Raw genomic sequence first — 225,050 nt, forward strand, 5'->3', positions numbered from 1 at the left:
TTCCTTTCGGGTATCGTTAAGAAATGATTTGATCCACCGATATCAATAACCTTTTTACTTAACGATTCCCTTATTGGTCCTTCAGAGTGGCCATTGTTTTTGGGGGTGTTTGTCAGGAAAATTATAATTTCTCTACATTGATTACAGACGCGGGTCTGTAATCAACTTTTCTGCAGTGCGGCTTTGCTTTGAACCTTGAACCAATCGAAGCAGTGATTCGTAGATCGAAGCAGTGCTTTGATCATTGCTTTGTTGATTAATTTTTCTTTCGCTTTCCCCCGCTAAAACCCTAAAGAGCATATGGCTGTGAGTATTGTTTACCTTTTTATGTTAAACCGACCTGTTATGGTCTTCTGAAACAGTTGATAGATGTATTTTATACCTTAAGAACAGGACCAATGCTAACACGTTAGCATGTCTATGGCATTTCAATGTTAGCATTAAGCAGTTGCAGCTGTCAAGCATTGGTTGTCGTAAAAGAGTCAAATGTATTACAAATCGTAATATTTTTTAAATTTATTTTTGTTTATATATTAATAATAGCAAGCACAACAATAATAGTAATAATAACTAATCTAATGATTATATACAATTTCAGAGAAAGAGACAAAAAGAACCTGAATTAAAACAGAAAATGAACTAACAATGAACATACATAAATAAACACATACATACATACATACAGAAATAACTGTTTCCTGTTAACACCTAGTGACTCTCACACCTCCATTTCATCCCTGTCTTATTTAAGTTTAGTGACAGGTTGTTTCGGTCAAACCATATTTTCAGTTTGTTAATTTCTTCAGCGATTTCCTCCAGATCTATCTTCCAAACTAGAAAACTGCTGCATCCTAGTAAGAGCAGAATACTACTGGAATGAATTTGAATAAGGAAAGTTATTTTTTTTCTCACCTAAATGGATGCTGCACTCACTCCAGTTTATTGTCTGGAATAGTCCCAGATTGCATTTCAGAGCTTCTAGAATTCAAAAATTTTCGTGCACGTGGTGTTGGGGGGCGAATTTTGTGTTTTAACTTTTTTTGTTTTTCACCACTTTCATCCTTCAATATGTCAATCGTGAGTCACTTTTGTGTGGATTAAAGTCACTAACTGGGACTCCTGTCTTGTTGCGAGAAAGAAACAAGAATTGTCCTCTGTTCTGTTCACACAGCTTCAAACGCTGCGCGGCTCTCTGACAAGTCAAGTTAGAACAATAGAATTCAGTCTGAATGAATAACTTCAAAGCAAAACACCGTTTTGTTTATTTTTATTTATGTCCAGAGATCAAGGATACAGTGACCAATTTCAAATTTACTTTAAGACTCGAAGAAATACATAGAAAACCTGTAAAGCCTACTTTTACGACAAAATTCACAAGAGGTATCAATAAGGGAATTGATAAGGAATCGGATCGATAAGCAGAATCGATAATGGCATCAATATCGATAAAATCTTAATACCCATCCCGAGAAAAGGCCATCGAGATTGTTGCCAGCGCAAAGTTCAATGGTATGGGGGTGTGTTAGTGCCCATGGCATGGGCAACTTACACATCTGTGATGGCACCATCAATGCTGAAAGGTACATCCGGGTTTTGGAGCAACACATGCTGCCATCTGCACGTGTTGCAACAGTGTGGCTTTGTAGTAAAAGAGTGCAGGTACTAGACTGGCCTGCCTGTAGTCCAGACCTGTCGGCCTTTGAAAATGTGTGGCGCATTATGAAGCGCAAAATACGACAACGGAGACCCTGGGCTGTTGAACAACAACTGAACTCATACATCAAGCGAGAATAGGAAAGAATTCCACCTACAAAGCTTCAACAATTAGTGTCCTTAGTTCCTGAATGTTTATTGAGTGTTGTTAGAAGGTGATGTAACACAGTGGTAAACATACCACTGTCCCAGCTTTTTTTAAACACGTTGCAGCCATCCATTTAAAAAACAAGCAAATATTTGCACAAAAACAATAAAGTTTCAGTTTGAACATTAAATATCTTGTCTTTTCACTATTTACTTGAATACAGGTTAAAGAGGATTTGCAAATCACTGTATTCTGTTTTTGTTTACATTTTACACAACGTCCCAACTTCATTTGAAATGGGGTTGTAGACAAGCAGTGTGCATTATTTGATATGGGTGTACATTCCTGATGTGTCCAGCAGGTGGGAGCACAGCACGTGATGTGCTCCTTTTTCATGCGGAGTCCTGAATAATGTTCCATGTGCACTGCCACGTTTGCATGCAGAGGTATAATAGTTTTTGTTCTGTCCTATGGATATAGACTGTATCTCTTTAAAGCTACAGTGTGTAGGATTCAGCCTCATCTGATAGTGAGGTTGCACATAGCATTATGCCATCACTGGTCACAAATTTGTTTCCCTTCACATTTTCAGTTCCTTCCCGATGGGGATTCATGCTCCCTTGCTTTTTATTGTGAGAATCAGTATGTCTGATTCTTCATTTCACAAAAATGAAGGTTTTCAAACTTATTAGCCTGCATGAACAACCTGTAGAAAGTGTACAGAGGAGGAACGATGAATTCTTCTGCCTTTTTCTTCAGTCTTCACTGCAAAGTGGGAAAGAGAGTAAGTATGTCCATTTTGGGCTACCGTATCAATATGGCTGCCTCCATGACGAGCCCACTCCCTATGTGGATATGAAAGGCTCATTCTTAGCTCACGATAACACATTGATTTGTCATTGAAGGTAATGAACAGATGGTTATGAATGCAATGTTCCATTTCTGCTAATCAACCCCCAAAATCCCACACACTGTAGCTTTAAATCAAACATCTTTAGCTCAGACCAAAACCATTAACATTTGTTTTGTTTCACTACAGTTTCAGTTCCAACATTACATATTTTGATTTGTATATTTGAATGTGTTTGAAAAAGATCAGACAGAGGTTTTGCCAAAAACCACACTCTCCCCAGTATTGGGTGAACTTGTTCTTTCTGTTCTGTTGTAGCTGTGCCAAGTTTTCTGAAAAAGCTGATGTGTAGAGAACATAGTGATTGCTTTCATCCAAACCACTGTATGACGTTTTCAACACCACTGTTTAAATTTATTGCTTACAAACACAACATATCCATTATATCATTGGGGTTAATATCTCCTTTTGAGAATTTAGGTAGCTCTTCACTCCACTCTTTCTTCTTCCTTGTTCCTCACCATCAGTCCTCTGACTGGTGATACAAGTACCTCTCCTCCTCTCTGTCTTCATCATACCCATGCTGAAGCTCTCCCTCGGCACCTCCTCTTCCTCTGTCCTCAGGGCATTGGATCCCCAGTTTCCTCTGCAGCTTCTCCTCCTCCAGGCGAAGCTCCATGGAGTCCACCAGGTCATAGATGTTGTCCAAAGACCACATGGGTGAAGGAAACCATGCCTTGACATCACTGTCCTTGCCCACAACAAGCATACTGAAATAGTCCTTACTGATCTTTAGTTGTTCTCTCAGACTGTTGACCGAGTCACGGGATAAAGACTCGAGCTCACTCTGACTATGACCTGCAGGAAAATAAAATACTATGAGTGGTCATCTTTATTTACTTTTACTTTTTTGGTTTATGCTCAGTATTGATATTTCAACATTTCTGGCGAGTAACACCCTGCCCTAAATGTTTTTTCATGCCCCTGTACTGACCTGTAACACTGACTCACCATTGAGTGGAAAAAGCACAACCGTTCCTGAGGCTTCTTCACCCGAACCGATCAGCTTCAACATGGCAAAATGACGAATGCCTGCCGAAAGACTAAAGGTTACTTACAGTCCGCCTTAATTGATAATAAACTGAAAGTATGTAGTTTTCAAGCAAATTCAAAAGACAAACACTTTGTATTCAGCGTGACAGGTCAAAGTAGCATGTCGCTGAGTCTACGCGCCTGCTACTGGCGGTGGTTTTTGTCACAATCACAAACTAATGCACCAATCTTTCAAAATGTTTCTAAATATGTCTATAACACAACCAGACACCCACAAATGTAGTTTTGTTCAGCATCTTTAGACATTGATCAGAACATAACTGCACGTTGCTCCATTTATTTGTGCTTGCAGCTTGTTATCACAACATAAAGTCCATACTGTACATGTGATTTCTTATTTTGTTTATTTGTAATAAATTTGTAAAAATCTAAAAAAAAACTTCATACAATGTCATTATGGTGTACTGTGTGTAGAATTTTGAGGAAAAAAATGAATTTCATACATTGTGGAATAAGGCTGTAACATAACAAAATGTGGAAAAAGTGCAGCGCTGTGAATACTTTCTGGCTGCACTGTATACTTCTTTTGCTGTAAAATACTGTGTTGTGTCCAGGGGCGCCGCCAGGGATTTTGGACCCCATGAAAAGAAATCTTACTGGGCCACCTCTGATATTATTTTGTCAGTATTATAATTGTATTAAGGGCCTCTCTGGGCTCCTGTCAATCATGGGCCCCTAGAATCCTTCTCCTTCTCCCCTTTTTAGCACCCCTGGTTGTCTTCATTATTTGCTAAAATATCTCCTGGAGACGGTTTTGATCTGGGAGTGCTTAGAAGCTACTAGCATTGCAGAGAGCCTACAGTGGATTAATGTAATCCCTCACATCTGGACACCACAGATCTACTATGCATTTTATAGTGCATCTGGATCTACAATCTGTCCCACACAACAACACTAAGCAATGTATCTGTCTGTTCTCCTTCTCTCCAGTTTCTATGGCCAGTTTCCATCAAACTTGTTGTGTGGAGGAGCTCTGACCCCAGAATTGCCCTTAAATGTTTGTTTTGGCAAAGGTTAAGTTCATTGATCAAAGTTCAAAGCACAATGGCCAGGTGATACAGCTAATCACTAACCGCTAATTTTCAGTATTGTCTCTGGTACACTCTCAGCTACTGACAAGCCGATTTTGAGTTTAAGCTATGCCAACGCTTCTGATTAGAATCAGAGACGATCACAAACCCAACACAACCAATCAGCGCTTCTGTCTTTGTGCGTCCTGCCCACTACTGTAAGAAAGAATCATTCACATTTACAGCATACAGCGGTCTAGATGTGAGGTAGACGCCCTGAAAAGAAAAGCATGTTTGATTTATGGTTTTGATTTATAAATCAAATTAATCCGGATAGAATAACTACATTAATGGCAACTCTGATATTTTCACAAAGTGAAAATATAACACATATCTTAATTTTAAAATAATGCACTAATTCTGAATGTTTTGAACATTAACACACCAAAATGCATTATGGGTAAAATAAGCCTTCCCTCATCACTGATTGGTTGATGTAAAAAACAATACACAAGTGACTGTAACACGTTGGTTTTTACAAATAAAATAAATGTGTATTTGTAAAATATGTAATTTTTTTCATTTGCAAAAAAAAAAAAAAAAAAGGCAATTGCAAAATTGAAAATTGTTTAAGTTGTGATTCAGCTCTACAACCGTGTGACATAACCGGGCGCCATTCACACTGCCATCCAGTAGACGGCAGTGTTCTATGCATTTTGACCCATCTACTGGATGGCAGTGTGAATTGCGCCTAGTTATATCACACGGTTGTAGAGTTGAATCACAACTTAACAACCAGAATAGGGTTTACAAATGTTTTTTCACTGTTACTATGAAAACTTTAGCAGACTAAATTAGCAGAACTAAATTTAGCAGAAGCTAATTGGTCCACTGATAGTTTTTGAAGTTAGCTAAAAAGCTAATCCGTGAACAAAAAAGTTAGCATTGCTAATTAGCAGTTAGCGGATTACCGGAATTGTGCCCACCACTGCTTTTAATAAATTTACCAAGCTTGGTATGCCGATGAGCACTGATCACAAAATTGTCCTTAAAATATTCATTTAGGGAAAGTTCAAAGTAGAGGAATTTGATTTTCATCAAGCCTTGAACTAAATGTAGCTGTGTGTGTGTGTTCATGTCTGTGGCTTGGAGTTAGTGTCCTGTCCCCTGTATGTCATCTGTGTGTGTGTTGTTGTGGGTCATCCTTTGTGTCCTTGGTCTCTCTCCTGCATCTGTGTTCCATCCTCAGTCTGTGTTTTGTCTCCCGCATATGTCCCTTTGGTTCATCATGTTTTGTTCATCTGGTTCGGTTACTCTGCCACTTCTCATTTCTAGGTTGTTTTTGTGTTTATGCTTCTGGCTGTAGTTTTTGGATATGGTTCAGTTCTCTTTGTTGTTAGATTTATGAATGTTCCTTTTCATGTGTTTGTCTTCGTGTTAGTTTTTTTCCTCCGTTGCTGGTTTTGCACTTCTGAGTTCCACATTGCTTTCCTGTTTGAGTTCATTGGTTTTTGTTCAGTTTATATTGTTATTTGATCGCATCTTTTTATGCGTTAGTGTATTTAGGATGTTGTTGTATTCCCTTATGATACGCTCTTTGCACTTTTGAGTCCCCCTGTGGTTTTTGACATCTTTCATGAGGTTTAATTATTGTGTTTTATGACTTTTCACATGCCTGTCTTCACACACACACACGAGTATATACATATATCTTTTATTCACTTTCTGATGCTGTTAGTTTTTCCCACCTTGTTGTCTTATGACCTTTGACTTTTTCACACACCTGTCTTTTATTTACTCATCAGTTCATTTTGCTTTTAAGCCACACCTCTGTCCCTCTTACTGTAGTTTGCCAGTTTGACATTGCTTCCCTTGGAGTGTGGGTATTCTGAATTTGTTTGCTACCCTTTTTGTGCCTCTGCACTGTAAACCCAAATGTTCAAATAAAGTAAAAAGACTGAGTAGTGTAAACTCAAAGTTGTAAGAAAACGTTCTGCTTACTTAACTATTTCAAGTTTGTGTAGCATGGTCTTAGTTTTTGAGTGAAGTAAACAGAATTTTTGATTGACTTGAACTAACTATATTGAGTAAGCAAAACTTCAAAGCATAACTTAAGCAAGGAAAAACTCCCTTTTAACAAGAAGAAACCTCCAGCAGAACCAGGCTCAGGGAGGGGCAGTCTTCTGCTGGGACTGGTTGGGGCTGAGGGAGAGAACCAGGAAAAAGACATGCTGTGGAGGGGAGCAGAGATCGATCACTAATGATTAAATGCAGAGTGGTGCATACAGAGCAAAAAGAGAAAGAAACAGTGCATCATGGGAACCCCCCAGCAGTCTACGTCTATAGCAGCATAACTAAGGGATGGTTCAGGGTCACCTGATCCAGCCCTAACTATAAGCTTTAGCAAAAAGGAAAGTTTTAAGCCTAATCTTAAAAGTAGAGAGGGTGTCTGTCTCCCTGATCTGAATTGGGAGCTGGTTCCACAGGAGAGGAGCCTGAAAGCTGAAGGCTCTGCCTCCCATTCTACTCTTACAAACCCTAGGAACTACAAGTAAGCCTGCAGTCTGAGAGCGAAGCGCTCTATTGGGGTGATATGGTACTACGAGGTCCCTAAGATAAGATGGGACCTGATTATTCAAAACCTTATAAGTAAGAAGAAGAATTTTAAATTCTATTCTAGAATTAACAGGAAGCCAATGAAGAGAGGCCAATATGGGTGAGATATGCTCTCTCCTTCTAGTCCCCGTCAGTACTCTAGCTGCAGCATTTTGAATTAACTGAAGGCTTTTTAGGGAACTTTTAGGACAACCTGATAATAATGAATTACAATAGTCCAGCCTAGAGGAAATAAATGCATGAATTAGTTTTTCAGCATCACTCTGAGACAAGACCTTTCTGATTTTAGAGATATTACGTAAATGCAAAAAAGCAGTCCTACATATTTGTTTAATATGCGCTTTGAATGACATATCCTGATCAAAAATGACTCCAAGATTTCTCACAGTATTACTAGAGGTCAGGGTAATGCCATCCAGAGTAAGGATCTGGTTAGACACCATGTTTCTAAGATTTGTGGGGCCAAGTACAATAACTTCAGTTTTATCTGAGTTTAAAAGCAGGAAATTAGAGGTCATCCATGTCTTTATGTCTGTAAGACAATCCTGCAGTTTAGCTAATTGGTGTGTGTCCTCTGGCTTCATGGATAGATAAAGCTGGGTATCATCTGCGTAACAATGAAAATTTAAGCAATACCGTCTAATAATACTGCCTAAGGGAAGCATGTATAAAGTGAATAAAATTGGTCCTAGCACAGAACCTTGAGGAACTCCATAATTAACTTTAGTCTGTGAAGAAGATTCCTCATTTACATGAACAAATTGTAATCTATTAGACAAATATGATTCAAACCACCGCAGCGCAGTGCCTTTAATACCTATGGCATGCTCTAATCTCTGTAATAAAATTTTATGGTCAACAGTATCAAAAGCAGCACTGAGGTCTAACAGAACAAGCACAGAGATGAGTCCACTGTCCGAGGCCATAAGAAGATCATTTGTAACCTTCACTAATGCTGTTTCTGTACTATGATGAATTCTAAAACCTGACTGAAACTCTTCAAATAGACCATTCCTCTGCAGATGATCAGTTAGCTGTTTTACAACTACCCTTTCAAGAATTTTTGAGAGAAAAGGAAGGTTGGAGATTGGCCTATAATTAGCTAAGATAGCTGGGTCAAGTGATGGCTTTTTAAGTAATGGTTTAATTACTGCCACCTTAAAAGCCTGTGGTACATAGCCAACTAACAAAGATAGATTGATCATATTTAAGATCAAAGCATTAAATAATGGTAGGGCTTCCTTGAGCAGCCTGGTAGGAATGGGGTCTAATAAACATGTTGATGGTTTGGATGAAGTAACTAATGAAAATAACTCAGACAGAACAATCAGAGAGAAAGAGTCTAACCAAATACCGCCATCACTGAAAGCAGCCAAAGATAACGATACGTCTTTGGGATGGTTATGAGTAATTTTTTCTCTAATAGTTAAAATTTTGTTAGCAAAGAAAGTCATGAAGTCATTACTAGTTAAAGTTAATGGAATACTCAGCTCAATAGAGCTCTGACTCTTTGTCAGCCTGGCTACAGTGCTGAAAAGAAACCTGGGGTTGTTCTTATTTTCTTCAATTAGTGATGAGTAGAAAGATGTCCTAGCTTTACAGAGGGCTTTTTTATAGAGCAACAGACTCTTTTTCCAGGCTAAGTGAAGATCTTCTAAATTAGTGAGATGCCATTTCCTCTCCAACTTACGGGTTATCTGCTTTAAGCTACGAGTTTGTGAGTTATACCACGGAGTCAGGCACTTCTGATTTAAAGCTCTCTTTTTAGAGGAGCTACAGCATCCAAAGTTGTCTTCAATGAGGATGTAAAACTATTGACGAGATACTCTATCTCACTTACAGAGTTTAGGTAGCTACTCTGCACTGTGTTGGTATATGGCATTAGAGAACATAAAGAAGGAATCATATCCTTAAACCTAGTTACAGCGCTTTCTGAAAGACTTCTAGTGTAATGAAACTTATTCCCCACTGCTGGGTAGTCCATCAGAGTAAATGTAAATGTTATTAAGAAATGATCAGACAGAAGGGAGTTTTCAGGGAATACTGTTAAGTCTTCTATTTCCATACCATAAGTCAGAACAAGATCTAAGATATGATTAAAGTGGTGGGTGGACTCATTTACTTTTTGAGCAAAGCCAATAGAGTCTAATAATAGATTAAATGCAGTGTTGAGGCTGTCAACACAACAAAAGGGGCAAACTTAAGAACTACCATAACAAATCAAAAAGGGGAAAACCAGAAAACTAAAACTTGAATGGACTAACTGAACGGTACAGAAAAGTGAATACAATAAAATGGTAAAACAATCTATCGGTTAATCCACAAATAAACAAAACCCAGTGAACACAGCATAATGCAAAGAATAAAACAAGATAACTGATAAACAGAAAATGCAATGAATAACAAATGGAACATAATCTGATGAGCAACACCAGAGATAAATAATAACAAAAACCTGTGACTAAACATTATACAACAAATGTGATAACCAGAACTAAATTAAGACTAAAGTAACAAAAGACCCAGAGTAACAAATACAAACTGCACAATAAATGATAAGCAAAGAATGAACCAGTGACGAAAGTGTAACACAAGGAAAAGCAACAAATAACTGAAAGACTACAAACTAAATGATGAGGTGCTGAATGAAAACAGTGACTAAATAATAAAGAAAGCAAAACGATAGAGTCAAACTGAGACTAACATGATAAAGTATGAACTAATGAAAAGTAAAACCAGAAAATCACAACAGAAATATGCCAAGGGCTAAGACCTAAAACCTGAGCTGGGGCCAAGCATGACAGAGTGTTGACTCATTTCCCAGTGACTGTTTGAACTTTGCTTGTGTGTTTATTTTGGACCCTTTGCTATGCCTTGTTTTTTTTGCCCTTGTTTGGATATTTGATTTTTTGTGAGACAATAAGTCACCTGTGTGTTTGCACCTACCACTTGTCTCATTGCTGCCTGCATTTTGGGTTCAAACATTCCTTAGTTAAAACATAACATCCATTTAGGTGGATTCCAAAACTTCTCTAAGATCAGCCAGGGGTTTTGTATTTATAATTGTGCCCATAACAGGGAAGTCTTTGGACTTGAATGTCATTTCTGCTCTTGTTGAATCATTTTTATGTTGTATGAACAAACTGATTTGTGCAGAATGATGTGAGGATGATGCCTTACTGACCCAGATGACACTCCTGTCCCCTGAGAGCCAAGAGCTGCTGCTGGAAAGAGTAGTCCTCTTCAGAGGGAGCTGAGAGGAGTAGAAGTCTCCTCTTAGCCATGAACCTAAAAATCCATAAAACGTTTCACTGGTTGATGGAATTTACAGGAAAAGAAAAAAGCTGATGGTGAAAGGTTCATCCTGTTTTCATGTCATGGTCTATACTGAAATTAAATAAAACCACTCAATTATTAAAAAAGAAAAAGAAAGTCTTATATAGGCCCCAAGAACCATTGGTGAAGGTGCTTATCCCTGGATTCCATCGTCTGTGGATGTGAGCCTACGTCTCCCTCTGGATGTGATGCCAACCCAGCACAGGTTACTTCCCCAGCCTGTTTGGACTAAGCCAATACAAATAAGGTGTTTTGTCCAAGGACATAGACAGGTAGCATGACCAGGAATCAAACACAGGTCTACTTATTGGTAGGACATCTCCTTCCTGAGCTTCCTGCTCTGCTTCACTCTACTAATGACCAGTTCTATCCACTTTGATCTTATAGTATCACACTATACGTAAGCAGAACTTACTCATCGTCAAGAAAAAAAATTATTATTACACGATTGAAATGCCAAGCTCATGAAAAAGTCATAAATGAAATCTTTAGCCATCTATGAAATGAGCAGTAAATACCTGAGTAATGAATTGTCTGTTCCTGTCTGCTGCTTGTCCTTATTGCAGGATGGAGGACTCTCCCTTTCTTTTTCTTTCTCTGGCCGTCTTGAGACAAAGTTGTCGATGTACTCAAACAGAGCAGAGCTAGATGGAGGTGCCTCAAAGACTCTCTGAAGTAGAGATCAGTGCTGATTAGACCACAAACAAATCAGATCAACCAAATGTATCTGTACAGTATAAACCCAACAGTACATTCCAGCTTATGAATTCAAATCAAGTTGGATATCCATCATTTTGCATCATGTTCTTTCCAAAACGGTGCTAGTTGCCCATCTTGCCATCTATTTGCCAATTCTGGATCTGCACCAAATTGTGTTTGGTTATATAAATATTTGACAGTAGTACCTCTACCAAGTGACAAAGGAGGCCAGTCAGAATTTAGACTTTTATCCCCATTGGACAGAGTGACAAAAGCAATAAAAGAAAAGAAAATGTCTCCACCAAATAAGAACCATGTCTCCACCAACATGTCATAGTGCTCTTCTCTTTCATGGAAAAAGAGAATTGTTGGAGCAACTTAAAAATAGTGCTTCAGTTGACATCACACAAATGAATTAGGTTGAGCTAAATGAACTTAACACATAATATTTACAACAGTGTTTAATAGTAACCATATCTTTATCTTTCACAAATATGGAACAGCCGTTCCATATCCCCTACTGTACAAGCATTACATCCAAATTTTAACGTTAGTCTTTTACCTTTGGTTTTAATAGCTTTTTGTCTAAATCAAATTACCGGTGTCAGTCCTACTGATGACACGGTTCACAGATTAACACCTTGTTTCTGCTTCAAACTGCACTCCAGTCTTCTATCTCAGTGACAGATATCTGAAGCTTTTATACAACAATCATTTCCACATAAATTCAGCATTATTTCATCATAAAAGGCAGCGGAAGTGATCAGAGCACCGCGGCTAAACAAGTTGCTAGCTAGCTGATGTGTTCACTGCGCGTCTGTCATTTCAAAGCGTCACGGAATTTCATCAATTTTCTGCTTAAAATGGCCTCATTTCTGCTTAAAACTGACTTTAGAATGATTTAAGAGGGTTTACCTTTATCATCTGATGGTTAATAATCCCATTAACCCATTTGATTGCTTTGTTGTGAAGAGACTCCGCCTCAGAGGTGCTGCTGTGGTCCGAAATGGTGCATGCACAGATGCAAAAGGTGGACCGATTTTTAGGGGCGGACTGCTCGGTCTGCGACATTCTACCACATTTGGTCCAAATTGCATAAAACTTTTGTTTAATTATAAGTTCTTACTGAATGATGTAATTTTTGGAGTTCAGTCAGTCACATTTGAGAGTTTTGTTCAGCATAAACTGCGTGCATTATATGGCACATTAGTACACTTTCACAGTGAGAGCATGTACAAGAATGATCCCAAAAAAAAGAGCTGTGCATGCTGAGCAAACAATCAGAAGACAAAAATACACTCTTACATTGGGCTTGATGTCGTAATCCGTGACGGTCATAGAAAAGAGGTCAGAAGACGACATGCCGAGTTCTGATCTCAGCAGTGAGATCAGGCCTGAATCTGTGATCTGATCTGGGAGGTCATGGAGTGTGGACTCTGGCTCTGAAACACAGCAGGAATGAATAAATGCATAAAGGGAGCAGACAGGAAACAGCATGTCATGCAGTCAATCCCAAACTGATTTAAAATAGTGAAAAATAAAAATATTTACAGGCATGGGTGCAATTTGGTGGGGGATGGGGGACATGTCCCCCCCACCTTTTAAACCAGGGGGGACAGAATATGGTATGTCCCCCCATCTTCTGACATATATGTGTGTACTTGAAACATGCTATGCCAGTCTTATGTGCAAAACCATGTCAGTCTTATGTGCAAAACCATGTCAGAATAGTATCTTTGTTTCTGCAAGTTTGTATTTTTAGCAGCATTGACTTGTTTACAACACCTGTTTCTTGTTCTGTTGTTCACCTGTTTCTTCTTGGAATTTTCTGGGACTGCATTTGCCCAGATTTGAAATCAAAAATAGTTGCCTCTAGGGACTAGTGTCTACATATAAGTATCACTGGACCATATGCTAATTTACTAAATTCTGAAAGTTAGAAAAGGAAATCAGAAAAGCTATCTGGGACCTCAAAAAGCCCATCTGCAATTATTGCTTGATCTCCAAAATCAGTCTATGCAAGCGAAATTATGTTCAGTATGAGTGTTGTCATTAGTGCCACTTCAAAAATTAAATTCATGATAAATAATTTATCCTAAACTTATGATCTGTTGTTTTTTCAAACTTATGCAAAAACAAATCTTGAGAAAAAAAAATACAGTATGCGATGGTTAATAATTATTAAGAGCCTGTTCTTTCATATTTATAAATACATTTTACCACATTGCAGTTGTTGTTTTTTTTAAAGAAAACTCAACCTATCATTCTTTTTGAGTTCTACACATGTGTTGATACCTTATTTACACCAGGATGTTAATAAAATCAATGCTGGCTATTCTCAGAATAAAGTACTTATTTCCACAGTTTCAAATTGCATAAGTCAAATGGTGTCCACTTTATGGTCTTCTCAAAACATTAAAATTACTGTTCTGGATGCTCAGAATGCATCTGAGCTCATCTAGAAACCGTTGGCTTCTGGGGGCCTAAAGCAGCCCCCAGACCCCCGGCCTATGGGCTTTGGCCCTGCGGTCCTCACACTTTGTCCCCCCACCAATTTCTAGCTCTAAATTGCACCCTTGTTTACAGGGGGAGTGTTAAATTTCAGCCTACTCAGTTATTTGTGCTGTACAGAAGCTGCAGAAGCTCGTGTCAATTTCTGTAGTTAAACTAAACATTTACAATGCATAATAGTGCATTTAGAAAATGTGAGTCAATAAACAGAACACCAGGAGATGAACCACAATTGAAAAGCTGAACAGTTTCCTGAGCTGGAACTGTTTTCACGGGATCAAGTACTTGGGAAGAAACAACAGATCAGAACAGTTTTGTTCAGTTTATTCACACACCAGCATCTGTAACATTTTAGACCATCAGCACTGAAACCATCGACTGTGATGTCAGAAAACCACTCTGGTTCAAAACTGCACAAATGTTGCAGTTGATTTTCTGGTGGTGCACAGGGGCAAATGCCCACATGAACTGATACTCAGTTACGGAACTTAACTCTCGCAATGTGGAACGTTACCTTTCTGGTGGGGAAGGAGCCTGAATTTGTGTAGAGATCGAGAGATACCAACTAGAAATAGTTTGGCTCACCTCTACACATAGCACGGGCTCTGGAACCATACTCCTGGAGAGAGGCTGGACTCTCTCTTTTTCAGGAGTTGTCCAGGGTGAGAGGCGCCGGGTGGCTGTGGGGATACTCAAGTCCCCAGCTGAGTACAGAGTTTTCCCCAGTGAACTAGAAGGCTGTCTATGCAACTTCGTGTTGCAGAGAGGAATCCGACTGTGATTTGTGCATATGCACCAAACAGCAGTTCAGGGTATTGAGCCTTCTCATAGACTCTGAGTGGGATCCTTGGAAAGGTTCCTGTTGGCGACTCCTTAGTTCTACTGAGGGACTTCAGTGCACACGTGGGCAACAATGGAGAAACTTGGAGGGGATTGATTGGGAGGAATGATCCCCCTGATCTGAATCCAAGCAGTGATTTGTCATTGGACTTTTGTGAAGTTAGCGACACCAGCAACCATTGTCAATTGTCTTCCGGGGGCCAGAGCAGGCGACATCGAAGGACATTTGAAATTGCTGGCTAAGGCTAAGCGTAAATTTGGTAAGATTGTAATTCACGTCGGCAGTAATGACACTCGGTTACGCCAATCGGAGGTCACTAAAATTAACATTGAATCGGTGTGTAACTTTGCAAAAACAATGTCGGACTCTGTTGTTTTCTCTGGGCCCCTCCCCAATCAGACCGGGAGTGACATGTTTAGCCGCATGTTCTCCTTGAATTGCTGGCTGTCTGAGTGGTGTCCAAAAAATGAGGTGGGCTTCATTGATAATTGGCAAAGCTTCTGGGGAAAACCTGGTCTTGTTAGGAGAGACGGCATCCATCCCACTTTAGAGGGAGCAGCTCTCATTTCTAGAAATCTGGCCAATTTTTTGGGATCCTCCAAACTGTGACTGTCTAGCGTTGGGACCAGGAGGCAGAGCTGTGGTCTTATACACCTCTCTGCAGCTTCTCTCCCCCTGCCATCCCCCTATTACCCCATCCCCGTAGAGACGGTGCCTGCTCCCAGACCACCAATAACTAGCAAAAATCTATTTAAGCATAAAAATTCAAAAAGAAAAAATAATATAGCACCTTCAATTGCACCACAGACTAAAACAGTTAAATGTGGTCTATTAAACATTAGGTCTCTTTCTTCTAAGTCCCTGTTGGTAAATGATATAATAATTGATCAACGTATTGATTTATTCTGCCTAACAGAAACCTGGTTACAGCAGGATGAATATGTTAGTTTAAATGAGTCAACACCCCAGAGTCACACTAACTGTCAGAATGCTCGTAGCACGGGCCGGGGCGGAAGATTAGCAGCAATCTTCCATTCCAGCTTATTAATTAATCAAAAACCTAGACAGAGCTTTAATTCATTTGAAAGCTTGTCTCTTAGTCTTGTCCATCCAAATTGGAAGTCCCAAAAACCAGTTTTATTTGTTATTATCTATCGTCCACCTGGTCGTTACTGTGAGTTTCTCTGTGAATTTTCAGACCTTTTGTCTGACTTAGTGCTTAGCTCAGATAAGATAATTATAGTGGGCGATTTTAACATCCACACAGATGCTGAGAATGACAGCCTCAACACTGCATTTAATCTATTATTAGACTCTATCGGCTTTGCTCAAAAAGTAAATGAGTCCACCCACCACTTTAATCATATTTTAGATCTTGTTCTGACTTATGGTATGGAAATAGAAGACTTAACAGTATTCCCTGAAAACTCCCTTTTGTCTGATCATTTTTTAATAACATTTACATTTACCCTGATGGACTACCCTGCAGTGGGGAATAAGTTTCATTACACTAGAAGTCTTTCAGAAAGCGCTGTAACTAGGTTTAAGGATATGATTCCTTCTTTATGTTCTCTAATGTCATATACCAACACAGAGCAGAGTAGCTACCTAAACTCTGTAAGGGAGTTAGAGTATCTTGTCAATAGTTTTACATCCTCATTGAAGACAACTTTGGATGCTGTAGCTCCTCTGAAAAAGAGAGCTTTAAATCAGAAGTGTCTGACTCCGTGGTATAACTCACAAACTCGTAGCTTAAAGCAGATAACCCGTAAGTTGGAGAGGAAATGGCGTCTCACTAATTTAGAAGATCTTCACTTAGCCTGGAAAAAGAGTTTGTTGCTCTATAAGAAAGCCCTTCGTGAAGCTAGGACATCTTTCTACTCATCACTAATTGAAGAAAATAAGAACAACCCCAGGTTTCTTTTCAGCACTGTAGCCAGGCTGACAAAGAGTCAGAGCTCTATTGAGCTGAGTATTCCATTAACTTTAACTAGTAATGACTTCATGACTTTCTTTGCTAACAAAATTTTGACTATTAGAGAAAAAATTACTCATAACCATCCCAAAGATGTATCGTTATCTTTGGCTGCTTTCAGTGATGCCGGTATTTGGTTAGACTCTTTCTCTCCGATTGTTCTGTCTGAGTTATTTTCATTAGTTACTTCATCCAAACCATCAACATGCTTATTAGACCCCATTCCTGCCAGGCTGCTCAAGGAAGTCTTACCATTATTAATGCTTCAATCTTAAATATGATCAATCTATCTTTGTTAGTTGGTTATGTACCACAGGCCTTTAAGGTGGCAGTAATTAAACCATTACTTAAAAAGCCATCACTTGACCCAGCTATCTTAGCTAATTATAGGCCAATCTCCAACCTTCCTTTTCTCTCAAAGATTCTTGAGAGGGTAGTTGTAAAACAGCTAACTGATCACCTGCAGAGGAATGGTCTATTTGAAGAGTTTCAGTCAGGTTTTAGAATTCATCATAGTACAGAAACAGCATTAGTGAAGGTTACAAATGATCTTCTTATGGCTTCGGACAGTGGACTTATCTCTGTGCTTGTTCTGTTGGACCTCAGTGCTGCTTTTGATACTGTTGACCATAAAATTTTATTACAGAGATTAGAGCATGTCATAGGTATTAAAGGCATTGCGCTGCGGTGGTTTGAATCATATTTGTCTAATAGATTACAGTTTGTTCATGTAAATGGGGAATCTTCTTCACAGACTAAAGTTAATTATGGAGTTCCACAAGGTTCTGTGCTAGGACCAATTTTATTCACTTTATACATGCTTCCCTTGGGCAGTATTATTAGACGGTATTGCTTAAATTTTCATTGTTACGCAGATGATACCCAGCTTTATCTATCCATGAAGCCAGAGGATACGCACCAATTAGCTAAACTGCAGGATTGTCTTACAGACATAAAGACATGGATGACCTCTAATTTCCTGCTTTTAAACTCAGATAAAACTGAAGTTATTGTACTTGGCCCCACAAATCTTAGAAGCATGGTGTCTAACCAGATCGTTACTCTGGATGGCATTTCCCTGATCTCTAGTAATACTGTGAGAAATCTTGGAGTTATTTTTGATCAGGATATGTCATTCAAAGCGCATATTAAACAAATATGTAGGACTGCCTTTTTGCATTTACGCAATATCTCTAAAATCAGAAAGGTCTTGTCTCAGAGTGATGCTGAAAAACTAATTCATGCATTTGTTTCCTCTAGGCTGGACTATTGTAATTCATTATTATCAGGTTGTCCTAAAAGTTCCCTAAAAAGCCTTCAGTTGGTTCAGAATGCTGCAGCTAGAGTACTGACGGGGACTAGCAGGAGAGAGCATATCTCACCCGTGTTGGCCTCCCTTCATTGGCTTCCTGTTAATGCTAGAATAGAATTTAAAATTCTTCTTCTTACTTATAAGGTTTTGAATAATCAGGTCCCATCTTATCTTAGGGACCTCATAGTACCATATTACCCCATTAGAGCGCTTCGCTCTCAGACTGCGGGCTTACTTGTAGTTCCTAGGGTTTGTAAGAGTAGAATGGGAGGCAGAGCCTTCAGCTTTCAGGCTCCTCTCCTGTGGAACCAGCTCCCAATTCAGATCAGGGAGACAGATACCCTCTCTACTTTTAAGATTAGGCTTAAAACTTTCCTTTTCACTAAGGCTTATAGTTAGGGCTGGATCGGGTGACCCTGGACCATCCCTTGGTTATGTTGCTTTAGACGTAGACTGTGTTTCATAATTATTGTATGGCCTTGCCTTGCAATGTGGAGCGCCTTGGGGCAACTGTTTGTTGTGATTTGGCGCTATACAAGAAAAAAGTTGATTGATTGATTGATTGATATTGTACCAGAACACCCTAGGTCAAAGGACGGTGATCGTTTTTGTAATTTTTTCATCAGACCTGCACCGTGTGTCTTGGACACTTGGGTGAAGAGAGCTGTCAACTGATCACCACCTAGCTGACCTGGAACACCTAAACATATGGTGAAGGTTTTCTGGGAATGCTTGGTGGAATAGCCTGTCCAGACGGCCTTCAATTCACACCTCCAAAGAAACTTCTTCCAGATCCTAAGGGAGGTTGGGGACATGGAAGCAAAGTGGTCCATGTTCAAGACCTCAATTGCGGAAGCGGCTGCTTTGAACTGTGGCCAGAAGGTTGTCTGTGCTTGTCATGGTGGCAACCCAGGAACCCACCAGTTCCCTTACCGACTTCAGTGGTAAGGGAAGTCATCAGGCTGAAGAAGGAGGCCTTTAGTGTTTGGTTTGGTTAGCACAGAGGTCTCAGCGGACAGGAATCAGTGGACAGGTATGGCAAGCCAGAAGGACTACAGCCTCAGTAACTTTCGGTCAGCCTCAAAGCAGTTCTGGCAAACTGTCAGGTGCCTCAGGAAAGGGAGTCAATTATTGGCCCAGGCTGTGTTCAGCAGGTGAGGAGAGCTGCTAAACCTGACTGAGGATATCAGGCAGGTCTGATGCCATTACCCTCGTGGAAGTCACCAAGGTAATCAAAAAAACTCCTCAGTGGTGAGATGCCAGGGGCGGCCGAGAATTATCCAGAGCTGATAAAGTCTCTGGCTGTTGTTGGGCTGTCATGGCTGATATGCTTATACAATGGATGGAAGTTGGGGACATTACCTCTGGATTTGCAAACTGGGGTGGTAGTCCCCATCTTTACAAAAGGGGGCTGGAGAGTGTGTTCCAATTACAGAGGAATCACACTTCTCAGCCTCCCTGGAAAAGCCTATACCAGGGTACTAGAGAGGAGACTTAGACTGTTAGTTGCACCCCAGATTCAGGAAGAGCAATGCGGGTTCTGCATTAGTCATGGAATTTCGGACCAGCTCTTTATCCTTGCAATGATATTAGATGGGTCTTGGGAGTATGACCAACCAGACTACATATGTTTTATGGACTTGGAAAAGGCATATGACCGGGTCCCTCAAGATATCCTGTGGGGGTGCTGCGAGAATATAGGTACCAGATTCGCTGTAGTATGTGCTCCAGTCTCTGTATGACCAAATGGGAGCTGTGTCTGCATTGGGGATACTTTTTTGCAACCCCATAGTCTTTATCATATTCTGATGAGCTTTTCTTAGAAAGCAACAAAAATCTATGTCAATGTCAATTTTATTTATATAGCACATTTACAACAACAGCAGCTGCCCAAAGTGCTTCACAGTAAAAATGTTTGTATGTTTATTTGTTTGTATTTGATCAAAAAAGTTCACCCATGACTAACTTTGAAATTTTTATACTTGGTTACATTTGAGTGGATTTCCAAAAACTAGAAACTTGGTTGAATAATAAACAAAAAAGGGAAAAAGCATGATGACTCAGCATTACAATCCAATCACCACTGAAGTGTTACAAATACTAACAATTTAATGAAAGCTAAGAGTGCTATTCAACCTTGCCCATATTCATACAAGTTTTGCATAAGAGTACAAACATGGGTTCATGGATGAAGCTATGTGAGTTCACTGTAGTTACTTATGCATAAACGCTCATCTAAATATGATACTGGAAATAGTTTTTGAGGAAGAAAATTAAAAAGTTGTATCCCTAGTCTACATTCTCGGCATGACATCTGTTTTTCGGTGGGCGTTGGACTCTACTAGGGCTGCCCCTTGACACCAATCCTGTTTTTGATATTCATGGTCAGGATTTCAAGGTGCACTTAGGGACCAGAGAGTGTCCAGTTTGGTGATCTCAGAGTTGCAGCTCTGCTTTTTGCAGATGATGTGGTTCTGTTAGCTTCATCAGGTTATGCACTGAGCAGGTTTGAGGCAGAATGTGAAGCGAATGGCATGAGAATCAGCACCTAAAAATCTGACACCATGGTCCTCTGTCAGAAAAAGGTGGATTGTCCCCTCTGGGTCAGGGGAGAGTTACTGCCCCAAGTGGAGGAGTTTAAGTATCTTGGGGTCTTGTTCACAAGTGAGGGTAAGTTGAAGCAGGAGATTGATGGACAGATTGGGGCAGCATCTGATATCTTACGGACGCTATACTGGACGGTCGTGGTGAACAAGGAGCTGGACCGGAAGTTGAGGCTCTCACTTACCAATCGAATTATGCTCCTGTCGTCACCTTTAGTCATGAGCTTTGGGTAATAACTGAAAGAATAAAATCGTGGATACAAGCGGCAGAAATTAGACTCCTCTGTCGGGTATCTGGGCTACACTCATGGACAGACTGAGAAGCTCAACTATCCGGGAGGGAATCAAAGTAGAGCTGCTGCTTCTTCACATCAAAAGCAGCCAGTTGGAGTGGTTCGGGCATCTGTTGAGGATGCTCTCTGGTCATCTCCCTTGAGAAGTCGTCCAGGCACTTCCAACCAGGAGGAGGCCCCAGGGAAGACCTAGTACACACTGGAGAGAATATATTTCCCAGCTGGCTTGGGAATGCCTTAGGATCCCCCGGCATGAGTTACAAGAGTTGGGTGAGGATAGGGAAGTGTGGGTTGAGCTGCTTGCTTTGCTGCCACCGTGAGCTGGACTGGGATAAGCGGTTGAAAATGAATGACTGTTGCAGCTTAGGAAAGGGAAAAAGTTGATTTGGTATTATTTTCCCACTCAAAATAAATACATAATTTTATTTAGCAAGTTCACAACATACATACACAGTACTGAACATCAAATAAAGCATTAAAACTAGAAACAAAAATTTAAATCAGCAAGATACAAGTCACCCGCCTTCAATGATACTCAATGTATGTTTCTGATGCTGTTAAAGTTCGGGAAGTTAAATGTAAGAACAGAAATATCAGATGTCAATACAGAAAAGGGAACTCAAAACTACCAGTGTGATCATTGCATGCTGTAAAAAAGAAAACAACCAAAGCAAAAAAAAAAAAGTCTTACAGTTACATGCAAACAGTTACACTTCTCCATGCACAGGAAGACTGACGCATGCATATAATACTGTTTTCTAAAATATTTTGGGACAATGGCCCCTGCAAGGGAGTGTCGTTGAAATCTATGTGATTTCAAGAACTTTGTGACATATAGTATAACAGCTGATGTTTTTTGGACTACAGTGATGTGACTTATGTAATGCCAAATGATTATGCCAGCTCACCTCTCTGGCCCTATGGGTTTTGGAGAGATCACAGAGATTGTGTTTTTCAGACAATGATGACTTCATTTCATGATGCCTTTAACATTATCATTACGTCACTCATTACAAATGATCAACTAATTGACACAAGCTTCTCTCCAGCCATATTTTTTGTGGAGATTTTTGGAAAATGTGTTTTTTGGACTATATTTTTGACAACCTTGACTTTTGACCAATCTGCTCCAAAATTTAATCATCTGGGCCTTGGTCTATGAAGTGGTATTAAAGTCTTGGGCTAAGTCATAGTCCAAGACCGACTAGACATCACACTTAAAAAAAAAAAAAAGTACCTGATTTTAAGGCTCCCAACTAGAGTCTTTGACTTAAAGTCCTAAAGTTGTGTATCAACTACCTGCTGTACAAATAGCCTGAATTTTCTTCTACTTTGTGCATGCACAGTAGCTCAGAATCTCATTTTATGTTTGTTGTGGCTTCATTTTTACATTTGTCAGTACATGTTTTATGGATGTGAAACCTCTCTTCAGTGTCACTGAGTGGAAACACTGTAAAATGAAAAAGAAGTGAAAATTTTGCCAATGCCAAAAGTACACTCTCCTTGAGGATATACAATTTAAAAGTCAAATGTTGGTGTTGGGGGAAAAAATAAAATAAAAACGGCAAAAGAGAGGTTGGTTTTATATCCTTGGATAAAAAATTTGTGTGTTTAAAAATCAATACTAGTGGATTCCTGTTTGTAGTACTTCGAGAACATTGCCATGATTACCCAACACTATGGAGTGAAGATGCAGAGCCAAAAAATGAAACTTTTAATTATATGATTTCCCTCTTTTCATCAACAGGAAAACTACACAGCAACTTCAAAGATGGAATGAGGAATCATTCAATTTCCCAACACAAGTTTTGAACCCCAGCAGGCTTAATACTGCATGCGTCTTACTGCAAGATTTTTGTTCAATCAAAATCATGCAAAAATATCATACATTTGAAGGACTGGGGAAACCGAAATTCAGATCTGTTTTAAAAAGAATTTGTTGATGGTGAACCAATAGAGCAAATTTTTTGAAACTTAAGAGTCTTGCAGTGTAAGTAATTTTTAATATATGGTTCGCATTTCCATTTCATTTCATATGATTTCACATGCACTGAAAAAAATGCTACTTTGGATCAACTTAAAAAAAATTGATGTAATTTGTTACAGCTAATCTTTTTTTTTGTTGTTGTTTCTCACAATGTATATTAAGGATTTTGTAAAGTGATTCCAGCAGATTTAAACTGGAAACCACAATTTTCCATTAGACCAGTGTAAATAAGTACTTTGAAGTGCACTGTTTCTCTTTTTTCAGTGTGTTCCTCTGAAAATTACATCACTCTTGCTGTTTTAGCTTATAAAATGCACGACTGCGTGCCTATTACATACAAATAGACACATAAAAAACTATTTATTTATTATTTAGTTATTATTAATTAACCAGCAGGTCAGTATCTTGGGAGGGTTCTGGCGATTTTGAAAACCATCTCTTGTATGCTTCTTGATGTATGCTTCTATGTCTGAAAGTAAAAACCTGAACTGGGTGGTTCAAATTTTAGACCTTTGGACTTGAGTAAGATGGGTCTAACTTGCCTTATCTGCTCCCATAGAATGTCATCACTTTAAACTTTGACTAAAGCTTTTGTCAAGTACTAAAGCCCCGTTTACACATAGACGGTTTTGTCGGCGGGTAGTACGTAGACCGAAGTTCGCGGTAGTTCCGGCTGTTTTCGCGGTGGAAAGGGGCGGAGCATTTCGCCGGTGTTTTGACCGCCGTACTAGCCGCAAATACGCGGATAAAATGCGGCTAAATCCGCCGAATAAAGCAGCGTTTTGACGCCGTAGCATCCGGCACACGTCAGGCAACGGGGGTTAATACCCAGTTCTATCCTTTACAATCGCAGGTTAAGACACACGTGAGAATGGCGGTGTTCTGCTGCCGCCGATAATGCCCTGTGTACCGCTGGTTTTATCCAGGCAAATCCTGCGTTACTCCAGGAACTTTTGCATATAGGCACTGCCCCCAGAGTATAATAGGCTGAAGCAGCAGGAAATATGCCTCTATCACTGCAGGGGGAGGGAGATCATCCTCAGCCTTTTCTTCTCCTTTCCTTTTCCACCTCCTCAACGTGTTGCTGTGTCTCCACCTCCCCCCGCTTCTGAACCAGACCTCTTGGTAAGTCCTTGCCGCTGCCAATTTTCTTTTAGGAGGCATACTGGAGCTTCTCTGCAAAAATATCTGGAGCTGGCCGCGAGTGAGAGGCCTGCATGCAGCGCGCTAGCGTTTTTATACTGACCGCCGCCTATCGGCCATTTGGAACACCGTTAATAACCGGGAGGTGGCGTTTAGAACGGCGTACTGTCCGCTAGCGCCGCAGTTTTGTCTGCCTCTGTCACCAGTTAAACCGCCCTTCAGGACGCCGATGTGGGCTCTATCGCCGTTTTACACGCCGTTGATTAGGGATACAACGCCGGCTGCCAATTACGGCAGTGTAAACTGCGGCACTACAGGAAGGGGCAGGATGAAACGGCGATTAAAAAGTATCAAACGCCGTTGTTCGCGTTGTCTCAGTCGTCACACGAATTCTCCGGGAGCGCTCCCGGAATTATTCGACATGTTGAATAATTTTTTCGCCGATTTCCGGTAAAGCCGGAACTAAGCCACACCCCCTAGTGCCGGCGTTAACAACGGCGTTTGATCCTTAAGACGGCCAAAAACTCTTCCGAGACGCTTCCAGGAGCTCTTACTGTCTGTGTAAATGGGGCTTAAGCCTTTGTCTCATTCAGTCTCCCTTAGTACTGCTTCATAAAACGATCCTACCCAAGGAATACTTCGATCAAGTTGGTTGAAAATCTGCTCAGATATTTGTACAGACACAGACAAACACATGAGTGATTACAATTCCCTACACTACCGTTGACATGCAGGGTAATAAATGGAGGCACCCTAGTTGCTTTAGTTATAAGAAAAAACCTAAATAAAAACAGTATTTTTTCCCTCTGGCTACACATGCTGATGCAGGTTACTTTGACAGGCAAACGTTCCAACTAACTAACCAGATCTTCTTTATGCAAATATTCAAGTATACATACAATAATTCCAGATCCTACCTAACTGGTAATGCTGCAAGCTGAGCGTAACGTCATTACGTTCACCCACAATGGTCGCCACGGTGACCTTCCTGATAGCAAGGTTACAGCGTTGTTTCTCGTTCTCCTCCTTCTGCTGGATGTACAGTGTTGTATCACTGCTCGGTGAGGAGATCAACTGATACCGTGGCAACAAACACAAAAACAGGATTGCTCACAACTGAGTGGGAAATAACACATGCAAACACACAGATGTACCAAAGATAAACAAATCTCAAAGTAGGAACTTTTCCACTGCTACAGGTAGGATGCAAAATCAATCAATCAATCAACTTTTTTCTTATATAGCGCCAAATCACAACAAACAGTTGCCCCAAAGCGCTCCATATTGTAAGGCAAGGTCATACAATAATTATGAAAAACCCCAACGGTCAAAACGACCCCCTATGAGCAAGCACTTGGCCACAGTGGGAAGGAAAAACTCCCTTTTAACAGGAAGAAACCTCCAGCAGAACCAGGCTCAGGGAGGGGCAGTCTTCTGCTGAGACTGGTTGGGGCTGAGGGGAAAAAACCAGGAAAAAGACATGCCGTGAAGGGGGGCAGAGATCGATCACTAATGATTAAATGCAGAGTGATGCATACGGAGCAAAAAGAGAAAGAAACAGTGCATCATGGGAACCCCCCCACAATCTACGTCTAAAGCAGCATAACCAAGGGATGGTCCAGGGTCACCCGATCCAGCCCTAACTATAAGCCTTAGCGAAAAGGAAAGTTTTAAGCCTAATCTTAAAAGTAGAGAGGGTATCTGTCTCCCTGATCTGAATTGGGAGCTGGTTCCACAGGAGAGGAGCCTGAAAGCTGAAGGCTCTGCCTCCCATTCTACTCTTACAAACCCTAGGAACTACAAGTAAGCCCGCAGTCTGAGAGCGAAGCGCTCTAATGGGGTAATATGGTACTACGAGGTCCCTAAGATAAGATGGGACCTGATTATTCAAAACCTTATAAGTAAGAAGAAGAATTTTAAATTCTATTCTAGAATTAACAGGAAGCCAATGAAGAGAGGCCAATATGGGTGAGATATGCTCTCTCCTGCTAGTCCCCGTCAGTACTCTAGCTGCAGCATTCTGAACCAACTGAAGGCTTTTAGGGAACTTTTAGGACAACCTGATAATAATGAATTACAATAGTCCAGCCTAGAGGAAATAAATGCATGAATTAGTTTTTCAGCATCACTCTGAGACAAGACCTTTCTGATTTTAGAGATATTGCGTAAATGCAAAAAGGCAGTCCTACATATTTGTTTAATATGCGCTTTGAATGACATATCCTGATCAAAAATGACTCCAAGATTTCTCACAGTATTACTAGAGATCAGGGAAATGCCATCCAGAGTAACGATCTGGTTAGACACCATGCTTCTAAGATTTGTGGGGCCAAGTACAATAACTTCAGTTTTATCTGAGTTTAAAAGCAGGAAATTAGAGGTCATCCATGTCTTTATGTCTGTAAGACAATCCTGCAGTTTAGCTAATTGGTGTGTATCCTCTGGCTTCATGGATAGATAAAGCTGGGTATCGTCTGCGTAACAATGAAAATTTAAGCAATACCGTCTAATAATACTGCCTAAGGGAAGCATGTATAAAGTGAATAAAATTGGTCCTAGCACAGAACCTTGTGGAACTCCATAATTAACTTTAGTCTGTGAAGAAGATTCCCCATTTACATGAACAAACTGTAATCTATTAGACAAATATGATTCAAACCACCGCAGCGCAGTGTCTTTAATACCTATGACATGCTCTAATCTCTGTAATAAAATTTTATGGTCAACAGTATCAAAAGCAGCACTGAGGTCCAACAGAACAAGCACAGAGATAAGTCCACTGTCCGAAGCCATAAGAAGATCATTTGTAACCTTCACTAATGCTGTTTCTGTACTATGATGAATTCTAAAACCTGACTGAAACTCTTCAAATAGACCATTCCTCTGCAGGTGATCAGTTAGCTGTTTTACAACTACCCTCTCAAGAATCTTTGAGAGAAAAGGAAGGTTGGAGATTGGCCTATAATTAGCTAAGATAGCTGGGTCAAGTGATGGCTTTTTAAGTAATGGTTTAATTACTGCCACCTTAAAGGCCTGTGGTACATAACCAACTAACAAAGATAGATTGATCATATTTAAGATTGAAGCATTAAATAATGGTAGGACTTCCTTGAGCAGCCTGGCAGGAATGGGGTCTAATAAACATGTTGATGGTTTGGATGAAGTAACTAATGAAAATAACTCAGACAGAACAATCGGAGAGAAAGAGTCTAACCAAATACCGGCATCACTGAAAGCAGCCAAAGATAACGATACATCTTTGGGATGGTTATGAGTAATTTTTTTCTCTAATAGTCAAAATTTTGTTAGCAAAGAAGTCATGAAGTCATTACTAGTTAAAGTTAATGGAATACTCAGCTCAATAGAGCTCTGACTCTTTGTCAGCCTGGCTACAGTGCTGAAAAGAAACCTGAGGTTATTCTTATTTTCTTCAATTAGTGAAGAGTAGAAAGATGTCCTAGCTTTACGGAGGGCTTTTTATAGAGCAACAAACTCTTTTCCAGGCTAAGTGAAGATCTTCTAAATTAGTGAGACGCCATTTCCTCTCCAACTTACGGGTTATCTGCTTTAAGCTACGAGTTTGTGAGTTATACCACGGAGTCAGACACTTCTGATTTAAAGCTCTCTTTTTCAGAGGAGCTACAGCATCCAAAGTTGTCTTCAAAGAGGATGTAAAACTATTGATGAGATACTCTAACTCCCTTACAGAGTTTAGGTAGCTACTCTGCACTGTGTTGGTATATGACATTAGAGAACATAAAGAAGGAATCATATCCTTAAACCTAGTTACAGCGCTTTCTGAAAGACTTCTAGTGTAATGAAACTTATTCCCCACTGCAGGGTAGTCCATCAGGGTAAATGTAATGTTATTAAAAAATGATCAGACAGAAGGGAGTTTTCAGGGAATACTGTTAAGTCTTCTATTTCCATACCATAAGTCAGAACAAGATCTAAGATATGATTAAAGTGGTGGGTGGACTCATTTACTTTTTGAGCAAAGCCGATAGTCTAATAATAGATTAAATGCAGTGTTGAGGCTGTCATTCTCAGCATCTGTGTGGATGTTAAAATCGCCCACTATAATTATCTTATCTGAGCTAAGCACTAAGTCAGACAAAAGGTCTGAAAATTCACAGAGAAACTCACAGTAACGACCAGGTGGACGATAGATAATAACAAATAAAACTGGTTTTTGGGACTTCCAATTTGGATGGACAAGACTAAGAGACAAGCTTTCAAATGAATTAAAGCTCTGTCTGGGTTTTGATTAATTAATAAGCTGGAATGGAAGATTGCTGCTAATCCTCCGCCACGGCCCGTGCTACGAGCATTCTGACAGTTAGTGTGACTCGGGGGTGTTGACTCATTTAAACTAACATATTCATCCTGCTGTAACCAGGTTTCTGTTAGGCAGAATAAATCAATACGTTGATCAATTATTATATCATTTACCAACAGGGACTTAGAAGAGAGAGACCTAATGTTTAATAGACCACATTTAACTGTTTTAGTCTGTGGTGCAATTGAAGGTGCTATATTATTTTTCTTTTTGAATTTTTATGCTTAAATAGATTTTTGCTGGTTATTGGTGGTCTGGGAGCAGGCACCGTCTCTACGGGGATGGGGTAATGAGGGGATGGCAGGGGGAGAGAAGCTGCAGAGAGGTGTGTAAGACCACAGCTCTGCTTCCTGGTCCCTCCTGGTTCACTTATTTGTACCTACCTAGCTAGCTAGCTAGCTCCTGTGGCTACTCTGACTCTCTGTACCTTACCAAGATGGCCAGCAAAAATGACGGCTGTCTCTTATTTTAATTTTATTATAAAACATTTATAAAATTCTGTCCTGCCTAAGTATAAACTATTGTAAAAACAGATCACTGCCATTTTCTGTCAGGTATAAGACAATACTGTATAATATGAACACACTCCCTTTAAGTAAATGGTAATTTATTATTCATAGCGGGTGTAGTACTAACTAGCAAGTTGATTAATGAATTTCATTTGGGTGTATGTTTTTAAATTTGCACAAGAATTCCTCTTTAATTATTCATTTTTCTGCTACTTGCAAAAGTCAAACACAGACAGACAACAACATACCAAAATGAGTTATAAATAACACAATATCAGAGAAGGAGATATACAATTTCTCACCATCAGCCTTCTGTTCCCCTTTAACGTCTCTACAAACTCCTTCAGAGCTGCTTTATCCGTCTCACTCGCTTCTCTGTTGGACTTTTGGCCTCTTCCTTTGCCTTTCTTTCCTTTCTTCCCTTTGCCCTTTTTCTTGGCGCTCTGTTTTTTCAGTGTGTCATCCTTTACATTCTCATCTTTTTTATTCTCACTGTTCTCTACATCATATATTTTCTTTTCTCCTTCCACAAAGGACTCAGGTCTACAGGTTAAATAGTGGGAGACATAATGCCATGAGTAAAAGCAGATCTGAAATGGAAGTTTAACACAATATTAAGAAAAAATATTTAAATAATAATAATTATTATTATTTTTGCTAGATTTGGAAATAAATGTCAATCACCTGGTATTCTTCACTTCTTTAATGACTACAGATGCTCCTTCCAGGCGACTGTTTGTCTTCTTCACTCGTGTGTTGGATATAATCCCACCACTGCTTGAGTCCTTTCCTTTCAGAGAACCCCCAGCAGGGGTCTTACGAATAACTAATCTCGATCGTCCGTTCAGGATGTCCTGGATCTTACTCTTTAGAGCAGCTTTTCTGTCCAGGCCGGGTTTTTTTCGGAAATGCCAACACAGAAGTCACATTTTCTTGTCTGTGAGGGCTCAAGACCATCTTCTTCTGCATTTTTTTTCTTTTCACCACAACCTTCCTTTTGGGGGTTTTACACCTGACAAAACATGATAAATCAAACAGCATCTTGTTTAATATGATTCAGCAGCTCTTGAAACAAATGACAAACATACAGTATTGACAAAAACCTTTAAATAGTGTAAATATCTGGAACTACAATATACATGTCACATATTGGGCAACAACATACTGTTGACAATCTATAGCACAAGTGCATCTGGGTTAGTGTCCAGCTCCACTTTCCTATATACACAGATCACAATCTGGAAGACCACCCTAGGAAGATGACCAGAGGAAATCGTTACCAGATGCCCAAACCACCATCTTATCTGACCGTTTTCAATGCAAAGAAATGGTGTCTCTACTCTGATTCCCTCTGGAATAATCAAGCTTTCTCACACTAAAAAGTCCCATGTTGTTTCTATTGGTGACATCTAAATGAATTAAGTTGTTTGAACTTTACACTCAAAAAACTGATGCACTGGATGAACTTAATTCAATTATGAGCAGGATTTCCATCTAATAAATATATGCAGTCCCAACTAAATTAAGTTACATTATCTTGCATTTATGTTTTTTTTATTTGAGTTGGGGCTACATATATTTATTAGCTGGGAATCCTGCACATAATTGAATTGAGTTCAGCCAATAAGCTATTTTGAGTGTAAGTTAGATCAACTCTAACTTTAAAACTTAAGTTCAAACAACTTAATTAATTTAGATATTACCAAATGAAACCATTAATTTAAGTTGGTTCAACTATTCCTCTTTTTTTCAGTGCACTTTGTGCCTGAGTGTAAACCCAGATATCCAATGGAGGAATCCCATTTCTGCCACTATATCGAAACCTTGTTCTTCCGGTCATTACAAAAGCTCATAGCCATAGGTGCATAAATCAAGAATCTAGCCTTCTAGTTCTTGTATTATATACTGTATGTATTTAAAAAAAACACACAACTGTTACATGTGTGACGTTGGTGAGCATTAATAATGGAACCTAGTCTCAACCCATTCTTTAACATCATACAACAAACATATCAACTTATAACATGAATCAGAATTTAAAGGTTGTGCAATAACTAAAACAATTTCGCTGCTTTTTGTCACAACAGTAAAATTCAATTCCCCATCACTATATTCAAGGATAAAGTATGTAACAGAACCTCAGATGGGATCCTTTTCTTGTCATCTTCTCCAGTTTCCTCATGGGTAATGATCATTAGTTCAAAAATTGCCTCCACACGGACAGGATAAGGGAAGCGCTCACTGACCCGTAGGTTCTTCTTAGAACTAGCATGGTGAAGGTCTGGTCCTGGATTATTTGGTGCAAAATAAAATTCAACTGTGATGAAACAGACCCACAAAGAAAACATACAAAACATCCAGTAGTGATCCATGCTGTTTACCTGGATGGTAAGATCCAGGTAATGTAGCAGTTTGGTAACAGTGTCGGGATCAAGAGTCCTACTGTAGCTTCCCCTTGGAAAGTTGTCTTGTGGATCCGTCCTTCCATCATGGCGTTCTGAATGATGGTGACAATGAAGGTGTCCCTTTCTGCTAGGCGGCAATTTAGTCCTTCCTAAGCAAGAAAGAGAGGTTATGATGTTGGCTTTCAGAGAAAACAGAATATTTCAGTTAAATTCTAATGTAATATTTTACAAAACCTCTTCTGAATGAATTTAATCTCCCAAGACAACGAGCCCTGAAAGTAACATGATTATTCCAGGAGCTTGGTTGCGAAGTATCGCAGCGAGTACCTGTTCCACGTCTTCCAGCTGTTTCTCCATCATACGTAGGTAGTGATCATTGTGTGATGGCGCTGTAATCACCCAAAGTCGTTTTTTACCTGCAGAGGAAGAAATGGGATGAAACCACAGTTGGGAATATGAAGACAGAAAGGTGCATCCGTTGATCAGTTACTTTTTCTTGCCTGCAAAATCTGACAGAAAATCCAGGTCTGGAGCCAGGTTTGACGATGCCTTTACAGCTCTGCTGTTTTGTTCCTTCTCTCTGTCTTCATCCAACCTGTGTCCACGCTCTACTGCTGAAGGAAGGTCTGAGTAGTCTCCCCAGTCTCTTATGTTAGGATCCAGCTGATCTTTGGTCTTGCTTTGAGAGATCCCTGGCCAGGCATTAAGCAATCCTGGACAGCCGAGGCTCCACAGAGCAACAAACAGCACCAGAGACCAGTGTGAGGAACAGAATTTAACATCTTCAAAGAACCCGAGTGATTGATCAATGGTTTTTTGCTCTGCAGCTCAGAAAAGTTGTTGGCAAAAACAAAAAATGCATTTGTGTAGTGCTGTGACCACCACATGCATGGGTAGTGTTACATTTCAAACAGCTTGCAAAACTCAGACAAGGCGGATTCCGACAAGAAAAAAAAAATGTTCAAAACCGCTCTAGATGTTTATGAAACTCCTCCCTGAAAACTCTCCATACTGCGATGTGGAAAAACCCTGCAGCATTCTGCGTCCTTATGACCGGGCGGAGCAAATCTGGAATGGTTTTAAACGGTAACGGACAAAGACTATCTTGATATGAATCTCTCTCACCAGCAAGGAGAGACTGACTGGGAGGAGAGGGAGGGAGGGAGAGAGAGACTTTGTGAGGTCTGGTTCACATTATGCCCAGGCCTGTTCACAGGAAACTTCTGGAATTTTTACTTCAAAGGCCTCCCCCCACCCTTCAGAATGATATATCTCTCTCTCTTTTGCACAGTCTCACTTTGGTACTGTTGGGGTTGATTGTGAGCTTTTCTTACAGGTTGGGGCAAATGAAAAGATGGGGGATCAAAAAACATAGTGAATGAATTATTATATCAGATTATATCGGCGGTATATTTAATGGTTGTTCTTTTAATATTGATTTAAATGATATTTTAACATTTCTGGGTCTTCAGTCTTTGAAATGAAGATGCATCATGTGAAGAGCTTGTGGACTCATGAGGTTGCTGGCCGAGGTGTTTGGCAATGTCAACTCTTCCAGAAAACAAAAGTCCAAGTCCTGGTGCTTCATGTCTTACTGTAGCTGTGGCTAACCAGTAACCAAGACAACATCTAGCTATCTTTGGAACTTGGTCTTTTTGAGGGACTCTTGGTACTGTTGGATTGACTTGCGTCAAATGAATGGTTGGTGTGAGGGAACATCACCATTTCTCAGAGCATGATTCACTATGCAGGTGCCTCAGTGTTGAGGACCCCACCAGCTGGAGTAGACCAAGTGGACATCCACATTCACCTGGCGTGGCAGATGGTTAATTTCAAGGATGGGTGTTTGTCCAGAGTAGGAGAGAAATGTGAGTCCTACAGAGAAAGATCACTTTGGAAAGAACGTCAACTTTACAAGCCTTAGTACAGCCAAACTGTTTCTCCGCTCAGCTCCCCAACACTCAATGAGGCAAAACCATCCTCTGGGGAGAGCCCCCTGCTGGTCTCCTACAGTCACCACAGTCCACTCCTGAACCCTTACTGCACCCATTTTTTTCTTTACACTTGGTGCAGTATACTGGTTTTTCTCCAAATTCAGTCTGTCTGAGGTTTTATTGTCCTTTTGGCCTTCCCACAGCCTGTGCTGCCAGAACAGTTTCCATGACCTCCAAGGACACTCTGTGTCTATGTAACCTCAGATTCCTTGTCAACTTGAGATTTGTCTCCTCCAGTCCACATCCATCAAAAACAAAACCAGAATCAGAAGCATCAGAATTTCCATCACGTCCTGAGTTTACATTTTGTTGTTTTCCAACAGTTTAACATGTCCCTTCATGCCCCATTTACAGACACCAATAAGTTACTGGACCCAGAATTTGGGTAATCGCTCCATTCACACATTTCTCTCCTCCCCTGTAGTTCCTAACAAGTCCCACTTGTCCTACAGACCTACACCGAATTCCCTGAGTCTTCTCTTACTTTCTGGATTCTTTGTGTAATTCAATATTGGACTGTTTCAGAGAAGTTTGGTTTTACCAATATATCCTTGTTCGAATATGTCTTTTCAAAAACAGTTCAGCTGGGGTTTTCCCAGTTGTCACATGGTGGCATATTTCTGTAACCAACAAGAGGTTTGCAATACAATGTTGCAATGACTAACCATCAAGTGCTTTCTTTTTGTCAAGGACCTCTTAAACTTTTGCACCAGCCATTCAGCCAATCCATTCGAGGCTGGGGGTACAATGGAGTTCTGATATGCTTTACTACATTCAACTTAGGAATGTCTCAATTCACTTGAAATTAATGTGGCCGGGCAGCTGGTGGCTTAGTGGGTAGCACTGTTGCCTCACAGTGAGAAGGTCATGGATTCAATTCGCCTGTGGCCTTTGTGTGGGTTTGCATGTTCTCCCGTGTTTGCGTGGGTTTACTCGGGCGCTCCGTTTCCTCCCACATCCAAAGACATGTGGGTTTGGTGGATTGGAATCTTGAAATTGTCCGTAGGTGGCGAGTGGGTGTGATGTGTTTGTTTGTCTGTTTGTGGCCCTGTGACAGACTGGCGTCCGTCCTGGGTGTACCCAGCCTCGCGCTCTATGAACTGATGGGATAGGCTCCAGCCCCCCGACCTTTAATTGGACTAAGTGTTGAAGATGAGTGAGTGTGTGTGTGTGTGTGTGGAATTGTGGCCATTATCAGTTACACCCTCTTTAGGTAATCCGTAAGCGGCAAACAAATTTTCAAAACTTGAATAGTTTGCACAAGGTAGTAGTCGACATAGGAATGATTTCTAGCCATCTTGCATATGCATCAATCAACACCAGAAACATCTGACCCTTTGACTCTGCAAAATCCTCGTGCACTCTTTCCCTTGGACCTGAACCCATTTCAACATATGTACTGGTGCCTATCAGGAACACTATGCTGATATTTGCAGATTTCACATTGATGAACTTCAGTTTCATTATCATACCAGTGATGGCCACCATAGTAAGCTTCTAGCCAGGGGTGTCATCTCACCACGCCCCAGTGGCTGTCCTGTAGCTCTGCTAGTAACCTGTTTTTCAGAGTATCTGGAATGATTACTCAAAATCCCAGAGTAAACACTCATTTTCCACAGTTAAATCAAATTTGCATCTCAAATATGGCTGAAGGTTTTCATCAGAGACATTCTTTAGCCATCCTGACAAAACATACTGTTTTACCTAGCCAGGTTAGGATCTTTGACAGTTTCACTGGCAATCTTCTGAGCTGTTATCATTGCACTGTCAAGATATGAAACTGGAAACACAGTATTTGACCTTAGAAATCATCATCAGTAATTGGCAATCTGGACAATGTATCTGCATTTCCGTGCTGTTCTGATGATTGTACTTTATCTCATAAGATTATGCTGCTAAAATCAAGGACCATCTTTGCATTCTAGCGCTGCCAATGGCAGTACCCTGTCTTGTACCTACCTAGGATTTTCAACAACGGCTTGTGATCTGTGCATTGTAAACAAATACTACGTCCAAACAAATAATCATTGAATTTCATTACTCCAAATTTGGACAAGCACATTCAGCTGGCTTGTTTGGCATACACAAGTCGCGCAGCAACCCACGGGTGTTTTTTACAATGATGGTCAGAAACACTGCCTTTGAGTATCTTCTATTTTCAAGCCATTCGCCAGGAAGAATTACTTCAGTCTGTCAACGTATTCTTCAAAGCTTTCATCATCCTCTTCAAAATGGCGCCAGTCCTCCTCTGAATAAACTTTGCGCCATTCTGTGAGCTGGTCATGTCGTCATGTCTTCCATGTACATGCCTTTTTCCAGAATTTATCCCATTCCTCGTCACCAAGGTTTCTTCTTCTGCGTGTTACAGAAGTGAAGAAATGTATGAGTCTTCCAAAGAAAGACTTCGCTTTAGAAAGAACGTCAATTTATTACAAGCCTTAGTGCAGCCAAACTGTTTCTCCTGCTCATCTCCCAACACCCGCATGTGGCAACATCCTCTTTTATACTTGGACGAGAGTCCTCTGCTTGTCTCCTACAGACACCACAGTGGGATGAAACGCTGTCTGCCTAGGTGGATACCAGGAACCAAAGCAGTTCTGTAGTGGAGGATACAGGGACTTGTGGTACCAGTACATGCTGCCAGATCTGAGCTGTTATGTCGGACATAGGGCCCCTTCACCATAGTGCGAAGTTTGGTCGAAGTACGCATGAAGCAGGAATCGTGGCAAAGGTGTAAATCATTACTGCCTTGAACACCTCATACCCACTGTTGCTACAACTATTTGCCCACACCAGCGGCTGAAGACAGATTGTGCGCTGTGCGAAACCCATTGAACCCTCTCGCGGCAGGTGTCGGCCAAATTCCAGCTGACATGCACGAACATCTAAACCGCTTGTTTGGCACTTAGAAAATGTGTGGCCATTTGCATTCTTGGCACGACAACAGTCTGCTGACAATCACTGTCATGGTGGCAGTGAAATTTGTCTAAGTTCCCCACCTGACAGGAGGTGTGTCCGCCCATGAAGTGGCTTTGGAGATCTGTTGTTCTGACATCCCAGCTGGACAACACATACTGTGTTAGTCAGACAGGACACAATGCCCACTGTGATGCACGTGTGTCTGTTGCTGTCATCATGTAGACATAAAAAAACATATAACTTGGTGATGGGCTGCAGCAAGTGTGCATGCTGCAGTCCATAGACGGCTGCCCCCTGGCTGAACAGACCGTCAGATCATAACACACAGTGGGTGATCTGACTTTCACGTCACCCATGTGAACTCTGTTCCATATGACGCGGTGTCATTTCGGCATGCTGCCCACAAGATATGCGTGTTGGGCAGGACACATGCGTGGGCCAGCTGGACATGTACCAGCAGATGTGGACATGATCAGAGTGAACTGCTTCTCATTCAGTCATTTCATGACTGTATGTCTGTGACCATGGGTCATCTACAGAGGACAGGCGGATCATATATATATATTATATATATATATATATATATTATATATAATATATAATTATATATATATAATATATATATAATCTTTGTTGATTTCAGGCATTTTCCCCACATCATTATAGGCCAGTGATGGTAGCTCAGTGGTAAAGTTTCAGGCTGGCAATCAGTAAGTGCAGGTATGATTCCTGTATGGTTTTTTAATTATTCCACATAATGGCATAATGTGGTTCCACGGGTACCAGCTGGTTTTAATTTTTTTATTATTCCACATCAGCGGCGCAAAGTGGTGCACCTCGCACTGTTTCTGCTCAAAGACACGTCGCATGCACAAATCCTCGCACCAGGATAGTGCACAGGGGAGGTGATGGTGGGAGAGATGATGTCTAGTGGTTAGCGTTGGCTTGAGACCAGAGGAACATTGGTTCAAATCCCAGCTTGACTGGAAAATCAGTAAGGGCCCTGGGCAAGGTCCTTAACCCCTAGTTGCTCCGGTGTGTAGTGGGCACCTTGCATGGCAGCAGCCTGACATCGGGGTGAATGTGAGGCTTGAGTGTAAAGCGCTTGAGCGTCTGATGCAGATGGAAAAGTGCTACGGTCTTCCATGTCAATTCAACAATATTTGAGGGGCCTCACACACTTTGTCTCAATTTTCTTTAAATTTTAATCAAATATTCCCAGACTATTCAGAACAACAAATCTGAAGTTGAGGCCTGTAGGCCAAGTAGTTTTGAGATATGGCCAATTTAATGTGCATGGGGTCTGCCGTTTTAGCCAAAAATTATGGCCGTCATTTCTGGAGCCATGTTCAAGGTGGAATATCTCAGCAAATAATGGACTTAGAGGCAGTTGTGTGGCGGTGTCATGGACACCCAGACTTGGACTATAGTCAAACAACAGACATTGACACAACTGTGAAGTTTATGTATGCTCAAACTATGGAAAATTTACATTGACTATTGCGAGCCCATGTTTGAGACACTGAAGCATACCATTACACTCAAAGAAGCCTTTCCATTTCTTGGCTCCTTAATGCAGCTATACTGCTATGAAATATGTAAATTTGGCATATCTGTGGTAAACAGTTATTGTGGGAGGAAACCTCTGAAATCTGAAAAACATTTGTGGTCTAATTTTATTAGAAGAAAGCTCATGTGGGCAGTAAATAAAACTCTTCAAACTGATTCCATTTAGAAGGTTTGATATGTAGTTTATGTGTTATAAATGTTGGGAAAAAGGTAGGAACCGGACCCACAACAGGGGGCGCAAATGAACGGACAATGGAGTAAGTCAAGTAACAACGCTTTACTGTTGTGAATGTGCACACGAATAAACCAATCACAGAAATGGACACAGTCAATTCACAAAAGTGTCGTGTGGGCAGGCTCGAGATAGGAGACGCCTCTCCAAGGTAAGACCGGTACCACACGGCTTCCTCCGCCACAGGACCCGGGAATCTGGAGCCGCCAAGTCCGAACTCCCAGGTGGCCACTGCCTCGCGTGTCGGACCTGGTATGCTGGCGAGGGGGAGGAAACAAAGATGGGGGCGCGTTTGCACCCAGGACTCCAAACAGCAGGAAAGTTACCTCCACTCGTTGGAACAGTAATCCAAATAACTAGCTCAATCAAAAAGATACACTCTGTTAGCGTCAATACGTTACCTCTCCGGTAAAAAACGATATCGGCAATGAGGTGGAGATGCGTCCGCTGATATACCCCACTGATGACTGCCATCAGCTGTCTCAGGTGATGGGTGACAGCTGTCACCGAGGCTGCTCCGTGAGGCGGCGGCGCCTCTGGTGCCTGGAGCCCGCACTCCAGGCAGGGCGCCCTCTGGGGTGGTGGGCCGCAGTACCTCCTCTTCAGCGGCCAAACAACAATAAATAGGCTTTCTTTATGAAATCCTTCCTGGTTAATTTAAGCATCCAATTATGGCTAATTTGTGCACTCACAAATGTATTTTTTTCGTGCTGAAATGACATTAATTTAATGTTGCACACATGCATTCATAGATTCATGGCACACCCCAGAATGCTTGCACATAGATCTGCCAGGGGATTCTCAAGGTTTCCACGGTTACTAGGCTTATATCCACCTGCATGAAGGCAATGCAGTGAATGGGGTACTGGTGTCTGGACATGTTCAAAGCTGCTGCGGTCAGTCTGGTTGGAGTAAGAATGGCTGCACATCTTCTCCCTGTTCTTTTTGGTCTGAGAAAGTGACGCGCGAAGCCTCCGCTCCTCTTATATGACAAAATCTCTTGTTAAAAGTGAAATCTGCCAGAAAATGGATGTCCAGCTCTTGGATAACCAGAGAAATTGCAACGGATGGTCACGGATCCATACAGCCATCCGTTTAGAAATTAAATGGTCGGTTCAGCCGTCGATGGCGGCTTCGAGAGCGCAGCGCGCCCCACAGCCGCTGGGGGCCATCATTAAAGTGACAGTAACACTCCTTATTCTCTACCAAGCCCGTGAACATTTTTCAACCGAAAGCCAAAAAAATTTTCTAATGGTTTCCAGCTGCCAGTCTCATAACGTTTCTGAAAAAATTCTGATGGAAAAAAGCCCAAATCATTCGCCATTTCTGACAATGAAAATCCACCGAGGGGGTGGACTACTCCTCACTCAAAGCTGCTCACAGGGAATGACGCAACCGACAGGCGTGAAAAACTCACGCATGCGCACGAGGGTTCAAGCTTGTCTGACGCAATCACCACGTGATTCAAATCCATATGGTTTTTGAAAAAAAACAATAAGGTCGGGATACTTTTCTAATAGGCCTCGTACATTTCAAAGTAATTCTACCCAACCTTGCTGACAGAATAATCAGCAATCCAAATATAGAATTCCATGACGTATGTCACAAAATGAGCTGTTCAGGCCAGGTTGCTCATCCGTCAGAGTTTCTACATGCACATGAAGATTTTAACTGAAACCCCATCCACAATGAAGGCAAGAAGCAGAGTACAAACATTTACATAATATGACTCCTTTAAATTAATTAAACAATTACGTTACAGAGGTATTAACAAAAAAGTTCTGTCTACTACATTAAAGTGCATTTCCTCATTTTGCATCTCTCCAGAACAGCGAGAGAAAGACAATATATGGTGGGGACCAAAGACAAACACGCTCAGCCAACACATCAGATGAGCAGTCTTAGGGTGAAAAAACTGAAACAAGAACCAGGCGTTGCAGCAATGCATTCCCTCTCACATCTGGGTAAGGAAAACCAGATGACAAGTGTGTGAGTTTCAGGTTATATCTTCATAAATAGATGGGTAACTGATAACTAAGAAGTTACCCTATTTCCTTTTATGGACACAAAACACGGGTTAGTTTCTTACAAACAAAGATGTAGTCAAACACAATATATATATTGTCTTTAAACGATCTCTAAAAATCAGTGAAAACATTCAAGATGAGTAAGTTAAAATGAAGTTACAGCAAGATGTTTTTAACTCTTTGCAGAGTTGTCTGCAACCAGTTGTTATAAAGGTTAAAGGAGGTTTATTACACAGGGAGAAAACCACAGCAGCTATTCATGCATATATGTCTGCAACACTCAAATAATTTTTTTTTTTTTTTTTTTAATGTTGTGTTTGGAGCATTTCGAACCATCCAAGGTAAAAACACACTTGCATTCAGTTCAATTCACTCATCATCTTCAAGCGCTTACTCTCAGTTAAGGGTCACAGGAGGGCTGGAGCCTATCTGAGCAGTCATAGGGCATGAGGCAGGGTACACCCTAGCCAGGATGCCAGTCTGGCAGGGCAAATATAGACAAATATAGAAATATAAAATAGATATACAATAATATATATACAAATAAGGGGCAGTCTAAGGCACACCTGTGACTAATCATGGTGTCTAATCAGCATCTTGATATGGCACACCTGTGAGGGGGGATGGATATTCAGCAAAGGAGAAGTGCTCACTATCACAGATTTAGACTGGTTTGTGAACAATATTTGAGGGAAATGGTGATTGTGGATGTGGAAAAGTTTTAGATCTTTGAGTTCATCTCATACAAAATGGGAGCAAAACCAAAAGTGTTGCGTTTATATTTTTGTTGAGTGTGTGTGTGTGATATTTATGTATATATGTATATATATGTGTGTATGTATATATGTAATGTGTATGTGTATGTAGTATATAGTCCAATGATATTGCACTGCCCTATATAATATCAGCCTGATATAAATAATGCTAATATTAAATATATGAAATGTCTCAATTATAATTATTTTGCTTTCATGCATAAAATAAGTGACAAAATATGTCCATAAAACATGAAAAACATTATATAACAAATGATATGTAGGAAAATAAGGAACCATAAATACATAAATCTTGATTAAAAAGTTGTATCTTAAATATGATCCCCACAACACCCCACCTCACCCACACACACATGCACACATTTCTGTGTGTGTGAATACATCTTTTAATTATGAGTACAGTACAGTCTTCGGTTAGGTAGGAATTTCCTCCAGGTAAAACCACTCCTTTATATGGTTCTTTTTTTCAGCTGTCATATTACGTTTATGGGGGTAATTAAGTGCTCTGTGATTATATTTCACTAGGTGGTATTCCATGTACTTGTCTAGCCTTGTTTTGAAGGCATTGACTGCAGTGACAACTTCATAAGGTAGCCCACTCCACCTTGGTATGACCTGATTGCTTTTGTTTGTATTTGTAGTGCTCCATGTCATTTACTAGAAGAAAAGCCACCTTTTAAGCAATAACCCTAATGTGTACATCTCAACTTTCCCAATCAATTGAATGAGAAAGTGTTTTTCAATTCAATTGATGGTGTTTTTTTTTTGTTGTTGTTGTTTTTTTTTTGAAGGGGAGGGGCATGAAGCAACAAAGATTGTGTACTATAACAGGGAACATTGGTTGTTACAATTATTGCTAACAGTGAAGCAACAGAGGCACTGTTTTTAGACCTTGTTTTGTGGGTGTGAAAACTTGGTGTCATGCTCAGCCCCTGGTCAGGGTTTAGGTCTGGACTCTCAGCTTGATTTCCTCTATGGTTTTTCTGGTTGTTGTTTTCATATGTGTATACTTTATCATATTAGTCTCAGTTTGGTTCCATTTATTGCTTTGCTTTGTTTACTATTTAGTCACTGGTTTCATTCTTTATCTTTCTGTTTTGCATTCATTTATTCTATAGTTGGTTATTGTGTTTGTTCACTCATGGTCCTTTAAGTTCTGTTAGTCTAGTTTTGTTCTGTTAATCATATTTCTTGTATTATGCTAGTCCAGATTTTTGTTATTGTTAATCTTCAGTGTTGCTCATCAGATTATGTTCCATTTGTCGTTTATTGCATTATTCAGTAGTCACCGGTTTTGTTTTCTGTTCATCATTTATTCTCTGTTTAACCAATAGTTTGTTTTGCCAGTGTTATTGTATTCACTTTTCTGTACCAGTCAGTAACAAACAGTTCCATTCTCGTTTTAGTATAATCATTATTTTTCTTGTTCTCCCCTTTTGACTTGTCACGTTACTTCTTAGATTAGCCCCTTTTGTTTTGCTCACATTAATTATTAGTCTCTCTTGAACACGTCATGATTCTCACAGTTAGTTTTTCTGTCAATCACATCTCTTGCTTTTGCACCGCTTTGTTTTGTCCTCCCGCACTCTCTTGCCTTTCTTCCTCTTCTTGGTTCACTAAACCACTCCTCTTTCCAGAACCTTCCACACACCTGCTTCACATCATCCTCATTAGTTTGCTCCTTATTTAAACCCTCACAGTTCCACAGCTCACTGCCCGATTGTTGACTCTGTTCACTTTCTCACCTCTCGTTTTTGTCCTGTTTGCACTTGTGTATTTTGACCTTGCTTGTGTACTCCGACCTCTGCCTTGCCGTTACCCTGAACTCAGCCTGTTTTTGACTCTGCTTCTGTTTTGTCTGTATTACTCTTGTATGAACTTTGCCCGTTTATGGACTACGACCCAGCCTGCAGCATGTCTGATATCTCTGCCTGTATAACTGACTACCTGTGTACCGAATCTACTGCCTGGTTACACGATAAAGCCTTTTATTCATCAAAACCAACCATGCCTGAGAGTCTGCAATGGTCTCCTACCAATTCCTGTGTCAAGCCACCACCAGTCCTGACACTTGGAAATAGTTGAATAACTTTGCACCAGATTTTACAGTTATGTACCTTGGCGTAAGATCTTGGATGAGTTCAAGTATAGACGTCACTGGATAGGGTCACAGACGGTGCAGTCATTGGATTTCTAAAATGTCAGATTTGGTATTCCAAGTGAAAAGTGATGAACAGATTATTCATTTGCACGGAGGGTTTAAATGGTCTCCTGGATATTTTGGATTGAGATGCCCTGAAACAGGCTTTCAAATAAATCTGCTCATCATATGACAACAACTGCCTTAGACATTTGATCAAGGTAGAGAAGAGGGAGAGGAAAGATGGCACCAAAACATGAAAAACCGGTGGTACTTCCAGGAGCATGTCAGAGCCAATCATTAAAAACACTGATATAGTATTTGTGCAGGTAAGTGACAGGAAGATTAGGACAGGTTGTAGAAAACTTCCAGACCCATTAGAGCTATTAAATGTGTCAAAGATGTCTTACGACATGCTAACATGAGCAAGATGAAATTTCCGCGTCGCTGAGCCAAGTAAACCTGGCATTTCCTGTTTGTAACACACTGCTCAGTGCTGTGCTCAATACAAGGAGGAGAGTGTGACTGTGAGCAGTGCCTGGTATCCATGCATACAGACAGTAACATTTTGTCATGATGGAAGAATATACTGACTTCTGTTCTCCTGTAGGGATGAATGGATCCATGAGACTTTATTTTGTGTGTAGAGTTTTAACTTTGGACACTGTTCCACAGCACTGAGAATGTAATAATGTTCTCCAGAATTTTGTTGGTGTTTTCTACTGTATTAAATGCTGTTTTCTCATGGTTGTGTTAGTGGAAATGTGATCAAAGTTGTTAATGAAATGCAGCATCACAGCTCTGAGTCAAAGTGGTGATTCTGCTACTCACAGATTTTGCTGAACTCCACTGAAAATAACTGCAAAGCTGTTTAATTTCTTACATTTTGTAATTAATTTTGTTCTTTGAGGCTGGGGTGAAGTGCTTATCCTCTGAAATTCATTCATTGTATATACCCGCTTACTGCAATTACAAGGCGCAGGGGAGTTGGAGCCTATCCAAGAGGTCATAGGATGAGAGGTGGGGTACATCCTGGATATGACGGCAGTCTATCGCAGGGTCCTCTGAATTTGAAAATATTAAACTTTAGGCTCTTGATGAAACCTGCAGTAATGATCCATGTCCACCTGGTGGAAGTATTGCTCCATTTCAAGAACCTTGAGTATATGCTGCTGTGGGACACTCCCGACGATGATAAACTTGCTGCTTATATTAATAGATTCTATGTGTAGAATGTACAGGTCAGGTCTGGGAGCATGCGCTGGTGCCATGTGTTGCTGCATCCATCACATGATGGAACCCCCTTGGGTCCTGGATGGCAAATACACCATCCCCAACTCTTGAAAGTAGCCATCTATCTGCCACAGCCAGGTGAAACATGGGCATCCCCTTGACTTGCTCTAGTCGCTGGGATCTTCAACACCGAGGCACATGTGCTGTATCTGTTGTATGGCTGGGGGGCCTGGCTGCCTTTTTGTTTCTGTCTTTTGTTTTTCCTTCCAGGTGGCTTGCATTTGGGACTGAGTGGCTGTGTTGCTGAGGTTATCAGGACCTCACCCTGATCACCTGCGGCTCGTCAGGACTCACAGCTGAGGTGCATCTATATGGATTGGAACATGGTGGCATTTAAGACTGGAGTATACAGTGTGTATTTGCCAGAGACTCGACCTTGTGACCAGACGGGTGAGATCGTCGTCTCGGGAGCCATCTCATCATCAGTGGATGCAGAGAACGTCCAGGGTTTGATGCACGGTCTGTGAAAGAGGAGGGGGTGAGGTTTCACGCTCGTCAGCACACTTCCTGAGGTACGTTAGATTTTGTGACTAACGTTTATACAGTCAGTAAATGTGGTGTCCCTCACACCTTTATTATATTGAGCTGTATGTTAGTCATGTATCGGCTTCCACTGCAGTGGAGTTTTGTGAACTGGATGTTCCATGTCTGCAGGTTGGGAAGCTGATTAGTAATTAAGCCAGGAAGTGTTTGCTGTTTGTACACCTTTAAGTGTTCTCTCTGTGTGTAGAGTGTGGACTCACATAATGGTTCCTTCTTTCACAGACTCGGTTTGTTGCGGCCACCTGGGGGGTGTCGGCGGGGTCCTTGGGTCCGAACAGCTTCTGGCTCCGGACCGTTAGCGCTGCTGGGAGCGCACCACGCCAGACCGCACTTTCTGTTATTTTTGTATCACTGTTATGTATTAAATTCAGTTAGCCTTTGTACCGTGCTCTGCTTATTTCATACTGGGTCCTTCAAACGCTGGTCGGTTCTCCGAGCTGCGTCCGACACATAACAGTATCCCGCCCAGAGAACCATGCCACATGACCAAAATGTCATAGCTAACGTTCCCTCCCAATGCTCCTCAGTAAGCATTCGTTTGGCTCAGCCATTCCAGCATTACCCAAGGATCCTCCGAAGAGACATAATACCAAACACAGCTAGTCGTTGTCCGAAGTCGAATATACAGTCATTAAAAAAGCAAAACCCATGTTGATGTTCTGCCTCTTTATGACTTCTCCAATAAATTTCTCTGCTTGTAGATTGACGCTCTCATTTTCAACACTGTGTTGACATCCATGAGGTGGACATGATGAAATAAGCAGTTCAATCAGTTTTACTGACCCAACCCAAAAGCCTGAGCTGTTTGATATGTCTCATACGTAGGCTGCTGTCTGAGCTATGGAACAGGTGCACAGAATGCCCAGGGTTATGATGCCCTGAGCTCCATGGCAAACAATGCATGGCATGTATAGACCATGCAAATGTTAAGAGAACATTGACTGCCAATGCTAATGTTGCAATAGGAACTGACAAAATACTCATTAAATTATATCAGAGGGTCACCCCTTTGAGTCTGGTCTGCTTGAGGTTTCTTCCTCAAATCAGAGTGAGTTTTTTCCTTATTACTGTCCCCTGTGTGCTTGCTCTGGGGTTTGGTAAGGTTAGATCTTATTTGTGTGAAGCACCTTGAGGCAACGTTGTTGTGATTTGGTGCTATATAGATGAAAATAAATTTAAATATCATCCATTATTTGTCTTGGTGTTCACTCCGATAACGAGTATGACTGCCTTTACAGTTAATGTTTTCCTTGGCCTCTGTAGTCTGAAGTACCATTCTCACTTTAACAGACGTGTATCGTTTGGTCAACTAAAATGTTACACAAAGTTTTGTGTGGCCCAGGCTAAAATGAGTGTTGACATTTTTCTGTCTCGGCTGATATGCTCAGTTCTGAGAACAGACTGACTGTTTTCCCAACCTGCATAAAATTACCTGCATCCAGTGACCCATTGTGGCTGTTGGGAAGAAATGCATATTAACTCACAACACTTATCAAGCTGTCTTGTAGTGGGCATTACCTGAAGGTCTGGAATTTCTGGTGTCTCTTGTTTTAAAATGGACTTGATTGCTCCAGTTGAATAAATAGATCTGGTTCCTAGTTCCCTAAAGTACAAGATAATCTTGCTTTCTGATAATTTTTCAAGAGGGAGCCATGATTTGTGATGGTGGAGATGGAAACAATTCTCTGTCCCACCAGCAGATGACAGCAACACTCAACTCTAACCAGGTAAGCATGTTCTAACCTTTAATAAAGGCTTTTCCATTGCTTTTGGTTATAGGTAGCTCAAGGATGACTAATGTGAGGGTGTAAGTTCTTCTGTGATCATCATTGAGGTTTTCAGTATTCACATGTGTTGCTGAGCCGTCACCTCTGCTGACTGGTTTCTATCTGTGTCAGAACTGCAGCTTTGGAAGCACTCCGTGGGTGCAGAGCCACTGGAGGTGAACATAAAAGGCTGCGGAGAGATGACGTCCAAGGAGCTCATAGAGGCAGAGATGAAGTGATGAATATGTTGCCAAGCAGTATTAGGAGGTGGATGTTCTCATCAGCGCCGGCCTGATCGCTGGTACACACAACATAAAGACTTTGTGTAAAACCTTAGAAAAAAATTACTTACCAAAGAATATTTGATTGTAAGCTGAGAAAGGTACTGCAGCATCAACATTCAGATTTTTTTTTTTTTTGTTGTCTTGAAGGTTATTGAAAAGCTTTTTGATATCAGCATTTTGTACAGGTTTTTTTTTTTCTGGTTGTTTTCCTGAAATTGCATATGGTTTGAGTGAGGCAGATGATAATTCATCTTATGGCGTGTTGATTTGAATATGAACGTAAATGTTACTGGTTAGAGTTCCCGATGTGGTTACAAACCTGCTCCTGATTACTCCCTATCTGTGTTGAATGTTGTAGGTAAGTAGGCACTCATTCTCATCACAGAGACAACATGAAAGATGGCTTGGCGATCGCGGATTTGGCTGCTGAAGCTGAGGAAAGACGGAGACCACACTACTGGAGAGATGTCTGTATACAAGGTCTGTGACTTAATATTTGCACACAACAGCAATCAATCTGGTTTCAATTTCATTTTATATGGTGCCAAATAACAACAAAGCTGCCTCAAGGCACTCCACACAAGTAAGGCTAACCTTACCAATGTTAGAGCAAGCACACAGTCAACAGTGGTAAGGAAAAACTCCCTCTGATGATACTGAGGAAGAAACCTCAAGCAGACCAGACTCAAAGGGGTGTCCCAACTGCTTAGGCCCATTCTAACAGTTACAAGGTTTTACAGTTACAAGCTGAAGAAACAGAAAACAGGAAATCAAACATCAGCTGCATCAGCTTCAGGCATGGCATCTCACGGTCAGTCCAGCATCCCCTTCTCCGCATAGCCAATCCCGCGCATTTCCCTCTGCACTCAGACAGAGAGAAAAAGAGGCAGAATCAGCCAGCCAGAAAAACCACACCTAAGGCCTGGTCCCACTGGGGAGAGGACTTAATTGCACATGAATTGAGTATACAAATTACGGGCGTTCGTTGTCGTCCGCAACAAAAATGGCCAAAAATGACAAATGTCCCAGTATGAATTATGGATATATTAATAATATATAGCGAATATATGATGAACAATCACGGTTGTATAACGCATGTAGTGAGGAAACGGATCAGACGCATTGCAATTATCACGGCAGTATTACGGGTGTATTATGAATGCATCGTGCATGTGTTGCGCGTGCATGGCATCTGCATTGCGGTCATAAAAGAAGCGCACTCGGGCCGTTGGCATCACTATTCCACCAACAATACAGGCTCTGGAGCATTTGCTTTACTGGACAAGCTGATTGGAGTAAGAAGCAGTGAACATGGCGAGTGGTGACCGCAGCTGTCTGAATGATTACAACAAGTTAAATCTGTTATAAACATAGGAATAAATACTGTAACAGCTGCAGACAAGAAGGAAAAAAAACCCACAACTGTTTTATCAAGCCTTGACAATGTAAACAAGTCAAATAATTACCTTTTAGACGGCTCAAAATGCTTTCTGCAGCTTCCTCTGTGATTCAGGAGGTGATTAGAGACGTTTCAACAGGCAATTTGCAGAATAAAATGATTAATCTGGCACAAAATAATTATTTTATATAGGCAGCATCCAGCGCAGAGCGCGTGGCAGCCGGTAGAACAAAGAACGGCGCCCAGCATCTGATTTGCGGCAGATGCAAATCAGATGCAAAGCAGACGTAATAAAAACGCTTTATTCGTGGCCAGTCTGTATGCAGTCACTACAACTTATTTTAGTTCGTGATGTGGACATGATGGGCACGCAAAATATCCATTTTACACACTGTGCCGCAAATCCCTGTCAGTTGCGGATATCAGCAGATGACGACGAATATACAGCGCATAGATTATGTTTGTGTATGTATTGATATGTATTGAGTATGTAAGGCGGATGTCATCCGCAGCCAAAATTTTGTGCCGCTCAAAAATCCTGGAAATGGAAAAACGCACCTCTGCAGATAATTGCAGACATGTGCGGGTGTCGGCCGACTCATACAAGCATGTTTCACGCATATTGTGGATGGTAAGTGAATATGAGCCAATTTTGTGCGCAATCCATACACAAATCCTCCTAAACGCCAGTGAGACAGGGCCCTTAGGTATAATTCATCGGCAGTAAATCGACAGGAAAGCAGAGCGATACTAAGTTGATCTTTGGCCGTTAACTCTAAGCTTCACTAACAGACCCAGAATTTAGATTAAGTTGAGGTAGAGACCTGTTTTGTTACTAATAAACTTACACTCAACAAAAATATAAACGCAACACTTTTGGTTTTGCTCCCATTTTGTATGAGATGAACTCAAAGATCTAAAACTTTTTCCACATACACAATATCACCATTTCCCTCAAATATTGTTCACAAACCAGTCTAAATCTGTGATAGTGAGCACTTCTCCTTTGCTGAGATAATCCATCCCACCTCACAGGTGTGCCATATCAAGATGCTGATTAGACACCATGATTAGTGCACAGGTGTGCCTTAGACTGCCCACAATAAAGGCCACTCTGAAAGGTGCAGTTTGTTTTATTGGGGGGGGGGGGGGGATACCAGTCAGTATCTGGTGTGACCACCATTTGCCTCATGCAGTGCAACACATCTCCTTCGCATAGAGTTGATCAGGTTGTCAATTGTGGCCTGTGGAATGTTGTTGCTTGAGTTTATTGGGATTAGCCAAACGTGTAGAACTTGGATGGGTCTGGTCTGGGAGCATGCACTGGTACCACACATCATGATTGAACTATGCTGGGTCATGGATGGCAACCACCCAGGTAAATTACCCGTCCATTCTAATCCATCATGTCATCAGAGGATGTGTTCTCATGCAGGTACAAACTTGCATTGTGGGTAGCCTCTTGTACTGGATACCAGCATGGACTCCCAAAATTTCCTGTACATTTGTATTGTCGTGTGTCTGTAGCATATCCTGAGCAAAGGGTCACCCCTCTGAGTCTGGTTTGCTTGAGGTTTCTTCCTCAATATCAATAGAGGGAGTTTTTCCCTTACCACTGTCACCTGTGTTCTTGCTCTGGGGGTTGGTAAGGTTAGACCTTACTTGTGTGAAGCGCCTTGAGGCAGCTTTGTTGTGATTTGCTGCTATATAAATGAAATAAACTGAAATTAAATTGAAATGAACCTGCATCAGCTGAGAATTTACAGACCATTAAGAGAAGTGATGATCTCTTCCTCCATGACTTTAGCATGATCACATTTTTCAGCAAGTTTGATCCACATATGAGAAAATAATATATCGGTACTGAATTGTTAATTTGAATTATATTTTTTGGTGATTTGCTTTTCTGATAATCATCCTCTATCAAACTTTTTTTAAAACTAAATAAATTCCAGATAGTACATGATTACAGTTAATGGTTTACACTTTTTTATTAATACTGCCGAAATGCAGGTATTAATTCTGTCCATTAGTTTACTTACTTTCATTTTGACAGCTTAGTGTAGTGTTACATAGATTTACTCATGCAACCGAGCTCTTTGAAAAGAATCAGGTAATTAGATAAGGGAATAAAAGCAGTGATTTAACCCCCCCCCCAAAAAAAGCTTTTAGCCAGCATAATTTGATATTGTTTGGGATTTTCCACATCATTTCTCTCTTGTCCATAAGGTGTAGATGATCTACTAGGTTCCTCCAAGAATGTGGTACTCATTTATGCTGGTGGTTGGAAACAATTGATCAAGCTTTTCATGCACCCCGACCCCCACTCCCACCCCCACCTTCTGTTTCCTGCTCCCCAACCAAACAACGTCCCCACCGCAGCTCCTCCAAAAGCAAAGACGGTCCATGAATTGGAGGTTTAGCACAGCTGACCTGTACCCTAGCGGTGAGTTTGTTCTAAAATCGAACACCAGTTTAGCATAAATGTACCTACTGTTCAATACTGAGTCACTGTTTAAGTAGCAAAATCTTGAAAGTACCTTCTTTTGCTGGAGTTGACGGCCCACAGTGGAACTTTGGGGTGGTTGTGGTCTGCCGTCAGGTGCAAGATAGGTTAATACTCTGGTTTTAGGTCAGCATTGGAATGTGCACAGGAGGTAAGAAGTGATGGAGGCAGATTATGAGCACACACGCAGGCACCCTGTTAGTGTCAGGAAGTGTGCATTGTAAAAACGGTGTCACGCTGAGTTTGTTTGAAGTATTGCTGCAGTGAGAGGTTCCCATGGTGCCACACAGCACTCTGCACACTCACCACATGCACTTAATATGGTTCACACTATGAGTTGGGTGTTCAGGTAGTTTCCTACTTGATATGACGACAAAGCTACTGTTCACTGCCTTATTACTGCAGCAGTCACACTGGGTGCACACTCACTTCATGGCTTATAATGTAATTGTGTTTTATGTTGCTTAGCAATGGATCCAATGGACACTTTTATCAATTTCTTCATTATCTGTGGCACTTACTGTAAAATGAAATGGAAAAAGTTGGATTCATGCCACCAGTCTGGTAAATCTTTTCAGTCATATAACTGATGTAAGAAATAAGAGAGAGGTGAGATATCAAATCAAATCAATTTTATTTATATAGCGCCAAATCACAACAATCAGTTGCCCCAAGGCGCTTTATATTGTAAGGCAAAGCCATACAATAATTACGGAAAAAACCCCAACGGTCAAAACGACCCCCTGTGAGCAAGCACTTGGCGACAGCGGGAAGGAAAACCTCCCTTTTAACAGGAAGAAACCTCCAGCAGAACCAGGCTCAGAGAGGGGCAGTCTTCTGCTGGGACTGGTTGGGGCTGAGGGAGAGAATCAGGAAAAAGACATGCTGTGGAAGAGAGCAGAGATCAATCACTAATGATTAAATGCAGAGTGGTGCATACAGAGCAAAAAGAGAAAGAAACACTCAGTGCATCATGGGAACCCCCCAGCAGTCTAAGTCTAAAGCAGCATAACTAAGGGATGGTTCAGGGTCACCTGATCCAGCCCTAACTACAACCCCTGGCAAAAATTATGGAATCACCGGCCTCGGAGGATGTTCATTGAGTTGTTTAATTTTGTAGAAAAAAAAGCAGATCACAGACATGACACAAAACTAAAGTCACTTCAAATGGCAACTTTCTGGCTTTAAGAAACACTATAAGAAATCAGGAAAAAAAATTGTGGCAGTCAGTAACGGTTACTTTTTTAGACCAAGCAGAGGGAAAAAAATATGGAATCACTCAATTCTGAGGAAAAAAATTATGGAATCATGAAAAACAAAAGAACGCTCCAACACATCACTAGTATTTTGTTGCACCACCTCTGGCTTTTATTACAGCTTGCAGTCTCTGAGGCATGGACTTAATGAGTGACAAATAGTACTCTTCATCAATCTGGCTCCAACTTTCTCTGATTGCTGTTGCCAGATCAGCTTTGCAGGTTGGAGCCTTGTCATGGACCATTTTCTTCAACTTCCACCAAAGATTTTCAACTGGATTAAGATCTGGACTATTTGCAGGCCATGACATTGACCCTATGTGTCTTTTTGCAAGGAATGTTTTCACAGTTTTTGCTCTATGGCAAGATGCATTATCATCTTGAAAAATGATTGCATCATCCCCAAACATCCTTTCAATTGATGGGATAAGAAAAGTGTCCAAAATATCAACGTAAACCTGTGCATTTATTGATGATGTAATGACAGCCATCTCCCCAGTGCCTTTACCTGACATGCAGCCCCATATCATCAATGACTGTGGAAATTTACATGTTCTCTTCAGGCAGTCATCTTTATAAATCTCATTGGAACGGCACCAAACAAAAGTTCCAGCATCATCACTTTGCCCAATGCAGATTCGAGATTCATCACTGAATATAACTTTCATCCAGTCATCCACAGCCCACGATTGCTATTCCTTAGCCCATTGTAACCTTGTTTGTTTCTGTTTAGGTGTTAATGATGGCTTTCGTTTAGCTTTTCTGTATGTAAATCCCATTTCCTTTAGGCGGTTTCTTACAGTTCGGTCACAGACGTTGACTCGTTTCCTCCCATTTGTTCATTTGTTTTGTTGTGCATTTTCGATTTTTGAGACATATTGCTTTAAGTTTTCTGTCTTGACGCTTTGATGTCTTCCTTGGTCTACCAGTATGTTTGCCTTTAACAACCTTCCCATGTTGTTTGTATTTGGTCCAGAGTTTAGACACAGCTGAGTGTGAACAACCAACATCTTTTGCAACATTGCGTGATAATTTACCCTCTTTTAAGAGTTTGATAATCCTCTCCTTTGTTTCAATTGACATCTCTCATGTTGGAGCCATGATTCATGTCAGTCCACTTGGTGCAACAGCTCTCCAAGGTGTGATCACTCCTTTTTAGATGCAGACTAACGAGCACATCTGATTTGATGCAGGTGTTAGTTTTGAGGATGAAAATTTACAGGGTGATTCCATAATTTATTCCTCAGAATTGAGTGAGTCCATATTTTTTTCCCTCTGCTTGGTCTAAAAAAGTAACCGTTACTGACTACCACAATTTTTTTTTCTTGATTTCTTATAGTGTTTCTTAAAGCCAGAAAGTTGACATTTGGAACTACTTTAGTTTTGTGTCATGTCTGTGATCTGCTTTTTTTCTACAAAATTAAACAACTGAATGAACATCCTCCGAGGCCAGTGATTCCATACTTTTTGCCAGGGGTTGTATAAGCTTTAGCAAAAAGGAAAGTTTTAAGCCTAATCTTAAAAGTAGAGAGGGTGTCTGTCTCCCTGATCCGAATTGGGAGCTGGTTCCACAGGAGAGGAGCCTGAAAGCTGAAGGCTCTGCCTCCCATTCTACTCTTAAAAACCCTAGGAACTACAAGTAAGCCTGCAGTCTGAGAGCAAAGCGCTCTATTATTCTAGAATTAACAGGAAGCCAATGAAGAGAGGCCAATATGGGTAAGATATGCTCTCTCCTTCTAGTCCCTGTCAGTACTCTAGCTGCAGCATTTTGAATTAACTGAAGGCTTTTCAGGGAACTTTTAGGACAACCTGATAATAATGAATTACAATAGTCCAGCCTAGAGGAAATAAATGCATGAATTAGTTTTTCAGCATCACTCTGAGACAAGACCTTTCTAATTTTAGAGATATTGCGCAAATGCAAAAAAGCAGTCCTACATATTTGTGTAATATGCGCATTGAATGACATATCCTGATCAAAAATGACTCCAAGATTTCTTACAGTATTACTAGAGGTCAGGGTGATGCCATCCAGAGTAAGGATCTGGTTAGACACCATGTTTCTAAGATTTGTGGGGCCAAGTACAATAACTTCAGTTTTATTTGAGTTTAAAAGCAGGAAATTAGAGGTCATCCATGTCTTTATGTCTGTAAGACAATCCTGCAGTTTAGCTAATTGGTGTGTGTCCTCTGGCTTCATGGATAGATAAAGCTGGGTATCATCTGTGTAACAATGAAAATTTAAGCAATGCTGTCTAATAATACTGCCTAAGGGAAACATGTATAAAGTGAATAAAATTGGTCCTAGCACAGAACCTTGTGGAACTCCATAATTAACCTTAGTCTGTGAAGAAGATTCCCCATTTACATGAACAAATTGTAATCTATTAGATAAATATGATTTAAACCACCATGGCGCAGTGCCTTTAATACCTATGGCATGCTCTAATCTCTGTAATAAAATTTTATGGTCAACAGTATCAAAAGCAGCACTGAGGTCTAACAGAATAAGCACAGAGATGAGTCCACTGTCTGAGGCCATAAGAAGATCATTTGTAACCTTCACTAATGCTGTTTCTGTACTATGATGAATTCTAAAACCTGACTGAAACTCTTCAAATAGACCATTCCTCTGCAGATGATCAGTTAGCTGTTTTACAACTACCCTTTCAAGAATTTTTGAGAGAAAAGGAAGGTTGGAGATTGGCCTATAATTAGCTAGGATAGCTGGGTCAAGTGATGGCTTTTTAAGTAATGGTTTAATTACTGCCACCTTAAAAGCCTGTGGTACATAGCCAACTAATAAAGATAGATTGATCATATTTAAGATTGAAGCATTAATTAATGGTAGGGCTTCCTTGAGCAGCCTGGTAGGCATGGGGTCTAATAGACATGTTGATGGTTTGGAGGAAGTAACTAATGAAAATAACTCAGACAGAACAATCGGAGAGAAAGAGTCTAACCAAATACCGGCATCACTGAAAGCAGCCAAAGATAACGATATGTCTTTGGGATGGTTATGAGTAATTTTTTTCTCTAATAGTTAAAATTTTATTAGCAAAGAAAGTCATGAAGTCATTACTAGTTAAAGTTAAAGGAATACTCGGCTCAATAGAGCTCTGACTCTTTGTCAGCCTGGCTACAGTGCTGAAAAGAAACCTGGGGTTGTTCTTATTTTCTTCAATTAGTGATGAGTAGAAAGATGTCCTAGCTTTACGGAGGGCTTTTTTATAGAGCAACAGACTCTTTTTCCAGGCTAAGTGAAGATCTTCTAAATTAGTGAGAGCCATTTCCTCTCCAACTTACGGGTTATCTGCTTTAAGCTGTGAGTTTGTGAGTTATACCACGGAGTCAGGCACTTCTGATTTAAGGCTCTCTTTTTCAGAGGAGCTACAGCATCCAAAGTTGTCTTCAATGAGGATGTAAAACTATTGACGAGATAATCTATCTCACTTACATAGTTTAGGTAGCTACTCTGCACTGTGTTGGTATATGGCATTGGAGAACATAAAGAAGGAATCATGTCCTTAAACCTAGTTACAGCACTTTCTGAAAGACTTCTACTGTAATGAAACTTATTCCCCACTGCTGGGTAGTCCATCAGAGTAAATGTAAATGTTATTAAGAAATGATCAGACAGAAGGGGGTTTTCAGGGAATACTGTTAAGTCTTCTATTTCCATACCATAAGTCAGAACAAGATCTAAGATATGATTAAAGTCGTGGGTGGACTCATTTACATTTTCAGCAAAGCCAATCGAGTCTAACAATAGAGTAAATGCAGTGTTGACTGTCATTCTCAGCATCTGTGTGTGTATGTTAAAATCGCCCACTATAATTATCTTATCTGAGCTAAGCACTAAGTCAGACAAAAGGTCCAAAAATTCACAGAGAAACTCACAGTAACAACCAGGTGGACGATAGATAACAACAAATAAAACTGGTTTTTGGGACTTCCAATTTGGATGGACAAGACTAAGAGTCAAGCTTTCAAATGAATTAAAGGCCTGTCTGGGTTTTTGATTAATTAATAAGCTGGAATGGAAGATTGCTGCTAATCCTCTGCCTCGGAACGTGCTACGAGCATTCTGGCAGTTAGTGTGACTCAGGGGTGTTGACTCATTTAAACTAACATATTCATCCTGCTGTAACCAGGTTTCTGTAAGGCAGAATACAGATTTCAGACTCCTAACATCATCTACTGTATTTGTTTCCTGCCAGTTCTATATTATTACTTTGGAACACCTTACAACAGACACTAAAACTTCATGCACTTGTATCTATAGGTGTGTTTGAAACTCTGATTACAAACTACTCCACTTTTGAATGTGACCAGGTGTACAATAATGGACCAGACAGGCAGCTCCCAAAGAAAAAAGTGTGGTCTTTATTTCCCGACTATCCCCCCCAACAGGAGAACAGCATTAATTTTGGTTTGATTTGGCTTCAACGCCTTACCATTGTCAGGACTCACAATTTCCAATTTAACGGTCTTTGTAATAACAAAAAAAATACTTTTTGCAAAACAAAAATAAAAGACAACTAAAAAAAAACAAAAACAACAGCAGTGGCCTTATCCTAAAACAAAACGAAAAAAAGACACAACTTACTATACAATACTCATTCATATTGTGTAATGGTTAACTTGAACCCACTTACAGAATGATTGACAACCCGCCAAGGCCAACCCAGCACTCTGAAGGACCTGGACAGTGCTATCTCCCCTCTGAATTAACAGAACATACAAAACTGTTCACAAACATAAATTCAATCTTAAAACAATTCGTTACATTACATTCACATTGTATTAAACACTCACGCCTTCACGGAGAATAACGTTCCCCTTCGTGGACAACTTGGCTGAATCACACTTTTCAAGACGCGAGTCAATGTACATCAACCGTCAACTCTACAGATCCATACAACAAAACTTCTTAAGATATGACGTTTATTTAAGTGTTATTGTTTGTCGATCATTTAAGTGTCAGATTCTCACGGATACACACCTCTTTTTCTGTCAGTCTCCCGCCGAGGCATTTGGCAGTCACGCAGCGATGACGTCACACGTGCGACATCAAGCAACCACTGTATTAACAAATGTAACCACACTGCCATCTACTGGCCAAATAGAGATCTGCACCCATTTCCCAGCAAACGCAGGATCTTTATAATACACCCAGTCACATTCTCCCCTGCCTGAAGTCAGCATCTCGGTGACTTCCTAAACATCGGCCATCGCTTTTGACGTGTAAATAACCATACTCGCTAGCACCTGCGATAACACATCTGGCGTAAACGATACTGCATTACAGGCACTGACAGGTAAGTTAAATGGGTTTTTGTGTTGACCAGCATTGATTCTAGTACTTCTGCGTGTGGGTGGAGATGGCACGATACTTTGAGATTTTTCCATCCTCCACCGCGGTGCAGGAACTGGCTTACTTTGCTCCTCAGACACCCCTACTCTTTCCACCTTTGGTTCTGAGTTAGGGACTGAGTCTTCACCGGGCCTGTTACTCATGTCAAACATTTGTTCACTTTCAGTTTCACTTCTATTCTCATCCTCCAGATGACTTTCCATATCCTCCATTCTTGGACCAACAGGTTCATCAATATGTTCCACCATCAAGTATTCTGGTTCTGAGTCCGTGGATTCACTTTCTGCGTCAAGATCAGCTTCTGGCTCATGAATAACGGGAACTGTTTGACAGTCTTGCCTTGGGAGTGGTATAGGCCCTACACAAGCACGCAAGTTGGACCTATGAATTCTTTTTAGGGAACCTCCGTTCACTGGAACCATGGTGTGTGTTGTTCCTTGCACATCAATGACTTTGTACACTTTGGATGACCACGCATCTTGGATCTTATTTCTGCCAATGGGATGAAGGCGCAGATACACAAACTGCTCTATTTCAACAGGCGAACAGTACACTTTTGCATTCTGGTGGGCCATTCTTTCTGCTGCTTTTCTCTCAGCAAACTCTCTGGCTCTCTCATGTGAGCTCTGGAGTCGCTCTCTGTGGGCTCTGAGCCAGTCGGTGCTCTCCTCTTTTGTCTCCTCTTTTCCAAGCAGAGCACCAACAGGGAGATGGGGGTGAACTCCAAACAACATGTAATAGGGAGAATAACCATTTGAGGAGTGTGGTGTCACATTATAAGCATACACTAGTTCAGCAAGATGTTTCGGCCAGCGACACTTTTTCTCAGGTGGTTCTGAGCAGGTCATGTAAGGTTCTGTTAAACTTCTCACACTGGGGGTTTCCTTGTGGATGATGAGGTGTAGTGCGAGTTTTCTTCACCCCATACAAACTGCACAGTTCAGCAATCACTGCACTTTCGAAATTCCTGCCTTGATCTGAGTGCAAGCACTCAGGCACACCATATTTCATGAACCACTCCTTTAAAATGACTTTAGCTGTTGTGTCTGCTCTCTGGTTTCTGGTAGGAAAGGCCTGACTGAACTTGGTGAATACGTCTGTGAGAACAAGAACACTTTCACACCCATCACTTGCATGATCGAGAATTGTGTAGTCAACAGCAACAACTTCAAGAGGATGGGTAGCTAAAAACGGAATCTGAGGTGTGTGAACTTTGGGTTGCGGCAACTTTGTTAAAATGCACCTTTGGCAGTTTTTGATCCATTTTTCAACATCCTCGTGCATGCCTCCCCAAAAGCATCTTTGTCTCAGGAGTCCAAGTGATTGGATGTCCCATCTGATTGTACACACTGGTGAGAACCTTTTTTTTTTGAGACAGGTAGGTAACAACAAGGTTTCCAAGGTTCACATTGAAAATCTCTTGGTACAAGAGCCCATCTTTCTCTCTGAGATGGGGCCATTGTTTCAACAGGGACCGGACTGGGATTGGCAGAGTTCATCTTTCCTGCACAGAGGGCTTTTGCTTTCTGTCCCAGAGCTCCTTTAGAACTTTGAGAGTGTGATCTGAAGCTTGACAGGCCTGGAGCTCAGCTTTGGTGTAACTGGGAAGAGTTGGCATGTTAATCTGGACTAGATCACTGTCCCCACTAGCGGGGTCTAAAACATTTAACTGTCTTACCCTACAGTACTCAACTCTTGCGACTGCTAATTCTGGGCCTACAGCGGTGCCTGCTCTAAGACTGTCACAGATAGCTATGCAACCATCAAAGTCTGCATCCTCTGAATCTGGTTCAGTCTCTTTTAAAGCTGGCTGTCTGAAAAGGGCGTCGGCGGCGGAGTTACAACGACCGGGCCGATACTTGACTTCAAAATCAAACACCGCTAACTGCGCAACCCACCATTGTTGGATAGCCCCTACCTTGGCTGTGGAAAGTTGACAGAGCGGGTTATGGTCTGTTAGGACCGTGAACTTAGACCCCAAGAGATAGCTGCGAAACTTTTCAGTCACCGCCCACTTTAATGAGAGAAGTTCTAACTTCATGCTACTGTAGTTTCTGTCATTCCTCTCAGCTCCTTGTAGCCTATGACTGGCATAAGCTATGACCTTTTTCTTCCCACCCTGAACCTGATACAACACGGCACCTAAACCAAGGTGGCTAGCGTCTGTCTCTAGGATAAAGGGTAACTGAAAGTCTGCGTAGCCTAAAATGGGTGCATTGGTAAGCTTGGCTTTAAGCACTTCAAACGCCTCAGAACATGCTGGTGTCCAGGCAGACTGGAACAACTGTTTGGCCTTAGCTGGACTACCCTCTCTGATACAGGTGTTGACAACATCATGAAGCGGCCCTGCAACCTGTGAAAACCCCTCAATAAATCGCCTGTAGTAACCACAGAAGCCTAAAAATGAGCGGAGCTCCTTTAGTGAGCTCGGGATGGGCCAGGGCTTAACAGCGCTTACTTTCTCAGGATCACTGTCTATACCTTGAGCTGAAACCTGGTGACCTAAGAACTTGACTTCTGACTGGAGAAAGCGACACTTTTCAACTTTTGCCTTCAGGCCTGTCTCTGTTTTTGAAAACACGAGGAGGTCGTCCAAGTACACAAGAATAATCTGGAAGACAAGGTCACTCATAGTTGCTTGCATTAAGCGCTGAAAAGTTGCGGATGCGTTGCATAACCCAAATGGCATACGTAGAAATTCATATAAGCCGAAAGGGGTTGTGAACACTGTTTTGTGCTTGTCTTTTTTGTGGACAGCAACTTGGTGGTAGCCACTTGCAAGGTCAATGCTTGAAAAAAACTCTGCACCACTTAACGCATCCAAACTTTCATCAATACGTAGCAACGGAAATGCATCACGTCTGGTTTTCCCGTTCAGCTTTCTGTAGTCTACCCATAGTCTTAGACTATCATCGGGTTTGTGGACTAAGACTATAGGTGATGCGTATGAGTTTGAACTCTCTTTAATCACACCTTTTCTCAACAGTTCTGAAATGTGATCTCGCACCTCTTTGTACTGATTTGGTGGGATCCTTCTGTATGGCTGGTTAATGGGGGTCTCATCCATTACTGGGATTTCATGTTGAACTCGGTCAGTGTAACCCAAGGGCCTGTACTACAAAGCGGGGTTAACTCACTCAGATGTAACCCAGGGTCAACCTCCTAAACCGGGGGTTGACAAAACCTGGTTTCCTCAAGTGGTGTTAATCGATACTACGACACTGAATAAGATGTTGATTTGTTGAACCTGTGTTAACCTAATTGGAGTTTGTGCGCGTTCACATAAAAGGGGCAGGTTGCAGCACGTCACCATTTTTCAATGATGGCGCGGTCACCTTACTTTACCTTAGAAGAATGCACAATTATTATGCGGAGCTACGAGGAATTTAAATTAATGTTAAGGGGGAAATCAAACACATCATCTGCCAATAAAGCAAGACAGGCTTGTTGGCAACGTATTGCTGATCGGGTAAATGCGTACTTACAATTCAATTGTTCCCCAAATCTGTTACAGATGATTAACCTGTGGAATGTCTAATATGTGTAAAAAAAAAAAATGACCTTCTTTCATTAATTACGCCCAGATGCAACACGATTCAGAAGTGGGCATAGGCCTACTAATAAATGTTAGGTTAATTTAATGTTTCCTAAATAGGCTACCTTGACTGTATGATTGCTATTCCTAATCCTGTCAATATTTCAGATGCAATAGCAGTGCCAAACGCACCTGGCAGCAGGTGAAGATGAAATATAGAAACATCCTTCAGAACGGTAGGTTTATATTCATAGCTTGATAAGCCCCACTTCGCCTACTTAATGGACATGCATTAGATCTATTTTGATATTAGTAATTACCCGCAATTGCATAAAACCCTTCTTTGATTTGCATTGTGGATAAATGGCCAGGGAAAACGACAAATGCATCCAACAGTTTAGATACAGCAAGTATTACCTTGCGAATCATACGACATACAGTATTCTTGCTCAGATGTTCAGCATCACCGATGGAATACATAAATTGTCCACTGGCAAAACAGGCACAAGGCACATTATCTGCTCGATCGTCGGGCATTGCTACACTGTAAAAATGACTTTTTTGTACAGGAAAACGCTGGCAGCTGTGGTTACCAGGGAACAGAGGTGTCAAGTAACGAAGTACAAATACTTCGTTACTGTACTTAAGTACACTTTTTAGGTATCTATACTTTACTCCATTACTTATTTTTCTGCCTACTTCTGACTTCTACTTATTACATTTTCACACAAGTATCTGTACTTTCTATTCCTTACATTTTTTAAACAAACAGCCTCGTTACTCTTGGCTTCAGTTTACAGTTTAATGTTATATATATATATATATATATATATATATATATATATATATATATATATATATATATATATATATATTTCACGTCATGCGCCTGTAATCAACTTTTCTGCAGCACGGCTTTGCTTTGAACCGTGAACCAATCGAAACAGTGGTTCGCAGATTGAAGCAATGCTTCGACCTATCGCTTCGTTTATTCTTTCGTTTAATTTTCCCCCGCTAAAACCCTAAAGAGCATACTTCTGTGAGTATTATTTACCTTTTCTATGTTAAACCGACCTGTTATGGTCTTCTGAAACAGTTGATAGATGTATTTTATAACTGAAAAACGGGAGCGACGCTAACGCGTTAGCATGTCTATGGCATTTTCAATGTTAAAACTTAGCATTAAGTAATTGCAGCTCTCATCACGTTCGGGTGCATTTGTTTTCAAATTGTAATATTTCTTAAATTTATTTTTGTTTATATATTAATAATCTAATGATTATTATATACAATTTTAGAGAAAGAGGCAAAAAGAACCTGAATAGAAACACAACAGAAAATATAAAAGCAATGAACATACATAAATAAATGTTTCCTGTGAACACCTACTTGTAGTGACTCTTACACCTCCATTTCATCCCTGTATTAATGACAGTTTGTTTCGGTCAAACCATATTTTCAATTTGTTAATTTCTTCAGTGATTTCCGCCAGAACTATCTGCCAAACTAGAAAACTGCTGCATCCTAGTAAGAGCAGAATACTACGGGAATGAATTTGAATAAGGAAAGTTGTGTTTTTTTCCCCCCTTCACTAAATGGATGCTGCACTCACTGCAGTTTATTGTCTGGAATAGTCCCAGATTGCATTTCAGAGCTTCTAGAATTGAAACATTTTCATGTAGGTGGTGTTGGGGGGTAATTTTGGGTTTTGGGTCTTGGGCCACATGTAGAATGAATCAGTTTTTAAATTAAGCTTTCAATTCATATAGTGGCATCTACCTTTTTTTTTTAAAGGTTACTTTATACTTTTATACTTTACGTAGGTTTTGGAGCACATACTTTTTCACTTTTACTTGAGTAAAGAGGTCAAGTTGATACTTCAACTTTTACCAGAGTGTTTTTAAACTGCAGTATCTGTACTTCTACTTAAGTAACAAATGTGTGTACTTTTGACACCACTGCCAGGGAATTCCTGTAACATACAGCAGCACAGTAGATAACATTACAGACATAATATGTATATGGATTTACAGTGAATGAACCACGGCTGACTCACATTAAAAGAACTGTTAAATCTACAAACAAGAGCTCTCTTTTTTTGTACATTTAAGTGCTGTATTTTTTACAGGAATTCCCTGGTAACCACAGCTGCCAGTGTTTTCCTGTAAAAACAACAGTCTTTATTTTACAGTGTACGATGGGTGATGTTACAGACGTCTGGCCCGATCAGCTGACAAAGATAACGAATTCCCTCGGCTGAGAATCTATATCTTTCATAGAGAATATCGTCCGGGTATGTCAGCGGATTCTGGCGGGCTTTAAAAACCCTCGCCCTGTGAAGAGAGCCCCTCACAATTTGTGCCCCAATATCAAACGGATCATCCAACTAGGCCGGCATTGTCTTCGGCGTAATTGCAGGTGGATGGACAGTACTTATAAAGGGAGTGGTTAAGCGAAAACCTCAAGCTAACCGAGAACATAACCTGCTCGGAGCAAGTTTGGCACACAGCATAAATTGCCATGGCAGCATACCTCGATCAAAACCTATCCACCTTTTGTAGTATGGGTTAACCGAGAAGTTACTTCACACGTCATCAACTTACTCCCGAAGTTACCCTGATAAGCCAGTAACCCTGCTTCGTAGTACAGGCCCAAGGTCTTCGTCCTGCACAGCAAAAACATCAGCAAACTTAAGTATCAGCACTTTTATGCTTGCTTGTTGTTCACTTGTGCCACCAAAATGCAGTCTATCAAACAGGGCCTGAATGTCATTGTCTGAGTGGCTTTTGTCCTTCTGACTGACACTGACTTCCTCATGTGTGGCTGAGATACGCTGAAACCTGACTTCATAGGGGGTCACTTTCAATACACTGACATGGGGTCAAAAGACCTAATCTGGCTCTGCTTAGGAGCCACACGTCATCTTGGGAAAAGTTAATAACTTGAACTGGAAACATGTGACAGCTGGCTGATACAACAGTGGGCACAACAATAACATCAGCCGGTAATGAAGTGCTGCCTGGTGCCAATACTAGAGTGGAGGTGTCATTAAGGTCTCCCTTTGGGGCTCGTACATAAACTGTGGACACTGAAAGTGCAGGAAAGTGACATTTGTTTCTCTGTGATACTCGAGCCATTGCTGTTTTTTTTCACCAGTTCCGCTTCTTGTACTCTCTGAAAAGCCTATCTCCACTCAGAATCCAGTTTTCCTCCATGTGCTGCATCAAACTCTGTTAGTATCAACTCTCTGCACCATTTTGCAATGTTCATTCCATTTATTCCAGGTGGGGATGGGTCAAGCTCTTTTGTCTCTGCTTTATTGTCATCTCTTATTACCAAAAACCCACATTCAGGTAGAGTTACTCCCATTACTTGGATATCTAGCTCGACATAGCCCAGGTAAGGTAGTGGTAGCTTGTTAGCAGCAGTGATTTTTAACCATTTGGATGTACAGTGCATATCTTGAGCTTTCCCATGGAGTTGATTTCTGAAAAAGCTCTCTGTTAAAGTGCTAACATTGCTTCCCGAGTCTATGAGGCACTGGAAGGGAACATCACTTATTTGAATGTAAACAACAGGGCATTTACCAACTGCATTTCTCAAAAAGCGTTCTTTAGTCAAGGTCTGGGGTGAGCCTTCAGACTTCCCTCGCATTGTCTGGCTCATAACAACCGAGGGCCCTCGTTTCCCTGCACAGCTGGGACAGTTGTGGCTTTTGGGGTAGGGGCTCTGCGTGCGGGACATTGCCTGGCCATGTGTCCAACCGCCTCACACCTTAGACAGATAGGCTGACCATCTTCTGTATACCTGGGAGTTACCCGTGGCTTGTGGTTTGTGTTTGGTCCATTTGATTTTTCTTTGTGGGTGCTAAGTTCCCTTACTGCATTTGTTAATTCTCCAATAGCCTTACCTTGCTGGGCTATTATTTTCACAACTTCCTGGAGCGTGGAGGCCAAGTCATTTTCTATGTTACTGTTGGACTTAACAGAATATTAGAATATCAAGACTCTTCCCCACCAGGTTTCTGCTCCTCGCAACATTTGAAGTCTTGTTATGATCCTCAAGGCTCCACATAATGGCCTCTTCCCGAACCTCAAACAAACTCAACTGTGGTTTTTCTCGGATAAGCCTGCGGAGCTTGCGGCGGAGGGCAGAATCACACACCCCTTCAATGAACTGGTCTCTTATTGCAAGTTGCGGGTCAGTGACAACATTAGGAGAAGTTAAGAGTGGAGTTTAACAGCTGAGAGAGTGCATGTGAGTAATCTTTTAAGTCCTCACCCTCTGACTGTCTACGTGCATAGAATGCATGTAACAACTGTGGTGTTGTTCATTTCTCTCTAAATGCCTTACGTAAGTAGGAAAACAAATCCCTGGGTCCAACAGTTTGTCCATGTGTACGTAACTTGATTTCATCTAACGCACAACCTCTAACGTGTGACAGAATAAAGTCTACTTGGTCTCTTTCCCTCAGACCCCTAAGACTCATAGCCCGCTCAATTTAATCAATGAACTCATCTACCGAGTGAGCGTCTTTACCAGGGTCACCATTAAAAGGTACAATCTGCTTCTCTCTTGGTACATACACAATAGACCTTGGTTGCACATCACCCAAAGAAGCAATTCTTGACATTACAGCATCATGTTTTTGACTCAGTTCATTAAGCCGTGCTTGTAACTCTAATATTTGGTTACCACTCCCTGATAGAGGTGCAGCTGAATCCCTGCCTGCTGACACAACTCCAGCATTGCTCGGCCCAGGCGCAAAAATGTCTGGTCCATCCTCAGCGTCCGACATCTTGAAATGTCTCTCAAGTTGCAATCAGACTTGGTCCTTGAGCCCTTGAAGCTGTTGTAGCAGATTCTCCCACAGCAGCCGTATCTTCAGCTGGGTGGGAGGCCTTTTCACCACTACTGTTGTTTTTTTAAAAAAAGCAATGAACTCAAAAGGTGCCAAATGTCCCTGAAATCCCACTTCTGACACCAAAAAGAGTTGGGGGTGTGCCGTGTGTGACCAGGTGTACAATAATGGACCAGACACAGGCAGCTCCCAAAGAAAAAAGTGTGGGTCTTTATTTCCTGACTATTCCCGCCCAACAAGAGAACAGCATTAATTTTGGTTTGATTTGGCTTCAACGCCTTACCAATGTCAGGACTCACGATTTCCAATTTAACGGTCTTTGTAATAACAAAAAAATACTTTTTGCAAAACAAAAATAAAAGACAACTAAAAAAAACAACAGCAGTGGCCTTATCCTAAAACAAAACAAAGGAAAGACACAACTTAGTACCAGTTTCAATTGGCGTTTTTACAAAACAAAATTACTATACAATACTCATTCATACTGTATAATGGTTAACTTGAACCCACTTTAACGTTCCCCTTCGTGGACAACTTGGCTGAATCACACTTTTCAAGATGCGAGTCAATGTACATCAACCGTCAATTCTACAGATCCATACAACATAAGTGTTATTGTACAATATCAAAGAATATTTCCATGTTTGTCGATCATTTAAGTGTCAGATTCTCACGGATATGCACATCTTTTTCTGTCAGTCTCCCGCCAAGGCATTTGGCAGTCACGCAGCGATGAAGTCACACATGCGACATCAAGCAACCACTGTATTAACAAGTGTAACCACACTGCCATCTACTGGCCAAATAGAGATCTGCACCCATTTCCCAGCAAACGCAGGATCTTTATAATACACCCGGTCACATGAATATGACTGCTCTTAAGATTTTTTTAAGGTTTTAATTTTTTTTAAAGATTTTAGTTGTTTAAAATCATTTAGTCGTCTGATTCCTTTGTTTATATTTGTTCAATATATTAGTATATATTACTTCTGTGTATGTATGTATTCATTTGCATATGTATACACACATCTATCTATCTATCTATCTATCTGTCTGTCTGTCTGTCTGTCTGTCTGTCTGTCTGTCTGTCTGTCTATCTATCTTATAATAGCCAAGTGGCCTCTGTGTGTATGGCTTCAATCATGCCAAAACCTTGGAGAGCTGATATTTGTCATTTGATATGCTTATGTATTTTGGGTCAAGGATGAATGCTGCCAAAAAGAAAAGTTGATAGGACTAATACTTTTGGAGAAATTACCAATACTTTTGGAGAAATTACCAGTTTTAGCTAACCAGTAAACAATGGATGTTGTGCTGCAATGCTCCATGGGAGTTCAGGGTTTTGGGGTTTTAAAATATTGTTGTTGTGGTTCATGTTAGTTTAACAGTATTGTTAGTGTTATTGATTTATTGTGTTTATGTAGTTCAATTGGTTTAGTCAGTTTAGTTAAGTGTCATGTTGCCCTTACAATGAGTGAAAAGCGTATTGCTTTTGATGTATTCCGCCACTGTCTCTGTTTGTGGGTGTGTAAAAACTAAAAGCACCTGCTTGCGGCAGAATGCGGAAAAGACAAAAAGCTCAATGTGTGTGCGTGCATGTGTAATTTTGATCATGGAGAAGCAGTGAACAGCTGACATTTGGCATGCATATGCATTTTGGGTCAAGGATGAACACTGCCAAAGCACAACATTGATAGGACTAATATTTTGTGAGAACTTACAGATATTAGCTAACAACACTGAACAATGGACGTTGTAAACTACATTCTGTACTCACACGCCATTCTAGCAGGGGACTCTAAATCATCTTTATATTAAAAGCGTGAGTGCATGATTTTATTTAGTGAGTATATAATATAATTGTAAATACATTAAAAATGCATGGATGACACAAAATGAAAACTTATTTCCATTGTGGTCCATCAAATGACAAAATAATGATAATAATAGTGTGTATATGATAACAACCTAAACATTTGTAAATACATTAAGACAGTAAATTAACATAAAACATTACATAACTAACTAACACTAAGAATTCTGGACTCACATGCCATTCCAACTCATACAAGCTTTGCTTAATTTATTACCACCCTTGAAAAATGCCAGCTACCTTTTTGATAAACACTACCCAATCTAGAGCCTATGGACCTCCATGGGCAATGCGAGAGTATATACGTGTATATATATATATATGATCATGAGCATGATCATTTAACACAGACAATAAACTTGAACTAAACAAATATACGAGGTCTGTGAGAAAAGTATCCGACCTTTTTATTTTTTTTCAAACTTTATGGATTTGAATCATGTGCGCTTGCATCAGACAAGCTTGAACCTTTGTGCACATGCGTGAGTTTTTTCACGCCTGTCGGTTGCGTTTTTGAAAAAAATAAAAAGGTCGGATAGTTTTCTCACAGACCTTGTACTTATTTAAAGTCAAAGTCAAAGTGTCTTTATTTGTCTCCCTAAGGAGAAATTTGCCTTGGACAGAGTCTGCTACACAACAACACATCCAATACATAGCACCCATACATTAAAAACAACACAGTAAGTCAAAGGATAAAATATAAATACACAACATTATTAACATCCTTGTGCAAATTCCGCACTTCATACCCTTAAGCTATCTTCCCTGGACTATCTGCAGATTTATGAGCTTCACTGATAATGGAATAAATGAATATTTATATCGATTATATTTACAAAGAGGAACCCTGTACCTTCTTCCTGAGTTAAGTAAAGTATATTCAGAGTGCAGAACATGAGACTCATCTGTTAAAATATTGTCAGCACATCTGAGAACTGCCTGTTCAAACAACTCTTGGGGAGTTACAGGTACCACCATACCCATGATTTTGCCAGCTATCTTAATCAGATTTAAGATTTGAGTTTTTGATTTAACCGTTAAATTACAAAACCAGCTAGTAATACCATACCGTAACACGGACTCAATCGTTGCTCTGTAGAAAATCAGCATAATATTCCTACATACACCAAACAGTCGGAGTCGACGGAGAAAGTGCAAATGCTGGTGGATTCGGGCACAAACACTTGACACTTGCATGTGCCATCTTAAGTTATTATCGATATAAACCCCCAGATATTTATATGAATCCACCTGTTCAATGTTATGTCCATGTATGGTGACCACACTACGGTCTCCAACAGCCCGAGGGTCCACCAACATCTCCACTGTTTTATTAACAATCTGCAATTGATGGACATCACACCAGTTCACAAACCTGTCCACTCCAGATTTGTGACAACTCGAATTAGTACTAGTGTTCAGCAGACTGAGTATTACAGTATCATCTGAAAATTTAACAACATACTGGTTTGGCTGATAGCTGATACAGTCATTGGTATACAGTGTAAATAAAAAAGGTGAACTAACACAGCCCTGAGGGGCACCAGTGCTACTTAATGCAATATCAGAGCAGACAGAATTGACCTTCACCTGCTGTGACCTGTTTGTCAAAAAAGAATGATACCACTTAATTAAAAAAGGGTTCACATTCAACTGAATCATTTTTTGAAGAAGGATATGTGACCGGATACAGTTAAAAGCAGAACTAAAATCAATAAAAACTAATTTGGCATATGCAGAGGAACTCTCAAGATGCTTTAAAACCAAGTTCATTATAGTTAAAATGGCATCACTCGTACTCCGCTTCCTTTTATACGCAAACTGATACTGATCCAAGTGTGGCTCCACCTCTACAGTAAGCTCCTGAATTAACAGTTTCTCCAATGCTTTCATTACATTAGAGGTTAGGGCCACTGGCCGAAAATCATTATTCACTTGGGGGCATGATTTCTTGGAAACTGGAATAATAACTGATCTCTTCCAAAGCTCAGGTACTGAATAAGTATCAATAGAGAGCTGGAAGAGTTGATGCCAAGCTGGAGTGAGCTCCTCTGCAAATGTTTTTAAAAGGAAAGCAGACATATTGTCTGGCCCTGTAGCTTTATTAGTGTACATTGATTTAAAAACTTGAGTAACTGATTGTGAGTCAATTAAAATTCTGTCCTCATGCAAATTACACCTAATCTCTTTTAAAATTTCCCTGCACTCTTCCTGATTATCACTCTCAAAACGCAAATAAAAATCATTTAGCTCATTGGCTTTTGCAAATTCATTATTGTCAGTTACAGGTTTCCTTTTTGTGTCCATGTTTGTCATGCCCCGAATAGAATCCCACAGTCTCTTATTATTCGCTCTGGAAAGGTCCCGTTCTGTGCGCTCCTTATGCTGCCGTCGAGCATCTCTCATCTTCTGGTTCAGGTCTTTTTGTGCGACCCTAACCCCAGCAAAGTCCCTTGATTTAAAAGCTGCTTTCTTCCTATTAATACATTCCCGTATTTCCCGTGTGACATACGATTTATTATTTGGGTATTTCTTAATAATCTTTTGGGGAATGATTGAGTCCACACAGAAAGAGATGTAACCAGTAATTGCCTCTGTGGCATTATTGATATCCGCGTTTTGGAAAAAAATGTCCCAATCTGTACACAAGAAACATCCTTTCAGCTCCTCTATCTTGTCAGCAGACCACAATTTAACAGAGTGGACCTCAGGTTTACTAGATTTAAATGCTGATCGATAGGTGGGGAGAAGCTGGACTACATTATGGTCCGAATTGCCAAGAGGGGGTCTGACTCTGGCTGTGTAGGCATCTCTTATGTTCCCATAGCACGTATCCAGAGTCTTACTGCTCCTGGTGCTACACTGAACATATTGGTAGAAGCCAGGCAGGGATTTATTTAAACTGCAGTGATTTAAATCACCAAGAACAATCATGGCAGCATCCGGTTTATTTTGAAGATGAGAATGGACACAATCTGAAATCTGACGAGCTGCCCTGGCGGCATTTCCACTTGGTGGAATATAAACTACACACACAAATATATTTGTGAATTCTCGAGGAAGGTAATAAGGTCGTAAGGTTACACACAGGAGCTCAAGATCGGAGTTACATACCCTGTCTCTGACAGCAAAGCTTGTACACCACCTGTCTTTAACATATAAACAAACTCCACCACCCCGTGTTTTACCAGAGTTTTTGTTCCTGTCCAGGCGGATGTGTGTAAATCCATCCACTTGAATGAAGCTGTCCGGTATATCATCGCTAAACCATGTTTCTGTAAAAGCCATTAATCCAGACTCACGGAACTCGTAACAAGCTCCAGTTTGTAAGCGCAACTCATCCAGTTTATTTTTAAGTGAGCGCGCATTGCAGAGCAGGATGGGCGGCAACGGTAGCTTGGTGGCTGCACGGATGCGTTGCCTCAGGCCGCCTCTCTTCCCCCGCTTCCTACGTCTCCTGCTTCGCCGACAATCCGGTCGGTATTGTCGTACCAACTCCCTCGGAACCTCGTCCAGCAGGCCCAGCGATGGACGAGCTCCGTGGTCTTGTAAACCCAACAACTCCGTCCGGCTATACACTAGCCCCTCAGTGCTAACAGCCCCATCCACAGAGCAGTGGGCTATTTGGCTAAGTAGCAGTAGCCATGCTAGTGCTAACAGAACCATGCTCCCTCTCAGCCTCCACACACAGTCAAAAGCACAAAGCGCACATTTAGTCCACCGTTGACAAGCGGTAGAGAGAAAGAAAAGAACAAACATCAACAGTCTCCATACCAAACAAGCATTTTGTAGCAGAAACCCTCCTCCGTGTCGCCAGCAGAGCAGCGCCATAGACATGGCGTTTTAACGAAACATTTTTTCCAATAGGATGGTAGGTAAGTATATTTGAAATAAATGCAAATGATTGAGTACAATGTGAAGGTCTGGGTGGTATTAGGAGGGAGGAGAAGTCTTTTTGTTAACAACTGTGCAGTACAGCATGGTCAGTTGTGGGCTTGAAAGCAACAGGAAAAAGTAAAAGCAGATTTGAGGATTATAAAGCAGAAGGGAGTCCATGACTTCCCCTGGACGGAACGCCATTAGATCGCATCTGGGTGGACTAAGAGACTATATTGGTTCAGTCCCAATACTCTCCCTTCACCCACTTCACTCTTACTGTGCAAAACCAAGGGACTGGGCATAAGTGTCTTATCCAAGGACACAGACAGGTAGCATAAGTGGGATTTGAATCCAGGTATATCGGCAGGCAAGCTCCTTATCCACGGAGCTACCTGCTCAGATTTAACATTGTAACAAATACACGTACATTCCTCCTTTTTAAATATGTTGTTTTTCTGCTTTAACTCAGACTATACTAATTTTTAGAAATCACAAATCAATATTGTTGAAACTGGGGACACAATAGTTTATTAAAAGACAAAACTTTTAACAAATCAAACCATAAAACTTTATGCATGCATTCAGCCATTCCCTTGGAATTTGTCAGTATTTACTTCTATTAAATTTTTTAATAAAATATTATAACCCAATTGTCAAGTAATAAAATGTTAGATTATGGATTACATACGTTTCAAGAAGTACCATTAATAACTGCACATCTTGTGGGACTATCCAATCTCAGAGGATTTTGTCTCACCATGAAACAGGAGATGGGAACTCAATAATATGCAGTGTGCGATTAAAACTCACAGTGAGCTTAGTTTGGAATTTCTCTCCATATTGTTTTGTCTTCTTTTTGCCCTCCATCTGTCCTTGTGTCATTTTCTCCTTCTCCTCCCAGTTCAGGTATTTTTTTCCGGTCATATTTGGCCTTGCCTTCTTACCTTTTTATTTCTGTCACCGACTGCACTCATGGAAACACTGAAACCAGCAGAACTGTGTGTTATGCCAGCCATCATAAAGCCGCACAATTGCTCACAGACATTAGGGAACCATATTGGAATTTAGGGTTTGAATGGCGGATGGTTATATATACTTCACAGAGAGATCATAGTGTTACAGGTAGCAGTGACTCTGAATGCCGGGGCATCTTAAATTCTGAAGACCTTGGCTGTGTATCCCTCAGCTGACTGGATCACATCAGACACCAACATCACAGCTGGCATGTAACGGAGTTTCTTTAATCTACCTGAGAGCATTGATTCACAATTACACCTTGCCTGTAGCCCGGTCGTGGACACAGACGTGCCGTCACAGGCACCACCCTCTATATTTCTGTATGTGTGCTTGTTATTGATGCCTGTTGGCTTTACAGTGCATCCGGAAAGTATTCACAGCGCTTCACTTTTTCCACATTTTGTTATGTTACATCCTTATTACAAAATGGATTAAAATAATTTTTCCCTCAAAATTCCACCCACAACACCCCATAATGACAACATGAAAAGCTTTTTTTTATTTTTGCAAATTTATTAAAAATAAAAAAAAAAACTTAAGAAATCACATGTGCGTAAGTGTTCACACCCTTTGCTCAATACTTTGTTGATACACCTTTGGCAGCAAACACAGTCTCAAGTCTTCTTGAATATGATGCCACAAATTTGGTGCACCTAACTTTTGGCAGTTTTGCACATTCCTCTTTGTTAGCAGAGTATGCTTACATAGCAGCACTGCACTGCAGCACCCATAAATCAGGCAAGAAACTTTGGCACCGAAAAAGAAGAAAAAGCTCACTGACACACGCCCTATGTTTCTCATGCCAGACTGCAACTGTCGTCCTCAGTGGTGGTGATGGTGAGAAGCAGCTGCAGGTGGCAGGCTCTTTATTTTAAGACCACACCCACATTACATCAGCTGCAAACAATCAGTCTATCAGCCATTAAACAATCGAACAATTAACAACAATTGTGAGCATCTCTCAACACTCTTTAGAGCACCTCTCAAACATCAGGTTTTCATCCAGGATGTCTAAGTAGACTGCTGCATTCATCTTTCTGTCAATCCCAACGAGTCTCCTAGTTCCTGCTACTGAAAAACATCCCCACAGCATGATGCTGCCACCACCATGTTTCACTTTAGGGATGGTGCCTGGTTTCCAAACATGATGCCTGGCATTCATGCCATAGAGCTCAATCTTTGTCTCATCAGACCAGAGATTTTTGTTTCTCATGGTCTGAGAGTCCTTCAGGTGCCTTTTGGAAAACTCCAGGTGGGCTGCCATGTGCCTTTTTTACTAAGGAGTGGCTTCCGTCTGGTCACTCTACCATACAGGCCTGATTGGTGGATTGCTGCCGAGATGGTTGTCATTCTTGAAGGTTCTCCTCTCCACAAAGGAATGCTGGAGCTCTGACAGAGTGACCACTGCATTCTTGGTCACCTCCCTGACTAAGGCCCTTCTCCCCCGATTACTCAGTTTAGACGGGCGGCCAGCTCTAGGAAGAGTCCTGGTGGATCTGAACGTCTTCCATTTACAGATGATGGAAGCCACTGTGCTCACTGTGACCTTCACCCTACCCTCCTACAGATTTGTGCCTCGAGACAATCCTGTCTCAGAGGTCTATAGACAATTCCTTTGACTTCATACTTGGTTTTGTGCTCTGACATGCACTGTCAACTGTGGGACCTTATATGTAGACAGGTGTGTGTCTTTCCAAATCATGTCCAATCAACTGAATTTACCCCAGGTGGACTCCAGTTAAGATATAGAAACATCTCAAGGATGATCAGTGGAAACAGGGTGCCCTGAGCTCAATTTTTCAGCTTCATGGCAAAGGCTGTGAATATATATGTACATGTGTTTTCTTAGGTTGTTATTTTCAATAAATTTGCAAGAATAAAAAAAACAAACCTTTTTCACGGGTATAGTGTGTAAAATGTTTGGGGAAAAAATGAATTTCATCCATTTTGGAATAAGACTGTAAATCAAATCAAATCAATTTTATTTATATAGCGCCAAATCACAACAAACAGACACAACAACAACAACAAACACAACTGTAACATAACAAAATGTGGAAAAAGTGAAGTGCTGTGAGTATTTCTGAGTGACAGTAACCAAGTATGCTCTGGAAAGGGTAGAATAAATATACCTGAGTACTTTTCTTTCAAAGGTAAATTCTTTGGCAGAACGTTAGCTGTATAATATGCAGTGTTTGGTATAATACAGCCCAATTCATGAGTTCAATGAATCTTAAATGGAAAAAAATACATCCTTATTTACAGGCAATGGCAGTTCTATAACTCTAAACAACGTTCATGGAGCCCATAGGTATCACCCTGTCCATAAATCCATCTGACTGACTGTCCTTGACTCTTGCAAGTGTGACTCCTAAATTGTTTGTTGCATTTCAGTAAAATTTCACTGAACGTCATATCAAGATGTGTATAAAGGAAAATAATTCTGGTCTGATGTCTCCAGTGAGAGAGAATTGGACATTTGTTTTTAATTGATGCATAACATGATATTGACTTTGTAAGTATAACACCCCCTAAACCAGTTTGGGGATTTCAGTGAAACATCACACAATGGTAGCACAAACTATGACAATGTGCATAAAGGTAAATTATTCTGGCACAACAGTGTAGATAACTGGGTGGGTGTGTGTGCATTTTTGAATACATCATGCTTGTCAATTACATGTGAGGGGGAAAACTGCTATTGGGCTCTTTTGTTGACCAGTTTGTTAATTTAGGTGTTTCATTAATTGACCATTAAATTAATCACCAACTATTTTGGCAATAGTTTAATCATTTAAAGGTTTTGTTGATGTTGCTGGCTTTTTTTTTTTTTAATGTCCAAAATCTCTGATCTCAGCTGTTTTTCTGGTTTCTTTGGTTTTGGTTGGACAGTTAACAGAATATCTTTTGATTGTGGGCAAAACAAGACATGTGAAGACGTCATCTTGGGCTTTGCGAAACACTGAGTGATATTTTTTCATTATTTTCTGTAATTTTATACACCAAACAGCTGACTGTTTAATCAAGAAAATTACTAACAGATAAACTGATAATGAAATATGTAAGGATTTTCTTTTCTTTTTGTATCTCAGGAAGAGGCAAATGTTTCCATCCATTTTTTTTCTTCCATGTCTGCCTGTTTAAATGTTTCCACATTATCTCGTTTATATGTGAAATATATATTTTTATGACAAAATGTTTTGATTCAAAGTTGAAAGATGTTGATAGTAGGCAGACTGTCCAGGGTGTACCCCACCTCACTGGGATAAGGTTCCAGGCACCTATGACCTTTAATGGGAGTAAGTGGATTCAGAAAATGTTTAAATGAATGAACCAAAGGATAATCATTGAATCAGAAAACAATCAATAATAATAATAAAAAATGACAGTTTAGTTGATTACAAAGAAAAAAATCATTAGTTGCAGGTTTAATGCAAGCAGCCAGTATGGAAAAGGGGGTGGGGGGTGTCATTTTGTGAGCTTGCTCATTGATCTATAGTTATTAAAGCTGTTACGTGCATATGAACAGAAATCTGAAACTCCTGAAGTTGTTAGTAATGTGTGGCTTCATTTGCATTTACTGCAAAACTAGTCATGCATACGCACTACCTTTTAACCAGTCTTATAAAAAACAAAGTCCTTTGTAAATGCAGACATGCAGAGTACTCTGGCTGTACTGCATCGTACTCTCTGTAAGTCATTACAGGACTGATGTTATCAAGGGTTCCTGGGTCTCTTTTGGTAAACACACAGCTTTTATTTGTTCTACCCCTTAATATTCTTTCTTTTTTCTAAATGTGGGAAGCCAACAATAAAACAACCAAATGTGCTGATAATACAAACTGTTGAATGATTAGTGTTCATGCTTGAAATGACCAAATTTGTCTTTTGAGATGTTTGTTTGTTTTGTTTATTTCTTTTAGTGCCTTTCTCTTTAATACTTTCTCCAAAGACTTTGATGAGCTATGCCATATGAGCGACTTTGCGTGAATGCTAAAGTGGTCTGACGGCTGTGGGTGGTCTGTCCTTGACGGGAGGTGGCTACACCCCAACAACTACTGCTGAGACACTGGCTGAACTGGCTGCCTTCATCTCCTCAGTCAACATTGCTGGTGAGTCACCGCACATAGACACATCATAGTGTTCTCTGCCATTTGCAGCAACCTGAGGCCAATAAAATATCAGCGTAGGTTGAAGATTGAAGAGCTTTATATTGATTGTACAATAACATGCTTTCTACCAAGTATTGCGGCTGCCCTTTCTGCCCACGTCTTCAGACCAGAGTTAGTGACTCTGGCTCGGACCACACGCATTCATTCCTGCTCTTACTCTCAAAAATTTTGGTTATAATGACAGTGTTCCATGATTCATTATAATACTCATCACTTCCTAATGGTCCTTGAAAATGAATTGTAGCTTCAGGATTGGGGCATGAATTGGTTCCATAAACTCACATAGGAAAGTCTTCGAAGGAACATGTCTGTTAATGGGAAGCTGAGTTCTCTCTGATTTTTGTGCAAGTGATGTTTTGACTTGTCGCAACAAGTCAAAGTTCATAGATAGGTAGCCAGACTTAAGCCATATTCAATTAGGGATGTCTCATACAAAACACATTTCTAAATCACTGAATAAAATGAGAAAGCAAATATTTAAAGAAAAACAGCTGTCTTTTTCCACCCATATTTTGTGAAAAATAAAATGCCACGTAATTGTGATTTGTAATCATTCATTAGAATGTATTTATAGTCAGGCTGCTGTATTGGCATTGTTCTGATGTTGGTTCAGTATAAAACTAACAAGAGTTATAAATTATACAAATGTTTTATTTTCATGATGGGTTTTTTTTATGTCTCCTGCACTGGTTTCCAAAATGGAAGACTCCCAGTTCAAGTCCACCCGTGCACCTTGTCAATGTAATGTAGAGTTAGGAAGGACATCCAGTGCAATCTTGTGCCAAATTAATATGTGGAGCCATATCGTACCTGCATGAATAGTATAGGGTCAAGTAGAGATCTCTGTGGGACACCTTTTACAATGTCTCAATTTTAAATAGCTTGGTATTACATGTTTTTTCCACAAATACGTTCTAAGACTGTATAGATCTATCAAGCAAGATTTTATAATCAATCCTGCCACAGGCCTGACACGGAAAAGTGTTGCCAGTGTTTGCCTTTATGCTTTGTGTGATTTATAAGGGCAGTATTTAGTCTGACCAGGTTTGGGTAATGTCTGAGGCAGAATGAAATTACTGACATCAAGTAAAGAGTGTAGTTGAAAGCTGACCAGTATATATAAGATTTTGGAGAGACATGGCAGCTTCGATGTGGGGCAACAGCTATTAAGGTAATTTAGATTTTTGTTATCTTCATTCTTGGTTTAATCATGCTAACGTACCTCAGCTATTTACATAAATGCCTACTTTCTAATCCTTTGTTTTATTTAAGTTTGGATGTTCTCCATAAGCATATTTCTAAGTGGTTGACCACATTACCCATAAAGACTCTGGAACAGAAAACATTCCATCAAGAGGAATGAAACACAATAGTGAAACAATGCTCAAACAACGACCCTTAAATTTCGTAGGCTTGCAGCTTGTTTTTAGGAACAGTTTTCTGGCTGCCGATTCGTGTTTTGTCTGCACAGCTGTAAGCTGTGGGAAGGTGTCAAACACCTGGATTTGTACAGTGTCTTCAGGTTGACATGTCCCTTACCTGATTTCAGTCACTGTGACGGCAACACTGGGCTACAGCTTTAAGTGACACTTATCAATCTGCTCACTGCTTTTACAAATATTTCATAGTGTACTCAATTATTAACTGTCATAAAATAGACAGATACCATCACAGTTTGTCACAAATCAAATCTTCACATTATTTTATTTCACCATTTTGGCCAACAACTTGGAAAAAGTCAAAGTGTCGCACTTTTAGAGGTGGAGAGGGACTGGGCTGGTCTACCTGAACATTCGGCAACCAGGACCCAGTGTACTGGTGCGCCACCGTGGCATGCTTCCAGACCTGACCTGAATATCAAATTGGATCAGTTTACTGTTAGTTTTAAAGCCATTTAAACCCAAGTCCAAATCTAATAACTGGTTTACAATCCATTTATACCATCTTAAAAAGCCTTCTGTTTATTCTTGCTGTATAACAGTTTAAAAACAGATTAGCTCCAACTGAACTGCACTAGGCCGGTTTGAGACATTTTACGGTTGCTTCAGAGCAATTTAGATGAGATACGCAGTGTTTGAAGGTACTTTAAAAGCAGTTCGTATTGTTCTGTAGTTTATGGCGTAGAGCGTTTTCAGTCAAGTCAAAACTAATTCATCATAATAAAATCAGATAAAGTACAAAAAAAAATTCACATTTGACACTCTGGTTTTTCTTTTGATTATGAAAAGAAGTTGGCAGTTTTTCTGTTGAACAGTTAAGCAAATAACTGACTTGTCATTGCTACAATGATCCGACTCTTGTCAGCAAGTATGAGCGTACATGCTGTATAATCCTTAAGAGAACAACAAATTCCATGTGCTACAATAAAACCTCAAATTGGTTCAGCTTAATTAGCCTTCTGTATCAACCGTGTTTAGTGATCTTACTTCCAAAACAGAGGATTCCTGGTTCAAGTCCACCCGTTCTCATTCTCCATGCACAAAGAGTTTTGAGTCAGAAAGGGCATCTGGTGTAAAAGCTGTGCCAAGTCAGCATGCCGATCCATATCGGAGCCCCTGTGGCAACCCCGTGCAAAAAGGGAGAAGCCAAAATAAACTACGCCACTGTAGAATAAATAATGCCTCTACATAGGATTCTGTAGTGTGAAGCGGATGATAGTTTACACCTTTCCCTGGATGGGTCACCAGTACAGCACAAGTTACCTCCTCAGCCAAAACCAGTACCCGTTTACAGCTGGGTGGACTGAGACAATGTAGATGAAGTGTCTTGTCCAGGAACCTATACCGGTAACGTGACCCGGAATCGAACACAGGTCTACATATTAGTAGCTGCATTCCTTATCCCACTGATCTACTAGCTCTGATTGTTACAAATGTACCTACATTTCTCCTTTTAAATATATTGTCAGATATTTTTTTTTCTGTTTTATCTTGGAGAGGTGATATTGAAAGTAGGTGAACTAGAAAGATACACACAGTTGCTTCCAATGGATCAGTCGTGTGTGTGTGTGTGTGTGTGTGTGTGTGCCCACGCGTCCCCACATGGGCATGCACGTGGCCACCTCCATGCCAGAGGGGAAAAAAAGAGAGACACGCATAGTAAAGTGATCTCCGCCTGTAAAGCAGTGAGAGACTGTCTGGTCTTGGTCAGACACTTTTGAGGTTTTCTACTTGAAATATTTACACTGACAGAAAGTAGACTCATTAAAATGCTAACACTGGTTATTAGGTTTGGCAAAAAAAGATTTTAGCTAATGATCTTATAACACCTGTTGTCTAATAATAGATGTTTTTCTTGTACTTGGGTTGCCTTTGCTGTGTGCAGTGTACTTTTCAGATTTAGTTTTTAAGCCGATTTTATAAAGTGCAATAACATTCATTCAGTGTCTCATCCAGGTGACCCAGAAAATGTTGCACGTATCCATGTCCCACTGATCCTCCAGAATGCAACTACCTCTAACTTCTCCCTGCTGGTGCCTTTGTTGGAGGCTATGCTCCCACCCTGCAGTCTGGGTACAATATTGAACAGGTGCGACAAAATGTTTTTGCTCCATCTATGTGTCTGCACACATTCATAATCTCTCTCATATGTACAGTCAGTTTAAAGTTTCCAATTCACTTGTCTTGGATGTGGAAAAAAAACCTACCATCCCTTGTTCTCAAGACCAGGCACCAAAGTGGCTCTACTCTACTCTTCTTTTTTGTTTTTAGATATACTTTAGTATACACTAGTAGAGTTCTACCTTAGAATTAGAATGTATTATAGAAGACATACCTTAGTGAATTTTCATGCAAATTCCACACAAAGTAATAGGAGGGAAGCGATCCCACAACCTACTGTGAGGTGACAGTGCTAACTGTCAGTCAGTGTGCTGCCTGGATTAATATCAGTGATTTTTCTCATATGCTTTATTTCCCATTAAAATGTCAGACAATTAAGTCATAAGTTAGCTTATTGTAAATCAATAAGCTAAATGATCCAGTTAAAATGGAAACAAATTTATTAATGCATATTTTACTGTAAAATAGGTTATATGGATTAATACCTGTGATTTATTAATTAGTTTTATTGCCCATTTAAATGTAAGATAAATAAATAATTTGTAATTTAGTCTGTTTATTTACACATTAAATTGTAATCAAATGTATAAATGTCCAATGTTATTGTAATTTTTTTGTATGAATAAATAACTGATTGATCATTTTTATTGCCCATTAACATGTCAGATAATTAATTACTTTGTAATTACATATTTTTATAGATTAACAAATCACTTTCAAAACAAATTTATTAAGGCTCATTTTTATTTGGGTATTTGGGTTCAGGTCTGTGCAGTGTCGGTGAGCTGACCGACCTTTCCAACCAGTTTGTAATACTTAAATGTATGATTGGAGTAGCAGGAATCAGAATCAAATTTATTACCAAGTAAGTTCTGACATATACAAGGAATTTGATCTGGTATCATTGGTACATAAACAACAATAATAAGGACAAAAATACTTCTGTAAGAAGTAATTTGTGCCTAAACAACAGTAAAAAGAAAAGGAAAAAGTACTTCTGTAAGAAGTAAAGGAGTCAAATAGACAAATACGCAAAAGTATTGGTGGACCAATGAAGTGACACTTAAATCATTTAAATGTAACATAGTGGAATGGGGCTGTGCAAAGGCATGCAGATGCAGAGTACCTTCCAGTGCAGGGATGATCAGTCTGTGCTCGGAGAGGTTGTTGCCACTCTGGGTGCCCTTAAACTGAGTCGTGAGCTGCAGGCACACATGAGTGCGGCCATGGCTGTCGGCGGTACTTCTGGTGAGTCGGACAGGATATGATTACAGGAGTTTGTAATGAAGAACAAACCAGACGTACAGACAAGCTCTAAAACTGTGACTCTGCAAATGATTTGTTGTACGTGGGTTTGGCATTGTTTGTGTATGTGTGTGCATGCATTGCAGCCTTGGGCAGATTAAACAGCAGGTGTGCTGAGTACAGAGACTTTCTGTGATGTTTACATCAAACAAAACATGACTCAGGAGATCTGTAGAAATGGTTAGCATCACGCGTGATTCACTTTCTCTCTCGGGTCAGTTGGCTCATTTAAATGCAAATTGTTCCTGTAACAAAGATGAAGCCTAGACTAAACTATCCATGCCAACAGTCATCTTTTTGCCAGGTACAGCACACTTTCAGGACATCCTGCAGCACACGCACGTAACAGTGTAGATCCACCAAGAAACATGGAGCTTTCCCAAATAGTCATTAACAACACCTGGCACACTTTGGATAGACCCATTTCCCAGCAGTAATCCAATTGTGTGTGTGTGTGTGTGTGTGTGTGTGTGTGTGTGTGTGTGTGTGTGTGTGTGTGTGTGTGTGTGTGTGTGTGTGTGTGTGCACACGCACGCACATGCTTGTGATTTGCACATGGAGAATTAGTGTCTTATTTATATGTGGTTCTTTCAGGGCCAGAGCAATGATTAGGGAAGAAAAAGCTCAAGTGACACTTTGGATAACTATTTTTATTTTTCTGGGTTCATTTCGTTTTCATCTTTGTAGATGAGACAATAGCTGTAAAACTCCAAAACATACATGCGACTGGGTACATACTGGAATTACAGAGTTTTTCTAGTTGTTTTCCCAGTATTTTGTGTGTATATATAAAGTGGGGCTTCACTATTTATTTATACATTCATTTTCTCCCTGTCTCTGTCTGTAGGCCTGACCATCACTAAGAGGATCCAGATCACTGATTTGCCTCAGCTGGTGGCTGCTTTCCACAGCCTGGTGGGGCTCGCCGCTGTGTTGACTTGTGTGGCAGAACATATGATTAAATATCCTCACTTCGCCACAGACCCTGCAGCAGATCTCAACGAAATCGTAGCCTACACTGGTGGGGCTACATTCGGCGGCTTTGTGGTAGTAGACGACAAACTGCAAGGTGAGAGAATCACATTTATGTACAGTATTTTCATGAGTATAAGTCATGTTTTTTTTGTTGTTGTTGTTGTTGTTGTTTGTTTGTTTTTGTTTTTTACTAGTTTGAGAGGTCCTGCACCTATAGTTCAGTGTGACCCATACAGAAAAAAAAAAAAAAAAAATCACGATTCAGAACCACAAATTTTCTTTACACTTGAAATGAGAAACACACCATAAAATAAGCGAGCGATCATCATGACATTTCTATTTTGAGCTTTTTCTCATATCGGCTCCAGATAAAATCCAATTAACAGGAACGCTCATTTCAAGCAAATATATATGTTTATATAATGGCTGAGTGGATCCTTGTCATTTGATTAGTGCTTTGTATGTTACGTGACATGGATGCACAGCCGGTCTGCTCTGTGTCAGCCTGATTCCGTTAGATCTCAGAAGCTAAGCAGAGCAGGATCTGGTTAGTACTTGGATGGGAGACCTCTTTGGAACACCAGCGGCTGTGTGTGTCTCCAGGTAAAACTGGAGTTGCGTCAGGAAGGGCATCCAGCGTAAAACTTGTGCCAATTACCAATGCGGATCTGACTGTCCGCTGTGGTCGACCCCGAACAACACTGGGAGCAGCCGAATGGACAACAACATGTTATGTGACATGGATATATTTAGAGTGTAATTTGGTTCCATTTAGTGTGCAAATTTGGTTCCATACATTTGGTACCATTGCACTCTGCGCGCACACGCACACACACACACACACACACACACACACACACATACATATTCTTTCAGTGGAACAAATATTACAGAGGTGAAAGCTGGAACATACTATTCAATGCTCACTTGTTGTTCAGCGGCTTAAAGAAGGTGTTTGCGCTTTTAACAAAAACATGAATTAGCTCTTAACTTTCCATCGGAAAGCAGTGTTTTTGTTGTAAATATATAAATGATTTAATGGTTTTTCAAATGTTTCATTGCGTGGTATGTTCATCTCACATATGATCATCTGTTCAGTGGCTGGAAGAAGCAGTTTACTCGCAATTTCAGCTTTTAGTGGCATTAATTAGCTCGTTGGCGTTGCTCCTTTACACGTGTGCCTTATAAAGGAATACAATTTAATCCATTTTGCTTCTTCTTACAAGAAGTGATAAATGTGACTTGTACGTCGGAAAATACGGTACTTAAAGAAAAAAAAAAGCCAAGAGTGCAGTTCTTGATGGTCTTCAAGATGTTTCACTATTTATCCAAGTAATTTCTTATTTTAGCTCAATTTCTTCAAACCTGGACCGCCGGGCCCCCTGGTTCAATTCCCCTTCAAAGAGGAAACTCACCAACTTACCGTTACGGAATGTATTCGAATGAAGTCATGCTCCCATTACGAAAATGCGACAATATCACCAACCAGTAGATTAATGTATATTTTGTGATGCTGAATCACGAAATGCCATGAGATATGGTAGGACAAGACACTTAATCTGCATTGTCTCGGTGCACCCAGCTGTAAAAAAGGGTACCAGCCTCCACTGAGGAAGTAAAGGTGAGACGTCCTTGGACATCTGCTACATGGAAAAGCATAGTACCTCCAAAAAGAAATTTCTCATTTATGTATTCTGAACCATTTCCCACTTTCTCGCTTCCTAATGTACTTCTCTCTCGTCTTGTCTCTGCACAGGTCTTTTAAATAGTGCCTCCCTGGTCATCATTCTCTGAACGCAAGTCTGATGGGAGCTGATGTTAGTGAGTTGATTCCCTCCATACCGGATCCCATTTACACCACAGGCTTCACTTGTTCAGTGGATCAGTGTTGACTCTTGAGGTGTATGGTGTGTGTGTGTGCTGGTTTTACGGGGGGGGGGGTTAGCTGTACTTTAATACAGTGAGTGTGGATTGGAATCTTTTTTGTATGCTGGAAGACTGAATGTGTAAGGATGTTGTTAAAGGAATTCAATAAATAACAGGAAAAGTATAAAGAAAAAGTAGGGAAAAAAGATTATAGAAACAGAATGTCATGCAAAAACAGACAGCTGCAAGAATTTCCTGAAAATAAAGCAAAAGGCATCGCACATAGAAAACAGTAGCTGGCCAGAAAAAATTTTCAGTATCAGTTGAGCAGAGAGCTCTTAAGAGTCTGGCAGCCACAGCCACAGGTTATACTTTATAAAAATGCCAATTTCCTGCTTGTACAAACACATTATATTGAGCTCACCATTATATTTACACAACCATGCTTGTGTAAATGTGCCGCAAAGATTGGCCAAACAGCCTTTGGTGGACCAATGAAGTGACACTTAAATCATTTAATGCTTAAATCATCTAATGATTTTCAGCAGCTCAGGTTGTGGGAAATTTGGAAGTACTAAGTTAAACCACATTAGACTCTTGAATGAGTAGAAAACATCTTAATGGAAAAACTGGGCAGTCAAGTTGCTGTTGATCTGATGTCGGATGTGCACTGGATTCAATGTGCACAGGACATGAATAATTCTTGGTCATGCCAAAATAGAGAAGTCCATACAGTCAAACATGCAAAAAATGGTCAACTGTTGTTACACTGGATGTCACACAAGAAATCAACAAGTGGCTCCCAGATCTTGAGCTCAGATTTGCTTTTTTTCACATTTTTTGTAGATTATGAACCCAATATGAAAAATCAAAAATATGTGTTTCATCCTCCACATGCTTTTCCTTCCAGAAAGGTCCGCAAAAGGGGGTATGGCACTTTTTTCACCTGCAGGTAGTTCACATCAGGATCTAATAAATCCAAATGAACCTTTCCTGCTGACCATTATGGGCCCCTAAAAAGTGCATTGGGGTGGGGGGTGGGGGTATCAAACCCACTTTGAACGTTGATAGTTATTTCTGCATTAAAATTATGTCATCACAGGATACTTTCAAAACCACATTTGTTTTATTTCAACACAGTCTAGGTATGTCAGGCAGGGGACTCAGAAAATTGATTTTTTTGTTTTTGTTTTCAAACAAAACTGTCCTTTGAACAATGAACATCCATAAACTGAAAACTATAAAATCAAGGAAACCATTATTAGATTTAAAATAGACAATGGGTACAGGCAAAAACCCCTAGGGGAAAGGGTATACTTTAAGTGTTATGGCCTGTCAAATTTGGCAAGAAAACAGGCATCCATGCTAAAACAAAAACGACCTCTTTTTGGGACTGTCCTAGAAGGAAAAAACTATTTGTAGTATCAACCTGTTTTATTTGTAGTCTTTTTATTTGTTTTTATTAGTTTTATTGTTGTTATATATTGTTTTTTGTTTGTTTGTTTTTGTTTTAAACGGACTGCTCAAATGAAATTGCCCCTTGTGGGATTAATAAAGTAAATAAAGTTAATAAAATAAAGTTAATAAAAACGAACCTAGTACAGTATTTTGGATTTTTCATATTGGGCTCATTATTTACAAAATATATATAAAATGAAGCAAATCTGAGACCATGAACTGGTAATATGTTTTTGAAATGTGTAGGCTGATTTCTTATGGAATGATTCCTTTAATCTTCATAGCAACTGTTCAGCCTTTAAACAGTGTTGGCTTTTTTTTATTTTTGTTTCACTTCTTTACTATATAACTTTTACTGTTACCCAAACCAATTAAATAGAAATTAAAACCGTGAAAAAAAATACCACATGATGAAAATGATAAGTTTGTTTGAGTCAGTCGGCACCTCAGATAAAGTCCAGTACAGGTTCTGTTCAGCCTTGATGGTTTGTGCGTTTGATGTTTTTTTTTTTCTTTTTTGCATTGCATTGCATAGTTTTATATGTAACAGAAAGCAGAACCTACACTATACTAACAGTGCCGGGACATAAAACTTCCAAATATGTAAATAATGTGAATGAAAAAATGTTCGATATCTGTGTCATGTGGTGCATCTTTCTCCATTTCTGCTTGCTGTGCATGTTTACATGTTCTGTAAGCAGATTTTATTTACAGACCAATTAATCTCACCACCAGAAAACTTGATCAGTATGTCCCTGCAGACAACACCATGATTTCAGTTCCATGTTAATTAATTTAGGATGTGGGTCTGTGATCATCAGTCTTTCTGTATGGTGTGGGCGTTTCTGAAATACCTATTGACTTCCACTAACACCGAAAAACTAAACAGAACATGTCAACGTGAGCAATCTGTTCTGTGTTTGAATCAGGAACGTCAGCACATTCTTGCTGCCGATTTTGCAAGACGAAAATATGCATAATAGAGGATAATAGAGGAACATGAAAACCTATACTTAATTGTATAAATATAACGCACTGCTAAATTACCATCAGCCATATGTGCATAAACACAGGAAACAGAATGTGACATTTTGACCTCTTAAAATAGGTCAAGGTTGGCCATCTTTGAACTTGTTCAAGGTCTGTGTCCCAAGAACGGTCCCTGTGAATTTGACAACCCTGGCAGTAATAGGACTGGAGTTATGGTGAGTACAGATGGACGGACGCAAAGTCTTTGCAATACCCGATATTCATATTTTGGCATCTGGTAAAAAAAATGAAGTCAATCCAGAAAGGTGTTTTTTTCAAGATGTCATGGAAATGATTTATACTGTGTCACCTACTGTATGCCATATATACTGTAGTAGAGGTGAGACAAAGTACCTTTTGTGTCACACTGAAAAAAGTGAAACACAGTGCACTTCATTCAAAGTACTTATTTACATTGGTCTAATGGAAATTTGTGGTTTCCAGTTTAAATCTGCTGGAATCACTTTACAAAATCCTAAATATACATTGTGAGAAACTAAAAAAATTAGCTGTAACAAATTACATCAATTTTTTTAAGTTGATCCAAAGCAGCATTTTTTCAGTGCACTATTTACTTCTGACTTAAGGATAAATTGTTTTCTTCAGGACTTTCAGTGACTCCTGCTGTCTTGGAAGAGTTATCTGCCTTCAAAGATTCAGTCTTCATGTATGTGAGGATTTTGTAAATTTATATCATAGTAAACTAACCATTTAAAAGTAAATACTCTAGAATTTGTAATGGGCTTCAGTGATGTGGACAACATCTCACAAAGTCTATCCTGTCATATATTTTGTTTCTAATGAGCGCTATTCTCATCTCAATTTAACAATTTTTAGTTTCGGCACCATTGTGCAAATTCTAAAGGAAACGCTCTGTTAGATATGTAGCACAGGTTCAGATTTCAACAGTAAGAAGCTAAACTGCATGACGTGTAGTTGATCCTCTCACGTCCACCAGGTGGGACTGTAACGTTACCACACTAAGCTGGAAGAGTCCCATTGCAGAATAAAATTAAGGGTCAGATGCTACTTTTTCAGAAGATAGACACTAAAGATTTTGTTCTGTGTTTTCACACAGGAAAGTAACGATGAAGTTGAGTTGACAGCAAAAGTGAAGGTAATCACCAAAATATTCTCCTTCTCAGGCCATGAATCATTCTGTGGCTAATGTGATCTTGGAAGGTTATGGCACATTGTCAACTGGAACGGGAAAGCCTGTGGAGATCACAGGAACACACACGGAGGTTAATGTAGATCAGACTATTGATTTGATTAAAGAAGCCCAGAACATAATGTATAAATCCAACCTGGTCTCACTGCAAGTTGTGATTCTAGAGCACAAAATATACATTAATCTATTGGTTCATGATATTGTGACGAAAAGCGCCTCATTTTCTAATTGATTCCGTGATGGCTGCACAAAATTAAAAGTGAAGCAGGGAGGGTTGGGGTGGTTATGGTTAGGGTTGGGGGTAGGGGTAGGTTTAGTAATAGTGAGCTAAGAAAAAATCCTGTCACGAAAATTGGACTCATTTCGTCACGGGAGAACGAAAAAAAAAAACGTGTGACTGGGCTCTATAAATCACACACAAAACAACTGGATTGATACACTGTGCTAAAGATACTCATCAACAACCTCTCTATCATCGGAGATTAAAGATCCTATGAATGATTTAATGCCACTGGATGGTGCACTAAAGCACCTGCATTTCCTTGAAAACAAGGAACAGAAAAACTTGTTGCTTCATTCTCTGTGCAGGACAATATTACACCACTAAATCTTTACAAATAAAATTAGTCATTGGCTGCCATATTAATGTTTAAAATGTCTTCTGGTGGACCTTTAAAACCACAGTACTTTGACTTAACCTCCCTTTTTGTTTGTGCCACCACTAAACAGTGTGTACTCTTTTAACTTAATGTTTGCATTGCACATATTGTATCACAAATCTCAAATATCTTGAAGAAAGATACATTGTGATAAATAAATGTTATACACTGCTGTACACATTTGCAGGATTGAGAAAAAAAATTGAATGAAAGGAGGATGTGGTGTGATTTTTGTCAATAAATAAGTACAATGATGGAAACTGAGTTCTATGTTGATCCTACTTTGTCCTTTGTCCTCCACATTAGAGATATTACAAGGACTGTTTTCTTCCACCTGCGAAATATAGCGAAGATTCGTCCCATCCTGTCTATGGCTGATGCTGAGACCCTGATTCATGTGTTTGTCTCTTCTAGATTGTTCTACTGCAATGTTCTATGTTCTGGTTTACCACAGTCCAGCATTAGGGGTCTCCAATTGGTTCAAAATGCTGCTGCCAGACTTTTGACACGAAGCAGAACATTTGACCACATTACACCCATTTTGGCCTCTCTTCACTGGTTTCCTGTCCCTGTGAGATCAGATTTTAAGGTTCTGTTACTAACCCATAAAATTATTCACGGACTAGCCCCTCCCTACTTTGCTGACCTACTTAAACCCTACGTACCGACCAGGGCTTTGCGTTCTCAAGGCGCAGGACTACTTTGTGTCCCTTGGGTGAATAAAAAGTCTGCGGGTCCCTGTTCTGTGGAATGATCTCCCTGCGTCAATAAAACAGTCAGATTCTGTAGAGACTTTCTAGTCCAGACTTAAAACGCACTTATTTTCCCTTTCATAAGGCTACCATACTGGCATAGTATGTCACTGTGCTTCCTACCATTTTGAATTCCTTATGTTAGTAAACAGAGTGGGTCACAGCCTCAACTTTATCTAAAGTCTGGGGCTTTTAGTGAAGCCTAGGGCTAGTGGCCGGTGATCACCTGAGTATTTCTGCTGTTTTTCTTATTGCTTACTGCTGACAAATAATACCGTATTTGTTGTCTTTCTGCAGCCTGGTTTTGCTTTTTTTTTTTCTCTGTTTGTGATGCGGCTCTATCCAGAAGTGGGAGTAGGTGTCTTCTTCTGCAGGCCTCTCATCCTGGACACCAGCATGGACTCTCAAAATTTCCTGTATATTCATATTGTCAATTGTGTTGGTAGCTTGGCCCAAACAGAGGGTCACCCCTTTGAGTCTGGTCTGCTTGAGGTTTCTTCCTTAAATCATCAGAGGGAGTTTTTCCTCACCACTGTCGCCTGTGTGCTTCTCTTGGGGTTGGTAAGGTTAGACCTTATTTGTGTGAAGCACCTTGAGGCAACTTTGTTGTGATTTGGCGCTGTATCAATGAAAATAAATTGAGTTGAAATTCTAGTTCTGCATTTAAGTTTGAACTTTTCAGTCCATGCACGGTATCATAGTGACCCTTGAAGCTGAACCATCACTGTGTGGCCCAGTGAAATCCCACTCCTCACCCCAGACTGATGTGGATTAGTCACAGCTCTTAAAGAGTTGTTTTACACACGTGGGTACATGTAAACACAGACTGAAGGCATCCAGCCCTGCAAATTGGTGGTTTCAGTCACAAACTGCTTCAGATGAAACCCCTGCCATGTCCAAGAATTGTAGAATTAAAGTGGTCACAATGGTTGAGATGTGAACCCGAGGAAAAGAAGTGATCCATGATTTTGGGTCCAAAGTTGTAGCCTTTCAATTTTTGTGTGATGAATGGAAGACAAAAAGAAATGTTTGGCAGACAGTTTGGACTGGAATGAGCTCAAGAGATTATGTTGCAGTAATGGAAGAAAAAAAACAAGTTTTATGTACCAATTTTTAAAGTGGTTTAAGATCAGTAGACACAGACAACATAGGCCAGTTCAGTATTAAGGACTTCAATCAATCAATCAATTTTTTTTATATATAGCGCCAAATCACAACAAACAGTTGCCCCAAGGCGCTTTATATTGTAAGGCAAGGCCATACAATAATGATGTAAAACCCCAACGGTCAAAACGACCCCCTGTGAGCAAGCACTTGGCTACAGTGGGAAGGAAAAACTCCCTTTTAACAGGAAGAAACCTCCAGCAGAACCAGGCAGTCTTCTGCTGGGACTGGTTGGGGCTGAGGGAGAGAACCAGGAAAAAGATATGCTGTGGAGGGGAGCAGAGATCGATCACTAATGATTAAATGCAGAGTGGTGCATACAGAGCAAAAAGAGAAAGAAACAGTGCATCATGGGAACCCCCCAGCAGTCTACGTCTATAGCAGCATAACTAAGGGATGGTTCAGGGTCACCTGATCCAGCCCTAACTATAAGCTTTAGCAAAAAGGAAAGTTTTAAGCCTAATCTTAAAAGTAGAGAGGGTGTCTGTCTCCCTGATCTGAATTGGGAGCTGGTGCCACAGGAGAGGAGCCTGAAAGCTGAAGGCTCTGCCTCCCATTCTACTCTTACAAACCCTAGGAACTACAAGTAAGCCTGCAGTCTGAGAGCGAAGCGCTCTATTGGGGTGATATGGTACTACGAGGTCCCTAAGATAAGATGGGACCTGATTATTCAAAACCTTATAAGTAAGAAGAAGAATTTTAAATTCTATTCTAGAATTAACAGGAAGCCAATGAAGAGAGGCCAATATGGGTGAGATATGCTCTCTCCTTCTAGTCCCCGTCAGCACTCTAGCTGCAGCATTTTGAATTAACTGAAGGCTTTTTAGGGAACTTTTAGGACAACCTGATAATAATGAATTACAATAGTCCAGCCTAGAGGAAATAAATGCATGAATTAGTTTTTCAGCATCACTCTGAGACAAGACCTTTCTGATTTTAGAGATATTGCGTAAATGCAAAAAAGCAGTCCTACATATTTGTTTAATATGCGCTTTGAATGACATATCCTGATCAAAAATGACTCCAAGATTTCTCACAGTATTACTAGAGGTCAGGGTAATGCCATCCAGAGTAAGGATCTGGTTAGACACCATGTTTCTAAGATTTGTGGGGCCAAGTACAATAACTTCAGTTTTATCTGAGTTTAAAAGCAGGAAATTAGAGGTCATCCATGTCTTTATGTCTGTAAGACAATCCTGCAGTTTAGCTAATTGGTGTGTGTCCTCTGGCTTCATGGATAGATAAAGCTGGGTATCATCTGCGTAACAATGAAAATTTAAGCAATACCGTCTAATAATACTGCCTAAGGGAAGCATATATAAAGTGAATAAAATTGGTCCTAGCACAGAACCTTGTGGAACTCCATAATTAACTTTAGTCTGTGAAGAAGATTCCCCATTTACATGAACAAATTGTAATCTATTAGACAAATATGATTCAAATATGATTACTTGACTAAAATGAGATGGAAAGTGCAGCTTTTAATAATAATCCTATCTTCCTTTCCTACCTATAATTTGTGTTGTGAGGATGTTTGTTGGCACCCGGCATTATTCCGCCAATAGCTCCGCTAAAACGGGTCCGATCCAAGGAATGGATTATTATCACGGCCTTCCAGATTGGGGATTTTCAAGTTGAAATTCTGTGCCACTCTCGAGTGTGGGTTGATTTCTTGCTGTTACATTTCTCAAAGCCTTCATCTTTACCACCATGATTGTTTTAATCTCGCCAACATCCCACCGATCGGGAGAGTTCAGTGTAGTTACCAGTGTTGTGTCTACTCTTTTAGCACAAAGGAGAAATCGCTGCCAGACATTTTTCCATCAGCCACAGTCTGAAAATAAACTTAACACATCAATTAATAACAAAAATAAAAGTACTTCATCTTTATCAGCGGACTGCAAACCAGCTTTAGAGGTGCATACCTCCACCTACTGTATCAAGAATGTGTGGAATAGTTGCATTAAGTATTCCAAGTCTGTACAATACACAACTTGAAACAATGGTAAATAAATGGATTGCATTTATATAGCGCTTTTCCATCTGCATCAGACACTCAAAGCACTTTACACTAATGCCTCACATTCACCCTGTCACTAGACAGCAGGAGCAACTAGGGGATTAAGGACCTTTCCCAAGGGCCTAGGCTGGGATTTGAACCAGGGATCCTCTCGTCTCAGCCCAACACTTAACCACTAGATCATCCATCACCTCCTCCAAACAATAAACAATAAAATGAAAAATAAAATAACTAAAATATACAATAAATACTTTGGGAAACAGCATGTTTGATTTTAGCATCTTCATACAACACTTTAAAGTCTGTGAGAGCTGTGGTTTATTTCCAGCCGAAAACCACAGCGTTGATGTGTTGATTGAAATAGTGTACTTACTTATTTCTTCTTTTTTTTTCTTTTATTTATACAAAAAACTGTAACAATTTTGTAACTACTCTTCACCCAGTTGAAGACTGGTACATCTGATAGCAATAATAATAGGTCATATCAGTCAGTGTGTGCATGGGTAATATTTTGCTCCAACATTGATGACATCACATTCATCCAGACAGGTGTAACATTCCTTTTTTCTGGATGAGAAGTCAGTAGGAAGCAATTTTTTTATTTTTTTTAGACCTAGAGCCAGGTTTTTGTCACACCCTGTGTTTCCATTTTGACCAGTCTGCCTAATTTGACCCGTCATAGCCACTTTTCCTGATTGACATCTGTGGAAGCGGTTAAGACTCCGCCTGATAAACACAGTCATTTTCCTGGTTTCATCTGGCCCATCTCTGCAAAATCTGAGTCCACTTGTTTTTCTTGCAGGACAAACTCCAGATATTGGAAGCACAAGGACTGTAAGGATTGTTGTAATGGAGACTGGGAAAAAGTGAAAACCATTAAATTGTTGAGCTAGACTGCTAGACAGTCGGACCCGTTTCTTGTAGAATTTGTTTTTTTCCCCCCTTCTTTTTCCTTTGGGTTTGAAAGCCTCCCGTTCTAGTTCGTATGTTGTAACAAGACAAATTCTGACTGCTTGTTGTGACAAGGCTAGTAAACACTGCCTGATCGTTTGTATGTGATAAAAATCAACCACCAACTGGAGTTATATGTCAGAAAACCAAGGCGCATCAAACAATGTGTAGGATTTCACAAAGATAGCATTGCTGTGTTTTTAGTTAAGTGAAATTTTATATTTCAAAACAAAAGTAGCTTAATCGCCTTTGGCTCCCTGGGGTGGCGCTAGAGTGGGTCTCCCTTTAAGCGCAGATCTTCCACCAGAACCCTGGGAGTTTGATGTCCTCGGCAGTATCTTAGCTGTTCCTGGAAGTCCAGTTGTCTGGACATAGAGCTTAGATGTATCCTGAATCTGCTGGAGCCATTCTCCCAGTTTCAAAGTCACAGCCCCAAGCCTATCACCACTAGGACCATTATGGCCTTTACCTTCCAAGTTATTTCTGATTCTTCCTTCAGCCCCTGGTGCATCTCGATCTTCTCATGCTCTTTATTTTTGATTTGGGTATCACTTGGAATTGTCACATCTGCCACAACTGTCATTTTCTGCTCCTTCTCAACCACCACTGTCTGATTGGTTGACCAGCACATTTGTGTGGAACTTCAAGTCCCACAGCACATTAGCTCTGCTGTTCTAAACAACCTTAGGTTAGGTTCCTCACTTGAACTGTGATACTTCTCGTCTGTATTTGTCATAGACGTTCCTATATGCTATCCCAGCTACTTGGTTTTGCCTCTGAATGTGCACTCTCATCTTACATCTTGAACCTTGATACATGCTGGACGGTTTCTTTAGATACCTGTCTGATGTGGTAGCCCCCTGCTTCTATGGACCTGGTGCTCTGGACCTATTCTTGTGCTGCTATGATCAGAACATCTGGCTGTCCTTCAGCCCAGCCTTTGCCAACCATTGGTGGGATTTCTCAATGTCAGCTAACCCCTGTATCTGCTGATGGTACATCCCATGGAGGGCTCTGGTCTTTCATGACATCTCATCTTCCTCCTTATCACTATCTGCCTCCTGCTTTTTGGAATTACTCACTTACTGATTTGTCCATGGGGGCCAGCTTCTTAATGTATTCTTGATGATGGTCAGTTGCATGTGTCATCTGGAGTTCACCTCTAGTGTTGGTGTCCACATCTACATTGGGTTCCTGGGGAAGTCTATCAGTGTCTTGTTGGCTTTGTGTAGAACTAAGCACTCCAGTGTCCATGTGTGGCGCATTGAGTCATAGGCTTTCTTGTAGAAAATCCAAGCCACACTCAGGTTGGTCTGTCTGGTCTTAGAATCCTGGGTCATTGCTCTGTCGACCAGCAGCTGGTGTTTTTGCCTCTGGTGGTGTTTCTGATGCCCTTCTAAGCTGTCTTCATGAATGGACTTGTAGCTGCTCAACTTGGTTGCAGAGATGTTTGGCAGGAGTTCTCATGAAGAACCATTCAACTTGTTAACTTAGACACAGTTCATTTATTGAGAGGCGATACAGTTTTGAAGTATTTGACCTTTAAGTGGTATTGCACAGGGGCATACTCACTTCTCTCGTATAGGGCAGTTGACACATTTTGCTGATCGATAATGCATGTACGTGCGGCCCTGATGATATAAATATTGCTAAAACTTACTGTTAACCTGAGCCAGTGAGCATGAATGAAGCAGAAAGTTAATTGGTCAGTTCTAATGGAATTCGTTTGAAGCTGGCAGGGTCATATGTTTAATATTTAAGTGGTACACCTACTTAGGCACACATACGTTTGCTGTCCTGTGAGAAGGGCTTTAGCACATTCACAAGCATCATAAAACCATATCAAAGTCACAGCAGGCAGCGGACGGTCACTGGGGAGCAGGGTCAACTACAGAACAGCACCCCCCAAGGACAGAAGTGGGGGCGGAGCTCCATTAAACCACTAGTTTTAAACACTGATACATCAGCAGTGAGTAATACTGCTGTCACCGTTGGAATGAATTATCCTCATTTCGGAGTTTTTGAGAATACTTTAGAACTGAATATCTTTCTTACCATTTTAAGATGTGTCTCGAGTTACGGACTTTCTGTTGCAAAGGTCCAATACCCCATCGCTGAGATGGTAAAGATGCTTCGAGATGCTGGAAGAACATCAGAAAAAGAGATGATGAAGTACCACCGGTGGTTGTTGAAGCACTCCTTGGTGGTACAAAGCAAAGATATGTTCAAGTCATTAAAAGAAATAGAATTAATCACAAAATAGATTTTCATTAGCCCAGCTGGTTTTAAGTGTAATTCAAAACAAAACCAAAATGAATCCAACTTCTATGATTGTTTCTGTCTTCCATAAATAATGCACTCATGTGCTTTTTAAGCTTGATCATATAGCAAAAATAAATAAATAAATACATAAATAAATGGTGGTTTACAATAAAGTGCAATGAGAAAGTATTTTGTCTATATCTCACACGCCATTGTTTCAAGTAGACTCAGCTCTGTAATTATTGGGACACCGACAATATTTGAAATTTGTCTCTACATTACCGCAGTGGTATTGAAATGAAAAGATGTGTATGCAGTGTAGACTTTGAGCTTTAATTCAAGGGTATAACAAAAATATTGCATTAACCATTTTTGGAATTATGACCATTTTTATACACAGACCCTCCATTTTTAATCACCATTAGGTACAGTAGTGTTCAGAATAATAATAGTGCTATGTGACTAAAAAGATTAATCCAGGTTTTGAGTATATTTCTTATTGTTACATGGGAAACAAGGTACCAGTAGATTCAATAGATTCTCACAAATCCAACAAGACCAAGCATTCATGATATGCACACTCTTAAGGCTATGAAATTGGGCGATTAGTAAAAAAAAAAAGTAGAAAAGGGGGTGTTCACAATAATAGTAGCATCTGCTGTTGATGCTACAAACTCAAAACTATTATGTTCAAACTGCTTTTTTAGCAATCCTGTGAATCACTAAACTATTATTTAGTTGTATAACCACAGTTTTTCATGATTTCTTCACATCTGAGAGGCATTAATTTTGTTGGTTTGGAACCAAGATTTTGCTCATTTACTAGTGTGCTTGGGGTCACTGTCTTGTTGAAACACCCATTTCAAGGGCATGTCCTCTTCAGCATAAGGCAACATGACCTCTTCAAGTATTTTGACATATCCAAACTGATCCATGATACCTGGTATGCGATATATAGGCCCAACACCATAGTAGGAGAAACATGCCCATATCATGATGCTTGCACCACCATGCTTCACTGTCTTCACTGTGAACTGTGGCTTGAATTCAGAGTTTGGGGGTCATCTCACAAACTGTCTGCAGCCCTTGGGCCCAAAAGGAACAATTTTACTCTCACCAGTCCACAAAATATTCCTCCATTTCTTTTTAGGCCAGTTGATGTGTTCTTTTGCAAATTGTAACCTCTTCTGCACATGTCTTTTATTTAACAGAGGGACTTTGCGGGGGATTCTTGCAAATAAATTAGCTTCACACAGGCGTCTTCTAACTGTCACAGCACTTACAGGTAACTCCAGACTGTCTTTGATCATCCTGGAGTTGATCAATGGGTGAGCCTTTGCCATTCTGGTTATTCTTCTATCCATTTTGATGGTTGTTTCCGTTTTCTTCCACGCGTCTGTTTTTTTTTTTTTTTTTTGTCCATTTTAAAGCATTGGAGATCATTGTAGATGAACAGCCTATAATTTTTTGCACCTGCGTATAAGTTTTCCCCTCTCCAATCAACTTTTTAATCAAACTACGCTGTTCTTCTGAACAATGTCTTGAATGTCCCATTTTCCTCAGGCTTTCAAAGAGAAAAGCATGTTCAACAGGTGCTGGCTTCATCCTTAAATAGGGGACACCTGATTCACACCTGTTTGTTCCACAAAATTGATGAACTCACTGAGTGAATGCCACACTGCTATTATTGTGAACACCCCCTTTTCTACTTTTTTTTACTAATAACCCAATTTCATAGCCTTAAGAGTGTGCATATCATGAATGCTTGGTCTTGTTGGATTTGTGAGAATCTGCTGAATCTACTGGTACCTTGTTTCCCATGTAACAATAAGAAACATACTCAAAACCTGGATTAATCTTTTTAGTCACATAGCACTACTATTATTCTGAACATTATTGTATTGCGGAAAACTATGTGTAAGGGTTGTTAATACAAATCATATCTTTTACAGCCAGTGCATAGATACATGAACCTTTTCAATTCACTGAATGTATCTTGAACGTATTTACATCAGTCGTTAGGAAATACAGTGTGTGACCATTCAAGACTAGTGAGGGAAGCCACCAAGACACGCTCAAGCAGCCACATGCTTCTGTGATAGGAGAAACTGTATATCGTGCAACTTTTGTCTGTTGCATCACCGGTTATAGAGCTTAATGTAGAGTGGAACAGCTTTTTACTTTTCTCTGTTTGAGGTGCGGCTCCATCCAGAGATGGGTGTGGTATCTGTTCTGGAAACCGTCCTGTGCACCGGCAATATTTCCTGTATATTTGCTTTGTGAATTGTTCTGTAATTTATGTCTGTAGCATGGCCAAAGCAGACGGTCACCCCTTTGAGTCTGCTCTGCTTGAGGTTTCTTCCTCAGAGGGAGTTTTTCCTTACCGCTGTTGCTCTGGGGGTTGGTAAGGTTAGACATTACTTGTCTGAAGCGCCTTGAGGCAACCTTGTTGTGAGTTGGCGCTATATAAATGAAAATAAATTGAAATTGAAAGAGAATTCCAATTCCACAAAGATCTCCAGTTTGCCAGAAGGAACATGGGAGTTTTGAGCCTAGATTTGTTCTGGTTGTGTGTATTAAAGTCCCACTCCACCATGAAGCCATAACTGGTGGTACAACAGACAAAAGTTACATGATGTGCCATGAGTGCCTTGGTGGCTTCCCTCACTTGTCTCTTTGTTGCATATGAAAGAGAAATTTATGGAGCTGATTGAATTCCTTTATTGCCTTCAGTCCATCAAAGGTGATGCTTTCAAAAGCTTTGAGAATGAGTTATTTAATAAGTGTTCATGGAATTAAAATGATGTTAAATGGTGTCTTAGCTAAATGCGTTCACACACTGTAAACGTGGATATGAGACCACACGATGCAATACAAGATGCAGACTGTACTGTGAAGACCAGAAAAGCAAGATGTGCGTGAAAAGGACCTGGAATTTGCATAGGTAGGAACAGACCTGTGTGCGAAGAAGGAATGAGAAGGGGGAAATGGGAGGAGAAAGGAAGGAAAAGGTACAGCGGACGCTTGTGTAATTGTCCTGCCTCAGACGTTTGATCCTGCCTGGTGCAGCTGCTGCTACTTAGAGCATTTGTACTTGATTAGAGGGAAGTGGGTGGTCAGAGAAAAAGAGAGAAACGAACTTCATCCTGATCACTCATTTGCTGGGTTTCTATTTTTTCCTGCATTTTACTCTAATACCTTCTCTCCATTTCTTGCATATTTTTTTACTCTTCATATCTGTCTGCCTGCTTTCTTTTGTCCCAGTGCATTTCTGACATGATTCATCTTTCTGCGATTCTACTATATATTTGTATGTATAATCAGGACTAACAGTAAGAGTGTGACATTTACCAGTGTAAGATAACAAAGCGCGCGGAAACTCCCATGCATAGGTTTCCCAGTGCATGCAGACTGCCTGGCATTTCAAGAAGGGTAAAACCCCTACACGTCTGCTCTGTGCAGACCTTTAAACATGCTGTGCACAAAGAAATAAACCAGTAAATGGCGGTTGGTTATGTGCAGCAGAGGTGGAGGAGATCCAGCCACCAGAATTCAGTGGCTGGTGTAAAGTTCTCACTTTGATTGCACGCCACGCTTAATTGAGTTTGAAAACCCATGTATACCCACCAGCACAACAATGCATGTCCAGACAGTGCAGTGGAACGTGCGCCCACGCCTGGAGGCAGACCACAACTTTGGTCTATTTTTCAACCATTTTATTTATCTTCTTGAACTACTGGCTGTTCAAAAGCAGCTGTCAGCTGCACAGCTTTATATTAATACATGTTAAAAAACTAAAAGCGCTGCAAAGCTTAATCAATGATTCATCGACTGCTAAATTAATCAGCAGCTATTTTAATAATTGATGAATCATTTTGTCTCTTTTTGTTTGTTTGTCTAATGTGCAAATTCTTTGATTTCAGCTTTTCATTACTAGTTTCTTTTTTTGGCAAGTGCTTTGGGAAACCAATCATTTTTCACCATTTTCTGACATTTTGTGGACGAATGAACAGATTAATCAAATATAAAAATAATTGTTTGTTGTATCCCAACTGGAAATATTCTGTTCCTTCCTGATTCAAAGACCAATATGTGTTTTGTTCTTTAAATCAGCATATTCTTGCTCCAGATTTGTAATTCACCTGGTTGCTGGCTGGATGCCTGGTCAGCTCATTGTGCTGTTGTCTGAAGCTGGTGTGCCATGGGATATATAAATGGATTACATAAACGACGCTGTCCGTGGTAATCTCTTTTTCTTCTTTGCATACTTATGTAAAGACTTTAACTAAATGTCCAGTTTATTCAAAGTGATCGTGATCGAACAGTACTTAACGTTTACACATACGAGGGCTGTCAATAAAGTAACGGTCCTTTTAATTTTTTTCAAAAACTATATGGATTTCATTCATATGTTTTTACGTCAGACATGCTTGAACCCTCGTGCGCATGCGTGAGTTTTTCCACGCCTGTCGGTGACGTCATTCGCCTGTGAGCACTCCTTGTGGGAGGAGTCGTCCAGCCCCTCGTCGGAATTCCTTTGTCTGAGAAGTTGCTGAGAGAGTGGCGCTTTGTTTGATCAAAATTTTTTCTAAACCTGTGAGACACATCGAAGTGGACACGGTTCGAAAAATTAAGCTGGTTTTCAGTGAAAATTTTAACGGCTGATGAGAGATTTTGAGGTGATTCTGTCGCTTTAAGGACTTCCCACGGTGCGAGACGTCACTCAGCGCTCTCAGGCGCCATCATCAGCCTGTTCAAGCTTAAAACCTCCACATTTCAGGCTCTATTGATCCAGGACGTCATGAGAGAACAGAGACGTTTCAGAAGAAGTCGGTTTCAGCATTTTATCCGGATATTCCACTGTTAAAGGAGATTTTTTTAATGAAAGACGTGCGGACGGGTCCGAGCGTCGGGATGCAGCCGGCGCAGGAAAAACACCTTCGTGTTGATAACATTTGTAAAATCCAGGCGGCTTTTGATGGCTTTCAGTGGAGTGAGTATATGAGAAATTGTGTAACAGCTGGACATGTTCCAACTTGTCCTTAAGGCTTCCAACGGAGGTGTTTTTCCTGTGGCGGAGCGTCGCGGCGGCTGCGAGCCGACGCTGCAATCCGCCCGCACGTCTTTCATTAAAAAAAATCTCCTTTAACAGTGGAATATCCGGATAAAATGCTGAAACCGACTTCTTCTGAAACTTCTCTGTTCTCTCACGACGTCCTGGATCAATAGAGCCTGAAATGTGGAGGTTTTCAGCTTGAAACAGGCTGATGATGGCGCCTGAGAGTGCTGCACGACGTCTCGCACCGTGGGAAGTTCTTAAAGCGACAGTATCACCTCAAAATCTCTCATCAGCCATTAAAATTTTCACTGAAAACCAGCTTAATTTTTCGAACCGTGTCCACTTCGATGTGTCTCACAGGTTTAGAAAAAATTTTGATCAAACAAAGCGCCAGTCTCTCAGCAACTTCTCAGACAAAGGAATTCCGACGAGGGGCTGGACGACTCCTCCCACAAGGAGTGCTCACAGGCGAATGACGTCACCGACAGGCGTGGAAAAACTCACGCATGCGCACGAGGGTTCAAGCATGTGTGACGTAAAAACATATGAATGAAATCCATATAGTTTTTGAAAAAAATTAAAAGGACCTATACTTTATGGACAGACCTTGTACGTTTGCTATAAAGTTGCAAACTAAATTTTCTCAAACTGCAAATGATATGTTACTTCATATAGTTACATCTACTTTATATAAAGTTATTTAATCATAATAGTCATAAAGCTGATGAGTCTAAAGCATTTACTCCAAAATTTGCATCTTTAAAAAACTAGTTGAAAAGTTTACAGTTGATCACCAGGACAAAGGCTGAGCCTTTTTCATTATTATTATTATTATTATATTTTTTGGATTTCCTAGAAAAATTCCAGGCCCTGTCGGGAGGGACAGACGGAGGCCCAGAGATTGATGAGCAAAGTGATCACACATGAATGAGTTCACACCTTTCCCCTTATTGTATGTATGAATTTATTTAAATTTCCACTCATTTTTTCTTTCATGTGGACTATAGCTTACATAGGGGATGTGACATTAGTCTGGCCAACTGGCTGTTCACACAGTTCACACCGTGCCATGCGTGCTGAGACATGGCTGGGGGGGTGATCCAAAGGTGATCTTGTTTGTTTGTAATGTTCCCCATTTCATGAGTGTCTGCCCACACATGTGCATCGCAGTGGCATGTTGAGAGGTGATGTTCTTCATGGCACAATATATGTTCTCCATCTGTAAGTTGCGAGGACACAGTGGTCAGCTGTTCCAGCGTGGACATGATAGCTGTCCAGATGTGCAAGCTGTGCTGGACAGCGATTGCACTCCAGCCACCATTAGAGCAATCCGCACCTCAACAATGTTGGATCATGGTGTGGGGGGACTGCACACTCGCACACCATTTTTGTTGCACTCTCACGGGGCACTTAGAAAATGCGGGGTCATTCACGCAGCTAAAAAGTGGTCACCTGCTCTCTACTGTCATGCTGGCTGCACGAATGGCTCCACTTTTTCTTAGTGCCCCGCGAGTGCTGTTGGATGTTCGTGGATGGCACCTGGACTCCGACTGACTCCGGCAGAGAGTGGGTCAAATGGGCACTCACAAACCATTCACTGTCATTTGCGCGCTGGTGTGAAGGCTGCCTTGACTGTGCCATTTGGCCAGGGTTCAACGTAGCCAGTGATTTCGTGCAGCCCCTCGGCCGCAGCACGATATGTCCGACCTGGGTTCGACATGCCATGCAAATGTTGCAAGCATGATCAGATGGCAGTGCGACCTTATCTTGCCCACTGTTTGAATGGGTTTCCAGCATACATAAATGAAGAGTGCATGTGCTGTGCCTGAATGGATGTGACAACTGCTGATGAGGCATTTCAGGCAGCTATGATTTATCACGAGTGGCATTCGAATCCTCCTTCATGCACCTCGTGTTATGTGTGAAGGGGCCCTTTATGATTTAACAGATATTGTTTGACAAAATGCACATTAGGGGATAAAATATGTTTGAATAATGTGTATGTAAACATTATTACATAAATCGTGAAATGGTGACTTTCTTCATTCATTGTTAATCTGTTGACAGACTTGGTTCTGGTAATCGGTGCTAATGGCACCATAAACTCTGCCACCCAGGAGGATCCAAACTCTATCACTGCTGGCATGTCTATGCTGGAGGTCTGGAAGGCGAAGCAGGTGAGACATCTGTTATTTACATGTGTGATAATGATTCTGTCCTGAAGCACAAAAACTAACCTAAAGAGGAATGGAAGATTTTACAACGGGCGCGTTGCTTTTAAAATGAAAAAACTGAAAAGCCCACAGCAGACCCGCCGCACTTCCAGGGGCATGCATGGAGAAACGCACACATATCTAAAGACAAACATGTTTGGACACACACATAGCCACAACACTGTTACACTTCCAGGTGCAGTACCATCCTGATCCCATTAGTGGTGATTGTGTCACTGTGGAATGACGACATTTAGAGCATCCCACTGGCACCACTCCGAGGTCTGGGATTTATACAACACTCCCACCAATTTCCACACTTTCCCAGGGGAAATCAAAGATGACATGCTACCTAACTACACACAAACAGGCTCAGTTGCATGGACGTAAACACACAAATACTCACTTGGGTGTACAATAGTGAACATATGGGATGTGTACCGCAGAAGGGTGGAAAATTAAAGGAAAACCCAAAATGTACAAGTAATAAGTGGAGAAACACAGTAATTCATAAGCTCAAACAGAGGTTGTTGCATGATGCAGTTTACCAATTACTGTCCTATTATGCAGGTGTTTGAGACCCTTTTTTCTTTTCCTTATTTCTTTCAGTCTAACAGCCAATGTGTAGCAAGATGGATGATCTTAATGATTTTCAGCTGGTGGGTTGAGTTAAGCCAGTAGGTGCAGGAGAATGTTTGTATTCGCCCTATTGACATTTCAAATCCCGCAAAACCTCGGAGAGGTCGCCTCGCTGCGAGATCTCAGTAACATTGAGAACTGCATTGATATGCTCTGATCACGCTGCACTTTAACCGCTGCACACAGACAACACCATTAACATCGCAACATAAAACTATTTTTATATTGTGCCCAAAACTCTCGTGAATATATTCTCTGGATTTTTAGACGTAGTTATTGTGTTTATTTTATATAAACATGTGAGAATCACAGTCTGTCTCTCTCTGTTATTTTCAATGGGAGCTGCTGTGAGCTACGCTCTCTTCCTGATCATGTCGTTCTGGGGGAAAGTGAAGTTTGCTCTTTAACGTCTTGATTATTGTTCTTTACAACACTGTTTGTCCTCTTTGTTCAAGACTAATATATATAATATGTCTGAAATTCGGTTTGCATTTATTAAATTCCACACAGATTAAACGTAGCAGACACAGATTTTTTGTTATAATTGTTTTAGCAAGATTTCAGGGTATCATGCAGCAGTCTCTTATTAACATGACGAAAAGCATAAAAAAATAAATTTTTGTAGTATAATATTCATTTACAACTGTCATCGTGTTGATTCTCTATATGTTGTTTGACTGCAGCGACTCTCTGGCACGCAAGGGATTATAGGATACGTCAATAGGGTGAATAAAATAAGGCTATCTGTGGTGCAAATTTGGTGAGATCCTTGAAGTAGTTTTGACGTAATCCTTCAAAGCCTATATAAAGTGACTCTTAAATGTTGGCTACATTTGAATGTCAAACAGTTTATTTTATACTGAAGAGTTTTTAGATTTTTTTTTTTTAAAGCAGAGATATTAATTTGATCCAAGACAGACGTATGAGGAATTGAAGTGTTTTTATTTTCCCCATTGCTAAAGACGTGACGTTTGTTATGGTCATGTTAGGGTCAACTTTCATGTGCAGCTGCTATGTTTGTTTGTTACAAAACTGACTTTAAAAATCAAAGTGAGTGTATCTGATATAATCCAGGTAATGCACACCATGTTTCTTTGTTGCCCTTTTGTAAACAAAGTTTACAAATTTCTGTATTTATTGGGGGGGCACTAGAGTGCCTTGATTGGAGAGTGACGTCAACTCAGAACATGGCGCCATGTTGGGTTCAACTGCGCTGAACTACTGAATGGACCTTTTATGTTTTCAACATTTTTTTTTATATAATTTAACCACATACAGCAACACATCCAGGTACAGACACTATCAAAATAAACATCAAAATAATTAAGCTATCAAATTTACATAAATTTACAATTTATGATGATTTATTTAAATAATTTAAAGCCTGATTTATGCAGCTGCTGCTCCGTAACTCCGTGTCAAGCAACAATGTGCGTGACAGTTTTAAAGTTCTCCGTCTCTGGATTATGCTTTATTCTGGACTAATTTGACCTTCAACAAGCTTTTCTTTCTACAATCATCACCTCCAAATCAAGCTAAACTGTAGCCTACATTTACCTCTTTTACCAACTTTGTGCTGTAAATGTGATGCAGACTTTTCTGATCCATTTATCAGCGTGCCCACTATAAAAACTGTTATAATATGATGGGAGACAAAGGATTAAAAGCAGAAAAGTGTCAAACCACAGCCTTTTGTGTCTGATTTAACAGGTGCACGTCAGGCAGCGGGTTCCGAGTCTGAACACGGTTTGAAAAACGGTTGGACTTTTAATCACAGAAATGATTCCTCTCCCACCTTCCACAAATCAGCGAGTGTCAGAGCTGAACTTTAATTTGTACCTCTGCACGTCCAGACTGCTCGGAGTTTTTAATGGAAATACATTGTGATCGGACGGGACATTTTATCCAATGTGAGCGAAAAATCCGCTGTACAAAATTTGTTATATACTGTGTTTATTACATGGAAAACAATACAAAAACTCTGGGACTTTTTTGTCCGGTGACTATGAATAACTGGTTTATACGACAAGTTGATGACGGTTTAATTGAGTTTTACTGTTATATGGGACTGAACAATTAATTTACCTCGCAAAGCTTTGATAATGATGTTGGCTTTCATCCCACACAGCTGACTTTAGTTTCCCAAATGTTTCTTCTGTTTGGAACTGAAGGGAATCTCTACATCTTGAAGCCCTTGTGTCTATTCGTGCCTCCAAATGCACAACAATCCAGCATTTTAAGTGAATAAATAAATAAAATAGCTGGATTTACATGTAGACACATGAACTGCCAAATCTATTTTTACCCCAAGATGACACCACGAGTCACATGACCGATTTTTTTTCAACTTCTCATGTTGCCACTATTTCTAATAAAGGCACTCTAGGGGGCACCAGTCTCCCTGGACTGGTCAATATCATATTTGTGCTGACATGTAGAGATTGTATCATTTTTGTACTATAATGTAAACAAACATAATTCGGGTATCGCCACAAGAATTGTGTGACTTGGAGCTGATACAATAACCATGACAACAGTCCTACTTCAACATAGGACGTATAGTGACCAATAGTTTTTCATAGCTTCATCTGACCAATCAGCTTTCATTAAAGTTGTTAGAGAATGTCTTATGTGACTAAACCAACCAATCCGGTTCATAACTAGAGCACCGTCCTCATAGAGCATAACCCTCCGCCAACACTAGTTCCCAATTCCACAAATTTTTTATCTTGGAAAACATTTGCAAGGTCAAAGTCCTGTTAGAAGTAGCATAAGCTAAAATGTAATACAAAATATAGATCAAAAGGGCTTTTCAATGTTAGAATCAAATGTCCGCTAAATTCGCAATACGGATCAGATGCAACTCAAAATTAGTCTATTCACTGGGAGTGGCAGTTTGTGCCTCATTGTCACATATGAGAGTGACTGAGGCACTTTTGATTGAGATATAAGACAACATGTACACCAAATGGGCTTTTCAATATTAAATTCAAATGTCCACAAAATCCACAATCCAGATCAGATCCGGATCAAACTTTGTCATGCAGTAGTGAGTGCCAGTCTGCATGTTTGATTAAGATATAATGTAAAATATACATTAAATGGGGTAAATTTAATTGGCCACAAAATCTGTTATCTGGATCAGCTCCTGATCAAATTTTGTCAGTCAATACAGGATACCATCCCACATAATGCTGTCAAATATGAAAGAAATTTGATATTGTTTGACAGAGTTATGAATTTTTGACAATTCATTCAATGTTAAAGATAGGGATTTTTCCTGAGTTTGACCTTTGACCTATAACCTTGAAAAAGTAATCAGTTCTTGCCTATCAGAATATAAATCTTAAGTAAAAATTTAATAAAGATATATATATATAAATTGTGGGCTCCAGGCTGTTCACAATCAGACAAACAAACAAACAAACAGGGGTGAAAACATTTCTTATTTATTATGTCCGCCAAGGACATAATAAAATCACAGCCATTTATTTATTTATTTGTCTGTCTGTCTTTTAGCAGGATTATGTCAAAACTACTGCAGAGATTTTGACAAAATTTTCACTACAGATAGATAGAAAGACTAAATTTTGGATGTGATCCAGATCCGGATTTTGAATCAAGTTTCAGTTTATATAAGCTCTGAAGGATTACTTTTAGTAGAATTACGCCAAAACTACTGGACAGATTTCGACTAAATTTTCACCACAGATACACATTATGCCATGGAAGACTTAAATTTTGGAGGTGATCCGGATTCTAGAAAAAAAAAAAATTCACTTTATATAGAATTTGAAGGATTACATCAAAACTGCTTTACGGATTCTCACCAAATTTGCACCACAGATACATATTAAGGCATGGAAGACTCCACTGAATATTGGAGGTGATCCTGATCCAGATCTGGATTCTGACTCAGGATTTCACTTTATATAGTCTTTGAAGGATTACGTCAAAAAAACTGCACAGATTCTCACTGTATCTGCACCACAGATGCAGTATTACGGCATCGAAAACTCCACTGAATTTTGGAAGTGATCTGCATCCGGTGTAACAGTTTGTCTTCCCCCTGGATAACAACCCCCCCCACCCCCCGGGCTAAGATATATCTTAACCCCCACCCTGGATACCCCCCCCCCCAATATTTTGTCAAAATGAAGTTCATCTGCAAGGTATGTATGTTTATTCGCAGACTCTTGGAACTTCACATATAGCAGCCCTAGTAAGATACCTTTCCGTACACAAATAGATCATCAAAGGTCAAGGTCACAGGAAGGTCAAACACTAAATTCAACTAAACAACTTTCCTGGTCGCAGTTTTTGAAATTTTGCCTCTACATTTGTCATGAACATAGTGATAGGCCTTGCCCATAAGCCATTACCTGGGATAAGCGATTGACCTTGACCTTTAGGGTTTCGCTTGAGGTCAAATGTCACCTAAATTAGGTCAAACCTTTAAGGATTATGTCAAAACTACTTCACAGATACACCAAATTTGCACCACAGATAGATATTAGGTCATGGAAGACATCAGAAATCTCTGACTGCTCTTGTAATTTTTTATTATTACCTCCTTTTAGCTGTCAGAGCAGTGTGTTGCTGTCTAGTTTACTCTATGTTGTACAGAGGAGCCTTTTTTCTTACATATGAACTTTAAACACTCAAATGCAACCTTGTTTTGTGTTGGATTTTTAATAGCATTACTCAATCTTCACAAAAAGAGAAATAACTTTAAAAAAAGGGTTTCAAAACATTTACAAAGGGTGATGTTGCAGTTTTACAAAATTGCTATCACTTCTGAAATCTAATTAGCTTACACACATTCAAATGTTGGTTTTAGAACAGTTATCAAGACCAACATGTGAGGTATTTGCATGGAGATGCTGGTGTTATCATTTTGGGTAAATGTCCAGTCACATGTGCTCCTTTCTGCAGATTCTGAGTCAAGCAATGACGGCTTTAATAGCTGTTTCTTAATGCACGACGAGAAGCGTGCCCCCGTGGAACAGACTAGGATTGCATGAGTCCATCATGAGGGTCATCTTTGTGACAAATGTAAATAGCACTTTGTGTGACATCTTCACTTACACGCAGCATTTGATTGCTATTCATCAGCGCGGAGTGAAGTGCACATACTTAGAACGGGAGTGGTGCTTGAAGATATGGATCAGATTGTAGATATTTTTGTGAAGATGGGGATTGCATATTGTGTATCATGAGGGTGTTTTCATCCCACAACAAGTAGCAGTGTTATCTACCGTGAGGCTGGAGGAGATCTGAAGAGAGCTGTCACTCCCACAGGCGAGACGAGATGCAGCCGATAGTGGACCCTGTTTGTTGTTGTTGTGCATCACCTGTCCGAATTGCTACATTTCTATCCAGTTTAATTCCTGCAGATATGTGTTCATGTGGAAAGCCTGCAGTCCTGACAGATTACTGCAATTGTTAATAATAATAATAATAAGATGCCTGGTCTGGTGGTGGTGGGTGGGGGGGTTGGATTGTTTTGACTGGTGTTGCATGCAATTTCATGTGAAAAGTAATTATTTATGGAATGTGTGCTTTGAGGGAACCGGCTTGGAAAGCTGATGATGAGACGACGGATCGCATCTTTGATAAAGTCACGCAGCGTGCAAGTGAAAAGAAAACATAAGAACCAGAGTGCATTGTGGGGGGGATTCCAAAGAGCAGGTTTAGTCACTTACCTGTTAACTTAGAGTAAGCGGCAAACCTAGATTTTCATTTCTGGGGGGCAAGAATTGGCAAGATAACTATTGAAACGTATGCTCTGAACATAACTTGCTACACAGTAGGTCATGTTCAGGGTATTTAAGTCCAAGCTTATCAAATCGTCCTTGAGAGGGTGTTAATGGCCACCCTGACACGATTTAATACATTGCTGATGTACACTCATGATTTTACACGGTCTGCACTTCTTTACTGACTGTAAGCAGGTAAGCTCCTGCTCCTCAGCTGATGTGATTGCATAGGGTTTTTGTGTGTGTGCTATTTAATTAAACTGTATGTTTTTCATTCTCCTATAACTTAAGGACGACTTTCAACACACTTTTGGAAAACAAGATGCACGCTTTTTTCGCTATGATAACTCATGGTTTCCATAGCAAATAGATGATGTCTATAGGTTCACCCTGAATGCACACAACTCTCATTTAACCAATACTGAGTTGATTGAACAAATTCATACTGTTGTTCTTTAAACAACAGCTTGGGTAAATCATGACAGGATAACTCAATCCAAGTTGAGAGTTGATGCCAGGCTAGGCTAACAAGACTTTATGGAATGGCAAAGGCTATATACCCAAGCGTTGGGCAAATAAATACGAGTATAATGTCTTACCTTATTCGCCCAACTGTTGGGCAGATAAGTCATACATTGAACGGTACATGCACAACCGTTGAGCAGATAAATATAATGTCTTATCTTATTCGCCCAACCGTGATCGTGTATTTGACATGTTTTGTGCATCTAAACTACATTTTTACACCACTTTTTAAGGCTCTGTTGCAGCGTATGTTTGACACATTTAACGGCGCCATCTTTAATTACTGCGAAAACACCGCAATGGATGAAAACAGACAAACTTCATAGGTATTTTGAACGGAAGCCTGTTAACAACGATGAAACAGTTTTTGAACAAAATGCTGCTTGTTGACTGTATGATGGTGTTAGTTTGACACTGTTCCCTGGGTGTTATGAGCCAAACTGAACCACTTTAGATCACAGGTCCTCCGCGGGCTGCGAACCCTCCCGCAGCTGGTGAGAAAATATCCGCCTTTTTTCCCTCCCGCGTTGAAACCGGAAGTGAGCTTACAAGCGCCCTCATTGGTCGGTTGTGGTTGGGCGTATATGCTCGCGAATTTACTTTACTAACCCAGTGGTTGGGCGTACAGCCACTCTCTTATGGAATAGGCCCCAGATTACCTGAATGCCAAGTGCTGTTGATCTCCTAATAAGTTTGTATTTGTTTTTACCTAAAATTCTATTGTATTGCCACATAAAATGATCCACATACTAAATAGCAACAACAACTCATTGGCAGGATCCCCTTACTTACATTTTCTGCTGCTTTTTTGGCAACAAACAACAAGCACATTGTTTAGTTTACATTGTGGAACATCATTCAGTCCTGTCACCCAAGATGGCGGCTCCAGCTACTCCATATCATACTCTCACAAGCGCCACTAGCTTAGCATATGGCAAGCTAAAAGTGGACGCTATCGTTTTGGCCGAACTACTATACAGTTTTTGTATATTCTCTGTTAGTACGCACCTGCGGCCGACATGTTTGATGAATTCCTGCGCAAAAAGTAGTTCCTAGACAATTGTGATTATATTCCTGTGAGATAATGAGTATATCTCATCTAAATCAATTCTAAAATTTAGCAGTAATAAAATTATAAAGATAACTGAAGTTTTAAGAGTGGCCAGAATAAATATTTAAGAAACTTAAAGTTTATGAGCAACTTCACCTGTTAACGCTAAAGCAGATTGTAAACATTGACACAGTGGATTTTGATGCGGAACAGTTCAGAAAGATACGATTGGAATGTTTTGATTACCATTTACAGTTGGCGATGAAAGACCTGGGTGTTAACTTCGTGTTAAAGTCAGAACAAGAAGCTGCAGAGACACATTCTGCATGTTGTCGCTCCAACGAGAACGGCACACTGAGCAGGGTGACTCCATACCTGGCGACTTCACCGAATGATAATGTCTGCTCTAGTGGTCATCTGTATGTGCTCCATCTGTCAGTTTCCTCCTAAATACTCTGCTCACCTCTTACCCAGTGATGTTGCACCTACCTGTGGGGACCAAGCTGCGTTGTTGGTAATGTAACATTTAGTAAGTGTGAACAGACGTCATTGAGATCTGTTCTTAAAGGTCAATAGAAGCAGTTTTGTCCTTTATACACCACTTCAGACAGCAGGATTTCTCCATGTTGTATTTGCAGCTCTTTGAGGGATTGTTGACTGAACTACTTAAGAACTCCACTTCATCAAGCTACGTATAGCTGCTTTTGCTTACACATGCAGAGTGGTGATGAATTGACTTTTAAAGTTTGTAAGTATAATTTGGGTGTGCATACAGCACCCATGGTGCTTTACTGCTGCACGGACAAAATTTGACTGTTCCACATTGAATTAATGCGGCCTTCAACACTGTGTTCTCATGTAAGTGATTCCATGGTGGTTGTGAAATTGATGAGTCATTCAAGCTAATGCTATGTTTGGCTAGCATGTTACTGAATAACATTGTGTTGTGCTGGAACAAGATTTTTCTCATGTCAGTGATTCCATGGTGGTTGTGAAATTGATGAGTCATTCAAGCTAAAGCTATGTTTGGCTAACATGTTAATGAATAAGTGATTTCTTAGTTACCACTACCAGCCCCATCTTACTCTTTTGGATCACAGGTCGCACAGTATAAACAACCCATCGTGTCCATACAAAATATTGGAATATATTAATATTGGAATATATTCCAATTGGAATTGGAATTTTCCACTGCAAAATGATGCCGTTGTACACAAGAGATTTCCTTGGTTTAAACCACTTCACTTCAAATTCAATTAAGAGCAGAGGTGAGGTGTCTATATTTACTTTTGACTTGTGAATTTTTTTTTTCAGCATTTTTGTCACAGGCAATGCTTCATTGAGATATAGTGTTTTGCAAACCGTTGGAATCCCTGGCTCTGATGCTTGCTTAAAAAGTTAACACTTTTTTTTGTGAGCTAACTGGCTAATTTCTCTCTGAAAATCACACAAATTACTCATGTTTAACTGATTAAAACCAGGTGACTCTCTGCACTTAAATTATCCATTAATTTCTGGTATCTTGGACCAAACTATATTTATTAAATTATCATACATTCCAGGTTTCCCCACAAATAGAAATGTACTACTACTACTAAAGTGCTCAATAGTCTGTGTCATTCTCTGTATGTCAAACTATGTGTGGCTCAGTTCTACAGCATAAAGGTGTCTCCCCTTTAGTATTACAATTGCTGTGTGCAAAAATGAAGTGGCAAAAAGTCCCACTAAAAAGAGAATAGAAAAGTATGACACCAACCTTTTAGCATACTTGCCGATGATGATGCAGCACAAAAGTGTCTCTACCCTTTACTGCTGGATGCCCTTCCTGACACAACCCTACTCATTTAACCGGGCTTGGGACCGGCACTCCCATTGTACTGGCTGCACACCCCATATTACTCAAGTGCGCAATAGCTTGTGTCACTCTCTGTATGTATTGTAAAAGTATATGTGTGCAGAGTTTACCTGAGTTCCGAGGTGCCGTTTGGACAGGAGAGGGACATATACACACACATACAGTTGTCTTTTAGTATGTAGAAAATAAGGAGCCACTGTACTTCAAATACAATGACAAATTTTTTATCAGTGAACTAATATTTGAGGTGGCTGAGGTGGCTCGGGCATCTTTTCCGGATGCCCCCTGGACGCCTCGCTGAAGAGGTGTTCCGGGCACGTCCCATTGGGAGGAGGCCCCGGGGAAGACCCAGGACACGCTGGAGGGACTACATCTCTCGGCTGGCTTGGGAACGCCTTGGGGTTCCCCCGGAAGAGCTGGGGGAGGTGTGTGTGGATCGGGAGGTCTGGGCGGCTTTGCTTGAGCTGCTGCCCCCGCGACCCGACTCCGGATAAAGCGGAAGAAAATGGATGGATGGATGAACTAATATTTGTATTTATTCTGAAACTTAGTTTCACCATATTCAGTATTCAGTTTGACAATTTAAACATGGCAGTAAAGGAACTAATAAAGTAAACCAGAACGTATTCTCATTTAAGAAGCTGAAGTCAGAGCAATTTAACTTTTGATTTATTGAATTTATTATTATTATTTATTTTTATTATTATTATTTATTTTTATTTTATTATTATTTATTATTTATTTATTTATTATTATTAATTTTTGATTTATTGATTCAAAACAGCAGCATAAAATTACAAATACATAATGGTGGTTCAAGTTCAAACAAATGCACAATTCTGCAGATTGCATACAATCATATCAATGACCAAAAAAAATAATAATAATGTTGTTTTATGAACAACATTATTCATGGTTTTAGCAGGTTTCTCCAATTTGGAATACAGTTTAAAAATGAAGCGAACCTTGTGTTGTACGTATACTGTATCTGCACATTGCATGCTGGTAGGGCAGCAGATAAAGTATGTAGTTCATGTTGAGACTGACAGTCGAAGGTATGGTAAATAGATCTTGATCCTGTTCTAAAGGCTTGTTGGAGAGGTTTGGACCTGAAGTACAACCACCTCCTCTGGTCTAATTTTAACACACCACAAATCTCTGTTATCTGTGGTGGAGCCTTGTGCACAAATATTTTCATCTGCATGCCTTTCATCAAGGATTACTTCATGTACACATGGCGAAGTGCTAACACACACACGAAAACTGAGGGTGTGTGGGTTTGGACTTGCAGATAGCGTGGAGTGTTGCGATGTCTGAGTTTAGCATTCAGCATACAATCGGTTATTGAGCCTGTCTGTGTGACACTGACTTAAAGTGAGTGTCTTGCATGAACATTCATGTTGGTTCTAAACTGGTGAGCAAAGCAGAAGAGGTGGAGATGTTGCTCTGTGGAAACAAGCATCTTCAGTTGGACAGATCGGACCAAACAAATTGAGGAGTTAGAAGCAGTTGTGCAATTCAGGTTATGTGGAATCAGTCATTTTTATACACAGTCCCTCCATTTTTGGATGTGTGGTGCTTTCAGATTCCATTTGTAATTGGACAGATGTGATCATTATTTTTAATACAAATCACTTTTACAGCCACTTTTCTTAAGACAGTTCTCTGAATATGTCTTTTTTTGGCTTCATTTACATTAATCATTAACAAATTAAACCTTTACATTAAATCTGTCTGGAGGAGGCAGTTCTCAAAAAGTGATTGACCATGACAGGAGGAGATGAGTGAGGGAAGCCATCAAGGTACCCATGACAACTCTGAAGCAGTTATACTGTAAGGCAGGGGTGCCCAACCTTTTTTGAAGCAAGATCTACTTTTAAAGTTGACAGTGTATCGAGATCCACCAAGCCACATCAAAAGCCATAGCGTAGCCACAATTTATTGTGCACCAGTATAATTACCCAATTTTCACATTATTGAAGTAAATGTGCATGGTGCAAAGAATAAGCACAAGTAAGCCTAGGACTGGCCCGTAATAACACAACAACAAAGAACCCAAATAATACAATGCCTAATTCAAGTTGGAAAAGTTGTTCCTAAGGGCCCCTTCACATATAATATGTGCAACTCCAGGGCGACTCACGGCAGTAGAGGTTATATCCATACACCATATAAAAACGCCGCATTTATCAAGCGGGCAATACAAATATGATCTGTCTGTTCCTGTGTAGATGACCCATGGTCACAGACATACAGTCATGAAATAACATGAATGAGAAGCAGTGCGCTCTGATCATGTCCACATCTGCAGGCGGCGTACAGCCAGCCTGCACACGTGTCCTGCCCAACACACGCGTCTTGTGGAGGGTGCACTGCAGGACTTACACTGTGTCATGTGGAACAGAGCTCGCGTGGGTGAGGTGACAGTCAGGTCACCCACTGCGTGTTATGATCTGACAGTCCATTTCAACCTGGGGACAACCTGTCAATGGGCTGCAGCAAGCGAGCACACGCACGCTGCAGCCCGTCGCCAAGCGGTATATATTTTTATTTATATCCATGCAATGACAGCAAGCAGACACACGCGCGTCACAGTTGGTAGTTGTTAGTCCATGTCCATCCAAACACAAGACTTGTTGTCCAGCTGGGATGTCCATAACGACAGATCTCCACAGCTGCTTCTGTCGGCGGCCACACCTCCTGTCAGTTTAGCGCACACATCAAAGCCACACTCGTGGGGGCACTTTTACTGCCAGCAAGACAGTGATTGTCTGTTGACTGTTGTCATGTTAATAGTGCGAATGGCCACACATTTTCTAAGTGCCATGCGAGTGGTGTTAGATGTTCATGTATGTCACCTGGAATTTGGCTGACACCTGCCGCAAGAGTGATCGATGGGCTCGCACAGGGCACACTCTGTCTTTCAGCCGCTGGTGTGCGCTGAATTTTACAATTTTACAAGTTGCACATGATTCCTGCATTTTATGTGCATTGTATGCGCACATCAACCAAATTCGCACTATGTGTGAAGGTGCCCTTACCTTTGTGGGACTTCTGGCACTGAGAGAAGGAAGCTAGTCTCTCATAGTCCAGACAATAGGAGCTGAGTGCCAGTCATAAGCATGCTACAAGGTGATCATCAGTCATGGTGGATCTGTATTTTGACTTGATGATTTTCATGTGTGAAAAGGCAAACTCACACAAATATGTTCATCCAAAAAGTGCAGTCAAATTCTGTTCAGTTTGTCTGAGGTTGGGGTACTTCTTTTTCTGCATTAGATGTTGGGAAAGTGTAGGAACACGGACCCACAACAAGGGGCGCAAATGAACGGCCAATGGAGAAAGTCAAATCACAAAGTTTTACTGTTGTGAATTCACACAACAAACACAACAGATTACAAATACAGCAGTAACCGAATTCCAATGGTGTCGTGTGGGCAGGCTCGACGATAGGAGACGTCTGTCCGAGTCGAACCGGAACCACCCGATTTCCTCTGCCACCGAACCCCGGGGATACTGGAGCCGCCAAGTCCCGAACCCCAGGTGGCCACTGCCTCCGCTCGTCGGATCCGGTACTGCTGGCAAGGAACAGAAACAGTCAGGTGTGGGTGCGGCTGCACCCAGCAACACACAGGGTGGAAACACCACCTCCACCTCTTGTCAGGAAAATACTGGTAAGTGCAGGAGTGTGAGTACTTATCCACGAAGTCCAATACAGTCTCCCGCTGTACTACTCACTATCTGCTATCCAACACACAAGCAACAAAGTATTATCGTCAAGAACACAATTGGCTGAGTATGTTACCTCCTTAGTAGAGCGATATCTCGGCAATGAGGTGGAGATGCCGTCGTGCTGATATACCTCCCTGTTGATTGATATCAGCTGTCTCAGGTGATGGGTGACAGCTGTCACCCTGGCTGCTCCTGTGAGGCGGCAGCGCCCTCCGGTGCCTGGAGCCCGCACTCCAGGCAGGGCGCCCTCTGGTGGTGGTGGGCCAGCAGTACCTCCTCTTCAGTGGCCCACACAACATTAGATTCCAGAACTAGACATTCGTGTCAGGTGTTGCTCTGGATTTGAGCTCAGTGTCATTTTTCATCGTGAGGATCTCATTGTCAATAGCACAGCTGTCCAGGTTGGAGAGTGATGTTTCAGAAATTCTTTAATTGGGGTAACAATTCAGAAAACCATTCCAGAAATTTACCTGTGTGTGCAGCAGCAGATCTGTGTCTGCACATCGCCTCCAGCTGTGCACAGAATAATCACCTCTGTAGACTCCTACCCCAAACAGAGCATGCAGTCTGTTAGCCACATCTCCAGGTTCTGGAGAAGGCCAACAGGGCGCCTATGATTCACCTGTCTGCAGCAGATGGTTACATTAGAGTGGTGGAGATGGAACAGCTGTCTGCCTGTGGGGTTGACATCCAAGACCTAAAGCAGTTCTATAGTGTGTTGAATGGGGCAAAGCGTGGCACCACTGCACGCCCCCACACCTTTGTCAAATTGAAGTATGTGGATCTTACTTGCTGGTGCTTCTCTTTGGATTGAGTAATCATTCTTTGACACATTTCTGTATGTTAATGGACTTATTTTCCTCAATGAATTTTGTCTCTTTTCGTTTCTTGATCAATATCAAATTTTGCATAAAAAGTCCAAAAAAAAAAAAAAAAAGAATCACTATCTCAGTGAATTTACAGCTCTGCACTTGTTTCAGAATGGTTTTAACTGAAGTTGTCCTGCAACACGGTGTCAGGCCACAGAGTAGGGTGTTTGTATGTAGCTGAGTAAAGGAACTTTGATCTTCAGTGTGTCGTCGTCCTTGTAACGGTGTGCTGTCGCTGCAGCACGGACCTTGTTGTATTTATGGGTAGCGTGTTGGTGGATGGTGGGTCTGTGGTAAGAAGGATGGAGCTCTCAATGAGAAGAATCTCTTTCATCCCTGATCTGGGGCATGTTCCCTCACATAACGTCTAATCTGATCGTCCTAATGGAGAAACTGTTATTGAGCGGTGTCTTAAAAGCTCCCAGAACCAGACCTCTTGGATACATGGTCCCACGAACGCACACAGATGTACACAGCGTGTGCCCCCGGACTGTCCTCAAGTCGTTTTGTCTGTGACAGCCCGAGATAAATGGAGACGCGCTAACCTGGTGGGCTGACAACGCAACCAAACTCTTTACTGTTCATTTTCATCCCCTGCTCGGGGCTGGTTAACGTAAACACTGTGGGAGTGTTTTCCTTTTAAGCTCCTTTTATTGTCCAGCTGCTGCTCAACCTCTGGATGTAAATTGTTGAGCGGTTCAGATGGAAGGATGAGAGGAGGAGAGAAAACAGGGGCGGGGGAGTGGCTGCTTAATGTAGTGCTAAGAAGTCAGGGGATGAGCGTTTCTCTGAAGTTGGGCAGGATTCAGTGCGAGCGGCTTCTCCGTGTCACTCCGCGTTTGTGTGTTTACGCATTAAAGCACAAAGTTCTCAGGAACAAAATATTTATCGGGACATCTTCCGAGACCTCTTGGCATCATCTGCAGCCGTCTGTCCCGTGGTCACGCGAAGATCTGCAGGCACAGATAAAATGCACAAAGGCCCAAACTGCATTTACACAGAGTAGTTAATTAGGAGGTCCAACCTGTGAGGGTTACTGCTTTGAAGCAGGTTCGACCTCCTTACAGCTGCTGGATGGAAACCCTTAAAAACATGTCGGCTGTATGACTGCTGATTTTCACATTTACTTTTATTGCACAAGTGTCACTAACATGCACTGTCCTGCTTTAGTGGTGCAACTTAGCTAAAATTTCCATAAAAAAAAAATAGTTTTTTTTTTTATAAAAGCATGGGATTTGGCACACACACTTCTAAATGAACTAATGTTTGTTTTCAGATATGGAGCCACTGTGGAGCTGACCTCTGAGGGGTCAATAAAGAATTACACAGGGGTCAAAATTTAAAAATGCTCCAATCATGTTGAAACCTATACCACATGATTTGTCTGATCATAATGATTCCAAAAAGGAATAGTTTGGACTATCTATCACTGAATTCCGTGAAGTTATCAGGTAAAAAACAGCAAAAATGGTGACAAAGGTCAGTTTCAGTTTGTACAAGGGTCAAAAGTTAAAGGTGCTCCAATTTTGGTAAAAAAAAATGATGCAAATTATTGGTTAATAGAATTTTAAAAAGGAATAGTTTGCACCATCTCTCATGCTTAGTTATCATGTTACAAGGTAACATATGTCATACGTCATAGAATCCAATGGATGTCGACCTTGTTTGACCTTTACTTTGGAGACCACGCATTCATCACATTCAAAACTATTCCATTTATTAATCCTTTTATTTCAACCAATAATTTTCATCACTTTTTACCAAAATTGGAGCAACATTAACTTTTGACCTCTGTACAAACTGAAACTGACCTTTGTCGCCATTTTTGCCGTTTTTAGTCCATAACTCCAGAACATTAAGTCATAGATAGTCCAAACTATACCTTTTAGGAATTGTTATGATCAGACAAATAATGTGGTATAGTTTTCACCATGATTAGAGCATTTTTAAATTTTGACCCCTGTGTAATTCTTTATTGACCCCTGTAGCTCATTAGAGGTCAGCTCCAGGGTGGCTCCATATCTGAAAATAAACATTAGTTAATTTAGAATGTATGCCAAATTGCATGCTTTTATCACAAAATAAACAATTGTTTTGTTGTGCCTCCCCACTATTGGGGAAAGTTTAAAATGACTGTCGCTGGTTTCATTCAGATAGTTAGGTCCTTATATGGTACTGTGCAGACGTTTTAGGCACATATACTGAAAGGTGCATAAAATCTAAAAAAAAAAAGAAAAAAAAAGAAAAAATCAAAAGCTCATAAATTGCTAATATTAATAAAAAGTAAATTCTCTGAACATCTTTTTATTCATCATCAACAAGTGTTTTTGTTATGCACTGCTACAATTTTTTTATTAAACTTTTAATGGTAGTTTCTTGAATAAAATACAAGGAAAAAACACATGATTTATTATGAATGATGATGTTTGGACAGGTTTATTTATCAGCAGTAGGGTTTGGATGTTTTGTATGTCATTACCTGACAGCGAAGGACAAAAGAAATTAACATTGCATTTGCACAAAAATTGTGGTGTGCCATAAACCTTTGCACAGCAGCATATTTTTGATGAGTGACAAAAATATTAACTAATTATAAATATTAACCAAAACACCCCTAATAATCTCTCAAGGAGTGATTTTAATTGGATTCTGCACAAAACAAGTCATTAGTTGATCGTCAGGTGGTTCTTACGAGGGGTGATTAAGAAGTTTTGAGCCTGACTCAGAAAAAGTAGGGTGTGGTTCTCCATCTTTTGCATTCTGAAAAATCAACATTTCTTGAGAATGTGTGAAGTTTTGATTCAATGGGTGCAATATTAGTTTCTCAGAATGCAAAACATAAAGAACCACTTTTTCTGGGTCTGGCTCAAAATGTCTGTCACCGTCGGATGTCCACTTGTTACTGTTTGAAGATAAGCGGATTAGAAATTTGAAAAATTTGAAATTTGTTCTTTCAGCTGCCCAACGTAAAGAGAGCTCAGATGTTTTTTATTTGTTGTTTTGTGTGGAATGACTGTGATATATGAAACTAGACCATTTTTAAAGTCATTATTCTGATTTGAATTTTCTTTCAGAGATCTTGGTATCAAAATAGGGTGTGAGATTGTCTTCATCCTGAAATTTCAGTTATACCATTTGCTAAATTATCATTTGCTGTACCCTTATTTTTCACTTGATCTCAGTTACTTCTCAGAATTACCCCCTCATAATTCTTTTAAGAAAGGTGTCCAAAATATATTTAAGAGCGCAAATAACTGCAGCTTTAATGATTTATTTAGACAACAAATTCACAACTTGGTCTACCTATATGCCAGCCGATACACCACCTGTTTATCTCACACAATACTCATAAGATATATTCTAAAACAAAGATGAAAACGCAACGAGATCACATCACATCCTTGTATACTAGGCGAGGGGGAAAAAAAATCCTCTGTGTATGCAAAAACCCTTAAGTTACAGTAAAGTATGATGTTATATCAGACAGTTTGCTTTTTTTTTTAAATTGAGCACCAAAAACTGTTGTTGGGTGATTTACCTCATTTATTTACTTACATCACACATCCTGCGATGTGACGATTGCGCATGCACATCACGATGATGATGCTGCAGCCCGTCATGGGCTTCCTGACACTTCTGGACAATCTCGTTGTGGCGTGAGTCCAGCATGGATGGCACAATTGTGGCAAAGGTCCAAAAAAAATGAAGAAGAAAAGAAGATGTTGAAAGATTTACACATAAAAGTATGAGAGGAAGAGGATATGTGATTAAATGGTGTGACTGTTTGAGAGACAAAGTGTCTTCAGTGGAGTGTGGTATAAGTTGGATAACCTCTTCAGTGTCGAGGAACCTCATCGGCAATTTCTGCAAAAGGACTGGCACATTGAGATTGAATTAGAGTCTTGAACGCACAAGATCTGGTCTGAAAGTTAGTGATATGCGAATCGATACTGAAATATTGACACCTCCTATACCAGATCATTATGCTCTAAAATCAATTCTCACATCAAAATATTGATACTTTTGATACATCAGTCATTTCAGGTAATGTAGATCAGTAACAGGAACACAGTGGAAAGTAACTAAACTTTTGAGGTTTTGTCTAAATGATGCAGTTGGTGTCAATTACTGTGACATCTATTTATTTAATTAAATATTTTATTGGCAGTTTGAATTGGGCACCACAGTCTCGTTTGAGGGCAGGCACTAAAGGGTTAAAATATGGCGCAATGACATAATTTCTCTACTTTTGGGGATGGAAACACAGCATTTTCTCTGAGATTTTAGGCAAACTACATGCAAACAAAGTGAAAATACAAAGAACAAGTGAAGATGTGGTGGGAAAGTGGACATGTTTATGACCCAGAGCACAAACATGTCGAGGCGGTTGTGTAGGCGAGAGAATGGAGCTACTCTAGTTAGCTGTGTAGGCTAACACTTACCGACATGACGTCTCGCATTTGCCTCATTTTCCCTTCTCCACTGGGAACCCAAAAAAACTGCACTTTTCACGACTGCTTCAATGATTGCAGCTGAAAATAAAACAGTACACCAGAGCGGCTGTCCCCATAAGTGGTCAAATCCTGCGATATCATGCAGGGTTCAAACAAGACTGCGGTGCCCTATTTGAGTGTTATAAAACAGCAAGTGTTTGTATCCACTTATTGTAGGCTATTTGGAGAGATAACATACAGTTGAAAATAAGATTAAACACTCAGTGCAGAGTAGCTCCTCCATTCTTTTGGCTTGTGATCTTATATCATTTGAAGATGATTCCTCAAGAGCAGCAACACTCACAAGATGCCTATAGAGAAGACTGTGAAGGATCTCCAGCCTCTGTTCGTGGTGGAAGACCAAAGTTTCCAAGGATTTGTGAAAGCTCTTGATCCAAAATATAAACTCCCAGGAAGAAAAAACCTGACCCTCATCTTGTAAAGATGTTTGATTAAATGCAAAGATAAAGTAATCCTTTATGAAGCTATGATTTGAAATACACTACTTTTTTAGATTTACCAAACACTTTAGCTGTATTTGCACAAAGTACCAGTGTTGGATCGGTATCGCCGATACCAGCCTGAATTTTACTCAGTATCGCATCGGAAAGGAAATCAGTGGTATTGAACATCACTACTGAAAGTGTTCGTATCTAAATCCCCCACATTATTTTGATCCAATTCCAAATCGTCAACATAACAATGTGTTGCATGTGTTTTGTTTTTTTCTTAAAAAATGATATTCCTGGATAATACTTTAGTTATAGGAGAGTTGTGACATGCACAAATACAAATATTTGGACTTTGAGAACATTAAACATGAAGCCCAACCATATTTATCTCTACAAATGTGATCATTTTTAACAGGCTCATGTTTCTTTGATTTTCCTGCTTGATGTAAGAAGGGGAACCCCACAGTGGTATGACGGTCCAGTGACTCACCCCTTAAAATGGCTATAAAATGTAATTTAGAGAGCTTTTTGAGAAACTCTGTTTGCACAGCAGGCCCACACACTGCAGCATCACAGCTGTCTGCCAAGAATGGTCCAGAATACCAAATATTAATAAGAGGCCAGGACCTCCCTGTGTGTGCGTACACGTGTGTGTTAGACTGTATATTAGAAGATGTGGTGAAGACCGTGCACGTATTTGGGTGAGTGTACATTATAGTATCAGTATGAGATACTCCTCAGCTGTTGCAGTGAGACTGAGAAGATCACGATGAAGATGAGTTTCTACGTGTTGTTTTAACAGCTGTTGCCGACTTGTGACTCAGTTTTTATATTCCAGTACTTTGTGAGATCCGCTCCCGTGATTTCTTTATAGTCTTCGGTAAGACCTGAAAGATGATCCCTGGTGCAGATTTCCTGTAACTTGTTCCAATTTACATGTCCAGAACAACCCTTCAAGTGCTTTCACAACTGCAGTTTGTGTGTTTGGTCCCGGTCATCAGATAAAAATTTTAGTGTTGCATAATTCCCATGGTTCAGTTTGCTTTAACACGGCAGGATTTTTGAGTGGACCAAAATGTGTAAATAAAAGCCACATTTTGACCGTGCTGTCCTCTCATTGGTCAGAGGAGTTGTGTTAATGTTCTGAGGCGTATTAATCATCCCAGCAACTTGAGGAGCTAGCTAAAGGGATGTGCTATCTGTAGGCCAGGTCAGATCTGGGAGCATTTACCAGGGAGGGTCCACTGATCCAACAGTCCACTGGTCCTAACCTTTTCATATTACTTGATGGTGTATATTACAACACCAAAATGACTAAGTTCACAAATAAATGTAATACTATACAAATGATGAATGTTTGAGTTCAATGATACAAATATTTTATGATGAAAGATGGAACATGCATTCAACGAGGCTTTGAAAGAATGAAAAAAACATTCATTATTTGTTTTATATAATGGCAAAAATCGATCCTTGACATCAAAAGTCCAACACGAACTTTAAATAGAAGTCCAAAATTGTTCTCAGTCAACTTGCAAAAAACAATTCTGACTATGTAGTCCGTGATGCTGTGCACTGACTTCGTGCACAGACTTATGTCTGCTTTCTTCACTCCAGCAAAAAATCACGTCAGAAATTTGTCCAGCTTTTCATCCTAACTTCATCCTCTTCATCCTAACAGCTCTTCATGCCTCCAGATGGCTTGCAGCATGGTGGATTTTTTTTGTGTGTGTTAGAAGAAATAGCACCATTAATTAGCTCCTTGAAGTCATCATCTGCCACCACAACAAACTCCGCCATGTTTAGCTAAACGCTGCCCCCAGTAGTGTGGAACAAAGGGGCCTAGAACTGGAGAAAGAAGAAGGTTAGGTTAGATTTAGGGAAGAGGGGATGAGCTGTCAGCCCATCAGAGCGAAGGCCACAAAATGGCCCATTGCTCCTCCCAAAATGAACCTTCTTAGTTAAATGTTTTGGTAGACTTAATATAAAGGACACCAGGTTTCTTAACTTTAGTTTCCTAATCTGGTCAAGTTCCAAAATAAAGGAACACAAAAACCTCTGCCTCAGTCTACCCCATGCTGGACACTGGTCCAAAAAGTGGAGTGACGTCTCAGGTTGCTCCCCACACGCTGTATATGTACTGACCTGTTGGAGTCTCATTACCATTCTATGTCTGTTCAATACGTTGTGACCTGTGAGAGTCCCAACCACTGTACGTATTATACTACTAGGCAGGCCAACTAGCTCCCTGGAAACCTTAAGGTTTTGTCCATCCTCAAGCTGTCTTGCCTGCCTGCAGTCACTCAGGCGCTGCCATCACTTATGGTGCTGCTTCCTGATCCAGTTCTGGAGGGCGGTCTTCTGCACAGCAGTTGACACCCCTACAATGGGTTCTGGACCCACAAATTTAGTTGAGCTCCCCTACTTTGTGAGCTGGTTTACTCTCTCGTTACCTGGAATGCCCGTATGAGCAGATACCCACAGTACAACTACATTATCAATGTTACTCAGTGTGTTCAGCATCTGGGCACACTCCCACACCAAGCTGATGAGTAGAGTGGCCCTTTAACAGCTGAGTAACCTGACTATCTGAGTAAATAAAAAACTCTCTTACCCCTAAAATTGAGGCTAATCAGGAACTCCACACACTGCATGACAGCAATCATGAGGGTTGGGTCATGATCAAAAGATCAGGGGTACAAGTTAGGGATGTGAATCTTACAACAACTCATGATTCAATTCGATTCCGATTCTTGGGGTGACGATTCCATTCAGAATCGATTTTCGATTCAAAGAGCTCTGAGAAATGGTTATAGTACTTAAAAAATGTTTATGTTTAAAAAAAAATGCAGCTTTACAAGGTTAATCAAGTGATTCTAGATGTAAATTTACTTATCTGCTTTGCTCGTTCGAAGTTGGCTGGCAGTTTAGCGACGCGATGGTCAGTAGTCAGCAGAGACCGCTGCTCCACTCTTTTAGCTCCAGGTGATAGCGTAGCATGTGGGCTTGCGGATTTGAGGTGTTTCCGAAGTACTTGACTTTCATTTTGCAGATTTTGCACACTGCATAAGTCATGTCAAGCTCCTTCTTACGCAGCAAATAATAAAATCCAAAATGCGCCCAAACATTTGCCTTCAGCAAAGACGGTGCTGGCTGAATTAGTTCTTCGTCCGCCATGCTAAGCTGCAGCCACTGAACTATGCAGCTCACGAGTGTTTGAAGCACGGCGGACCACCCCCCTCACGGGGACGCTGTAGTACGGAAGCTGTTGCCTGACAAACAGTACACGCAGTGAGTAAGCAAGAAAATGTTTAAAAAAAATGCTTTTTAAAAATCGATTCTTGGACATTTTGGATCGATTCAGAATCGTAATAAATAAGAATCGCGATTCGGACGTGAATCAATTTTTTTTTTCGACACCCCTAGTACAAGTGGCTGAATAGGGTTTCCTCAGGGGGATGGCTGGTGTCTCCCTTAGAGATAAGGTGAGAAGCTCAGTCATTCATGAGGAGCCCGTAGTAGAGCCGCTTCTTCTTTGTGTTGAGGGGAACCAGCTGAAGTGGTTCGGGTATCTGGTAAGGATGCCTTCTGCGTGCCAGGTAGGTGTTCCAGGCACACCACCTGGGAGGAGACCCCGGGCAAAGCCCAGGACTAGGTGGAGAGATTATATCTCCACACTGGCCTGAGAACACCTCGGGATCCTCCAGTCAGCCGTGGTTAATGTGACCTGGGAAAGGGAAGTTCAGGGTCCCCTACTGGAGCTGTGCCCCCATGACCTGATCCTGGATAAGCGTTTGAAGATCAGTGATGAGATGACTTGATTGCACTTGACTTGAGAATGGCTGATGTAATTACAAAAAAAAAAAAACTAAGAAGTTGCCAAACTAGTGGCAGCTGAAAGCAGAGATCTGAATTGATTTGACAGTGAACATGTGTCATCCCTCCTGATGCTCCAGTCAAGTTAGGCCAAAATCAAAAAGTCTGCAAAAGCTAGGAACAAGGTACACGTGACTCTTAGATAATATGGTTTAGGATCATGTTTAGGTCTCACTTCACAAACAAGGAATATTGTATTATACTGTATTTCCTCATAGAACTGATCAGTTAAGGGCTGATGGAGCCAAAAGATAATAGACGATACTGTATAAAGTCCAATCTTTTGAAACAACTGCATGAAGAGTGAAATGGGAGATGAGCTCTTTGTCATACAACTTCACTGTCTCATGTTTATGCTTTAATGTTTCCAGATTTAAAAAAGCACTTACCTATTTGTCATTATATTAAGATTATCAATAAATTCTAATTAAAAGGTATATCCACTCTGTCTATTTGGTGCCAAATATTTTTTTTTCCATTCTGTAATCATATTAGATTAGGGGATTATTCCAAATTTCCACACACCTGGAATATGATGCCTTTGCTTGTACATGTGTTTGTGTGTCTTTTTATAGAGATTTGTCATCTTTGTTTGTAAGCAGAATTGGCGGTGCATTTTGAAATGTTATCCCTCTGATTTCAGCCGGCACATAAGCTGAACTTCATGCCAGCTCATCACCAGGCCAAGACGGTGAGCACGCTGCTTGTGTGGGTGTTTTTGATTACCTTCTAGCATATGGAGTATAAGGTTAACTACTAGCATGGGCTGGAAGATTACCCAAGAAGGTGCATCATCAATCATCATCATCATCGGTACGGACAGGGAATTTAAGAGTCGTGATCATATCTAAGGCTGTCTTTGTTTGCTTTTACGTTGATTCATCTTCAGCTGTTTTTTTTTGTGTGTTCTCTTCCACAAAGGAAGGGTTGTTTAAAGGGATTCAGATGAGTAGTATCCCTTATATAGTGAGGGAATGTCAACTATGAGATCTTGCCCATGTGGCACGCTTCTCTAGAGATGATCCAGCAGGCAGGTGCTTTACTGTTGAGGTTCCCAGCAGCTGGAAAAGTCCAAGGGGACACCCACTTTTCACCTAACTGAGAAGTGGGGGTGGATTGGTGGTTTATATGGTGAAAGCAGATGGTCTCCCTTGTGAATCTGGTCTGTTTGAGGTTTATTCCTATAATCAAAATATGCCTTGGAAACATTCTCCTTAACACTGTTGCAATATGCTTGCTCAGGGTGTTTGTAAAGCCCTGTCACATATCGCAAGAATGTGGAGGAACCATTCCGACATAGGCAATACTGCCATAATACGACGCAGTCGGGAGGAAAAGAGGCGTGGCCAGCCGTGGTCCGAACGCATCCGGACTGCCTCGTGCACACCTGCAGGATGCAGCCCAAACATGACACAGACTGCTGCCAGACGGCGCCGACATTGGAGCTTTCACTCACCCACACAGTCAAATCTCCGCTCGTCCTCACATTCCCAGTACTAAACTGACCTCTCACCAGTGTGTGTCTCACATGACGGAGTGTGCACTTGTACGCACATAGAACAGGCAATCTGAGTGTGTGTCCACTCAGCTGTGCGCATGTGTTCACAATGGCTGAACGAGCCGCGTGTGCCTGCGTGTGGAGAACAGGTGATCAAAGCAGTGTGTGAGTGTGTGGCCGAAATGTTCGCTCAGCTGCGTGTATGTGTTCATAAATGCTGTAGCAGCCACTTCACGTGCGCACGTGCACTGGAGCTGTCCATCAGAGAGCACACAAACAGGCTGACAGCTGTGAGTGATCGCCTGCTGTTAGACTGGTGGAAAATCCCTTTAGGTGTTTGATCAGTATATATTTGCATTGCTAAATTTTAATCATCAGGCTGGACTCCTAACTGCTGCTGATTTGTGCTGGCAGTGCGCCAACTTCCCACGTGCGTAACTTTAGATGCAGCCAGTGGACCACCTCTTTTCTCTTTTTTTTAAACTCTTTTTTGTTGTCATTTTACTTGATACGCATCTTAACACAACTGCAGCTGGATTATCGTTGTGGGATGGCACATCACATGGGATTTATTTATGCCAGAGGTGAATTATGTTTTTGTCATTTGATCGACGTTGCCAGCACACAGCGCAGCCGGGTGAAAGGGACTTGACCAGCTGTCTGCTACGCTGTGGAATGCGGGTACCGGAGGTGAGTTACATGTTTATTTATGTCGTCATGTGCTATGCAAACATTTCCACATCATACCTGCTACAGAGTTAGAAGGTGTATGTATAATAATATGTGCTTTACAGCGGTGACATCCCATTCAGCTGCGTTACGGCGCTGCACCGAGCTTCTCACGCATGCACAGTGCCACATACATGTTATTACATGTATAACAACATTTCCTTCGCCCTCCCTGGCTGGGGTCCAGTGGAGGTGGAGAAACGTGGCACAGTATGTCAGCAGGCTTTGCCGTGACCAATCGATCTCAGAGCTCAATCAACCATGATCAGGTAGTTTCAGATGCTGTTTTGTTGCTGTCAGAATATGTAAATTGCAGTCAGATGGTCGTCAGATTACACATGAATCGCTGTCGGATAGGTGTTCCATCTCGACAGCACGCGGAGAGTTTTGAACATGTGCCTCACACTCAGGGCCGATTTTGACCAACTGTGTGGACTTCCGCAGATGGCTGTCAGAACGTTTTGGAACTGAAATCCGACACCTTTTGGATGTGCGCCAATTCATAAGTCTGACGCTACTCTGCATGATTCCAGCAATGTGTGATGGAAGTTTAAGGTTAGACCTTACTGTTATGAAGCATCTTGGGGTGACCTATGCAATGATTTGGTGCTGTATAAATAAATTGAAATGAATTAAGCTCTGGAAGCCTGTCCAGCTACCACACGTGGTTGCATCCCAACAGTACAGAATCACTCTATGTCCTGTAGCCATCTATCCTCCACAGCCAAGTGATACATGAGTGTTCCGTTGTCCAGTTGTGTGCAAATATGTGTGCATGCCTCATCTGAGTTCCCACCACACACCCACTCATTTGGCATTTATTCCAGCGCAATCCAAGGATTCTCTAGAGAAACCTAGGACAAAAGACATCTCGGTTGTTGCCCCTAGGTAGCCAGTGGGCATCGAAGTCTCACAGCCTTACAGACAGACAGAAAAACATGGGGACTTTGAAGACTTAGACCTTCATTTTCCTGCAAAGAGATCAGCTCAGCATCGTCATGACTCAGGTCTTCTCAGATTTCCTCAGTCTCATAGGATGAGCTTCTAGAGACATGAATGTCACTGATTACATATGTGATTCTCAAAATGACATCAAGGTATTTCAATGAAATGTATTGGAGAGGACAGTCCTGGGCCATGGGATAGTTGATTAGCTTTTAAGCTTTGTGTTTTTCTAATATCGCTCATTGATTTCTATGTTGCTTGTACTTTGGTGAAACTGCACTTCATATCAGTTAGGACAGATACTATGAGACTGTTGAACCTTGGCAAAGGTGTGCAGTATTTTCACAAAGCATATATTCAACATCAAGGGCCTACAATCCAAGCCAATGGGGAAGTTTGTATTTCCAAATGAATTACAATACAGAGCAAACACAACAAATAAAGGACACATCATAATCCTTTCAATCTTTAGGCTCTGATCCATAAAAGTAATTGAGTGTGATGGAATTTTGTGTTTCAGACCAAACAATCCCCTGCCTTCAACTGTAAGCATTGGCTAATACATGCTATAATATTCGAATGTTTTACTAATGTCCGACTGTTACTATAGTTCCTTCTTACATTAAGCCATCATGCATCTCAGTCTGTAATGTCTCCCCCCCCCCCCCCCCACCCCCCCCAAAAAAAAAGCAGTCCTACAATCTAAAACAAATACTGCAGGAGGTCACAGTTAAAGTTGAGCCAAGAGAGAACTGCAGAAAAGCAGATCGGCAGATCGGGAAAGAAATGTCATGTAGTCACAGTGTCCAGCTTTGTGTTTATAGCTCAGGGTTTACGGCTGCTAACTTTGATTATAAAATGTTGTTACTTTGTTTGTGTGTATGCAAAAGGTCATATCTGCTTGTCTGATATGCTGCATTTGTATATACTCGACTGGGATTTGATTATTTTTCATGTGCCTTGTGTAGGTTTCTGTGGGATGGTCTAAATGGAAGTGTTGCATTGTATATAAATACACCATATCTTCTGTTAACATGTGGCTTCCAGTGTTTATACTAAAGTGTATGTTTAGTTTTGCTTTAGCTACTGCTGATGCCTCACTTGGGGCTACAGTAGAATGTGTTTCTGATGCATTGGGGGACTCACAGTCAGCAACATTTCTGGATTTATTGGGAAACGGTCTGGAAAAATCTCAATAACAGACAGAAGAGAATCGGTCCACACTCAAATAACATACAATGGATGAACTCAATTCAGTTATGTTCAGGATTTCCATATAATAAATATATGTAGCCATGACTCAAATAAAGTGCATCGATGCAGATAATTAATTTAGTTTAGTTGGGACTACATATATTTATTCTATGGAAATCCTGAACATAACTGAATTGAGTTCATCCAAAGAGGTATTTGTTTGAGTGATACACTCAAAAACTGACTCATTGGACTGGATTCCACCCTTAAATATATGTAGTCCAAACTAAATGTAATTACATTATCTTGCATGGATGTGTTTTATTTGAGTGTGGGGCTACATATATTTATTAGATGGAAACTCTGCACATAATTTGAGTTCATCCAAAGAGCCATCTTTTTGGGTGCAGCAGCATGTGCTGTGGATCCCTGCTGGCAGCCATTAAAGCAACTCTTCGCTCCAATCTCCAAATACTAGCTATCTATCTGCTGTAGACAGGGGACATGTGGCATCACCTTGGCCTTGGTTAGGGCCCTGAAATAAGACAATAAACACCAGCTGTCCAAAGATTTTGGACCTTTGTTGTTGCGCAAAGGTATCAGCCTCACTAGAGCCGTCTGTCCAGTGAGTTCTATGACGCGTACGTTCCTCCCAATTGTTTCTTGACCACATAGATTGAGTTCAGAAAGATATGCATGCACCACCTATTAGGTGAGGGAATCTTTCATAAATGTAACATTCTCACCACATACAGACATACTGTTGATAGCAGAGTCCAGCAAGTCATTAAAAGACTGGTGTGGGGGACTGATCAATTTCAGTTACAAACTGTTTGGCAATAACAGGCAGTTTAGTTTCAGATTCAGACAACTTTGTTGATCCCTAAAGGGCAATTCATTTCACACCCACTACCCTCAGACAAAAATACACCAATTAATCCACAATTATACTAGCTGAACGTATTAATGGCACACATCAGAATTAAAACAACCGCACATATACATTTGATTGTTTATGTACGCTAAACTTTGAAACAGTCCGTCATACAATTGAGGCAATGTGAGTGTGGAAGGGCTGCAGCAGCATGTGGCCGTGCAGCCAAGCTGGGGGGGGGGAACTTCTGCAGCTAAAGCTGCGCTGCCTCCCGGAGGGGAAGGGAGTGGTGAAGGTGGGAGCGAGGATGGGGGAGGGGGGGTGGGGACAGAAACACAAAGGAGGGAAAGGGGTGGAGGCGTGCGTCATCTGTGCAGCTGAGTTTATATCAGTCTCTGTCCATGTGTTTAGTGAAATTACATTATGATGGTATAATAATGTGTGATTCAGTTGTTGTCCATTTGGCGGCTCCTGTTTTGTGTTCGTGGTCGCTTCAGCAGATACAACCAGATCCGCATTGATATTTGGCACAAGTTTTAGTCGGATGCCCCTTCCTGACGCAACTCCAGTGTTACCTGGAGAAACACACACAGCTGCTGGTGTTCCAAAGAGGTCTCCCATCCAAGTACTAACCAGGTCCCGTTCTGCTTAGCTTCTGAGATCTGACGGGAATCAGGCTGACACAGAGCAGAGCGGCTGCTCAATGGTGTGATCCAGTGATCAACCTATTTGTCCTGAGAGTATTCGCATGGACTACAGCCTAACTATGGCATCAGATTAGTGCCAAACGCACTCATGCGATAAACACGCATTCTGGCGTATTATCTTATTTCAGTGCAATGGAGACACGCACATAAAAAGGCGTGCAGGACCAAAAACAATATCACAGAGAAAAACAAAGGATCCGCACAGCCACGGCTGCCAGACAAAAAAAAATTGTATTGACCAAAAAACAGGGCGACGAAGGGCATCCGCCGAAACGTTACACTTATTTTTGGTCAATAACATTTTTTTTTGTCTGGGAGTGCTGTGGCTGTGCGGATCATTTGGTTTTTCTCTGTATTATCTTATTCACACATGGAGATATTAACTGCGACTGCGCAAATTATCTCTGTGCATGTGCGCACTTCAGAGGAAACTGCTCCCTGAGCGAGGAACACAGTACTGCGAGCGAGGACTATGTGACCAGCCCTCTGATATCTGCTGGCGCAAAGGGGATTTCTGCTCTCTGGCTCAGTACTTTTGGCACTATTGGGGAGGGAACCACAGTCAGCACCAGCTGTGCTGTGATTGGTTGTTTCTGAAGAGTGAGATTTGATTGACAGCCCTCCTTCACACATGGAAGTCTGCTGAAATGAAGAAGACAGCAGCGTCTGGGCAGAGGTTTCTTACCTGAAGGAACCTCTGCCCAGACGCCGTTGTCTTCTTCAGGGAGGTGGTTGCATCATGGTTCGCGCATGATTTAAGAGGCTTTACTTTGTCATCTGTTGGTTAATAACCACATTATTCCCTTTGATTGGTTTGGCTGTAGCTTGTCAGACTCAGACGTGCTGGGTGTCATTAATCTCAGGTGATTTTTAGGACTTTCTGTAATTTATTATGAAGTAATGCTGAATTTATGTGGAAATGATTGTTGTACAAAAGCTTCAGATATCTGTCACCGAGCTAGATGATGACTGGAGTGAAGTTTTAAGCAGAAACAAGATGATAATCGGTTAAGCGCTCCTGATGCTCAGAAATGATGCATGTGCAGTGAAGGCAGGGGGACCAATCAGATGAGGGGTCAATCAGACCGTGATTCGCTTCCCGATTGCAGCCAAGCTCCCAACTGGCATGTTCAACAGGAGTACCAGGGAGGAGTGAGAAACACGTGCCGTGGGCCCTTCTGGGAATAAGCTCAGGGCTTTCATTGGCTACCCACATTAAATAAGAACCTCTTCTTCTTCTTCAGTATCTGGGCAGAGCTTCCTTCAAGTAAGAAACTGCCACTGTCTTCTTCATTTCAGCAGACCTCTGTGTCTGAGAGGAGGGCTGTCAATCAAATCTCGCTCTTCAGAAATGATCAATCACAGCAGAGCCAGTACCGACCTTGGTTCCCTCCCTCATAGCACCAAAACCCTCCTCCATAGTGTCAAACATTTTGCACGAGAGAGCAGAAATCCACTTCACACGAGCAGAAATCAACTTTGAGAAGGCGGAGGCGCTAGTCACATAGTACTCCTCGCTCACAGCACTTTCTTCCTCACTCGGGGAGCAGTTCCATCTGAGTGCACACGCAGAGATAGCTTGCATGCTTGCAGTTTATGTCTACCTGTGTAAAATAATATAATGTGTGAGGAGTGAGGAGATCTTTCTGGTATGTGGGGGCATTGCCATGGATGTATTGGTGGGTGATGAGAGCAATCTTAAAATGGATTCTGTAGGTGTTGGGGAGCCAGTGAAGGTTATAGAGTATAGGTGTAATGTGCTCCTGTTACGTACTCTCATCAGAATTCTAGCTGCACTGTTTCAAATGTATTGAAGCCTTTGAAGGTTTTTTTCCAGAGATCCTGTTATGTGTCGGACGCGGTCGGAGCACCGACCCAGCGTTTGAAAGGACCCAGCATAAATAAGCAGAGCACGGTTCAAAAGGTAACAGAATTTAATAAACATAACAGTGAGTGAAGTGCTAAACAACTAAACAGTCCGCGGTCTGGTGAGGTGGAAACACCGCGCGCTCTCAACAGTGCAAACGGTCCGGAGCCACAGCAGTTCGGACCCAGGGACCCCGCCAACACCCCCAGGTTTCCGTGACAAACCAAGTCTGTGAAGAAAGAAAACATGGAGGTGAGTCCAACTCCACACAGAGAGACACAACTCAAAGGTGCACGCAATCAGCAAACACTTCCTGGCTTAAATCTATACATCAGCTTCTCACCCTGCAGGCACGGAACAACTCTGTTCAAATCTCCACTGCAGCAGAACGTGACAGCTCGATACAACAAGGTGTGAGGGACACCAAATCCACTGTCATTACTTCATAAAAGTCACCAAAACCAAATTACCTCAGGAAGTGTGCTGAAGAGCGTGAGACCTCACCCAATCCTCCTTCACAGACTGTGACGTCAAACCTGGAGCGGGCTCTGCGTCCGTGATGGTGAGATTGTTCTCCTGACGTCGATCTCACACGTCTTCTCACAAAGTCGAGTCTCTGGCAATCACACACTGTGCATTCAAGGTTTAAATGCAGCAATCTCTGATCAAGACAGAATACACCACAGCTGTGAGTCCTGATGACCTGCACATGAAAACAAGCCTCAGGTGTTCAGGGTGAGGTCCTAATGCTAGCCACTCAGTCCTGAATGCATACCACCTGGTGGGAGAAACAGAAAACAAAAAACCAAGCCAGCCAAACACCCCAGCCCACAACAGATCCCAAAGAGCAGGGAGTTACAGTAGTCAAAAGCATGACTACTACAGGAGACAAAAACATGGACGAGTTTTTCCAGCATCAATGATGATGTCGTACTGCAGTGAGTGTAGTTTCAAGTTGCTGAAATGGTTCAGTTTTTGCTGCCCAAATATCCATGAGTGGAATTAGAAAGAAGTGAAGTCTGTGTCACCTAAAGAACTACCTGAGGAACAGTAGCAAGCACAGACAAACCAGTGACCCGGTGTTACTCCTGGCAATTACCCCTCAGAGAACACAGCCTCTGGACAGCAACCAAACCATTGATGCTTTTGCTCTTAACCACAACAACAGGCACATTGTGCTGTGATGAAGACATCAATGGTAGGTGACAGATTTTCTCTCTGCCTGCCTGTGAATATTTGTACTGAACAGTAGCCTAGGTTTGTGTGTGTGATTTTGGTCATTCTGTATGCCATTAGTAACTGTCGCAGATTAGACTGTGGCTATGTGTACGCACACCTGGGAATGTGGCAGAGATGTAGCAGAGAGCAGTCGTGACACACGAGCCCATAGCACACTCATAAAATGACAAGGTCCCCCATAGAACCTGCACTAAAAAATCCCTGGAGCCGCCACTGACACCACACACACCACACACACACACACACACACACACACACACACACACACACACACACATACATGCTTCCAGGCTGAGACAGACAGTGAGCCGGGCCAGCTGGTTCAGCGGCACTCTGCATGAGTGGTGCAACCACACACACACCATGCGCACAAGCACAAGCTAACAGCAAGTGCAAGACAGAGAGACAAGATGTGACGTGTGACAGTAAGACCTGCTATCATATCTACACACAAGGACACAAGGCTCCAAATGTGAGAGAGAGAGTGCTCTAAATTTATTTCCTAATGTTCTCCAGTACTGAAACAGCACCATTTAGTGACAGACATTATCAGCATTCTGGTCTTTAATAATTTAGCACTGGTATCGCAGATCGAACGGTCCCTCCTAATAATCGCTCCACCCTGCCTTCACTGCGCATGCGTCATTTCAGAGCTCAGCAGCGATTCACTGATTATCACCTCATTTCTGCTTCAAACTGCACTCCAGTCATCATCTATCTCAGTGACAGATATCTGAAGCTTTTGTACAACAATCATTTCCACGGCAGACTGATTATCTCCTCATTTTCTGCTTAAAACTGACTTTAGAATGATTTAAGAGGTTTTACTTTGTCTGATAATGGTTAATAATTGCATTATTCCCTTTGATCACTTTGGGTGTAGAGAGTCAAGCTCAGATGAGCTGCTGTGGTCTCAAATAATGCGGCACGGGGACCCATTTAATACTGGGTCCCTCATCAAGAGTTTGATCCACGGTTACATTACCTCTGTTTGTCCTCTGACAAGACACTTCATCGGCATGGCTCCAGTCCACCCAGCTGTAAATGCTGACTATCATCAGCTGGTCAAGTAATCTGCATTGGACTGGTGTCCCACTGAAGAGGAGTTGTACAGTCTCATCCATTTCATGCCACAGAATCTGGAGATAAGTACGTATCAGCACCAGTGGCACTAAACATGTTTGCAAACGACGTGGTTCCCAATGGTACAAGCATGGTGTTTGTATACATCTTTGCCTTTACTCTTGTGTGTATGTTTGAGTGGTATTGAGTTACTTTGGCGTGATTGTATTAACAAAGGCTGCATCACCCCACCCCTAGCTGTATGTCTCCCCTCCAGGGACTATTGTAAATATTTGAGAGGAACTGTTGACATGAGGATCACACTGACTAATGGATGCACAACAGCGATTCAGTAGAGCACATGGGTTTGTGAGAGTGATGGTGACAAAGAAAGCTTTGAAGATGGAAATCGAGGAGTAAAGAAATGAGAGTAAAGGGACAAGGGGTGGTGAACTGCCAAAGAAAGGGTAATAATGGAAACAGAGACACAACCAGGAGTTCAGGGGTTAAAACTACATGGAGACAAAGAGGTGACGTATAAATGTGAGAGAATCACAACTGAAAATTAAAATTTGGCATTTAGTGGTCCTTAAATGTTTTTTTTTCCCCTCAAAGATTTCTATTTCTGGTCTAACAACAATCATAAATGAAAACTGAATATGAAAAACCAAACATGTTCTCTTTATATTTTCATGTTTTCCAAAGATGTGGCTCGTGTGCCTGACTTTCATTTTGATGAGTGGAATGGAAGAAGTGATGTGAGAGAAGGAGGCTGGAGGGGGAAACTTTCCATTCCAGCGCTGGTGTTTAGTTTGAGATTATATCAATATTGATAAAACTGTCTATGGTGCTGATTTCAACCAGATTACCTTTATATTTTGAAAGAAAGTAGCTGCTGCTTTTTATGTGTGACTGTGTGTCCTGATAAAAGTGAATAAAATCAGTGTACACACAATCTTATATTGACTACGTTACATGCCGTTAATATTCGGGTTCTGGTTTCTGAATCATTAGGAATAACCGTTTACATGCTTTAGCAGACAGAGTTACTCCTGTATACATGGTCATTGGTATCATTTGGAATATCCCCATCTAAACAGCGACGCACATCGTCCACTGGTGCTTGATTTGGTCTGGCGTTTGTGCAAATCCTGCTTCGTGTAAAACCCCTCACTACACACTTTTCTCAAACAGGCATTAATATTTTCTCATTTCTCTCCTGCAGGCTGCCTCTGCATCAAAACAGCGAACGTCGTCTCTGGACCTATTGCCAGATTTGGCGCAGCTACGCACAGAAGAGAGGGGGGCGGTGTGAGTTTACTGAGCCCGCAGACGGTAAGCGCATCAAAGGCAGAGCAATCGCGGTGATATGCCAACCGGTGCCGCCTGATAAGGACGCAGAACACAATGCGCTGTTCATCTCTGTTTCTGTGGTGTCCGGTGGACTGCGTGCGCCGCATACAAGTAGTTGCTGTACTCAAAGACCAAGATTCCTTGCGGATAGGACATGTGCAGAACACAAAATAATGTTCCTTTCTTGGGGATATCCCGATGCGCGTTTATATGACCTGATATTCGGGTTAGAAAAGGAGTAACCCAGGGGTTTTATTCGGGTTTTTAAAAACCGGAATATGAGCATATTCAGGGTTTTGCGGGTGTTTACATGGCCGTGCGCAATGAATATGAGCAATATTATTGCTCATATTCCGGTTATGAAAGGGTTATTGGCTGCATGTAAACGTAGTCACTGTTAGGGATGACTAGTTCCTTTAGTTTATCTCATGAGTAAAATCATCTGCTGAGGTGACGCCATGCAGTACATCCCTGCAGACTCTTGACCCTTTATTTTACATATTTGCCCACTCCCTGTTTAAGGGCATGTTACTTGATGCTGTTCTGCAGTGGTGCAGGGATAGACCGTGCAGCACATGCCATCGCACCGGGGCCCCGGACCTAGAGGGGCCCATGAATTTGTCTGAACTAATTACATTATCATAGTGACACACACTGTGCACAGCGTGCATAAAAGTTACCCAGCTGATTCATTACCATGTAACCTTGAAGCAAACCTATCTCTGTCATGTTTTCCATTTGGGGAAATAGTTAAGCGCAATATTCCAAATGGTGTGTTTTTAAATGAATAAATTTACAATAAAGAATACTCAGTTAAAAGAATAATGTAATGTTTGTTTGGGTATTACGTAAGATGCTATACAGTGATGAATGCTGGATAAACTATACACTGCCCCCATGTAAACCAATGACATAGCTAGATTTATGACAACTCCTAGCACCAAAGACCTTATGGAAAAATGTCTTCCTACAAGCATAAATCCAGCAGTAATAACAGAAAGGACAGAAAAGAAAGAGAAGAGAGTAAAGATGACTAAATGAGACAGTTTAGGATTTTCCAGTATGGCGAGTGGCCAGTGCCAGCAGCCCATTGACGAATCCAGGCCCAGGCCGCTCCTCTTGTTTCTGATGTTGCTGGTGACAGTGGCATCAGCTGAGAGATCGTTTTCCAAGTTAAAAAAGGTCAAGACACCTGAGGAGCTCTATGGGGCAGGAGTGGCTGAGTGGCTTAGCTATCCTCTCATTTGAAAACTCAAGAGCCAGGGAGTTGGACATTGGGGATGTTAGAGATGAATATGCCCAGCGGAATGCTCGCAAGATGCTTTTTCACTGAGACAAATAATTTTCAGGGAACTTGGGTTATATTATAATAAATCTTATAATAATCTGACTGGTGGGGTGCCATGCCACTTCCCTGTTTGATCACTGCTGTGTGTCAGTTTATATATATACATATATAGTAATGGATTGGTAAAACAGTTGCATTTTCATTCCTTCTTATGAGTCAAATAATGTATCTGTAAAATTATGGTTATTATAGATGCAACATCTCGTCATAATCTCAATTTCAAGTTCAGATGCCCTGTGCACAATGACATGCAATGACACGCAGTGTTTTCGCATAGGTTGTGCAATGTTCACAAATAGTGAAAGAAATTAATGCAAATTAGTCTTTGCGCACTGGTGTGCAGCCGCACACACTTTATGCACAGTTTACGACGGGTTTACTCATTGGCTGACAAGAATGTTTGACTGGAATATCTTTAAAGTGTAAAAAAAAAAAAAAAGCATAAGATCTCTCTTCTTTCTTGTCATGCTAAAGCGTTCGTTTTATCTCTTCTTGCCTTAAGGTTTATCATGTGGGGGTGCACTCTTGATTTTGCAAGGAAAAATGGTTTTATAATAATTTCAGCACCGCCATGAATTAGACAGCTCCTCCCCTGCTGTCTGATGCGATGATGAGGTATGTTGTCTAGATTCTTGTCCTCTTAAAAAAATTCTAAGACAATAACCAAGTCATTTATTTGATTGTAAAATCCAACACACTGTTGGTAAAAATCTATATAGACCCTATAGTCTGGTAGGCGCGTGCATGCAAATGATTGTGCAAGTACACCTGATAACTAGTAACATGCGCATAGGGCCTGTCAATATATCTTGCACTGGGGTCTATACTGAGGTTGCTACGCCACTACTGTTCTGTCAAGAATTTTCATGCCATCTCATTCAGTGGCAGAAAATTGTCCCACTTTGCGATGCCATCTCTGTGTTGCTTTGAGTTGGGTACAGGGAAATGGGAGTAACTGGCTTTATGTGAAATCTGTGGCCAACATTATGGTTAAGATTCAATAAATAATTTCAATTTATTCATCTATATAGTGCCAAATCACAACAAAGCTGCCTCAAGGCGCTTCACGCAAGGAAGATCTAACCTTACCAACCCCTAGAGCAAGCACACAGGCGACAGTGGTAAGGAAAAACTCCCTCTGATGATATTGAGGAAGAAACCTCAAACAGACCAGACTCAAAGGGGTGCCCCCACTGCTTAGGCCATTCTAACAGTTACAAGGTTTTTACAAACCTTTACAAAGGTGAAAGAACAGGAAACAAGAATTCAAAACAACATGACATAATAACAAAAGAGTATGTATTTGATAGTCCATGCAGGCAATTATGCCTGTGCCACAGGCAGGGGTCATGCAGCAGTCCTCATGGCGTTAGTGGGCCATTAGATGCAGCTTTAGGGCTAATTTAATGACCTCAACCTGTCAAAATGATAATATATTAGCAAAGAAAAAAAGAGTGAGGGACATGGTTGAAGGATGTTAGGTGTAGTTACTGAGAGAGACGAATGACTGAATGAGATTGGCCATGAAAGCAAAAGAAAGCAAGTCAGGGGTAGCTTGAAATGAGCCTAGGTCGGTGGTCACCAAGTCCACTGCGGCTTGTTACCAAAGACAAAGCCAAAACACTAAAAATTGGTCTTTCTTGGCTGATTGATTTTTGTGAATGTTTTCCAGAGTCATATCTCAGAATAAAAACAGAATAAAACCCATTCCTCTTAAAAAAAAAAAAAAAAGAAAAGAAAAGTAATGGGCATGCATGTAGCACTAATGCATTTTATCCAAAACTAACATGCATGGTATTTGAAAGAAATAGCAGTTGTGTCATGGATATTTATATTATTGTTACTCTATCTGTTCTGCTTTGTGCATATTGATGTCACATGTAGTAAGCTCTATGTGGACCTGGCTAGGTTGTGGTCTGCCAAGTCTGTTATGTGATACATATAATTTCTCTTCACAGATACATATATGTTGTCATACAGTTTTGTTACATCTTTCGTGACCTTCTGTGATTTAGTAGATCAAGCATTTTTTTTTCTTCAATTTACCTGGTTAAATCAGTTAAGGTGACCCTGAATGAATGATGTAGACCCCCCCCCCCCCTTCCCCAAGGTAATCTGTAACGACATGCGCATTGCCTCATTATCCAAACATTAGTCTCACATATGATCTTATTCTGTCCATATAAAATCTCCATCAGGCCACTCAATGTGGATTAAGCCCTATACTACTTTTACATGGGTAGAATGGGTTAAGTAAATGTTACTAGGGTTTCTCAGTGTTGTTAGTTTATTTAGGTGCAGTCCAAATCTGTCATTTCAGCCATTTATACATTTACGTGCTCCCATCTCATCAACAATTCCAGCACCTTTTACCTTCTGTAAAATGGTCCATAAAACTCACCTCAGTTTATATTAATCCAGTGTGAGTAGATACATCAGTATCCTGTGGAGAAGAACTTTTCTGATGTTCATCTCAGGTACTAATACTATTTGGGCCCCTTCACACATAGTGCAAATTTGTTCCATTTGCACAGTAAGTGCGAATGAAGCAGGAATCGTGTGCAAAACGTAATTTTGTAGCTGCCTCCAACGCCTCCTACACCTGTTGCTACAACTATTTGCGCATACCAGCGCTGAAAGACAGAGTGTGTGCTGTGTGAGCCCATCGAACCCTATCGCAGAAGGTGTCAGCCAAATTCCAGCTGACACGCATGAACATCTAACACCGCTTGCATGACGATAAGAAAATGTGTGGCCATTCGCACTATTAACACAACAGTCAGCAGACAATCACTGTCGAGCTGGATGTGAAATTTGTCTAAGTGCCCCACGACTGTGAAATTGCCAAGTGTACGTATGGTGTGCCAGAGTGTCGGCTCCCCCTACAACACATATGTGCATGTGTTTTGTGCGCCCCCCCCCCAAAAAAAACACATCTGTGCTTGTGGTTCATGCACCCCGCAGGCGAGGCATCTCTCATCTGATCACAGAGTGACATCTTGGTCTGCTGGCTGTCCACAGCTGTTAAGACATCTCAGGTCCTGGACGTCACAGCTTGTGTAGAAATACATAAAAACATATATCACTTTTGTGATGGGAGGAGAAACGGGCCGTTTCTCCTCCCATCTCCCATCTCTCCCATCTCCCATCTGAATGTCCATCTGGTAATCAGAGTGTTTGGGAATGAATCCTGTGGTGTTTTTTCTTTTTATTTAACCAGGGTTATTTAACGGCCCCATCATGAGTGTATGTCTGTGACCATGGATCATCTACAGAGCAGCAGACGGATCATATCTGTATTGCCCGCTTGATAAATGCAGTGTTTCTATGTGCTGTGTGGGTTTATTTCATTTTAAATATGTCCATCTCCTTCCTCATATCAGGCAGATTCCCACAACTTTCACAGGACTGCGATTGTAGCTCAGTGGTAAAGATTCTGACTGGCAATCAGAGCTTTTGGAAGGTGCTGGTTCGAATTCTGTGAGTGGCATGTAATATTTATTTTCAGCAGCTGCGCGGTGCTGAAATAAAAAGCTGTGTTCCCGCGTGCACAAAACCGTGGCAGCATGAATTTTTAAATTTTTTTATTTATTTTTTCTGCATGATGTGCCGCTGTTGGCAGTGTGTTCCCACACGCATGAACCATCGCACCGGCATCGTGCACGCCTGCCCGTTGGCGCAATGTTTTTGGTACAATCATACGAGCTGTTTCGCCATGAGTCGCCCTGGAGTTCTACATATTCACACTATGTGTGAATGGGCCCTAAGCAACAGCTTAGTAGTTTTTGTGTCCCAAACTGCTTAGAATCTCAACCTGGTTTACATTTACCACTAATGCAGGTGCAATAGAATTCATGCAGGTACAACAAAAGTTTGCCAAGAGCTCTCATTTGGAAGATAGTCACTGCGTCAACACCAAAGATTTGACATTCACACGAGATTTATTGATGTACAATTTCTTTGTCAATCTCTTCGCACATATTACAGCTAGTCATTGAAATCATATTATCATGTTCATGTCAGCACTTCACCTCTGTGTTCCATCATTGTGCATCTTTGAACCACCTGTTCTCTACTGCACTCTGCATGCAGAGTAAAAAACTGGATACAAATCAAGGAGATACAAAACATTTGTGTAGTGTTGGTATGAGAAATGGACAGAGCACCTGCTTTCGCACATGGACCAGCACTGCATGGAACGCACACCATTGCACAGAGAGCCAATATCCCCCCAATAAGAAATTTAAAGCAGATAACGTAAAGCTAGAGAAAGTGACTTTAGAGATTAATTCATTCCATTGTGCCTGATTGTCTATTTATTTTTGAGGTGTGACAGCATGTGTTAAGCCATGTTTACTGAATTTTCTTATCCCCTGCAAACTGGCTATAAATATTACAGACGTGCTGCAAGAAAGTTACACTGCTCCACTTCTTCATAAAAATTGAATAACTTCCAAAGAAGGCTTTATTTGAAATGAGTTGCCATGGTATCAAAAACTCATCAAATCCCAGTGTTTGGTTTGATCAATAGTGCCAGAAACAGATGCCCTTCAGATGTAGCCAGAGGAGGTGGTTCCATGGCATAGACTAGAGTTTAATTCTAGGTATGTTTACCCTGTTTGTGCTCTTGGATGAGACAATTCCTCTGCTTTGTCCCAGTTCACCTAGCCATAAATAGGTGCCAGTCTCAACAAGGAGAAACCTGTGATGGATTAGCATCCCACCCAGGGGAGTCATAGCCTTTCATCTGCTTAATCTCACAGAAACCAGAGCCACGAATTGGTCCATTGGGCCACAGTTGCCCTGTTAAAGATTACTTTACCATACTAACCTTATAACATCCGATTTATAAATGGACTGCATTTATAGTGTTTTTCTATCTGCATCAGACGCTCAAACCGCTTTACACATCAATGCCTCACATTCACCCTGATGTCAGGCTGCTGCCATGCAAGGCACCCACTACACATCGGGAACAACTAGAGGATTAAGGACTTTGCCAAAGGGCCCTTAGTGATTTTCCGGTCAGGCTGGAATTTGAACCAAGGATCCTCTGGTCTCAAGCCCAACGCTTTAACCACTAGGCCATCATACATACGTATGCAAACCCTTTGCTCAACCTTTGGCAGCAATTACAGCCTCAAATCTTCTTGAAAATGATGTCACAATCTTACTGCACCTATGTTTGGGAAGTTTTGCCAATTCCTCCTTGCAGGACCTCTCAAGCTCCATCAGGTTGGATGGGCAACGTCGGTGCACAGCCATCTTCAGATCTCTCCAGAGATGTGAAAATGGGATTTAGTTCTGGGCTCTGGCTTGGCCACTCGAGGACATGCAGAGAGTTGTCCTGAAGCCACTCCTTTGATATCTTAGCTGTGTGCTTAGGGTCATTGTCCTGCTGAAAGCTGAACTGTCACCCCAGTCTGAGGTCAAGAGCGCTCTGGAGCAGATTTTCATCCAGGATGTCTCTGTACATTTCTGCATTCATCTTTCCCTCAATCCTGACTAGTCTCCCAGTTCCTGCCAATGAAAAACATCCCCACAGCATGATGCTGCCACCACCATGCTTCACTGTAAGGATGGTGCCTCATTTCCTCCAAACATGATGCCTCGCATTCAGGCTAAAGACTTCAATCTTTGTCTCATCAGACCAAAGAATTTTGTTATTCATGGTCTGAGAGTCCTTCAGGTGCCTTTTGGCAAACTCCAGGTGGGCTGCCATGTGTCTTTTACTAAGCAGTGGCTTCCGTCTGGCCACTCTGCCATACAGGCCTGATTGATGGATTGTTGCAGAGATGGTTTTCCTTCTGGAAGGTTCTCCTCTCTCCACAGAGGAATGCTGGAGCTCTGACGGAGTGACCATCGGGTTCTTGGTCACCTCCATGGCTAAGGCCCTTCTCTCCAGATCACTCAGTTTAGACAGGTGGCCAGCTCTAGGAAGTCCTGGTAGATCTCAACCTCTTCCATTTACAGATGATGGAGGCCACTGTGCTCATTGGGACATTCAAAGCAGCAGAAATGTTTCTGTGCCCTTCCCCAGATTTGTGCCTCCAGACAATCCTGTCTCTGAGGTCTACAGACATTTCCTTTGACTTTTTTGTGCTCTGACATGCACTGTCAGCTGTGGGACCTTGTATGTAGACAGGTGTATGCCTTTACAAATCATGTCCAATCAACTGAATTTACCCCAGGTGAACTCCAATTAAACTGTAGAAACATCTCAAGGATGATCAGTGGAAACAGGATACACCTGAGCTCAATTTTGAGCTTCATGGCAAAGACTGTAAATACTTATGTACATGTGATTTCTTAGTCTTTTACTATTAATAAAACAAAAATTTCAAAAATCTTTTTTCATGTTGTCATTATGGGGTGTTGGGACTAGAATCTTGGGAGAAAAATGAGTTTACACTATTTTGGAATAGGGCTGTCACATAACAAAATGTAGAAAAAGTGATGCACAGTGGTGTTGAATTTTAAATGTGTATGTGTACACAAATACACAAATTGTGACAAATTTTAAATGTGTATGTGTACACATATACACAAATTGTGACAAATTTTAAATGTGTATGTGTACACCTACACACAAATTGAGACATTGTACTTCATAAATAAAGATTTCCTTGATTATACCATAATTAGGGTAATTTATAGTGCTGGTTATAAAATGATTATGATGGCAATCAGGGAAACATTTCACAAAATATTGTTGAGAAATAGTCTTTTTCAATATATTTAGTTCAATAAAAGCATCAATTTAGGACAAACAATTGATTTTAATTAAGAGGACATATTCAGTTGTTTTTTTTTTTTTTTTTTTTTCCAATTGAAAAGTAAAGCTTATTAATTTTGAGTGTATACTCACCACACATAAAAATCAATGTGCATCCTCTGTATCACTGGGATAGGCTCCAGCACCTCACGACCCTGAACTGCAACACATGGGTTCAGAAAATGGTTGGAAGACATACTCTGTCTTCAACAGTTTTTAATTTTCTCTTTGGTGGAGCCCACGGATGTTCTATTCTTTTGATGTCCAGCAATTTTCAAAGAATCACCTCCTGGTGAAATAAATAAATAAATATGAACACATTTTGCCAGCTTCTGCACGTACTGCAGACAAATCTGGTTTAGCTTAGCAGATCTAAAGCCTCATTCACACCACGACCGGCATACAAAAAAGCAACAGTGCTCATTTCTGGTTTGTTTTGTGAAGGACAATAGTAAAAGTACTTACCGAGTGTGTCATTGTCATAAAGTGCTCATTCACCTTATAGGCCTCTTTGTTACGGTGTTCCAAACTACCATCCTACAGCTACTGAGCAAAAGCACAAACTCCAGGGTAGGAGTGACATTTGAACCGGGAACCTTATGCACTCAAACCAAGCACACTAACCACTTGGCCAACACCCCTAGATTTCACCACCCAGCGAAATTTAATTAGGTGAAACTTCACACAATAATCCGTGTCACCTCTGTTTAAAGTTTCATCTGAACGATCATTTGATGAACAAAACTTTTGGACAAAACAAACATTTGGAGTGTCCTGATAACATTAAGTCATTTGTTAACTTGCTTGGCTTTAAAAGGCTCTATAAAAATTATTTCATTACTTGTTTAGCATTATGAATTAGGTTTATCAGTTTTGTTCTGTTTTTGGGTTTGTGCATGGTGTACTGTTGTTTGCATGGTTGTGTTTTGAAATTTTAGTTCAGTGATTAATTTATACTTTGTATTTTTTATCATGGGTATATGCATATTTTATATACATACATATACATTTTTTATTTTTTGCTTAAATGTTTGCTTATAAGCTTTTGCTTCTGCCTACACCCTTTCGGGCACAATAAATTAATTCATTCATTTGCATTTTGTGACATGTTGATAATGTAACGACATGTTTGCTGGTTTAAAAGTGGATTAAAATTACATTTTGTGCTCACTGGGAACCGCCAGTGGCGTTTTTCAACCTTACATAAGGATAAGGGCAGAAAACCACCTACAACCAGTTATATCTGCTAACCAGTTAAATAAATAATTGTAAAATTTAGACTTTTTTTCTTTAACACTGGCATACAGCCACTATATTTCAGAGCAAATGTCAAAATAAACATTTATTGGCTCACTATAATAAAAGAAAACAGAATTCGCTGCTCCAGTCATAAAAAAGGGCATGTTAAGAATTCAAAGTATGAGCAATGCGGACGTTCAGCCAAAATAACCAACATGTCAAAGACAGAACTACAGTCCAAGAAATGTAATCTCAACAAGCCGAACAAAAAATGTTCTAAACTAGTTTTCAAAAAAGCGTCAGTATGCAGTCATCCTAACTTCATCCTCTTCATCCTAACAGCTCTTCATGTGCCTCCAGATGGCTTGCAGCATGGTGGATTTTTTTTTGTGTGTTAGAAGAAATAGCACCATTAATTAGCTCCTTAAGTCATCATCTGCCACCACAACAAACTCCGCCATGTTTAGCTAAACGCTGCCCCCAGTAGTGGAACAAAGGGGCCTAGAACTGGAGAAGAGAAGGTTAGGTTAGATTTAGGGAAGAGGGGATGAGCTGTCAGCCCATCAGAGCGAAGGCCACAAAATGGCCCATTGCTCTCCCAAAATGAACCTTCTTAGTTAAATGTTTTGGTAGACTTAATATAAAGGACACCAGGTTTCTTAACTTTAGTTTTCCTAATCTGGTCAAGTTCCAAAATAAAGGAACACAAAAACCTCTGCCTCAGTCTACCCCATGCTGGACACTGGTCCAAAAAGTGGAGTGACGTCTCAGGTTGCTCCCCACACGCTGTATATGTACTGACCTGTTGGAGTCTCATTACCATTCTATGTCTGTTCAATACGTTGTGACCTGTGAGAGTCCCAACCACTGTACGTATTATACTACTAGGCAGGCCAACTAGCTCCCTGGAAACCTTAAGGTTTTGTCCATCCTCAAGCTGTCTTGCCTGCCTGCAGTCACTCAGGCGCTGCCATCACTTATGGTGCTGCTTCCTGATCCAGTTCTGGAGGGCGGTCTTCTGCACAGCAGTTGACACCCCTACAATGGGTTCTGGACCCACAAATTTAGTTGAGCTCCCCTACTTTGTGAGCTGGTTTACTCTCTCGTTACCTGGAATGCCCGTATGAGCAGATACCCACAGTACAACTACATTATCAATGTTACTCAGTGTGTTCAGCATCTGGGCACACTCCCACACCAAAGCTGATGAGTAGAGTGGCCCTTTAACAGCTGAGTAACCTGACTATCTGAGTAAATAAAAAACTCTCTTACCCCTAAAATTGAGGCTAATCAGGAACTCCACACACTGCATGACAGCAATCATGAGGGTTGGGTCATGATCAAAAGATCAGGGGTACAAGTTAGGGATGTGAATCTTACAACAACTCATGATTCAATTCGATTCCGATTCTTGGGGTGACGATTCCATTCAGAATCGATTTTCGATTCAAAGAGCTCTGAGAAATGGTTATAGTACTTAAAAAATGTTTATGTTTAAAAAAAAATGCAGCTTTACAAGGTTAATCAAGTGATTCTAGATGTAAATTTACTTATCTGCTTTGCTCGTTCGAAGTTGGCTGGCAGTTTAGCGACGCGATGGTCAGTAGTCAGCAAGACCGCTGCTCCACTCTTTTAGCTCCAGGTGATAGCGTAGCATGTGGGCTTGCGGATTTGAGGTGTTTCCGAAGTACTTGACTTTCATTTTGCAGATTTTGCACACTGCATAAGTCATGTCAAGCTCCTTCTTACGCAGCAAATAATAAAATCCAAAATGCGCCCAAACATTTGCCTTCAGCAAAGACGGTGCTGGCTGAATTAGTTCTTCGTCCGCCATGCTAAGCTGCAGCCACTGAACTATGCAGCTCACGAGTGTTTGAAGCACGGCGGACCACCCCCCTCACGGGGACGCTGTAGTACGGAAGCTGTTGCCTGACAAACAGTACACGCAGCGAGTAAGCAAGAAAATGTTTAAAAAAATGCTTTTTAAAAATCGATTCTTGGACATTTTGGATCGATTCAGAATCGTAATAAATAAGAATCGCGATTCGGACGTGAATCAATTTTTTTTTTCGACACCCCTAGTACAAGTGGCTGAATAGGGTTTCCTCAGGGGGATGGCTGGTGTCTCCCTTAGAGATAAGGTGAGAAGCTCAGTCATTCATGAGGAGCCCGTAGTAGAGCCGCTTCTTCTTTGTGTTGAGGGGAACCAGCTGAAGTGGTTCGGGTATCTGGTAAGGATGCCTTCTGCGTGCCAGGTAGGTGTTCCAGGCACACCACCTGGAGAGACCCCGGGCAAAGCCCAGGACTAGGTGGAGATTATATCTCCACACTGGCCTGAGAACACCTCGGGATCCTCCAGTCAGCCGTGGTTAATGTGACCTGGGAAAGGGAAGTTCAGGGTCCCCTACTGGAGCTGTGCCCCCATGACCTGATCCTGGATAAGCGTTTGAAGATCAGTGATGAGATGACTTGATTGCACTTGACTTGAGAATGGCTGATGTAATTACAAAAAAAAAAAAACTAAGAAGTTGCCAAACTAGTGGCAGCTGAAAGCAGAGATCTGAATTGATTTGACAGTGAACATGTGTCATCCCTCCTGATGCTCCAGTCAAGTTAGGCCAAAATCAAAAAGTCTGCAAAAGCTAGGAACAAGGTACACGTGACTCTTAGATAATGTGGTTTAGGATCATGTTTAGGTCTCACTTCACAAACAAGGAATATTGTATTATACTGTATTTCCTCATAGAACTGATCAGTTAAGGGCTGATGGAGCCAAAAGATAATAGACGATACTGTATAAAGTCCAATCTTTTGAAACAACTGCATGAAGAGTGAAATGGGAGATGAGCTCTTTGTCATACAACTTCACTGTCTCATGTTTATGCTTTAATGTTTCCAGATTTAAAAAAGCACTTACCTATTTGTCATTATATTAAGATTATCAATAAATTCTAATTAAAAGGTATATCCACTCTGTCTATTTGGTGCCAAATATTTTTTTTCCATTCTGTAATCATATTAGATTAGGGGATTATTCCAAATTTCCACACACCTGGAATATGATGCCTTTGCTTGTACATGTGTTTGTGTGTCTTTTTATAGAGATTTGTCATCTTTGTTTGTAAGCAGAATTGGCGGTGCATTTTGAAATGTTATCCCTCTGATTTCAGCCGGCACATAAGCTGAACTTCATGCCAGCTCATCACCAGGCCAAGACGGTGAGCACGCTGCTTGTGTGGGTGTTTTTGATTACCTTCTAGCATATGGAGTATAAGGTTAACTACTAGCATGGGCTGGAAGATTACCCAAGAAGGTGCATCATCATCATCATCATCGGTACGGACAGGGAATTTAAGAGTCGTGATCATATCTAAGGCTGTCTTTGTTTGCTTTTACGTTGATTCATCTTCAGCTGTTTTTTTTTGTGTGTTCTCTTCCACAAAGGAAGGGTTGTTTAAAGGGATTCAGATGAGTAGTATCCCTTATATAATGAGGGAATGTCAACTATGAGATCTTGCCCATGTGGCACGCTTCTCTAGAGATGATCCAGCAGGCAGGTGCTTTACTGTTGAGGTTCCCAGCAGCTGGAAAAGTCCAAGGGGACACCCACTTTTCACCTAACTGAGAAGTGGGGGTGGATTGGTGGTTTATATGGTGAAAGCAGATGGTCTCCCTTGTGAATCTGGTCTGTTTGAGGTTTATTCCTATAATCAAAATATGCCTTGGAAACATTTTCCTTAACACTGTTGCAATATGCTTGCTCAGGGTGTTTGTAAAGCCCTGTCACATATCGCAAGAATGTGGAGGAACCATTCCGACATAGGCAATACTGCCATAATACGACGCAGTCGGGAGGAAAAGAGGCGTGGCCAGCCGTGGTCCGAACGCATCCGGACTGCCTCGTGCACACCTGCAGGATGCAGCCCAAACATGACACAGACTGCTGCAGACGGCGCCGACATTGGAGCTTTCACTCACCCACACAGTCAAATCTCCCGCTCGTCCTCACATTCCCAGTACTAAACTGACCTCTCACCAGTGGTGTCTCACATGACGGAGTGTGCACTTGTACGCACATAGAACAGGCAATCTGAGTGTGTGTCCACTCAGCTGTGCGCATGTGTTCACAATGGCTGAACGAGCCGCGTGTGCCTGCGTGTGGAGAACAGGTGATCAAAGCAGTGTGTGAGTGTGTGGCCGAAATGTTCGCTCAGCTGCGTGTATGTGTTCATAAATGCTGTAGCAGCCACTTCACGTGCGCACGTGCACTGGAGCTGTCCATCCAGAGAGCACACAAACAGGCTGACAGCTGTGAGTGATCGCCTGCTGTTAGACTGGTGGAAAAATCCCTTTAGGTGTTTGATCAGTATATATTTGCATTGCTAAATTTTAATCATCAGGCTGGACTCCTAACTGCTGCTGATTTGTGCTGGCAGTGCGCCAACTTCCCACGTGCGTAACTTTTAGATGCAGCCAGTGGACCACCTCTTTTCTCTTTTTTTTTAAACTCTTTTTTTGTTGTCATTTTACTTGATACGCATCTTAACACAACTGCAGCTGGATTATCGTTGTGGGATGGCACATCACATGGGATTTATTTATGCCAGAGGTGAATTATGTTTTTGTCATTTGATCGACGTTGCCAGCACACAGCGCAGCCGGGTGAAAGGGACTTGACCAGCTGTCTGCTACGCTGTGGAATGCGGGTACCGGAGGTGAGTTACATGTTTATTTATGTCGTCATGTGCTATGCAAACATTTCCACATCATACCTGCTACAGAGTTAGAAGGTGTATGTATAATAATATGTGCTTTACAGCGGTGACATCCCATTCAGCTGCGTTACGGCGCTGCACCGAGCTTCTCACGCATGCACAGTGCCACATACATGTTATTACATGTATAACAACATTTCCTTCGCCCTCCCTGGCTGGGGTCCAGTGGAGGTGGAGAAACGTGGCACAGTATGTCAGCAGGCTTTGCCGTGACCAATCGATCTCAGAGCTCAATCAACCATGATCAGGTAGTTTCAGATGCTGTTTTGTTGCTGTCAGAATATGTAAATTGCAGTCAGATGGTCGTCAGATTACACATGAATCGCTGTCGGATAGGTGTTCCATCTCGACAGCACGCGGAGAGTTTTGAACATGTGCCTCACACTCAGGGCCGATTTTGACCAACTGTGTGGACTTCCGCAGATGGCTGTCAGAACGTTTTGGAACTGAAATCCGACACCTTTTGGATGTGCGCCAATTCATAAGTCTGACGCTACTCTGCATGATTCCAGCAATGTGTGATGGAAGTTTAAGGTTAGACCTTACTGTTATGAAGCATCTTGGGGTGACCTATGCAATGATTTGGTGCTGTATAAATAAATTGAAATGAATTAAGCTCTGGAAGCCTGTCCAGCTACCACACGTGGTTGCATCCCCAACAGTACAGAATCACTCTATGTCCTGTAGCCATCTATCCTCCACAGCCAAGTGATACATGAGTGTTCCGTTGTCCAGTTGTGTGCAAATATGTGTGCATGCCTCATCTGAGTTCCCACCACACACCCACTCATTTGGCATTTATTCCAGCGCAATCCAAGGATTCTCTAGAGAAACCTAGGACAAAAGACATCTCGTTGTTGCCCCTAGGTAGCCAGTGGGCATCGAAGTCTCACAGCCTTACAGACAGACAGAAAAACATGGGGACTTTGAAGACTTAGACCTTCATTTTCCTGCAAAGAGATCAGCTCAGCATCGTCATGACTCAGGTCTTCTCAGATTTCCTCAGTCTCATAGGATGAGCTTCTAGAGACATGAATGTCACTGATTACATATGTGATTCTCAAAATGACATCAAGGTATTTCAATGAAATGTATTGGAGAGGACAGTCCTGGGCCATGGGATAGTTGATTAGCTTTTAAGCTTTGTGTTTTTCTAATATCGCTCATTGATTTCTATGTTGCTTGTACTTTGGTGAAACTGCACTTCATATCAGTTAGGACAGATACTATGAGACTGTTGAACCTTGGCAAAGGTGTGCAGTATTTTCACAAAGCATATATTCAACATCAAGGGCCTACAATCCAAGCCAATGGGGAAGTTTGTATTTCCAAATGAATTACAATACAGAGCAAACACAACAAATAAAGGACACATCATAATCCTTTCAATCTTTAGGCTCTGATCCATAAAAGTAATTGAGTGTGATGGAATTTTGTGTTTCAGACCAAACAATCCCCTGCCTTCAACTGTAAGCATTGGCTAATACATGCTATAATATTCGAATGTTTTACTAATGTCCGACTGTTACTATAGTTCCTTCTTACATTAAGCCATCATGCATCTCAGTCTGTATGTCTCCCCCCCCCCCCCCCCCCCCCCCCCAAAAAAAAGCAGTCCTAAATCTAAAACAAATACTGCAGGAGGTCACAGTTAAAGTTGAGCCAAGAGAGAACTGCAGAAAAGCAGATCGGCAGATCGGGAAAGAAATGTCATGTAGTCACAGTGTCCAGCTTTGTGTTTATAGCTCAGGGTTTACGGCTGACTCACTTTGATTATAAAATGTTGTTACTTGTTTGTGTGTATGCAAAAGGTCATATCTGCTTGTCTGATATGCGTGCATTTGTATATACTCGACTGGGATTTGATTATTTTTCATGTGCCTTGTGTAGGTTTTCTGTGGGATGGTCTAAATGGAAGTGTTGCATTGTATATAAATACACCATATCTTCTGTTAACATGTGGCTTCCAGTGTTTTATACTTAAAGTGTATGTTTAGTTTTGCTTTAGCTACTGCTGATGCCTCACTTGGGGCTACAGTAGAATGTGTTTCTGATGCATTGGGGGACTCACAGTCAGCAACATTTCTGGATTTATTGGGAAACGGTCTGGAAAAATCTCAATAACAGACAGAAGAGAATCGGTCCACACTCAAATAACATACAATGGATGAACTCAATTCAATTATGAGCAGGATTTCCATCTAATAAATATATGTAGCCATGACTCAAATAAAGTGCATCGATGCAAGATAATTTAATTTAGTTTAGTTGGGACTACATATATTTATTATATGGAAATCCTGAACATAACTGAATTGAGTTCATCCAAAGAGGTATTTGTTTGAGTGATACACTCAAAAAACTGACTCATTGGACTGGATTCCACCCTTAAATATATGTAGTCCAAACTAAATGTAATTACATTATCTTGCATGGATGTGTTTTATTTGAGTTGGGGCTACATATATTTATTAGATGGAAACTCTGCACATAATTTGAGTTCATCCAAAGAGCCATCTTTTTGGGTGCAGCAGCATGTGCTGTGGATCCCTGCTGGCAGCCATTAAAGCAACTCTTCGCTCCAATCTCCAAATACTAGCTATCTATCTGCTGTAGACAGGGGACATGTGGGCATCACCTTGGCCTTGGTTAGGGCCCTGAAATAAGACAATAAACACCAGCTGTCCAAAGATTTTGGACCTTTGTTGTTGCGCAAAGGTATCAGCCTCACTAGAGCCGTCTGTCCAGTGAGTTCTATGACGCGTACGTTCCTCCCAATTGTTTCTTGACCACATAGATTGAGTTCAGAAAGATATGCATGCACCACCTATTAGGTGAGGGAATCTTTCATAAAATGTAACATTCTCACCACATACAGACATACTGTTGATAGCAGAGTCCAGCAAGTCATTAAAAGACTGGTGTGGGGGACTGATCAATTTCAGTTACAAACTGTTTGGCAATAACAGGCAGTTTAGTTTCAGATTCAGACAACTTTGTTGATCCCTAAAAGGGCAATTCATTTCACACCCACTTACCTCAGACAAAAATACACCAATTAATCCACAATTATTACTAGCTGAACGTATTAATGGCACACATCAGAATTAAAACAACCGCACATATACATTTGATTGTTTATGTACGCTAAACTTTGAAACAGTCCGTCATACAAATTGAGGCAATGTGAGTGTGGAAGGGCTGCAGCAGCATGTGGCCGTGCAGCCAAGCTGGGGGGGGGGAACTTCTGCAGCTAAAGCTGCGCTGCCTCCCGGAGGGGGAAGGGAGTGGTGAGAGTGGGAGCGAGGATGGGGGAGAGGGGGTGGGGACAGAAACACAAAGGAGGGAAAGGGGTGGAGGCGTGCGTCATCTGTGCAGCTGAGTTTATATCAGTCTCTGTCCATGTGTTTAGTGAAATTACATTATGATGGTATAATAATGTGTGATTCAGTTGTTGTCCATTTGGCTGCTCCTGTTTTGTGTTCGTGGTCGCTTCAGCAGATACAACCAGATCCGCATTATATTTGGCACAAAGTTTTACGTCGGATGCCCTTCCTGACGCAACTCCAGTGTTACCTGGAGAAACACACACAGCTGCTGGTGTTCCAAAGAGGTCTCCCATCCAAGTACTAACCAGGTCCCGTTCTGCTTAGCTTCTGAGATCTGACGGGATCAGGCTGACACAGAGCAGAGCGGCTGCTCAATGGTGTGATCCAGTGATCAACCTATTTGTCCTGAGAGTATTCGCATGGACTACAGCCTAACTATGGCATCAGATTAGTGCCAAACGCACTCATGCGATAAAACACGCATTCTGGCGTATTATCTTATTTCAGTGCAATGGAGACACGCACATAAAAAGGCGTGCAGGACCAAAAACAATATCACAGAGAAAAACCAAATGATCCGCACAGCCACGGCTGCCAGACAAAAAAAAATTGTATTGACCAAAAAAACAGGGCGACGAAGGGCATCCGCCGAAACGTTACACTTATTTTTTGGTCAATAACATTTTTTTTTTGTCTGGGAGTGCTGTGGCTGTGCGGATCATTTGGTTTTTCTCTGTATTATCTTATTTCACACATGGAGATATTAACTGCGACTGCGCAAATTATCTCTGTGCATGTGCGCACTTCAGAGGAAACTGCTCCCTGAGCGAGGAACACAGTACTGCGAGCGAGGACTATGTGACCAGCCCTCTGATATCTGCTGGCGCAAAGTGGATTTCTGCTCTCTGGCTCAGTACTTTTGGCACTATGGGGGAGGGAACCACAGTCAGCACCAGCTGTGCTGTGATTGGTTGTTTCTGAAGAGTGAGATTTGATTGACAGCCCTCCTTCACACATGGAAGTCTGCTGAAATGAAGAAGACAGCAGCGTCTGGGCAGAGGTTTCTTACCTGAAGGAACCTCTGCCCAGACGCCGTTGTCTTCTTCAGGGAGGTGGTTGCATCATGGTTCGCGCATGATTTAAGAGGCTTTACTTTGTCATCTGTTGGTTAATAACCACATTATTCCCTTTGATTGGTTTGGCTGTAGCTTGTCAGACTCAGACGTGCTGGGTGTCATTAATCTCAGGTGATTTTTAGGACTTTCTGTAATTTATTATGAAGTAATGCTGAATTTATGTGGAAATGATTGTTGTACAAAAGCTTCAGATATCTGTCACCGAGCTAGATGATGACTGGAGTGAAGTTTTAAGCAGAAACAAGATGATAATCGGTTAAGCGCTCCTGATGCTCAGAAATGATGCATGTGCAGTGAAGGCAGGGGGACCAATCAGATGAGGGGTCAATCAGACCGTGATTCGCTTCCCGATTGCAGCCAAGCTCCCAACTGGCATGTTCAACAGGAGTACCAGGGAGGAGTGAGAAACACGTGCCGTGGGCCCTTCTGGGAATAAGCTCAGGGCTTTCATTGGCTACCCACATTAAATAAGAACCTCTTCTTCTTCTTCAGTATCTGGGCAGAGCTTCCTTCAAGTAAGAAACTGCCACTGTCTTCTTCATTTCAGCAGACCTCTGTGTCTGAGAGGAGGGCTGTCAATCAAATCTCGCTCTTCAGAAATGATCAATCACAGCAGAGCCAGTACCGACCTTGGTTCCCTCCCTCATAGCACCAAAACCCTCCTCCATAGTGTCAAACATTTTGCACGAGAGAGCAGAAATCCACTTCACACGAGCAGAAATCAACTTTGAGAAGGCGGAGGCGCTAGTCACATAGTACTCCTCGCTCACAGCACTTTCTTCCTCACTCGGGGAGCAGTTCCATCTGAGTGCACACGCAGAGATAGCTTGCATGCTTGCAGTTTATGTCTACCTGTGTAAAATAATATAATGTGTGAGGAGTGAGGAGATCTTTCTGGTATGTGGGGGCATTGCCATGGATGTATTGGTGGGTGATGAGAGCAATCTTAAAATGGATTCTGTAGGTGTTGGGGAGCCAGTGAAGGTTATAGAGTATAGGTGTAATGTGCTCCTGTTACGTACTCTCATCAGAATTCTAGCTGCACTGTTTCAAATGTATTGAAGCCTTTGAAGGTTTTTTTCCAGAGATCCTGTTATGTGTCGGACGCGGTCGGAGCACCGACCCAGCGTTTGAAAGGACCCAGCATAAAATAAGCAGAGCACGGTTCAAAAGGTAACAGAATTTAATAAACATAACAGTGAGTGAAGTGCTAAACAACTAAACAGTCCGCGGTCTGGTGAGGTGGAAACACCGCGCGCTCTCAACAGTGCAAACGGTCCGGAGCCACAGCAGTTCGGACCCAGGGACCCCGCCAACACCCCCAGGTTTCCGTGACAAACCAAGTCTGTGAAGAAAGAAAACATGGAGGTGAGTCCAACTCCACACAGAGAGACACAACTCAAAGGTGCACGCAATCAGCAAACACTTCCTGGCTTAAATCTATACATCAGCTTCTCACCCTGCAGGCACGGAACAACTCTGTTCAAATCTCCACTGCAGCAGAACGTGACAGCTCGATACAACAAGGTGTGAGGGACACCAAATCCACTGTCATTACTTCATAAAAGTCACCAAAACCAAATTACCTCAGGAAGTGTGCTGAAGAGCGTGAGACCTCACCCAATCCTCCTTCACAGACTGTGACGTCAAACCTGGAGCGGGCTCTGCGTCCGTGATGGTGAGATTGTTCTCCTGACGTCGATCTCACACGTCTTCTCACAAAGTCGAGTCTCTGGCAATCACACACTGTGCATTCAAGGTTTAAATGCAGCAATCTCTGATCAAGACAGAATACACCACAGCTGTGAGTCCTGATGACCTGCACATGAAAACAAGCCTCAGGTGTTCAGGGTGAGGTCCTAATGCTAGCCACTCAGTCCTGAATGCATACCACCTGGTGGGAGAAACAGAAAACAAAAAACCAAGCCAGCCAAACACCCCAGCCCACAACAGATCCCAAAGAGCAGGGAGTTACAGTAGTCAAAAGCATGACTACTACAGGAGACAAAAACATGGACGAGTTTTTCCAGCATCAATGATGATGTCGTACTGCAGTGAGTGTAGTTTCAAGTTGCTGAAATGGTTCAGTTTTTGCTGCCCAAATATCCATGAGTGGAATTAGAAAGAAGTGAAGTCTGTGTCACCTAAAGAACTACCTGAGGAACAGTAGCAAGCACAGACAAACCAGTGACCCGGTGTTACTCCTGGCAATTACCCCTCAGAGAACACAGCCTCTGGACAGCAACCAAACCATTGATGCTTTTGCTCTTAACCACAACAACAGGCACATTGTGCTGTGATGAAGACATCAATGGTAGGTGACAGATTTTCTCTCTGCCTGCCTGTGAATATTTGTACTGAACAGTAGCCTAGGTTTGTGTGTGTGATTTTGGTCATTCTGTATGCCATTAGTAACTGTCGCAGATTAGACTGTGGCTATGTGTACGCACACCTGGGAATGTGGCAGAGATGTAGCAGAGAGCAGTCGTGACACACGAGCCCATAGCACACTCATAAAATGACAAGGTCCCCCATAGAACCTGCACTAAAAAATCCCTGGAGCCGCCACTGACACACACACACACACACACACACACACACACACACACACACACACACACACACACACACACACATACATGCTTCCAGGCTGAGACAGACAGTGAGCCGGGCCAGCTGGTTCAGCGGCACTCTGCATGAGTGGTGCAACCACACACACACCATGCGCACAAGCACAAGCTAACAGCAAGTGCAAGACAGAGAGACAAGATGTGACGTGTGACAGTAAGACCTGCTATCATATCTACACACAAGGACACAAGGCTCCAAATGTGAGAGAGAGAGTGCTCTAAATTTATTTCCTAATGTTCTCCAGTACTGAAACAGCACCATTTAGTGACAGACATTATCAGCATTCTGGTCTTTAATAATTTAGCACTGGTATCGCAGATCGAACGGTCCCTCCTAATAATCGCTCCACCCTGCCTTCACTGCGCATGCGTCATTTCAGAGCTCAGCAGCGATTCACTGATTATCACCTCATTTCTGCTTCAAACTGCACTCCAGTCATCATCTATCTCAGTGACAGATATCTGAAGCTTTTGTACAACAATCATTTCCACGGCAGACTGATTATCTCCTCATTTTCTGCTTAAAACTGACTTTAGAATGATTTAAGAGGTTTTACTTTGTCTGATAATGGTTAATAATTGCATTATTCCCTTTGATCACTTTGGGTGTAGAGAGTCAAGCTCAGATGAGCTGCTGTGGTCTCAAATAATGCGGCACGGGGACCCATTTAATACTGGGTCCCTCATCAAGAGTTTGATCCACGGTTACATTACCTCTGTTTGTCCTCTGACAAGACACTTCATCGGCATGGCTCCAGTCCACCCAGCTGTAAATGCTGACTATCATCAGCTGGTCAAGTAATCTGCATTGGACTGGTGTCCCACTGAAGAGGAGTTGTACAGTCTCATCCATTTCATGCCACAGAATCTGGAGATAAGTACGTATCAGCACCAGTGGCACTAAACATGTTTGCAAACGACGTGGTTCCCAATGGTACAAGCATGGTGTTTGTATACATCTTTGCCTTTACTCTTGTGTGTATGTTTGAGTGGTATTGAGTTACTTTGGCGTGATTGTATTAACAAAGGCTGCATCACCCCACCCCTAGCTGTATGTCTCCCCTCCAGGGACTATTGTAAATATTTGAGAGGAACTGTTGACATGAGGATCACACTGACTAATGGATGCACAACAGCGATTCAGTAGAGCACATGGGTTTGTGAGAGTGATGGTGACAAAGAAAGCTTTGAAGATGGAAATCGAGGAGTAAAGAAATGAGAGTAAAGGGACAAGGGGTGGTGAACTGCCAAAGAAAGGGTAATAATGGAAACAGAGACACAACCAGGAGTTCAGGGGTTAAAACTACATGGAGACAAAGAGGTGACGTATAAATGTGAGAGAATCACAACTGAAAATTAAAATTTGGCATTTAGTGGTCCTTAAATGTTTTTTTTTTCCCTCAAAGATTTCTATTTCTGGTCTAACAACAATCATAAATGAAAACTGAATATGAAAAACCAAACATGTTCTCTTTATATTTTCATGTTTTCCAAAGATGTGGCTCGTGTGCCTGACTTTCATTTTGATGAGTGGAATGGAAGAAGTGATGTGAGAGAAGGAGGCTGGAGGGGGAAACTTTCCATTCCAGCGCTGGTGTTTAGTTTGAGATTATATCAATATTGATAAAACTGTCTATGGTGCTGATTTCAACCAGATTACCTTTATTATTTTGAAAGAAAGTAGCTGCTGCTTTTTATGTGTGACTGTGTGTCCTGATAAAAGTGAATAAAATCAGTGTACACACAATCTTATATTGACTACGTTTACATGCCGTTAATATTCGGGTTCTGGTTTCTGAATCATTAGGAATAACCGTTTACATGCTTTAGCAGACAGAGTTACTCCTGTATACATGGTCATTGGTATCATTTGGAATATCCCCATCTAAACAGCGACGCACATCGTCCACTGGTGCTTGATTTGGTCTGGCGTTTGTGCAAATCCTGCTTCGTGTAAAACCCCTCACTACACACTTTTCTCAAACAGGCATTAATATTTTCTCATTTCTCTCCTGCAGGCTGCCTCTGCATCAAAACAGCGAACGTCGTCTCTGGACCTATTGCCAGATTTGGCGCAGCTACGCACAGAAGAGAGGGGGGCGGTGTGAGTTTACTGAGCCCGCAGACGGTAAGCGCATCAAAGGCAGAGCAATCGCGGTGATATGCCAACCGGTGCCGCCTGATAAGGACGCAGAACACAATGCGCTGTTCATCTCTGTTTCTGTGGTGTCCGGTGGACTGCGTGCGCCGCATACAAGTAGTTGCTGTACTCAAAAGACCAAGATTCCTTGCGGATAGGACATGTGCAGAACACAAAATAATGTTCCTTTCTTTGGGGATATCCCGATGCGCGTTTATATGACCTGATATTCGGGTTAGAAAAGGAGTAACCCAGGGGTTTTATTCGGGTTTTTAAAAACCGGAATATGAGCATATTCAGGGTTTTGCGGGTGTTTACATGGCCGTGCGCAATGAATATGAGCAATATTATTGCTCATATTCCGGTTATGAAAGGGTTATTGGCTGCATGTAAACGTAGTCACTGTTAGGGATGACTAGTTCCTTTAGTTTATCTCATGAGTAAAATCATCTGCTGAGGTGACGCCATGCAGTACATCCCTGCAGACTCTTGACCCTTTATTTTACATATTTGCCCACTCCCTGTTTAAGGGCATGTTACTTGATGCTGTTCTGCAGTGGTGCAGGGATAGACCGTGCAGCACATGCCATCGCACCGGGGCCCCGGACCTAGAGGGGCCCATGAATTTGTCTGAACTAATTTACATTATCATAGTGACACACACTGTGCACAGCGTGCATAAAAGTTACCCAGCTGATTCATTACCATGTAACCTTGAAGCAAACCTATCTCTGTCATGGTTTTCCATTTGGGGAAATAGTTAAGCGCAATATTCCAAATGGTGTGTTTTTAAATGAATAAATTTACAATAAAGAATACTCAGTTAAAAGAATAATGTAATGTTTGTTTGGGTATTACGTAAGATGCTATACAGTGATGAATGCTGGATAAACTATACACTGCCCCCATGTAAACCAATGACATAGCTAGATTTATGACAACTCCTAGCACCAAAGACCTTATGGAAAAATGTCTTCCTACAAGCATAAATCCAGCAGTAATAACAGAAAGGACAGAAAAGAAAGAGAAGAGAGTAAAGATGACTAAATGAGACAGTTTAGGATTTTCCAGTATGGCGAGTGGCCAGTGCCAGCAGCCCATTGACGAATCCAGGCCCAGGCCGCTCCTCTTGTTTCTGATGTTGCTGGTGACAGTGGCATCAGCTGAGAGATCGTTTTCCAAGTTAAAAAAGGTCAAGACACCTGAGGAGCTCTATGGGGCAGGAGTGGCTGAGTGGCTTAGCTATCCTCTCATTTGAAAACTCAAGAGCCAGGGAGTTGGACATTGGGGATGTTAGAGATGAATATGCCCAGCGGAATGCTCGCAAGATGCTTTTTCACTGAGACAAATAATTTTCAGGGAACTTGGGTTATATTATAATAAATCTTATAATAATCTGACTGGTGGGGTGCCATGCCACTTCCCTGTTTGATCACTGCTGTGTGTCAGTTTATATATATATACATATATAGTAATGGATTGGTAAAACAGTTGCATTTTCATTCCTTCTTATGAGTCAAATAATGTATCTGTAAAATTATGGTTATTATAGATGCAACATCTCGTCATAATCTCAATTTCAAGTTCAGATGCCCTGTGCACAATGACATGCAATGACACGCAGTGTTTTCGCATAGGTTGTGCAATGTTCACAAATAGTGAAAGAAATTAATGCAAATTAGTCTTTGCGCACTGGTGTGCAGCCGCACACACTTTATGCACAGTTTACGACGGGTTTACTCATTGGCTGACAAGAATGTTTGACTGGAATATCTTTAAAGTGTAAAAAAAAAAAAAGCATAAGATCTCTCTTCTTTCTTGTCATGCTAAAGCGTTCGTTTTATCTCTTCTTGCCTTAAGGTTTATCATGTGGGGGTGCACTCTTGATTTTGCAAGAAAAATGGTTTTATAATAATTTCAGCACCGCCATGAATTAGACAGCTCCTCCCCTGCTGTCTGATGCGATGATGAGGTATGTTGTCTAGATTCTTGTCCTCTTAAAAAAATTCTAAGACAATAACCAAGTCATTTATTTGATTGTAAAATCCAACACACTGTTGGTAAAAATCTATATAGACCCTATAGTCTGGGTAGGCGCGTGCATGCAAATGATTGTGCAAGTACACCTGATAACTAGTAACATGCGCATAGGGCCTGTCAATATATCTTGCACTGGGGTCTATACTGAGGTTGCTACGCCACTACTGTTCTGTCAAGAATTTTCATGCCATCTCATTCAGTGGCAGAAAATTGTCCCACTTTGCGATGCCATCTCTGTGTTGCTTTGAGTTGGGTACAGGGAAATGGGAGTAACTGGCTTTATGTGAAATCTGTGGCCAACATTATGGTTAAGATTCAATAAATAATTTCAATTTATTCATCTATATAGTGCCAAATCACAACAAAGCTGCCTCAAGGCGCTTCACGCAAGGAAGATCTAACCTTACCAACCCCTAGAGCAAGCACACAGGCGACAGTGGTAAGGAAAAACTCCCTCTGATGATATTGAGGAAGAAACCTCAAACAGACCAGACTCAAAGGGGTGCCCCACTGCTTAGGCCATTCTAACAGTTACAAGGTTTTTACAAACCTTTACAAAGGTGAAGAAACAGGAAACAAGAATTCAAAACAACATGACATAATAACAAAAGAGTATGTATTTGATAAGTCCATGCAGGCAATTATGCCTGTGCCACAGGCAGGGGTCATGCAGCAGTCCTCATGGCGTTAGTGGGCCATTAAGATGCAGCTTTAGGGCTAATTTAATGACCTCAACCTGTCAAAATGATAATATATTAGCAAAGAAAAAAAGAGTGAGGGACATGGTTGAAGGATGTTAGGTGTAGTTACTGAGAGAGACGAATGACTGAATGAATTTGGCCATGAAAGCAAAAGAAAGCAAGTCAGGGGGTAGCTTGAAATGAGCCTAGGTCTGGTGGTCACCAAGTCCACTGCGGCTTGTTACCAAAGACAAAGCCAAAACACTAAAAATTGGTCTTTCTTGGCTGATTGATTTTTGTGAATGTTTTCCAGAGTCATATCTCAGAATAAAAACAGAATAAAACCCATTCCTCTTAAAAAAAAAAAAAAAAGAAAAGAAAAGTAATGGGCATGCATGTAGCACTAATGCATTATTATCCAAAACTAACATGCATGGTATTTGAAAGAAATAGCAGTTGTGTCATGGATATTTATATTATTGTTACTCTATCTGTTCTGCTTTGTGCATATTGATGTCACATGTAGGTAAGCTCTATGTGGACCTGGCTAGGTGTGGGTCTGCCAAGTCTGTTATGTGATACATATAATTTCTCTTCACAGATAACATATATGTTGTCATACAGTTTTGTTACATCTTTCGTGACCTTCTGTGATTTAGTAGATCAAGCATTTTTTTTTCTTCAATTTACCTGGTTAAATCAGTTAAAGGTGACCCTGAATGAATGATGTAGACCCCCCCCCCCCCCTTCCCCAAGGTAAATCTGTAACGACATGCAGCATTGCCTCATTATCCAAACATTAGTCTCACATATGATCTTATTCTGTCCATATAAAATCTCCATCAGGCCACTCAATGTGGATTAAGCCCTATACTACTTTTACATGGGTAGATGGGTTAAGTAAATGTTACTAGGGTTTCTCAGTGTTGTTAGTTTATTTAGGTGCAGTCCAAATCTGTCATTTCAGCCATTTATACATTTTACGTGCTCCCATCTCATCAACAATTCCAGCACCTTTTACCTTCTGTAAAATGGTCCATAAAACTCACCTCAGTTTATATTAATCCAGTGTGAGTAGATACATCAGTAATATCCTGTGGAGAAGAACTTTTCTGATGTTCATCTCAGGTACTAATACTATTTGGGCCCCTTCACACATAGTGCAAATTTGTTCCATTTGCACAGTAAGTGCGAATGAAGCAGGAATCGTGTGCAAAACGTAATTTTGTAGCTGCCTCCAACGCCTCCTACACCTGTTGCTACAACTATTTGCGCATACCAGCGGCTGAAAGACAGAGTGTGTGCTGTGTGAGCCCATCGAACCCTATCGCAGAAGGTGTCAGCCAAATTCCAGCTGACACGCATGAACATCTAACACCGCTTGCATGACGATAAGAAAATGTGTGGCCATTCGCACTATTAACACAACAGTCAGCAGACAATCACTGTCGAGCTGGATGTGAAATTTGTCTAAGTGCCCCACGACTGTGAAATTGCCAAGTGTACGTATGGTGTGCCAGAGTGTCGGCTCCCCCTACAACACATATGTGCATGTGTTTTGTGCGCCCCCCCCCCCAAAAAAAACACATCTGTGCTTGTGGTTCATGCACCCCGCAGGCGAGGCATCTCTCATCTGATCACAGAGTGACATCTTGGTCTGCTGGCTGTCCACAGCTGTTAAGACATCTCAGGTCCTGGACGTCACAGCTTGTGTAGAAATACATAAAAACATATATCACTTTTGTGATGGGAGGAGAAACGGGCCGTTTCTCCTCCCATCTCCCATCTCTCCCATCTCCCATCTGAATGTCCATCTGGTAATCAGAGTGTTTGGGAATGAATCCTGTGGTGTTTTTTCTTTTTATTTAACCAGGGTTATTTAACGGCCCCATCATGAGTGTATGTCTGTGACCATGGATCATCTACAGAGCAGCAGACGGATCATATCTGTATTGCCCGCTTGATAAATGCAGTGTTTCTATGTGCTGTGTGGGTTTATTTCATTTTAAATATGTCCATCTCCTTCCTCATATCAGGCAGATTCCCACAACTTTCACAGGACTGCGATTGTAGCTCAGTGGTAAAGATTCTGACTGGCAATCAGAGCTTTTGGAAGGTGCTGGTTCGAATTCTGTGAGTGGCATGTAATATTTATTTTCAGCAGCTGCGCGGTGCTGAAATAAAAAGCTGTGTTCCCGCGTGCACAAAACCGTGGCAGCATGAATTTTTAAATTTTTTTATTTATTTTTTCTGCATGATGTGCCGCTGTTGGCAGTGTGTTCCCACACGCATGAACCATCGCACCGGCATCGTGCACGCCTGCCCGTTGGCGCAATGTTTTGTGGTACAATCATACGAGCTGTTTCGCCATGAGTCGCCCTGGAGTTCTACATATTCACACTATGTGTGAATGGGCCCTAAGCAACAGCTTAGTAGTTTTTGTGTCCCAAACTGCTTAGAATCTCAACCTGGTTTACATTTACCACTAATGCAGGTGCAATAGAATTCATGCAGGTACAACAAAAGTTTGCCAAGAGCTCTCATTTGGAAGATAGTCACTGCGTCAACACCAAAGATTTGACATTCACACGAGATTTATTGATGTACAATTTCTTTGTCAATCTCTTCGCACATATTACAGCTAGTCATTGAAATCATATTATCATGTTCATGTCAGCACTTCACCTCTGTGTTCCATCATTGTGCATCTTTGAACCACCTGTTCTCTACTGCACTCTGCATGCAGAGTAAAAAACTGGATACAAAATCAAGGAGATACAAAACATTTGTGTAGTGTTGGTATGAGAAATGGACAGAGCACCTGCTTTCGCACATGGACCAGCACTGCATGGAACGCACACCATTGCACAGAGAGCCAATATCCCCCCAATAAGAAATTTAAAGCAGATAACGTAAAGCTAGATGAAAGTGACTTTAGAGATTAATTCATTCCATTGTGCCTGATTGTCTATTTATTTTTGAGGTGTGACAGCATGTGTTAAGCCATGTTTACTGAATTTTCTTATCCCCTGCAAACTGGCTATAAATATTACAGACGTGCTGCAAGAAAGTTACACTGCTCCACTTCTTCATAAAAATTGAATAACTTCCAAAGAAGGCTTTATTTGAAATGAGTTGCCATGGTATCAAAAACTCATCAAATCCCAGTGTTTGGTTTGATCAATAGTGCCAGAAACAGATGCCCTTCAGATGTAGCCAGAGGAGGTGGTTCCATGGCATAGACTAGAGTTTAATTCTAGGTATGTTTACCCTGTTTGTGCTCTTGGATGAGACAATTCCTCTGCTTTGTCCCAGTTCACCTAGCCATAAATAGGTGCCAGTCTCAACAAGGAGAAACCTGTGATGGATTAGCATCCCACCCAGGGGAGTCATAGCCTTTCATCTGCTTAATCTCACAGAAACCAGAGCCACGAATTGGTCCATTGGGCCACAGTTGCCCTGTTAAAGATTACTTTACCATACTAACCTTATAACATCCGATTTATAAATGGACTGCATTTATATAGTGTTTTTCTATCTGCATCAGACGCTCAAACCGCTTTACACATCAATGCCTCACATTCACCCTGATGTCAGGCTGCTGCCATGCAAGGCACCCACTACACATCGGGAACAACTAGAGGATTAAGGACTTTGCCAAAGGGCCCTTAGTGATTTTCCGGTCAGGCTGGAATTTGAACCAAGGATCCTCTGGTCTCAAGCCCAACGCTTTAACCACTAGGCCATCATACATACGTATGCAAACCCTTTGCTCAACCTTTGGCAGCAATTACAGCCTCAAATCTTCTTGAAAATGATGTCACAATCTTACTGCACCTATGTTTGGGAAGTTTTGCCAATTCCTCCTTGCAGGACCTCTCAAGCTCCATCAGGTTGGATGGGCAACGTCGGTGCACAGCCATCTTCAGATCTCTCCAGAGATGTGAAAATGGGATTTAGTTCTGGGCTCTGGCTTGGCCACTCGAGGACATGCAGAGAGTTGTCCTGAAGCCACTCCTTTGATATCTTAGCTGTGTGCTTAGGGTCATTGTCCTGCTGAAAGCTGAACTGTCACCCCAGTCTGAGGTCAAGAGCGCTCTGGAGCAGATTTTCATCCAGGATGTCTCTGTACATTTCTGCATTCATCTTTCCCTCAATCCTGACTAGTCTCCCAGTTCCTGCCAATGAAAAACATCCCCACAGCATGATGCTGCCACCACCATGCTTCACTGTAAGGATGGTGCCTCATTTCCTCCAAACATGATGCCTCGCATTCAGGCTAAAGACTTCAATCTTTGTCTCATCAGACCAAAGAATTTTGTTATTCATGGTCTGAGAGTCCTTCAGGTGCCTTTTGGCAAACTCCAGGTGGGCTGCCATGTGTCTTTTACTAAGCAGTGGCTTCCGTCTGGCCACTCTGCCATACAGGCCTGATTGATGGATTGTTGCAGAGATGGTTTTCCTTCTGGAAGGTTCTCCTCTCTCCACAGAGGAATGCTGGAGCTCTGACGGAGTGACCATCGGGTTCTTGGTCACCTCCATGGCTAAGGCCCTTCTCTCCAGATCACTCAGTTTAGACAGGTGGCCAGCTCTAGGAAGAGTCCTGGTAGATCTCAACCTCTTCCATTTACAGATGATGGAGGCCACTGTGCTCATTGGGACATTCAAAGCAGCAGAAATGTTTCTGTGCCCTTCCCCAGATTTGTGCCTCCAGACAATCCTGTCTCTGAGGTCTACAGACATTTCCTTTGACTTTTTTGTGCTCTGACATGCACTGTCAGCTGTGGGACCTTGTATGTAGACAGGTGTATGCCTTTACAAATCATGTCCAATCAACTGAATTTACCCCAGGTGAACTCCAATTAAACTGTAGAAACATCTCAAGGATGATCAGTGGAAACAGGATACACCTGAGCTCAATTTTGAGCTTCATGGCAAAGACTGTAAATACTTATGTACATGTGATTTCTTAGTCTTTTACTATTAATAAAACAAAAATTTCAAAAATCTTTTTTCATGTTGTCATTATGGGGTGTTGGGACTAGAATCTTGGGAGAAAAATGAGTTTACACTATTTTGGAATAGGGCTGTCACATAACAAAATGTAGAAAAAGTGATGCACAGTGGTGTTGAATTTTAAATGTGTATGTGTACACAAATACACAAATTGTGACAAATTTTAAATGTGTATGTGTACACATATACACAAATTGTGACAAATTTTAAATGTGTATGTGTACACCTACACACAAATTGAGACATTGTACTTCATAAATAAAGATTTCCTTGATTATACCATAATTAGGGTAATTTATAGTGCTGGTTATAAAATGATTATGATGGCAATCAGGGAAACATTTCACAAAATATTGTTGAGAAATAGTCTTTTTCAATATATAGTTAGTTCAATAAAAGCATCAATTTAGGACAAACAATTGATTTTAATTAAGAGGACATATTCAGTTGTTTTTTTTTTTTTTTTTTTTTTCCAATTGAAAAGTAAAGCTTATTAATTTTGAGTGTATACTCACCACACATAAAAATCAATGTGCATCCTCTGTATCACTGGGATAGGCTCCAGCACCTCACGACCCTGAACTGCAACACATGGGTTCAGAAAATGGTTGGAAGACATACTCTGTCTTCAACAGTTTTTAATTTTCTCTTTGGTGGAGCCCACGGATGTTCTATTCTTTTGATGTCCAGCAATTTTCAAAGAATCACCTCCTGGTGAAATAAATAAATAAATATGAACACATTTTGCCAGCTTCTGCACGTACTGCAGACAAATCTGGTTTAGCTTAGCAGATCTAAAGCCTCATTCACACCACGACCGGCATACAAAAAAGCAACAGTGCTCATTTCTGGTTTGTTTTGTGAAGGACAATAGTAAAAGTACTTACCGAGTGTGTCATTGTCATAAAGTGCTCATTCACCTTATAGGCCTCTTTGTTACGGTGTTCCAAACTACCATCCTACAGCTACTGAGCAAAAGCACAAACTCCAGGGTAGGAGTGACATTTGAACCGGGAACCTTATGCACTCAAACCAAGCACACTAACCACTTGGCCAACACCCCTAGATTTCACCACCCAGCGAAATTTAATTAGGTGAAACTTCACACAATAATCCGTGTCACCTCTGTTTAAAGTTTCATCTGAACGATCATTTGATGAACAAAACTTTTGGACAAAACAAACATTTGGAGTGTCCTGATAACATTAAGTCATTTGTTAACTTGCTTGGCTTTAAAAGGCTCTATAAAAATTATTTCATTACTTGTTTAGCATTATGAATTAGGTTTATCAGTTTTGTTCTGTTTTTGGGTTTGTGCATGGTGTACTGTTGTTTGCATGGTTGTGTTTTGAAATTTTAGTTCAGTGATTAATTTATACTTTGTATTTTTTATCATGGGTATATGCATATTTTTATATACATACATATACATTTTTTATTTTTTTGCTTAAATGTTTGCTTATAAGCTTTTGCTTCTGCCTACACCCTTTCGGGCACAATAAATTAATTCATTCATTTGCATTTTGTGACATGTTGATAATGTAACGACATGTTTGCTGGTTTAAAAGTGGATTAAAATTACATTTTGTGCTCACTGGGAACCGCCAGTGGCGTTTTTTCAACCTTACATAAGGATAAGGGCAGAAAACCACCTACAACCAGTTATATCTGCTAACCAGTTAAATAAATAATTGTAAAATTTAGACTTTTTTTCTTTAACACTGGCATACAGCCACTATATTTCAGAGCAAATGTCAAAATAAACATTTATTGGCTCACTATAATAAAAGAAAACAGAATTCGCTGCTCCAGTCATAAAAAAGGGCATGTTAAGAATTCAAAGTATGAGCAATGCGGACGTTCAGCCAAAATAACCAACATGTCAAAGACAGAACTACAGTCCAAGAAATGTAATCTCAACAAGCCGAACAAAAAATGTTCTAAACTAGTTTTCAAAAAAGCGTCAGTATGCAGGGAAATCTTGAAATAAAATTCATTTCCTTAACACTTCAGAGTGGATATGTTCAGAGCAAAGGCTGGAATGATTCATTGATTAACCCACTAACTTGAATAATAATGACACACGGGGCAATTTATTTATTTAACTGATTTAAATAGTTTTCCAGTTCGAGGATACAGATTCTAGAATGTCAGTCTTTGAAACCTTGGGCAATCCTTGAAAAATTTAAGTGTCCTGGAGGGTGTCCGTGATATTCCATCATTGTGTCATGGTCTTGTTATAACCGTGGAGGGACTTTCAAGACATTCAAAAGTGAGAGGGAGGTGTAGGATTCTCTGCCAGGTTTTTAACTAAACTTTTGTGTGGGGTTTGTCAACTGTTGATTCCCTTGGGATACATTCTCAAATCCATTTTCTAAGAATGTCAAATCACTTTTACAAGTACGTACATCCCATTTTAATGATGCAAAGATCTCTAAATTATATAAAGGTTGCTGCATACTTCATCAGAGGACATAAAAGCAATTGGCAAAAGATGCTAAAATCAATGACCTGCTGTCATGTAAAGGCTTCTTTTTCTTCAGCTGCTTCTGAGAAATTGGGAATTTTTAGTTTTTTTGTGATTCATCTTTCATTGTTATTGTTGCCTCGCATGCACGTGCAAAATGTATAGTTATATAGCAGCTGAGTGGATCCTTGTCATTTGATTGGTGGCTTGTATTTCACGTGACATGGATTATTCGTACCATTTGCCATTGTGTTTCATTGACCGTGCAATAGTTCTTTTATAGTGTGCAATTTTGGTGCTATATGAAATGTGCTATTGCATGCTCCGTCCACCACGCATGCTCACACCACCGGGGGCGGTGTTTAGCCAGACATGGCGGAGTTTGTTTTGCTGGCGGACAGTGATTTGAAGGTGCTAATTGATGGTGCTAACACTTCTAACACACACACACACAAAAACAAATCCACTATGCTGTAAGCCATCTGGAGGCATGAAGAGCTGTTAGGATGAAGGAGATGACATTAAGTGGAAAGCTGGACAAATTTCGGACACGGTTTTTCACCAGGGTGAGGAACGCAAGCGGCAGTCTGTACTGAATTTAGTACAACGGTATTACATACTACATCGTCAGGATTATTTTAAGTTGACTGAGAACAATTTTGGGCTCCTATTTAAAGCTTGTGTTGGACTGTTAAGCACCAGTGATGACCACCAAAATGTAAGTCCTTTTTCTGCTGTTTATAAATTAAGAAAATATTAAATGACAAGGATCTATTTTTACCGTTATATAAAACAGTTAATTAATGTTTTTTTTCATTCTTTCAATGGAACGAATATTTCACCTCATGAAATATTTCACCTTGTTGAATGGCGCGTTCCATCTTTCACTTCATTGAATGGTGTGTTCCATCTTTCACCTAATGCAATATTTCACCTCACTGAATGGCGCGTTCCATCTTTCACTTCATTGAATGGTGTGTTCCATCTTTCACCTAATGCAATATTTCACCTCACTGAATGGTACGTTCCATCTTTCACCTAATGAAATATTTCACCTCGTTGAATGGCGCGTTCCATCTTTCACCTCATTGAATGGTATGTTCCATCTTTCACCTAATGAAATATTTCACCTCACTGAATGGTACGTTCCATCTTTCACCTAATGAAATATTTCACCTCGTTGAATGGCGCGTTCCATCTTTCACCTCATTGAATGGTGTGGTCCATCTTTCACCTAATGAAATATTTCACCTCGTTGAATGGTACGTTCCATCTTTCACCTCATGAAATGTTTCACCTTGTTGAATGGCGTGTTCCATCTTTCATCTCATTGAATGGTGTGTTCCATCTTTCACCTAATGAAATATTTCACCTCACTGAATGGTACGTTCCATCTTTCACCTAATGAAATATTTCACCTCGTTGAATGGCGCGTTCCATCTTTCACCTCATTGAATGGTATGTTCCATCTTTCACCTAATGAAATATTTCACCTCACTGAATGGTACGTTCCATCTTTCACCTAATGAAATATTTCACCTCACTGAATGGTATGTTCCATCTTTCACCTAATGAAATATTTCACCTCGTTGAATGGCGCGTTCCATCTTTCACCTCATTGAATGGTATGTTCCATCTTTCACCTAATGAAATATTTCACCTCACTGAATGGTATGTTCCATCTTTCACCTAATGAAATATTTCACTTCACTGAATGGTACGTTCCATCTTTCACCTAATGAAATATTTCACCTCATTGAATGGTGTTTTCCATCTTTCACCTAATGAAATATTTCACTTCACTGAATGGTACGTTCCATCTTTCACCTCATGAAATATTTCACCTCGTTGAATGGTACGTTCCATCTTTCACCTCATGAAATATTTCACCTCATTGAATGGTGTGTTCCATCTTTCACCTAATGAAATATTTCACCTCACTGAATGGTACGTTCCATATTTAACCTCGTTGAATGGTACGTTCCATCTTTCACCTCATGAAATATTTCACCTCGTTGAATGGTACGTTCCATCTTTCACCTCATGAAATATTTCACCTTGTTGAATGGTGCGTTCCATCTTTCACCTCATGAAATATTTCGCCTCACTGAATGGTATGTTCCATCTTTCACCGCATGAAATATTTCACCTTGTTGAATGGTACACTCCATCTTTCACCTCATGAAACATTTCGCCTTGTTGAATGGTGCGTTCCATCTTTCACCTCATGAAATATTTCACCTCATTGAATGGTATGTTCCATCTTTCACTTCATGAAATATTTCACCTCGTTGAATGGCGCGTTCCATCTTTCACCTCATGAAATATTTCACCTCGTTGAATGGTGCGTTCCATCTTTCACCTCATGAAATATTTCACCTCGTTGAATGGCGCGTTCCATCTTTCACCTCATGAAATATTTCACCTTGTTGAATGGTGCGTTCCATCTTTCACCTCATGAAACATTTTGCCTCGTTGAATGGTACGTTCCATCTTTCACCTCATGAAATATTTCGCCTTGTTGAATGGTACGCTCCATCTTTCACCTCATGAAATATTTTGCCTCGTTGAACGGTGTGTTCCATCTTTCACCTCATGAAATATTTCGCCTCACTGAATGGTACGTTCCATCTTTCACCTCATGAAATATTTCGCCTTGTTGAATGGTACGTTCCATCTTTCACCTCATGAAATATTTGGCCTCGTTGAATGGTATGTTCCATCTTTCACCTCATGAAATATTTCGCCTCGTTGAATGGTACGTTCCATCTTTCACCTCATGAAATATTTCGCCTCGTTGAATGGTACGTTCCATCTTTCACCTCATGAAATATTTCGCCTCGTTGAATGGTACGTTCCATCTTTCACCTCATGAAATATTTCGCCTCGTTGAATGGTACGTTCCATCTTTCACCTCATGAAATATTTCGCCTCGTTGAATGGTACGTTCCATCTTTCACCTCATGAAATATTTTGCCTCACTGAATGGTATGTTCCATCTTTCACCTCATGAAATATTTCGCCTCATTGAATGGTGCATTACTTCTTTCACATCATGAAATATTTTGCCTCGTTGAATGGTATGTTCCATCTTTCACCTCATGAAATATTTTGCCTCGTTGAATGGTACGTTCCATCTTTCACCTCATGAAATATTTTGCCTCGTTGAATGGTACGTTCCTGTTGGGAAAGTGTAAGACACGGACCCACAAAAGGGGGCGTAAATGAACGGACAATAGAGATGCCAATGAATACAATTTAATATTGCAAATGTGCACTACAGGTCAAATACTGCTTTAGTCTGTCAATCAAAAGTTCCACAAGAAGGTGACGTGTGGGCAGGCCCGAGGATAGGAGACGCCTTATCCAGAGAAGAGCCGGGACCCACAAGGTTCCACCGCCAACAGAGACCTGCAACACACCGGAGCCGCCAAATCCCGAGTCCCCAGGTGGCCACTGCTCCCAGCTGTCAGATCTGGTACTGCTGGCAGGAAAAACAAACAGGTTACGGTGTGTGAGTGTACACCCAGCAACAGTCAGCAAAAATCACAGTTCCTTCCTGAGGAAAAAAATCCACCACTCCCAGAAAATAGGAACACTGAGAACGTGCAGTACCAACAGTATACTTCGCGATAAGGAAAGTGAGGAGTGGAAACGCCAACTCCTTCCAACTTCCACAAACCCAGCTCCAAGCTGCGAGTATACCAAAGGTTATGACTGCAAAAATCAGTAGCAATAATTGTGCGAATGGCACAAAGCGGCTGAGTAAGTTACCTGTGTGGTAAGCTGATAACTCGGCAGAGTAGTGGTCTCTCTTCCAGGCTTTTATGGTGAATGATGATGATGGCTGATGTCTGACAGCTGTCAGCTCCAGGCTCCTGGGGCTCCTGTGAGGCGACTACGCCCTCTGGTGCCTGAAACCCGACGACAGGCAGGGCGCCCTCTGGTGATGAGCCAGCAGTACCTCCTCTTCGGGCGGCCCACACAACAGTTCCATCTTTCACCTCATGAAATATTTCACCTCATTGAATGGTGCATTACATCTTTCACCTCATGAAATATTTGTACCATTGAACTCATAAACATCCATTATTTGTATATACTGTACACCTGCCAAATTAATATACAACACTTTCTTGACTGTTTAATAGTAAGATAGAAAAATGGTGCACCCCTCAACCAATCTCTTCTTTTAAACAACCCAGAGAGTCTGCCTTTTATCACAGATTCACTTGTTAACTTCATCAGCTTCCAGACTCAATTATTAAATTATTCACAGTGAATGTTGGAAGAAAATACATAAAAAGACAGATCAGTTTCAGATGATCATTTGTTAGACTGTCCGATCATCAGCTCCAGTTCCTTTTAAAGAAAACACTGGCACATTATTTATTTGACAGTGAAGTTAATCCTCATATCACACTCCAAATTGAAACAAATCAAAACAACAGTTGTGTCCTTCCCAGTGACTCACAGACGGGGTGAGCAGGGGGGCAAGGGAATGTGTCACTTGCCAGTTGAATACAACAGTCTGTGTTGTTGCCCAACTTGTTGTCAGTAAAGAGGCCATGGCTAGTGTGTGTGTGTGTGTGTGTGTGTGTGTGTGTGTGTACGTTCATGCATGTGCAATGTTAAGTGTTCCAGGAATCAAAGTGAAATGAGTATGGGGAAACTGCTCGAGTTCTAAAGGACTTTAACTATGTGCTGGAGGACAAGCACCCCCCCCCCCCCCAACACACACACACACACACACACACACACACACACACACACACGCATACACACCAAATAACCTGGAGCCCTGGGGTGAACCACAGAACAGAGCAGCAGCTGCCTGTGACTAAACAAAATGACTAGTGCAGGAAAAACTGAAGCCATTTTAGGTTTTAAAGCATGCCGCTGAAATCAAGAAGGTCTTGGGTTCAAGCCCACCACTGCCCAGTTCTTGTCTGTGTGGCGTTTGCATGTTTTCCCTGTGTTTGTGTGGGTTTCCCTCGAGAGCTCCCTGGTTTTCAAACGTGCACATCTTCTCGTAGCGTTGGCTCATTGTGAATACTGTCCTGGCTGGCGGCACGACATTAAACAAAAATCACATTCATTCTTCTTGCACACAGTGATCTAGTGTGGATCAGTCGTGGCACCCCGAGCAAACAGGAGCAGCCAAAAAAAAAAAAAATACTTATTTCTATAATTTGAGAAAATTTTCTTACTATGTTTAAACTACATATGTGGTAGTTTGCAAAAAATAATTTCCTTAACACTGCACAGAGGATATAGTCAGAACTTGGGCTGAAATGATTCTTTGATAAATCCAGTAAATTTTCCCCAGGGGACTGATTTAAGCCGCACTCTCAAATTTGTAGATATAAAAATATAAAAGATGGCCACGGTCTGAAACTTTGTCCATACGATGGAAAACCTTAGTGTCGTTATAGTGTCTGTGATGAACCAGGATATTCTGTTATTGTTTTATAAGTGTCATGTACTGTGTGTCATCCAGTTTTTGGTCATGCCTTGGTTGGGGTTCTGTTTCTTTTCTGTGTAGTTCCTGCATTGTTTGAATGGTCTGATTGGGGGAGATGTTGGTTTGTGCTGTATTTGTGATTTCTCTTGCTGGGTGTTTCCTGCTTGGGCTTCTCTGTCCCTATTTCTCTTGTCTGTCTCGCTTGTTGCTTGGTGGGGGAGCATCACACTCTGTCTAGGCCACACCCTGTTCCGGTTCTTTCAAACAGGTGTTCCTAATCTGTAGCTCACTACTTGGTGTATTTAAGCTTCACTGGTTGCACTGATAATTTGCCTGATTGTTCCACCTTGTGCCATTGCTTCTAGCTCCATTCTTTTGTATTGTTTAAGTCCTGCTGCCACGTGTGTTTTGACCCTCTGCCTGTTTTTCTCGACCACTCTACTCGCCTGATGATTTTGATCTGTTTGCTGTTCTTGGACTGCCTCTTTGTGTACCGGACCCCACTGATTAATTCAGTAAACGTCTTTTTGAACCAGAGCTACTGTGTCGAGTCCGGCATTTGTCTCCAGCCATCCCTGCTAAAGTATCTTGACAATAAGCTTGTTTTAAATGTGATGGGATTTTCAAGGTGTTCAAAAATTCCTCTTTTTCCTTTACAAACTGTTACATATTTTGACATAAATGACATGACATCACCAGGTTTTCTGTAAATATCACGGTTATACTATGTGCATGCCACCATTGTTTTTGATTACATCACATGGCACAATTCCAATTCATTAAGTCATCAAACAACATGCTAGGTCACAATCATAGAAAACTCTGACTTTAACTGGGGAAGTAACCTGCATCACACCAGCGTCCAGGCTAGAGGAAGCTGTAGACTTTCAGCCACATGCTATGGAATCCAGAGCTAAGTGCTACTGCCATCATTGGGCCTCGAGCCTATACAGGACTGTGTCCACTGCCTTTTGAATGTTTTGAAATTGAGAATGGAAAAAGACCAAGTCTGAAAAGTCTACTTATATTCCCATTACATAGATACATTACCTAGTGTTAAATGCATGTCTATCACCAGTATGATTTAACTGAAATCTTCTAATATTTAGACAGTTCTACACTTAGTGCCAATGTTAGCAGCTAGCATTACATGTTAGCTTGCTAAAATGAACTGTGTCTACAGTAATATTGCAGTATATTATAACAAAATTTCTTTCATGGGGCATACTGGAATTTGGCAGTGGACATGTATTTTGTGTATATATATATATATATATGTATATATGTACTAAATATGTAGCTGACCTGTCTTCATGCTAACCACAGCTCCTTTTCCATCACAGGATATGAAGCAGTCTCAGTTTGAAGTTTATATATCTGTTTCAGTAAATGACAAAATCTTATGTGATTACTTTATCATAAAAATAGTACTGTTGTTATGAAAAATTACAGAGAGTCATAGACGGCGTGTGGGAATCCAAGGTTTGGACAAACTTGCTGCCTCTTGGCTGCACTGTTGGTCCAGCCAAAGAGAAATTTTTGGAAATAATGAAATATAAATCAAAGGTGGAGGATTTCCATATGGCAGTGCTCAGAAGTTTTAAAAATGTGCAAGAGTGGAAATGCGGCGAATGGCAGAATGGAAATCAGACATTTATCTTAGAAATTATACGGAAAAACGTCAAATTTAGAGGGAAAATGCCTTTTGCACGTGTATCAGTGTGATGTTCTTGTGTTTGTTTGGATTGTTATGTATGTTTTATGCATGTGTATATGTGTATTGTACATGCGTGCCCGTGCACGTGGGTGTGAGCGTGTAGCTTTTGGTCAAGGTAGGAGTGTGTGAGTCATGCAGAGTGTAGCTGTGGTCCAGATGAAGGAGGCCACCTGCTCCCTCCCTTTGCTTCGTTTTCATTTTACCTCCATCAGTTACACGATCACTCAGACGTACAAACAACCTCCAATTAGACCAACCTTGACGAGCGCGCTCTCTGTGCTTTCTGCAGGCACACTGGCGTCACATGTTGGGGTTTGCACTTGTGCTTGAGGCAGTTTGTATGAGACGGTTACACAGAAACAAATGTAGGAGAAAAGAGAGCTATATTTCGGCCCATGTGAAATATTACAGTTCTTATAGGTTTTAATATGACCTGTGGTGCACAGGGTGGTACGTATTTCACAGGATTATACCCAGAACTACAAAAATGACACTGTCTAAACCCAAAAATCCCAGACATAATTCTCCAAGAATCTTGCACTCCAGGCTGCCTGACAGTGTTTTGGTTTTTGGCAGAAATATGAGTTAAACACGTGATTCCAGTCATATTAGTATAAACATGCCAAATAGGAGATACTAAACTTTGCAAGACAGTTGTTGGACTCAACTGCCCTTGTGCATTTAAAAAAATCTGGTATAAACAAAAAAATAAACAGAAAAAATGTAAGAATTGGATTGGACATCTGATGCACATTTGGTATGCTTGTGTTTCATTTTTGTGTCAGTATGAAATTGAATTATTTTGGACTTGAAGCAAATGTATGCATGATTTATTTCACCTTTTTAATGTGTGTGTGTGTTGCAGACTATTTGGAACCTGACTTTAAATATATGATTGTCAATCAAATAACTTTAGATGTCAGAGGCTAGTCCCATTGTTGACATAACATTTATCATTTGGTACCAGAGGATGGCACTATGTTGTGGATACAAGTTTATAATGGATGAATAATGGTATAATTTATGAGTTAAATGAGCTACTGGAAGGCTCACTTGATTTAAAAAAAAAGTATTTATTCATCAGGTACTGTATGTGGTCATGCTATGAGGTAATAGTCGAAAATCTGAAACTTAGCAGGCAGACCACTTGGTCACAAATATTTTAAGTGTTGCATCTTGAAATAAATGTCATGTTTACCAGAGTTCTTGAACATTTATACAATGTTGTTTTCTGAAGCATGAGACAGTAGGGAATAAATTTGAGTTCTGTTGGTCTAAAACGACTAGTGCAGACACTGTTTGGTATTTTCTTAAAATAAAAGTCAGTAGTGCAGGAATTGTTTGCTTGGTTACTTGACAGATTATTACAAATTATGTATATAATTATTTTGAGTATTGGTTAATTGCTCAATTCATGCAGCATGCTAAAGTGCCAAGCATTCAATTAGTTATGGTTTTTCAGAGGTATAAATGTTGTTGGACTTTGGTGTTTTGATGGCCTTTGACCTTTGGGAAATTGTGATGTATCACTTTCAATTTTTTTTATTTGTATAGCACCAAATCACAACAAAGCTGGCTCAAGGCACTTCACATGTGTAAGGTCTAATCTTACCAACCCCCCTGAGCAAGCACACAGGCGACAGTGGTAAGAAAAACAACCTGTGGTGATAATGAAGAAGAAACCTCAAGAAGACCCAGAGGAATGCCCCACTGCTTAGGGCACTGTACAATTATTGTGCAATAATTTCTTTACAAATAGAAGAAATAATAGAGCAACAAAAACAGAGTCCTTAATTGAAAATACAGCACAGTCCATCTTGGGTCTCTAATACATAGTTGTCCATGTCCAGCACTGGTTGGCTGCAGTGTACAACCTTCAGCCAGTGGTGCAACAGGTGTGACATCCCAAGGTCAGTGCGGTGCCCTGGGTTGCAGGGCCAGGATCCGTCACTGGTGGTGTCAGTGCCTCGGACAGAGAGAAAAAGAGCAGAATCAGTTAGCTGGATATGCACCTGAGGCATTAATTCACCAGCAGTAAATCAACAGGGAAGCAAAGAGATTGCTAAGGTGGTCGCGGGCAGCTAGCCCTGTTCTTCACTGACAGGCCCAGAATTTAGATGTAGTGAGGCAGAGACCTATTCATCTGCTAATAATATGAATTAAAAGGAGAGGAAGCATAGCTCCATACTACACCAGTATTCTAGCCATGATGTATTCTAGCCAGATGTGTCTTCAGTCTGAACTTGAATGCCTCTACGGAATCTGACCATTTTATCTCTGCAGGGAGATCATTACACAAGGCAGGCATGTAATAAGTGACGGCTCTGTAGCCTACTGACTTTTTTAAACTTAGGGGCACAAAGTAGTCCTGCGCCCTGAGAATGCTGAGCACGGGCCGGTACGTAGGGTGTAATTAGGTCAGCTAGGTAGGGAGACACTAATCCATAAATAATTTCATAAATTTGTAGCAGAACCTTAAAATCTGACCTCACAGAGACAGGAAGTCAATGAAGAGACGCCAAAATCGGTGTATTGTGGTCAAACTTTCTGCTTCTAGTCAAAATTCTGGCAGCAGCATTTTGAACCAATTGGAAAACCCCTAATGCTGGACTGCAGTAAAACAAAAAATAGAACATTGCAGTAGTCAAGTATAGAAGACACAAATGCTTGGATCAGAGTCTCTACATCAGCCATAGACAGGATGGGACAAATCTTCATTATGTTACGAAGGTGGAAGAAAGCAGTCCTCGTGGTTTCTCTGATGTGTATGTCAAAGGACAATGTGGGATCAGAAGTCACCCCAAGGCTCCTCACGTTGTCAGTGTGATGTATGACACACGTGTCTAAGTTAAGAGGTAGCTGGTCAAACTGATGTCGATGTCTCGCTGGACCAAGGACCATTATTTCAGTCTTCTCCTAATTTAAAAGTAAGAAATTAGTAGACATCCAGCGTTTCACTGAAGCAAGGCAATCCTCTAAAGTCTTGATGTGTATGAGATTACTAGCAATGCTGGTAATGGATGTTGTTATTTTGAGATTTTATATGCTAAATTTGTAATTTATTCATCAGAAACAAAATTACATGCAGCCCTATTCGAAGTACCATATTTTGTGGTGTGATGGTGCACCAGAGTTTTCGTCGTATCTTTCCAAAAATGCATAAAAAATACAAATAAATTAATAATAATATTAGTAATACGTATGTCACCCTGGCCTATAAATCATGTTTCATTTTGAAACATGCCGCTGCATGCAACAAGAAGCAAAATTAATTTAATTGGTGTATCACCAATCACCACGTCAGCAAACAGAAGAAGCTATAACAAGCTAATTAATATTACTGTATGAGGCAAAAAACTAACTGCTTGTCGTTGCCACTGAACAGATGATCATAGGTGAAGTGGATGTGCAATGTAATTAAATGTTTGAAAACTCAGTGCATCATTTACAATGCAAATGCCATGTTAGCAAGCAAAAGCTAACAAGCTAATTGTTGTTGTACAAGACACAAAACCCTAAACTACTTCTTGTAGCTACTGAACAGATGACCATAGAAATAAACATATACTGTAATTAAACATTTGAGATGTTTGTAAAACGTGTAAATGATAATACACTTAACTTAGCTGACCTTCTGCTGTTGTTCTTTTTGTCTCACATTCCAAACAAATGTTGTTCCAAGGAGTATAAAGGTTATTTTAACACTTTTTATTCTAGATCATGGTCTTTCAGTTTGAGAGCATGATTATTAAAATCACTTGTTCCCTAAGACACAAAAACATATTCACCTTCACAGCTTTTTTAATGCTAGATGACATCTGTCTTAATGGTGCATTACTGTCACCTTCTGCTCTGAAGTGTGAATCACATTACCTCATTTACTATATAGGAGCATCCTGTCACACGTGCAGACTGTGCCATCTTGTGGCCATAGATGACAGTGCAGTATTTTTCATATACAAGTCACTTCAGAATATACGTAACTTGCAGGACCTCCCAGACTAGTTAACAAAAACGACACCAACAGCAAAAAGAAACAAACAAGCAAACAAAATGCAAATTACAGTCCAAACATGGCCATGTGGGAAATCACTTGGACCACCAATAAATCAGGGTTTGATAGGTGTTTGCTTCAGGTTACCTGTCTGCATCTTTTGACAAAGCACTTAATCTGGATCATCCCAGTCTACCCATCAATTCACTGGAAAAGTAATCTACAGTGGACTGGCATCCTGTCCAGGGGGAATTGTAGACCCTCCTGTTACGGATAAGACGCGGATTGAGGAGCGGTCCAGTATCTGACTGAACCCAGCATGAAATAATCAGAAGCAGTTCCAAAAAGAAAACATTTATTTTTCTCCCTTTGTGCTATACATGAAATACTAAATAATTTAAGTTCTGGTGAGGTGAAAAGGCGGCGCGCTCTCTCAGCGTCTCAACAGTCGGAGTCCGAACGTTCAGGACTCAGGAGTTCCGCCAACACCCCCCCCAGGTGACTTTCCCAGACTGTACTCTGCGAAGGAGGAACAGAGATGAGATTATTCAACACTTATTACTATGAAATATTGTTTAGAGGCAAACTTATCAGCTACACGTTTAGGTCTGGTTTCAAACTTAGTTCAAAGGGGCTGCTGCTCACAGCTAGTGGAGGATCATTAATCCGCACGCCACTGCCGTGAGGAGCACGCCAAACAATTTCCACCAATAATTACTTATAGCTGCGTATAAACGCCAATTTACATTCACGGATAAACTTTTCAGAATATTCACCTCTGTTGTGTGCTGACAATGTTTGCCTCTCACCCTCGTCCTCCTTCACAGGCGCGATGTCAGACTCTGAAACGGCCCTCAGCGTCCCCACACGGTCGTCACAAGGTCGTATTCTTCGGCAATCTTATCCAACTCACTGCTGGTTTAAATGTAGTTCTTCATCACTACATTGGTACCAGCTGGAAGTCCTCAGACCTGCACGTGAACATCATAGGTGTCGTGGATTGTCCTGATCGAGAGCCGCACGAGAATGCAACAGGTGCAGCCAATCATCGTAACAGAGGAGAGAGACTCTTCTGCAGCACATTTTCCTCAGAGAACAGCCCCAAATCACCTGGGAAGGAAAATAAACACAAAACAACCCAACCTTGTCCAGCCAAACCCCCCCAACACACAACACCTCCTCTACTTAACACTACAATATCTGTAAATAAGCACTGTCAAGAAAAAGTCAGTACAGTGTGAAAGTACCAATACAGCTGGGGACAGCACTAAACTCTGGAAGATTCTTGTGGACTTGACAATCCCATGATGCTTTACTGCTGAAAGATGTCTGCCATTTCACTGTGTTGATGAATAGAATCTTCTCACACCCAAAAATTATTCTGATATATACGAGGGCTGTCAATAAAGTAACGGTCCTTTTTATTTTTTTCAAAAACTATATGGATTTCATTCATATGTTTTTACGTCAGACATGCTTGAACCCTCGTGCGCATGCGTGAGTTTTTCCACGCCTGTCGGTGACGTCATTCGCCTGTGAGCACTCCTTGTGGGAGGAGTCGTCCAGCCCCTCGTCGGAATTCCTTTGTCTGAGAAGTTGCTGAGAGACTGGCGCGTTGTTTGATCAAAATTTTTTCTAAACCTGTGAGACACATCGAAGTGGACATGGTTCAAAAAATTAAGCTGGTTTTCAGTGAAAATTTTAACAGCTGATGAGAGATTTTGAGGTGATACTGTCGCTTTAAGGACTTCCCACGGTGTGAGACGTCGCTCAGCGCTCTCAGCCGCCGTCGTCAGCCTGTTCAAGCTGAAAACCTCCACATTTCAGGCTCTATTGATCCAGGACGTCGTGAGAGAACAGAGAAGTTTCAGAAGAAGTCGGTTTCAGCATTTTATCCGGATATTCCACTGTTAAAGGAGATTTTTTTAATGAAAGACGTGCGGACGGGTCCGCGCGTCGGGACGCAGCCGCCGTGACGCTCCGCCACAGGAAAAACACCTCTGTTGAAAGCCTTAAGGACAAGTTGGAACATGTCCTGCCTGTTAAACAATTTCTCATATACTCACTCCACTGAAAGCCATCAAAAGCCGCCTGGATTTTACAAATGGTTATCAACACGGAGGTGTTTTTCCTGTGCCGGCGCGGTGCGGCGGCACAGGAAAAACACCTCCCGACGCGCGGATCCGTCCGCACCTCTTTCATTAAAAAAATCTCCTTTAACAGTGGAATATCCGGATAAAATGCTGAAACCGACTTCTTCTGAAACTTCTCTGTTCTCTCACGACGTCCTGGATCAATAGAGCCTGAAATGTGGAGGTTTTCAGTTTGAACAGGCTGACGACGGCGGCTGAGAGCGCTGAGCGACGTCTCGCACCGTGAAAAGTCCTTAAAGCGACAGAATCACCTCAAAATTTCTCATCAGCCGTTAAAATTTTCACTGAAAACCAGCTTAATTTTTCGAACCGTGTCCACTTCGATGTGTCTCACAGGTTTAGAAAAAATTTTGATCAAACAACGCGCCAGTCTCTCAGCAACTTCTCAGACAAAGGAATTCCGACGAGGGGCTGGACGACTCCTCCCACAAGGAGTGCTCACAGGCGAATGACGTCACCGACAAGCGTGGAAAAACTCACGCATGCGCACGAGGGTTCAAGCATGTCTGACGTAAAAACATATGAATGAAATCCATATAGTTTTTGAAAAAAATAAAAAGGACCATTACTTTATTGACAGCCCTCGTATTAATCGCATTTTTTGATTTCTTCTCAAGATATGCTTCCCGTCCTCTGGACTTGTACCATTAGATTAACAGGGTTAAAATATGATGAAAAGACAACACTGGAGTGTGACTTTTATTCCATCTCTTCAATTCCCTAAGAAATTATACTCAAGACCACCTCATTTACTTGTCATGTTTCTATGAATGTAACACCCATACTTCTCCAAGTCTTGTCTTTGCTGGCAGTGAACCATCATGCCAAGAATGTCAAGTCATGTCAAGAATTGGAATGTCCTTCAAGATCATCCCACACATTGTGCCCAGTCTTTAATTTGTGTCATATGTTCAATTTAATCAAACTTTTACCTAAATGTGCTGAATCAGGACTGACGGAATTGTGGATGCATGTGTTTTATTCAGTCATTATGGTTTTTGGTTGGCCACAGTAGGTGCACATGTCAAAGAGACACTTTTGTGTATGTTTGTGCAGAATTGCACCATGCATGTCTTTTTGTGTTTATAGTCCCTGTCAACCAGCCATGCCAGATTTAGGGATAAATCTCTTTGCCTAATTTCTCCCAGTTATCCAACCAATCAGCCCACATTCTGTCTCTAGCCTGATTGTTGGATGAGGCAAGGTCTAAATTCCTGTTAATTTCATTTTTGCCTTAAATTTGGACAGACCTTTTCAAGAAAAGTATTTCTGCCATGCACAGCTGCATGTGAGTAAAACAGCCTGTCTGCGGACTGGGTCATGCACATATAACCAATCTGTGATTTCCCATCATCTAAGCCAACAATGACTTTGGCATGGTACATGCTGTCACGTAATGTGAATGAACATAAATTAAACAGAACAAAAAATGTCATACTGTATCACTCAGATGAGTATATTTACTTGTTGGTCTGTTTGATCTTCCTTATCGTCAACATAACTTATCAACTTCCATAATGAATGAATTACACAGATGCGGGGGTTATAATCTGTAGCATTTGTTTTCTGATTTTGCTTTTCAGCATTCCTTTACTTAGACATTTCTCGAGAATGTGAACTCACTGGGTGCAATGTTGAGAAATGTTTTGTTTTTGTTTTTTTTCTCTCAGAATGCAAAAGATGGAGAACCACGCCCTACTTTTTCTGGGTCAGGCTCAAAACTTCTCAGTCGCCTCTGTGTGTGTGTGTGTGTGTGTGTGTGTGTGTGTGTGTGTGTGTGTGTGTGTGTGTGTGTGTGTGTGTGTGTGTGTGTGTGAGAGAGAGAGAGAGAGAGAGAGAGAGAGAGAAAGTTAAGTCATAAACATGAGGAATTTAGCCTGATTTCAGCTGTTGTGTGTTGGGGGGTGTGGCTGGATGTTTTGGTGTTCTTTTCTTTTCTTTGCTCTTCAGGTGGCATGGAAACTGATTTGTCTGTGGAGAAGGTGCTGGCTGAAGAGTCCTCACCCTCATCAACATCATGTGTAGCACCTGTGACTGGTGCTCACGTGCAGCCTTGAAGACTTTCAGCTGAAGCAGATGATTGGATGGCGTTCTGCATTTAAGGCATGTGTGGATCAAGCGGAACTGCCGGGGACTCTACCTTGTGATGTTCGTTTGTGAGACGCTGAGGACCGCACCTGGGTTTGACACATCGAGCCGTGAAGCGGGGAAGGGTGAGGACGCATGCTGTCAGCACACATTAAAGGTAGTTAAGTATTTGACTGGTTGTTGATGGTGGCTTGGTGTTTTGTTGCACGGTGTGCTTGAATTGTGATGAGAATTGTGCAGCTTGCTTCTCACTGCTGTGGCGTGCAGGATAAGTGATCCTGCACTTGTTGTGAGAAGCTGCTCATTTGCATGGAGATGAAAGGTGCAGACCTGGATGTGTTGCTGGTGGCGTGTGTCTTTTGAGGGACATTGTTGTAGCTGCTGACTTGCCTCGCATCTTCTTTGCTTCACGGAGAGTCGGTTTGTCGTGTCCACCTGGGGGGTGTTTGTCTGGTGGTGGTGGGTCCAGGAGCGCCGGACTTCTCTCCTTGCGGGCGCTGGGGAGCGTGCCAGCAGTCACTCCTCCGGAAGGACGTTGGTTTTGGTTTTGTACATTTTGTTTGGGCACAGGTGAAAAATAAATTGTTTTTGTTGTTGGAACCGCTTTCTGGTTATTTTTAGCGCTGGGTTCTGTCTGACGCAGGTTCGCTCCTCAATCCGCGTCGACACATAACAGTAGTCCCCGGCCATTCCATAATGGACCCAGCGGCAGAAGCGGTTCCTTTTGTCGAAAAAGTTCAAGAACACTTGGAGAACATACGGGAGCAATTACAGCATCTCGCGAACCAAATTAAACAAACAGACGCCCGTGTTACGGAGCTTGCAGCGCAAGCCGTTCTGCTTCCTGCTGCTCCAGCTGCGGCACTATTGATACCGGTGCCGATAACTCCGTCACCCACAGGTTGGAATGCCGCAGTTTTACGAGGTGTATTTGTAGATGGGTTGGGTGAGTCATTGAAAGACAAGCTGGTAGTCCGTGACGAGCCAAACGAATTAGATGAGCTAATATCGTTGGTGATTCTTCTAGATGATCGGATGAAGGAGCGTGGACGCAAGAGAGGACGCCCATCAGAGCGGGTTTTTTCATCTCGGGGCTTTCCCCGACACAGATCTGGGCCGCCTCTTCTTTGCCCCACTGAGGCTCCTCCGACGGGACCTCTGGCTCCTCCTGTTGACGAGCCCATGCAGCTCGGACGAGCAGAGATTACTGTATTGCCCCGACGTGTAAACGTCAAGAGAAATAATGGCGACATGTCTCAAGTGTTCCGGGACAGGCAACATAACACACATAAAAAAAAAAATTTAAAAAAAAATCTAGCACGAGTAAATGTTTTGTTTTCTTTAAATAGGGGTTATAATTGTATGGGGAGTCAGAGGCGTATCTGGTGGAGTGACTGTTAGGCGGTTAGAAGTCCGCCTGGGCTCATGTCATTGTTAAATTTTATGTGTTTTTAGGTATTTTCTGTTTGGGTTGTTGGGTCGTTTTATTTTGTTGTTGTTTTTTTCTCTACATCCCTAACCCCAACCTCACTTGCCCCAAGACCGTTTGTCTTGTGGGTTGTGGGGTGGTGCAGGTTGGTCACGCTGAGCATTCTCAGAAGACCTCTGCACCTAGGGGGGGGGTGTTAGAGGCGTTTTTCTTGGTTTGGTTAGGGCCCGGTTCCACTCCAGCCTCGGTGAGCCTTTGTACCGTTCGTCATTGGTGTTGCCGGGGTGTGGTGCAGTGGAGACTTACCTCAGTCGGAAGGGTGGGCTGATCTGTTGCCGTTCGCCATTTCGGTAGTTCCACCCCTCCCGAGAGGCTGGGGTATGGTCGAGTTGGGGCACCGGACGTATTTCTGGTTCTCCGCTGCGCCTTGGGGTTGGAGCTGGGTTAGTTTTTTCCTGTTCCCTTCTCCGGCTTAATGTTTTGAGCCGTTCGCCAAAGTTGAGCCGCCGAGGGGCTCTGGGAGGGACCCGGGGTCTTTCGGGGTGCCGGGGAGGGTAACAGGGTTTACGGTCGTTTTATATCCCCCCGGGGTTGTTTTTGGTAGTCCTCCGGGGGTTGATTTTTGATTTTGTTCTGTTTCCTTCCGGGTTCCACCTCCAGGGTTGATGGGACGGTCCTCTGGGGGGAATTGGCTTGGGGCCAACTAGCCAAGTGTGACCGGGTCTGGGGTTCCGGGGTTGTGGGGAGGGTACCTCCTGGGGTTGATGGTACGGTCCTCTGGGGGGCGCCGTTTGCTCCATGTACACCTGGGGACCTTTGTGGGATTATGGTTCTGGCTGTTCCTCCCTGGAACTGGCGATGAAGGCCTTCTGGGGGGGGGGGTTGGGCTCTGCAGGTCATTCTGGGGGGGTTGTTTGTTGTTTTTCTTTTATGCATTTACATTTGTATTGTGTTTGTGGGGCTGTGTTGGGTTTTTGCGTTTGGGAGTTTTTCTTTTCTTCCCGGGGTTTGATGGGACGGTCCCCTGGGGAGGTTTTGGGTGGGTTTTATGTTTTTTTCTGTGTTGAATTGTACTGGGGAATGTTTTGGGACTTTTGTTGATTCCAGCCGGCCTTCCAGCTGCGGTGCCTGTCCTGCTGTCTGTGGTGGACCTTAGGAGCGTGGTGCTGTCTGCTTCCTGGCGTGGACCCCGGAGGGAGGTGCTGTTCTCGGGCCTGGTCTGTTCGGTCGCCGGGAGGCTTCCCGTTGATGGGGGGGGTACTGTTGTGTGTTGGGGGGTGTGGCTGGATGTTTTGGTGTTCTTTTCTTTTCTTTGCTCTTCAGCTGGCATGGAAACTGATTTGTCTGTGGAGAAGGTGCTGGCTGAAGAGTCCTCACCCTCATCAACATCATGTGTAGCACCTGTGACTGGTGCTCACGTGCAGCCTTGAAGACTTTCAGCTGAAGCAGATGATTGGATGGCGTTCTGCATTTAAGGCATGTGTGGTTCAAGCGGAACTGCCGGGGACTCTACCTTGTGATGTTCGTTTGTGAGACGCTGAGGACCGCACCTGGGTTTGACACATCGAGCCGTGAAGCGGGGAAGGGTGAGGACGCATGCTGTCAGCACACATTAAAGGTAGTTAAGTATTTGACTGGTTGTTGATGGTGGCTTGGTGTTTTGTTGCACGGTGTGCTTGAATTGTGATGAGAATTGTGCAGCTTGCTTCTCACTGCTGTGGCGTGCAGGATAAGTGATCCTCCACTTGTTGTGAGAAGCTGCTCATTTGCATGGAGATGAAAGGTGCAGACCTGGATGTGTTGCTGGTGGCGTGTGTCTTTTGAGGGACATTGTTGTAGCTGCTGACTTGCCTCGCATCTTCTTTGCTTCACGGAGAGTCGGTTTGTCGTGTCCACCTGGGGGGTGTTTGTCTGGTGGTGGTGGGTCCAGGAGCGCCGGACTTCTCTCCTTGCGGGCGCTGGGGAGCGTGCCAGCAGTCACTCCTCCGGAAGGACGTTGGTTTTGGTTTTGTACATTTTGTTTGGGCACAGGTGAAAAGTAAATTGTTTTTGTTGTTGGAACCGCTTTCTGGTTATTTTATGCACTGGGTTCTGTCTGACGCAGGTTTGCTCCTCAATCCGCGTCGACACATAACATTCAGCTGCTGCTTTGAAACGCTCAGATTTGACAGCCTGCAGGAACCGGTGATTTCCATGACATTACTTTAGGGACACTAGAGTGCCTTTGTTAGAGAGAGTGGCAACATGAGGAGTCGAAAAAAATCGGTCACGTGACTCATGGTGCCATCTTGGGTTCAAAATAGCGTTCGCTGTTGATCTGTCTCTATGTAAATCCAGCTATTTTATTTATTTATTCGCTGAACATGATGAGTTGCTGTGCATTTGGAGACACAAATAGACACAAGGGCTTCAAGATGTACAGATTCCCTTCAGATCCAAACAGAGGAAAAATTTGGGAAAATAAAGTCAGCCATGTGTTTGTCTCTCAACATATTTTAATAGTTTTTTTTGCAGTGCACACGCAGATTAGATTTTGATAATGGATCAAATATATTTGTCAGAAAAAAAATTCAGAGGAAATTTTGACCCGGTCATTAATGAGGCGCACATCCCGATTCTGGATTCCCCGTAGATGTTCAGTGCCTCCTGATTTAACTAATCCGTTACATATATATGGCTCACATCGGATAAAATGTCCAGTCCAATCGCAATGTTTCCATTAAAAACCCTAAGCAGTCTGGACGTGCATAGTAACAGAGGTACAAATTAAAGTTCAGCTCTGACGTTCGCCAATTTGAGGAAAGTTGGACCGGAGTCATTTCTGTGATTAAAAGTCTGATCGTTTAGTTTTTCAAACCGTGTTCAGACTGGGACCTGAAGCCTGATGTGCACCTGTTAAATCAGACACAAAAGGCTGTGATTTGACACTTTTCTGCCTTTAATCCTTTGTCTCCATCATATTATATAACGCGTATGCTGATAAATGTATCAGAAAGGTCTGCACATTTACAGCACAGAGTCTGAAAAAGACTAAATTGTACAGCTTACCTTTGAGGTGATAATTGTAAAGAAAAAGAAAAGCTTATTGAGGGTCAAATTAGTCCAGAATAAAGCATAATCCAGAGACGGAGAACTTTAAAACTGTCACGCACGTCATTGTATGACACGGAGTTACAGAGCAGCAGCTGCATAAATCAGGCTTTAAATTAATTAAATAAATCATCATAAATTGTAAATTTATGTAAATTTGACAGCTTAACTATTTTTATTTTTATTTTGATAGTATCTGTACCTGGATGTGTTGCTGTATGTGGTTAAATGAGTTTAAAAAAATGTTGAAAACATTCAAGGTTCATTCAGTAGTTCAGCGCAATTGAACCCAAAATTGTGCCATATATGTTCTGAGTTGACGCCGCTCTCCAATCAAAGCACCATAAGGCTGAGCCCAGTAACTCCTCCTCTCATTGTGACTGTAACTCAGAGTGTGCTCGATGCAGCGGTCACTCTCTGTTGTGTTGTTGCTGTTTCGTGTTTTGGAATATTTTAGTATTTCCCAAGTATAAGATTTTGAGGGGTGGGGGGGCGTTTTTTTTTTATTTATTTACTTTTTTATTGCCTCCCAGACAGACTGCAAAAATTAAGCCAGTGTCTCATCGAGATGAGCTTCACCGCACAATTGCACATCTCTCTCTATTCCGGATTTGAACAACTCACCCATCGAGTTGAGCTGCCTTGCTTTACTACATGGGTTTTCTTTGGTGGGAGAGCTCAACTCGACGAGATAGGGGCGCAAGCGCAGTTGCGCGGGGAAGCTCATTTCAATGGGACATGGTCACCTGTCAAGATGAGCTTCACTACCGAAGAAAACCCACGTAAGTTTTGTCTATTTAAAAAAGTAAACTCTTGTATGTATACACGCTGTTTTTACAGCAGAATATTGTTGTTAGATGGTGGCGAGTTCATCTCGACAGCACACCAGCACAGCGTGACAAATGGGTTTCAAAAATGGATCTCAACAAGGATTCTATCCTTTCTATTCATGTGGCCAGGAGAACTCTAACACAGAGTGTGGCCTCTCCCGAAACTGTGGAACTGGCCGTGTTTGTGGTTTGTGCTGCGTTGCCATGCTATGCTAAACTGTACTACGTGGGGAGCCGGTGAATTATGGAGGAATGCTGTACATATTTTTTATAAGTGTGACCAATGGAGAGTCAGAGAGAGTTACGATGGGGGTCAACTCTGATTGCTGTTATGATCTTAACGTAAGAGCCGTGATGTGGACCAGCTCCCAGCCGTTTCTGCTGACGAATGTGAATATTTACCATGGAAAATTTGCTGTGGACTGACAAAATAACAGCGCCAGGCAACTATAATTCTATGTGCCTCTGTGTGCGAACTCAGCAGAAGTAAAATGAGTGATGCACTTTTTAAGGTGTCTATCTATTTTTTAATTTACTACTGCCTTGTTTGTGCTTATTCAATCTTGTTTAGATGTATTTGACATTTTAGGGTTTTTTTTTCTGAATACACTGCATATTATAAAGAGGCAGAGACGGATATATATATATATATATATATATATATATATATATATATATATATATATATATATATATATATATATATCATACGACCCACTGGACGCGAACCCACGCTGTCCAAAAGCTCTGGTTGCCAGTCAGAGACTGACCTACGGAGCTGTTCTTTGAAACCTGTGGGAATCTGTCTCATATCAGGAAGGACATGGAGTATTACAAAAAAATTAAATCACACGTATAAAAACACCACATTTATCAAGTGAGCAATACAAATATGATCCATCTGTTTCTCTGTAAATGACCCATGGTCACAGACAGCTCGTCTCATTCATGTCCACATCTGCTGGTGCGTCTCCTACTGGCCGCCCGCGTGTCTTTTGGACAATGCTCCACAGGACACCGCATCATGTGGAAAAGAGCTCACGTGAGTGACGTGACAGTGAGATCGTCTGCCGCGTGTTATGATCTGACGGTCCCTTTCAACCTGGGAGCAGCCTGTCCATGTGCGTGCTGCAGCACGTCGCCACAGTGATATATGTTTTTATTTATGTCTACTTGATGACAGCAAGCAGACACACGCGCGTCACAGTGGGCAGTTGTTTGTCCATGTCTGTCCAAACACAGTACTGTCCAGCTGGAATGTCCAGATCCACAGATTTCCAAAGTCGCTTCAGTGGGAGGACACACCTCCTGTCATCTCAGTGTACAGACCAAAGCCACACTCGTGTTGGACTTAGACAAATTTCTCTGTGAGTACTAAAGTGATTGTCTGCAGTGTGTTGTCGTGCCAAGAGTGCGACTGGCCACACATTTTCTAAGTGCTATGCGAGCGGTGTTAGATGTACGTGAATGTCCCCTGGAATTTGGCCGGCACCTGCCGCAAGAGGGTGCGATGGGTTTGCACAGCGCACACTTTGTCTTTCAGGTGCTTGTGTGCACAAAACGTTGTAGCAACAGGTGTACGAGGCGTTGGAGGCAGGGACAACATTACACGGTTTGCACACGATTCCTGCGTCATGCGCACTAAGTGTGCACTTCGTCCAACCTTCGCACTATGTGTGAAGGGGCCCTTAAGGTTCTCCCCTTGTTTTCACTCTGAGTCACTGTAATAAATGTGAGGTGGATCTGCATGTTGATTTGGCAAAGTTTTACATCAGATATCCTTCCTGAGAATGTGCAGGGGTGGTCTTGAACTAGGAACCTTCTGCTCACTTGGCCACCAAGCTGCTCTTTGGTTTGAACTGACTGTATTTATGTTAAATTATTAGGCTGAATTTTTCCCTCTGTTCTTACCTGCTGCTTGTTACCTCTGACATAATGAAATCTTCAACATTAATTGTGTATTTATTTGTTTGTCTGTCTGTTAGTATGATTACATCAAAATTACTGCACAGATTTTGACCAAATTTTCACCACAGATAGATACTAGGCCATGAAAGACTCCATTAAATTTATGAGGTGATCTGGATCCAGATCCAGATTCAGGATCAAGATTTCACTTTATATAGTCTTTTAAGGATTATGTCAACACTACTTCACAGATTCACACCAAATTTTCACCACAGATAGATATTAGGCCATCGAAGACTCCATTGAATGTTGAAGGTGAGCCGCATCCGGATTCTGGATCAGGATTTCGTTTTGTACACTTCACTTTGTCGTATTTTGAGTAATATGGCAAAACTACTTAACGGATGGATTTTAACCAAATTTCCACCACACATTACTGTTAGGCCTTAGAAGACTCCATTAAATTTTGGAGGTGATCTGGATCCAGATCCAGATTCTGGATCAAGATTTCACTTTGACTTGTCAAAGTGAAATGTCAAAACTACTTCAGAGATACAACATCACAATGTAAAACCAAGATCACGAAGATACTATTTGTGAATTGTGACAGCTCGTGAATTAAATATAAGATTGCAACATCTTGATCAGTTGGACAATTCTGGATCAGTATGCAGTTATTGCATTGTGCTGTGGAATCCAGACCCAGGTAAAGTCCGGGTCACAATGTAAATCTGTTATTTTTAGTCCTAGTCATCCCTTGGTGGATTTCAGAAATCTCTGATTGCTCTTGTTTTTCATTTCATTTTCATTTGTTCTGTACTTTTTTTTTGCTTGTTAACCTTTTGAATTATTTTTGCAAATCATCTTGTAAATCTGTCTGAAGCTGCTTTAACAATACATTCTTGCCATTTAAGTGATGTCAGATAAAATCAACTGAAATCATACATCAGTGATACTTCAAACAAATCTGGTTGACTTTTGAAGTTGTATGTTCAGCAAATTTTATTGATGATAAAACGCTAGTTGTAAATTTTTCTCTTTTTTTTCTTTTTTCTTTATTATTTTCCAAAATTTTCCTTAAAATGTGTGTGTGTGTGTGTGTTTTTTCTATTCAGTTTGAATAAAGTAATTCTCAAAATGCAGTATAATTAAAAGGAAGCCATGCTCTCCGCTGTTTGCCTGTGTCAACCTCATTTAAAACTAAATAACAATATGAAATGTCTACTCTACAAATGGTATTTCTGTGTTTATCCCTGTTTTCCATTTCAGCCTCCATACATTCCAGTGAAATGAGGCCTCCCATTGGACCTAGTCAGTAATCAGCCCACTGCTGGCTGCTGCTGTTCTGTAATAATATTCTAATAAGCAGTGACTGCTGCTTTGATGAAGGCCTGCTACTCCTACTGCTGATCTACTGATCTTACTCCTACTTGGGTAATTAAATATATCTGAAAAGAGGCAAATGGACCACCAGCTCTACTTGTTTCTGCTTCTCCTCTGCCCTTTATTTTGTGAACAATGACTCGGACAATCAAGCAAAGAATGAAAATAAAATGGTAAATATTCTTTGGACCTGCAAGTATATAAGTTCAACATATTCTGCCTATAATGTTTCCAGAAAAGCACAAAAGTGGAAATGCTGTACGCCCTGTTTCATCTGATTAAATTCATATATTTCCCCATGAGTAGGTCTAAATTTTAAGAGCAGTGGATAATGCTGTGGAGACTTCTACAATTTTTACAAGACTTTTCTGTTTTTCAGTTTGTAGCTTTCTTAGGGGGAAAAAATGAAAGCGTCCTTCCATGTTGAGATCAATTGGTGCTTGTTAAGCATGTCATTTACTGCAGCATTTGATCTCATTAATCATTGTCATTTGGGGGGGGGGTAATTTGACAGTTGTAATGGGCTGGTTTATCGCACCGTTCTTACTTATCAGGTCGATCACTGTGTGTTTGGTGTACCTCAAAGATCTCTTTGATGTCCACTGGTATTTTGTCTTTATTTCAGATTATACGTAACCATGGGATTGACTTTTACTTTTTACTGATATGCCGGTGACCTATGTGTGTAATGTTTCATTTTACAAAAATAGAGGTTTGTCTCTGGATGTCTTCTAATTCTGTGGTTTATTCAGAGAAGACCAAGATAATTGATGCTGGCCCTACTACGCCCTGCTCTGCAGAGCACGAAGCTCAGTGGGATAAGGAATTGGACTATCAATATGGAGACCTGGGTTTGATTCCCGTTCATGTGACCTGTCTGTGTCACTGGGTAAAACTGACAGACTGGCACAGTGTGCAGGAGTTGTAAACTCTCATCAACTTCACACTGCAGAATCCGGAGATAAGCCACTGGTAGGTCCGGCATCAGTGCAGCCTTAGATTCTATATAGGACTTAAAGTAAATTGTTTGATTGTTCATTTTAAATTGTATCATTGTTTGGTGGGGCAGGGGTATCACGTGCCAGTCCTAGCCTGGACTGGCACTTGATACCACTCTCCTGCTCACCCAGCAGTAAAAGGGGTGCCTGACAGATTTAACTTGGGGAGGTACAAGGAGGTCACCCTATCTCATTATGCCATGGCCCAGGGTCTGTGCCACTGTAATTAACACGTCACAAATTGCCAGGAATGAGTATACAATTTACTTTACATGGACATGCATTGATTGGTGCGTTGCCATATCCTTATCTGGATGACACCTTAGTGCCACACTAATCTCTGTCGTTCTCGTCTTGTTCTCTGACAAATGCTCTTCTTTATATCTTGCTCTTCTGTTCCCTTTGGCCTCTTGTTCCATCTTACTCTCATTTTGTCTACCTTCCCCCTTCGCTCCCTTGATTGACTTGAGTGGGTGAAACAGGCCAATTTGTTCCCTCGGGGTCTAAAATTACCTGCCTGCCTGTTTAGATGTGGAAAGGCATAGATGATTTCTGCTCCATCAGCGTCCATGGCTCATGTCTTTCAAGTAAAATCAAAATCAGCATTGTTTGTAGAGCACTCTCCACAAGGTCGTTTTCTTGAAGAAACCCTGAGAACTGTTTGGGGTCGTTTCCTGAAAGCATACAAGAGGTTTTTTTTTTTTTTTTTTTTTTTGGCAAAACCATGTGACTCCAGAATCCTAACCCCGCTGAGTTTCTCAAACTAGTATATATTCAACATTAAGACTGATTAAGACTGCATTGGTTACTGATTTTTACCAAATAAACCTGACTCCTGTAGTTAAAGATGTTGCACTGAGGCTTCTTTTTCTGCCCAACATGCACTGTCACAGTTTAAATAATCCACGTCACCCCCTGCAAAGAGGTAAAACAAAAACTCAACATTTGTTTTCAATGTTAGTCAATTTCATGCATATTGTTGACAAGGTGAGGAAAATTGTGGTCATGTGTACTTCACGCCGCCTTGATCTCCACACAACTTTACCACCTCAGAACTGTCAGTGTTGCTGCACATTTCCTCTGTTTTCCTTCCACTAGAGGTGCAAAGGACCTAAAAACTCATACTTCAGATCAATTTTTCAGATCATCCAAAAAAAGGGGGGGGGGGACAAATGTAATTTTTCTCTCCTTTTTTAAAAAGAACTTGAAGAACCATGAAAACAAGGAACATCTACCTGTTGTCCTGAATGAAAACAAGTCCCATGTTTAAATAATATTTTAAAATAAGATACATAATTGTTATATTAAAATGCAATATAAACAGTACTAGCGAATAAAAACAGGCTTTGTCCATGTCAGAAAATGATAAATATAAAACAAAGGAATAACAATTTACATTGTCTGATAAGAGGGTGATAATAATAACTGTATATAACACTTCAGAATTAATACATTAGTCCTCCTGACCAGGCGCACCACTTGGCAACAGTCTGTAAAATACTTCTTAAAATGTTTCCTCTGCTTGGTGGACTCCCATCTCTCGGTTAAGGACTTCAAGGGGAACACGGTGCACACTCACTGATCAGCTCCTGAAATTTTGGAGCAATTATTTACGCTTGCGTGTGTCAAGCCTGCACCAGACTGCCCCTAGTGGCACAAAAGGCGGCCGAGGCGGTCTGCTTTTAACATTCTCCATTCACTTAAACGTGCAACTGATTTCAGTTGACTGCAATTCTGCATCAAGATTTACACCACTATTACTAACAATTCACCATGAAAATAAATCTGTATTTCACACTGTTACCCAAACTATGCAATTAATCTGTAGTACATAAGAGTGCTGAACCATGAGCTGATGGCCCTGTACGGATCAGCTATGGTGCTTCCACTGCTGCACAATGTTAGCCATATTCATGGGATTAACTACATTGACAACACTTCCTAATGACTTTAAAGTATTTTTACAACAAACCACACAGCTGTATTTGACAGCTGACATGCAGCTTTGTTTTACTTTGGCCTTGACAGGAAACTAACTTATTGTTTCACAATTCTAAAAAATCCCAGCACACGTCATTCATGTCTCCTCTCTTTTGTGAGGACAATCTGTGCCCTGACATTTAGTGACTGTGTGCATAAGGTTTAGCAAATTTGAACTCACAATGCTTATACACTGCAAAAACTGATATCTAAGAAAGTTTAAAAGAGACTTGTTTAAAGAAAATACATAAGAAAAAATGTCTTATCTTGGGAAAATGTAGCTCACTTTTTCTTAATTAGTTTTTCCAGCTAATATAAATAATAAATAAAATGGACTGCATTTATATAGCGCTTTTCCATCTGCACCAGACACGCAAAGCACTTTACAATAATGCCACACATTCACCCTGACGTGAGGGTGCTGAGATACAAGGCGCGCACTACACACCAGGAGCAATTTAGGGATTAAGAACCTTGCCCAAGTGTTATGTGCCGACGCGGGTTGAGGAGCGGACCTGCGTCTGACTGAACCCAGCGCTAAATAACCAGAAAGCGGTTCCAAAAACAAAACATTTATTTCCCTTTCTGTGCAATAATTGTGTACAACATAATATATGGTTTGTCTGGCGGAGTGAAGGACGGCGCGCTCTCCAGCGCCCAAAGGGATCGAAGCGCGGCGCTTCTGGACTCAAATTCACCGCCAAACACCCCCCAGGTGGACACGACAAACTGACTCTGTGAAGGATAGAAGAGGTGAGGTAAGTCAACAGCTACAACTAATATCCTTCAAAGGCACACACTATCAGCAACACATTCAGGTCTGAATTTAAGCTTTATGTAAATGAGCAGCTTTTCACAACAGGTGGAGGATCATTAGTCCGCATGCCACGGCCGTGAGAAGCGAGCTGCACAATTCTCATCAATGTTCAAATATACTGCGTAACAAAATACCAAATTACTATTAACACTTATTCAGACAATCAGTCACCTCTGATGTGTGCTGACAGCATGTGTCCCTCACCCGTCCTCCTTCACAGGCACGATGTGTCAAACCCAGGCGCGGTCCTCAGCGTCTCACAAATTAATGTCACAAGGTCGAGTTCCCGGCAATTCTGCTCGAATCACTCATGGCTTAAATTAAGAACGCCATCTCATTATCTGCCTCAGCTGAAAGTCTTTAAGATTGCACATGAGCATCATCCACAGGTGCTGTGAGTCATTAGGCCTGCACATGAACATCCTCCACAAGTGCAGCCAATAATGTTGATGAGGGTGAAGGATTCTTCTGCCAGCACCTTCTCCACAGACAAAAGCCAGTTTGCATACCACCTGGAGAGCAAAGAAAAGAAAACAACACAAAAACATCCAGCCAAAACCCCCCAACACACAACACCAAGGGCCCTTAGTGATTTTCTGGCTAGACTGGGATTTGAACTGAGGATCCTCTGGTCTCAAGCACAACACTTTAATCACTAGACCATCACCTCCCCAGCCATTTAACCAGTAACAAGGAAAGGCAATGGAATTCTTATCATTTAAGCAAAGGAACAAGATTGTTTCCTTATTTTAAGACAGAGGCTAATCTTAAAATAAGAATTTGTTCTAGTTTTAAGGCACATTTTGATTAGTCAGTGCCTAGACATTTTGCTACGTTTGAGAATTCTAATCAAGTAAATTTTTCTTACCCCATTGGGTGATTTATTTATTTATTTATTGCTTAATACAAGACAATTTGTCTAGATTTCAGATTATTTTGAGAGGGACAGTTTTTGCAGTGTAGTGGGCCACATACACAACAAAGGCGGAAATGTTTGCAAAGTTTGTTAACCACAATAATGTGACCAACTCTTCAGTGTCAAGAATGCTGGCAGTGTTTTCTCTTTAAGATGATCTTGTCTGGGCCACTGTATGTTAAATACCGTCTTCTATCCTCTGGTCTCATGCTGCTTAAATCTAATAGTCCCTTAATGGCTATTTAACTTGTGTGTCTGTCATTATTGATAGACTGATTACACGAGATATGATGAGACCCTGAAATGACCTTCTGTAGCGTAAATTGTACTCCAGTTCAGTTTTCTGTGGAGAGAGGCTCTGTTGAGAGATGGTTTTAAGATTGCTGTAAATATGACAGATGAAGTGCACCTTGGCTGAGGCTTAGGAAGGTGTGTGTGAGTACTCTTGGTCTGGTTCCTGCATGTGTCTGGCCCTTGTTCAGCTCCTGTTTCACTGTTGTCAGCCCTCACACTGGGGGTCTGGAATTAAACAAACACTGTAGATTCCAATGTGTGTGTGTCTCTGTGTGTGTGTAGAGAGGGTAAGCTTGGCTTTTTGTGAAAATTCCGGCTATTCCTAGATGTGAGATATTCAATATCCAGATGAAATAACATTGCCTTTGCATTCTAAGAGGTGTGTTAACATTGGCACTGCACTCTTGGATTAGGAAGGAGATGGCAAATATTTCTAGACAGACATTCAAATTTTGCAACTTCACATTAAAACACATTGTGATTTTTTTTATTTTTTATTTTTTATTCACTAACCTTCAAAGAGAAAGCTGTTGTTTTTGTGCAGTTTCAGTGCCAGGATTTTGTGGATACATCTCCCAGTCTCCAGTGTGCCTGTTTTTTGTCCTGGTCCTCTGAAATGTTTTTCCACCTCACTGCTCACTTGCTTTTCCATACCGATGTCCCCAGTGACACTAAGATTAACCTCTACTAGGGATGGGATTTGATGAGATTTCATCTTTTGATGCCATTGTTGAGTCTGATTATCAGTCCGGTTCTCTATCGATTCCCTTATCATTCCTGTTTAATTACCTATGTAGATCTCCACAGGTTTTTAGCATCCATGCAGCTGCTTTCCTTGTTTCTAGATGCAGAATTGTTATGACACATGAGTTTTTGCAACATCAGACTGTCAGGAAAACATGGCAGCATTGACAAAAAGAATTTATAATGTCTGATGCATATAAATCAGATGGATGGATGGAAAAATTGGCAACTAGTTCTGAGTCCCATTCAAGGACTTCAGTGAGGTGGACCAACCTGATCTTCTGCCTAACATAACATATTGTAGTTGTGCATGACAATGAATCCAATGTTGTGAAAGGTTTGCTTGATTTCAAACAAACAGTTGGGTACTGCTGGAATGACACTGTGAGAAAGAATCAGTTACTGAGATAGACTCAGATGAGGAGTACCACTTGCATTGTCCTAGAGCATCAGCGACGATGTTTTGGATGTGTTGAGTGTTGCTCTGTGCATGATCCAGCACACAGATGCCTCAGTGTTGAGGATCCCAATGGCTGGAATAGACCAAGGGTATGCCCATGATTCACTTGGCTGAAGCTGATACGCAGTATCCTTTTAAGAGGTGCTGATGGACCCGTTGTCTGCCTGGATGGTTGGCATCCATTACCCGGGGCGATTCCTTGGTGCAGTGGTGCGTGGCACCATTGCATGTCACCAGACTTGACTCGACTTAGTCCAAGGACCTCTGGGGTGAGGTGGACTACTGTCATGTGACAATAAATGAATTGATGCAGTGATGGCTTTGCCGGATTCAAGCAGCAACCTGAGCCTGCTATAAATGAGGTCGACGTGGAAGTGCGGTACCTTGACTGGCCGCTTCAAGCTGGCTCCAAAACAGAGCACTTTTCTATAGTACTCAGTGTTAAAATGTCCAACTTAGAGCAGAAATAAACATTTACAGCCTGGTACAAAAATGGTTTTGGTCTCAACAGTTTCTGCCTCCATGACAACTGTACGGTGGAAAATTTGTTTCTAAAGTGTTAGTTTAAGTTGTTTTAAGCCATAAATTAAATCTGTATAATTGGGGGCGTGGTCACTTTGAGTGACAGCTGGTAGCTGATGATTGGAGTGTCTCGCGTTTAGTTTAGACTTCACCTGATGCAGCTGGTCGTGGAAGCTGTGTCTGCTTGTTTGGAGTATTTTATGACAAACACCTGGAAGAATCTGGCTTGTGCGGCGAAACGTCCTAATGGATCAGATGTATCTGTTGCAGTAGGCACACTGAGTGAAACTCATGTCGGATTTAATGTATATTCTAACGGCACTAGCACTTTTAGCAGCTGTCGGTAGCTTCATCCGTTAGATCCACTTAATGTATCATTACTGAGAAAGTATGTGGCTTATAGCTTTGAATGTCCACAACAAAGTATAAACCATTATGAGAACCACCACTCAGTCCCCAAAAATATGATTTAATAAACACCCGAACCCAGGTTTGGTGGGTCGGATTCCATGAGAGGGACGTGTTCAGACGTCTTTCATCACGCCTAGCACTGCACATGCTTCACCCCTTTATGCATTAATGAGTCTGATGCTTAGTTGCCGTCAACATGGCACCGTACAAATTGTAAACCAGACAGTGGCTTCATTTTGGCTCTTCTGGGTCTCTATAGAAACCCAATGGGTGACGTCACACAAGCTTTATTATATTTACAGACTATGGCTGGATCATAATCAAATGTATTTTGAAAACTGAAGCAAAGTGATTTTTAATATTTGAAATGCTTCAAAAATAAATAAATCAATCAATAAATTAAACTCTAAACATGACATTTGGTACACACTTTTATTTGAAGTGGTTTATTGTAGTAATGAGAATTTAATAATTTTATGCTCAAACAACCTGCTTGCTAATGCATGTGCAGACCCTGTATTGACTGTTACTGTTCAGTCACTTGTGTTTGATTGTTACAACTGCAGAGTGAGCAAATCCCATGGAACGTTTTTGATTCATTTGTTCTGAAGCACATGAAATTCAGCTGATGGTAAACAAATTGCCTGGCAGTTCAGGTGAAGTCTGAGAGCATGTGCAGTGCATTACCACAGCCACCTGTCTTGAGTCCTGAATGGTAACCACCCAGGCAAACAACCGGTATATCCAGATCAGCCCAGTCTCACGTTTGTTTGTTTTTTTTGGGGGGGGGGGTTCGTGCTCCCGTCACGAAATGAGTCAAATTTTCATGGCTGGTTTTTTTTAACTCACTATTACTAACAATACTCCCATCCCCAACCCTACCTTAACCATAACCTAGCCCTGCTCCTTCCCCAACCGTAACCATAACCACCCCTGACCCCCGCACTTCACTTTTAATTTTGTGCAGTCATCACAGAATGAATTAGAATGAATTTTTGCTGCCTTGACAAAAATGAAGCACTTTTTGTCATAATATCACAAACCAATAGATTAATGTATATTTCATGCTGCTGAATTACGACTTGCCATGAGACTGGGTTGATCCAGACTTCTTGAAAGTAACCATCGATCTGCAGCAACCAGTTGTAATTTCAATGTAAAGTTCAACCACGGCTGTTGGTAATTTTCCATAATCCATCTATCTTCTACTAACATCCTGCAGGTGGCAGACATGTTTCTTGGTTATTACATTGGCATCAAGTTAATAGAGTTAGCTACTATCTACTCACATTATCACTATCCTTGTATGCTCTTTTAATTTGTTGAGTTACATTATGGTGGCATTAATTGTTTTTGAGTTATCACTTACGCAAAGTTGGCTTGACCCCCCCAATCTATTTTTTTTTTTTTTTTTTTTGTGCAAGCCCTATGCTGTTACAGTGAAAATGTTCTATGCAATTGATACTTTTAACATTGCAATTAACACTTGATATTTTAAATATTGACATGCAATCGTAGACATACATGAGATATTTTTAGGAAATTTTGGTCAAAACCTATGCAGTAATATGAATTATTTATTTATTCTCTTTTTAAACCTGTGTAAGATTGGTTTGGGGTAATGTGGTTATGACCCTTCCCTGTGCACAGTGACCTACAGTGATCATTTGTAAGGTTTATGTCTGAAATACTCCAAAATTATGGGTTTTTGTGCATCGTTGTGCGTCTGTAGGTGTACATTCACTGGCCACTTTATTAGGTACTTAATTTATTGTATACTTCAATTGCTTGTTAGCACACATAGCTAATCAGCCAGTCACACAGAAGCACCTCAATGCATTTAGACATCTCGATGTGGTGAAGATGACTCGCTGAAGTTCAAACCGAGCATCAGAATGGTGAAGAAAGGGGATTTAAGTGACTTTGAACATGGCATGTTTGTCGGTACCAGATGGGCTGGTTTGAGTATTTCAGAAACTGCTCATTTACTGGGATTTCCTGCACAACCAACTCTAGGGTTTACAGAGGATGGTCTGAAAAAGAGAAGATGTGAAGAAGTGGTATTGTGTGGACAAAAGCGCCTTGTTGATGTCAGAGGAGAATGGGCGACTGCGCAATGCTGCCATGTCAGTATAGACCAACATCTCTGAGGAATATTTCCAACATCTTGTTGAATCTATGCCATGAAGAATTAAGGCAGTTCTGGCAAAAAAAAAAAAGGGGGAGAGGGGGGGGATCCAACGCGGTATGAGCAAGCTGTGCCTAATAAAGTGGCCGGTGAGTGTATATCCTCAGGTTGACGGCCTTTTATCTTCTACAGGTGAACGCCTGCATGCATTTCTCTGCTCTGAGTTCCTAATAAAGTCACCTGCTAACAGAGTTTATTAGTCTACAGACCCGCTGCAAACTCGGAATCTTTCACAACTGACTTGTTATTGTTTTGTAAAGCTCTGTTTACTCTGCACAGCCCCTCAAACGCAGCCTCTCTCTGGGCTGCGTCCCAAAAGTTTTATTAGCTCAATGAGTGTTGGGTGGCCAAATATGAAAGAGGGATTGTTTGTGTGCATGGAGAAAGTAAGAAACTCTAACAGACTCTTTATGTATTTATGCGCCTCCCCGCTTGTGTGTTTAGCTCGGATTTGGCCGACCGCTGTGGCTGTGGTGTGATACCCTTCATGTCTTAAAATGCTGATGGCGAGGTGATTATTGCATTGTTTGTTTTCTCTACATAGTCTCCAGTGCAAACTAGGCAGGTGTTTTTCCCTCAGACCAGCAGTAGATTCACCTGCTGACAGGTGCGGCACAGCGATGTTCACTGGAGATTGACTATCGAAGCACAATCACAGAGCGTCCAGTCTTCATAGTGACACGTTATGGAATTGTCTTTTGAAAAGCTAACACTCCTCAGTTTTAGCCCACAAACATTTATATAAAACAATGAGCATTGCTGTTTTTGTCTTTTGTTTTGTGATCAAAAAAGGAGTAGGATGCTACAGCATTGTCTCATTAGAACATGCCTCAAAGTATTTATTTATTGCACAGTACTGTAACTATGCAGGTTTAGGTTTTCTATCTTTTAGAGTTTGCAGATATTTCTAGTTTCTAGTCTAAACTTCAGGAAGCTCCTGTATCACCACCAATCCACAGTGGGCTGTGTAAAACACTGAGTCAGACCTAAAGACATAGTCATCAACTGATGCAAGACCCCAACGCATCCTGAGCCTCCTATTGGCAGCACGTGGGGCGGAGGAGGTTTGTCAAGACGACATGGTGACTGTTGTGTCCTGAGAGGATAGCATTCAAGGGTCCATCAGAGACGTCATGTTCACCCAAGTTCTAAGGATGAAGGGAGACAAGAACTGGCTGAAGGATGAACTGCTTGGAGCCTGAAAAAAGTGTGAACCACGCCAGAAACCAGTACCTTTAGGAGTCCAGGGAAATGAAAATCAGATCTACTTTATTGACAAGCTGCATCTGAGAGTGGGAAATGTCCAAGAGGAGAGACTTTGGATGTAGTGGATTGTTACTCTCTGCAAACACTGCAAACGTTACAGAGACAACAACATTCAGGTATGTGGTGGAGTTTGATTTCTTGGACCAACTCAGCTCATTATTATAACTTAATTAAGTACCTTTGGAGGAAAGGGTATATACGAACATCAAGTTGCTCATGGAGAAGGAGAGCCTAGAGAAGACCTGTATGGCTGATTAATACCTCGGTCCTCAGCAAATATCGTCAGGAACTGATGGACAGTCTGATTGCTAAAGTCGTGCATACATATAAAGCCTCAGTCACCCTGCAGAAGTGGTTTAAAGAGCTCACAAATCTGTATTATAATAGCCAAGTGGCCTCTGTGTGCATGCATGTATATGTGTATGGCTTCAATCACAGACACTGTGATCAAAGACACAGAGCTGACATTTGCCATTTGGTATGCTTATGTATTTTGGGTCAAGGATGAGCGTTGCGAAAACATAAAGTTGATAGGACAAATATTTTTGGAGAAATTAGCAATTTTATTGAACCAGTAAACAATGGATATTGTACTGCAATGCACCATGGGAGTGTGGGGTTTGGGGTTTTAAATGTTATTGTGGTTCATATTAGTTGAACAGTGTTGTTAGTGTTATTGATTTATTGTGTTTTTGTAGTTCAATTGATTTAGTCAGTTTAGTTAAGTGTCAGGTTGCTATTACCATGAGTGAGTTAAGTGTCATGTTGCCATAACTATGAGTGAAAAGTGTAGTGCGTTCATATCTTTCACCACCGTCTGTTTGTGCATGTCTAAAAATAGAAGCACCTGCTTATGGTAGAATGCGGAAAAGACAAAAAGCTCTCTGTGTGTGTGTATAACTTCGATCACGGACAAACTGTGGAGAGCTGACATTTGCCGTTTGGTATCCTTATGAATTTTGGGTCAAGGATAAATGGCGCCAAACCGGAATGTTGATAGGACTAATAGTTTTGGAGAAACTATGGATATTAACTAATTGTTAATTACATTCTAGACTAACATGCCATTCCAGCAGGGGGCCGTATATCATCTTTATATTAAAAGCGTGCATGCATGATTTTATTTAGTAAGTTCAATGTAAGTATAACTGCAAATACGTTAAAGATACATGAATTACACAAGAAAGTGAAAACACTCATTTCCATTGTGGTCCATTTGACAGAATAGAAGTAAAAGTAAAATAATAATAATAATAATAGTGTGTAACAAGAACAAGAACCTAAACAGTTTCTAAATACATCAAGACAGTAAATTAACCTTAGAAAATCACGAAATAAACAGGAAAAAAGGGTTGAATTATTCTTCTAAAAACTGTTTGTCAGGTTTCAGCATGGATCCGGGGTTTTGATCCCATTTTTGCCTCCTTTCATTTTCTCAAACTTATTCTCTTCCTCTGAAGACATTTTTTTAAAATACCCCCTCATTTTTCCTCTTCTCCTCATGTCTCACCTTCCCTCCATCGTCACATCCCTCTCCTGCTTTCTCTTGCTGTTTAGTAGGTCAACATGTCCTCCTTCCTCTCTATGTTAAGTGTTGTCTTGCTGTATCACGCAACCATTCCCAGCTGGGACTCATTAGATTGTGTCTGTGTGCATGCGTGTTTGTGTGTGCACCAGACCAGAGTAATTCCCCCTCTGTCTTTGATGAACAGGTTGGTCCAAGGCTACAGGCCCAGTCCTGTAAGATGCTTCACACTTGAATGATGGGCTGGCGTTTGTTTTTCAGGCTTCGATTCCGTCTCGTGTGTCCTCTCAGGTGTTTGAACGAATTTTTATAAAAGTGTGAGCTTGTTTATGAACCAGACTAGAATTATCATCTGTAATTGACTCTGTCTCCATCTCCATATGATAATAATCATTATGTAAGGTGATAGAAATATCGAATTTCATTCACAGTGGACAACTGAATATCAGCAGCAGCCAAAATTCTGGATGAGGTTAAAAGACTGCCAGAGTGTGACCTGAAAGGATCAACTGGAAGAGGATCAGATCAGTACAAGAGTTATCAAGACAGATATGGCTGAGACAGAGTGCAGCAAAATGGATGCACTGGATGTGGCAAAAAGGGCAGCGGTGTGATGACTATGTTGCATTACATTTATAGACAATAAAAGGAAATCAAAGACAGACAGAAAAAAGAGCTGCATATTCAACGTATTGTCAAGAACTTTGAGTAATGATCAAATGAACAAGTCACAGATACAAGCTGCAGAAATGAGATTCCTCCATGTGATATCTGGGCTTGCACTCAGGGACAGGGTGAGAATCTTGAATATCCAGGAGGCACTCAGAGTAGAGCCGCTGCTTTTTCGTATCAAAAGGAACCAGCTGAGGTGTTTTGGGCATCTGTTGAGGATGTTCTCTGGTCCCCTAAAGCAGGTAAAGCTCAATTTGCGACTGTATAACCAGCATGAATGTCTGCAAATCATCAGACACAACAGGGTTATTCCCTAATTAGACATGAAAATAAATTGAACTAGAAGCATTCGGAGAGCGCAAACCCCCACCAAGGCCGTAGGGTCACTGACGTCACATGGAACACCCTTTGGTAAAGAGACTTATTCCACGTCGTTTTACGCATCTACCGTCAAGTTTCAGATTCAGCGGTTAACCCTCTGGGGTCCGAGGGCATTTTTTGGACAGTTCACTCGCCTGGCATAAATGTTTTATTATTGCTGTTAACAGCTCTCCCTGCATCCCACAATCAAGTTTTATGTCTCTTTTTTCAGGACAACCTATACTTTCAAAATATATATGCTCTAGTTGTGTTTTATATGTGTAATAAAGGTTTACAATCAGAAATAAGAAATGAAAAAGTAAAGCGGAAAATAATTTTCCACACACATTATTCAAAACACACAGCAAACTATAATAAAAAACTGTTTTGACACTTTATAAAGGTAATTTTGGCTCTTGTGTGAAAGACTGTACAACAAAAAGGTTCAAACAATAAACACAAATGCACATTTTGAACAATATATACAAAATGGTCTATGCATTGTGTTTGTCTTCATCTCAAAGCAATTTGTGTCTGCTATTACACAAAGGTCACATCACAAACTTCTACTATGAAGTTGACTGTGTGTTTGTTCTCTCCTGCTCTGAAAGCAACATTCACATTTCGAGGCTCATTCAGTTTGAGGAGCGGCCCCTCCCCCTCGCTCTACTGATATGGTAAACAGTTCTTTATGCCGGAGCGAGAGAGCTTGCCAAAGGCTTATCCAGTAACATTCACTGGAAAACTAGTCGAGCAGTTCTGATACTCACACACTGTTTGAGCACGTGAGATTGTATGAGAGGTTCTCCATCTGCTCTGTCTGCTCACTTTCACTTTCGCTGTGCGTAATGGCGCAGGGAGCATTGGAGCAGCCAGGGAGCTATTCAAACGGGCCAACGAATAACATATCATTCCTAAAAACAATCTTTGGTGTGTCACGTGAGGTGAATCAGCCCTACGATTGGATTTTGGAAAACCATGTGACGGTGAACCAATTCCGATTGGACAGTCACATTGCTCACGTCATCACACAGCTTCTATGAGGACTAAAAAGATGGTGGACAGTGGCTCCAAAGTCAGTGGAGTTAACTTTTCAGCAAAAACAAGAGTAAGTTTCTATCTCATATCATTAAAAAGTTATTTATAATTTAGTAAAGCTTGGTCTCAGCCTTTGTATACGACGGCATCGGCCCCAGAGGGTTAAACTCTTAAATCTTCAGCAAATGTAATTATAAAGAAAAACTGCATGAACTACACAAGTTTTTTTATTTTCTAATAAATTTATTCAATGAGGAGAAACAAATGCTTGTGTCATAACTTAATTTTTGTTCAGCCTTTGTGACCCGTCTTCATGAAGTTAGATGCAAAAATGTTGAAATTTCCCCTATCCTGCAATGATAAAGAATCCTTAAAAAATTACTGGATCCAGATCGTGTTCTGGATCATTACCAAAATTTAATGACTTCTAAGTTAGGCCAAGATACACCCCTGATAAAAATTTCATTGAAATCCATTGAGGATTTTTTGAGTAATCCTGCTAACAAACCAACCAACCAACCAACAAACAAACGGGCACGACCGAAAACATAACCTCCTTGGTGGAGGTAATGAATTATTGGTGCTCAGGTCATCCGGAATCTGAGGTTTTCTGCATGTGGTCCATCATCCTGAGGTTTTTATTCATGACTCTTTTGATCATGGTGGAGGAGCACAGTTTTAAAACCAATGAAAGATAAACTTTGGCTTCATCTTGGAGGGGAAAGTTGTACTAGTAAAACAGGAGATAGGCAAAGAGCATCGCTTCAGCTGTCGCAGTGAGGACAGCTGCAGGCTGATGACCATGAAGTGAGGTTTGCAGATGTTTTCCATATAAGAAAACATTCTCAAAGATGATTTATCTTTGTGATGTAATGATATCAGAAGTGCATTTTGAAAGAGGAACCCCTTTGCTTCTCAGATCAGTGTGGTAGGATATGGCACAGACTTGGAAGGTGTTTGAGGTGGATCGTAGCAGTTAAAGAAGTGGTTTCAGTGGACAGAAAATAATTGTCAGTATTCCAAATGGTGCATCCACATACTTATTTGGTACAAGTCACCAGATGATGGAACATATGTGAAGGTAGGTTTGATGGCTGGTTTTATGCAATAAATGTATCTGACTTGAGGTGTGGTCACAAACTTGTGGCAATCCCCCTCCCAAGATGGCGGATGAAAATATCGCAGAAAGGAGCCTAACACAAACAAAACAAACACACAAACACTGCAAACATCCTTGTTTTCCCAAGGAGATGCACTGGAACACGTTTCGATCGGAGGCTGGAATGTAATGAATGCAGCATTACTTCTAATTGATTTAAAGCTGCTGTGCATCAAGGGTAAATTCATTTGAAGTACTTTTAAATCTTTTTGGTCTAAACCAGATAATATCTGACTTTATACACATCTTGAATACCTCGAAGCCTGTGGTAAAATGTCTTAAAATGTATAAATGTAGGCTTAGTTGTGGCTCAATTTGCTATAATACAATTAAAGCGGTTTAAACTCCTTTCAAATGACATAATGCTAGAGTGGTAGCTAATGGCTGTTTTGATTATGGAGCAATGTTGCATAATTATTTGCATAGGCCAATCTCCAACCTTCCTTTTCTCTCAAAAATTCTTGAAAGGGTAGTTGTAAAACAGCTAACTGATCATCTGCAGAGGAATGGTCTATTTGAAGAGTTTCAGTCAGGTTTTAGAATTCATCATAGTACAGAAACAGCATTAGTGAAGGTTACAAATGATCTTCTTATGGCCTCAGACAGTGGACTCATCTCTGTGCTTGTTCTGTTAGACCTCAGTGCTGCTTTTGATACTGTTGACCATAAAATTTTATTACAGAGATTAGAGCATGCCATAGGTATTAAAGGCACTGTGCTGCGGTGGTTTGAATCATATTTATCTAATAGATTACAATTTGTTCATGTAAATGGGGAATCTTCTTCACAGACTAAGGTTAATTATGGAGTTCCACAAGGTTCTGTACTAGGACCAATTTTATTCACTTTATACATGCTTCCCTTAGGCAGTATTATTAGAAAGCATTGCTTAAATTTTCATTGTTACGCAGATGATACCCAGCTTTATCTATCCATGAAGCCAGAGGACACACACCAATTAGTTAAACTGCAGGAATGTCTTACAGACATAAAGACATGGATGACCTCTAATTTCCTGCTTTTAAATTCAGATAAAACTGAAGTTATTGTACTTGGCCCCACAAATCTTAGAAACATGATCCTTACTCTGGATGGCATTACCCTGACCTCTAGTAATACTGTGAGAAATCTTGGAGTCATTTTTGATCAGGATATATCCTTCAATGTGCATATTAAGCAAATATGTAGGACTGCTTTTTTGCATTTGCGCAATATCTCTCAAATTAGAAAGGTCTTGTCTCAGAGTGATGCTGAAAAACTAATTCATGCATTTATTTCCTCTAGGCTGGACTATTGTAATTCATTATTATCAGGTTGTCCTAAAAGTTCCCTGAAAAGCCTTCACTTAATTCAAAATGCTGCAGCTGGAGTACTGACGGGGACTAGAAGGAGAGAGCATATTTCAACCATATTGGTCTCTCTTTATTGGCTTCCTCTTAATTCTAGAATAGAATTTAAAATTCTTCTTCTTACTTATAAGGTTTTGAATAATCAGGTCCCATCTTATCTTAGGGACCTCATAGTACCATATCACCCCAATAGAGCGCTTCGCTCTCAGACTGCAGGCTTACTTGTAGTTCCTAGGGTTTTTAAGAGTAGAATGGGAGGCAGAGCCTTCAGCTTTCAGGCTCCTCTCCTGTGGAACCAGCTCCCAATTCAGATCAGGGAGACAGACACCCTCTCTACTTTTAAGATTAGGCTTAAAACTTTCCTTTTTGCTAAAGCTAAAGTTATGCTGCTATAGACTTAGACTGCTGGGGGGTTCCCATGATGCACTGTTTCTTTTTCTTTTTCCTCTGTATGCACCACTCTGCATTTAATCATTAGTGATTGATCTCTGCGCTCTTCCACAGCATGTCTTTTTCCTGGTTCTCTCCCTCAGCCCCAACCAGTCCCAGCAGAAGACTGCCCCTCCCTGAGCCTGGTTCTGCTGGAGGTTTCTTCCTGTTAAAAGGGAGTTTTTCCTTCCCACTGTTGCCAAGTGCTTGCTCACAGGGGGTCGTTTTGACCGTTGGGGTTTTTATGTGATTATTGTATGGCTTTTGCCTTGCAATATAAAGCGCCTTGGGGCAACTGTTGTTGTGATTTGGCGCTATATAAATAAAATTGATTTGATTTGATTTGATTTGATAACATTTGAAATATGCCTTACTAAATGTATGGTAACCGTCCTAGACTAGTAGCTATAGCCAAGTAGAGATCAGTGCAGGATTTCTACTCCAGATCTTTTCCTGTCGTGACAAAATGTCACGTACGCTTTTATTCCAACAATTTAGCAATTAATTAGAAGTTCCAAAAATAAGCAGTAATTTAAAAACAAAATGATAATTACTTACCACCTTATTTTTACAACCACACACATAAACACACACGTGACGAGAGTGTGTGACAGCAATATTTTTTTTTTCTTTTTTTGGAGGAAAGTTCCAGGTCTGAGTCACAGCACGGGTTGTGTCTGACTTATCAAAGACATGGAAACGAACAAGATCGGGCCAAGCTTTTAGCAAGCATTGATGTGTCGGTGTGTAAGTGTTTCTTTGAAGCTAAAATTATGACTGCCTTTGGATGTTAATTGTGTGTGGGTGTGTGTGTGTGTGCCTTCTTGTCATTTGCCATATGTTTGTCAGTGTTTGCATGGATGTGAGTCTGTGTACAATTCAAGGTACTGTAAAAAATTGTTGAAATGGCTCAGGATGTATTCAGTTCTGTCCTATCCATTTCTTGCATAAAATTCATAGCTTCGAACATATGGAGACTGTTACTATGGAAAAAAAAGCAAAAGCCGCTGAATTCATTGTACATGCGCGGTGCACAGATGGGACTCTGCAGGCGAAGATGGAGCATGCACGCACATTATGAGCATGTTGGACAGTTAACAGGGAGAACTAGAAATAAGGAAATGGAAGAGTCTCGTTCCTCTGTCTAGTACAGCTTGTTTTCTCTTAAAACAAACAGCCGGTTGCAGCACGGCGTGTAGGAGCCCTTTAGGACGCACACTAGTATAAAGAAGACATGTAACAACAAACACAAAATCACTTATCTGCCAAATTAAGCAGTTTGAAACACTAAAACAAAAATCAAATTTATTAATTTCTATAGCGCAAACTTGCAATGAGATTGCCTCAAGGCACTTTACACAACACAATACTGAAAACACTGAATTAAAAAAAATTAAAAACTCAATAAAAACACAAAACCATAAAAGAGCACAAGAATAAAAACACATAATAACAATAAAACTAATGATAAAACAAGGAAAACAAATGGGTTTTTAGTCTTGATTTAAAAGTCTCCACATGATCCGACTGCCGTATATTTGCCGGGAGATCATTCCACAGAGCTGGGGCACGGTAGGAGAAAGCTCTGTGATGGGCAAACTTTTTATTCACATAAATGGGAACACATAAAATTCCTGCACCCTGCGAGTGCAGGGGCCGAGCTGGTACATAGGGCTTAATCAGGTCAGCCAGATAGGAAGGTGCAAGTCCATGAACAATTTTAAAGGCCAATAACAGAACCTTAAAATCTGATCTTGCAGCGACAGGAAGCCAGTGAAGGGATACCAAAATGGGCGTAATGTGGTCAAACCTTCTGCCTCGAGTCAAAAGTCTGGCAGCAGCATTTTGAAGCAGTTGAAGACCCCTTATGTTGGACTAAATGCTTTGAACTGCTGGAGGTGTCCACCTGATGACAGAGACAGACTGTAGGTACGTTGGTATTCAGCTGTTGACATCACGTGTCATGTGATTTCCATCTCTTGCAGAAACAAAACAACCACATCTTTTGTGTAAAAAAAGCAGCATTAACGTGTCACAATGCAGTGTTCTTAGATTAGATTAGATTTGATTAGATTATTTAGATAGAACTTTATTGATCCCTTGGGAAGACTCCCTGAGCGAAACTGAGGTTCCAGCAGCATTGTAAAACAGTACACAGGGTAAGAAGCACACAGACCATCAAAACTGGAAAAAAAGAAAAAGAGTTTGCAAATAAAGTAAGTCGACAGCTCTGCCCCTCTCGAATAAAGAGAGGGGCAGAGCTGTCGACCGATCACCACCTTCAGGTCGGTGGAGTGTCCTTGCCTCAAGTGGAGGAGTTTAAGTATCTCGGGGTCTTGTTCACGAGTGAGGGACGGATGGAGCGTGAGATTGATTGACGGATCGGTGCAGCGTCTGCAGTGATGCAGTCGCTGTATCGGACCATCGTGGTGAAGACAGAGCTGAGCAGGGGGGCAAAGCTCTCAATTTACCGATCGATCTACGTTCCGATCCTCACCTATGGTCATGAGATTTGGCTCATGACCGAAAGAACGAGATCGCGGGTACAAGCGGCCGAGATGAGTTTCCTCCGCAGGGTGGCTGGGCGCTCCCTTAGAGATAGGGTGAGGAGCTCGGTCACTCGGGAGGAGCTTGGAGTCGAGCTGCTGCTCCTCCACATCGAAAGGAGTCAGTTGAGGTGGCTCGGGCATCTTTTCCGGATGCCCCCTGGACGCCTCGCTGGAGAGGTGTTCCGGGCACGTCCCATTGGGAGGAGGCCCCGGGGAAGACCCAGGACACGCTGGAGGGACTACATCTCTCGGCTGGCTTGGGAACGCCTTGGGGTTCCCCCGGAGGAGCTGGGGGAGGTGTGTGTGGATCGGGAGGTCTGGGTGGCTTTGCTTGAGCTGCTGCCCCCGCAACCCGACTCCGGATAAAGTGGAAGAAAATGGATGGATGGATGGATGGAGTTTGCAAATATATATACAAGTACACAATATAAATACCAAACATACTGATCAATACTGCTTTACTGGCTATTAGTGTTCCTCTCATTCTCATTCCCGACCTCTAACTTCTTGTTACTCCTCCTCCTCCCTCTTAGCATGAGTAACAGCGAAATGTCCTGATGGCTCTTTAATCACTTCTTGGCTGATGATGCCATTTAGTTAAGGCTTAAAGATACAGTGTGTTTGATTTTAGGGGTGGTTATTTGCAGAAATGGAATACAGCATTCATAACCCTGTGTTCATTTGTGTACAGTATAATTACCTCCAACAACGACTCATAATCTCAGAATAAGCCCTTCCTATCTTCATGGAGGCCACCATGTTGCACTGCCATGTTGATACAGTAGCCCCAAAGGGAAATACTAACATAGTCTTCCACATTTGACAGCACATTCAAAAGACTGAAGATAATGAATCCCCTTTATGAAAGATGCAAAACACGATGAGAATCAAAATCATGACTGGCGACGGCATAATGCCTTCTGCAAACTCACCACTGGATGACACTAAAACCTACACACAGTCGCTTTAATTCTGAGCAGCTAGCATGGTGGGAATCTGTCACATGTTTTCCAGCATCATGTTGTTAGCCATGTCTGCTGAATTTTACAGCAACAGTGTGAAGTTTCCCACACTTGACACTGGACTTAGAATTTTCTCTCCTGTTTAGGAAAACTACTTGAATTTGCCTGATATGATTTGTAATGCTGCATTCGCATGTTGACTGTAGAAAAACCATCACACCAGTTGTTTAACCTCTGCATTGTGTTATGTTGTCTCTCTCACTATCACGTCACCCTCAGGACACAAACTCACGATCTCCAGCATGGACGCGGGCGCTCTGACCAGGAGGCTAAAATGCATGGATTATGGTGTCTGTGATCAAAGCATTTTTGGGTGTTGGGGAGTGAGGATTTACTGACTACCATATGCACAGTGACCCCTGCTGGCCACCATCACAATAGCAGAATTCCTGTCATCTGCAGTAGCAGGCTGCAGGTGGTGACGTGAGGCATGGTAATTTTTCAGTGCTAATGTCGCGGATAATTATTGACTTCATTGAAAGATACAACAGAGTTTTAATGTTTTGTACAGCATGATATTAAAACCGAAAGTCCTGGTTCTGATGGTAGTTTAAAACAGATAATTCCTTTCTGCAGCATAACACAATTTTTTTCACATTACGTGACTAAAACCATTGTAACTCTCTGCACAAAAATAATCCATCTCTTGCTGTCTGTCTTTCCTCCTTGTTAAAGATAAAACATTTGGTCTGTTCTTGTCGCCGTGGCAAAAGTTGAAGGTTGTAAACTTTTGACCGTATAAGTAATATCATGGTACATGCTGTGCTCACAGCAAGAGGTGGTGGAATTTTCCATCAACCGCTCAGAGAAAAAGAAGCATCCGTTCTGTCGCTGACAGCCGACATGTAGACGCAGCACAGCGTAAGACTTTTGGAAACATTCAGCAACCTCAGAAAGGAAATTGGTAACTGTGTGCATGTCTGTGTCAACCAAAGGGCAACAAATCACACGCTGGTCATGTCGGTCACATCTCGATCTGCGGGGACCTCTCGATCTGCGGGACCCCCCCCCACACACACACAGTATTTGCATCATAATAATAAATTGATAAAACAGTAGTTGTCTTGCTGCAGTTCGGCATAACCAATGGCAAACGTGCGGTCCCTTTGCACTAAGCCCCATCTAAGCGCAGCACTGTGATTTATTTAACGGCCTGTCTTATTCTGCCATAATCACTTCTTCTTTTTCTTCTTTTTTCTCCACAACAAAAACATTGAGAGACTGTGTTAAACTCAGGTCACAAAATCTCCAGTGACTGCATTTTCTATTGTCGGCCAACATTTCTGACAGACGAATAAAAGCATGTCTTTTCAGGAAAACCTTTTCCTTTGTCCACACCACAGTGTTTAGAGAAATAAGATCCAGAATATCCTGGATGTGGACTGATCTATTGTCTTAGTTGTTAAATTTGTAGCTGTGTTGAGTACAACTGAGGACACAACTACTACTGTATATCACAAAATACGTACATGTATTTAAACTGCCGCTCATCTCTAAGCATCAATGTCGAATTGAAAATTAGTCAAACCTTATATTTTAACCACAACTAGAAACATCAAACATCAACTCACTATTATTATTATGACTAAGATAAAAACCATGTGATGCTGATCTTTGCACGTGACTTTGATTAGGATTTCAAGCTGTTATATTAGTGCTGAATGATTGGATGTCATACATTTAAAGTCGTGAAAACACAACTCTGAATAATTAAATGCATTAAATGTGTTTTGGATGGTTTTCACTGCTATTATCTACGCTGGGCCTTTATAATGGCTGGAATCGGGGACATGAGGTCAGAAGCTGTTTATTGCTTTCATATGGGGCCAACATGTGTTTCACATTTACCAAGAATTTATTATTTTTTTAACTATAATATATAGACTCTGGGTGCTCCTACCCATCAGGACATTATCACACTAGCCTAGTGCACTGTATTGGTTAGTAAACTAATACTAACAGCTGGACTAACATGTTTTGAGCCAGACAACATTTTTGAGAATCATCCAATATGTTGATTCAGTATATACAATTTGTTACTTACATATATTTGACTTCAACAAGTAATTAGTATGTGACCACTGGAACTTGTTCTTGAATACTGACAGACTAATAAAACCGTGTCCTTTCAGGAAAAGCTTTTCCATTGTCCACACCACAGTATGTCCACCAGTACCCCTTTGTATCCCCGGATTCAGTATTGTGATGTGAATGAGAGTTTTCCACTATTCTTGGATGGGACCCTAGAAAAGCACTGACAGTGCACAGAGAAACATTTCATCTCAGTGCTTTCTTAAAAATAAAGGTTTCCTTGTGGGATTTGTTTCTATGACAATAACATGAAAACAGATGATGACTAGCTTATAAATGCACTGTGATAAAAAAAAAAGCACTCGCCCTCAGCGGGTACAGAACATGGTGTCTGTCAAAGCTGCTATCACAGATTAGTTGTTTTTTGTGTGTGTCTATTGTGATGGGATTAGTGTGTCATATCAATTGATTGTAGGCAGAGACTGACAAAAAAAAATATCTTTCTGTGAGAGTGACAAGTTTTTCTGCATCTGCTTCGTTGCCTGACAAGGTGCTGCAGTGACGACACAGTGCCTTTCTGAAAGGTTCAAAGATTGGCACCATGTAGAATGTCTCTCTGCTGCGCTGTAAAGTCAAGTTCCTCACTGAAAACCTCATTAGATTTTGTGCAGTATCTGTAGTTCTGGGTCCACACCTGTATGTCCCCCCACATAATACCCCATTGCACCGTTTTGGTGGTCATCATCTTTGTGACTACACTTTAGGAGGCCCAGTCTGTTTGACATGAAGCAGGAATTTCTACTGCTAAAGTTAAGGTAATGTTTTCCACATAACTTTGTCAATTAAGTGCAAAACAATACTGGGATTTAAGTTGATCATGTTCAAGTTCATTTGATTTAATTAATTTCAACTACAATGTTTTGCACTTAATTAACAATGTTATGTGGAAAAAGTTACCTTAACTTTTTCAATTAAATTCAGTGTTTTATGCCTAAGAGTGTATGTTTCATTTCTTAGAGTGAGATTAAAGATATGCAACAGAATGGAGAACTTATCAAAATGATTTTGCAATTCTTCATATTGAAGCAAGTCTGACTTTCAGCATTAAAGGGACATTTCAGTGATAAAGCCTGACTGCAAACTAACCTAGTAGCAAGTGTGATTTCACTTCAACCCAATGTATATTTCTGTTGGTTTTATTTTTTTCATACTTTCATTTGAATACTACAACATTTTATAGGAAAGGTCAGTTTTCAGTAATTCTAATTGTGGGTGGAGCAACAAAAGAAAAAGCAAATGTAACAAGTATAGATGATTCGTAATCCGTAGTAGAACATGCAGTGGTGGAGGGAGTACTGAGTCTCACTACTTAGTAAAAGTACAAATAACGAAAGAAATATTTACTCTAATAAAAGTATTGACAATGACAACACTACTTAAGTAAAAATAATTATTGCATGCATTTAAATGTACTTTTAAGTATTAAACGTAAAAGTACTTGCATATTGATTAATGTCCATGTTCTAATAAAAGCTGTATGGACTGTTGCATTTTAATGAAGATAGTTTTAGGATAATTATGCTCACCATCTGTTTTACATTATGACTTACAATTCTGATTATTGTAAAAGGGGATCTGGAGAAATAAATAGCATTCAGCATAATCAAAGAACACTGGTTATACATATTTACAAGATTTATTCAATTTCCTTTAAACATTTTCAAAGATTTTATACTTCAGTTTACAAAAACAAACAAAAAACTTTGACAGACACAAACACTGAATTCAAATCATGCAAAGCTGAATGTATGCAGAATTGCTCCCTCTTCAGAAGTTGTGCAGTTGTGTATGGAAAATTGGGAGCTTAAGTAGATTTTTCATGGATGGTCATATGAGACTGTGTTTGAAGGTAGGATGTACAAAGAGGTGGACTTGTATTATATTATTATTTGAATATAGTCTTTCATGTTATTTAAAAAAAAATCAGTTTTATTATCAATTAAATGAAAATAATAGGATTCCTATGAAACAGGTTATTGAAAGTGATTCAGACAAAACTAACCAGAACATTTGAAACAGCAAATCCACTATCCCACCTTCATTTATTTAAACTTGAACTCACAGCAAATATAAGATTTTAGCTCTCATCAGTGTTGTCAAGTTAAACTCAGTCACAAGGAACTTTGGCAGCATGCGTTTCACAGTAAAAGTATTTGCTGGGATGCTGGCATTAAACATTTTATTGTGAAATGGTGCAGGCAACATAAACTATCTGATGTTATTTAACTTTGCTACCAGTAACATCAGCGAGCCATGCCATCTTGGAAATACGAATGTTACAGTGTTAATCACAATAAAGGTTTTGAAAATTAATTCCCAAAATTTTCATATTAAAGAATGCACATCATCGTGCTATGTGCAAGCCATATCCAAAAGCTGAGACCGATCTGACAAAAAGTCAGAGAGATATGCGAGCCACATACACACACTCACACAGATGCGTCTTTTGCTTTATAGATAGATAACAAACACTAACTTACTGCAAAATGCAGTGGATGTCTACAAGCTTTGAAAACAGCATACGTTTGGCAAAATGATGCGGACTTGAAAAGTAAAAGAGAAGAAATGTAGTTGAGTAGAAAGTGTAAATACCTGCTGCAAAATGTAACTCAGTAAAAGTCAAAAGTATTGGTTCTACTTAAGTACAGATACTTAAAAAAATGTACTTAAGTACTGTAACAAAGTATTTGTACTGGTAACGTGCCATATACTATGTGATGCCAATTCTGACTGTTAGTGGAGGTAAATGGTATACAAATAATGAATGTTTATGAGTTCAATGGTACAAATATTTCATGGTGAAAGCTGGAACATTCACCAAATTAAATATTTGTTCCATTGAAAGAATGTAAACACATTCATTATTTGTTTTATATAAGGCTAAAATAAATCCTTGTCATTTGATATTTTATTCATTTATAAACAACAGAACAGGGACTTACATTTTGGTGTTCCACTGTTGCTAAAGTCCAACACGAACTTTAAATAGGAGTCCAAATTGTGATGTGTGTAGGTGATGCTGTGCAGTGACTTCACGCTTCCAAAAAAAAAAAACTTTGTGTTGTTCCTCAGTCCAGTGAAAAATCATGTCAGCTTTTTAGCTTTTCATCTGAACAGCTCTTCATGCATCCAGATGGCGTACAGCGAAGTGGATTTTGTGTGTGTTACAAGAACTAGCTCAATCAAATTGTCATCCCTCTGTTGTTGTCCTGCGTGCGCGCGATGCGCATGTGCGCTCACACAACTGGGACAGCAGTTGTGTGTGCGTGTACTACCAAAAAAAAAAAGACTGTGTACTTCCTCAGTGCAGTGAAAAAAGTCCAGCTTTTCATTCTAACGTCCTGTTTACAGCGCAGTGGCGCAGCGCAGTGGCGCAGCGCAGTGGCGCAGCGCAGTGGCGCAGCGCAGTGGCGCAGCGCAGTGGCGCAGCGCAGTGGCGCAGCGCAGTGGCGCAGCGCAGTGGCGCAGCGCAGACGAATAATCCATGTCACGTGACATACAAAGCACCAATCAAATATAGATGAAAAAATAATTATATCTCTATAAATAAATATAGAGATGTCATTCTGCTACATGTCATTGTATTTGGAGCCCCCTGTTGGTGTTATTCCTGTTGTTTATAACGGTTAGCTTACAGTCATTCATTTTGCTAATCATGTTCGACACAGTAAACTTGCGTCCACCTTCTTTTGTGCCTTTGAAGTTCTTAATATGTGAGTAAAATGTTGTTTTGGTTGTTATTAACCTGTTTTTCATTATATTGAAGTGTTTATATGTTGTGTGGAAGATGTTTATTTATCTTGAAATCCTCCATGTGAAGTTGCTGCCTACATTCAAATTAGCTGTTCTGTATTGCAAAATTTACAGTAATGTATGTGTTACAGCCCACAAGCTGTAACAAGCATAATATTATCTTTATTTGGAGACTTCTGTGGTATCAAGACTCAGTTGTTTGTATTCTTTGTGGTTTGATTTGAAGAAGGAAAAAGTAAGATTTTTTTTTGAGAAATCTATTATATTTTGTATGTTAAGATTTATGGAAGGATTTGCTTCAAGTAAATCGCCGTAGAACATAGGAGAGGGTCCCGTCATGGAGGCCCGGTCCTACCTTCACCGGGAGGATGAAGTCAGAAAACTGCCCAAACTCTACATGTACAGGCTGATGATGATGTCCAGCAACTTACTGGAGAATCCACAAATTTGCAGAATGAATGTCCCAGTCAAATGAATCAAATACTTTACAAAAAGAAAAAAGCATAGGTTGCGAAGAAGCACTGCTCATATTCAGACTTGCATTCAGTGTGTACTCGCGGCGCTAGGCTGTCATCGAGGCATGATTTTTTTTTTTCAGTTGGTTTAAACAGCAATTCATAACATAATGTTAAAAGCTGTAGACCAGATTGAAAAGATGTACCAATTATCTTAGGCCTTGTCCACATGGAAATGGATATAATCTTTTTCTTTATTTCCAAGAAGTGTTGCGTAAACACAGCATCATTTCAAGAAATGCTTGCGTACACATGGAACCCCAGAAAACTACTGAAAATGCTGTAGTATATATGCCAGGCCTGCATGAGGCACTGTAACACTCTCACAAAAAAAAAAAATAAAAACAGAGAAGAGAATGTGGAGCATGCGCATAAAAAGTCAAACTTCTGCTTTGAGTCACACTGGATTATAATCTGTTAAATTACAAGAGAGTATTGACTTGGAATTGCACCAATCCAAATACGCAGATATAACGGACGCATTCAGGTGCAGTATCCAAGACACCAACAGAGAAAAATATGATGTCTTGTGGCCGGGATTAAGGGTGAGGTTGCGAGGTGGGGCTATGACATCATCGTTTCACAAAACTTCCATATTGGTTGAAGACACAAAGGCAGCATTTTGAGACTTTTCCACTGTAGGAAACATGTTAAAAAAGTAACATTTTCAGGCTCACAAAATGCTAGTCCCGTGTGGACAAAACGCTGATACGATACAAAGCTTTTGCAGTTATATCTAAACTCGTAATAATGTGGGTGGGCCCTCAGGGGAATTCTCCTTTAGCTGATCTGCTAGTATGCTGGTCTCAAGAGTGAGAAGTCTAGTGTTCAAACCCCACCATAGCAACAAAGGTGGGTGATTCTTAGACTACGGGCACTTATTATGTCCACTTATTATGAACAAAATGTAGTTGTCCCACACTATTGCCATAATTTCCACCACAACAAATCAAATCAAATCAATTTTATTTATATAGCGCCAAATCACAACAAACAGTTGCCCCAAGGCGCTTTATATTGTAAGGCAAAGCCATACAATAATTACGGAAAAACCCCAACGGTCAAAATGACCCCCTGTGAGCAAGCACTTGGCGACAGTGGGAAGGAAAAACTCCCTTTTAACAGGAAGAAACCTCCAGCAGAACCAGGCTCAGGGAGGGGCAGTCTTCTGCTGGGACTGGTTGGGGCTGAGGGAGAGAACCAGGAAAAAGACATGCTGTGGAGGGGAGCAGAGATCAATCACTAATGATTAAATGCAGAGTGGTGCATACAGAGCAAAAAGAGAAAGAAACAGTGCATCATGGGAACCCCCCAGCAGTCTAAGTCTATAGCAGCATAACTAAAGGATGGTTCAGGGTCACCTGATCCAGCCCTAACTATAAGCTTTAGCAAAAAGGAAAGTTTTAAGCCTAATCTTAAAAGTAGAGAGGGTGTCTGTCTCCCTGATCCGAATTGGGAGCTGGTTCCAGAGGAGAGGAGCCTGAAAGCTGAAGGCTCTGCCTCCCATTCTACTCTTACAAACCCTAGGAACTACAAGTAAGCCTGCAGTCTGAGAGCAAAGCGCTCTATTGGGGTGATATGGTACTATGAGGTCCCTAAGATAAGATGGGACCTGATTATTTAAAACCTTATAAGTAAGAAGAAGAATTTTAAATTCTATTCTAGAATTAACAGGAAGCCAATGAAGAGACGCCAATATGGGTGAAATATGCTCTCTCCTTCTAGTCCCTGTCAGTACTCTAGCTGCAGCATTTTGAATTAACTGAAGGCTTTTCAGGGAACTTTTAGGACAACCTGATAATAATGAATTACAATAGTCCAGCCTAGAGGAAATAAATGCATGAATTAGTTTTTCAGCATCACTCTGAGACAAGACCTTTCTAATTTTAGAGATATTGCGCAAATGCAAAAAAGCAGTCCTACATATTTGTTTAATATGCGCATTGAATGACATATCCTGATCAAAAATGACTCCAAGATTTCTCACAGTATTACTAGAGGTCAGGGTAATGCCATCCAGAGTAAGGATCTGGTTAGACACCATGTTTCTAAGATTTGTGGGGCCAAGTAAGATAACTTCAGTTTTACCTGAGTTTAAAAGCAGGAAATTAGAGGTCATCCATGTCTTTATGTCTGTAAGACAATCCTGCAGTTTAGCTAATTGGTGTGTGTCCTCTGGCTTCATGGATAGATAAAGCTGGGTATCATCTGTGTAACAATGAAAATTTAAGCAATGCTTTCTAATAATACTGCCTAAGGGAAGCATGTATAAAGTGAATAAAATTGGTCCTAACACAGAACCTTGTGGAACTCCATAATTAACCTTAGTCTGTGAAGAAGATTCCCCATTTACATGAACAAATTGTAATCTATTAGATTACAATTTGTAATCTAATCACAACACTGTAATGTCCCTTTAAACAGTTTGTATGAAAGA

General features: G+C 41.1%; 3 protein-coding genes across 3 annotated transcripts; 2 read left to right on the top strand and 1 right to left on the bottom strand.

Annotated features, from left to right (window-relative positions):
- Positions 1-3,048: 3,048 nt before the first annotated feature.
- ccdc80l2 (coiled-coil domain containing 80 like 2) lies at positions 3,049-58,272 on the bottom strand. The gene is given in 17 exon segments (XM_034193026.1): positions 3,049-3,509; positions 3,663-3,743; positions 10,575-10,678; positions 11,245-11,396; positions 12,731-12,867; positions 25,008-25,164; positions 29,241-29,481; positions 29,623-29,846; positions 29,848-29,950; positions 31,077-31,130; positions 31,132-31,201; positions 31,204-31,225; positions 31,320-31,378; positions 31,381-31,492; positions 31,671-31,759; positions 31,844-32,170; positions 57,489-58,272. Coding segments are annotated over 17 exon segments (3,051 nt in total). The 3' UTR covers positions 3,049-3,174.
- Positions 58,273-81,412: 23,140 nt separating this feature from the next.
- On the top strand, positions 81,413-88,040 carry LOC117530092 (NAD(P) transhydrogenase, mitochondrial-like). Its single transcript, XM_034193027.1, has 3 exons — positions 81,413-81,569; positions 82,474-82,695; positions 88,033-88,040. The coding sequence occupies exons 1-3, from the start codon at positions 81,413-81,415 to the stop codon at positions 88,038-88,040; spliced, it is 387 nt and encodes a 128-aa protein (XP_034048918.1).
- LOC117530093 (NAD(P) transhydrogenase, mitochondrial) lies at positions 87,964-156,385 on the top strand. The gene is given in 5 exon segments (XM_034193028.1): positions 87,964-88,248; positions 95,736-95,843; positions 100,063-100,175; positions 103,060-103,169; positions 156,200-156,385. Coding segments are annotated over 5 exon segments (663 nt in total). The 5' UTR covers positions 87,964-88,102.
- The last annotated feature ends 68,665 nt before the right edge of the window (positions 156,386-225,050 follow it).

Source organism: Thalassophryne amazonica, chromosome 17 (genome assembly GCF_902500255.1).
Source record: "Thalassophryne amazonica chromosome 17, fThaAma1.1, whole genome shotgun sequence".
In the NCBI taxonomy this organism is placed as follows: Eukaryota; Metazoa; Chordata; class Actinopteri; order Batrachoidiformes; family Batrachoididae; genus Thalassophryne; species Thalassophryne amazonica.

Excerpts from the sequence above, each read along its gene's own strand:
- LOC117530092 (XM_034193027.1), top strand. The coding sequence starts at position 81,413 with ATGGGGCTGTGCAAAGGCATGCAGATGCAGAGTACCTTCCAGTGCAGG. Across the intron at positions 81,570-82,473 it reads GGCTGTCGGCGGTACTTCTG|GCCTGACCATCACTAAGAGG; the intron begins GTGAGTCGGACA and ends CTCTGTCTGTAG.